General features: G+C 37.6%; 13 protein-coding genes and 1 pseudogene across 25 annotated transcripts; 8 read left to right on the top strand and 6 right to left on the bottom strand.

Annotated features, from left to right (window-relative positions):
* The first annotated feature begins 28,499 nt into the window (after nt 1-28,499).
* On the top strand, nt 28,500-38,959 carry fam171a2 (family with sequence similarity 171 member A2). Its single transcript, XM_005794684.2, has 8 exons — nt 28,500-28,744; nt 31,548-31,775; nt 32,451-32,543; nt 32,835-32,993; nt 33,391-33,570; nt 33,776-33,889; nt 34,532-34,658; nt 34,800-38,959. The coding sequence occupies exons 1-8, from the start codon at nt 28,657-28,659 to the stop codon at nt 36,283-36,285; spliced, it is 2,475 nt and encodes an 824-aa protein (XP_005794741.1). The 5' UTR covers nt 28,500-28,656; the 3' UTR covers nt 36,286-38,959.
* An 841-nt stretch (nt 38,960-39,800) lies between these two features.
* grn (granulin precursor) lies at nt 39,801-52,886 on the top strand. Its single transcript, XM_014472528.2, has 16 exons — nt 39,801-39,938; nt 40,201-40,288; nt 40,930-41,070; nt 41,245-41,385; nt 41,626-41,739; nt 42,072-42,213; nt 42,427-42,524; nt 44,886-45,015; nt 45,144-45,235; nt 45,840-45,990; nt 47,299-47,396; nt 47,535-47,768; nt 48,565-48,810; nt 48,878-49,111; nt 49,207-49,464; nt 51,559-52,886. Exons 2-16 carry the CDS (start codon nt 40,286-40,288, stop codon nt 51,703-51,705), a joined length of 2,229 nt encoding a protein of 742 aa, XP_014328014.1. The 5' UTR covers nt 39,801-39,938; nt 40,201-40,285; the 3' UTR covers nt 51,706-52,886.
* A 3,759-nt stretch (nt 52,887-56,645) lies between these two features.
* On the top strand, nt 56,646-70,554 carry LOC102235269 (mitogen-activated protein kinase kinase kinase 14). Its single transcript, XM_023340643.1, has 15 exons — nt 56,646-56,717; nt 57,944-58,185; nt 59,532-59,607; nt 61,202-61,850; nt 62,845-62,979; nt 63,069-63,198; nt 63,277-63,405; nt 64,317-64,421; nt 65,276-65,439; nt 65,534-65,684; nt 66,755-67,291; nt 67,881-67,978; nt 68,057-68,177; nt 68,270-68,370; nt 69,006-70,554. The coding sequence occupies exons 2-15, from the start codon at nt 57,948-57,950 to the stop codon at nt 69,168-69,170; spliced, it is 2,799 nt and encodes a 932-aa protein (XP_023196411.1). The 5' UTR covers nt 56,646-56,717; nt 57,944-57,947; the 3' UTR covers nt 69,171-70,554.
* Nucleotides 70,555-72,592: 2,038 nt separating this feature from the next.
* LOC102224888 (ADP-ribosylation factor 1) lies at nt 72,593-79,287 on the top strand. 2 transcript variants are annotated; one of them, XM_005794682.2, is made up of 5 exons: nt 72,593-72,689; nt 74,917-75,074; nt 75,525-75,635; nt 76,952-77,076; nt 77,442-79,287. In XM_005794682.2, exons 2-5 carry the CDS (start codon nt 74,927-74,929, stop codon nt 77,601-77,603), a joined length of 546 nt encoding a protein of 181 aa, XP_005794739.1. In that variant the 5' UTR covers nt 72,593-72,689; nt 74,917-74,926; the 3' UTR covers nt 77,604-79,287. The 2 variants fall into 2 exon arrangements, with proteins under 2 accessions (XP_005794739.1, XP_005794740.1); XM_005794683.2 differs by lacking the exon at nt 72,593-72,689 and adding an exon at nt 72,838-72,945.
* Nucleotides 79,288-81,132: 1,845 nt separating this feature from the next.
* Nucleotides 81,133-94,265, top strand: LOC102235008 (growth factor receptor-bound protein 7-like). 2 transcript variants are annotated; one of them, XM_014473523.2, is made up of 15 exons: nt 81,133-81,246; nt 83,206-83,359; nt 83,926-84,043; nt 86,424-86,580; nt 86,663-86,784; nt 88,362-88,436; nt 90,078-90,209; nt 90,322-90,432; nt 90,832-90,930; nt 91,029-91,094; nt 91,209-91,325; nt 91,853-91,910; nt 91,987-92,074; nt 93,290-93,383; nt 93,465-94,265. In XM_014473523.2, exons 2-15 carry the CDS (start codon nt 83,238-83,240, stop codon nt 93,609-93,611), a joined length of 1,506 nt encoding a protein of 501 aa, XP_014329009.1. In that variant the 5' UTR covers nt 81,133-81,246; nt 83,206-83,237; the 3' UTR covers nt 93,612-94,265. The 2 variants fall into 2 exon arrangements, with proteins under 2 accessions (XP_014329009.1, XP_023196390.1); XM_023340622.1 differs by having other exon boundaries at nt 91,029-91,121.
* Nucleotides 94,266-104,400: 10,135 nt separating this feature from the next.
* On the top strand, nt 104,401-198,537 carry LOC102234746 (SRC kinase signaling inhibitor 1). 9 transcript variants are annotated; one of them, XM_023341350.1, is made up of 21 exons: nt 119,123-119,313; nt 122,684-122,840; nt 140,101-140,408; nt 153,887-153,913; nt 170,987-171,188; nt 172,556-172,685; nt 174,058-174,229; nt 176,977-177,884; nt 179,670-179,759; nt 180,017-180,057; nt 180,284-180,307; nt 181,753-181,913; nt 182,662-182,837; nt 183,685-183,815; nt 185,704-185,851; nt 187,385-187,688; nt 187,955-188,285; nt 188,364-188,506; nt 189,291-189,440; nt 192,105-192,242; nt 197,268-198,537. In XM_023341350.1, exons 3-21 carry the CDS (start codon nt 140,124-140,126, stop codon nt 197,298-197,300), a joined length of 3,594 nt encoding a protein of 1,197 aa, XP_023197118.1. In that variant the 5' UTR covers nt 119,123-119,313; nt 122,684-122,840; nt 140,101-140,123; the 3' UTR covers nt 197,301-198,537. The 9 variants fall into 9 exon arrangements, with proteins under 9 accessions (XP_023197112.1, XP_023197115.1, XP_023197114.1 ...); XM_023341344.1 differs by lacking the exons at nt 119,123-119,313; nt 122,684-122,840 and adding an exon at nt 104,401-104,562; XM_023341347.1 differs by lacking the exons at nt 119,123-119,313; nt 122,684-122,840 and adding an exon at nt 104,401-104,562 and having other exon boundaries at nt 197,098-198,537.
* A 4,896-nt stretch (nt 198,538-203,433) lies between these two features.
* Nucleotides 203,434-231,552, bottom strand: LOC102234488 (formin-like protein 1). Of its 2 annotated transcripts, none has more exons than XM_023341533.1 (26): nt 230,782-231,552; nt 225,110-225,193; nt 224,516-224,599; nt 223,280-223,353; nt 222,894-222,977; nt 222,558-222,701; nt 220,140-220,227; nt 219,218-219,294; nt 218,638-218,731; nt 216,268-216,342; nt 215,542-215,652; nt 215,255-215,404; nt 214,789-214,890; nt 212,721-212,877; nt 212,395-212,541; nt 211,659-211,780; nt 209,074-209,276; nt 208,767-209,001; nt 208,539-208,607; nt 208,305-208,385; nt 208,066-208,195; nt 207,174-207,337; nt 206,977-207,078; nt 206,725-206,820; nt 205,320-205,434; nt 203,434-204,028 (listed from the first exon to the last, which is right to left on the bottom strand). In XM_023341533.1, the coding sequence occupies exons 1-26, from the start codon at nt 230,977-230,979 to the stop codon at nt 203,928-203,930; spliced, it is 3,087 nt and encodes a 1,028-aa protein (XP_023197301.1). In that variant the 5' UTR covers nt 230,980-231,552; the 3' UTR covers nt 203,434-203,927. The 2 variants fall into 2 exon arrangements, with proteins under 2 accessions (XP_023197301.1, XP_023197302.1); XM_023341534.1 differs by having other exon boundaries at nt 212,721-212,874.
* An 11,283-nt stretch (nt 231,553-242,835) lies between these two features.
* LOC102234235 (C-X-C chemokine receptor type 6-like) lies at nt 242,836-247,592 on the bottom strand. Its single transcript, XM_005794802.2, has 2 exons — nt 247,412-247,592; nt 242,836-244,610 (listed from the first exon to the last, which is right to left on the bottom strand). The coding sequence occupies exons 1-2, from the start codon at nt 247,590-247,592 to the stop codon at nt 243,457-243,459; spliced, it is 1,335 nt and encodes a 444-aa protein (XP_005794859.2). The 3' UTR covers nt 242,836-243,456.
* Nucleotides 247,593-254,654: 7,062 nt separating this feature from the next.
* Nucleotides 254,655-262,837, top strand: LOC102233974 (receptor activity-modifying protein 1-like). The gene is made up of 5 exons (XM_023340409.1): nt 254,655-256,258; nt 256,439-256,516; nt 257,488-257,598; nt 257,822-257,975; nt 261,403-262,837. Exons 1-5 carry the CDS (start codon nt 256,222-256,224, stop codon nt 261,635-261,637), a joined length of 615 nt encoding a protein of 204 aa, XP_023196177.1. The 5' UTR covers nt 254,655-256,221; the 3' UTR covers nt 261,638-262,837.
* A 704-nt stretch (nt 262,838-263,541) lies between these two features.
* Nucleotides 263,542-268,326, bottom strand: LOC102224622 (annotated as a pseudogene).
* Nucleotides 268,327-269,725: 1,399 nt separating this feature from the next.
* On the top strand, nt 269,726-272,862 carry LOC102233719 (endonuclease domain-containing 1 protein-like). 2 transcript variants are annotated; one of them, XR_002753398.1, is made up of 3 exons: nt 269,726-270,319; nt 271,756-272,591; nt 272,632-272,862. XR_002753398.1 is itself a non-coding variant. In XM_005794800.3 (2 exons), the coding sequence occupies exons 1-2, from the start codon at nt 270,044-270,046 to the stop codon at nt 272,362-272,364; spliced, it is 885 nt and encodes a 294-aa protein (XP_005794857.3). In that variant the 5' UTR covers nt 269,726-270,043; the 3' UTR covers nt 272,365-272,862. The 2 variants fall into 2 exon arrangements, 1 of the variants encoding a protein (XP_005794857.3); XM_005794800.3 differs by having other exon boundaries at nt 271,756-272,862.
* Nucleotides 272,863-273,542: 680 nt separating this feature from the next.
* Nucleotides 273,543-274,497, bottom strand: LOC102224374 (DELTA-actitoxin-Ate1a-like). The gene is made up of 3 exons (XM_014468428.2): nt 274,399-274,497; nt 274,181-274,306; nt 273,543-274,090 (listed from the first exon to the last, which is right to left on the bottom strand). The coding sequence occupies exons 2-3, from the start codon at nt 274,282-274,284 to the stop codon at nt 273,640-273,642; spliced, it is 555 nt and encodes a 184-aa protein (XP_014323914.1). The 5' UTR covers nt 274,285-274,306; nt 274,399-274,497; the 3' UTR covers nt 273,543-273,639.
* A 393-nt stretch (nt 274,498-274,890) lies between these two features.
* LOC102233460 (bryoporin-like) lies at nt 274,891-276,258 on the bottom strand. The gene is made up of 3 exons (XM_014468393.2): nt 276,159-276,258; nt 275,849-275,974; nt 274,891-275,452 (listed from the first exon to the last, which is right to left on the bottom strand). The coding sequence occupies exons 2-3, from the start codon at nt 275,950-275,952 to the stop codon at nt 275,023-275,025; spliced, it is 534 nt and encodes a 177-aa protein (XP_014323879.1). The 5' UTR covers nt 275,953-275,974; nt 276,159-276,258; the 3' UTR covers nt 274,891-275,022.
* A 2,520-nt stretch (nt 276,259-278,778) lies between these two features.
* On the bottom strand, nt 278,779-283,312 carry LOC102224115 (urokinase-type plasminogen activator-like). Its single transcript, XM_023340472.1, has 11 exons — nt 283,196-283,312; nt 283,056-283,119; nt 282,880-282,984; nt 282,651-282,810; nt 281,105-281,202; nt 280,850-280,891; nt 280,561-280,759; nt 280,337-280,488; nt 280,066-280,206; nt 279,508-279,656; nt 278,779-279,420 (listed from the first exon to the last, which is right to left on the bottom strand). Exons 1-11 carry the CDS (start codon nt 283,301-283,303, stop codon nt 279,226-279,228), a joined length of 1,413 nt encoding a protein of 470 aa, XP_023196240.1. The 5' UTR covers nt 283,304-283,312; the 3' UTR covers nt 278,779-279,225.
* Between the last annotated feature and the right edge of the window lie 1,503 nt (nt 283,313-284,815).

Raw genomic sequence — 284,815 nt, 5'->3', positions numbered from 1 at the left:
ATGAAGATGATAACCCTAAAAAAGATGATAACCCTAAAAAAAAGATCTAAACATCCACAAATTCCCAATAATTTACTTAAATCTTAGCCTTTAAGTTTCCATCTTAAAGGCTAAGATGGAAACCATCTTAGCCTTTAACCTTAATAGGAAACTTCAGCATACATTGGAAAACTTCTTGTTCAGAAAAGGACTAATGTGTTGTCTAAATAGATAACAAATCGTCCAGACAGATAATTTGTTGTCGTGATGTGGAGGAAATATCTTACCTGTGATGGACAGCAGTCAGAATCCAAAACAACTCAAGCTTAAAAGTCTTTAATACTTTTAAGAATTTTTATACCTTTTGAACCATTTTATGCAATTGTTCACTCAGCTATATCTCAACAAAGTCGCATACACATTCATTTGTAGCTGTGTGAACTAAGACTAATAAGGTGTTATGTTCTGGTTGGAAACACAAGAAATAGTCAGAATTTCAACTGGAAAGTCAGAACACACCATTAAGTGACACTGGACAATCTATCTCGTTTACACTGCATATTGGCTCGGTATGTTATCATTTTAATGTATTTTGTGACATGTTTGAGAAAAGCAGTAGTCCAAATTCATGACTATCGTCTAAGTGTAGCTGTAGAACATGGTCTCCTAGTAATGGTTGGTTTCCAAGTACGTCAACAATTTTTTTATATATATAACTTCTAGCAGCTCATAAGAGATTTTTATATATTACATTAACTTCTAAAACATTTCCAAAACAAAAACTAACCGGTACACTGCTAGAGTACTACTTGAATTCAGAAAAAAATGTCTTGCTGCTCCATCCAGGCTTGAAACATACAAAATTCATAAAGATAGAAAACTGATGAAGATATTTTGGTTTTTCTTAACCTTATGTCTCACCTATCTTAAAAATGATATTGTGCATAATCAGATAGTGGCCGGTTAGAGGGGTTACCATCTCCTGATTGTGGCTGGGAGGAAGTGCTGTCTAAGAATTGGGCTACCTGTTCGTCCTTTGGGATGGTTCTATGACAGCAGCTGTTGACTGGGAGCTATGACAAACAATATTGCTGTAGGTTTGTTAGGTTTTATGTAAAGGTAAAGGTAATTTTATTTATATAGCAGATTTTCAGCAACAAAGCAATACAAAGTGCTTTGCAGTTATTAAAAGGAAATACAAACAAAATAGCAAACCAAAGGAAAGAGCAAAAGAAGAAAAAGCTAATAATGTTGATAAAAAGTAAATAAGCTACTGTAGATACTCCTATTCAAGGTTGGTAGATAAGTGTAAGCAAGTATCCTCTGGCCTAATTCCTTTTCTGGGTTGGGAGAATAGGAGTCTAAAAGGTAGTTATACCAGGTAGTTATACCTTAGTCAGTCATTTAAAAATAAAAAAGATAAAAAAAGCTCTCAAAAGGATCTAAATGATTCTAAATATAATGACCAAGTTTCTCAGTAGGCAGCACTGCCCAATTCTTCAAACTGAGGTTCTTGTGATTACTACAAAGACATTGACTGCTAATTTTACCCGATACAATCCTACTTAAAATCCAAGCGGTCGCAACAACAGGTTTAGGCACTTTTTGTATGAAAGCGGTACTTATTGTCTGCCCTCAATTTTCGTATTTATTCATGCTTTAAATATAATTATGAGAGTCTTGAAAACAGCGTTTACGTTCATTTTAGGGATCAAGCGATTACTCAAGACTGAATTTAAGGATTGATTGGTTTCTCGGCAAGTTCAAGAGTGGAACCATTGGGGAGCCTTTCCCCGTGAGGGACCTGTGTCTGTTATTTTATTCCAAATTAATAATTTATATATTAAATTATCCGATGTGACAGTCACACGCCACTGATGCTAATGCGTGCACCACTGAGGTTTTGAGCCCACAAACGCTTTGTACGCACAGCTTTCTTTAGACACAGTGACGTGCATAGGGGCATTATTAAAAAGCAGCTTTAATTCAAGGTGACAGTTTCTTCCCCTGAGTGTGCCATCTCATAAAGTGTCAGGAGAAGCTACAGGGAACCCATAGCAAACTGGGTTTTATGCTTAGGATACTGTTTCCACTTATTAGTACGAGCCTGTTCATTGTAGGACAGTGTTCCTACGATATTCACACCTGTCTATGAGACCTCCTTCGGAGGTGCTGAAAAGTATCCCCCCCAACCTGACAGGTGTCCGGCTCGCTCTATCAGAGCCATTCGTTTCGGTCGTACTGTGGATTTTCTGAGCGGCCGCCTGGATTAACTCAAGATGGTTGTGTAAGACATTTTTTTAATCTCCTTTTCCTGCAGCTGGAGGAGTTCTCCTCCTCTTCCTGGTCTAATCTGAAACACAATTTATCTTCAATCACGGGGGATGAGAAAGCAGGCGCCGCTTGCCCCGCCGTATCGCGTTTATGTAATCGACATGTGATCGGCCCCTGTGAAGGTCCAGATGAACGCTCGTCTCTCCTAGAGCTTTCAGGGATGCAAAGACAAACCTGGTGACTGAAGATAACGTGGTGAGAGGGAATGAAGTGACTGATTAATGAATATGAGGATGAAAATAATACTCTTGTTGCAGATAGTAAATCTGTAGAGAGGCTTTTAATAAAATGAGGATTTGATTCTTTTCGTTTGACTTTATAGAAAATTTATACATTTCAGATTAAACTGAATATTGTCTCAGTCAGTCTGAGTTTTCAAGTTCAGCTTGGCTTTGTTATCTAGAGTCTAAGGGTTCTTAGTTATTTAAAAATATATATATATATATTTTCAAGAACCCGTTCTCCTTTTGAAAGCAACAGAGTTAACGTGCCGTTTTAGTCCCGTGTTCAGAACGTCCATTCTTTCACAGTATACTGTGCCAGAGTGAGGGATCATCAGATTGCATTTGTTGTTTAAACGAGGTAGATTGTAAAGATCCTGAAACTTTAAGATGAATTCCCATGTGAACTTGACCTTTGTCCAGCAAACAGTTCTTGACACCATCCACCAGGGGGAAAAGCTGCAAGAGGTCTTTGCTAAAGAAGCTGGCACTTCATAGTGCTCTACCCAAGTATATTAATAGAAAGTTGAGTGGAAGGAAAAAGGGTGGCTTAAAGTCCAATAGATTGCGACACTGTATGTGTGAACCTGTGTTACTGTATGCATGTTTTTGGCTGTTCATAGTTTACTTTAGTTTTAAATGAAGTGTGAAGGAAAAACACAACGAGATTTGAACCCAGGACTTTGCTGCACTGACTGGGCCAAACTGAGCATCAAGATACTCATGATAGAACATCAGTGCTGAAGTTAGCCTGCACAGCTGTGCTAATTAGCTACATTTTTCAGACTGGATTCATTTGAAGAGCATTGCTAATCCCACTACACTATAAAGCAACCCGTCTCTGCTGGATTTTACAGATTAACCAATAAAATGTTCGCTGAAACTGCACTCCAGGTCTTGGTCATCCCATCCTTAGAAACATACTTAAGATTTTTTTTTTTTTCATTTTACCAAATACCTGCACATTCAATCACACTTTTCAAATTTGTAGTCTGTATTTGTAACCTCTTGGTTACTTTTATGCACCAGACAGAGACAATTTTTTCTATACAACCACTAAACATAACTTAAAAGTATATATATATATATATATATATATATATATATATATATATATATATATATAAAATAAAAAAGTCTTTCCTCATCTTTTTAATGGCACCAAAGTTCCTTCTGCACCTTCAAAGTAGCTCACGATGTACCAGTAATCGTCCCTCACTTGTTCTCTTACTTGAATGTGTTCACACCAGCTGTGATGCATTTAGAACAACTGGCTTTCATTTTTACAAAAAAGATTCAAAGCTTTTAAAGAGCTCCCAGTGATTCAGAGCTCAGATATCCAATTGACTCCTAAAATGTACACTTGAATAAAAATCTAATGAGTGACACCAGAAATAAGGATGGAGCGGTACGATAACAATCAAGGTAATAATGAGACATTTATGTCTGCATCTGCACGACTCTGAATCGGTATTATGGGAGCTCCAGCTGGGAGGCGACTGAACCATCAATCAGCTGAAGCTTTGTTGCAGCTTTTGTCAAGATCCAAAATCACACAGCTTGGATCTTTTTTTGTTTTTTCAGGTACTTTCTGTGTGTTAGTAGAAGTCTGAGTATCCTGAAAGTAGCCACTTTGAGATTACATTTTGTAGTTTAAAGCAGGAAAAGCTAGCACAACAGTAAAATAACTCGGTTTGTATCACGCAAATTTTGCTGAGAGCATGAGATCATGCTCTCAGTAGAACTATGACCACAAAAGATAAATCAATGAACTAATCTTTAAGAAATGCAGAAAACGACCAAAATACTTTAGAGCTGATGCAGTTGAAAACCACATACCCCTCTCTCAGGCACGCTGTAGTGAGTAAAAAAAAACCAAGATGTACAGATATACTTGTTTATATGGAGGACAATAGTGAACTGGACAATAGTGAACATTTAGGCTTATTGTAGCAATATAAGCCAAATAATTTGAGTCAAAATACTATCTTTCTGAACTGTGAAAAGCAGCTAACACAGGAGTGGCAGTTATTTTCCTTGTTGCTGGTTGGCTGTGCAGTCCTACAGGTCAGTTTATTGTTTCATCTACAACTGAAACAAGCAACACAAAATGCATTTATTTTGTAAGTGAATTTATAACAGGATTTTCAGCTTAAAACCATATACAAACTATATACAGAATGCAGCTTAATTCCAGATCCACTTTTAGCAACTAAACCTTAGAGCAGAACTTAATATTCTTGACTAAATGTAGCAAATATTTAATATTTCCATGTAAATCAGATTTAAACTTTCATTCTGAATCTGAACTGCTACTATCTTTTCCATCCACTTATCTTTGGTGTGCTCTTTTATTTTATTAGAAATCTTAATTCTCACCAGGTTACACCATCATAAACAATCTGCGTATGGTTTCCATGTAACAATGATTTTAATTGGACTGATGCATGCTAATGCAATGCTTAATTACTTAGTTGTTACACTTGATTCACGATTAACACAACAGTCTGGAAATATGCAGATTTCACAAGGCAACGTTTGCTTTAAAATATAATTTTAAGTTCCTGCAAAATAAAACCTTGACAAAAAACTTGACTCTACAAACTTTGTTGTTTTGCTTTTATGTTGGATTAAATAAAGAATAACGCAAATGTTTGAAGTCACCATGAAAAGGCTGAAAGCTTTAATGCATCACAGGCCTTGTGGTTCGGTTTATCTGTCTGAAGGTTTTCTTTAGGAACCTGCGATGCTATGGCGAGCTTGTGCAAGCGAGACTTCACCTAAGGCAATGACTTTGAAAAATAAGCTATTGTTTCAACTAGAATATCAATTAAACTGACAGATGGGATCATAATTTGATCAAACTATTCAAAACTTAAGTGGTAGCAAATGTTAGACCCAAAACGTAAAGTCTGAGCAAGCTCTATCACTCCCAACTGAGCTAATAAGAGGCTTGGGAAGAGGAAGATATCACATTTGCTTCATCAGCTACCGTTCTAACCAGTCAGTAAAGCAAATAATGCAAATATACCCACCAACAAAAAGGTTACTAAATTAGGCTGTAAGGCACTGTGCTTTTTTTTTTACAAGCATTTGAAGAATAAACTAAATATCTGAACATAAGGAAGAATCCTCATCCCATATAGTGTTTCCAAAGCAATTTAGCAGTCAGTCAAATTAATGTAGTCCAATTTTAATTATATTTAACATCATCAGAAACTATAATCTGCATGGTCCTCCCCATAGCTGAGCTTCTACTCTAATCTTTCCTAATGTGGCTACTAAGTTTGCCAGGTCATCTAAAAAGACAAAACCCCATTACGATCATAGAAGCTCCCAGAAGATTCTCAGCATGTCGATCCACCCTCATCCTCTCTCATTAATACTGATTAGACCAAAAACCAAGCCTAATAACAAACGTTTTCATGATTCTGAATCAAGCAGAGAAAAGACATAATTTGCGAACGACTTTACATCTGCTGATTTCCATTATGTAAAGTGACAAAGATGTTCAAAAGCTCAATTTGTGAATATGTGAGTTGAAAGCATCAAAGCAAATGAGGTCCTGGACCTTTAGTTTGAATAATTTGGTTGGATTCTGTGAGCACCCCATTTGTCAGTAAATCCCAATTCCATTCATGCAGTCACAGCAGAAACTTCAAAAGCTCTCAGAGAGAGGGAAACTTGTCAAGTCACTCAGACGGTGACCTAGAAAAAGGCATCGGTTCCTCATTTGAGGAGTTGCTGTGCGTCTGTGGGCTTGTTCGACCGTGCTGTTTCTTGTTTTGAGTTTTTGCCACATCTGTGCGCTGTGTTTTACTGGCACATTGAGAGCGACACTTCAGGAGCTCTTCCAACAATAACAAACACAAAGCGGTGTAAAACACACTCAAACAATCTGCGGGGTTTCGCGACGAGGAATCAAAGATAGCCCTGCATACCGTTCAGAGTGAGAACAGCACGCATTATAGTCGTCGTGAGCAAGTTTCCTAATGAGACAGGAAACTTCAGACCCCCACATTCAGACACATTTTATGAAGTAAACAACTTCAAGAGCCAGTCCTTGAACTCGGCTTGTGACAAAGCCAGGATGAGTTATCGGCAGAGCCTTCGGAAGATGGTGTATCGATTTTCTGACAGGGATGGATGTAGTAGCACCCTCCAATTGTGACACACCTCTGTGAATGTTAATAAGGTCACCTAACAAAGGCGGCCTTTGTGCTCACAAGCACCAATAACCTTTGTAGGACGCACGTGGCGTCACTGAAACCATCCTGATTTTTTTTTTTTTACAGTGATAAAGTAGCCTTGTTAGCATTTCTCATCCAGGAGCCATGACATTTACAGCCTGTCAGACCTCCATCTCCACTGTGAAGGAGAGGCACTGTAATAGAGCTCTGGATTATCATCGCTTGATTAGAAATAAAACAGTTCTCCATCGGAGACTGCATTTCATTTCCGATACATTCTGGGGATTACGTCCTGACAATTACGTCAGGGAAAAATGCATTTTGTTCCGCATTTCACTGACATCATTTAACACTCCTGACGTTACAGTGGCAGTAGTAGTGGTTGTGTAAGATGATAGTAACCTGTATGAAAATTGCAGCCTCTGCACTCTTGATAGTTGTCATTGTGTTGAAACTGCCCATGTAACCATAAATGGACGGCGTGCCGGAGATGACGCAACCAACAGCGTGACAAAGAGTGAAGAACAACTACTAAAAGATCAAATACAATTTTGAAAACGCACAGATTGAACACATTTGAGTTCTTATAAAGTGATTAAAGGGCAGTTTGCATGCATGCTTGAAAGAATCTAGGCACTCCACGTACATTTTTGATGAGGGAAAAACATTATAACATGACGCAAAGCTAAAAAGGTCAATTTTACAACCTTAACAGGCACTAAAGATATATTCAGAATTTCTTTTTTCAAGGCATCCTGATTTTGCAGGCTTTGTAGTGGATCCACTTATTAGGGTTAATTGCTCTAAATGTCTTGATAACACATTTTGGTATTTCTCCATACAAGTACATATTATTAATCAGCTATATTTCATAATCAACAGTATTGTTCATAACGACACACAAGTTAGCAATATTTTTAAAATGGCTGCAAACTTTTAGAAACAAAGCGTAATAGAGGTAGAAAAGATTGATATTTACTTAAATTAAATGATTTACTTAAATTTAAAGGATTTTATATTAAAAAGCTTTTACACAGTTTCCCAAAGCTTTGTAATTATAATTCTTTTATATCACAGGATTGTTGAAATTGAATAAACAGCTGCATTAAATCTATCTTTATTCTTTAATACGGCAATATAGACATATGTAAATGAATAAATAAGCACATACTGAGATACCAAGCCCCTGGTGAATTGACGCCACAGTGTCCCTAATATATCTGGACACCCGAAGTGTGTCTCTGTGCTACATACTGTGACAAAGCCTTTAATAATTGGACATTATAATGCTGCAGGTTGGAGTCCCTTAACATTTGCCTTTTGATTATCTGCTCCATTGAATCAACCATCCATCACTTTGCCAGTAATTTTTGTGTCTGGGCAGATCAATAAATCTGTCCAAAGTCTGCACAACAACGCTGAATCAATCATCCCTTTCAAAAAATATGCTTTAATTTATCGTCTATGACCATAATTGAATTTCACATGAGTAAATTTCTCTAAACGATCACAGAATTTGACACTGTAATCAAATAATAGCAGAGACAAATAGATGGAAGACTACTCCGTAAACATCGATTTGACAGGCGCAGAGAACCTAAATGTCAGTATAGTTATGGTCCTAATTAGCCTGTTTTTATGACATAACATTTGCTTATTTGAACAAAGCACAAAGTTCAGTTGAATGTCACAGGGAATCGCTGTTTAACACTGGAAGCGATGAAACAGCAAATTTACAGCAGACCTCAGAGGAAGGGTCAATGAACCACTGCCACTTGCATCTAAGATAGACCTGTAAAGTATCACTTTAATGTCAAATGATTCAGCCACAGCACTGACTATAAGTTGACATAAGGTGCATTTATTTCAGACTACAAATGTATTTAAATACTTGAAACAGAATATATTGAACAAGGTGGAAATGTGGAAACCAAAATAAAAATCTGTGCATTTTTCACGACTTCACCCTCATGCTTGCTGTAACCCCTGACCACCAGCTTTGTACTGATGTGTCCCCATGGATCAACAAATTATGGCTCCAGACAAAAATAAATTCCCACAACAACTGAAATCTGTGATTACCAGACATCAAAAAGATGGAAAAAAAGATTTAGGAAGATTGAAGACAAAATAGAGAGCCACGGAAACAGACCAGCAGACGTAATCAGGGGTTTTAGAGTGAACCATGGTTCAACTAATCAGAGCTGAAGCCTTCTTCTTAAACAGGCAGAAAATGCTCCTTCTTCAGCAATTTAGCTCTGAAACCAACCCGAAAGTACTTCAGACAGGGCAAAGTGATTCTTAAAGAAAATCAAAGTTTCTCTGACAGACAGGGAAGTGTAAAGGACTCTTCATTACCAAGAAGCCACCCAGAAAAACTTTGATCTCTTTTCAGTATAAAAATGCTACAATGAAGGACACAGTATGAGCACGTTTATTTATGTCTGAGTTTAAGCCAAGAATCATTTTGTGAGGACTTCCGCAAAGGATACACATCAAAGACTCGGGTTATGAGTGTGATGAGATCGGGTTTCATGAATGTGGAAGATGTTGTGAAATGATGTAATTAAAAATGAAAAACAGATGCTTAAGTTTTTACCAAAAATACTGGCTGACAGACATCCGTCTACAGACGGATGCCACAATTATAAAACTGCTTCCAGAGACTAAGTGCCTTTTGTGTGGAATTGAAAAGTAATTACTCTATGTATGCTAGGTCTTAGACTTTTGTTTTTGTGTGCAAGAAATATTGCATTTTATACAATATTCTTTTTTTTTTTTTTTAGGTGTACCTGTATTCTAAAATGCTTTGAGTTGAATAAAAAAATAAAATTGTTACCATTACTTTTTATTCTTTAAGTCAACCTGATTATTTGTTGTAAAATTTAAAGAGATAAATCCATCGATCCTTTCCTCCATCCATTCCCCTGTCCAGCCAAAATATACAAAAAGCAAAAAAGTGTGGATTCGCAATACAAAGTCAAGCTTGTCCCCACTGCGGGCCGAACTCCATCAGGTCTGCCTCTTGTAATTGTAGAGAGGTTGATGTCTGGTTTGGGAACCTCAGGGTCTTAAATTGCTATTGCTGTCTTCAAACCATAACCTTCACAGTAATAGCCCCTTGAGCGAATAACTGATTGTTTCACCCTTGGCAGCAGTAACTGTCATCAAGTGTTCATGAGGAGTTCTGACCCACTCTTCTTTGAAGAATCATTTACTTCATTCACACTGGAGCTCTGTAAGGTCACATCACATCACATCAATCAGATCAACAAATTGTAAACAGAAAGAAACACTAATCTAAGAAAGTCTAAACACAAATAATTATAATAATCCAAGAAGTAAAAACACAGAAGAATGCATTTAGACCAGATTTATGAGAAATTGTCAAAACTGGAAACACAGATGAACCTAAAAGTCTAAAACCCCTTCAGATTACAACAGCAATAGTGCGTTATAAGCCAATTAGATGACAAGCACCTGAGGACAAAATATTCAAAACTGAGTAAGCCTTGAGAAAAATGACTTGAGTCAGATAAGATTAGATATTAGAGTCATAAACTGAAGGCAAATTCTCTTTCAGGAATCCCAGTATGTAGCATAATTGCAAGTCAGTCAGGTCTTCCAAGAAGCAAATCTAACTTCAACCATCATACTTTGACCACTATGCTTATTGGTGTGTTATACTGTTTCTATCATTGTGTTAGCTTTATGCCACAATATTCTCCAGTAGTCTCCAGGTAATGTGAAAAATGTTTTTTTTGACAAATGAGACAGGTCTTAATGTTCTGTTTGATTAGGAGTGATTTTTGCCTTAGAACCTTCTCGTCCCCTTTAAGGCAATGTTGTTTTTGATTCTTAAATCATGGAAACTGACTTTTACTGAGTACATTTAGGCTGTTCTGGTTCTTTTGTGACCTCCTACATGAATCATTAATGCTCTCGGAGTAATTTTGCTAGGTCAGCATCTTCTGAAAACTTTTACCACTGTTCCATGTTTTTCACCCTTAAGAACTGCATTTACACAGGGCATCATAATGAGATGCGGTGCACAAACACTGGATAATAAAATATAGCTTCTGTCAGTTGTGTATTGAACAGGTTTTCTATTGCTTTTATGCACGGGCAGTATTATGGCACCCTCCATTGTGCTTATACTAGGAAAACTAGGTTGCACGCTTTCTCCATGTCTGCACTGCATTCTGTCCCACCCAGCATCATTAGGTCAGAGAGCCTCGCCCAGGGTGCCATTCATGCAAGGAACACCCTGTAAGTCAGTGACAATAGAAAGGAGTAAATAAAGAAGAGAGGGCAAATACTTTTTCACAGCACTGCAGGTGAAGCAGTAATATCTATAATCCCAAAATATGATTTAAGTCAAGGAAATTGAGTCATTAGGATTTTTAACCCCTTAAAAAAATTCTAATGGTCACAATAAGAAATGTAATAACACTCTCTGCAAAATGGGTGTAATGTAGAGTATGGAGCGCAATCCCTTCAAGACATCTGAAGAAATTTATCACTGAAAGCTAAATATGTAAGCTTCTTGTGGTGCAGACAGAAAATTGGAGGAAGGAATAAAATGTCAATCCTTGCTCCACTTGGGAACATGGATATTTATACAGGATTCCACATCTATCCATCTGCTGAGCCTCAGCGACGGTCCAGTGCACCGGCGGATGCTGCCAGAGTTACACAGTAACAGAGCTTCACGTATATGCTGCATAGAGAGGAACACGCTCAATATGTGGGGGATTGATTGTGTCTTTGTCAGCGGTTCTGGTGGCCCCAACCGCCATGTATTTATCAAGCGATCGTGTTCCTGAGAACCTGGCAGAGCTGCTGCAGGTGTGAAGGTCACCAGGAGAGTCATATTTTAATCAAAGACCAAGCAGCTAAATATAACAGTGCCCCCAGCGGGCAGCGCACCCAGAGACTCAAGGAGATGTGAAAAGGCTCTGTAGTGTACACATTTTAATTATCACGCATACACACCGGGGCTGTTGTTCTGCATAAATGTCAGCCGGACAGGGTTTCTGTGAGGAAGCCGCTGGTGTGGAAGAATGTGTCGCAGTGAACCTCGAAGCTGAACTCAAGCCAAGAATGACAGGGGGGAATCAGTGGCCGTGGAAAAAAAGTGACAGATTTGAGATAAAAAGGGTGCATATAAATGTATACATGTGAGAGACAGGACTGGAAACTGCAACAGGACTGAGGGTGTTTTCCTTTCATGCGTTTATAGTGTTGTAATGTTAGTCCTATAAAACTGCACTTACAGTAAAAAGTGTTGAATAATTAAGAACCATAAAATCACAAAGTAACAAGTTTAAGCAGCACAAAAAACACAATGAAAAATAGACATACAAATAAATGTAGGATACAGGACAGGGAAAAAGTACTTGTCCCCATACAGATTTCCTCTGCTTTTGCTTTTTATTCAAATTTCATTTTATCTGTATTATTCAGGCTTGTGCTCAGTCTTCCTTTTGACAGTACTACTGTACATTGATTCTATGTAGGCTTTGATTCAGGCTTTGACTGCTGACTAATCAAGCATACTGATACTATCGTAATTAAAGAAGATATTGGTACTTTTTTTTACTGCTGCAAAATGAAATTGCCTTCTCTCCAAAGCTCAGCAGCAGAAAGAACCACCAATCACTAAAATTTACTGGGAGACAGCTACACTGACTGTAGACTTTATAAAACCTAGTGGACCAACAGCAGCAGATGCCTTATTTTCCCAAATCATCACTGACTGTGAAAACGTCAGTGAACGTCAGTGAAACTAAATTTCGAGCAGCTTAGATTCTGTGCCTCTCCACTCTACAATCAAACTATGACAATGATGATGACTTCCAAATAAAATGCTAAATATATTTAATCCAGAAAGAGGATTTTGAAACCTCTGGTCCAGATGTCACTTAAAAGTAGAGAGTTGTAGTCCATTCTCTGGATGTGTCAAAGCATTTTGGCTCTTGAAGCTCTAAGTCCAGCCACAGTCCACAATATGCAAATCTCCCCCAAAACTGTACTGTGGGTTTCACTTTGCCTCATTTTTCCTTCCACCCAACTTTTCATTAGTTTGCTTGGACACCACTCTTTAGTTTCTTTAGCAACAGCCTTTTATAAATTATCTGCTTGAATATTGTCAAGTAAGCAGTCTTTCCGATGATTCTGATTTTGAATTGTAGGTTTCAATAGTTAGTCTTCAAATTATTCATTAGTCTTTCAAATTAACAGAAATAAACACTTGACATTCATCATTGTGTGTTTGAAATCTATACATCTCAAAAGTTTCACTCTTTGAGTTAAAACTAATCAAATATTTTAACTTTTAAAATGTATATGAACTTGTTTAAATTTACTAGCACAACAATTAGAACAACAATTTTCTAAAATTTAGAATCCTGAATATATAAAAAATAATTTAAATTTCTTTATTATTAGTCATGTGTGAGCGATAAAGGTGTGAAGCTTATTCCAGCGGTCGTGAAGCAAGACGCTGGACACATCACCAGTCCATAACAGGGTCAAGACAGAGGCAACATAAACAATTATTCACACACACCTCTAACAGCAATATACAATTACTGTTTATAATAAATCAGGGAAAAGCTACATGGAACACAAATACCTCTGATTTTAGGAAGAACATTGTACCTTGCTAGCATTATGGGAAGACATAATTCATTATCTGTTAAGCTCTTCTAACATTGCAAAACATTTTGCTATTCTGGATGTTTGTATCCAGATTATCTGTGATTAAAGATATGTATGTCTGACCCTTCCAACTGGCGTTAAATTGACGTTCCAGCCTTTCATCACAATCACCATCAACAATCCTGTCTTTATGCATACACTGCAAATCTGTTTTAAATCCAGCTGATGCAATTTTATAAACTGCTAAACTAACCCCACAACATTGGGGCTTTAATAAAAAGCAGCAGTAAACAGAGGTGTCTTGGCACTCTGTCCTGTCTTCACAACTAATCTGGGAAACAGATGCTAAGTTCCATTGAGATCTGCCTGGATATGCTAATTTCCAAGCAGACGGGCTGTGTGGGGATTTTTCAAAAAAAAAAAACATGGCACACACTAGAGTGGTACTGACATTTTAACATCACCAGCAATGCTCATTCTGAGCTGGCAGAGCTATCAGAGTTGGTTTTGATGCTCGGTGATCTGGAAAAGCTTCATCTGATTATGTGTTCCTAAATTGTTGTGTTTTCCAGTGTTAAATACTGTAAATGCTTAACAAAATTTGATTGTTAATGGTTAACAATCAATGCACACAACTGGCAATGCACAAAACACTTAAATGATATGCTCAAATGTATTGTGCAACAGTGAAGCAAAAATAATTACCCTTTAAGTCTCTCAAAATTGGCCCTTGTTAGAAGGAACCAATTTAACAACTTTATAACATTTCTTTTAAATGACTCAAACTCCTAATACATATTTTAACAACTAACGGATGAATGCATTTACAACTGTGGGAGAGGTGTCACAATACTTAGGTGTTTGGGTTGTGGTTTGCATTAACTAATTTCTTTGTTTTTCCACATTTGTTCGTTTCTCTGGTGTTCATTATTGAGAAGGGTCCTTCCCTTTGTGATTAGGCTTGTAGTTCATTCTTATGCTTTGTTCCTTGTACATTTGTGTTCATCTCTTTTAGATTTGTCAGATTTTTTTCTCCATTTTGTTTGTAAATCCTTTGAGGCTTAGTTCAGCTCCCTCTGTGTTAATTAGTCTCCCACCCTCAGTTTCCCTGCTTCTCCCCGTCACATCTGTGCCACATTTCCTCTGATTAGTTCATCTGGGTCCTTTGTCATTTTTCACCCATGTCTCACTATAAAAGCTTACTGGTTTTTATTGTTCATTGCTGAATTCTTCAGTCATTCTGCCTGCTCGCCCCTGGTAAGTTTCCTTTTTGTTTTCATTATTAAACAACTCAGTTTTGTGTTTGTTTTTGTTGCAGTCGTCTGTCTTTGTGCTGGGTAAAAAGGTACAAAATTTGGTATACACACTTTTCCGTAAGTCCACATTTCTGTATGAAAATATTTGTTATTGGTCTAATATTCTAATCTCAAGTGTGTTTTTATTAGCTGAAAATTATAAAGAGTTATAAAGGCTTGGAAACAACAGACTATGTGTATTTGAGCTACATAATGGAAAATCACTGTGAAACCACTTGAATGAAACATTTCAAAGGGCATAGGATGTAACCATGGTGATCATCTGGATATGCTGTGAAAAATTCCCTCATCAATGACTTGTTTTTGCATTTTTGTTTGTGTTCACAAAACCAGAATAAATACAAAAAGTGTTTTTCTAAAGACTTGTGGAAAACTCTTTAAAACATGAATTAACTGTGATTACCAAAATTTTTATTGTAATTTTTGGTCTGTTTACAAAGCTACAATCAAGGCTGATTAATGCCAGATATGTACAATTGAGAAATCAAATGAAAAATGCTTGACATGATGCTGGCTAAAATGTCTATAATAGTTTATTTAAAAAAGCAAAACATCATTCCTGAAGATAAAAAAACAAAGATTCCAGGAAACCACAGTGAGACCAGTTCTCCACAAATGGAGGAAACAGTGCTGGGAAATCCCAGGAGTGGCCAGTCTACCAAAACTACTCCAAGAGCATATTGTCTCATCCAAGAAGTCCCAAGAGAACCCTGAACAACATCCACAGCAGGCATCACTTTCCTCAGTCAAAGTTTTCTTAAATTGTGCTGCTCTGTCTGTAATGGTAATATAATATTACTATACCATCACCACACTAGTTTACCAACTGCTTAAGTTGATTCTTTGAAGGTTAAACAAACCCAATAGGTTCTTCTGTGTTATTAACCTTGTAATTATCAGTCAATTACCATAGTTCATAATAAAAGTATAAATTAAAAGGTACAATTGGCTAAATAATTTTTTGAAGAATTATGGCTTCAAAGCCACAGAAATAACTGGTTATTTAGTACAGAACTGTATAGTTAAAAATTAGATGATGATTAATCCTTTTGTGTCTTTTTGCACATAAACTGATATTCAGTACAATTAATCAGAATAGCAACAACAACAAAAACATGTAGGAGGGGAAAATATGAAAAATAAAAGCTTCACAAACTGGATGAATGTGTTTCAACATTCAATTAACCTTGAACCAACCATGAAGTTGGTGGAAATCACAGCTGGTAACAACTTGGTAATATTTACCCATTCTGTTCGACAGATCTCTGGTAAAATCTCATCTTTATGTGACTGCAGATTGTCTGTCCAGTTTGGTTTTATACTCTGGGTAAGCCATTCTAATGTGATTTTACATTTTTGTTGCTTCTGACGTGCACTTGGACTTACTGTGATGCTGGAAAATGTCATTCAGCTTCCTAGGACAGGGATTCCCCCAGTGTATTATAAGCCTGGCGGCCTGCCATGCTTTCCAGACACCCCTCCCCCCCAATTGTAAACAATTTAAATTCTTTGCTGAAACCATTTAAAATCAAATTTAGCAGCATTGATAATCTCAATAAACAAATGTTACATTTATGTATCTGTGGTCTGTGTTAAAATATTAGCATTTATGGGGCCCTGAAGCCCTGGGGGACCTTATGGAGCTGCTGACTTTCATTTTAACTGAATTTTTTTGTTTGTTTGTTTTTTAAGATTCTATAGTTGTGGGTTTAAATAGCGTTTCACTGGCAAGATTTTCCCTTAACATGTAATTACCCAGTAATAGTTTTACATTTTCTGTCAACATAAAATTTTTTAATAGAAAACCACGGTGGACCAACCACCAGGCTTAGCAAATTTTCTGGGGGAATCCCTTCCTAGGAGAAAGCTGAATGTACAAGACATTGACAAAAACCTCAGATTAACTGAAGTATAGAGACCCTATATGCTTTTGCCACCATGTTCCACTGTGAATGTTTTTTTTTTTTTATTCCAAATCCATCTTTTGGAATTGTAGCCTGTGAATTTGAGTTTCATTTCATTTTAAATCCTCTTAAGAGGTTTTAAGAGACTGTAACCAGATCTAGGTGCATTCTTTGGAAAGCAGCTTTTTTAAACAATGTAGAACATTGTACTTCATTGGTTTTTAGTCCAAGCAATGAAGAACAAAAAAAAGTCAGCCTAAAGATAGAAATACCTGCAGCTCATTCAGTATTACTGTGAGGCTTTTTGAAGCTTTTCTAACCAGTTTCATTCTTATCTTTTTCTCAGTGATGGAAAAAAAAATCAATTTTTAGAAACGCAGCTGTAGTTCCATTAAGAACGCATGAGCAAATGTCAAGAAAATCCTATAGCTGAACATTAATTTCAGAGTAATCAGAGTCACTGTAGCCGATCTTGCATGTATACCTAAGAAAAATGAATGTTGAAATTGAGTCAAAATGTTGTTCAGTAAAGCATATCTTGAGGATGTACATACTAACACAGCCAGATTTGTCTTGGTTTATACTACTAGTGTGAGAAAGGTGACATTCAGAATGAGATCATGTCTTCAGCTCTCTTCTGCCTCCTGCTGGCGGATTAAAAATCCTATAGTTTAAGGTAAACATGCAAACTCTTTCACAACCAAAGGTATTTGTTGGTATTTCAAACCATATGGTTAGAGATGTGAAAATTATGAATAGGATTTTTTTTTTTTTTTTAACTGTGTGAGGTCAGAGAAATTGAAGTTTTTCCTTCCAATGACTTCATTTAGCTCATGTATAAACCTTTTAACTTTTTGCTTTAACCTTTTATGTTTTTGCTTTTGATGTAAAAAGAATAAATCTACCTTTCCAATAAACATTCCATAAAGAAACTATCTGTAATGTCTGACAGTGGCATGAACACTTAGGGAAACCAAAAACTTACTGGACCCTGGACAAGTTTTCTATTGCTAATAGTTCTAGTCAACAGGGAGAGGGTTCAAACCTTTCCCTACTGGGCTGAGTAAAAACTATTGGGCTGTGTAAAAACTGTAGGAAAATATGGCCAAAGCAGCATCAAGCACACTTCCTAGGTGAGCTTGGTGCACCTCACCTACCAGTCTCCTTGCTACTAAGGACCTGGATGCTCCAGCAAGTGCTTACCTGCCTGTCCACCATCCAATGTTACATCTCCACCTGTTGGAAAATAAACAGAAACTTGGATCATCAGCAGAACCTCACACACTCACAACCAAGCTCGACCTCTGTTGAAACAGCTTTTGTCCTGGTCATCTTTTCTGGCAAAAACAGTACAGACTTTCCATTTCGTGCTCATTCTCTGCCTCAGCTCAGTAAACACTCCCCTTTCTTTTAGCTTAACTGTTCCCTGTTAACCATTTTACAAAATACTGGACATGAATTACAAGATGTTTTATGAAGGAAATCTTTTCTGCAACAGCAGGATTTCTCCTGTTTCCTGCTGTGCATTTTATGCTTTGGTAAGAGGAGCAAAATACTCATTAGAAATTAGTTTTGGTTGCTAGAGGCTGAATGAATAAAATTCAGTATGGCTAATCCTTTAAAAAAATGAAGAAACAATAAACAGCAATTTGTTTTGCATTTATTTTTTCACAAGGAGCAGGCAATGAAGATTTTAAAAATTACCAACACCCTCGATAGAATAGTGGTGTGCTGATTTTCTTTGGACAGAGTGAACTTGATTTTGAGTACCGATACACTTTAATTCCTTTCCAATACATTAAAGATGGGATTAATGAACTACAAATCCCTCTCTGCCCTGGTTATTAAAATACATGTTTAGTAGTGTTCCAACAGCTTAAATCAGTCTTTACCTCCTGGAGACTGATTTAGAGATGCCTATAATCAGTGTGTGGGCATACTTCTGTTAATAGCAGGGCTATTTTTTTATTTAGCACTTTGCTTGCTTTGAAAACATTTAATGCACTTAGCTTCCACATGACTAGTTATTTCCAGACAAATTCTAAAGTGCAACCAATCCAGAAGCAACATTGAATTTGCTTGCCATTGATTGGCTCTATCCTGCCCAAGAACTGAGATAAGTATTGCAAGACTTCACTGACCAATAGAACAGGCAACGGTAAGACAAGTGAAACAGACAGACAAGTATGTGGACTAGGCTACAGGCATAAATCAAGGGACATAAACTTGGTCGGTGTCCAGAAGACAGAAGCCAATGTGGAGTCTGTCAAGGGCAAGACGAGGCAGGGAAATTCAGGAGAAGAGAACTTCGCCAAAATCAAGCAGGCAAGGAACGCTAGATATACTTACAAGAAGGCTTTAAAAAAATCTGGCACCATCGAAAGGAGTAAATCAAGGCAGGGAAGCAGGTGAGGGGAAGGCCTTGATTGAGCTGCAGTGAGACACTTCGCAGATGCAGCACATACGCTGAGGATTTCCTGGAAGAGAGTGAGCAGGCAGACGGACCAGAATCACATTAACGGGACCAACTTAAGGAACTTAATTCACACCTGCCAACCGCCAAAAACACCAGAAGAAGAGGTTTAGCAACAACGTGAGCTGCACAGGAGAGAGAGCCACGAGTTAACCATACCTGGCCTAGCCAATGTGTCACCAACAATGCAAACGACCCTGTCTTTAGGTATACAGAATAATAATGACCGTGATTAGTTCTTCTTGAGTTTATTGGCGGTTGGCAAAAAACGTTACATAACCATTGCCGCCACCAATAGGAGTGTGGACCACATGACATGGCCAAAAAGATAAACAAACAGAAAAAATGAGAAGTACCTCCTGTAATGAGCTCAGTAGAAGTGCAGTTCCTGCAAGTGTTTGCTTTTTGCTGCTAGCGAGTCTAAAAACGCTGGTTAAGGGAGGGGCTGCTCTGTGAGGCGGAAGCTCGGAAGTTTAAAGCTCCCAGGAGCTGCATCTCGGAGTTGGTGCCAGGTCCACCCAGGTGTACAGCTGAATGGTTGCCACGCGAGACTAAATAAGTTTTCAAGCATGCATGAAAGAATCAAGGTAACACTCAAGGAATGTTATTGATGATTATAACACGACATAAAGCTTATGAAATGTATTTTACATAATATGCCCCGCTACCACTCCTTTACCCTCGGTGAATTTTATTTTCAGCATCTAATCTACTGGCCTTAAATCCATTGGAAGTAGCAGGGGTGTATTTAGTTTTGTACCAACTGCATTCATAATCATGAGAACAAAGACTTGATGAGAAGTTTTTTTTCTACACTGTAAATGTGTATGCTGTCCGTGATCATTTGACACCATAGTATAATTTTCTTCCTGTCTATATTTGCAACACTAAATATGTTTGAAAAACTCCTGAAACACTTCTTCAACATTAAGTTAAATTCAACAAAGTTTTTTTTCCCCCTTGTCTTGTACAACCTTTTTCATTCTGTTTGTTTTTGTTTCAATTTTTGTGAAGCATGCTTAGGTCACTTTAAAGTCACTATATAAATTATTATTATTAATGCTTAATCTGTTGGTCTTCTGATGGTGTGCTCTTTGGTTTTGATAGAGCCTTCTTCAAATGAGGATGATCGAGAAGTGCACTTACTCTCTTAAAGAGCTCCATTAATCAGCTGTTCTCTTCAAAACTTCAATCATTCTGGAAATGAATGAAGGAAAAAAAAATTGCTCACAAGAAAAAATACAGCTCTCTTTCATCCCAGTTTACCCTCACCATCTGCCACTTCAGTCCACATAGTGACGATTTAATTCAGTCCTGTGCCCAACAACTGAAGGATGCCGGAAAGGTTTAGTCTTATTCTCACAAGTGGAGTTGATTAAAATTGGTCCAACCAGAAATAGTTCTACGTTGTGTGTGCAATATGGGGAGTAGCCCCATAATGCATGGGTGAACTCCCACCCTTTTGCTTCCCTCTCTGCCCTCTTTTGCTGCTTAGCAACACAAAAACAGCCAGCACATAATCTTAAAGAACTTTACAAAATGTCAGTATAGGTTCCAAATTACTGCAATGCATGGGAATTAATCATTCCCTTTCTTATTTTAACATGTATTAATCAAAGGTTATTTATTAAGCTATCAAGACAAAAATAATATGCGTGAAGATGCCACACAAAGATACCCTGAAGAAAGACAAAAAGCAGTTTTCAATGATTGCTACATTTATTGGAGTAAAAAAAAGCTATCCAAGCCAACAGGTTGCCTAAAATAAATTGTAAATAAACTGTGATAAGTCAAATTTTTGGTCAGATTTGACTACCTTCACCCTGCCAGACCTTCTTATTTAAGCAGAACCTGTGTGAAAGCAACTAGTCTAAAAGAGCTGAATAGCACCATGTAACCTAAGGAAATTCAAGAAAAGATATCTTTGATATTCATCAGTCTTAAAAAAGTTACAAAGCCTTTTGAGGCTTTGAGATTCATTGAAACCAGAGTGAGAGACATTATCCACAAATGAGAACATAGTGGTGAACCTTCTTAGAAGTGGCCGGCCTTCTAAAATTAACACTTGACTTTATTCAACTAAAGGAACAATAGCATGAATCTGGCTGAGGCCGCAAATTGGACACACCATAACTATTACAAGTCGACAATGATGACAAGAACAGAAAGAGGGAGAAATAAAACCAAAAAACTAAAGTGGTTAAAGCAAACCAGACAAACAAAACAATGAAAATAAAGTCATATGAAAACAGCAAAAAGAATCGCCATCACAATAAAACACAAAAGATCCTAATGCATCTGTTGCCCCCAGAGACACATCAGCAGCTGCTTTCTTATGCTGTGTACTCATATAAACATAAGAAAGTGTTTAAATAAGACAAAAGTGAAACTTTGGTTTATATAAAATGCAATGAGTGGCAAAAAACTAACACGCCATAGAGTATCTGCATTGTGCTGTGGGGATATTTTTCTTCAGCAGGGTCTACGAATCTGCTTAGAGCTGACTGGAAGATGGACAAAGCTAAATAAAGGAAAATCTAAAAGAAAGCCCACAAATGCTATCCGTCTACTCTGACTGAGCTTGAGCTGTTTAGCAAAAAAAATGGGTAAAATAATGTATTAGAAAAATGTCTGTAGATATTCAAAGCTGGTAGAAACTCCAGAAAACCCAAAGCTGTAGTTTGAGCAAGAAGTTGAAGGACACACAAAGAACCTTGGTAACGCAAGGCTCTGTACATCCTTGCATTATTAGGAATTACTTCTAGAACAAGTCCTTTCCTTACCATCCTGATTAAGGGAAACTACTGGTTCGCCGTTTGATTATCTCGATTTCATTTATGTTTTATATCCATAATAGTTGTCGGACGGAGGTGTCAAACGCTTACACACTAAATTGACCTTTTTCAACGTTCTATCCATTAAAGCAGATTTATCCACGGTATCTGTTTCAACAGTGTGCTTTTGTATTTTGTTTCTACCAACAGCGAGCACAAATCTTAGAATTTTCATCATGCTGTTCGAAGAAGCAGAGAGTCCTAGTAGCAGCTCTCCTAATCCTTTTCAAACTGTTTTCTTTATATACTGCACAAGTTACATTTTGGAAAATATTCCTCTATCGTAAATTTCCTTCACTGCCCTCTTTATACCCAGCCACCTCCTGTCGAAAGGAATTTGAATCAACTCTCGCTGAGAGACTTCCTCACTCTGGCAGATGTTCTCCTACTAATCTGGAGCTCTGCTGCTGAGACTTGTCTGTGGAAAATCTTCTTTCCTGTTGCCCAGGAGAGGGTGCATGAATGCCAACCTTTCACAAGCTGTTCTTCATCAGACTCATGATGGGACTCCTCAAAGGTATTCAGTCTGTAAGTGATATAAAAAGCAGACTGTGGGTCTTGGCGTGTAGAATTGACACTAAAATGTACACTAATTAAAGTTCTCTACAATAAGTCCACCAGCTCACTTTAGACAAAAACCACAGAGTTTTATAACTAGAGCTGCATACTTTATCCACTGGACTTTTTTTTTGCAGGATCTTTATTTTTATCCAAAGTTTGGGAATCTGATAAATTTGTGTTTATGTAGATCACAGGTTTCAAACTCCAGTCCTGGAGAGCCCTGCAACTTTTAGATGTGCCTCTGCTGCACCACACCTGAATAGAATAATTAGGTCATTAGCAAGGCTCTGGAGAACTGATCTACACAAGGAGGAGGTAATTAAACCATTTCATTCCAGTGTTTTGAACCTGTGACACGTCTAAAAACTGCAGGACAGTGGGCTTTGAGGACTGGAGTTTGACACCCCTGATGTAGATCTTGAATGACGCAATGACCAAGTGCATTCTTTTGCCTTTCCACCCACTTTTCAGACAAACCCCACTCAACAAAAATTTACATTTTTACAATCTAATATTTTATTCAAATGCCATTTTAAACCGCCTCTAATTCAGGTTTCAATTAAGAAACCCAAAGATTCTCGCCAACAATTACTATGAAACGTAATGTAGGACAATATGTCCTCCAACTATTCAACTCAATTATTCATCTGATTTATTGGTTTCTTTTAAATATTTCATTAGTTGTGCTATCAGCAGTTTTGTACAATAATCTTTTGTTTTTAATAAGCTGTGCTATAGTGCTGTAGCTTGTATTTCCCTTCTTAAGACAAGTCTTCTTTCATTGGTTTGGTTCTTTTCATAGCTTTCATTGGTGGAATGATGCAAAAACAGCAATCAAAGAGCGTCTCCTGATTGTTTGAGGCCAGGGGCTCCTATAACCCCGATCATCTCTTTAATTAGGCTCCAACACTGAAGGCAATGTGAAAGCCTATTTGTTTTCAAGAAATTATTATTTAGGCTTGTGTCTTTATATGGAAACTGATGAATGGCATGTATAGAAAACACTTTAATCACAGGTTCAATTTTCAAATAATCCAAAACCTTCTCCATGTTTCTATTAAAAACAAGTGAGCAGTAGGTTTAATTGATCTTTTTCTCTTTGTTCTTTGTAGAGCCAACCTTTGTTCTTTGTAAAAATCTTTCAAAATCCTTTTTCTCAAAGAAGCAATTAAATTGATTACAAAATAATGATAGATTTTGTAGAGGACTTACATCCAAAGACTAAACTATGCTGAAGTAATGATAAAAATAGAAAATCTGGATACACGATGCCTTCAAATTCCTGTCTACCTAATGAAAATTGTATTCATATTTATAAAGCCTAAAAGTATACACATGCTGCAGTATAACATTTTTAAAGTTGTCTCCAAGATGAATATTCCAAAATATACAGGCACTGAAAGGTAAAGTGGCACTGAAAAATAATTTTTAGAGATCCCTCACTCTTTATGTTTTCTTTATGGTCAGATTTTCTTGTAATCTTTCAAAGTGGTCTTGACCAATATTTCTTTTGGCTTTCTGAAAGTCTACCAACCTTTTCTTGGCTTTTTTTTTTCAACCATTTTCAGTCATGTTTTAGGCCATTTTATGTGTTTTTGTCTGTTGAACCACTTAATCCTGAATTTGTCTAGCAAAAACAGATTCCTAGAGAAAGGACAGAAGCCTAAAGAATTACTCCTTGAAGTACAGCAGACCTTCGGTACTTGGGCCTGATGACATTGGTTATAAAAACCCATGACCTCAAACAATCAGACGTTCTCCATTCTGTGCTTTTTTTGTTGTTGCTTCTTTTTAAGAAAGGAAAAAACCAAAATGGTTCATCTTGCACAGCTCCATTTATTTTTGTGCCAATTCATGACAGAGTAATGAGATGTACAGAATCCAGTTTCATCCAAACTCAGTTTAAAGATTTGTTGAGGTTTTGTCAGCCTATTTACTTGCATTTTAGCTTTTTTACAACTTCACACATCACAGCCCAAGCATTGTAAATGTGCAAATGTAAAAAGTGTTTAATAGTTTGTTTTTTAACTGTAAGGTTTAGTTGCTATGCATTCATGAGGGCAAATAGTGTTTTGTTACTGTTCTAATGCAGTTACATGCTGTATTTGAATGTTCTACATTAGTTTTAGGACATCGTGAGCTGCTTCATCAACAAACAACAGCTTTAGTAACATTTATAGACCTGGAAAACTGCAGTGTCTCCAGCTATAAAACCTCACAACCAATTTCTCAAGTCATGCTTCTCTCCTTGCTCCCCACCCGCCAAACAACACACAACATAAATTCATCAGCCCTTCATACCAAACACACTGCTCAGTTACTTTAGTCTCTCTGTTGTTGCAAAATGTTTGGCTATAGCGCTTCCATAACTGGACCCACAGGTCTCGATATAACCACAGGGTGGCTGGCTCGGCTTGGCTTTTGTCATTTTGTCAACAAATGAATGCTTTGGGTTTTTTTTATTATGGATGGAAAATTAATTTAACAGGGCCAGCATGATAAGTTGGCCAACATAAGCTATGATCTCCCCTTGCTTTTGCTTTTATTTGTTGCATTTTTGTGGTTTCACTGATTGTGGTCAGGACAAGTTAATGAGTGGAGCTTTCTCCTTCATACTTCACACCCATAGCAGAACCACAGAAGCCCACACTTGAATATAAAATTTGTTGGTGGACATGTCTTAAAAACCCTTTCTTAATCCAGAGTCACACTTCGTTCCAGGCCTGGATGGCAAACAGGACGTGGTGGAGTTATCCTGGGAGGGTCGTATAGAACGGGAGCTGAGATCATAGGTTAAAGACTTCACAGAGGAGAGTTACAAGACCACACATGGGGAAAATGCAACTATCAGGCCCTGATGCCCTCAAGTTTAAAATAAAAGTCACATTCAACAAACAAGCAAAAAACTGATTTTTTTATTAAAGAAACTGATTTTTATCAGTTGTTATTGCATTTTAAATCTGTGAACATCAGCTTTAATTGAAACACTAACTGAAGTACATAAATAAAATGTGGCTCTCAAGTCCCATACAAACACAAGTTACAGGCAACCGTCATGGCTAACCAAGCAAAACATGATGACTCAAGATTTATTTATTTTTTTCCCAAGATCTTTCTCTGTTGTTTAGAATAAAGTCCCTTCCCAGCAGAACAGAGATGACACTTCCCTTTTGGTTCACAATGCTGAAAGTATTGCAATGTTTTTGGTCTGCTATGTTCCAGCTCAATGTTAGCTTGCACATATGTCGGGTCGGTGTAGAAGTTAATCTTTCTTCTATCCAAGCAGTCAGACTTTATTACATTGTTTTATAGTGTATTAGTCAGCCGTACTTCAGACTTTCTAAAGATCTTTTTTTGGGACTCTAGCTTTTTTTTTTTTCAGTTCCTCTTGCTTGACTAAGGCAGCATGTTGTCAGTATGTGGTTGTGGTTCAGTGTGTTCCTACAATATGAGGACAACAAGAGTGGAGGACAAAAAGAGGAGTTTCTGTTCTAAAAATTGACTCTTTTTAACCATTTTGTCATGTTACAACCGTATTTTATGTAATAGGCCAACCCAAAGTAGAGCATAACCAAGAGGTGGAAGGAAAATGCAACTGATTCTTTGAAAGCCTCAGAGGTTTATTGCAGAACATTAGTGAATACACAACATAAGAACGTTTAGACAGTTAAAACAGGGATAGATTTTAAAAATAATTTTATAAGCATTGAGCGCCTCACAAAGCACTATTTTTATGAAAATGAAAAGAGTACGGCTCAACTGCAGGCCTACTTGGAGATGACTGACAACTTAAACTGAAGTACTGGGAAAGAATACAATTTTCATGCTTGAGATGGGAAGATTTATAAACAAGACAAATTTTAGTTTTGCACTCCACAAATTTGTCCTTTATAGAAAAGTGGCAAGAGGAAAATCATAGTTAAGAAAAAGCCAAAAGAAGTCCTGCCTGCCACAAGTCATGTAGGGGACACGATAAACATTGAAAACAAACATTGAGGTTTGCAGCCAAGATGTAAAATACTGTATGTGGAAGAAAATTAACACCATGTATCATCCTGAACTCACCACCTTACAGTGGCTGCATGATGTTCTGGGAATTAGATTTTTTTTTCAGCAGGGAAAGTCAACTAATTATTGTTGAAGGGAAAATGGACAGAGCTAAATACAGGACGATCCTGGAGGAAAACGTGGAGCCTACAGAAGATTTCAGACTACCTATTCTACCTGTGTGATAGTTTCAAGATAAATATTTTTGTCCTAAATGATATTTTTCCATCTTGTACATAAAAAAGTGCTCCACCAGCCCTTCAGTGATAAAAGATATGAAACTTGTTACCCTTGTTTTCATGTCAACTTCTTTTTATTACATTTCATTTTCCTTGAAATGCATCTGTGTAAACCATCAGCTAAATACAGAAGCAGGAGGAACGATTACCAAATGAAATGCTCCAGAGACCAGTTCACAGGTATTTTTCTAACTATAAATCCCCATAAATATACAACAAGAGTAAAATTTCTGCACAAGATGGATGTTTAATTAAACAGGAAAGATGATAAATGTAGCAACCAGCAGCTTATGTTGAGTGGTTAAACCAGGCATAAAGAAAAAGGGATTAGAGTGGAAATACAGCATTAAATACCTTTCAGTCTCTTTAATGTGAGTAACAGACCACAGACGGAGGTTTCAGTAACTTTAATCTGATACTGAAATCAGTCAAAAGCAAACGGTCTGCTGCTCGCAATGGCTGCATATGAGATGGGCTTTAGTTATGAATTTTACCAATAACTCTTCAACTTACATTAGTCAACAAGTCACAATAAGACTCTATTTTATTAGTTTTTACATTTTACTTCCATTTACATAATTGTCTTTAAATTTCAGTGTATTGGTTTTTAAACCAGTTGAGAGGAAGTGTGGGTTCAGTTTTTTTTTTTTTGCGAATTAACTGAACTTTTGAAAACATCACTGGTCGTCTGAACATTGGCTGCACATTACTTTTACCTGGATTTAATTTTGTCAGTCATTTTTTTTTCCACAAAAGTCAATCAAAATGTTCAACGTCATCACTAATAACGACAGAACGCTACAATAACCACCTTTTCATTTAAACAGCAACTACCTTACATCTTTTCCACTAATGACCCATGAGTTTTAAACTGCTACTTTTCTGACTTACTGTAACAATTAGCTTCAATGCAGTGCTGATACTAGTTTGTTCATAAAAGGCATCTGGACATTTGGTTTTAACTTTTAACTTCTATTTCTACTGTCCTTGCTATAGTCAGGCTATGGTTATTTTATTACATTTCTTTGATACCTAACACTGCACAACACATTGGAACTTAAAATCCCAACTGAATGAACATGAAAATTACATGTTCAAAAAAGTCTTTTTTTTTTTTATTATTTTTACAAGTGCTCATCCCCTGACAGAATTGCATCCTTAGTGGTGAGCCACACCGGCCTTATCAAAATTAACTAAATTAACTGTTCCTGCTAGCTGCTCAAATCTTTTGATCAAACATTTTCCTTTTTTTTAAACTTTTGGTTTATGTGCTTGAATTCGGCAAACTGTGGAAAGCCATCTTCTTTAAAAATGACCTCTTGTGGCTAAACACCGCCCCTAGTGGAGAGTATCGGTGATAGCCAGTTGAACAACTGTTCCCCATTATTGTGAAAATCATTTAAAAAAAGGGCTTAAAAATGTAATTAAAAATCCCTTTTTATTGGCCCTAATAGCTTTTTTTTTTTTTTTTTTTTTAGTTTTGGAGGAACGTATTTTATCTGTAAGATGCAATCCTCAAAATCACGCTACAATGCAGTTAAAAACGGTAGGAATATACCACTTTTGTAAGAAATTTAAATGCGTGAATTTTACTTCTTAACTTGAATTGCTGAAATAAATAAACTCTTTTGGCGGTATTCTAATTTATTGAGACGAGCCTGTGAATTATTTTTGAACCAGCAGTCTTGGATCTGTGCAGCTATTCCCCTGCAGATCAGCAGAGGGAAACATTTCTCTTTTTGCTGCCACCTCAGACAATAAAAACAAGGCGAAGCCCACACAGGCGGCAGCATCTCAAGCCCAAGTCAAAGGCAGGCATCCGGGAATCGACTGAAGAGGGGGAGAAATATGGAAGCACAGCCGCCGATCTGGGAAAGAGAGATGTAGCTGCAAAGATGCCGCCCCACCGCATCTCCTGTTTGCTCCTGTTCTTGTCGGTTTGGGAGGCGCTGGCCAAATCTCTGCCGGATCAGGGAGCATTTGGTAAGCTCGGCGGCGGACAGGGGGGATGCAGCACAATGAGATGGGAGTGGTTGCTTGTTTTATTGCTTTTGTCGACAAAAAAAAAACAAAAAACCTCGTCGATGTCTGCAGCGCTGCGCCCCCCTGACTTCACGTTGTCTAAATAGGAATTAGATTATCAGGGAGACGATTGCAGACATTGTTGTGTGCGGCCTGAAATGCTCTTTAATGAACATGGAGTGAAATGACAGCAAGGCCGTGCTGGAGTTGGCTGCAGTGATTGGACTGAAATGGTGTGGAAATGTGAGGGTTTTTTTTTTCCCCCTGAGAGCACAGGCCTGGGAGTGCTGCTCCTTCACAGGCAGGCCTTCATGCTGCTCATTGTTGCTGTGCACCCTGATGACAGGGAGATCAGGAGGGGCTGAGAAGCTGGAAATGTTTAGGTCATCCAACCAAACGTCTTTCTGTTTCAGAAAAGAATTAAATCTGCTTTACTGCAGGAGAAAAAACCCCAAACCTCTGTCCTTCTCTGTAAATAAAACAAAGCATGGAAAAAAAGAATCTCCTCTACTGTTGTTATGCTGATGTACATTTTGAAGGACATTATGTAATTGCTGTGTATTATGCATGCCCGGAGCTGTTTTGAGATGCATGGATGGTCACAGACTCTGTCTGGAGGAATGCAGCTACCCACACATAGGCTCTTTTATATTGTTACAGTGTTGCTTACATTTACTTCAGTTTTTAAATTAAAGCATAGTTTTTTACAACCTTAATTTATTGAATGGAGACTTAATGACTATAAAATGCTACAGTTACATCTAAAAAAGTGAAAGTCAAAGCACAGCCTTCATGTGGAATAGTTTGTCATTTAATTTAAATGTGTATGACTGTATCTGTTTAATGTTCAAACTAAAACATTTCTATTTTAACACTTTGATGCTGCAACATGTTCTAAAATGAATGTAATTTCTTCAATTGTTTTGGGAGCACAAGTTGAATCCAGATATTGTCTTTTATTTAAGTTTGTTCATACACTGACGCATATTATATTTGGGCCAAGCAGGTGACAGTAATATGAGTGAAACACAATCCCGGTATAGAAAAGAGCTCAAATAGAATATGAAATGTTTGAGCAGGTGAACGTGCAGGGGTGGAGTTGCTCATACACGCCCAATTGTCCAGGTGGATTTACTTTTCCCTGACTCATGTAGGTTGTTTACTGTGTTTTCTAAAGTATTGCAAGGGCAAAATTAACAGTATAGTTGAATTTAAGGTAATTACAAATAAAAATTGTTTAAATTCACAATTTGTCTTACCATGTTTACATTTAAAGCAATATTAACGTTAACTACAGTGCTAACTTTGTACTACAAGGGCATTTCTTATCCAATTTCAGTGTCTGCAGTGCTTTATGTTGCTCTGAATAACAGCTGAAGGGCTTTTGAGAGTGAAAATCTCCACTGTGTGACACTGTGACTCAGTGTTTATATCAATAGAGCTGCTTCAAGCCAGTTTTTCAAGTGTAGAGCCCAGACTGAGGAAATCCTCTCCAAACACATACACAAGGGGGCCTTTATAGGTCCAATTATGCTAATGTGTGACAGAATTTAGCCATGTTCAATGAACATAGACACAGTTACCAACACACATACATGCTGCTTATAATCTGAGTGACCGTCAGTGGAACTGATAGCATCACTTTTTTTTTTCTTGCGCTGAAGGGTTTTTGATGACCACAGCTTGTAGCAACACAGAAACTTATTCGAGTGAGGAAGCACAACATGACATCTTTGGGAGAGTCGGAGTGTAACCATAGAAACAGTGTGACCCATATTCAGGCGATCCAAGAGGCAGGATGAGAAAGTAAATGTTTCAGGGTTGAAAACATGATGAGGAGATTTGTAGAGGGTGTGTCTGTGATGACATTCCCTTTGGGAAAGTAATCCATCTCTACTGGAAGTGGTGGCAGCTGGATTTGCTCTTCTAAAATCTGATCAAGAAAACATGAATTTTGAACCAATTTCAAATATATATGTTTTCATGTAATGTTTTACACTTTCAAATAAGAAAAGCGCCTCCTGTTGTTACATGTATTCAAATCTTTCTTCAATATTACATTGAAAACACAGCCGGTTTATAGATCGCTAAGCTGTTTTTGAAGTTGGCTAAATTAGCCTTTAGCTAACTCAATAATTTTATGAAAAAGTCTTTTTAAACATACAGACAGTATGAATATACTTTAAGGATTTAGTTCTCAACTGATTTCTATTATATTAATCTCCGCAAATGTGTTTCAATTGCCAACATAAGATGTTGCTCATCTCTTCTTCAGTTTGTGGGGCCGGCTGTGGCTCTGTGGGTAGAGTAGTTGTCTTGTGGTCGGAAGGTTGTAGGTTTTATCATGCTGTTGATGTGCCTCTGGGCGAGGCACTGAACCCCAAATTGTGTATTGGTGTATAAATTTGTGAGTGCAAATGAGTGAATGTGACTCTAGCATAAAGTGCTTTCAGTGGTCAAAGTGATTGAAAAAGTGCTACATAAGTTCAGTCCATTTGGATTTGTAGGTGCAGTCTTATAGTAATATATTAGCAAATTATATGTGGTCTCAGAATTCAGAACATAATAAGAACATTGCACTTTATAATCCTGGTACAACTTTAGCACCTCAGTAAGTGGAGTCAGGCAGATTAATGAGACTACAGGAAAGTAATTACAGCTTATGCCCTCCAGTGGATTTGGTTTATTTATTTCATGTACTACTGTCAAGACATTTATTTAAAAAAAATAAATAAAAAATGTATATCTTTTTCTCTTCTTGCAGAGGTGCAAGTAAAAGTCCAGGTTTTTGACAACAGTGACCTCTCACCGTTAGCAGACGCTCAGGTAGAAGTCCATGGGAATCAGACGCTTTTGGCATCCAGCCATGCCGGCAGCGATGGTGTGGTGAGACTCAGCTTCCTGTACAGAGCAGGCACCTGGGTCATCATCACAGCCTCCAAACGGGATTACATCACCAACTCGGTGCCCTGGCATTCCAGTCGGATCCCATGTAGGTTCACAACTTCATCACCATGCCTCAGCTTTGGCTTAAAACATTTAGGGCTTTAATATTCATAGAAAATATAGCATTTTTGTTAGTGTAAAATGTGCTTTTACATAAATGCAGCTGGATGAAAAAAAACTAATTATCAGAGACTAATTCCAGGGTGGCAGGAAATGTGCAATCCGGGCTTATAAATAGTTTATCCCAGTCGCAGCCGCTGTGTATAAATTAGTCACATAGTGTATTTCACACTTCGTGCATAAAACCCAGAAAACACATCAGTTTGTTTGTGACAATGTCGTCATTCCCAGATCTATTCATGTGTTCCTAAAGAGTAAATACTGTAGGACTTTTATTGAATTAATTTTACTAAATCAGTTAGCATCACTGTCCACAATCACCTTGCAGTAACAACTATTGCTCTTTATTTTCCCTGATACATTTTGCATAATATGTAGTTTCATATAATCGCCTCTTAAAATATCAAGTAAGAAAACAGCAAATACTCACTGCTTTGATGCAGGAATCAAACACTCAGAATTTCATGTTTGGCGCTCTTGCTTCACCTTGTTAGTTTTGTTAGAAGGAGTTTTTTTTAAGTTAAAACCTAATTATTGTTTGTGGTTTTGTCTTCTATGTATGAAGGTGTTAATTTCCCTTTTGAATGTCTATCTGTTTCAGTGTACGCCTCGGTCAGCCTGTACCTCCTCGTTGAGAGGCCAGGAACTCTCATTCTGTACGATGACATCCTGCAGGTTTTGTCTGGATCACCAGGTGAGGAACGATTAAACATTTACTTGTCTTAATATGAATCCTATATTTCAATAATTTTTGTGAAAAAAAAGACATCTTTAAAAACACTCTTTTTATGCATATTAATTGGTCTGTTTTATAAAATACATTGAAGTTTGAGTTTGTAACATAATAACACAAACTATTCTACTGTATGGATTGTGTCTGATATTGTTCAGTATTTACCTCACTGGCGTCCTTCTTAGATATAACTGCAAAGCCCTCAAAGATGAAAATCCTTCCATTATTTTGAAGCTTTTAAACTTTCTCCAGGAGCTCGAAACCAGCCGCTGGTTCAGCTACAGAGGAAATCCATTCAGCTGCCTTCCAGCTCTAACTACACGGCATTGTCTGCGACTCTGACCACAGCCAGAAGTCAGTATGAGATTGGTGGGTTCCCATTTCTTTTGGGCCAGGAGACCAACAGCTCAGGTTAGTACCTGCGTGTTTTGTGTTTAAGGGTGTTCCTCGAGTCTTTAAACCAGAGGATCAGGTAGTTTTAGGTTTATTGTTAAATTAAGTTTTACAAGCTGAGGAACCCATGAATGTTATATCTAAATATGGACACTATTTACTTGGCACAGCCTTTACATTTTGAGAAAACTTACATCTCAACTTTACTAAAAATTTGAGAAAAGTAACTGCAGTTTGAAAGTTTGAAATTGCCTTTCAAACTGCATGTGAAAGGCAATGTAATGACATTGCCTTTCACATTCAAACTAATGTGTATGTCATAGAGTTTGAAAGAGACACCCATTATGGAAGGTTTTCTTCCATAAACTCATCCAACATAGAGTCAGTGCTGATGTTAGCGATATTTTCTCTTCAGGTGCAGAAACGGGATGGGCAGACCTGACAGCACTGGCAGTGGTCAGCATCCAGCTGTTTGATAAGGATGGCAGTACGATCCAGGTCTCTGATCCGATCCACATCTCTGTACCGCTGCCGTCTGACACCCGAAACAGGATGGCCACGAGTGTCCCTACTTGGCTTTATCAGCCAAAGACTGGTAAGGAATACACGTAAATCATAGAAGAATAGAGCTGACAGGAGGTTATGTAACTCTCCTGAAATAGAAAGTCTTATTTAGACTGGTGAAACTACATAGTCCAAATATTTGCTAAGGTTTGGATGAAACATTTGATTTTGACAAAATTAATGTAATGATGATAATATCGTGTTTTGTTTTTTTTCTTTTCTTTTTGTTTTTTTAGGATTGTGGGTTCGGAATGGGACTGGCTATGTTAAGAAGGACGGGACACAGTTTGTTTGGACCGCTGTGGTTCCTCAGATGGGATACTGGTTGGCTGCCTTTCCTTCATCTTCAGGTACACACATCAACAGAAAGTTGGATATCTTGAATCTGTCTTTTGGAAGCTGTTAGTGTTTCGTTGCACTGTCAGTGTTTCCAAGACAGAAATGTTTAACCTTTAGCCTTTATTGATTTTGCAGCATTTTCCTCAGTGTACAGGGTCTGTGTTTATATATTACTGATTTCAGTCTTAGTTTTTCTTCTGAGAAAGTTTTTCAGACTTACTCTAACAGTACCCTATCGCTTTTATTTTAGTGATTTTAGTGCTGTAGGTGCCATACACAGTACTGTAGGAAATACCTTTGGATTAATTTAGCTATTGATTATCTGACCACTCAGGGGCACACGTAGAGCTATGAAATTTAATTCCTAGATGGTCAGTTGGGGAAAAAATAATAAAACAAAACAATGATGTCTTTGATTCTCCTGAAGCAACAGAACATTGTGAGTTATTTGACCAGGATCCTGATACACATGGACTATTCAAAAGAACAAAGCATCAAGCACACACACCTCAAAGATTTGAAAGGATTAAATTTTTCACAATGTATCTTAGTTTCCTTACATGTAGACACATGACATGTGTTTTTTAGTACACTGGACAGCAATGGAATATATTCTCTTTTATAAGATTAAATGTTAATAAAATGTTTTGCAGGTTTTGGTCTTTCTCATCCAGGTTTGAGGGACATCACCACCTACCACACCCTCTTCCTGTTGTCCATTCTGGGTTCACTGGCTCTGCTGGTGCTCATCCTGCTCTGTGTGCTGCTCTACTACTGCAGGTGTGGCGAGCGTAGGCACAGGTCTTACCTATAGGTTCATATTTGCAGGAAAATTTACAAATGCAAAATAGATAGTTTAACATGCATATTGCTATACGTAACAAGTTTTTTGAGTTCTGATTTCTAACATTTAATTTCCAGACGAAAATGCCTAAAACCTCGCCGACATCAAGGCAAACCCCACTCATCCAATCTAAATGGAGCTAAGAGAGACCAGGGAACATCAACTTCACGTCTGAATCTTATCTGTGGAGGCCATGCGGAGTCAGGCCCCTCCAACGACAAATCTGATATGTCTCCATCGCGAGACTACCAGAGTTCAAGAGAAGACCTGACTAAGCATGTTCCAGCTCACATGCTGCGACATGCCAAAGGGAAAAGCACCTCAGGTTCCCAGCGGGGCGAGAGCTTCCCCATGAAGGTTACACGTGCCACTGAGACCAACAACCTGGACAACCCTTTACTACATGAAGACTACAATCGAAGCTACAGCCCCAAGGAGAGCAAGGAATCTGAATACCACAGACATCACAATGCCAATGACAATCGAGGATACTCGTCCGATCCCCCGTCTCCACCTCGCTTCCAGGGATATGTACCAAGTCAGTCTGACAAGCCTCCAGAATATTCAGCAGCAGCAGCAGATAGCCTTGCTAGACCAACTTCCCTTAACACCCAGCCAGGTCAGATTATCTTCTGCAGCTCCATCGACCAGATGAAGGAGAACATGTACAGGAGTATGGTGCCAACCCTGGTTATCCCAGCACACTACATGCGCCTACCTTCTGAGTTCTCTGGTAAGGATGGGAAGGATCAAAAGGACCAGGACAAAGATGGGACACAGATGGGAGGAGGCCAGCAGCATCACCACCACCACTCACAGAAACAAGGCCAGCAGCAACAAGGTGGATCTCAGGGTGACGACTCTGAGGAGCCGAGCTGGGCCTCTGACTCCTCCGGTGGAGCTGTGACCATTCCTGTGCTCTTCAACGACTCCACAATGGCTCAGATGAATGGGGAACTGCAGGCTCTGACGGAGAAGAAGCTCCTGGAGTTGGGCGTCAAACAGCACCCACGAGCATGGTTCATCTCCCTAGATGGACGCGCTAATGCTCACGTCCGCCACTCCTACATCGACGTCAGCAATGACCTCAGCGGCGGCGGATTTGGAGGTGGCTCCAGTAGCGCTCAGCGAGATGTGAACCTTGAGCCGCCTCTTGAATCTCAAGAGAGAAAATCATCGGGCAATCGTAAGGGAAAGGATGAACGCTGGGGGACAGGAGGACGGAAAGGCCACGGCATCAGCAGCGGCAGTGGAGGTGGGAAGAATTACTCCAAACTTGCCTACCCTGACCACAGCGAGCCCAGCAGCAGCGAGGGACGCCCGGTGTCACCAGAAGAGAATTCCCTCACTCCTCTTCTTGATGAAGGGTCATCCTCACGTGGATCCACCATCCCCAGAAGAGGTCGTAGCCGAGGGAACAGCAGTCGCAGCAGCAACAGTGAGAATCGCCGTGACTCTATGACTAGCCCTGAGGATGATCCCGACGACAAAGATGAGAACAAGAAGAGCCCCTGGCAGAAGATTGAAGACAGACCTCTCATGGTGTTCCACCCTAGGAAGTGAGCTTTTCAAACTTAGTGAACACTGGATCTTTGATGAACTTTGAGGTGGACTGAATTTTCCCTTCAGGAAGATCCCAATAAGCACAACCACTGCTTCATTGGTCCACTTTCTGGTTGTTGTTTGACATTTCTGATGATTGTCTCAGTTGACCCCTCTGATTTCTGCTGATTCTGTCCAGTTTATTGTGTATCCTGTGACTTCACTTAACCATCATCTGAGCCATCCCTAATGCCGACTGTGGATTCAGCCATTTTGTAGAGTGAAATACAAGAATAGAGTACTTAAACTTTGATGACTGATTGATACTTACCAAATATAACCACACAGATTACTTGTTTTATGGGATTTATTTATATGTAGCTAAATTAAATCCCTTACACTGATTCTAAATTCACTCAAAATCTCACTCTTTTTCAAAATAGTGATCAGAAAAGGATTGTATGAAGGAAAGAACATCTCAAAGACTGGAGAAGTCTGAAATGTGTCACATTTATCTGAAGCACCTGTGAACAAATGTTTTATTTACATCTTTTTAAGAAGAAATTATTTCTTCTTCCTCCTTTACTGTGTTAATGTACTGTGGTCTCTTGTTTAAATCGTACTGGTTTGAAATTTTAAGCATAATCTTAAAGTCACCCTTTGTGTCACTGACTTATCACAGTGATGTACTGTACAATTTGCCAAAATGTCTGCCTTTCTCCTGTTGAGATTTTTTTGGCCAGCAGAACCTTTTTGTGTAAATAGACCCACAGACATTTGAGTGACAATTTGTTATAGAAAGATTTTGCATGCATATGAATGTATGAAGTTAACAGAAGGCACCAAAAGCCCCCAGCTCTACTGTTGTTTAGGCTCCTGTACAGCCAGTCCCTAATCGCCACAATATGTCTGCAACTCAGCAAAACTGCTAATTTACTTGAAGATTCACTATTGAGATACACACAGTGGATTGCATACAAGGCCTGTACCACTTCTCTCCTGTAAGTGCCTTCTTTCACATAGAATCGAGTGATAGGCATGGTTTATAAAATGCAGTTAGTTGTAACCTAAACCACTCTGTCGAAATCGACAGGCACTGATAAGCACACTGCATTGAGGTAACATCATGTGACACTGAGGAGCATGCCTGCCAAATCTGACAGCTTTTCTTGTGGCTATTCTATCCTTGGATATCTGACACCTTGTAATTATCCTGTTTTTCACCACACTTGTAAATGTTCTGATGAATTCTATGAGATTTTATGTGTATAAAACGTGCATGTAACATGTAGTATAGGGTGTTTTTATTGAGGATATTTGGCACAAAACATCACAGTTGCAGTGAATTCTGTTGCCAAATAAATGAAGATACACTGACTTTTCTCCCTAAAGAGATAGTTATTTGCTTTTTTGGTGGTATTGTGTGGAAAATTTGAAGCTGTACTATCTTGCTGTGGACAGCAGCCAGAGCAAATTCGGCTTGAAAAATCAGAGAAATTCAGATCAAGTCAGATAGATAAAAGGGTCAAGTTAGACCCTTCTATCTGATAGATACAATCAGAGTAGAGCTAATAAATGATCACAATTAAGCCAACAGCTTAGTTTTAATTAGAGCCAAGTCAATGATATTAAGAGATCAGTGTGAAGTTAATCATAATAAATTCATCTATTTGAGATTAAGCGAATGACTATCCAGGGTTAAGAAAAAAGCTAATTTTAGCCAAAGAAACAGCTACTGGGTCAATTTTACATCCAAGTCAAAAAAATGGTTACCAAGTCAAGCTAAAATAAACACAGCTAACACTTGCTCAAACTAAAAATAGCAGCTATCCAAAATCAAGCTAGCAGTTACTCAAAGGCCAAGGCTTCCCTACTAAGTAGCACAGGGTTATTGTTAACTTGACTATAACCGATTTTCCCAACCAAGACCGATTTAAGTGCTTTCTACTACAGGTAAGCTACTGACTGCATCCGCTTTCTCCACACAACTCCACTTTAAAAACACTTAATCTCTTTAATCTTGCTGTAACAAAATTTACTTCCGGTCATAAATGTTTACAAGAACAACATACTGACCAACATGCTCCCGCTGTTACTAGCATCACTGCCTATGATTCATCAGCAACTGTGAACTTAAAAGAAGTTTTTTGTTGTTTGTTGCAGCGTTATCGACTGAATGCATAAATATTGTTGGAAAAGTCATGCTGGAGGGTTTTCGCCATCCGCCTGCTGTTCAAATGCTTGTGTCACACGCCTACAGTGAAAACTGAAAATGCGATGTAATTCTAGGAAATAACCACAAAATCAATCTAGCTGACTTATGTTGTTCACTTGGTAAATGTAAAGGTTTTTTAGTATTTGGACAAATTATTAATTTTTTATAAAGTGTGACGTTGTGGCTTTATTTGCCCAAGTTTCTTTTACACACAAGTTGGGTTTTTTAAGTTAATGCAGATAACTTGCATCACACAAACATTGCAAATGATTCACATAACTGAATCCCCTGTGGAGACCCTTTCAAGTGCAGTTCACTTTGTTGGATTTTGTGCATATGAGGGTGAGGAGGTCAGAACTGCAGGCCATCATCCTGTGCACTAAATCATATGCATCATACACCTGGTCAGTTGTTTGTAAACTGTAAAATTGATCCTTTCTGTATATTAGACAAGATACAAATAAATTTGTTCCCACATTATTTATGTGTTTGGAATGTTACTTTCAAAAACTTGTGACAACAGTGTTATGGGTTTGTTTTCAGATTATGTCTAAAAAATGGAATAGAAACACACACAAAATCAGCAAAGATGTCAGGAAGAGTATTATTGACCTCCAAAAATCTTGACTTATTCTTTGATAGAGTTCCAGAAATGTCAATGTGGCATGTGCATCTGTTGAGGCAATGACATTCATTAACCACAGAGGAAGGTTCAATCACTGTGCCATTAAATAAGGATACATGATTTATGTCTCAGCAATGTACATATTTGGGTTCAAAAGTGAATTTAAATCCTAAAATAAAAACAATCGACCTTGTGGAGATGTTGGTTGAACATCTCCACAAATCAGGTGATGTGCCAACAGGTTCTCTATGAGGAAGAACCCATTACATTTTACAGGGGTGCCCAAAGTGGGTCCTTGAGGGCCTGCATCCTGCATGTTTTAGTTCTCTCCCTGGTTAAACGCACCTGGATCCAACGATGGCTCGTTAGAAGGCCTAAGAAGAACACCGACATGCTGAAAAGGGTTTTACTATCACCAGAGAGAGAACTAAAACGTGCAGGATGCTGGCCCTCGAGGGCCGTCTTTGGGCACCCTAACAAAAACGCAGGTTGCAATGTGTTCTACAATTTACTTAGTGTGTAAAATACCTTAACTTTTGAGATATCCTGTGTTTTTATGGAGCAAAAAAATGTAAGTGTTTTAACCTTTAGCTCTAAAACTTTACAATTAAAACACGTTCCTATCGCTACTGAAAAGAGCTTAATGAAATCCCATCGTCGGAGGTACTATTCCTTTAAAACTGATCAACATGGAAGGTCACGTGTGAGCCCATCATGTGATAAATGCCTTCAAAAATTTGTAGCAGGTTGTTTTTGTCTTGTGTTTGTGGCGATGCGGTGAAAAGAGGACACTTCTTATTCTACCTATTACATCTGCCTTCATAAAACTGTGAGGTAAAGTTGCCATGTTTGTTTGTCTTCTATCGCAGAGAAACAAGGAAAGTAATTCATGGCAGCTACCGTTGATGCTAGCCACGTAGCCCGCTAAGCTAAATAGATTAATTTGCATTACAGTAGCTAAGTCACTCTTTTCAGGCTCCGTATGTCGAGAGAGTATTTGTACAGCTTTTAAAACAGGTCTAGCTCATGAAGGGGAAATTCTACCCCTCAGCTAATTTATTGTTTTTGTTTGTTTTGCTGTTTTTTTTCCCCTCAGGTTTTGAGAGGAGTATGCAGCAGCACCCAGAGCTCTGTTAATAACAGCTGAACTGTTTTTGCCTCTCTAAAGCCATCTATTCACAATGGTAAAGTAGATCCTTAACCTGCAGCATGTCCAAAAATAACTACCAGTTTCCCCAAAAATGAGAAAACTAAAATCAAAAAACGTATAGTCAATATAAAGTGTTCATACTTTTAGATTTTGCAATAAGTTGTATAGATGCATACAGAATTACATCTCTGCAGTCAAAATGTAAAACCTTTTACACCTGGAGTAAACAATGCAGATGGATATTTGTTCTAAGACCAGTCGGATGATTCACTAAACAATTACCTTTTTCCACTTGGAAATGTATGAGAAGCAAAACAGGACATTTTGTAGTCTATTATAGAGTCTAACAGCTGCATCTCTTTTGATGAGAACAGCAAATTAATCACTTTACCGGTTAACTTGTTAAATAAAGATGAAAAATATTACTTTTATGTGATTTCTTACCATCTTAAATTCTACATATTTTGTGCATAAAAGGGACATAGCTTTGTGGGAAGTCCTGAATTTCTTCAGTGTTGCAATCCATGTTATCAAGTGGAATGTTTGCAAAGCTGCTGCACGTAGTTGGTTCTTTACACTGAAACCGAGACGATGAGGGTGCTGGTCTTATAATAAGGGCACGCTTTATCACACTTTGTGTTGCTGAGCGCCATGTTTTCTTCTCATTGTGTTCAGACTCTTCAAATGGGGGTCTTGTTTCTAGCTCTTCTGGGCCTGAGCGCAGCACTGATCTGCCCCGATGGAGGCATGTGTGAAGATAAAGACACCTGCTGCAAGAACACTCAGGGAGGTTATGGCTGTTGTCCGCTGCCACATGTGAGCTACTCATTTGTCTGTTCTAGCCAAAGCATAAGCTGTATCTTTTGTCTATATTAAGAAAGTTCTGTTTGCCTTTTGTGGTTTTGTTTCCGTAACAAACTCTTTCTTTTGATGCGGAATATCCGCTGCTGTAATGTCAACCTTTCTCTTCTGTCTTGAATCCACCCCCAGGCAGAGTGTTGTTCAGATCACCTTCACTGCTGCTACCAGGGGACAGTGTGCGATCTGGTCCATCAGAAATGTATTAATAAAACAGTTTCACTTCCGTTGATAAAGCGACTTCCCAGTAAGCAGAGATCATCTCCCTCTCAGGTAAGAGAAAGTTGTAATTCTCACACTCTGTCGATCTGACCTTCTATATTCTTGTTTTTAAAAAAAAAAAAAATTGTTAAAAGATGTCACTGGAAGGCACCAGTTTTATTTTTATTAGCCCAATATTAGTGTTTAAACAACAGAACACCGAGCTTCATTATTCTGCTCAATGTTGCTCTACTGTGTAAAAAGTGGTTGGTTATCATATTTCTGAGGTTTACATGATATTGATGGTTCCAGCTCATCAGCAGAATAAAGGCGGTCATGTGTCCAGACCAAGAGTCGGAGTGTCCTGATGACACCACCTGCTGCCAGCTTTATAATTCTTCTTGGGGTTGCTGTCCGTTACCCAAGGTAGAGACATTGTTTGTCTGTAAGAGGCATGCTTCTGTTGTATTCCACTGTTGAGCGTGAAACATTACAAGGAAGATGATCTGGTTTGACCTGACTTTTGTCAGGCTCGTTATTTTGATGCTTGAATCTTCCACTAGGATCGGTAATGTAATGCAAACACAGCGTCACATACTTATTTTAGGGCATTAATCTACAAAGTTTTGAAGCAGAAATATATATGCAAATATTTTTTTGCAAATTTGTATTTTTTGGTTATTCAGGACTAGAGGAAAATGTCCTCAACTGAGCCACAGTCTTCATCATTATCAGCAAGCATTTTCTTATCTTTGCAGGCAGTTTGCTGTGAGGATAAACTCCACTGTTGCCCTGGAGGATCAAAATGCGATCTCGTCCATTTAAAGTGCGTTTCTCCATCACTTGGGTCCGTCCCGATGCTGGAAAAACGACCAGCGGAAAGATCAAAGGATAGGCCAGGTTGGGATTTTCTCTTGTAAACAAACAGTTTACAAGTCAGTCATGGCTTTAAACCAGAGCAGCAAATTCATTTAAAATTAAATAAAAAATTTTAAATTTTAATTAATAAAATTTTTTATTGCGTACATTTTTTAAATTAAAAATACCCTGGTAGTTTTAATTGGGGGTGGGGGATAAAACATGTTTGATTCTCTGATCTTTATCCATTTGTAGTTTCTGTGGCTGGTGCAGTGATTTGTCCTGATGGGAAAAGCAGCTGCTCAGATGGTTATACTTGCTGCGGACAATACGGCTGCTGCCCTTACCAAGAGGTATGCTTTAAAACTACTTGTCAGTAATGAAACTCGTGACTTAAATCATGGGGTCAGAAGCTTCTACTTATTAATCATCGGCAAAAATGTTAATTTTGGGCTTTAACCCTTTTTTTCCAGTTCACCCAGAGTCAGAAATATACAGATTCAAATATATAATAATTGGAACCTGCTAAAGTTTTTAGAATGGCTTCTTATTATTAATTAGGCAATCTAACAAAGACAGCCATCATGGTGTGGACATGTAAAAGAGAGCTGTTTATTACTGTTATTGCAAGCACATCTAGTACAGCCGCATGCGGGCTAGTTAATTTACCAGTTAATTAACACACATGGCTTGCCTTTTGAGGTTTTCAAACAAAAGCAGCTCCTCCAAACCATTCGGTAGCTTGTGCACTATGCAGCCCCTTTTAAAGACTGAGATGGAGTGTAGGGACCAAAATGACAAGAAGTAACAGTATTCTGGAAATTAAGTAGAAGTTCTGCATTCAGCAGGTGTTCATTATGTATTTCACTTCACTAAACTCCCGGTGTGTTTGTTTTAACATTTTTAAAAAATCTCTAAAACAAGGTTTGCTACTCTTTGTGGAATATTATTGAGTTTGACTGCAGTGTTTTCAAGATCAGGGTCATTGTGGAATATTATTATTTTCTTTCTTTCTTTTATATTGTATTTTTATTTATTTGCATAAGAGGAACATTGTGTATTAATGAATATTGTGAACAACACAAATGTGAATTTACACAATTAGATCTCCAGTGTTTGTCCCCCTGACAGATGGTACAGACTGAATTAGTTATTAAAGTAAAAAAAAAAAATCACAGTTTTATGTTGTAACCCAGCCTCCCATAAAAACATATGCGCACCCACACCTCCCACACACCATATACATGGCGCTACTCTGAGTCAGTTTTACTGACTGTTTACAAATTTGGGTGGATACAAACAATCTCTTTGACTGCTTTAAAAACTATTAAAAGTTGGACATTTCCTGATATTAACTAGCAGGCTGCTGCAGAACTTACCACAATGACAGACAACAGTCTGACCACAGTTGGTACGTCTAAGTGGAAATCACAGTCACGAAACGCACATAGCTCGCCTTCTGATGTTTTCAAACAGCAGCTCCTCCAAACCATTCGGTACCTTGTGCAGTATATGCGGGCGCTTTTAAAGACGGAGATTTTCAATATTTAGAAAAATATACTTATTGAGAGTTTAACAAAAACTGATACGATTGAGGTTTCCTATCAAAACCCTCCCAGGCCCCTTAAATTATAACTTTATGGTTTAAGTTGAAGGAGCTTGTTTCCACCTGGTTAAACAATAATCTATATGCTACAAAATTATCTAAAAATTACAGTTTCCTGATCTTTCTTTCCTTGTATTTTTTTATGTGACCTCCACTTGCTCCTTTCTGTTGTCCTTCTTTCCTTTATCTTCATAGCCTTACTACTTTACTTTGTCTTTAGTTCATTCCTTCCATGTAAGGATGTCTTTCTATCCTTTTTGTCTAATCTCGTCTTACCTGGTTGACTTTCTTCTGTCCTTCCCCATTTAAATGCTTAAACTACTTTCTTTTCTCTTCTTTGCATGCGTTGTCTTTTTTGTTGCCTTATTCTTTATTTTGTGGTTTTTTAAATGTCCTTGTGTCTTTGCTCCCCTATGACTTTTATTGACTATTTCCTGGTGTCGTTGTTAATGTCTCACCTGCAGTGTATATTTTCTTTTTTCTTTCCTGCATGCCTTGCACACTTTTGTTTCTTGTCTCTTCTTTCCCTAATGGTTTTCTTCAGTATTTCCTCCTCCTTTCCATCCTAGTGTCATGCATCCTTTGAATCTGTTTTTGCTTCCTTCCTCATGTGTTATTAATTTTTTCGTTGGAGCTGGTGAAAATGCATCCATTTTCTGGGTTTAAATGTTCTGTTAAAGGGACTGTTATTTGAAACAAGATTTTAAGGCCACCATTGAGAAAGAATCTAGACTAATGTACCTGAAAAGTGCATTAATGAGATGTATTGCTTTACTGTCACAGAGCTGCAGCAAAATAACCGGCATACTGAGTCTCTATAATTAAGTTCATAATCAAATTAAGCTACAACCAGTCTTGGCTTATAGCTGTGTTTGAACAGAGAAGGTATGAAGACTGAAACAGTGACTCGGATATAATATCTTCATAAAAAGTGATATTTTGTTTAACAAGTGCAAGTTGTTGTGCAATTGTTTGTAAATGATTAGAAACTTTCTGAACAATTCACAGCTGCAGGCTGAGTCATTTGGTCTCTGCACACTGTGTTCTTTAGTTGTAATTAAATCAAGTTTTTAACTTTTTTTTTTTCATATGTTTTCATTATATGAAGGCCACATGTTGCAATGATCATCTCCATTGTTGTCCAAGCAACACGACATGTGACCTAAAGCATGGAGTCTGTAAATCGGGAGGGAACGAAGTGCCGCTGATGAAGAGGATTCCTGCTGTGTCCCGTGACGGTAAGCTGCCTTTACTGTAAAAACCACTGATTCAGATTTATTTTTGCAGCGCTAATAAACTTGGAGCTTTAAAGGAAGGGAAGAAAATTCTTAAAGTGAAGATTTTGATCTGTGACCTTCTTTTTAAGTGGAGTGTCCAGATAAGAAAACGGTCTGTCCTGATCAGACAACGTGTTGCCAGATGACCAACGGATCGTTCGGCTGCTGTCCTATGCCTGACGTAAGCATCACACTCTTAACATGAAGGAACCTGATTTTGTTTTATGTTACAGTAAAACACCTTTAAATAGGTGGTACCAAGGAAACAAGAAATGACAATAACCATACTGAGCACAGTTTAATGTTACTGGCAAATGGGGTTTATATTATGTTAAATTTATTTATACATCAAATTTTAAAACAGAAAAAGTGCTTCATTATTACACTAATGGTGAAGCAAAACTAAAGGAAGTAGAATAAAACTAATTGCTAGGAATAAGCCTGGAGTTTAAGATATTGAGGATTAGCCCTTAACAGTGATCTTAAATATAGTTTGATATAATTTGTGTAATCCTGGGTAAAACTACCAGATTTCACACAAGTATGTCAAAGTTATCTGTGCTTTTTGCTCATTTAAATATAAATGGCACACCATGCACAGCAGAGGCACACGCCTGCTACATGCATGACTTATTCATCTATCACAAGTATAGATGTTTTATTGAACCCTTATTAAACAGAAGAAATGCCAGAATCAAAGAATAATTTTTGTGTTTCTGTTTTGTATTAAATTAATTTTGTAGCTGAAGAGATGAGTGTTAAGACTGCTTCCTGTCATCTCACAGGCCGTCTGTTGTTCAGACCACATCCATTGCTGCCCTTCAGGGACAAAATGCGACCTGATACACAGCACCTGTGTGCCCGTCCAGGAAAACTCTCCCCTGTCCATTAAGAAGCTCCTGACCATGATGGACCAGGGGCCAGCGCAGAGCAAAGGTCAGTAAAGAGGTCATAGTTACAGGAGACTGAAACTGAATGTCAGTTTTGCGATATTAATACGCGATATTATGTGCCCATTAATCAATGGGCACATAAGCTCACGGGATGGATAGCTCTGTCACCAAAGTAGATCTGTAGAGTTTCCAAACTTGCTTGTAGGTTACAACTTCAATAATATTTGTCTACTAAAACATGATTAATTTTCACTTATTAACTTCAATCGAAGCTGATTGTCAGGCTTTAGCTGAATAGAAATCATTTGAATCAAGTGTGCTGAAGCAGCAAAGCATAAAACATGCAGGACAGTTCGTCTTAAGATTGGGAAACATTGCTTCTGTTTTACATGTTAAGGACATCCAGAATATTTGCTAACATGCCTACATCTGGCTTTTCAAGCAAGTTCATCCTGAAAGAAAAATCAAAGAGCCTCCAAAACCTTAAAACATCATGACTGGATCAGGAATAGGGTTTACAAGTTTCGCTTTCATAGGAGGTGTGCACTCTGAATGAACACAACATAAAGGCAGGACTAATGTTTGCTACAGAGAATGAAGAGAAAGTCCAGGACTACTGCAGTAATGTTCTTTGGAGAGAGGAGTTTAAAGTTTAATCATTACTAAAACAGAAGATATAATTTGGTGTAAAATAAATACAGTATTTAGTAAGTGTCATGGTTTGGAGAAGTTTTCCAGCAGCAGGCCTGGCCAGTTCATCTGAGAATCCACCATGAGTACTACCATGTATCAGAGCGTGCTTGACGAAAACATGAGTCCATGTGTAGAAAAGTTTATTATTGAAGCAGAATTGGACCCTGCAATAAGTCCGGAGCCCTTTTCTGAGCATGCTTCGTAGGTTTAATTGTTGCTATGGGGACTTGATGATTCCTAAGATGCCTCTCTTTTCAGGGCTCTTGTGAAAAATTAGGACTACCATAAACGTCTATTTATTTAGCTATTTTGGCTCGTTAGTCATAAAGTCACCATTACAAAGCGTTGCCTGTTGGCATTTAATTAGAACCGACTTGTGATAAACATAGGAAAAAGCTACCAAACCTCATGTTTTTTCCTAAATTAAAAACAAAATGTGTGGAGCTGTAAAGCTGGCACAGTACTGAATCTATACTTTTGTGGCTCATAAACCTTAGTTATTTAGGGATCTGCATACATTTAAGTGTTTGAGGTGTAAAATAGAAAAAGAAACAGATTATTCTAAAACATCTTAAATCCATCTGTGTTTTAGGAGTTTAAACAGCTGGAATAAAGTTTATGTACTTGCTTTAATGTAAGTTTCTGTTTCGTTTTTCAGTCCTTGCTGTTCCCTGTAATGCCTCTGTGGCCTGCGCTGATGGAAACACCTGCTGTAAATCACCAACAGGAAAGTGGGCCTGTTGTCCTTTGCCTCAGGTATGGCCAGGTTGACGGCTCGTCAGGTGGTTTCTCCATTCCAGCTGCTCAGTTACTCTCTAAACCAGCTTTCCTGATGAAATTGCCACACACTTCACTCCCTTTTTCTTCTGTAATGGTTGTCTCTCCTCTTTGCAGGCTGTGTGCTGCAAGGACCACCTGCACTGCTGTCCCAGTGGAACCGTCTGTAATCTGGCAGCCTCCACTTGTGATCATCCCTCAGGCGTAGCGCTGATGCCGCTGCTCCCGAATACACCCGTCTTTCCTCTACTGACAGAAAACAGCAAGTGTGACAAATCCACGTCGTGTCCCGGAAAAGCTACCTGCTGCAAGACGGCGAGTGGGGGATGGGCCTGCTGTCCTCTGCCCAAGGTAACCTGGACTGCAGACTGGTCATCTATCCGTTGATTTACAGCACTGTTCAATTCCTTTACCACTCCAGGCTCCACAGGATTTCCCAAGTTCCTAGGAATTTCTCTGCTCGCTGTTTTATCAATCAAGCTGTTTAATCTTTTGTAAATCTTCGATTCAGCTAAAGAATCTATTCCATCCATCTGCGACCTAGGATTGCCAATATATTGATCTGTCATTTGCCTTCCTTTGCGTCACTTTATCCATTATTCTTCCATTTACATATCTATTTTGCCCTGACTGGCTGTCAATTTCTTTATCTGCCTATAAATATCTACTTGTCTGCCTTTTGTTTTTCCAGACATTTGTTTGCCATCCATCTGTTTTAGTCTATTCATCTTTCTTACAGTCTGTTTTTAAATGGTTACTTTGATCTTCACCACTGCATGAAGTTTTCCCATGAATTAGATGTCATTTATTTTTTTGCATTTGAAATAAGAAATGTGGAAAAAGTAATAAATTAGAAATGAGATGTTTTTAATTTTTATCGTTACTCAGTTTTCAGGTCACTTGTTAAATATTCAAACTGTGCGAAGAGAAATTAAAGTACCTTCAGAAAACTCAAAGAACTGTTTTGACATAAGGAAGAAAACCTTGCTGCTTGAAACTAAAATGTATAGAAATCATGACTGGATTTCTCAATTATCCTTAAACATCAGGTTAATTGAGAAACCCAAACTGAGGTCATGCTTTAAATTGGCTCAGGGTTTAAGCAAAGTGATCAAAATTTAAAAACTGCAATTTATATATCCTGCAGGCTGTTTGTTGTGACGATCACGTCCACTGCTGTCCTCACGGCTCTGTTTGCAACTTGGAGGCTGAAACTTGCGACGACTCCTCCGGTGTCTTTCCGCCGCTTCCCCTGCTAACCAAAGTTCCCGCTCTGACCAGTCGAGTTCAGCAGGAGAAAATCATGTGTGACGGTCAGACTAGCTGCCCGAAAGACACGACCTGCTGCTTCATGGAGAGGACCCACAAATGGGGCTGTTGCCCTCTGCCGGAGGTAGGAGTCTGCTTGTTTTATACAGAGCGTGTGATCAGTACGCTGAGTAAAAGCTGTTGTTTTCCAGGCGGTGTGTTGTAAAGATGGAATCCACTGCTGCCCCAGTGGACACACTTGTGACCCCCATCGGTCCTTGTGCTCCAGCGGCCCTCATCGGATTCCCTGGTCCACCAAACTGGGCGCTCTGACCGAGCCAAGCGTGTTGACCGACGTTAAATGCGACAACAAAAGCAGCTGTGCCACAGGAACGACCTGCTGCAAACTGCCGAGCGGCGAGTGGGGCTGCTGCCCGTTGCTGAAGGTTCGAGCGCCTCTGACTTTCAGCCCTGATAAAGATGAAAAACCTGTTTAGCTGTGCTGAGGTCTAACCCGTGGCATATTCCTCCTTCTTTTCAGGCGGTTTGCTGCCCTGACCATGAGCACTGCTGTCCTCAGGGCTACACATGCAACATGCAAACTAAAACATGTGAGAAGAAAGGCTACAATCTGAAGCTCACCACTGCCCTTTTGAGTAAAGTGGAACAGTCTGCGCTGAGAGAGGCAGTGGAGGAAACAAACGTACAATGTGACAGCACAGGGGTGTTTGTCTGCCCGCCAAAATCCACCTGCTGTAAGATTTCAGCTACAGAGTGGAGCTGCTGTCCCTTTGTCAAGGTATGTTCACCAGGCCCGTGCAGAGACCACTGAAAGGGCAGGTGCTCAAAAAAAAAAAAAAAGGGCACATCTAACCGCATTCTAGGAAAGACTATTAACAAAACCACACAGCTTTCAGAGCTTAATAAAAATGATAAATTACAAAATTGTGAGACATACAATATAAGCTAAGGAAAAACTCTATATGGAGCATAACACTATGCATATGTTAGATATTTTATTAGTAATTTCTTTCTGCAGGTCTTTTTTGTTATAGGAAAGTATTGCAATATTCAAACCCGCAATTTAGCAAAATATGTAAATCAGAGCTGATGGTTTAGCTCCGATTTACATATTTTGTCTTTATAGAATTACACTATTAAAAATATAATAATAACCTCAATTAAATAAAATACAATTGTGATCAATACATTTTGAATTGAAACAATTTTTAAACAAAAGTTTTGCTTAAAAAATTTTTTTTTTTTAATTAAAATCAGAGATTTATGTCTCAAAGTGAGAAAAATTATTTGTGAACAAACTTATTTGCTCATGTCATAAATCTTCTCTTGCTATTGTAAGTTTTTGTTTGTGATTCAAAGTTTTGCTTGCTTCTCACATGACGTCGTGGGCAGGGCCGAAAATTGCAACAAAAGAATTCTGATGTGTGCAAATAAAAGTTTGTTTTGCAAAGAACTTTTCAAGTTAACAAGACAACATTTTGTTATTTAATTAAAAAAATTAAAATAAAACTTTTTGTTTAAAAAAAAATAAATCATTATAATTCAAGCAGTTTTGTAAATTCTATTCCCCTTCAAGATACATTAACCTAATGCCAGAATAAATGCAATTAATATACATTATGCAGCAAAGGAAATTAGATAATCGGACATATATTCATTATAGAGAAATGATCGGTTTTGGATCGTTGATGTGGCCCCATCAGGAATAATGAAGAATGACCGCTATCATTAGCGATACAGGGAAGAAGCTTTTTAGTTATCTTGCTTTGCTACCAAACTCGTTAGCTAACAGCTAGCTAATAGGACAACAACAACAGCCTAATGTCTGTATGATAAAATACTGAATCGATAGATAAGAACAGTTTTTCCTTACTTTTCCTTCCTTCCTCCTTCACGTTGAGCTCCGCAGTAAGCTACTGCGCAGTCTCACTGACTGAGCGGGAGGCAGCTGCGTCATGCGTCACGGACAAAAGGTCAAAGGTAACAAGGTGACCCGAAGGGCTTATTATGTTGTTTTTCTTTAAATAAAAACAACAACAACAAAAAAATAATAATTTTAGTACATATCAGAGGAGGGCTTGGGAAATTAACTTTAAAAAAAAAAAAAAAAAAAAAAAAATTGGACCAAAAGGGCACTTTAGGGCAAGGAGCAAAAAGGGCAGGTGCTCAAGCACCCCCAGCCCCCCCTCTGCACGTGCCTGATGTTCACGGTGTCTCAGTGTCTTGACACAGTTTGTATGGAAAGAGAAAGATCCAGCCATTTGTCAGGCTGTTCATATGTCTGTAGGTTTGTCCACTTGTTTTTAAAATCTCTGGTGTTTCCAGGTTTAGTCTTTGAAGCGTAAGATCACTAGATATCCCCAATAAAGTGCCTAATATTTATTCATAAATCCTAATTAATCCAGAATTTCATTTCATTTATCCTGTTCTGGTTGATAATTTTATAAGTGTATGCAAATATACGGTAAAGTGGACCGTGCATGAAGCCCTATTGTACATCGTAACAAACTGTTGTAGATTTGTTGTTTAACAAAAACTAATTGTTGGATATATTTTGAACTTGATTTAAAAGAAATCTCACATGTTTTGTCAAAACAAATATTAACTAACTCTACAAGCATCCTAGCAATTCCTAAGGAAAATAGAAACTCCCTCTGAATGTCCTCACAATCTCTCCTGTGAGTCACTATGTATGTTCATTTTGAAATGTTGACTTCTAATGTTAGTCCTAGATCTTACTGGCATTTAAGACTCGCCACCAATATGAGCAAATATCGTTTTCTGCCACTCGACCATGAATGGAAAATCAGTCCTCTCTAATGTAGTTAACTGATAAATGCGGCTTTTAATGAAGTTTATTTTTGTTTTCCAGGCTGAATGCTGCGCAGACGTGAAGCACTGCTGTCCTGTTGGGTACTCATGTAACCTGAAAGCCAGAAATTGCATTCCACAGACCCAGCTGACCTGGGATTCATTGCTGGGGGTCAGACATAAAGACTCGGTCCATCGTGGACTCTAATCTGGCAGAGTTGCAGATGATTTGCAGCCCTGAATCCTTTCCATCAATCTGTTGCTTGCGTTAGTGTGGACAAAGCGAGAGTCATCTCGGTGTTCTTTTTGGTTTCTCTTAATTGCATTTTTTTTTTTGTTGTTGTGGAAATGTAGTGATTGGGAAGAGGTTTTGCTTTTATGGGCATTCTGTTTATTGAGCAAGTATCTCTCCATTTAAACTTATTATCATTTCAACACTGAATGTGGATCTAGTTCATCTTCTGCATCATTTCTGTAAATCACTCCAGATATAGAAGAAGCTTTTATCTGCAACGATAGGTGGGAATGCAGAAAATTCACAATTTGTATTAAACACAAATATTTAATACATTACACAGAAGTAAAACAATAAAGCAAACATTTAAATTTGTACATAAATTCAAAAGTCTAGAGTGAGAATTACCTATATTCCAAATAAAGAGAAGGTAGCCTCAAAAAAATGAGGTAAAATGTCTGAATTATTTTTCTGAAAAGAAATTTCTGTCTTTGGATTTGAGTTGCAGAAAGTCTTAAGCATCTGCTTAGTTTAAGAAGCTTTATCTTATGAATCTTTCTGATGAGAGAGTTCTGTTTAATAATAGATGTTCACAAAACCAAGCCTGGTTAGATCACTAACTGTAGGCCTGAAGGTTTCAGCACACAGCTGCTGTCAGCTTCTGTTCAGACTCTGTCCATCCTGTTGGCTCTGCTGACTGTCTAGTTTTAACGCTGTTATTAATATTAGGTGTGTTTTTTTGTTTGTTTTTTTTTTTTGGAATTTTAAAAGTTTGACAACCCCCACAACAGCCATTGGATTGGTTAATGGCTCCAAAAAGTTGCTTTAAATGAGTTGAAGACTGTGGCAGATATATCAGATGGTTCCATTTGTAATTTCTGATTTTGCACGAATGAATAAGCACAGATTTGACTAATTTTCCTTTACATTTCTAATTGTTCAGCTGTGAAGGGATTTTTTAGTGACAGAGATTTAAATTAATGTATTAGTTCTCTGTTTTTAAATTTGTGTTTCAGGCACCCTGTAGATGTTTGAATTTTTCAGTTTTTTTATTTAAATTTGGTAAAAGGAAAATAAAACAAGGTGTGCCTTATTTAATATTGAGTGTGTTTTTTGGTATGTTATGGAGTCTGTTAATAAAAATATCTCCTTTCTGGTTTTAAATGCAATCAGTAATTAAGAACTTGGGGTATGAATTTATAACTTAAGTAGAGCTTTAAAAAATGATTTAAGAAATAATTGACTTCTCCTATGGAGGGCATTAACTTTTAAATTTTGAGGGTTGCTTTGCTCACTTCATTTTTATAAACTTTGCTTTCATCATAATGAAAGAAAACTGAATGAAAGGAGATCTTACACATACAATTTTGACCACATATTTCCATACACAACCTTTATTTTTCCTCTCTGTTAAGCTTTTCCTGATTTTGGACACTATTTGCTAAATGTCAGAATAATGAGGAAGGAAATGCTTTTGTTTTCTCCCAGTTCAAAATAATCCAATCAAATGTTTTCAATCATGCTCTCAAACTTCTAATAGCAGTTTGGTTTAATTTTGACCCATTCCAGCTGACCGAATCGCATCTTGAGGGTTGGCATGGGAACAACATATTCTCAGTCTTCAGCTTTTTGTTGGTCACATTCAAGCTTGTATACAGAGAAATATAAAGAAAATGAGACAAAAATATTGTTGAATGGAAGAGTCATATTTTTAAAAAATCAAACATGGTGTTTAAAATCTTGTTTTTGTTTTGGATTTAATGAGAAGAGATTTAAAAAAAAATAAATTTTAGATTTTATTTACTATAAAGTTCATGATTTAATAATTTCGGGAATATTCTAAAGTAAAAAGCCACTTTATCTAATTCTGGTGGACGTGATAATTAAATTCCGTGACGTGATCGTCTAGGTCGTCACAACACAGCCAGCCCACTCTTCCGCTGTCCTCCCTTCCGCTGGATACTTACTGTCTGAAAGTTGCTATGGCAACCTCAGTAAACAGGAGGCAACTGAGCGGACACGCAGCTGTGGGGTCTGTGCCCTACTTTACTGTCAGAGCAGCAGGGAACCATTTGCCGAGGGTTGTTTGTCATCCCCCGCCCCCTGGTGGTCACAGGCTGACACGGCGGCTCATTTGCTTGGGGTTAACAATGCACAGTCTGCAGTGACGTGCGGTCAGGGGAGGCAGGTGAGGCAGTGCCTCACCAGCCATCATGGAAAGAAAGAAAATATATAATCATAAAGTAATTTAAATTGTTATATTCATCCGGTGGTTTGTACTAAAAAATATTTATTTTTCATGTGGCTTCACCAATTTCGATTTTTATTTGTTCAAAATCGCTGAATTTTCTTATTTTCCCATTCAAATGCTTGGAAGCGATGCCGGTGAGGCAGCAGCGAGCTCTGCCTCACCTTGGATTGCGCAACCCCTGGCTCTGCGCTGGCTGCTAAGCGGAGAGAGCATGTTGCTGTACGGCGTCAATAAAATGGTTTAAACAAATTTAATATGTGAACTTATTTCCAATAATTTAGCTTATGTATATAATGTACAGTGCTTTTTGTCACCAACTGTGTTTGTGTAACGTGTTTCGTGTAATGAGCGATTATAAACGGCAGAGAACAGGTTCGAGGTGAGGCAGGCAGTTCTCTTGCCTCATGGCAGGGGGCGCTCAAGATCCCAGACGTTCGTCTTGTTCTCTCCTCAACTGCCGAGTAAATGACAGCGAGCTAGGCTAAACGATTCGGGAAGCAAGTCAAGTGCAGCGATAGATTGATCTCCATTGAGACAGAGAGACTTTTAAAACTGAAGGAAGGACTGGACTTCTATCGCAAAGTGACGGATGTTTTTGTGCAGAAGGAGCGACGCATGGACTTCATTTATAAGTAAAGGTAAGACAGTAATAACATTTATTTTGTTTTGTTTTTTAAGGAAATGTGTGTTTTGTGAGCTACAGTTTGTATGTGTAAGGATGCAGAAGTGAAACATAACCTGTAAACTGCTGTCAATCTATGCATCTATTTGCAAATCTGATTCTGATGACGTCAGTGCCTCACCAGCTATGAACCTCACCGCACGTCACTGACAGTCTGTTCTGAATAAAGTCAAATCCTACTCTTGTGAGGCCACCAAGTTGACTTTCATCTTCACAGACTATCTATTCTAAAACCACATTTGATGTTATTGTTATTGTCCTGCTTGAACAAATGTTCATGTTTAAATGATCCAGCTGTTGATTTGATGCCAAGTTAAAAAAATTTGAATGCAAGGAAAAAGCCTCACAGCATGATGCTGCCACCGTTGTGCTTGACAGTTGGTTCAGAGGATTTTGGTTTGAAAATCTCCCTTTGACTATTATAAATGCATTTCTGGTTATTGTGGCCAAATAGATCCACCTTTCTCTGGTCTGATAATGTAACTTTTTTTTTTCAATGAGAGATTTGGCAAAAATTTGTTTCATTATGTATATTTACACAGCTGTTCTTGTAGTTACGAACTTATAGCTAGCCTGGGACTTGAATTTTCCTTTCTCTGAGGTTTGGATCAGATGGTTGAAACTTGGATATTTCAAAACTGGTTCTAATTTGTGTTCCTCAGAAGGTTGAGCACTTCTGATGAAATACATTTTTGATCAGAGCAAGGGCCTTCAGATAAACTTTTACCTTTCAGGAGCATTATAAAGATCCAGGTCAGATTTTATATTTTTGTTGTTACCTCGACAGACCCCTCCTTCTGAACAGATTTCATTGTTCCCACCGCAGAAACAGAGGGAGTCTTTCTTTATTTTAGCTTAGCTAAACAGACACCCCAAGAGTAAAGGAACTAAAGTGAGGAAAAACCCGCTGACGTGTGAGCAGATTGTCTGCACAGCTGCTCCTCTGGACCCGCTGCAGACCCCATTCAGATGTTGCCGGGGAGAGGGAACGTCCACCTAAAAGCCCACCCTCCATTGGAATTCTGCTAATTCCAACTGGAATTCTGTCCACTCTGTTCCCGGCAGCAGGTGTGTGTTGCTGAGCAGGATGCATGAAGTGCTTTCACTTTGGGAAAGTTATGGGATGTAACATAGGAAATCATTAATCCATTCCAAAATGAAAGTAAAATTTTATTTTGTTTTAAAAATCTAGTTTGATCATCATTATTAAAATGTAAAAGTTCTGACTTATTTTTATGTCTTGAAAGTGTCTTTGTAGGACAATAACCTTTACTAGTTTTCATGGTGGTTTTTACAATTACAGTTACAACTGCAATTTATCCAAAACTTTATTTTTTTGGATTGTGCTCCATGGACTATAGAAAAAAATTGTGGTTACATATATTTTACGTTAAAATATAAGCCAACAGTCAAATAATTTTTTTCTATAATTAAAATTTGAAATATTGAAAGACGTTCTCTGTAATTTATTTTCTTTTTGTTTCCAATTGTGACTTTTTCAAACTGAGATTTTTAGGCATGTGATTTTGAATCATAGAAATGAGGAGATTTTATAATGTTTTCTCAATCTGAGATAAAACTCAGTATGGAAAAAAAAACTGAATTAATGTTTTCCTAGAACTGAATCAATGTAAGGTTGAATATTTCAATTTTTGTAGTTAGCTAAGGGTACAACACAGCGTTTACCTTGTTGTTCAGTGTGTATAAGTTTAGATTTGTTTTCAAGTGAATGATCTGAGTTATTTCTCCTTCTTTGACAGAAACAACATATGAAGCACGCTCCAAGTGCCACTGAGGGCATATGCAGATTTAATCCAGAGCATTTGGAAACTGCTGTGTTGATATGAGTGTGGGTGTGTGGGGGGGTGTCAGTGGGTACTCATAAGTCAAACACATGGAGGGCCAATCAGAAGGACCTACGTGGGCAGAAAGCCGGTAGGTTACTCTCAGGAAGCTCTTATACACTTGACACAGGACAAACTTAGACTGAGAAGTCTTTTTGGCTCATTGGATTTGACCTGAAATCTGCAACAACCTGTCTTTTATTCTGAGGTAATGTACATTTATGTATTTAGATCAGTTAAAATCATTTCAAATGGAGTTCAAAATGTTTTTGAAGCTGCTTTGGTTCTTTGTATTTCCTAGAGAATTTATTTAATCTGTATTATCTCAGCTATGGAGTTTATTGTCGGGTCAAGCCACACACCTGTCCACAGGTGTGTGGAAATCAACACACCTATGTTGATTGACACTCTGATTTGATCAAACTGCAGCCACTCATGTGCCCTCCGCATCAGCACTCTTTAATGAGTGGGAAGTGTGTGGGGGTGTGCGTGTGTGTGTGTGTGTGTTTTGATCTGTCTGTGTTTGCTGTTGACATGGTGAGCGCTCAGGAAGAGAGACTCTGACAGCTGGACGGCCCGGTGGAAGGCATGTAGCTGCCTCTCGGAGCTATTTATACCCAATCTGACCGGTGTCTGTTCATTCACGCCCCTCATACCACAACATTAAAGTGCCAGCCAATTGCAAATCTATCTCTATTATGACTAAATGATGAGGGGGTGAGATATTGTGGGAATTCAATAACCTTAATGTAAAACCAGAAAAATGTTTGCTTCTTAAACAGGACCTTAACTCTACTGGACCCAGTAACCAGGATTTTTTTTGGACCTAGCATTTTACAAGAACGTTCAATTTTCTCAAAAATATCGCAACCTAAAACCACTGTAGTAAAATACAATTGAGGGGGGAAAAAAAGAATAAAAAGCTTAATAAATGTTAAAACAACTGACATCATGCCCAGATCTGGGGATCCAAGCAAGTTCACCCTAAAATCAGAAGGCAAGACAAAAGAAATCTCCAAAAACTCTAAGGTGTCATCACAGGACGCAGCAGGCTGTCAGTACTGTCAGTATGAAAGTGTATGTCTGTCCAATCTGAGATGGTGCAAGTTTGACTTTTCTTAAATGTGTCCAAATAGAACAAAAAACAACAACAACAAAACAATGGTCAGACTTAAGACTTCTGGAATTATGTTTTTTGGGCAGACTTATCTAATATTGGATTATTTGTACATCTAAAGCGAGGCCATTCTTACACATTAAACCTCATGTCCAGAGAAAAAAGAGATTAGACATCAACATTTAGGTATTAAAACCTGAAATCTGAATGCAGAGATATTTATATTAGTCTTGTTTGATCTTATTAAAAAAAAAAAACAATTTCTCCAATTTCCTCTAGTTTTCACTTTGTACATGCACTCTGACTGTGCATTACAGAGAGATGGCCATTCCCCGGATGTTGAACTCCAACACACCATTCACCATTGTTACCGGTGGCTCTGAGATCTCTTTTCCGGGTAAAGAAGAGAGCAGCCAAGGATGCGAGGAAGAAGCGGAGTCATTGGTTCAGGCTATCGGTCCACATCTGACCCGTGTGATGCAGCACGGCACTGCCAAACACGTGATAACAAATGGCCTGGATGGGATTCCTTGTGTGTCCATAGTGGCACAAGCTGAGAGTAAGAACATAGAATCACAAATGCTTCAGATCATCAAAAAGATTTTTAATTTCAGACAAGGCTACAGAAACAGCAGTTTTCACTTAGTCTCATTATTTAAGTGATAAAAACTATCCAAACCAACCTGACCTTATGTGAAATATTGCTCAAATGATTCAATAATGAATGAATTCTGATTTATTTTTTTGTACAATCCACACACAGTACTGATTACTACCAAACCTGCGAAATCAACCAAATGGAACCTCTATGTCAACATGAAGCCAGTTGACAAATATCAGACAGCAACACAATATCCCCCAATAGAAAGAAATTAAAGAATAGATGAGAAACAAAAGTCGCTCATATACATCAATATGGACAGAGTCGCTTTCTATGTCCTTTTGAGGCATTTTGATTGAGAAAACATGGAGTAGTGGGGAACCTTCCCTGCAATGGAAGGCCAAATGAAATTACTCTAAGATGACACATCGATTTGGTCACAAAGGGACATTTTGGGAAAATATTCTGTGGACTGGCGAGACAAAAATGGAACATTTTGAAACGTGTACATCTTGTTACGTCTGCTCCAGGATCTAGATGACTTGCAGTAATTGTTGGTACCGTGAACTCCTCCATCAATCAGTTTCAATAAGCAGGACAATGATCGTAAAAAAACTCAATGTCTGTGTGACTAAAGAAAATAAGATAAAGGAGGTTTAGGAGCGACCTAGTCAAAGTCTAGATTGAAATCCAACTGAAATGCTGTCACATTATATTAAACAGGCTCTTCACGTTCGTAAATCCTCCACTTTGGCTGAATTTTGATAAATTCCTCCACAGCAATGGAAATGACTTACAGCCTGTTATTTCAAACACTTCGTTGCAGTTGTTGCTGTCAGTGACGCCACAACCAGTTAGATTGGTTTGGATAGTTTTTTGTTTGTTTACCTGAAATAGTGTGAGAAAAATATTTACAGTTGAACACATCTGTAATGGGACAAATATTTTTTCATATTAATGTATATTACTTTCTTAGTGAGTTGATGTATCTCAATTGATTAAGTGTGTGTTTTTAGTGTGAGTTTTATGCCAGAAGATTATTACAACTATTAATTTAAATGTCTAAGAAGGAGCCAGCCTCCTGTTTGACTTTTTATGGATTAATGTCCCCAACAGATTTTTTTCCTCTATTGAATGTTTCAGTTGTCCCAACACAAAAGTTAAAACTAGAACTGCTGACTATTTGTGTGACACCCATAGCTGCCAATGTTTTGTTTCAATTAAGCTTTAAGTTAGGACAAGGTGAAATGACTCGTACGCTTATATAAATATGCAAAACGCCAAACATCTCTTTCTGTTTTTAGGAGAGGACTTTCAAGAGTTCAGCCCGTCCAACACTCAGAATCCCTGCCCGCGATCTCACCTCCTCCAGAAGCACAGGTACGCACGCCCTCTGACCTGCTCTGGGAAAAACCTCCCACCAGGTTTTTGAGGTTCGCCACTGACGACATCACAGTTAGGTCAACTGAATGATCTCATGCAAAAATGAAAAAGGTATTTCTACAAGTTTGTTTGTGGAGGATGAGTCATGTTGCAACAGGAGATCAGGCCTCAGACCCTTTCTGTTGTTCAGAACCATAATACACAAATGATTCTACACCCAAATTAGCTGATATTGACAAATAAGTCAGTTTGAAGCTGAAGTCAAAGCCACTGTCAGATATTTTTCATCTCACCATTCTTTTAAAAATATTAGAATTGTCTAATTTATTTCAAGTTGAAAGACTTCTGCCTGTCTTTGTTTACTGTCACTTAGCCTTTCCAGTTGGCTCAGAGTAACACAAGCTTACCGCTAGCACTGAAAAGCAATAATCGTTTTTGTGCTTTGCTCTGGCATTTTACATTGAATTGCCAAAGGTATATTCAGACGCTCCGGCAAATAATGAATTAATGTTCCAGTCTCCAACTCCTGGGCATGCAGACTGCTTCTCTAGATGTTTTTAAAAAGTGTTTTTGTTCTTAGGAGCTTAGTGAACTCTAGCACGGTATTGTGATGCTGTGCCGCCCGAACAGTAAGTCCATTTGTGACATAAAGTGGAATCGATTGGAAACGAAAGCAACTCAGCCATGAAGAGCTAAGTCACAAAAAAAATCACACAGTGGGGTAAGAGGCTGCTGAGGCAAATGGTATACACAGGTCACCAATTTTCTGCAGAGACGATGGCTACCAACCTTTTAACTTCATGTCTCCTACTGATTAGCTCAAGAACAGTGCAAAAAGATTTTCATGGCTGAACAGCTGCATCAGTTGTCAGGAGAAGCATTTTCAAGTGTAAAGTTTGCTACTGCGTGGATTTTTGTGTGGGACCGTTTTTCAGGAATTCCAGTTTCATTCCAGTGAAAGGAACTTTTAATGCTTCTTCATACAAACACATTTTGGATCATTTTACAGTTTCAACTTGAGTTTCAATGTTCATAAAAACTTGTGTGAGCAGGTTTGGAGTGTAAAAACATGACTGGCTGCACAGACTCCTGACCTCAACTCGTTAACTTGTAGAACAGAGACTGAGCGACACTTAGATGAGCAAATACTTTTGGCAGCATAGTACACATGTATAGAAACCTTTACCAGTTGGAAGATAAGACATTCAGATTAAAAAAAATCCCATGTAGACTTGAAAATGTCCATCAATTTGAATGAAATCAACAGAAGAGCAAATCAGCTGTTTAGTTTTAATTTCTTTTGTGCCTTTCCAAAGAGTCTGATATTTTTAGCTGTCTGATATAAATGACTTTTGAGTTGCAACAGCAAACCAAGGAGAAAAAAGACATATAAAAAAAAATCTGGAGAAAAAGATGATTGATCAAACCTGTGTGAAATCTAAAGGAAGATGTTCTAGGGTTTTTGTTTGATATTTAAATGCCACCAATCTCTTTAATGTGTCTGATTTGCAGATGAGAATATTCTTTAGTTTTGGAATAGAATCAAAAATTGAATCTTTAACAAGTGTTGAATGTTCCCTCTTGTCTTCAGATCTTGTAGTGAGGATGCTGCCCTCACTACAGAAGATGAAGTGTTTCATCAAAACCTCCACAGGAAACGACGCAGAAAGACTCGAAGCCGACCGAAGAGGGTGGAGGAAGGAGGGGAGCCTCCAGTTATCCAGGGCTTGTGGGTGCAGGAGATCGACTGGCTGAAGACGACTGGGTTCATACCACCACCTCCTCAGTTCACCGATTCCTGCCGCCTGCCGGACTCCTGCATGTCTGGACAGACAGACGACTTGTCCAGCTCTGATGACAGAGACGGCTCAGACTGTGACTATGAATCTGTTTTCAGTCACGAGAGCGAGTCAGACTCATCTTGTTATGGTGAATCTGATCAGCTTGGATTAGAATCAAACATTTCTGATCCGACCTCTGACCTGATGCACGTTTCTGGTTTTCACTCGAATTGGGATTCTGACTCCTCGGAGTTTCTGGAAAGCTTGCAGGAAATTTCAGACTCGTGTCAAGCTACTTTCACGTTTAATGACAGCGACTCAGAGTTTGATGAGTTGAAAGGCAGAGTGATGCAGATACCAAAACTCTTCATTTCAACTTTCATTAACAACTCAATAAAACAGATTCTGGATACCTGGACAACCACCAAACCTGCCAATGAAGGACTTATATTCCATCATGTAAGTCATAAATTTATTAGTTTCTTTTTCATTGTGTCGGTATTGACATAACTGTAAACTCATAGTAGGGCAAAATAGTTTCAGTTAAAAAAAAATAACCTTGTTACTCAAGAATCACCACATTGTAGCTCAATATTTTAACCTTTTAAACATTATATTTCGAGTTTTTGTTGTGGCTTGTATTTCATGACAGTTATATTTACTTCCATGCCCAACATTACATAGACACAAAATATGTACAAAAAAATTTAAACATGAGAGAAAGAAGTGAGCTCAAAAAAGCACTGAGCACAGCAGAACATTGACGAGTAAGAACATTTTTTGTATGGAATCCCAAACCCAGTCTTCAATCCATAACACAAAGGCCACCAAAAACAGAAGTAATGATTATATGTGTTTTCTAAAAGACAGGACACTTTTTCTCTAAGAAAAGTTTGTTTTAAGAACAATCTCTTTTCTGTTTAAAACAATATCCAGACACACTGTAATTTATCACATTACATAGTCATCCACATATTATATTGATGTTCCTGTTGAGTCAGAAAAGGTATTTTTATAAATTACATGTCTTCTTTGAAAAACCATAAATTGACTAGTCAGTAATTAATTGTGTCCGAGGCTTGTAAGATGCATCTGACAAGCTTAAGACCAAAGCTTTCCTCTAGTTTATCTTCTTTTGACTGAAGGGAGACACAGAATGAATTAGGAACTCACACTATTTAGGAACCTCCAGACAGAAAAAATACTTGTATTATGCTACATACTTTCTGTACACTGTTTCTGAGAGGGTTTCAATAACTATATGTTTTGAGAAATAACCTTCTAGTTATTGTTGGCCCTGGTGCTACTATTGCATTACCTTTCAAAATGACCATCCAAAATATGCACTACATGCAATGAGCGCGGTTCTCTTTTTCTCCTTGAGGAAATGTTCTAGCTTTATTTTGTGTTGGAGTTTTGGTGCTTAACATTTCTATTATGTTTCTTTGTTTAGCTTCTACACCCCAACAGTTTTCAGTACAGAGAGGGAGAGGAGTACTTTGTTCTTCACCACATCCAGAACGGCTCGTATGGTGACGTGTTTTGTGTTCGGGATAAAAGCAGTGGCTTTAAATGTGCTGCCAAAAGGGTCAGAGCAGAAATCAATCAAGAGTCAAACTCCAAGAAGTCTTTTGGATTGGCTAAAAGCTGAAACTTGTCATGTTGTGGTCCAATCAGATTCCCCTGAGTCACTTCAGCAGTGAGGAGGTGAAGACATGGAGCGCCCTGAACTCCCCTCGAGTTGTGGAGCTGTTTGGAGCAGTGAGAGATGGACTGAATGTCATACTGTTTATGGACCTAAAACCAGGTAAACTGAACTATAAGCTGTTGAAAAGTGCTTTATTCTGGTCAGAAAGAATGAACACGACTTGCCAAACTTTTCCAGCTTGCTTGACCCAGCTTCTAAAGGGGATTACCTGCCTCCCTGAAGATTTAGCCCTGCATTACCTTCATCAGACACTGGGGGCTCTTGAGCACCTGCACCACAAAAAGGTGGTTCACCTGGATGTCAAAGGTGCGTTTCTGTCTAAGTCTCGAAAACATAATCTATGAATTTACTGAATCATGGGTGATATTTTTGGGCAGGAAATTTATATATTTTTTTATTGTTTTAATCACTGTACCATTACCAACATTCAAACCTTACATCCAGAGGTAAAAGCTCTGTATTTAATTTAGTTTGAGTTAGTCTTCGTCTCACAGAAACAAATCCAAAATAACTTGTCTTTATAGATCAATATTTTTGAAAATATAAACAGAAAATTCACCAACTAAATAGAGCTGATTTATGGAGATTTCCTTCTTCTTGAGCAAAAATCCCATTACAGCCAAGAATCTATTGTTTGTAGTGTATTTTTTCTTTGTTTTTGATGCAGCTGAGGGTTATGATGTATTTTTATTAGTTTTAAAATCATGAGAAGAATTGTAAATCAAAAATCCTGATGGGGAGAATACATCTCGGCAGTTCATCATTTTTCAGTGACAGCTTTAGTAAGGATCAATGCAAAGAATCACTCAATGATCAACATAGTCCAAACTGTCATTTCTGAAAACGAGATAAAACAATAGTAGCTATCTTTGTCGTGTGACCAGTGTTCCTTCACTTTCTGCAGTGATAAAAGACTGAAAGTTATCAACAATAAAGCTGGTAGATACCTCTCCCCTAGCCCTTAGTAATCCCTCCTGAGAGGATTTCACCGTTCCACTTTCATGGTGTAGTTGAAGATGACAACGGATAAAGTGAAACCACAAGTCTGTGATTTATTCCAGGAGATTATGGCTTGAAATGTTGCTTCTGCAGAAGCAGGAAACCTCCATGTACCCATTATTCTGACCGTCACTCCTGTTCCTGAGTCAATGTTTCACAAAGAGTGCCTAATGCAAACAGGCTGCCACACTGAATCCTGTGTGTTGATTTTATTCCAGCTGACAATGTGCTGCTGTCTGCAGACTGCAGAGACACGTTCCTCTGTGACTTTGGTCTCTCAGAGATGTTAGATGACAACAGACGGAGCACTAAAGCATTTAGAGGTGAGCTGACGCTGAAACGTCTGCAGAAAGCTGAGATGCAAATTTGCATTACTGAAGTGGTCTAGAGCATTGCTTGGATAAACAATAAATTATTGAAAGAAAGAGTCGGAACAATGGTGACTTTCAATTTATTACATACTTTTCAAATGGTATCATGTTTTGCAGAAATCTGCAGAAAGTCATGCTATTTTATCGACATCTTATCTCAATTCGCAGTTACAATTGTGCAATTTTATGATTACAATTACATTGTACATTTGCACATGCCAACTGTAAAACAAGCAAGTTCTGGGGACTTTCCAAAACATCCTACTTTTCTCTCTGTTTTGTGGCCAATTTTTGGCTATTTTTTGTGGTGGTTTTAGTGTTTTTTGCCTGATTTAGCCGTGGGTTCTGCAGTAGAAACACACCCAAAGCAACTTTCTCTCAGTACGTTTTACTTTCACTACTGTTGGTGTCAATCAGGAATAAAGAAACAGAAAATCTGAACTTATCTGAATACATTTTACAATTGTCACCTAAAAATGTCTGGTCTCTGTGGGTCAGGGAGCAGTCTCTTTCCTAAGTTTACTACAAACATTTGGAGCAAACCTCAACCAAAAAGAACAAACCTTATTCCCTTATTTGTTGGATAAATATATTTAATATTTTATTATAAGTCTATAAGTCTATTATATGCTATTTTCATGTGCAATAGAAAAAAAAGTCAGCAAAATTTTATTTTGGAGCCAATGCAGTGTCACATGTATTAGCTCCAAGAAATGTATGGCAGTATAAATTCACATTAATTCTGAAATATAACTCCAGTTCTTGTTTGTTTTTGCTTTTTTGGGTTGTTTTTTTTGTATTTGTAGGAGCAGCCTTTCCTGGCACAGAGACTCATATGGCCCCAGAGGTGGCTCGAGGAGATCAAGTGTGCTCCAAGGCAGATGTGTGGAGCAGCTGTTGTATGCTACTGCATATGCTCAATGGGTACCAGCCATGGATACGCTACTATTCCCATCCACTGTGTCTCCAGGTCAGAATGTCTTCTTTACTGTTATTTTCAAAATGGACTGGGCAAACATAGATGAAAATCAACAATCGTGGTTCTCCTTGCATTTTTGTCATAGATTGTCAATGAGCCTCCACCTTTATGGGAGGTGCCATCCAACTGTAACAACTTCACAGCCAACGTGTTTAGGGCTGGACTTCGGAAGGACCCGGACAGACGAGCGTCGGCCAAGGACCTCAGGAGAAAAACTACCAAAGCCCTCAGAGCAGGTTCATACATTACATTGTAACATGACGGGTGGGATTCTATCAAATCAAATAGCATGCTCTGTGGGATAAAGTGGTTGTTACCAATGCTAAAAGGAATATTATCATTAGAAAATTAGACAGGACAGGACAAGGATAAGAGCCTTTGTTAGAACAGGCAAATTTCCATCAATAGTTTAACTTCAAAACTGCGTTTTTATGATTAAAAGCTTAGCTTGGTGGGTTTTCTTTTAATTCTACAGAATTAACCAGTGAAGTGCAGTGCTTCACTAGTGGGTAAGTGAAGCACTGCATAATGTTTATTTTTTTTAGCCCCCTTTACTTTGCTTGTCTATCAGTCATTTAGCTATAAGTTTCAAAAACAACAATTACTTAACTCCTGTATGTAATATTTCACATATCAAGCCTGAGCATTTTGGGCAACTCGTTCCATCAAGGATTTCCAAATGGTATGAGACAATTATATTATGTTGTCACTATTTTTCTAATAAATCGACTTTGAGTTGAAGTTCTAAGCTTAATTTAGAAAAATTGTTAGCATAATTCAGCATGTCTGTTTGCTGGACTACATGTAAGTTAATCTTTGAGAAGATATTAGATTGATCTGTAGCATTTGTTAGCTTTATGGTGGATATTTTTCAGTTTGACTTTGATTGACTGTTAGCTTGACTTGGAGTAGTTTATTGAGTCACTGTGAGATTAATTCTGAGAAAAATATCTTAAATCTGAGTAGTTGTTCTGTTCTGGGTGCCTGTTAGCTTACCTCAAAGTTGCTGTTAACTTAATTGATAGTAAATTTTGGTTTTATTCTGGGTAGCAGTTAGCTTGATTGTTGGCTTTAATCATTGTCTATCTGATAGTTTGGAATTAGTTAGGTTGTAGCGTTCTGATTCTTATTAGCTGTTTGCTTGCCCATTTTATTATGCTCTTTTACCTTTTTAAACTGGCTACTTAGCATTTGGTAATGTTAAACCTATACTATACTTTGGTTAGTAACAATAAATGTTCAAGTAATCAGATTAGTAACTGGTTGAAAACAACCTTAACTTCATAGTGATATTTTTTACATACAGTTGGAGGTTTGAGCTCTTCCTCCCTCAAAGCCGCCTGTGAGAAGTTGCATCATGGCCAACAGGAAGACAAACTCTTTTCCCCAAAAGAACCATCATCATCCTCCTACTCCTCATCATCATCATCCCAAGCCACTTCCTTAGACCCAGCTGTGTTTTGGGTGAGCCCTTGGAGGACTGTAGCAGTGGACGAGGACACCACTGAGTGGAAAGGTGACATCGCAGAGACAGATTTCAGAACAGGGGAGTGGAACTCCCATCCGAAGTCCCTGCGAGATGATTATGACGAGGAGTTGGAGACCGGCTCTGAGTCAGAGGTGGACATATACATGGGTGTGGAAGAGGAGTGCATTCAGAAGAAGTGGCTGAAAATTGATAAGGACTATGAGGGAGACTGGGAGGAGGATGAAGAGTGGGATTCCTCTGGCTCCACTGAGTATCTACGTACGCTCAAAGGCTTTTTCCCTTTGCTACGGAGAGGCCTGCAGACAGATGAAGCTCCATGGGGTTCAGAAGAGGAGCTGGAATATCTCAGAGATGGTGAGCATAGAATGATCTGTTAATAATTTGTCAGAAATTGCAAAATATTTGACTTCTTGAGCAGATATTTGGCCAAAGAAAGTATTCCAAACTGTCACACCATCAGACTTTCCATCTTGAAAGTTTGATGTCTATATTATAGTACTCCCGAGAACCTGACAAACTGGATTATTTAGATGTATAGTGCATTATTTGTCCTGTCCATTCATATGTTTTATGAAAGCAGCATGAAATACTGTTAATAAAAATATTATCCTTGAACAGATTATTCAAGACTGTGGTTTTCAAAATTTAATTTGACATCCCACAGCTATTCATTAAACAATGTACTAGGAGGTTGAGATCGTGTAAGACAATTACTCAGTTTAACAATGTTTTCCAGTGTTATATTTTTATATAACCATATATATCACATTTGCAAGTGCTGAATGGGATGTTTTACTACTTCAAAGTCTAAATTAGTTATAAAAATAAAAGGCTTATTTATTGTATTCAGTCATAATATCTAACTCTGTCTTCCCTATAAAAGATAAAGAATAACTCCTGGTTTTAGCTCTAACTCCTCACTGTAAAATGTTTTTTTTTTCAGATGTTCCTATAGGGACCACAGTCCAGACTCCATCTCCAGAACCTCGAGATGAACCTCCGTCTTGTTTCAGTTGCTCGGACACGTCGCAGATAGATGAGGTGCACAAAGTCATACTTATAGCGGACGACAAAGGAGTCTACTAAGGCAATTTTTAAGAATATCTTTGTATTTTTAAGGACTCAGAACATTCATCTGATGACCTCAGTTCTGGAGTGTTTTCTTCCTGCAACAGTCACTCCGGTGAACAATTGGTATGGATACCTTCAGCCGATCAAACATCTCCACGCTGCTTTGAGGGTAAATTCATTGTAAAAGTCCTTCACTTTATTTACACACTATTCAACTGATTGGTTGAATTAAAAAAAAAAAAAAACTCTCAAAAATTCCAGGTGTTGACATCTGGATCGAGAACCTTCAAGGGAAGTGTTTTAGGATCAAAGAACGGCGGAAAGTCAAAGTGGGTCATGTTGCCATAGGAATCAGTGATCAGGTATGAACCTGCTGTTCAGGTATGAACATATGCTGAGAGGTTCAACATCCTCTCAGCATATGTTCATATGAGAGTTATTCTGAATCAGCCAGAATAACTCTCTGGCTTATTCATATAGATAAGATCAGATTAGAGCTGATTATTCTTGTGCTTTTGGGTCCGTAGGGATGCACAACTTGGAGGTTTGTCATGGTGGCCTTCAGAATTTAATATCCGTCTTGCACTGTGAAAACTTGAAAGCTCAGTATGCTGCCAACAAGTCTAACTGTATGTCTTTTGCAGTCTGTCCAGTGTTTATGACCTCTTTTATTGGCTTAAACATATTTCTAGCATGGAATGAAACATCAACATAATGATGTGTGTTCAGTTTTATTCAGGGGGTTGTATAATTTTAAGAAAGCAGTTGTCAATTAAAGGAGGATTTATTCTTTAATTTGAATGAAATCGTCATTTATTTATTGCTAACACCTGAACAGTTTTAAATTCTTCCAACAAACCTGTTTTGCAATGGGGGTTAATTAGTTTTGCGTCCAACTGGAAGATGCTCTTAAGAGTACAGTTTCTGTTTCCAGGTTGTTGAGCTGTTGACACACAGCTGTCCTCGATCCTCACAAATCCTCCCATGTGTCTCTCAGATCTCAGGGAAAACCTTCACTTTGGAGACTCTGGACAGAAAGACGGTGTCCTTCGAGGAAGAGATCAGTGAATCGGGGTCATGGTTCCGCTGTGTTCCTGCTCCTGACAGATGTCAGCGCTGGAGCTGGAGAGTCCAAGACGGCAAGCTGGAGCTCAGAGAATGAGACTGATATTTAGTAGTCAGCTAAGCTAATTTTTTTTTGCAAAAAAGAGAGGGGAAAAAAAATAGCACAAGAGCTCAAAACGCTCAGAACTTGAAGTAATGTCACATTGTTGTGACCTGGGACCTCTGAACTTCTTCATTCTGATCTTCACAATGTGTGGCGGTCGCTGACATCCGATGAACTCTCATAAGCTTTATGAGGACATCCTGCTGTGGGGATAACATGATGGGAAACTTCAGGAGGTGTGTGACTAGTAAACAGAAAAATATATTTGTATTGTTGGAACAAAAAACTTTCTTTACAACATCCTGCTGCAGCAGGACTGGCTTGTTTCCACAAGGCAGTGGGGCCCACGGAGGATTCGCACTGTTCAAACACCTTTCTGCACACTCAGCAGATATTCCCCAGACCAGGCTTTGTGTTCTCAGGCCTCAATGCCCAGTTGTGATATCTGCAGTTGATGCCTTTGGCTCTTTAAATGAAACAAATGATTTTATGCCTTACATTTGACATCTTTGGTTTAGATGTGCATTTCAAACACATTGTTTCCTCTAATCCGTCTGCAAACTCTGATTTGTCTCACCTGTGACCTCTCTCATCAGCAATACTGCTGCTCACTTTGTTTGGTGTCTGTCTGTTGTGCTAAAAATCCAGGACATATGCAGTTTCAAAAAAGCTAAGCCAAAATCCAACTAAAAACCTTGATTGTAGAGATATTATGAAACACGTGAATTTAGAAATTTTATATCTATACAAGTATGTTTGCCTGTGAATTTCCCACCTACTGTTGGTGTTCTTAGTATGCATTATTATCTTTTTAAATGTGTTTCTATTATTCAACAGTAAATATTCTAACTTATAGTCTTGCAAGAATATTGCCTTACCCTCGTTTGTGCAGCCACACAACTGACGAGTTGGGAGTGAGAATGTGTTGACTATTCACATATCTGCACAAATGTAATTTTCCCAGCGAAGTCAAAGTGTCTGTAAACTGTGAACAAATAGGGGAGCGGTGACACCTTGGTTGTTTGTTTAGATTATTTTCCTGCTTTAGTTCCTTACCTTCTTTTTTTTCCATTCCCGTCAGGTTTACAACTGGAAACAAAACTAGTTCTCAGCTGCTCTGCGAGTTCTCTTTGCTGGTCAAACCCAAGTTTTAGGATTTAGATTATGAATCTTATCAGCATTTTTCTCAAGGTTTTAAGACTTGAATGACAACTACTTTTTTCTGTGTTGCTTCTGTCTCTAAAACTGAAATATTGCTTTTTTGCTGTGTTTCCTAGGCATTGCTTTGTTCAGATGCATTCTTACACTTGACCAATGCTTTAAATGTTTGCCCAGACATTGCACATATAGCACATTGTAAATGTTTACAGCTCTAATAAACAAGCAAAGCTTCCAATCTGTGACGTGTCAGGAAGTGTTTCACACATGTGATCCTGTGACTCATCGCATGGTTTCCATTATATGATCAGGATTTAAAACCTGAAAAGGGATAGTCGAGATTAGATTAGAGGAGTAGAGCTTGTGAGTTTTAGGTCTGGGTCACACGGCACGATTTAAAGAATGTCGGCCGATTTTCCAAACTTCTGTGACCACACAGGACACCAGCCGATAAAAGTCCATCAAGTTCGATCGGTTCGTGTGTCCAGCCACACGGCAGGAGCAACACACCACACACGAACCGATTGAACTCACGAACATCTCGATTCCAGAAGAAAATCCAGTAAAACCCCCCAACATACCATACGCGAATTTAGAATGATCAAACACGGATGATGATATAGAAGCAGCAGTGATAGTTTGTGGACTCATTTTAAGCGATAAAAGACGTAACAAAAAGAAAATGCGTTTGATAAAAGACGGCGGGAGCAGCCGCTCTATTTGCTGCACTATGATTTGGAGGCGAGTTATGTTTTTTCGTAGTTGACATTTTTAACCGAATAAACATAACCACATATAATAAAAAATATATAAAAATTACATTTACACATAGTAATAAACATTTCCACATATCACCTCCGATGTCCATCGGACTCAGTTGCGCCATCTCAACTGTTTGGGATTCCTCTCCGTTCTTACGTCACCGCGCTTTCTGATTGGCTACGTGTCACATTCAACAGGCTGCGTTCTCGCTCCCAGTCAGAGAAAACCCCACAGGCTGCTAAAATCGGGCCAAGACAATGTTGAATAAGCCCGATTTTAGGTCGGCCATATTCAACATACCACCAAGTAACACACCACACACTGCAGGACGTTGTAAGATTGTCGTAAAGGGAAAATCGGGGCAAAAAAAAAAAAAATGGCTTCAGCGGGAACATCAACATGCAGAAGCATTATCTGACGGTTCCTGGCCCCCCGTCCCGCTCCCCCGGGCCGCAGCAAAATTGCCAAGTCTTAACCGGTCCGTGGTAATAAAAAGGTTGGGGACCATTGTATTAGATCATCAACTTTAGGAGTGTCTATCCTAAAACTGGAATGACTCGTTAGGCCAAGTATGGTAGGTTGTTGTAACATATAATCAATCCACTGCTGGAGAGAATAATTGTTAGAGACACGCATTACATTCTAATTGTAAATAAATAAGGTATATTAAAAAAAAAACAAAAAAAAAACAATTAGGTCACTAGAGTTTGTTTTTATTTTGTTGTATTTAGTACTTAAAGACCAGGCTAGACTTGTATGGTAACTTTTTCTGATTAATTTCTTCCAGGTCAGGAAGGACATTTCTTTTCCTACACATGCATCGTAGGCTTCAGATACCCACTAGAACACACTTCTAATTTAGAATAAAAAGGCTTATTACTGACAATTTTACCCCTTTAATATTTTCTTGTGAAAGATGTCTAATATAATTCTTTTTAAGAAATCTAAAATAAAACCTATACCCAGTAAACGTTCTGACATTGTGTTCCGGGGCTTTCAGCAAGAAGTCAACCAGACTTTAGCAAGAAGCTTATTCAGAACCAGCTGGATTGAGTGCACTTTAAGCTTTAGTTTATTTTAAATGTAAAGTGAATATGTCAGCTACACATAACAGATTTAAAGCAGTTCAAAAATATTCTTTGACCCGAAAAGCACATTTGTGTTTTCTTAAAAAATGATATTTCTTATGCACTGAAATCATAATCATGATTTTATTGTTATAAAACTCATTCCTAAAACTAACCCCTATTTTATAAAATGCTGATTTTATATGAATTATATCTTGGATTTAGGAAGCATTTGGACAAAGAAAATATAAAGTATGCGTGTGTGCGTTCAAGTATTGTATGGTACATTAGCTTGCCATATAGGCATCACTTCCTCGACATTTTGTACACTGTGCGCACAAGGATGTTCCGCCGCCCTGATTGGACCGTTGTACAACCAAGGAGGGTTATCAGTTACACTATTTGCGCTGCGATTGGCCGTGGCTTCAAAGTGGGAAGTACGCCGGTGTCTCCCTGGTTGCGCAAGACGCCATTTTGGAGTGACAGTGAAAGATAACGCAAAGATCGGGTTGTCGTCTCTGTAAAGGTAATAACTGACTAAGAGACGTTTATTTTTGCACTTTAATGTTGCAGTGTGTGTGTTAAAAGTCTTAATTTCCGAACGGATCGATTTGAGCGGCGTTTGGAGTGACGTCACGGTGTTCTCTGAGCAGTGACGCGGCAGTTCGCTAACGGCAGCTAGCGCGCTACAGCAGTTCCTGTCACGGCCGAGCTGAAAGCAGCCACTGCGGGTTCCTTTTACCGAACTGGGCTTTGGTTGTAACTACATTTGTTAAAAATATGTGAGTGTTGTAAGCCTCCGTTGGGTGTTGTCGTGGGTCAAAGTGCGCTACGTTTTAAATTGTCAACGAATCCAGTTAGCGGCTAGCCAAAGCATCCGCCCTTGGTGAAGCTAACGTGGCTAAAGCGACACGCCGTTTATTTTAGATTTAACTGTTTTTATTCTGGTCCATCCTGCCACTCGTAAACGTTTGTTTAGTTTGAGGTCGAGCTATAGACGAATAACTAAAACTAAAAAATTTAACATTATGCGTGTTACTAATACCAGGTTTAGCCGTTGGAACAGGCCTTTCTTATCAAGTAGCTCGTTAGCTCTTAAGCTTATCCGGGTGAACGAAAGCTGGATCAGTGTAGGGCCTATAAAATCCGTTTTAGTTTTTCTCAGATCCCGTTTTGTTGTTTTAAGTGCGGTACAAGCATTTGTATATACCTTCAGATGATTTTAAAAAAGCGGCAAAATAATTGACAGAATAAACTGACTTTAACAATTGAGTAAGGAAATATTGTAGAATTGTTGATTAGCTGTGGATTTGAAGAAAAGATAATCAGGAGGAAAAAAAAACTTTTTTCTAAACTTTTTCAATTTCAAATCTTATGTTGACTTTTCTTTCAATAAAATTCCACTTTATTTTACAACACAGTTCGTCACTTGAGGAGCAGGTATGTTCGTAAAAACTAAATGAAATTAGTCACTAAGGACATTAATGACTAATAAGTGTGCAGAGATGTCGGATCAATAGTTTCTTGTTTTACGTGTCCCTAAAAACATAAGCTTCAAGTATATGGAAGAGTTTAAAAGTTTGTAAGGAAACTCAAGGGGTTTGTTTGGCTGAAATTGAGAGGTTCATCATTGCAATATGCCTTAGAAAAGATCAGATCTTTCCTTAAAATGAAGATGAATCAGGGACAGAAAAATGAAATGTTCACCACTTTTCTTTTATTGTAGCTTAAGTTACCTGCTCATCAGTGATGTTCAGGGTACTACAGTCTGATACAACTTTGTTTCCTAAACCTCACCCTAACATCCTTAATGTGCTACTGCATCAAAATGTGGTGTGAGAATAGGTTATGTCTGGTTCTAATACATTTTTATAGATAAACGTTTTTCAGCACACCAAGCTTCTTGGTTCTGCAGAACATTTTTGAAGACTTATTTTGCCTAATTTCATCAGTTTTTAATGAGTTTCTGGCTGTAAAAGGTTGACAGTTTTTTTTTTTTTTGGTATTACGTCTTGAGGTACCCTTTTTGCAAAACTACATAAATTATGCTGATTTCTCTTGATTTCTAGAAGCCATTTGATTATCAGCTCTAAATTTTAACGTTTTGTATTGAATTCTGTCTTTTGTTTTATTTTTCTTGGTGCTGCAGTGTTTCAGCTGACTCTTCTGACTTTGGTTTGAGGGAGTCTTCCAAATGCAGACATAACTGGGAGATTATTTTAGATGCTTGACTGTAGAACCTGTGATTATCAGTAAATTTGCAGTAACATTTTTTAAAAGTTACAATAGGTTAGGCTTCTGTCTGTACCTCCTTCCATTATCTATTCTTAAGCACAGGTATTCTACTTATCCATTGTGTACGGATTTAGTATTCCTGGCAGTGAAATGTTTTGATTAAAAAGATATTTTAAAAAATCAAAGAATTGTTCATTTCTTGTTCTTATGTTCTCTAAGAAATCTTATTATATGTGTCCAGTTCATCAAAGTGTTTTTTTCTCTTATCAACTCAAAATTTTGTGGCTGTGTATATTTGTGAAAACAGATTTTGGTGAAAGCAGAAATGTGGTTCCCCATGCTGGTCTTTTCTGACCTAGCAGAAGTACTTTAAGTCATTCCTCTTATTTTTCCATAATTTCCTCTTTGTGGAACAGAAAGCACCTTTACATTTTACTTAATTCCTGCTCTTACCTGTACACAAAAACTGAGTGCTTAAAGATGTTTCCCCCTAACGGTTTTCCTCTCCTCCTTTTCAGCTTTGCCAACATGGGGAATGTATTCGCAAGCTTATTCAAGGGCCTGTTTGGCAAAAAGGAGATGAGAATTTTAATGGTTGGCCTCGATGCTGCTGGAAAAACAACAATCCTATATAAACTGAAGCTCGGAGAGATAGTCACCACCATTCCCACTATTGGTATGGATTTGTTATCTCTTTATCTGGCTGTACAGATGACAAAATGTTTTTTTGTGATTGCTAGATTATGGATCATGATACAATTTTAAGTTAACAAAATAAAGGTCTTGCATGTTTAAACAGTTTTTGTACCAGCAGTAAGATCTGAATATAATGGAAGATCTTGTTTGAAATCACATACAAGTGTCTCGGCACTTAAGGTCACTGGTTTTAGATAAAATTGTTTAGTCCTTGACTTGTGTCAGACTGTTACTGACTCTGGTAGTATTTGTGTAATTTACTGAATGAAGATGTAACTGAACACATCCAGAAATGTTAAATTGCATGCAAGTGGAATTTCGAGGTTTATGTGGAACAAGTTTATCCTCAACTTTCAGAACCTTTTCTTTGACTTTTTTCAAAGACCCTTCAACCAGTGACTCATCAGTGCTTTTTCTTCCTCCTGCACAGGTTTTAATGTTGAAACGGTAGAATACAAGAACATCAGCTTCACGGTGTGGGATGTGGGCGGTCAGGACAAAATCAGGCCGCTGTGGCGCCACTACTTCCAGAACACTCAAGGTGAGGGGTGACTTCATCTCAACCTGCAGCAAGGACTGTGTTCACTACTGCCTATAGGTGGCCTTGTTGGTGCATAGAAGATCATTTTAAAGCAAGTGAACCAGTGACTCATGCTCCATTGTTCCATTCTGAAAGGATGTATTGTTTGACTCCTCCCTTTCCTGAAATCTGATTCATCAGAAAATGCTATGGACTGTAGAGCGTGATTGCCGTCTAGTTGTGTTCCTAGAAAAAACAACAAACTACTAATGTAGGTTTGGTGTCTTGAAGAAGATTTTTTTTATGTACCAGAAAGTTAAAGTCATGATTGAAGAGAGTTGGAGCACTTTAGTTCTCTCTGGTCAATGGACTGCTTGAAATATTTGTTTAAAAGTATTTTTGGTCTATCTTAAGGTTTAGCTAATTTGTTGGGCAGTAGTTGCAAAACTCTTATTCCATGAAACTCAGAGTGATTAAATTGTTCCAATTTATAGATTTAAAAGTGGGCAAGCACAATGTTGGCAGTTACCTGGATTACCGTCTCCTGTTCTGCCTGTATGTCCTGAGGCTGGAATGTTCTGTCTCTTTAACTGGACTCTCCGTATATCAAATGACTGTCTCAGATTGCAGACATAACATTATCCTCTATCTGTTAAAAGTGAAGCAGTGGGTTGGATAACTGTATTAATAACAAATTGTATATAATTACCACAGTTGTCAGACATTTTGCTTTTCTTGTCACTCTAGAAAGTATCTATGTTTATACAAGGTGTTGTATTGGTCAGCTCAGGCTTTCCTACACTTAAATGATTATAGTTTGAACCTTTTAGTGAAATATATTTTACTTGGTTTTTCTACTTTGAAAAGCACAATCGAGTGTTATGCAGCTGCTGCTATGTTTGTCATTTACTGATCTGAGAGCTCTCAAGATTCATCTAAATATTTTATCATCGGTTTGAGTTTTTATTTGCTTTATATGGCTCCCAAGTATTGCTTTACTTGGCAGCATAGTAGGTATGTTTGCATTTCAAGTTCCTCAGTGTTATCTTGAAATGATTTTTGGTTATTAAATCCCAGGCAGTTATAACCAAACTAAAGTTAATTATTAATGTAACAAACTCTTTGAATTGGCTGTGCAATCAGGTCATAAATGAGAAAATGCGAAAGAGATGTGTTGAGGTTCCCCACAATATATCAGAAACATTTTGTCATCATAATATCAGTGAATGTGATATTTATATTGCAAATGACTGTTTTGATATGGTGCAGCCAGAATGTGTTGGCAAAGTTTCATGAAGGTTGATATCTGCTCAGATAGACGTTGCTTGTTTCTGCAGGGCTTATTTTCGTGGTGGACAGCAACGACAGGGAGAGGGTGAACGAGGCGAGGGAGGAGCTGTCCAGAATGCTGGCTGAGGACGAACTGAGAGACGCTGTGCTGCTTGTTTTTGCAAATAAACAGGTAAGAGTCACATTTTTGGTTCCCTGATGCGCTTTCATGTTCCTTTGACAACCAGATGAGTTGATTCCACACTTTCTTGGAAAATAAGTGTATTTTCTGCTCAGCCGCACAATTTGAAGCCACCAACGTTTGGAAAAGAAGCATTATGAAGTTGTTTGATCCCAGATTCTCTTTAAATACAGGTTGCGTTATCTGAGTTAGAAAACTTTTAGACCCCAGATGGTTAGAGTAGTAATAAAACTATTTAAAAGAAGCTACATTTTAGTTATTAATTCATCAGAATAAACATAGATATTGGTTCAAATGTACAAAGCTTTCCAGCAGTAGGAGCACATATAGATCACTATCTGCATTCCTTCCTCCAGGATCTCCCCAACGCTATGAACGCTGCAGAGATCACAGACAAGCTGGGCCTACATGCTCTCCGTCAGCGCAGCTGGTACATCCAGGCCACCTGCGCCACCAGCGGAGACGGTCTCTACGAGGGCCTGGACTGGCTCTCCAACCAGCTGAAGAACCAGAAATGATCCATTCCACCAGTTTTTTTGTTTTGTTTTTCTTTTTTTTTTTCTTTGTTTGTGGTTTATTTTTATTATTTTGTTTTCTGTTTCGACACCGCTGCAGCACCGGACCCCGGCCCCTCTGCTCCATCTCTACCCCCGTTCCCCGGACCGACCCGGCTCTTTCTTTCGAGAACTTCCTTCCTGCTTTCTCCTCTTCCGTCTGTGCTCTCGGGGCTCGAGCCTGTGCTGCTTGTGTGTGTGTGTGTGTTTGCGGGTGGTGTGTGTGTACATGGGTGAATGAGTGTGTGTTCAGCGAGTGTGTGTGTGGGCATGAAGGCGTCTCTGTGTGTGTGTCGGCTGGGATTGGGAGTAACCCTGGCGTGCCTTTTACACACCTCTTGTGGAATCAGCAGTCCGGTTTTCAAAACCCTTCTCCATCCACCGACGTCAGCCTCCTCCCCGCTTGGCCTACCCCCACTCTCAGTCTTGCACGGCCCCCTTCTCCCCACCCTAACTCTGCAGAGGAAGCATGGTTTTCATACGGCAAAGAAAGAGCAAGGGTGTAGGCTCTCCTCACTTTAGTCTGATCTGTGATAAGTAGAAACGCTCACTCAGTGTAGATCGAATGCTAAATGTTAATTTTAACCTCCTTGATTTTGAAACCCACCAGTAAGAGATTCAATAAATTGCATCTTAACCTGTATCAGGTCAAAGCAAAATCAAAAGAAAAAAAAACACAGTTTGAAAACACATGGGGAAAAAAAAGCAGTTCATCCTCGGTCATTCTAGTGTCATTTGAAAATCATGCTGTTTGTTTTATTATTATTATATTGGAAATATAGCAGATTATTCCTATTGATGGCTCTCCAGTGGACACTAACTTTCTCCCCGAAGCACAAGGCAAGCCAACAATCTACAAATAAAAGTCAAATTCTGTCAGTTTACGTATGCAGCCCTCGTCTTTTCTGCTCCCTCGGTAAGCCCTCCCTTTAATTCCCCGGAGTAATTTGGATCTTTGAGTCTGATGAATCATTCTGATGGCGTTCTCACACTCGTACTTAAGCCTGAGAACAGGAGCTTCACGTTATTCCTTTAAGAGATGTTACATGTTTGTTTTTTTTCTCATTAGTTTTAGCATTTATATTGTACAATGACTGCTGAACCAAATGCATTTGAGCAGTATGACAAATCCTGAACATGGACATAGTAAGAGCATCTCTGAGGGCCTGACCTGATTTTTCTTTTTCTTTTCTTCACCAACGGTTGACAGTTTTTCTTTGAAACCTGAAAGCATCCAGCTGTTTTAGCTTTCGAAGTCAGGATGAAGGATTGGCACCAAAAATGAAGGCTCTTTAACTGTGAACGGTCTAGACAAGAAGAAAGGAAAAATGGCTGGAATGTCTGGGTGTTTACAGGCTAATACTCCTCATTTGTGTTTCTGCATACTTAAAGATTGAGGAGTACAACACCAGTCCTCCTCCTCTTCCTTCTTTGTTGGCAGCGAGCTGGAAGGACTCGGTGGCAGACCTGTTGAGGGGAATCGGTGTGCAGTTACCTGGTGCTGAGACTCAGCAGGCGTCCTCAGTGTTGAACCATGGGGGTTAAAGCTGGCACTTCTGTCAAGAATGATTGTAAATCTGTAAGTTCCCCTGTAAACTGTTTCTGTGGGGATTTCCTGAACACATTAATAAACATGATTTGATCCAAACTCAAAGAAAACTCTGGTTTTTATTATTGAGAAACAAAAACCAACAGTGGTAAATATATTTGCTATCCACCCCACCATAGCCCCCTGTCTAGTTTTGGTTTATATATGCTTGAAGGTTAGCTTCATTCTCAATTTTACAACACATTTTCTGACAAATACCTGATTTTTGTTGGCTAAGCCTCTTAAATATCATCTATTAATCAGACTTAAAATTTCATCTCAGTCTATGAGCTAATCCAGTTTCTACATATTTTTGACAGTTTTACTTTGAAACTTTTACTTTTTTTTCTACAGATTTTTGAGCAATGCATAAATCTTTCAACAAGAATTTAAACAATTGTAAAGGCAGACGCCACATCAGCCTGAAAAGTTTGTCCATGCATTTGTGAATTACTGACTTGTTTCTTGCTCTTGGATTTAAAATGATTCACTTTTTCCAAAGTAAAACACTGATTTTACTGCTTGCTGAAATAATCACAAATAACACCTGTGTTTTTGACCATTTAAATTTTGATTTCAATAGTAGTTCCAAATTAACTTTGTTTTTCAGATTAAAATCTCAGCAATATTATTTATAGCTAATTTTCAACAAACCAGATAAAACCAAATAAGAGAACAATGTATGACTGAAAAGTCCTTTGTTCTCCTATAGCAGTCTGTGAATATGTAACCGAAACAGGACCACTGGTTAAAATGTACGAAAATTGCTTTAACTACTGAAGAAACAAGCCACTCAATTGTTTCTGTTTTGCTCCAACATCTAGGGGGAGAGAAAGGATCATCTTCATAGAAATATAAGTTTTCTGAACTTGATCAAAATTCTGATATTCTTTCCTGCTAACAGGAATCATGATCTTCAATAATTCTGAAGAATTTTAATGAGTTACAGCAACATTTAATTTCCCTTTGGGATTAATGAAGTATTTTTGAATTGAATATTGAATCTGATGTGACAGTGAGCATAGCGTTTATTTTTAGAAATTATAATAAACCCCACAACATGACAGTAATAAAATATGAGGATGAGTCATGTAAACATCTATAAAAAATAAATAAAACTCAAGCCGTCCTCACATAGAAATTAATTTCGTTCTCATTATACATGACAATTTTGTTTATTGCCATGTCTGTACTGATGACAGCTCTTTACAGGCCTCATAATTTCACTGTGATTAAATAATGAGTCATTACCTTTCAAAATATTTTCAGACAAGAACAGCAACATTCCTTAATCTATCTGCACAGTGAGGCAGTTGCAACAACTGCCCCATCATTTGTGCTGGGGCAAGAGTCTGGGTTCAGTACCAATCTGGGGTCTTTCTATGAGAAGTCTGCATGTTCTCTCCGCATACGTGTGCCTTCTCTCTGGGTTCTCCCAAATTTCCCATGTTCCAAATATAATACTCTAAAATGTCCTTTGGTATATGTGTATGCATGACTAGTATGATGTATCTCTGAGTTGCCCTACAATGGCCTGGCAACCTGTCCATGGTGTATGCATCCAACCTCTCCCCATGACATATATATATGTTAATGGAGGGCAGTGGTTCAAATAGTTGAGAGTGAAAGAATGGCCCATATTTTCACCAGGTTATACTGTATGAAAAAACAATAAGTAGGTTTACTAACACTGTGGTGAGTAGAAAAAACAAACAAAAACAAAACAAAACTAGGAAATTAAGTGGTTTCATCGAACCAAGTGACCTCATTGACAGAAGAAGGCGCGGCCTACGGGCCGCCATACACGGATTGCTGTCCTCACCACCTGTCGAGCAGGCCCCGCCCACTCTGACGTCTTGGCGCACGCCGCTGTCACGGCATCAACTTTTTGCCCACGTACGAAAATGAAACGTTGAATTGTTAACTCTGAGAAACAGACTCACATGGAAGAAACTCACCAAGAGACGCCGCCTTCTAAATGAGCAGGTAGGGGCTCATGTGGAACACCGCGGGTTACAGGTAAGGTCCAGCTTGAGCCTCTTTGTTCTGAGTTTCGAACAGAGAGTTGGCGCAATAATGTCACTTTAATGGGACAGAAGAGGCATTTTAGCACAGTGTGAGTTTAAACTACACCAGGAAGATAGATGTTAACGTAATTTAGGGTTTCTCTTCAGTCACAGGGTTTAGGTTGAACCTGTAATTGTATTTCTTAATACTGGATAGTAGTTGTTTCTGGAGGGTTTCCCATGCAACATGACTGGATCATGAAGCCTGTTCTCAAGTGTTTATATACATATAAAGGCTGCAAACTGAATGATTTAGTTTAATTTAAGGAATTGGTAATACATGTGTCAATCTTGAATCTTTTTAAAGAAAGCACGGTATAACCCTGTATACATTTTTGACATTTTTTGTATCTATAATAAAATATGTGGTTTTTCAGCTTGCTTTCTTATTTATTTTGCTGTTAGTATGATTTGAATCAAAGGATAACAACTACAAAATGTTGCACTGTGTGCAAATAAATGCTGGTTATAATCAAAGCTTCTCAGTTGTTATAGTTGTCGCTGTTTGGCTTCTTATGGCATAACAACTAATTATATTTAAAGAACTCAAATTAACAAACAAAAAAGCAGGTCATATTTAATGGCAATTAATCACACAATGTCTTACTATGTGGAAATCTTTAGAGCACATATAAAAGCAACCTAATTCCATTCAATGAATTCCAAAAGACAGCCATTAGGATTATTCAGAAAATAGGGATTTGCGAGCACACAAACACATTGCTTTTTAATTCAAATATATTGAAACTTTATGATTGGGTTGAATTCAAAACTACACAATTTATGTTTAAAGCAAGCCATAAGAAATTCCAAGAATCCATCAAATCTTGCTCCACAAGGTAACGTAAGTAAAATGATAGATTATTCAATGTAAAAATCATTCTTGCATGTAAACAAGATTTCTTATTTTCTTTGAATTATGGTAATTGAACAGTTTTTATTTTCTCACAATGGATTCATTAATTCTGATTTTATTGATTTAGTATGTTCTCTACTCATAATGTTGAAATGTTCTCAATACATGTGTGTTTTCCTGTTCCATATTTTGATGCAAACAAACCTTTCGAGCTTGGGACATTTTTAACAGCTACGCTCTAAACTGAGACGGAAGAGTTAAATCAACAACTCGGATTCAATTTTTAAGCCTGTTAAGTAAAAAAGACTTTAAAAATTCTGAGACGTTGTATATGAGTCTTCCAGTTAATCAAAAATGTTCTGAAGTGAGCTGAAGCGTGTCAGTAACAGAAGGAAAAAAACAATATTTCTTTGACTCATTTAAGCTAAAACTTTAGAACAAGACATGATTATATTGTACAATTCCCCTCTTAGAGCGGTTTAATTATATTTTCTGTAGCAGTAAAGGCCAAGAGATAAAATTTTACACCAAAAACAGTGTGTCTATGTTTACATGTTTACTTTGTGCACGTCTTCCGGGGTTGTCTTGTTTGTGGAAAATCAGGTTCAGATTTTTCTATGGCTCGCTGCCATGTGAGTCTATTTTGAGAGACGAAAATACTAACCTGAGCCGTGCTGTTGTTCCTGTTGAGCCTGAGATTTACTGTCGTTTATTGTCCTGGTTTCGCTATCAGCTACAACAGCATGATCAATGCCAACCAGTCTTGTAAATGTCTCAGATGGATTAGCATAAAATAATTTGTGTTTTTTTTTTGTTTTTGTTTTGGGGTTTTTTTGTTTTGTCTTTCAGAGTTACATCATGGGAGAAATCCTATAGCAAAAATACATGGACTGATTTTTGATAATGTGTAGATAAAAGTGTTGTCAGAGTATTCTTGTTTATTTGTTCACATTTAAAAGCAAGACGAACAAGCTCTTAAAGGTAAAAGGAGCATTTCACGCTTCCTCCATTGCATGTGGATTTTTCATTGGCTCTATCACTCTGATTTCCCTTCAGATTCCTCGAGAAAATCTTTTGAGGGCTCCAGGATGAAGGATTCATCAGATGAGGAGGACGTGTCGCTGGGCTGCTCCACTTTAACCTTGAGTCCTCTGGTACCTGAGTCACCGCCTCTCCGCCGCTCCCAGCCCATCTTAATTAGCACAAACAGGTATGACCGGCAGCCACAGAGACTCAGTCTTGCTCATTCAAAAGCAGCACATACAACAGAGTAGCTATGAGTCACTGGGCTTCTGGAGGAAATCCTGGTGCTCACTTAACTGTAGGTCAGCTGACAGTCACACAAGAGATTATGACATGTGGAGGTGTTTGTTAGTTTTAAAGATTACAAGTTGAAGCTGAGCTGTTGAATAAAAAACAACAACAAAAAACCCCCCCTTTTTTTTGGAGAAGAGAATATGCACATTACTGAAAATCAGGGATATGGAAATCAGACATTGCTTTTGAATTCAACAGAATTAACAAAACATAAACAAATGAAATGGGACTGGACAAAAACAATACTACCTGTAACTAAATGTTATTTGTTTCATTTTTGAAATCACACTAGTTCTGTAGCTGTCAATGTGAGTTCAGCATCTTAATATTACTTTTGTCAGTTTCAAATTTTTTTCAGTGACCTTTGTTTGTTTTTCAGTCATTAACAACTTTTTTCCACATGTGTAATTTACCAACAGATGTTTCCTTTTATTAATGTTGTCATTCTAATTCTTTTAGGAAGAAAGGAGGTGAAGTTTTGTCTTCCTCTGAGTCCCCCATTCCAAACCCCTTTCCAGAGCTGTGCAATCTTTCATTGCCCAACGGTTCACTTCCATCAGAATCAAGTGACAAATTTGTGAGTATTTTTAGGTCACAAAACATATGAAATTGCACTCTGATGACCCCTAATTTTGCCTCTCCCCAACAACCAATGTAAATACATAAAATTCTGGAGGGGGATAAAACGTAGTCCCAACCCACAAAATGTCTGGGTCCTCTTTCTACTCTCAGCCAGTAGGGGGCACCAACTCTCCAATGACATCATATGCATAAAAGCAACAAAAACGTCTCAAATGGCTTAAAACACCAACACTCTCTTAGACATAAAACAACATAAATCCTTATATCTACTCATGTAAAAACAAATGCTTCTTGCATTAATTAGAAATAGTGTCACAATGAAACATTTCCTAATCCGCTTTCTAAATCCTATCAATCCCATTATTACAGCTCAGGCCAGTGAGTGCCTCGAGTAAATGTGTCCTCTTCACATGCAACGATTTTCTGTTCTAAACAGAAAATCTAAAATGACACAATCTGTTTGTTGTTTTAAATAAACAGAGTGATGCACAGATTGTGTCATTTTAGGATCTTGTTATTCAATTCAATAAAAAATTACCTTACTGATCCCAGTAAGGTATTTTTACTGGGATCAGTAATCCCAGTAATTTGAGTTAGAACAACAAATAAATGTTATTATAACTCATATTAATTCAAATTATTTCATTTAATTCAACCTTCTTTATAGTATTGGGCCTTGTTGGAATAATTTAGTAAAAGAAGAATACAAAGACTGGAAAGGGTGCTGTTACTGAGGCCATTATAGCTAAGACATGCTTATACTACATATGAATCAACACTGGATTAGTTTGAGTATAGCTGTCATGTTAACTTAGTTGGTCAGTTATCTCAACAGGTTTTCTGCTTTTTTTTTACAGTCCTATGTAATATGCAAATTTGCAAACATATCACTGTGTGTATAAAGAATCTATGCACTTATTTGATGATTTTCCTGAGATGTTTTACTCCCCAAATGTGGCTTTTATTCTTGTAAAGTAAGTTGAAACATATCATTTAGCAGTTTCTAATTATCTCCAGCCTTCCTTTTGTTGAACTGCTCAGACAGAAAGGCCGTTTGAATATAACTCAATAGGCAGAGGTGACCAAAAAAGATAGAGGAAGCCATCTTGAATCACATCAACCCTTTGAACCTCCTCTGTCAATATGAGATTTTGTTCAGAAGTCTGACAACAGAGCTTTCAGGACCTTTAATACCACAGCACACACAGATATTTCTCCCACTGCACTTCTTGTCATTGCCCTGCAGCAGTTTCCAGGGCTGGGGTTGAAGTTTGATCCTTAGAATAGGATCTAACTGTCCTAAGGATTGGACAGACATCGTTTGAGGTTTTTAACATTTATCAGTGTTTATGTGTGTTGTTATTGCATTCACAACCACATTGTGTGCAGTACTTCTTAAAACTGTGGCCTGATGTCCTTTTGTTAGAGCCAGAATTTGTTTTGAGGAAGTGATATGAGTCAGAGTGCAGTAAAATATTTCCATAGAAAGCCTTGTTGTTCTCCCATAATCCTCTCGAGTTGATGTGCAGTAATTATTTCTGCCTGACTGACTCCAGCGCTCACTCAGCCAGCCTGTTCTCATTTATTGACATGTTTCTGGTCAGGCAGGTTGTCTTCATTTTGCTTGGAAACCTGTTGCTGGATGCAGTCAGTGTCTCGCCTGCTCAAAGAATAATCCAGCCGGTTTAATAACCTGTGCACAGTTGATCTATTGTCTATGTGAACAGCTGCTTCTCAGTCCAAACAGATGCAGAGAAGGTTTTAGCATTTTAACCTCAGGAAGAAGGAGATGTTTTCTGCCATAAAGTTTAAGGCCAGGTCACTCTGAAATTAGAAACCAATTAAAACTTCTCTTTGAGCTTTAAAGGTTATTGGACACAAAGATTTTGACCGTTGTGTGAACTTAGCGTCACAATTTGGGTTTTAATCTGAGGTTTTGGGAATTGTTTGACGTGGTATTAATCAGTGTGTAATCAAGAAGAAAAGCTAAGGAGTTATAGACAAAATAATCACTTGGAAACTGGACCACTGGAGTTTTAGGCTTTCAGGTGCTTATATATTTGAGCATTTTCACAGCTGTTATTAACCATGTAGTGTCTGTCTTCTCGTTTTTTTTAAATCTCTGCTACAGTTATTTATTTCTTTAGCACTTAAAGACTATAACTACTCTTAGGGAAAATTGAGTTATATTTTTTAGCTAATTTTCTCTCCATTTGAGGGGAAAAACGTATTTCTATCCTGACTAGAAAGCAGAAATCCTTAAATGAATGAATGCATAACTATTTACATAACTATACCAAACAATCTCTGGTTTGTTTAAAGTGGACCGCAGTGTCTCCTTTTAATTGGAGGGATTGTTGTGGATTTCCCCTCAGGTGATTAAAGTCTATGGAGACGAGAGCGCCTATAAGACTATATTGATTGGTCGCCAAGCAACAGCCAGAGAAGTGTGCCAGCTGTTGGTCCAGTCAGCTCACTGCAGCAATGAGGACAACTGGGCGCTTCTCGAGATCTATCCTACTCTGGGCCTAGGTAAACCTAAGATGGTTCACTACACAATTGACACTGAATAACAAGACTGGTTTGGTTTACATCTTCATCCTGATGTCTTCAGAGAGATGTCTGGAGGACCACGAGATTGTACTGGAGGTTCAGGCCACCTGGTCTGACAAGGTTGAGGCGAGATTCATGTTCTCCAAAAACTATGACAAGTATGAGTTCTTCCATATACAGTGGGTATGTAAAGCCTTCATTCATGAGTTGCAGGTTAAGTTCTGTGTTAATAGACTGAGTGAAGGCCTCAGACAGTTCCTCATGTTGGTCGTAGACTGGCATCTGTGCACTTGCACCATTTAAACTGTTGACTTTTATTGAATGGGCTTCCCATAGGTCTTTATGGTGAGCCCACACTGCCTTTGTCAAATCAAAATCAAATCAAATTTTATTTTTATAGCACATTTCAGTAGCAATGCATTTCTAAGTACTTTACATCATAACAAATACAAAAACATGCGACATAGAAACAACAACCAAAACATTACATTAAGTCAAGTGCCATCATTAAATTTGTAATTGATTATGTTTTAAATGCAACTCTAAACAGGTGGGTTTTTAGTCGAGATTTAATGGGAGTCGGTATTTCAGCTGTTTTACAGTTTTCTGGAAGTTTGTTCCAGATTTGTGGTGCATAGAAGCTGAATGCTGCTTCTCCTTGTTTGGTTCTGGTTCTGGGGATGCAGAGCAGACCAGAACCGGGAGACCTGAGGGTCTCTGTGCCTTCAGATGGTACAAATGTGGTGTGGTTTGAAACATGTGCAAAGTTCTTGAAGTACTCATTATTTTATTACTATACCAAAATGTCATGCAGAAAATTTTAGAAAAATACAAAATTTTTACATATTTTCACAGTGGTTGTTAAAAGGCACGGAGTCTTTAAGGTGACATGGGTAAAAAAAAAAGATTTATTGTGCACAGCAGATACTTTCTTGAGAAATTAGACATATACGAGTTATTTTGACATTCTCGGATATATTTTGTACCTTTGGGAAAATAATTCAGGAATTTCTGCACACATTGTCCCTCCAGTTTTTTGGAATTCAGCAGAGCTGGAAATTGACATATGTATAATTGTGAGTTTATTGCAAATTGTCCATAAGACATGGTCAAAAACATTGGATTTAATTGACCAATTCTCACCTGTGGGTGGCAGTATTTCTTACTTCTAATACACTGCTACCTCAGCCTTAGTTGATGTCAAGTTATAGTTCAAGATTGATAAGGGCAGTAACCAAAATCAAAGTATTTAAGTTCTTTAAAGAAAAAAAAATTTGATTGTCCATTCTGTCTGCTTTTTGATTTTTCCCATATTGTTTTTCCTCTATACATAGATTTTGGAAGGTGCTCAATGAGGCAAAAAATTTCAACATTTTTGCAAATAATTCTAAAGTAGCATCAGAAAATTAGTAATTTTAATTGCATAAACAATTACAAAACAATTGTGAAGTCCCGGAGGAACTGTCGGCAGTCGCCTGAGGTTGTGAGAATTGCTTGGTTGACTACCAAGAGCATTTTGCACAAACAAGATTCTATCTGATACGCAGCTGCTCTGTTTGTTTTCACCCCTTGCACTGAATAAATACATCTATTAAGGATTTATCTGAACTACTTGCAATAATTCTTAAATAATAAATATCGATGTTTTTCAGCAAGCAAGGTTGAAAATCCCCAGTCCTAATAATCATGTTTTTGTTTTTTTTTAACACAGTGAATCTGTAAGATAAATTTACTTGAAGTTCTTGTGATTCATCTTGCAGCGCTTCTTTGCAAATGGAATGATATCAGACAGCGAGGATGCCATGAAGAAGATGACATCGACAGTGTTCATTCGGGTAAACCAAGAACAATTTTGTGTGCTAGACTTTTTAAAAAAATATATTGTGTAATATAAAAAGTGTAAGATATGAGACAGCAAAATGTTTTCTAGCAGAATAGTTTAACAAAAAATCTATCATTTATTCTGTAAAAGTGGTTGAATGTTTCAAGAAAATCCGCTGAAACACTTTTAGAAAACATACTAAGTTAGCAAAAGGTTTTGAAGAAATATCATAAAAGCCTACTGAATAGCAAAAATTGCAGTCTAACCAGCTGAAAGTATGTTAAAGGATTGTGTTTTTACAGACCACTGTCACAAATGTCAACAGATGGAAATATAAAATATTTTAAAACTAGAAAAGTTAAGAATTTTGAAAGTATGAAATCTATATGAATTACAGTTTACCTTTAAATTGATTTACAAAGCAAAAATAAAGTTTAGAGATACTCTTCTGAAAACAATACTGTTTTGTTTCAATTCCCACTGAAATGGGAAGACATTTATGTGGATGATGTGTTAATCAGGTTGTTTTCTTGACAAAAATAAACAGATGGAGAGTTGGTAATTTTATATGAGCTTCATATATGCACCACAAAGAAACTTCTTCCATGCAAAATGTGAAAACACATTTTGCAAATGTGAAAACACATTTTGCATTAGGACTATAATACACTTTGAGGCTGAAAATACTTTATTTTACTAATAAATATCTGCAACAGCATTGGATTTCTCAGTGCCCAAGGCAAATGAAGAAGGGCATGTTTGCTTGGAGTCCCTATGTAACGTAACTTGGCTTCCATCCAGCACACACGTAGCATTTGTTTGAAGTGACTAACACCAAACAAGTTTGGGATTTAGTGACATGAAAAACAATGGCTTTGGAATAACATTTTAAAAGTTGCATTACTCTTGTGCAGTGAAACTCATTAGAAGGATTGTGGTGACATTTCCTATGCAAATCGCAGAAACAGTGTTGGTCAAAATTAAAACAACTGTGGTTGTTGAATCTGTTCCATTTGAATGATAACATAATTTTAATTTGTGGGGTAATAACAGCCAGATTGGGACAAAGAAAGATCCCTTTAAGGCCCTTTAGAGGGTGCCATATTATTAGGCTTTCAAGCTGATTTTTTGCGACAACCTATGTCTCTTAATACCCTTAACCCTGATGGACCATTGAAATCTATGTGAAATCAAATTTTAACTGGAGACTTTGATATCACTTTGCTCTCCTATCTTTTAAAGCTTTGATGCCCAATCTTAGTGCTACCAACACAACATGGCTGCACTCTTTACTGCCTTGTGCTTACTCTTTCACCTGCATTGTTTTCTTCCAAAATAAAAAAAAAACTAGGTAAATGCTAATAAATTTAAATGTGCACCTAAATGCTAATGTATATTTAGTGTGTTAAAGCTACAGTTGGAAACTGTAACTAACAAGAGCAAGGGAAGTCACTGTCAGGAGCATAATCAGTAAATCGATGTTAAATTGCTGATAGTAACGTGGTGAAATAAAACAAAGACCTGAGAAAGATATCTCTCATGTTTGTTAACGTGTCCAAATAAATGTGCAGAATCACAAGCAGAACATTTTTGGTATAATGTCTAATGGCACCACTTTATTTGAGACAGAACTTGAATTCTGTTACCTCAACAGGAGCTGACCTCGAATGTGAAATCTCCTCAGATCAAGGGATTTTTCTACTTAAAGGGATACTTTAAGACGTCTTGGAAGAAGATGTTCTTCACCCTCCGACGGTCTGGTCTTTACATATCCACCAAGCAAACAGTTAGGGAAACTTCTTATGTTTTCTCCAGAACTTGATTTGTTGCTAAGATTGTAAATTGTTGCAGAGTGTTTAACTTTAACTTTTGTTCTACTATCTGTGTTTGGGATTTAGGGTGATCAGCATCTAAAAGAATTTGCTAATCTAAATGTTTCAAACGTGTACAAAGTGGTTGACGGCTGCAAACGATATGGAGCTCCTACTGAATTCAACTTCTGCATCAAGGTAGAAAATGCTCACAGACTTATATTGTACTTTGTTTATTTTTGTAATTTAAACAAAGAATTAAATTGTGATCTTTTAGAGTAATGACTTGACCATTATAAATAAGTGCCGTTTGTTGTGCAATCCCTCCTCTGGTTAAAATCTTTGTATTTAACCTTTGAACTTTGTAACTGTAGAGAAACGACTGCATCATCACCATATATCTAGCAAATTACATAATGTGTGAATAGTGAATTAAGGTGGAAACTGAAAAGTAGTTGGCCTAATGTAGACTGTTCATTCCTTGCAAGGGTGCAGCTTAATCAATAAAAACATAAAAGTAACATGCTATTCATACCCATGATGAATATATGTAAACCTCAGATGCCTGATGTATGTTTTGTTTCTGTGTTTGCTCAGCCCACCAAGAGTCAAGGCCAAGTAAAGGATTTAAAGATCATGTGTGCTGAAACTGAAGAGATGCGAAAAATGTGGATTTGTGCTTTCAGATTGTTCAAGGTACATTTTAAAATGAAACTTGCTTTTTAAATATTATTTTAGCAAATTACAGACAGGAATACAAAATAATTACATTATCTGTGTTTTTGTGTTTTCAGTGTGGGAGGCAAATTAAGCTAAACTATAATGCGGTATCAGAGTCCAAGTTGGCTCCACGAACCCCAGTAAGCCCAAAGCTCACGGAGAGCAAAGTCAGTTTGTCTCGCAAGATGCGGCATTGTGATTGACCCTGTCATTTCCGCATGGGTGTACTGGAACTGTACCTGTGCTGTTTGCAGTCAGAGTCAGAGAATAGCTTGGTGGCGATGGACTTCACAGGTAAAGCTGGAGGACGTATCATTGAAAACCCAACGGAGGCTCAGAATGCAGAGCAGGAGGAAGCACAGGCCTGGAGGGTGAGGGAGAACAAATGGTCTTATACGTTTTCTTTTAACTCTGCCTTTGTGAAGCTGAAAGACAACAGAGTTGATACACTGATAAATAAACCAACAGCATTTTAAATCTTACGGTTGCAGCATTGTCATGTCTGAAGACATTTCTAAGTGCCACACTGTTTCCAGCGCAGTCAGTCTCTACTTCTTACATCTTATGTAAAACACATCGTCAGACGATCAGATTGACAAAAACCTTTGCTTTCATAGAGGTTCTGATAGACATTTTTGTGCAACATGCATCTTCTTTTTGTTTTTGTTAATCTGTGGATAGATTTCATGGATTTTGATGCTGATAAAGAGCAGTTGCTTCTTATTTTGTCCTAATCCATAAAGCTCAAGAATTTTTCAGTCTCTTTATTTGAAATGTTGTTTACAGATAGTTTTGTGTTTTGTAAAGAAGCCACAATGCATCAACTTACATTACCTATGTAGAGAGGAGAAATGATGTGGCATTTACTGACCTTTGTCTGATGCTTGTTTTCTGACAGAAGAGAGAAACCTTAAGGTTCTGCCAGCCCAACACAAACTCTGAGCCTCAGGATTTCTGTAAGTCCACATGAGATCCACACGTAACTTCATAAGTAACTGAATAATATACCAATATCTTTTTCTTTGCTCACAGCCTTTCATGAGACCCACCCATGGTTTTATGGTGGTTTGACCAGAAATGAAGCAGAGAAGCTGATAGAGAAGCAGGGGCTGGTAGATGGGTGAGGACCACCAGAGTGAATTACTTTTTTTTTCTGGTTTTCAATTAGAAATGAGGCTTAAAATCTTGTTTTTACAACTGAAATGTTTTTTTTTTTTATCATTAAAGATTCTGCTGCCTATAAGTTTTTCTTTGGACATTTAGTTGTTTGTTGAATTCAAGTCTGGCTGCTGAATAAATTTAAAAAAAAAATTATAGTTTTCAAAACCTTTTACAAATAAAATTTGAAAGTGTGGTGTGCATCTGTATTCAGTCCATCCTTTAACTAATAACCTTAAGTGAAACCAAAGTCAAATATCTGTAAAATTACATTTATTTAAAATTTTGTATAAATACAACTGTTCTGCAAAGCCTGATACATTTATTAGTGGACCTAAGTTCACAATTCAGTTTAATTCTCTTATACTTAATCAGAATTATTATAGGATATCATAGCTGTGGGTACGAAGGATCTCCTTTGTTGGGCTTTTATGTAATGGTCAAATAATGAAGTTGTGAAAATAATGTTTAGGTTTATCTGTAATTTTAGATTTGATGAAGCATCTGTCTTTGCACAACCAGCTCTAGAAGATCCACATCAGTCTGCAGGACAGGGCCAGCATTGTTTACCTGGCTCAGCTGCTTCTTACCCAAACAGATCACAGCAAATAGCAGACTTATAGAAGATCTCCAACAACCTTCTGCAGCTAATAATTTATTAATAGTCAAATGCAGTCTGCCCTTCTTCTTTAGTCAGAACTTTATGAAGACCACCAAAGATGTCAGGAATAAAATTTTGAAGAACCAAGAATGGGTATAAAATAATGTCCTAAGTTTTAGACCTCTGACATAACACTGGTGTGTTGCAGCTGCAAACCTACAAACCTGTGAGTTTATGTGGCCAGCCACATAAACTGACAGGCTGGGTCAAGGAGAGCATTAATCAGAGAAGCAGCTAAAAGGTCCTAATGCAAATTCACATTAAAAATTGTGCCTAGTACACATTTTTGACAATGCAGTTGTGCACCATGCATTACGTTGTGTTGGGCTATTCCAGAAAGTCCCAAGGATATTCATAACTTGCGTATCTCTGTGAAAAACCTTCTCCAAAATTGAATTTTGTAAACACCATGTAACTGATGTTTATATAATGTATGCTATAAGTCAAAAACCTGAGCATTTTATATTTTGACATTTTATCTCATTGGAGGTATTTTTAACATGTATTGATCTTCAGGATGTTCCTGATGCGTAGAAGCCAACAGCATGAGAACTGCTTTGTGCTGTCGTTGTGTCATGAGCTGAAGGTCAAACACTTTATCGTGATCCCGGTGAGTTCCCCGTGCTCTTTCTGATGTCTTCTTTTAATCTCCCAAAAATGCCACTGACTTAATTTAGCCACGTCTCTGCAGGTTTTGGAGGATGGAAAAAAGTACCTCACTTTAGACGACGGCAAGACTCGGTTCATTGACCTCCTGCAGCTGGTGGAGTTTTACCAAATCAACAAGGGCGCCCTGCCTGTGTGCCTCACACGCCCCTGCATCTGTGTGCCGCTGTGAACTCCCTCTGCTTTCTGGACCGCTTCATTTCACAACGATATCCATCAAGGAAACAGATCATCCCAGTGAGATGAAGCTGTCGGAGCTGTGGGCATGAGTATGAACCAGAGATGAAGCATTTCATCCGCTCCTCCCCACTTTGTTTTTTTTTTTAATTATTTTTCCCACAACATGGGTCTGCACAGAGACTGGCTGGTTTTTATTTTAATTAATGAGCAGCCGTCCCTATAGAGACATCTTAATTAGCCATGTTGGACAGGCTTTCAGCGCTATGAGGGGAGTGTTTGGAGAAGATGGAGTGTGAACTTTACTTTCATTCAGTGCCACACTGTTGCTGTGATAAAGAGCTGAGCAGCTTTACATGACTAGGAGCTTCAGACACCCCTGAATACATCTCCATCAGAGAACTGTGGATGACAGAGGGCGCTCTGAGTATGAGTGGGCTTCCTTGGTTGTGCAAATCAAAAAGGAAGAAACTAATGTTGCAGTCATGTAGCATATAAGCTCCAGAGATGGGTTTTTTTAATTGCACGTTAGGGCTTTAACAGGATCAAAATAAATTCAATAAAAAAATTGAGACCTGCACTGATTTATGCTGTTATGGGATCTGCAATGTTTTAAATTTTCACACATAATAAATCCAGAAAAGCTTAATGTTAAGGTTGAGGATTTCTCAACGCTAACTCCACAGAAAGACCATTAAATTACCTCAGGTAAAGACACTCAGGAAAGACTTTTAAAAAAAAATATAAATACATGTCTGTAGCTCTTAATATATATTAATTTTCTGCAAAGATATTCTAAAAAACCATCTTTATACAGTATTGGCATTTCTACAGAAATGTGTTCAAGTGTGTGTTATAAATAAGTAACATTAAGTAATATTAAGATAATATTCGTGATAAACTGTAACTTTTCAGAAGAACCATGTATGTGCCAGTAAAATAAAAAAATGCTTTCATGTGATTGATTAAATTTTTCAGTATGTTTTAGTTTTGCTGTAGCTACCCAAGTCAGATTTTTATTCTCCCTTTTTTTTGTTGTTTGCTAATATAAAAGCCCACTTCTTTATGTTACAAACCGTTACCTTCCTAAAATAATGGCCCAAGGCTTTAAAAAAAAAAAAAAAGGGATTTTGGCAAAAAAAAAAAAAAAAATCACTTTTGAATTCAGAAACTATGCCAATTTAAGAAGCTTTTATTGGCATTTTCTATGCAGTTTGCTTCTGTGTCTTCATTGAACAAAACACATCGGTGGTGTGGGACGCCTGTCAGAAAAATATTCCTTATGTAATTAAAATTTTAGGGGTCCCTTTACACTTGATTAAGACCACGCTGTAATATCCACTGGCAATTTGAGCTATAAATCAATCGTTGTGGTATAAATGAGAATGTAATGAAAGCTTTTATTGCTCCAAACTGGCCTGCCTTTAAAAAGGAAACCAGACTGTGAAGCTGTTGCTGGAGCGCCATGAAAGGCTGCCCTCTGGGTTCTTGTGCTCAGATCAAACATCCTCTGTTGGATGCTGATTTTTTTCTTCTTCTCTGACCTGCTATATCTGTCCATGCGCGCGTGGTTAAATATCAGCGTGCTTTGAGCGACCCTTCCCTCTGGCCCTCTGTGAATTCGTCGCTATGGCAACAAATTTTCCTCCACTGGCCTCGATGGGCAGGTAAATTAGAGGGTAAATGAGACAGAGGGGAGACAGGTCAGAAAGGCTTCAAAGGGAGCTTTGTCAGTGTGCTGCTAGACAATTAGTGTTGCATAATGACTGATTTAATTTGTGCAAAAGAGCTCTTTGAATATGACTTTCATCCGCTGAAACGGATATAAATTCAACAAAAGGAGATAAAAGCATAATTTTATAATCCTTGAGTGTCTTCTCGGAAGGTGAAGTCCAGTTTTGATTATATTTCAAGAGTCAAATACTGACAGAATTAATGTAAGAAATCCTCATAATAGACTTTAAAGAATGGGGGTTTGGAGTGTTTCTAAATGACATAACATCAGGTCAAGGTTAAAACGTTTAGTCAAACACATTATTAAAAATATACAGATGTGGAAATATGGGGAGGTTGATACAAAAATCAATTTTGACTTTAGCATTTGAATTATATACATTCAAGGTCTGTCTATTTTGTTCAGATGCCCTCACATATCCAAGTTGCAGAGGTAACTAGTCCAGGACATAAATTAACTGAAATGTCCTTTATTCCACCTCTACCAATGTGATAAATAGTTGAACTTACCCAAAAGTTTCCTTTCAGAGCCAGATGGTCAAGAAGCATCCTTATCAGATGTGCAGTCCACCTCAGCTCACTCATTTTGATGTTGAAACACTCCTCATCTTATCTGAAAAGCTACAGTCACCTGGATGGGAAAGTTAATTTCAGATGTTTGTTTTTGGAATCTTGCTCCTTATTCATCATGACAACATATTTGACACTAAATCAAGAGCTTTACCTTTTGGCTGATCTACTTCTGCTCCAAAAGAAAGTCTACTCCAATGGTGTCTGATGTTCAGATTTTTCTCTGGTTCAACTCATTTGAATTGAATAAATAAGTCATTAAGAGTTCCAGATACTCAGGAGCTAATTCGACACCTTGAACATTGCAGGGCATCAGCTAGAGTAGAGTTGGGGAGTAGTTGTCGATACAGAATTTCTTTTGTTTTTACTAAGAACCTTCTAGTCCCTAAGGATGTCCTTTGCATTCCCACAGGATTTCTTACAAAATAATTTGATGACACAGTTGTTTTTCTCTAGTCTCTTAATGACATGGTGTGGTAATGTGGCCTTGGTTTTCCTTTTTGGTTTAAATTTATGTTTCTTTTATTGCTGTTTTGGATAGCTTGTTATATTTTGAACTTATTTACTTTTCTTAGATTTAGTTCAGTTATATTTTTGGGGGTGTTGTGTTGCATGTTTTTGATTGGTTGTTTTGAGGTCACGTGCCATGTACACCGGGAGACGCCCCACTGCAGCGGCACAGGTGTTCTGCATCTAATTAAGCAGCGTGCAGACCAGGAAGGATGAAAAGCCGTCGACGGTGAGACAGCTAGAGGAGAAGCAGACGGAGCCGGGCTGGTTGTTGGTGTTGGAGGACGGCGCAGGCGAACCGGAGGACTAGAGACGGGCGGACTGGTCACCAAGCAGTACCACCCGTCTGATCGCTGTTGAGGGCAGCGAGTCGCCTGACTGGTCGCCGTCAAGGAGCGGGCGGCCGGGCTGTAGGAGCAGGAGTGGCTGGATCGCGGCTGAGGTTCGCCAGGGACCGGGAACAGTAGAGGACCGCGCCCCCCTTTGGGCCAGCTAAGAGTCTGTTACGGACTTGTTTATTGACTTTGCCTTCAAGGACTGCCTGTGCCCCCTTTTTAATTATTCACCTTTTAAATAAATTATTGTAAATTTTATTGGTCTGTTTTGAAACTCTGTTCACAATCCTTGCAGTTATTTATTTGGTACACCACTGGGGTGCCACAATGGGACTGCTTTTAGTTATACAAGATAGAAGATGACATTATTCATAGAAACTCAATGGTGTAACAATATATACAGTACAGACCACAAGTTTGGACACACCTTCTAATTCAATGGGTTTTCTTTATTTTCATGACTATTTTTCAGGCAAGAAATCCCACTTATTAACCTGACAGGGCAACACCTATGAAGTGAAAACCATTTCAGGTGACTACCTCTTGAAGCTCATCAAGAAAATGCAGTGTGTGTGCAAAGCAGTAATCACAGCAAAAGGTTGCTACTTTGAAGAAACTAGAATATAAGGGGTATTTTCAGTTGTTTTACACTTTTTTGTTTAGTGCATATTTCCACATGTGTTATGCATAGTTTTGATGCCTTCAGTGTGAATCTACAATGTCAATAGTCATGAAAATAAATGAAACTTATTGAATTAAAAGGTGTGTCCAAACTTTTGGTCTGTACTGTGTGTGTGTGTGTATATATATATACTGTATATATATATTGCACAAATTTCCACCTTTATGACTGTTTAAGAAGCTGAAACAGCATTTTGTTTTTCTTAATCCTTTATTTGTGTTTAAAATACTTATGTGAAGGAGTTTGAGTTTAGCATTGAACAGCTCTTAGCCGAAAACAGGAGATCGGCTCCAACCAGAGGTGAATTCTCGGATTGGAACCTTATCAGTAATTATACAAGTAGTCCAATCTGTCTATGGCAGTTCAATGTAGAGCCTGTATCTTCACAGTAAAAGCAGCAGTTGAGTTATTCAATGACTGGATGAGGATGCTTCCTTCCTTGGTGCCAACCTTTGGAGCTTCTCTAGAGGTCTTCCGCTTATCAATCAAACCACCTGTACTACACCACAAAATGCGCTGAAGAAGCACACACGCACACATACTGTATATATGGTTTGTATATATATACATTTCTTATATTTCAAGATGTATTAGGTGTTCATCTTGAAATATAAGAAAGGGGGATTTTTTTTCATTTCTACCATGCAGGTATTTTGTGTTTGTAATATACAGAATCTGAAAAACAACAAAAAACCCAAATTGGGTTAATTTTCCAAATCTTTTTTGGGGGTAAACAAATGACTGCTCATTTTGTTTAGTCATCTCTGGTTTCTGTAAATGTACTGAAAAAAGTGTGGATCCCTTAGATTATTATCAAACATTCTCTTAGTTTAACTGTTTCTCTTGGGTATGCAGGTGAAAGATGTTGTGGTTCTCGACTCATAACTTTACATTCTTCCTAAGAGACAATATTCTGTAGGATATTAGAATTATGTGGAGGAACCAAGATTTTACCATTGCATTTTAGCTTACGTTTCCTCAGCTGATGATTCATACAGGTGTTTCACAATAATTGGAAACTAGATAAACCTGGGTCCAGTAGCTCCCTGAGAACAACCAGGTGTAATGATTTGGAACAATGTCCCACAAACTGACTAATGCAAGATATTTTGGGGAAAAAAAGTAATTTTTCCTGTTAACCTTTTAATCTGATTATGAAGAAAGGTGTGAAACTACCATTTTTCATGCTATGCTTAAAATATCTGAGCAGTCATACCTCAACACTTCCCGTCTCCTGCTTTTGAATACATGTTCTTCCTTTGAGGTCAGTTGTCTCTTTATTCCTCCTTCAGGCTCTGTGGTTTTCTTAGAGCGTGAAAAGACATTCAGTTAAGGTGAAGTGGCGCTTCAGAAGTGTCCCTTTTATAAAAAAAAATATATAGACACATTAACTTTAAACCAGCCATGCAAAGGAAGAGTGCTGGTTATTTGCTGGGAAACAGCTGAGAGCTCCTCTGACCTCAGCAATGGATTGAAAGTCATAAACTGCACATATGCGCAGGATCCATGCTGCTCGCTGTCAACAACAAGCTCTAAGTTGAACATGCTTCTTTGGGGCTCAGCTGCTTTTCTTTGTAGCTGCTGCTGGGCTCATTTTTACCTGGTCAGCAAAAACTACACCTTTATATAAAGATGTTCAAACATTTATTTAACAGTTCAGCAATTTAAGTTAAATGTATGGTGTTGCATTTCTGAATAGCAAAATGGTACCATAACACATGCTAAAACATTTTGTCATTGATGGAGATAAGAAGTGGAAATCTTTATATGTTTCTTTTTGTATATGTTCTGCATTTGTTGGAATCACTCTTTTTTTGTGTCTTTGCAGTTTGGGCCATTTCTTATGTGATGGAGTTGCCTGCTGCTGGAGGTGCCTTCAGACTACTTGTCGGTTTGTGCTCACAGCGGTAACGCAGCTGTAATGTGTCTATAAGTTGCTTGTTTTTAGGCAGTTAAAAATACACAGATCAGTCAGTCACCTAATTACAGACACTCCTGCCTTCAAATCATTATGTACATATGTTAGACCACCACCTGTTTGCGATTGAGTATTTGTGGATTTTTTTGTGGAACGTAGCTCCAAATTGTTGGTGGGAAATGTGCCCATTCTTATTTTATTTATTTTTTCTAACTTGTATCTAAAATATTTGAAAGAAAATGCATCTTGGGAAGCTGAATTATCTCAGTTCTACCTGACTCGCTGGTTGGTTGTCATCTGCAAAAGCAGCCAATGTAGCAGTGTTATTCATTTTCTTTGGTGCTGATTGGCTGTACCCCAAAGACTGGAAATAAGGAAGTGCTAAGATGATTTTCACTCTATGTATGCATGTTAAGGTATATTCTTTGTTTGAACTAAAATGACAGACAGTTCTTTTAGAGCAATCTTAGTGTAATTACTAAATGGAAGAATTAAGAAATATTCATTAGTCACATTTCTGTCTGGAGCTCAATGGATCCTGAGGATGATGATGGGAGGGATCAGTGATGACTAGGCTCAATGACAGTAGGACTTTTTAGCTGAGCCCACCGTCTCCATCGTTAGCACTATGTGACGGGTGTCCAACTCTATCTAGTAAGAGATGGTGTTCTTCATGCTTGAGATGTCTCTCCTCTAACATTCGTATTCAAATGTCTGAATTACCTCCCCAACATGTCATTATGATCTGCAGAGGACCGGTAATGAACAATGATTTGAGTTTGGTGTGTGGGGAAGATCCAAAACATCCAGGAAATCAGCCCTTATACTATGACTTTGTTGATGAGTTGAAATCCTGCTGTAAAAATTACTTGAAAATCAAAATTATTTATTAAATGTTTGCGAGACTGTGAAGTGATCAGGTGAAACTACAATCCTATGTGCCATCAACTCAGTTCTCCTTGTCTGGAGGAAGAAATGCTGAATGTGACCCAAAGAACACTTTAAGGTCATGTATTGCCCAACTTAGTCTCCTGACATTGGCCCTACTAAAGGTCTGTGGAAGGATCTGAATTGTTCTGCTGCTTGAGATTTTCTGACAACAAAAGTTTTTGCTGCATTTACATGCTTGCTGTAACAGACATTTGCATTTTCATATCTGTTACAGTTTGTATTAAGCACCCTGAATATTAAATATTGGTCTGTCTTTTAATTATAGATGAAATTACTGATTTTGAATGAGGATTTTTTGACTTGCTAATCCAGTTATCCATGCAGAATATTCCAATTAAATTCCCTTCATATGAGCTGTTGCTACTAGAGCATATTATTTTCCCAAGGTTGAGTTATCTGTTGTTTTAACAGGAGGATTTGAGCTCTCACATTAGAAATAATTATTTAAAAGAGGATTATTCCAGTGCTCACTTGTCTTTTGCCCTGGCTGACTCAGTAAGTGCAGATCCCTGTCAGACAAACGTTCGACCAGGTGCACAGATTCATTTCCATGATAGTTTGTGGCAGTTCTTTGTTGTCAAACATTTACGGCTGTTATTGTTGTTTGGAAAATTAATAGGAACATAAAAGCCTGCAGACTCAGTTAAAGGCAAAGTCAACTGTACAGATTGTAATGGTTACTATGATAAAGTTTCTGATGGTTATTATCACAGTTTTGAAAAACAAGGCTCATTGAAATTGCATTTTATTACCATATAAAAAGATTTTGTTACATCTTTCTGTTTTTTTGTTTGGCCCTCAAATGGAGCATCCCAGATGCCTCACCACAAGCAGTAGGCAGTTAAAGTTATATGGGTGTATTTAACCATCAAAGACCACAAAGCCCTATGTTATTTTGGACCTCACAAAGCCACAAGAAAGACGTTTTCATTATTAATATAGTTAATTTTTGTCTTCATGAGGAACAAAATGATACAAATAGTCATTAGTCAGCGCTAGCTGTCTTGCAGCTACAGGGACCTTCACCATGATCTGATTTATCTGTTTAACTTGGCTCCAATTTGCCAGAATTTTCGCTTTGTACCTGTATATTTTGTAGTTCTGAACAGCAACATTTCTGCAGAGTGACACTTCCTGCAGACGTATTAATATAAATATTTAAACTTACATCTATATTAAGTTTAAGGGAACCAAACACACATTTTCCTCCCTTCTAATAAAGACATAACAGTCTAAACACTGGGTGCAATGTATCTTCAGGGTGGAAATGCTATTTAATAAAAGTTGAATGCATTGTATGTAATGTGCCTGCTGTACTGTAATTAGCCTGGAACATATTGTTTTGGACTGGCATAAGTTCAAAGTTTTTATAAGTTCAAAGTTTGTTTTATTTATGGAAATAATTTCACTAAGACACAGAGTCACTTTCTTAAACCAAAATACATAAAACAGACTTTGTAGAAGAGCTTCTGTATGAGTTGAGACTTTGTAGTTGTAGTTAATAATGTTATGAATGATACTGTAGTTATAAGAAATAAAAAACAGTAACAATAATGGTGACTTTTAAGGTGAAGGAAAACTAATTAATGCTACTGGCTGCATTCTGGAGTGCAGTAAGTTTAGTACTTTGTTCAAAACTGTGACAATGTTGAATTTGTACACAGTAATCATTATACTAAATTTTCATATTGCTACATTAAAAGTCATAATAAATGCCGCTGCCATTTATAGCAGCAGGCATTTGAATAAAAACAAAAGTTTCACACTGGTGATGTGACTCTTGCTTCCAGAAAGTTTCCCCTCATCAGCAATTAAACCGGTTTTATATAAGTAGCTACAAGATACAATTGTAGATAATTTATTCAACGTTTATATATCTGTTATATAATTGCCTGATAAGTTTGGAATTTTGCCTCATCAGGAAACAGAGTTGCTTAGTTTTAAAATTTGATATGAGAATTAAGGAGTATGAGTCTTGAGAAAATGTTCTTTTTTTTTTTTATCTACATTTCATTAAATAATCTGTGAAAAAATCAAGGAGAGGAAAGTGTGGTACAATGAAAAGGAGAGAAGAAAAGCCTTTACTTTTTTCCTGCAAAGTCTATATGTTCAGTTTATTTACCATATCAATATCTGTGACTACGTTGCAGCAAATAGGTGATTTATTTAGAATATCTTTCATTCAGAGCATTTTTTTCTTATCAAACTAAATGGATATGGACGTTATTTTGGTTGGCACCTCGTTGTTGCTGCACAGAAGCCTTCAGTTGTCTTCATTAGCCCAGCTGCTGTCCACTGCCAATGTCCTCTCAGGTGACATGCAGCAGTTTACAAGGACATAGTCCTTTTGAAGTTCTCTGCATCTGTCTCTTCATCTGCTGCAGACTGTTGCTGGTGTTTTGCATGTGAGCTGTGTGAGGTTAGAGTAAGTGCATCATACTGATTCATTTTTCACCTCCTCTGGCCAGATGGAGCAAGAGAGCAGCTGCTCCTCCTGACAGCAGTCAACACTGTGTCCATGAATGTGTAATTATCTCATCATCTAGCCGTCTTTTCTGTTTCCGCTCTGTATTTATTCCTTCTGCGCATTTCTTCTGTTTTTCTGCTTTGTCTCATTCATTGAGATTTTTTTCCTGTCTTTCTTCACACTTAACTGTAAATATTCTGAAGTTTTATTGTAGGATACAAACAAAAATTGTTGTTAGAAAGGTAAACAGGCAGACTTTCTAAACACAGGTTATTTTTCCCCATTTGAAACCTCCAATTAAGTTTTTCTTACTTCTCTCTTTCTAGGGTGCAATTATGTCTAGCTGAGTTGGGAGTTGAAGTGCTAATTATCTCACCACCTATAGCAGGATGAAGAGAATAGTGCCTCAGACTGAACTTTTAACGTGATTTTAGGGCATAAAGAATAAGGCTAGCTGAATGTTTTACTAATATATTCTTCTATTACCTTTAGTGTAATGTGGAGACAGTTGGCAGATTAAAGGCTAACTTTACAGATGATATTTTTTCTCAACAGAAATATCCACCCTCTCAAGTCCCAGTCAGTGCCATCTTTAATTTATTGCTTTATTTTATTTACCAGTAAGTCAGTTCAGGTCACCAAGCATTGTTCTGTCCACTTCACTTGCTTGTCAAAGTGCAGCATTGTGCTCATGTCTTGTTTGTTTTTTCTGTTTTGTTGCCCAACAATTTTCTTTCTTTGCTTTCTTTAGAGCGCATAATAACTGGAAGTAATTGAATATTCATGGGTTTTTATTTGAAAATGTTTCTTTCATCATGATTTTTATGTAGTCTGGAAAATTTTGGAATTTGATTTACCTCCACCCATCTTTCTAGCAGATACAAATCTTTTTTCTATCTGTCCATTTGACCTCTTTAAGTTCTCTGGATTTTATTTTGTAGGAACCATGCATTGTGTTTTTTTTTTAAAAACAAGAATCTTGTAGATGGGTCAGAATTCTTTTCTAAAATAAATTGTGACCGAATGATTCCTTACATCTCCCCCTGTAGATCTCATTACCAGGTGTCATGGTGTGGACGACATACAGCTCCTCTGACCCTGAACAGTCACAGTGACAAGCCCTCTGTGTGTCATTAATTCATGGCCTTCAACTCTGGATTAAATTACAGTTGGCGCTAGGACAGAAATTACTTTCAACAGTTTCTTTTTGAAGCAGGCAGACTCACACCCTATTGGAAATTAGCTTAGTCTGCAATGTTTCATCACACGTGCACAGTCAGCACCATTAAAGGTACCATGGAATTAGTAATTTATTACCATCATTAGATTCTCATTTGTATGTGAGAAACATCTGCATCTTTTTTTTCTGTGTGTGGACTCCCCTTTATAATTAAATAAATTGCATAAAAGGCAACAAGTCCAAATAATGATGCCCCGAATATATGCTGCAGTGTGTTTTCCTAACAAAACCTTTGAGAACAAGAAGTTAAATCCAATCTGTGTAATGACAAGATCAAAGGCAGCCGGGAGGAGACGCAGGCCCTTTAAGAGAATCGGAACGGGGAGGGCTGTGCATTCATAAAAGATGAGTTTATTCAGTGGCCATGGTAAGACATGGTTAAAAGCGCCTCTGCACTCCAGCGTGCTCTCATCCCCATCACAGACGGAGCATCCCCGTCCTGCCGAGCGCTTCACACATGCTGACAAAGCTGCGCCAGAAGCTGGGATATGGATGCTCTCAGAGGAAAGGGATAAGCCTGGACCAAGAGAAGAAACAGAGTAAGAAGGAACAACAGTAGAGGAGTGCATGGACAGGATATTAGGCATTATAAGGAAAAAAGAAGATAAACTGGCGGTGCGGTAAAGGACAGTAAACTGTTTTATCAAGGTGGAGAATGGGCAATTCCTCCTTCCCAGGCATGTCCCTTCTCTCTCCGTCCATTCTGTAGTTGCAGGTATTTCTAACTTGAGTGCCTTTCTTTGACGTGCTGGGAAACTACCTCTGTTATCCACTGTTCCTCCTATTTAGCATGCCATTGTCTATGCTTGCCAGACACCTTTGCATGTATTCTGAGGGTTAATTCAATGTGACTTTGCTGAGTGAAAGTATATCTTTGTAGTAGAATCATCTGCAGCAGGTCACTCTGCAGTGCATGAATTTAAAAATTAGGGCAGAATCTTATAGCAAGTTCTTTTTCTTCCCCTTTGCTTTGGATGAGGATGAAGCTGAGTTACTCCACTCTAATCAGTTTTAAAGTACTGCAGTCTACCTGAAATGCTGGCGAAGTGTCTATAAAATGCGTTTCAGAGCGGATATCATCAGGACTGAGTATCTGAGGACGGGGGTGTGAGTGGTGGTGTGGGTTGTGTCTGGAGAGCCTGTTTACTGCCTGTGTGGATGGGAGACTGTTGATGTTCTGGCTCTCTGAGTCGACATCTGGGCTAGTGTGAAAGGGAGCTATTGATGGATTTTCTAAAGGCTGCTGTTGGTTAGACAGGAAGAGATGGAAAATGCTGCAGCTAGAGATGGCTGAGCATTACTGCTGTGGTTTAGAAATACAGAGGCACACTTCTGTCCTCTGAAAAAAATGCAAACATGGAAAGAAATATATTTTCCTCAAAATGGTTTTATTAGTAGATTTAGTGTATTCTTGTATTTTACATGCAGAATTCAAATGCATGCATGCATGAACTGCTGTTAGGTCTTTTCTCAGATTTTACTGCACAGTTACAGCAATAAATTAATTCTTCATTTTAAGGTTTTCAGATTTTGTTTATGCACAGCTCTCTTAAGGCCCCTCAACAGAATGGAAGAAGTGTATATCACCTCGGTCCTTTTCTTTTTGAACTGTTCTGATGTGAATATGCTGGTGTGTTTGTGATGATTTTCCCCTTCGATGACCCAGTTTCAAGCTTCAGCTGCTGGTTTAATAGCCGCACATTTCACTTTAGATTACTTTTACTGGATAAAATGTGTGCAAATATTCATCAATATTTTGTACTGAAAGTGACTAAAATTCAAAATTACTTGCAGCCTTTTTCCAGTGATGTATTGCATCACTGTGACTGCATGTTGGTGTTCACGTAAATACTGTGATTTTTATATTTTATTGCTGAATAGCCCCAAAAATTCTTTAATCATATTCATTAACAAGCTCATGGAACCAACAATGGAAAAAATGTTGAAAGTCAGATGCAACAAAAGGTTTAGTTGATTTTTGGAGTTTGCAAACATCAGTTAAAAATGATTGTCACTATAAATCATTATTCTTGTGTGGCTTGTACTGTAAATTATTTTTTTGCAATATTAATATAAACCTTTTCCAGAGGTGCCAATAAATGTGGCGCTCACTTGTACATTGGGTATAATTGAAAACCATCTTCAGATGGAAGGAGAAGAAGCCTTCCCTGTAGGGTGAGGTATTATCAGCTGAGTGGTTTAATCTTCCAGAAAAAGATTCTTATCTTTGTGATTTAAATTTAATTATAATGCATGAGCAGTCGAGCTGGTGCTGCCGCTGATTTTAGGGCTGGCTGAGGCTAAAATGGAGGCCAAACACTATCTTTAATCAGCGCTGATTTACATGATACCCTCCACCCCTTCCCTGCTCGCTGCACAAATCTGTCAGAAGATGAAAAGTCTTATCTCTCAGACGTATTGGTGGATATGGTGTTTAAAAATGCATTTGTTGTAAAATTCTGCATTGTCGATATCAGAGCTGTCACATTTTGCATTCTCTCGCTCAGAAATTGCTGAAAGGATTAAATATGAAGCATGTGGTTTAAACAGCCACTTCTCTTGAACATTTCAAACTTATCTCTTTTTGCCTCACGAGTGCATGAGTCATGTCAGCTTCTTGACACGGCGGCACCCTCCTTACCTTCCCTGGAGGGTGTGTGAGGGGCGGACGAGCAGGAGGTGGTGGTTAACAAAGCTTTCACAAATCTCCAGTGACTGAGGAGCAGAAGCAAAGGAAGAGAGACTTGTTAGACGATCTGTCAAGAGAGCCGAGGAGGAATGGTTTTCCCATGTCAGCCTGATCAAACATCTGGAAGGATATAGACAGAAAGATGAATGGCAGACCGAGGAAGCTGCAGAGTAAATGATGCCGAGTTTATGGGACTGATTGATGCAGTCGCCACTGGCTGGGGAGAACCGATTCTGGAATATCTTCTTTTTTTATTATTTATTTAATGTCTGAGTTCTCGATGCTGCATCTTTTTTTTTAACTTAGGCATGCTTATTCTAAGCCTTTGGTGTCAAGCAGAGATGTTTTGTTTCTGGATTCAGAAGATATCATTAGTCTACTAAATTGTGGAAGCAGAAATTTAGAGAAAAGCGGCTTCCTTACGCAAAAAATGCAGCGTCTTCCAGTCTCATAAATCTTTCTTTCTTTCTTAATGCTTTGCATCTTGTATGAGAAAATATGTGCAGTGATGAGAAGAAAAAACCTCTTTCTGTAACGATTCAGCTTAAGTTGTAGCTGATCCTGTTTTATTTTTTTAATGGACGCTAGTGAATGTTGCTGACCAGTGTTCTGCTAACATGTGCCTTTTGGCAGGATTCTAACCCTCATTGAAAACTCCTGCGTTAACAATGGTTATTTGCATAAAAGGATTTTTTTCATATGCTTGAATAAAAACATGCACTGTAATTATGCTTGACTAATCATGCTGGACTGATGCAACCCAGGTCATATATATTCAAATCTTTATTTTTTGGCATTATTTTTGTCTGAAATGTGATTTATTGTCATTAATGTGGTTTATTGTGCTGAATGAGTAGACAATAGAAATCATAAATGAAGAACAGCAAATTAATAATAATAATACATCTGCATAATTTAGCACACATTAGGTGCTTATTGGGCTTCCCTTTTTTTGAGCTCTGTGGTTTATTTATTTTTTTCCAAAAGCTATTTATGGAGAGAGTCATTCAGCCTTGAACTCCTTTACAATAGGGTCAGCAGGATTTTTGAAAGGATTTTCTTGTAATTTAATGGCTTCATTAGTTTTAAAAAACTGCTTTGGTGAATGTAAAGTGGTATTAAAGTGTTTGCACACTTCCTATTTTCATGAAAAAAAAATAATTTGAGAAGGGGAGAAACACTTCACAACCCTGTATGAAAAATAAAAATCGGTAACACTAGTTAACTAGTTAACTCAGCTTTAAACTGAGGCATTCAAACATCTTACGGTGTTTTATTGAAGGGAATTGAACCAAGAAGAACAATGACAGAGTCCTATGGTGTGTGTGCTGTATTGAGGGTTTGTGGTTAACAGAGATGTGAGTTGAAAGGTGAAAGCATTGATTTGTCATTCCGTTAGCCATCACCTGTTGTCATCAAAAGTCTCGCACAATCCTAAGGTTATTGTAGAATACCAAGATAATATTTGTGGTAACTGACCAATGTTTTCCTAATACTCCTGGGTATATAAAAATTAGCATTTGTTTCTGGCATATTGTCTTTTAAGTTTTTTTTCTTCTTTTAAATCAGAAGTCACAACAACTTACTTCCAAATTGCTTTGTATGAGGACTGCATTTTGTTTTGTGTCTGTTTGCTGCACACATCAGTAGAGTTTAGTAGTAGCACTGGTTGACTGTCTGCTTTTTTGTAACAATGTATTTCAAAGTGTTCTAACGTGTAACAGCACTTCAATCCAGGTGAATAAAATATATTTAGGTGTCTGTAAGGGTTAAGTATGAAGTGCTGCTGCTCAACTGCCATGTGTGAACAGCTGAACAGACTGTAGGAGCTCTTTAAAAAGACTCCTGAATGCACTACAGGGTTAGCCAGGTTATGTTTATTTTCCCTTGTTTACCATTAAGATGCAGGTTTGACATACGTATGTCAATGTACAAAAGCTCCAATCCATTTGCTTAATCACGTTTGAGTAGATAATGTTAATAACCAGAGAGAGCCATACACAATGCATATATTTCTTTATCGCTGGTCTCTTCTGCGCAGTGCTGGGTGTTCATGCTGCTGAGGAATTGTGCAGAATAGCACTACATTTGTGCTGAGTGAAAATAAGCATATCTAACTTGCAAAAGAAAATTATCCATAATTTTTTTTTTTGAGCATGTCACCTCTTTTGAGCATGTCACCTCTTTAAATAATTTAAAATGTCATTAGTACTCGGGGCATGAAATTCTATCATCTGTACAACACTGAAGTGTAATATGTTTATAGAAGATCTGATCCAAAATTATCTAGTGGTGTTGAAAATTTGAAAGGATTACAGACCAATAGTTGTGTAGAAATGAATGGGAATTATGATCTAATTATTTGAAGAAAAAAAAAAGTCACAACCCAAGACTAGTAGATATGGGATGGATGAGGGAGAGAATGAAAACATTTTGGTCCAACATAAAAATCATGGAAAAAAAAAAAAAAGATTACTGTGTCCACTATGTTATTTCACTTAAGCTTTTTAAAATTAAAATCTTGGTCCCAATCATTCTGTAATGAGGTTTTGCTGCAGCCTGGAAATCCTGTTAACTTTGTGTTAGGAAAAATCTGTTTCTTTTCTTTGTCTGAGTCACACTTAAAAGGTTTCTTTGAAGCAGATCTGAAGTTCCCTGTTGTGAATATTGTTTTGAAGATTCCCAGCACGTTGTCTCCCCGAGCCAATCAACATTTCAGGTTGCAGCTTTCAGATTTCCACATTTCAGTTGGATGTTGGTAAATCTGGGAGCAGGAGGTTTCTTTTTGTACAGCCGCTCGGCAATTCGCCGTCATTTTCATCATTCTTTTGTAGTCCTGTGAAAGAAGTTTCTGGGACATTTAAAAACACGTTTTTCCCCACCACAGAAGGCAAAACCTTTCGTAGGCTTTGTTGCAGCCATCACTCTGTGAAGGGAGGTGTTGGGAATTGTCTCGGGAATGTGCATTTTGAAGTGTGCGAGGTTACTTCAAGGTCTTTCTGCTTTTGCCACATATTGAGGTTCTTTCACTGTTCTGAGATGTTCAAATTCAAATTTTATTTAAAGAGTGGATGATGACTGTTTTTCTTTTGGTTTCTATTATTTTTTTTTAATATTTTGAGATATTTTTTACTCCAATAGAGGGCAACCTTCAGACGGCATTAATGTCACCAAACCTCAGGAAGCAGAAAAGAATCTGTCCTGACATACTTCTGCAGGTAAAGACTTTGTGTAAATAAATACATTGAGTGTGTATTTTACATTTGTGGAAGCCACAAACTCTCTTTCTGAAAGCCAAATCCTTTTTGCTAAATCACCATCACTGTAATTCAAGGATTAGGGCTGCTGTTTTAAACCAGTTACCCTCAAATAGACTGGAAGTGTGACAGAGTCTTTCTACTGCTACAGTGCCTTGCAAAAGTGATTATACTTGTTGACCTTTTCTGTTTACCTTGAATTTCAAACACGTATTTATGGGATGAAACACTATTATGAAGCAGTTTTGGGTTTTGTTATTGGTGGCTCGCTCTTGTATGTGAAAGAAGTATCTTGTAGCTTCAGGTCTACCCTAAGAAATCGGATCATGTGATGTCAAAAAAATAGCTTTTGTTCCTCTGGAAACTTTAATGGTAACAGAGTCTAGGTAACAGAGACTCAGGTGATCTGAGCAGGTATGGTGATATTGAAATAACTCAAATAAATCCTCCTGTGCCATTCTTTACACCTAGATTGTCTTCTTAATTGCAAATTTTCTCTTTATGCTTTGTCGTCTGGTCTGTTGGCCTGAAACACATTGTGATTTTAGTTAATCATGTGTAACTTGTAGCCTTTATAAACTACATTTGTTTGTGCCCAAGATTAGGAAGACCTGGGATATGCAAATATGGTAATGAATGTTGAGATGACGGTGTAACTTAATCATAAGTTCATTATGGTCTTATTGCTTTTGGGTTTGTTGAAAACATGGGCTCCAATTAGTAGTCTATTCAGCTAAATCATTCTATTTATCTTCATCCCAACAACATAGTTTGAAAAACGTTGTATGTGGAAATATCTTCTGTTTCGGCAAAAATTGAATCTAGTTTTAGTTTACATTTTAGTTTTATAATCCCATCCTAAAACAGTTTCTGCTAAAATAAACATCACAAAGTCTATAACCAACACAGATGGCCTGAATGCAAACAAGTACAACAAATCATATGGCACAGACAGAATTGGAAAAGTGGTGATCTGGCTTTCAGTGCAGATGTCATTATGGAGGAAAGCCACTTTTTAATAAAACGATCATCATCTAAAAGATGGTCTTTTCAAACTGTGGACACAAAACCAGAGCTTGATTTTTAAAACCTGGCAGCAAATTGTGACTGACATAAAGTTATAGATGATGCACCAATCAGGAGTTCAGTTTTAATCAGAAACTTTGATATGTATCAGTTAAAAATGCCTTGATCTTGACCTCAATCCAATGTCGGGGATTGGATCAGGAAATCCCTCATCTCCACATTTATTTGCATCTTGAGTTCCACGAATCTTTTTTGACAAGATTTTCTACTAATCTTTTGAAAATCAGGCTTCTGTGATTAAAATCTTCAGGACCAACCCAAAAATTCTCAGAGGTTTTAAGGTCAGGACAGATATGTGATTCTTCCTGAAGCAATCTTTGACAGTTTGAGCCAAATGGATCCTGGCGTCGACATTTAATGTCTGATCATTGCTCAAAAGCCTCACATAAATTAAAGAAAAAGCCACTTGCTACCTTGGTTCAGATTAAATAGGTTGCTGCAATCTAAGACATGTTAATCACAGCTGAACATTTTTATTTATTTAATGCTCTTCCCCAAATGCTTTCAAAGAATTTAAACTGAAATGCAGATTTTATTTCGTAGAGTATAGTTAAGATGTATTATTACAGTAATTTGCAGTCTTGAAACGATGAAAATCTCTTCAGAAATTTGATATTAAATTACGGGCAATAATCTTCAACCCATTCTGTCATCTTCAAAGATGAAATAAACAAAACCACACTATATGAAGCAACACTTGAGAATATTTCCTGCTGCATTGCATCACCTGTTTTTCCAGCACTGTGCTGTTGAGTACTTGAGATGACCAACAGCATTGGATCTGTAAAGTTCTGTCTTACTTGATTGCTTCAGTTACTTAGTTTGGGATCTCCTGTTTCATTTTTTTTTCTTAACCAGATCTTCTTTCCACTAAGGGACAGGTATATACTGTAGGTGGATGAGTGCAACACACATGCTGTAATAGCTTAGATCTTTGCCTGATCAAGTGGCATAAGCGTTCACAGTGATCCTTCAAAAGAAAGCAAACTGCTCCACTACGCTATCGATTAAATTGACAGTAAACAGCATGCAACAAGTTGCTCTTCTAGTGATTAGATAGAAGGAACAAATGACCAGGCTCAGATGAAGGGTCTGTTCTTTGAAGTAGCAGAGTGTCTGAAAAGAGGAGGCGATGGGGAAATTATGGAAATAAGTAATGAATGTATTACAGGGGAAGGGCTAGGTTTCATTTAGGCCTATTGCAGTGCTGCTGTTGGAGAAAATACAACAATTTGGGCAAATGTGAATGAATATATATTGACTTTGATAGCGAGTATCTTTGAATAAGTCACTTTTTTTCCAGTATGAATTATATAAAGATATTTTTTGACAACCCTATTTAAGACTCTGGGGAAATGGACAAGGTGTGGACACATTTATTCAGGACAAGTAAACTTCTGAATTTGATATTAATACATTTCTAACAAATTGTCTCGTGGTATTTAGCAAATACAAAATAACTTTGATAAATCTGAGTCACTTAAAACAACTTTGGATTTAGAAAAAACTAATAATTATTTGGCGTATGTAAACTTCTGGTTTCAACTGTAAGTACTAAGAAGTTTCACTAACATCTCTCTTCAATTTAGATATTGCTTGTGGATTAAGATGTACTTAGCTGAAGTTCTTCAGAAAGCTCTTTTTCAAAAGGTTCAAAAGTAAAACAATAACGAAAAAAGTTGATCAATCATGCTTTCTGCTTCTTTGTTCATATTTTTATGTTCTGTCTTGTTCCCCAAAGCCTATAGCTAAGTTCACTAATGTGAATGTAGTTAAAAAAGTTCACTTTTCTATCGGCATGGAGTAAATCACTAAAGATAATCCATGATTAATAAGATCCCTCAAAGGAACACGATGCAAGGTTTCACAGTTCCAGATTGAGTTCAGTTATTCATTTCCTTTGTCATAGTGTCATGAAGTGAAATGCATTACGGTTTTTAAAATTAAACCTACAGTTTGGCTGTAGCAAATTGTACTTTAAGAAACATCAAGTATGTTAAAATAAGAAAAATGTAGAATGTGATGTTGCAGGTTACTGGTGCTATTTTAGATGTCTGCTGACAACTTTAATTCTTTTGGTTTTCGAACCTTTTTCATGCTGTTAAATTTTACTCCTTCAGGTAAAGAACAAAGTTTCTCAGTTACCTTAAAATCCTTTTCATTATCAGGTTATTTTTTCAGTTTGTAATGTCAAGTGTGAGTGTTTTTAAACATAGTTTCTTTTTGGTGAACGATGAAAAGTTGTAAACATTAATTCTTGCTGTAAATGTTTTATTTATGAGATGACTTATTTTATGCCAAAGTGAAGTAAGATGAGTGTTACAGCCTTGGCTGCATATCATGAATAATGATTTTCACTTTGACTTTTTCAGCACTTGGTTTGACCAGTTTTTAAAAATGTTTTTAATGTAAATCTTTTTTTCTTTTTTTTCCCCCCTTATATGCATAAGCAGAAAGTCCTTCAACTCTGCTAAGGAGCATATTCGTAATAACTTATAAAGGGATTAGATCAAGTCTTGATGGTTAGCATGCTCCTTTTTTAAAGTGAATGTAGTCTCCAACTCCTTTAGTTACTTATGCAAACAGAAAATACAAAAGGTGATCCTGCTCTGCTTTATTTTCAGAAAGCAGATTCAAGGGTAATTTCCGTCTATGCAGACTGTTGCATTGCATAAAGAAACCAAACTACCTGCAGGATCTCTATATCTCAAATTTCTGAGTCTAAGATCAATTACCTCAGTTTAACCATTTAATATTCTGCATTACAGAACAAATTTCAGCCCTATAAAAATAATCTGAAACTACATGATTGTGATGTTGCTGAAATTGAGATGAGTACATCCAATGTAACTAACAAATTTTCCTACATTTATTTGTTTTAATTTACATTATCATGATTCCCCTACATTCCCCATCAATAGAAATAATAAGTTTACTGACAGGAACACAATAGACAATTTCTTATTTTTGGGTTGTGTTAAATTAACTTTGTCTTAACGTGATCAAGAACAATTTCACTTTACAAAACTTTTGTTACTTCAAAACTAGCTACATGTATCTATTGGAAAAAAAGCTAGGCTTGTTCCCAGCTTGACAAATATTCTTACTTAAAAGATAAAAATAACTGCTCTGTTAGTTTATACTGGTTGAGTGTAAATGTTCGAAGTCAGCAGTTTTTTTTGCCCCTGATCGATTTGTCTTTGGGGTTACAGCAGTTTAAGAAGTAGAAGAAAGTAGTTGTGCATTTTATTGTTCTGTTGTTGTTGACTCTCTTTGGTTCAGAAGTTTAATTCACTGTCTGGGTTTTTTTTTTATGAAGTTAGATACCATATCTTTTGGTAATTCTAGCAAAGTTGCATTAAAAAGGTGAGGTTCTGTTGTACTGTGTGGTAAATAACATGATCCTAAACAGTATTGCTTGCGGTTCATATTTAATTGTTGAAATTATCTTGAAGTGGTGAAGTAAAGTGGCCATTTTCTACAGTTACAGCTGCACATTCGGGAATTTCATGCTGGTTTTATCTTGGCTACATGCCTCAAGGTTTGATTTTGTTTGTTTTTTTAACTAATAAGTTAATCTTTATCTTTTTACTCTGAACTTTTTTTGTCCATCTGCATTGCACAAATAGGAAGTTGCTCAGCTGACTTCCTGTAACATATTAAGTGATTAGTTTTACTGATCAGCAGATTCCTTAAGTAAACTGGATGTTGCCTTCAAATATAAAAAATGCTGAAGGAGATTGTGCTCTGTTTTGTGCTTAGAGCAGTTTATGTGATATTTTTAGCTGTGCTGTCAGCTTTAGCAAAGAGAGGCAGATTGTCCTACCACAGTCCGAATGCAGTATGAATTCAGTTTGTTTAATTTACAATGTCAACATATCTTATATTTAATTCACTCTACACAAAAAACAGGCTCATTTCATATCTGATTATCTGCAATGTAACTAAAAAAAATACCAAACCAAAATAATCCAGTTGCATAGACCAATATCCCTGAAGTCTGATTCCTTCTTAAAAGTAATTGAGTATATTCTATAAGGAAATCCCTCAGCTCTACATTTATAAGTAGAACTATAAGTAGACATAACTAATATACAACCCTGTAAAGAAGCCAGGTTTTTATGTTAAAAACATAAGACCCTAGATAAATCACATAAGAACTTTTTCCCGCTTTAATGTGTCCTACAACCTGTCAAGTCAACCTTTTCAATTGGATTCAGGGCTAGGTTTTTAGTTTTTTTTTCTTTACATTTGGTGGTAAGCAATCTTGCAATTAATACCCCTGTTTGCTGTTGTATGGATAGAAATATTAAGACTTGTGTTCATCTACCTATAAGAATTCAGTAGGAACTGGTTGTAGATCTATTTTTATTTTTATTTTTTAAAGATTTTCTTATTTCTCTTTTTAATATTTTAAGCACTGCTGAACTAAGTGCCATCGGACAGGAGAGAGGCACAGGAGGGGCGCAGTGGCATGGATAATCCTAGGAAATGTTATTCAGCCTTAAACACACTGGAGAATCAAGATGTGAACATTCTTCCATTTTGATTATGGAATGGCAAGATACAAGATGAGACCCTGAATGTAATTTATTATAGTAATAAATTATGTTGCCATCTTTTATTGATTTTTATTTTTGCATCTCTAGTTTGTCAGTCTGGTTGCAGCTTGTTTTAGCCTTTTACACAAAAGTCCTGTAAAAGAGAAATGCAGGCTAGCGTGTTGGTGTGTGTAATGGCTAAATGCATCCATGGTCCATTACCTCACTGCTGTACTGTACATACTGGATCTTAGAGGCAACAGAACTCTACCGATCCACCTGACAAGCATTTTTAGAGTCCCTCACCAAGGCTTTAAAATGACTGTGTAGTGCAGTAAAATAGCTTATAGCTGCAGGCTCTTAGAGACACCAAGGGTTCCTTACATCAGAATAAGGTTATAGCATGAAAGGAAAGGATCGAAGGAAAACTCTGATTAATTGGGCTTTTGATCATTTCTTTTTCAGGAGGTCAATTGATCCTTAAATACAGGAATGAAATAGACTGCAACATCATATCATTGCTAAAGTAATGAATTTGAAACACTGAATTCCACACCCTTGATCCTAGCAGACTTGCACTATAAAGGACAGAAGCACATAAAATGACAGTTGGAGTAAATAGAACTCAGTTGCATTTGGTGTGCACTGATCCATAGGAACTATGATGCACCATATTTTGGACAAATCCAACTTAATTCCACATGTGGGAGAATTTTGGAAACTTCTGGTGAGCAACAAAGGATGCATTTCTAATTTCAGTTGATATGCTTCATTGTAGACAGGTCTCTGTTCTTGTATGTGCATTTCTATTAATAAATTCCCATCATAGGGAAACACTTAACTCAAATATATTGATACCTGCAGCGGTTCATTTCTATAGTGGCCTCTTGTTATCAGGCAGCTGATGAATTAGTTGTATAACCCGTTCGATGCTTAGAAATGAATCCTATTGGATCAGAATGTTGTCATGATGCTGAAAGACAGGGAAGAAGAAATGTCTGCAAACACGGAGCGTTAGGAAAACATGCCTATAATCTGCTGCCATGAAATCTGCAAACAGTCTCGCAGTTGGATTTGTCAGACTGCAAACCACACACATACTGTGCCTTCATATGGTGTTGGATGTCTTTTCTTTGTGCAGCTCCCACTTTTCTCTGCAGCCTTTAAACAAGGATTTTATAAGGGTGACATGTCTTGCCTATCCTCCATATTTCTGCCACTCGGGCCCCCACCCTACCCGCCCTCAGCCTATCAGAGGCTTTCTGCAACAATATGGGCTTTTTTCTTCCTCTTCCTTCCATCTCTGTCTACACAATCTGATTTTAGCTGCGTTGAAAGTAGCATTTTCTTCCTATCACAACATCACTTGTTCTTATTTCCTTCTACCCTCCCCACCCCTGGTTTTTTTTTCTGCTCTGTCCACTAAGCAGAAAATGGGTCCAGGCGCCGTTTCAGGCTGTTTATATATATATATTTTCTGCTATCTATCTTTATAATTGACCAGCGAGGGGAAATGTGACTGTGATCAGTGTGATGCTAATACATTCTGCCAATTTGACACACTCATAATCCAGCAAGCTTGAGTTTCCAGCCTACAGCCATCACAGGGAGGAGAGTGTGTGTTGTCGTTGGTGCATCGTAGCATCATGGATACACAGAGGAGTGGGAGGGTGGGGGAAACACTCGAGCTAAAATGGGACTCTGGAGTGTTTGAGTGGGAGCAGAGAAAGAGGAAATTGGTCTTAACATGCACAGACACATGACATAAAGTGAGAGACGTATGGATGGAGAGAGACCGTAATCACCCTAAGTTGTTCTGTGCGCTGCTGTTTGCTCTGGTTGTGAGAGTCAAATACACCTGGAGGACGAAAGAGGATCGACTGATTTCTGGCATGAAAGCGTATTTGCTGATGACAAAAATTACTAGAATATAGAAAGTATGACACTGGATCTGTATTTTATTTATTTATTTTTTTATGTAGACATTCAAACAAGTATTTGCATCCTGACAGATTACTTCTTGTTGGGTTTTTTTTTGTTACACCTATAGTTCTTACAACAACCTAAATTTGTGAAAAATGGCATCATTATATACAAAATGCAGTTAAATTATTATTCCTATTTATTAATGAAAATGAACTTTAAAAACAACGGGAGTTTTAGGAAAAAATAATGCTAGTAGTAACATCTGGCTGTCCATCAGCCGGCTGATGCTCATAAATGGTGTTTGGTTCGTATGATGCAATAAGTGTTGCCCTTGCAGTTTTGTGAAATACATCTTTTTTGATACAGTTAAAATAAACTTTTTTTGAGAAATCTGAGTTTTTTTTAAAAATTGTTTTTTTCTGTCACGTGAATTTATTGTTGCACTTTCAATTTGTGCAATTTTAAGCTTAATGGAAGACGAGTTGAATGGCTGAATTGGCATGTTAAAGGATGGGCAGTAAAAGTTGACATAATGGATGAAGTTAAGGTTCTTATCAGGTTGCATTTTTAAGGCTAATTTGGTACCAATGGGAGATGATCTAAAAAAAAAAAAACTTGCTAGAATATGTACATTCATATTTCGCTTTTGTTCTTGGAACTCCTTGGAATCCCTCAGAAGTAGTGTTATACTTCAGGGAGAGATATCTGGGTTTTGCTACAGGACTTGTTGCCATGCAACCTGATCTTTGATGAGCAAAAATTGATGAGTGGATGGACAGGAATGCACATCAAGTGACTATGTGGCAAGTCATAAATGGTGTGTAGGATTTATTTCTCATCCATAAAACAAAACAAAAAAACCCAAACAGTTAATTTCCAGTAGTGCTTAAAGAATTACTGCTTTTCTTCCACACACCCCACTATGCTGAGATTTCCTTTTGCTTTCTAATTTGCTTCCTAAATAAGATAAATTGTGGAGTCTATGTGACAATGTAAAAAAAATTCAGAAATAAGATTATTACGTAAGGTTGGCAACTATAAGCAGTTCTTCTGTCTCTTAGCACATGCAGCACACAGCCTCCTCAGATACGCTGCCAGACGTTTCCAGATGGGATGAAGGATTGTCTGAGTCACTCTGAACATTTGCATAGCGCTTTGGAAAGCGTTGCCAGAAACGAGAGCACAAAACTTCAAATGTCGACGAAGTCGCTGTACAAACAGGCATGACTAAAACATTGTGTCAGCACTGAAAATACAGAAAGGTATTCTCACATCTTTAGTTAATATGAGGAAACTTGCAAAAATGGTACAGGTGGTGTGATTGCTCAGGAGTCACTGCGACACAAGCGCACACAATGGTTTCATTAGCACCACAGTGGAAGAGGAGGGAAAACTGTGGTAGCTCTCGTTAAAGGGAGAACCGCTCTCTGCAGCTCTGGTGTCTATCTTCTGCAAGGTGGAGGTTTGGGGAGGCTAATTCTGCTTGGGGCACATGTGCAGAGTGGAGATACAGCACGAGAGGGAAGTGGAGGGAGAGATAGAGCTGGTTCATTTTCAGCTCGTCCCCGTAGACTGTGGAACGGATTATACTCGCAGAGAGAGAGGGAGGGAGATGCATAGGCACTGTCTTAGCACACACTGAATACCCTGCCTCCAATCCTCTACACTGCACCGTGCACTCACTCCGCTCTCTTTCCTCCATCACACACTACTGTGCAGACACAAACACACCACTGCCATGTAGAATCTCGGCCAGAAGGGGACACCAACCTGCCCAGGACCAGGAGCCAGGTATGCCTCATCCATCTATTCATCGTTTCATACTTGCTTCTGTTCATCTCTGCTTAAAAAAAAACACAAGGCACTTGGTGATTTTCTTTTTTTTTTTTTTGGGTCGTCGCTTTAGTGATCCAGCACTTCGCCCTCTGCAGAATATTCTTGCTGTCTGCATGCACCAAGATTATCCTGCTTCTTTGCACAGCCCCCAGAGAAACTCCCCAAAAAAGATAGGAGGGGAAGAGAAGAGCCAGAAAGTAGGAATTAAAGGAGGGGTTCGGGGTGAGAGGACAGGGAATGGAGCGTAAAAGCCATGCAGCAGCGGTCGTCATGTTGGGAAAAGAAAGTATGCAGCTGGCAGTCAGCTAAGTTAGGCCGACCTTCAAGTGCAAAGGTGTGCTCCCGCTCTGATTTAACAGTATGTAGGGCACTGCTACCAGAGACCTTTCTGATCAAAACCCCACTCTTAAGAGGGACATTTATCTCCCCCAAACTCTTTACATATTCCCTCCTGAGAGCATTATTAATAATCATACATTCTCAATGTTCCCAGGGGACCTGCTGCAGTTACTTGAAATGCAAATGGGCGAGCGAACTGATTATTCACTCTTGTGAAATTAATTTGTATTTGTTACAGAATCAGCTCGCAGGGGGGAAATCAGTGCTGCTCTGCTCTCTGCTGGTGACATGGGCTTTTAGTGGAATCTCACTGCTGATCTGAGAGGGTTTTTTTTTTTCTTTTAAATTTGTCAAGTTTGTGCACAAAATCCAATGAGAGCAACATTTGAGACTCCCAGTTAGATTTGAGCTTTCAGAAGTGGATATCCCACTCTGTATTATTTTTTTTTATTCTGGTGACTCAGAATAAGCAGCTTCACATTTCACTTTGATGCTGGTTTGATATTTGCACTCCAAAGACTGCAGGGGCCTTTCTCTTTCTGGAACATGTTGGAATAAAGTTGTCGCTGCCTGGAGAGAAAAAGCAAAGCGAGTGAGGTTTTAATCTGAGTCATTGCTGATGCTTTGCTTCTGATTTCTTTGATCTGTCGCTTACGAAAAGTCGGGGCCCTCTGATAGAGCGGCAAAATCCGGAGCTAATCCCACTGTTCTGTTGAAGCCTTGAACGCCTTTCTGTGCTGTGGTTTATTTAGACTGAAAATGACTGCAAGTCTGCTGCTGCGTACAGTTTTGAAAATATATCTAATTTATAGAAATAAAAAAAAAAAAATTCTCATCCTTTTCCCATTCAGCATTACGTGAGGTGAACTAATTTGTGCTGTTGAGGATTGTTACAAATTCACATATGCACAGACGCGTTTATGGTATAGAGACATACATTTTAAAATAACTTTTTAAGAAACTGCTTAAATTTAAGAGCCTGTAATGTGTTAAGTTATACTGGAGTGTCTAATAATGGCCATATTGCTTTAAAAATCATAATTAAGATTTATGGCAGCTATTAGAAATAAAATCTTTTGTCACATGTGGAATAATTCAGTTGTGACAGTATTATATCAAATAAATGATTCGTAGAAAGGTTAAACAACTTTTCATGGTTGAAAAGTTGAGATGAGTCTTAATGATCATTTTGCTTAGCAGTGGTTTTCGTCTTGAAACGGACATGTATTGCGTCTGTTTTTGCCCGGTCTTTTTCTGTTGTCCTTTAGCCCTAACTGAGGCAAATGAGGTTTGAAAAGACCAAATGAGAAGAACATGCAAAAGTAGTGGTGGATATTTAGGAGATGTTGAAATAAAATCTAAATATATATTTTCTTTCTGCACTTCTTTCATGCTTATCTTGCTTATTGTTGCAGTCTGGTAAAGATGTTGCCTGAGCTGGATGGTTCAGAACAGCAGATACACTGAAATAAAACCTGGGTGGTATTGTTAGTTTGTATCACAATAGAGGAAAGAGGAGTTCAGACTGTATGCCACAGAGATTACAGAAATGTCCCTGCGACCCAGGTACAGATTCAGATCGAATGCTCAGATGAAAAGTCTGTTTCCTGTTCTGACCAATTGCTAGAATTACAACTTACAGTGAATTAGTTCTTGGCTGAAAAAGCTAAACTCTTGTTTCCTGATGTTCAAAGAACATTCTGCCTGAATACAGAACAGGCACCAGCTGTTGGAGGAAAAGCTTTCCTTTAAAAATGCAGCCCCACATTTTTAGCTGTTGCTGGGAGCAACAGACGCAGCAGGAAGGGATTGACTGATGCACGGTTGGAAATGAGAAGAAAATGTATAGAATCCCTCCAGCTTTCAGCTTACAGATAAAACTTACTGCATTAATACGGTTACTTTAAAAATGGTATATAATCTCCCTACCATGAGTTTAATATTTTACTGATGCTGTATAACTTCTCAACTGACATGAGTGTACATAGCTTCTTTTCAACTAAATGATCCTAGTGCAAACTTACTTAAAAATACTGATGTCTGGTTTAATGTCAGCATAAGCTCTTGGTACTTTTACCATGGTATGGCAAAAATATTGTTTGGGGACAGATCACCCAAAAGTGATACAGCTTTAGTAATTGAACATTGATAACTTTGAATTATTTTCCCTCAGTAAGAACCTCCACACCAGAATGTGGTCCTGTTAGCATAACTTGCCGGTACTTGTGTATTTTAGTGATCAGAAGCGTTTTTTTGTTTTCTTTTAAACCTTCTGATCTGTAGTCGAGGTTTGAAAACTTTCCCCTTCTGAGGTCTCATGTATAATGGGTAAATGGGGTGTGTACGCACAAAAAATGTGCATCGCCATATTTTATGCACAACTCAGCATAACATGAACGTGGCTTGTGCGGCAGCCACGCAAACTTTCTCTGTGGACAGTAACGAACTACAGAGTCAAAACTCACCTAAATACACTGAAACTTGACTCCATTCAGTGTCATTTAGAAGCATCGAACACAATGTTTTTTTGTGATTTTAACATTTTATTGTTTAATCGTAAACGATGAAACTGAACATTTATGATTAGACAATAACATAGTACGCCTACAAAATAAAGAAAACAAAAATAAAAGGTTGTGAAAACCTCATTTGAATGTAAATAGTACATTTTCTAAGTTTTTGTCTCATAAAGACGTCGCTGTTCTGTGCGCTGAAGTGCAAGTTTTCAAACCATCCAAGCAGCTCAACAAACCTGCTACACTGAGGGAACCAGGGGCCCTCAAGAACCAAATGATGCCAGACAACACATGGCATCACACCTTCAGGGTTTATGGGTCCACCTTAGTGATTTTATTTATCCAATTGGTTTAAACTATAGTGGGACATATGTGAAGAAAAAGAGGCAAACTCCTGGAGTACAGCCAAGTCACCAGGGCACGGCCTCCTGTTAAACGTGTTGTGATTTTCTGTTTGCCTTCGTCCCCAGAGAGATGCTGACCTACACACGCTCCAGTATCATTTCTGGCTTGGAGCCCACAGAGCTGTCAGCCCCACATACCCAGGGCCAAGAGGAGACAAGGGACATGAACAGTATGGAGAAGATCAGGCATAACGAGCAGAGACGGAAGTAGACTGCAGTCTCTGTGAGTCTGCTTCTATTAGTGAGGCTGGAAGGAGATGTAGAGGCACTGAACTGAATCTTTCTCTGACTCTTACATTGTAAAGTTAAGAGACTTCAGAGTTTTTACTTTGAATGGAAGACCATACTTTATGTCTGGGATAATTCAGAGGCTTCTGGATACATGGTGACAGTATATCAGCTGGTCCATGGTGCTCTGGTTTTAAATACACTCCACACTTTAGTTTATGTTGGCAAATGAGACTTCCTGTCACAGAAAAGTGTCAAAATGAGCCTCTGGCTATCAGAGGACATGGGTTATTTCTGAATTTCTGGTTTTATATACAGTTCCTCTTCATGTTAGTTTTTACTATCAGGAAATTTAAGCTTGAAAATATAAAAAGAACATGCACAGGGAAGAGAGATGCACCAGAAGCTTAAATTACAACATCAAGTTGTTTAGTCTATGCCAGTTGGTGGATTTCCTCTGAACAGATCTGGTGAATGCATGGATGAATGGATTTACCAGGGGATTTTTCTCCTCACCATTTCCTTGAGAATATTGCTCTTTTTAAGTTTGTAACCATGTTTTGTTGAGGAGCTAATATGATATGTATGACTTGTTTTACACATAGCATTTGAAAACCAGTTGGTTTTTTTTATTTCCCAAAATGAATCGTTTCTTCTCTCTGGTCCTCTTAATATGATTTTATCATGGATGTTTAGACTCTGAGATGCCGATGTTTTAGTCATACTTGTATTTGCAAGACTTTCTTTAGTTTTAACCCTCTATGGTATGCATAATGATGCAAGTTGGAAAAAAATGTTTGGGATGTTTTTTTGATATAAAAATAAACTAAGTAAACATAATAAAGACAAATCTTTTAAAAATATTATTTTTTCATTTATTTTTTTGTTGACGTTGCCATTTGGCAACACTGTACCATAGTGGAAATTAATGAAAACAAGAGAGTTTGGCTTATTATTGTAAAAACCTTTATTCAAATCTAAATAGTCTCCAGTAGCAATAATAGTTAACAATAAAACTCATTTGAAAGCTAAAATCAATTTAATTTATTGGCATATTTCATTGATATAATGGTTTTGATTTGAGTGTCTTGATCCTGCCTTCTTTGCCTTACTGCTTGCGGAAGCTGATGAAGCAGTTCCTCTCAGCTTCCAGTGGAAGAGATGGACCTAGAAAACAAATAAATATCCTTAGTATGTTATGAACATGCCAGTTTAATGCAACACACAACTGTCTCATTGCAAAGTTGCAAGCTGCTCATTTTCTTCAACACTAAATCCTGATACACCATCACTACCATAGAAAGGAAGTGCTAGTTTGGTTTTCTTCCTAAGAAACTATAAAACATTGTTGCATTAATGATGTAAATGGAAGAAAGAGTATCAAATATAGTCATATGCAATATGGAAAGGACTCACAAAATGCATGATTATAGCAGACTCTAGCCATGAGGCAACCTTAATGGTACAGTGTTGTCATATGGCAACATCAACATTTTAACAGTTTATCATTATTAAATTATCAAATACAGCACAATGAATGACAGAATAATGAACTTACCTCATTTATTGTTGAGTATGTATTTTTTCCCAGTCAAAAAATATCATAAAAATACTTTTTTTCATGGTTTCTGAGGAGTCAAATGGTGAGGCCCCTCCCTGTGAAGAAGTTTGTAGAAAAGGATGTCAAACTTCCCTCCAGAAAATTGTGTGACAAATTTAAACACTGCTATTGGTTTTCTTAGGGTCTCATCTCTTTCAGTGCACTACATTGTAAAATTGGAGGTACTGTATGTGTGTGGAAGGGCTTCAGGTGATTTGTTGCCAAATGGCAACATTATACCATAGAGGGTTTTAACTCAAAAACGTTTGCATTGCTTGTAAGAGGATTTTTAAAAATAAATTCGAGTTATTATGAGTGGTGTGAAAGTAATGTAAGATGATAATGGAGAATGTTTAGTCATACATCATTTAGATTCCAGTATTTTGAATTGGTTTCACGCATACCTTTACATTAGTTCTTGTTCTGTTGATGGTGTGTGTTTTTCCTGGAGATTTCAAAGCCGAACCATTGAACTGGCTTCCTCCCAGAGCCCGGTATGAGACACTGATTAGTGGCCTCTAACAGATCTCAAGCCCTGACTCATCCTGTCCCTCCGTTCACTTGGTGATATCAATTATTCACCTTCACAATGTGTCCTGGACTCAGACAAGTCATTTTCTAATTACCAGTTCTTCCTCTCAGAGTAGAAATTGGTATCTGGCATCAAACCAAGTTATTTCTTATTGGCTGAAAAATGGGGCGGACTCCTGGGTGGACTGTGTATTGGTAGTGTAACCTGGAAGGGACCTTTTGATCCATCTGTTCTTCAGTAGCCAAATTCAGACCTCCATCTGCAAATAAACATGGCTATTTGAATTGCAGCTCTTCTTTTATCTGATATCCTAATCAGGTAGACTCTCATCTTAAAGTCCCTATGGTTGGACCACATCCTGAGTGTTGGAAAATTGATGCATATTGTCCCAGAGCACTTGGAGCTAGGATGACCTGATATGAATGCAAATTTTATCTTAAAATGGCAGCAGACAGTCTTAAATTCAGGCAGTGTAGCGCTGAATGAGTGTGAGTAGATCAGGAATGGAGGTAAAGATGACAAAACCTCAGCGGTCCTGTCTCCTAATTGTCTCCTGTTCCTGTCACCAGATTGTCCTGAATTATAATTCCATTTGAAGACAGGTCATCAAATTTAGGATCAGCTATGAATAATATTAGGAATTCAGCAGAGAGGTTTCCTTTAGGGTCAAAAAAGCACTGAAATGACTTGGAGTTCAGAAAAAAAGTACAGTCACACATGTGAGGCCAATGTTAATACTGTTTGAACTGTCAATGTTTACTGACTGACTGCCACTCCAAGGCATTATGTGGGATTATTAGTTCTATGTTTGCAACTTGTCAAATCCCTACAAAATCACCTGCTTCTCCTATGTGGCTTTGTTGGGTGAAAAAAAAAGAAAAGTACTACTAAAATGTTTGCCCTCTGCAAGCATGTTGCCCTCTCACAATGTATTCAAGAACAGAAGAATGACTTTTATACTTAAACAACTTCTGAGGACATGTGCTATGAAGATTAAGCTTGGGCACATGGTCTTCCAAATAACAGTGGTCTCAAACATAAGCAAGTTACATTATTGACAAAATGATTAAAATACAATGAAGTAGAGATGCAAGTAAAATGGTGTACAAGCGCGACTTGGTTACACGAGGTTTGGTCTAACTATAGAGAGGCTTGTTTAAGGATAACCAAGACGTTGGATTTAGTCATACAGTTCAAAGGCAGTTTTACCAAATGCTAAGAACTCCTCAAATAAAGTGTTACAGATGTAAATAAAATTTTGAACTTGAATGAAGTTAAAATAACTTAAATTCTCATTATCCTGGCTACAAGAAAATAAAAGTTGTCATCAAATTAACTGGCCTAAAACAGGAGAAGTGTAGCTTAATTTAATGCCAATCTGTGAGGCTTATTTTTTTAACACCTACTGTATATATTTGGTTTCAGTTGTGACTATGTTCTAGAAAGATTATTTCATAATTCAACCAGCTGAAATAAAGCTGTTTCAGGACTAATAGATATTTTAACTTCAATTTTGTGGCTCTCTAAGAATATCAACACTGTGGGTGAGACTTTTGAGAGAGTGACCTCCTTTTTTTATCGGCTTCACACTGTTACTCTGTGATCCTGAATTTACCATCTCCCTGCTGGCAACAGTTTCATTTGGCAGCAATTTTGTATTCAGTAAAAATGCACATCCGTCTAAATATAGTCGGCACCCATTTACATTCTGATCCTGCGGAGCATTTATTTTTATTTTCAGCTGCCCTGGAGAGCTGCGTGAGTTGTGGCATACTGCCTTCTCCTGTGATTAATTGCATCTAATGATTGAGGAATTCTTGATGGTGAGATGGAATGGAAGAGTAGGATGAGAGACAGAAGTCAACTTGGTTTTAGCCTGCAGCATGTTTCCAGCAGTTCAATTTCGAAATTAGAATGCTACGTGAAAATGAATAAATATACTGGTGATTCATTTTTCAATCATGAGAAGTATATAAAAAAATAATCTTGTTAGGAAAAAATGCAGAATATTAAATAATTTTCATGGAATGTGATTTCACTGAAGGCCTCATCATTTTGAAATTACATAGTTAGAAATGCATTTTGTGACACTATGAAGATAAAACAGGACTCTTCATCGATTATTCTATTAATGTAGAGCTTACTAAACTCCGGCAGCACTATTATTGGTCAATGAACAGAGTCATGGACTGCTACTACATTACTTGAAGTCAGTGGTTCATTTGGTGCAGATGGTAGCATTGTTGACTCGCCCCTTGCCCTGGATTCAAATCCCAGCCTTTCTGCACGGAGTTTGCGAGCTTTCCCTGAGCACGGGTGGGTTCTCTCCAGGTACTCGCATATTCCGAAACCATGTTCCAAAATATTGAAAACTGAAAACTATTTATATTGAAAACTATCTATAGAATTTGTCTTTTTTTTCCCATTTTTGTGCATTTTTATTGTATTTTATATGAAGACTCCTTGACTGTATCCTCAAGATTAAAGAGACTGGAGATAGTAGCTTCTGCACTAGCTATGTGTATAAAAATATATTTAGGTATATCTGTTGATAAAACTATTAAAATAGATAGTTATGAGTGTTTCTAGGGGGAGTCTCAAGTATTCACAAATTTTACCTGTTTGCAGACTGTTGTGGCCTTAACCTCTGTGAGTACCTGGGATCCACATTAGCCAATATTGCAAAAATAATCACTTGTACTCTTTGAATTTGTGTCCCCTATCAACTATTTATAAATTTCACTCTCCTTCCTAAATACATAAATAAGATATCTCTTCCCCTACATGGTGGAACTACAACTACATGGTATCTCTTACCATGTAGTTGGTTTGAGTTTTAGCTTTTGTGCAAATATTTAAGCAGTTCCAAAAGTACACATCACTAAGTTATGTAAGTAAGCATAAACTGTTTCAAATTGGTAGCCTTGTTTATTACTCAGTCCCTGTGAAGTAGCTCTTGGTTGCAAAGAGATTGAGGACCCTTGATGTAAGTTGAATTTTTCTGCAGTGAATCTTCTACACTGCTTGCAAAAACAAACAAAAAAAAAACAACCATTTTTTTTCTGTAATGCTCTATGAGATTTCCTATTGACATACAGTATTTAAATGTATAGCACTGTCCAAATTGAGCCAATAGCTGTATGGTAAATTATACAGTTTTCCATAAACAAATCAAGTATTTGTACTCAAACCATCACTTGATTTTTACCACAAGTCTTAAAAGCTTTTAAGAATGAAACATTATCAAAGATTCATTTGTTAGAAGGAAGTCTTTGCGTGGTTAGAAATCTTTTCTTGTCCAACCATTTTTCATTACTTTTAATTAGCCAGATAATATCCCGATAAACTATTAAAAGTTTCGCTTTTCAAAGCGAAACTAGGTCAAAATGAATAGCATAAAAACAATTGACAGTTAAATGTAAAATCATGACATGGATGCATTTTTTTCCCCCTTTTAATTAAACGGTTTTAATGTCTAACACTGAAACAGTGTATGTTTTAGCTAGGTATGAATTTCTGTAGCAACTTCTTCTTTCCTGCCTCAGTTCTTATTAATGGATTTGTGGAGAATAAACATGAAATTTCATGCAGAAAACTACGTGTACCTCATCGTTATCAGGATGCAATCTGCTGCTCTGGGATAAACTTGCAACAAATCACAGCTTCCAAATCAAACCGTCGAGAGGGGGAAATAATTTGAAATAAATTTTGAGTGAAGCAGGGCCGAGTATAAATGATTAGATCTGAGCCCAATGAAACCATAAAACTAACAAATTGCATGTGTCAGACCATAGCTGGCAGTGGCCAAGGTTGTACTACCAACACACTGAAACGCTTTCGGCCTGGTAATGAAAAATTGTTTGGATGTGGCCTTGAGTAGCCTTCTGGAATGTGTCCAGGAGCTATGAAATATAATATTAGTGGCACAATGACAATCACTCTGTGTTTAGGCTTCTCTGAGCTGCGATAATCACAGAATAATGATGCACACCGGATCACATGCATCCAAATTCTGTTGCTTAAATTATTCAGAAGACTTCCAGCATAATCTAAATAGTGAATGCTTTGTAAAAGTTGACACCCTCTGAATTCTTTTCACATTTGGTACAATACAAAAGCAAACTTCAGTGTATTTTATTGAGATTCTATATGACCAATGCAAACATTATTGTGACATGTGAAAGAAATTATGCATGGTGTTCAAAAGCTTTTAAAGATATTCTGAAAAGTCTAATTTTATCAGCTGTATTTAGCCTCCTTGAGTGACGACTCTGTAGAATCTTATTTTGCAGCAGTTACAAAAATTTAAAATTACATTTTACCTATTCTTCTTTGCAAAATGGCCAACATCAGTCAAAGTGGAATAGAAGCGTCTGTGTAAATTTGATATTTTTTTGCTACAGAATTTAAATTTGACTAGGCCAACATACCACACATGCATTGATCCAAACGTTTCCATTGTAACTCTGGTTATATGTTTAGGATTCTTGTCCCGCTGAAGATGAACGTTCTTACTGACTTTTGCCAACTTTCCTTTCCATCCCCACTACATGGTGTTGCTGCCACCATGTCTCACCAGGGATGTGGGGATTTTCTGTTCATTTTCAGCCACAAAGTTTTTCATGTTAAATCACCAGAGAAAAGGCATACCAAATCTTTCAGAATGTTTTTCTTTTCATTAAATTTGAATCAATTTTCGCTTTGCAATAATGCACTTCTTAGTGTTTATGTATTTAGTCCTAACTAATTACATTAAGGTGTTGATTGCAATGTGACACAATGTGAACGATTTTAAGGGGGTGTGAATACATTTTCAAGACACTGCATACATAAACTGAATTGGCTTTGGTCATGGCTGGAAATTGTAGCATTATTTGTGTAAAACTACTTTTATAGATGTGAGTGAAGCTAAAAATCTGACATCCTCTCAGTGGGGATCTGCACCAGCATTAAAGATTAAACATTTTATTTATAATACAAAATTAAAGAGCTATTCATCAACTTGACTAGTTGCTGGGTTAAGAACTGTGGAGCCACAATAACAGAGGCGTTGCCAGGGGGGAGTTGGGAGGAATCGGCATCCCATTAACTAACAACAGAAGCAGAAGCACTAATGACACAGTGGAGAGCAGAAACAATGGAGCAGGGGGGTGAAGCTGTTCCTACATGTTTATGAACAATGTCTTAATTTTACAAGTGGAAGCTGCTCATGATTTTGTGTGTATAGTATTTGTGTCTAGTTCAATTTAGAAAATAGGCTTTGGGGTATAAGTAATTGGCTTTTACTATATGTGTATGTGTTGTTTAAACACTTGTCCCTATGCAAATAATTTAGACCTGAATGTTCTCAAAATGTTATTCAAGAAGAACCTTTACTAAAATGTAAGCTGTCACAATCATTTGAGTGAAACCAAATTTTGTGGACTCCCAACATGTTATTCTGAACGTGCATTCATGTGGAACTAATTAGAGGTAAAACTGTCTCATGGTTCAGTTATTACACAGAAATTGTGTGGAAAAGATTATTTAAAAACTAGGACAGATTGAAGTATTGTGTACTTTTAAGCAAATATTAATGGCTGGAGTTTATATAAAGGAACAGTATTATGATTTTCATTTTGTTTCCCAATTTATAAATGGAGTTTTTGTTTTGGTGACTGATTCCATTCTTGTCAAGGTTTCAGCAAGGAAACAAAAGTTGCTTTGGCAAATGTTGTCGCGTCAGTGTCTGAAAATAAGAAATCTTTCGATCAGATGTATATAGTGACAAGATGCTTGTTATAGTCACCTTTATCATGGATTTTGCATGAAATTATTGCCTTGCTTAATTTCAGTACACTAAAATAGGTAAACATTTTGATCTGTGCTTTATATTATCATTGCCTGATATCTAGTTGGATCTGAGAGAAATCTGTATGAGGAAAAAGACTGATCAAAGCATTTTGTCTCGGGTTATCAGTTGGTTGGCTTGCTCTTACTGCCGCCATAAATTCATAAGATTGCTTTTTTTGTTGTTGTTTTCTTTTTTAACGACATGAAATGTTTGAATGCATATAAGTGCTGGAAAACAAGCAATGCACAAAGCAGTCAAATGATTTACAAAGGCTTTCTGTGAATGTTAAGAGTCATGGCAGTGTTTAATAACTGTTGGAAATGAAGGTTCCAGTTTTGCGGGAAATATGGGCTGTAAATGCAGCTGCAGGCGGCAGGTTGAGCTACATAAACTCCGCCGTGGGTGATCTCAAGATAAACAGCAGGAAGAAGATTTATGAGCCGTCGTTATTCCATAACTCATTCAACCTTGTATTAATGCTGAACCTTAGTATTTAAATTATTTTGGTTTTAAAGATGGTGCTCACAACACTTTGATGTTCTCGTTCCATTTCTGTTAGAGGGTTTCTTCCTTCTCGTGAAGAGTTTATTGCCGTCAAAGCATGTGGAACTCAAAGAAACTAAACACTAGTTTAGCGCAGAAAACAGTTGGATAGAAAGTCATAAGACTTCAATAGGAGGCATGTATGTTTAAAATAAAATATGTGTCTTCTGCTACTAACGGTTACCTGCAAATTAGATACTGCTGCCAGTTTCACTCTGTTCTAGGTCATCAGCAACTTGAAGTGGAGTTAAGTTACAGCACAGAAAACATCAGGATGTGTAAAACTGTCCAGCAAGATGTACAAAAGGCCTTTCTGGAGAAATGCGCTACACAATCATTTGGCTAACCCTGACAAGTTGCTTAGTATGATTGCATCTACACATAGCTAGGTGAATGCTTTTGGACAGTGACCTTTAGGAGGAAGAGCGGTAAAGAAGCTGTCTGTGTGAGAAAAACATCAAGGATGAACTAAATTCTACACAAAGTAGAAGCCTTAGTCTATAATTGCTGCAAAGTTACTGCAATAGGATCATAGAGAAAACATGGTTATTGACAAAGGCGCCTGCAGTTGAAATTGACTCTTTGAGTTAATATCTTGTTTTTTAGTGTACAACGGAAACATGTCTACCAAAGTCCAACAACGCTGAAAACAAAATGTTTTGCCTAAACTGTGCACTGAATTAGAAGGCAGCCAGTTTTGCTACATATAAAATCTTAATGAAAATTAGTCTAATTAGTTTTACTAAGAATACATTCCTTGGTCAACAGGTTTAATATTTTCCACAAAGGGAAAATGTCAGTTGTGTGAGCAATCATCCCTGAACCAGAGTTGTTTTAAGAAGGTAAATTACAGCAGGTATTGCGGCAGAACAGAGCGTCTGTCTGCCTCACACACTCTCAATTCCACCCACTGAAACACACACACACACACACACCCACACACACACACACACACACACACACACACACACACACACACACACACACGCACACACACACACACACACACACACACCCTCTGAAGAAGTTTGCTCAAGGCGTCACATAAATTATAGTGACAGGGCCCGGTCTGGATGTTCCTGCAGTCTCTGCAAGTTCCCTTCGTTTTTATAGCCTTACCATGGATACACATTGGCATGCTGCTGTGCTGCCATCAGAAAACTTACATCTGTGACCGACTGAGACACTATTTGAAATACCAAAAACATTGTTGTCAGGGTGAATGCACAGACAGGAAGGTTTCCCTGTTTGAATGAAAATCATTAATTACTGCAGCAATTTTAAGCTCAAGGCAGGTGAAAGATATGCCATTGGGAACTTTCCCAGTGACGGCTAAATGTTTGATAAATATGCTTTGGTTTGTATATTCTCGTGGAAAAAGGTCAAACATGCAGTGATGTGGAGTTTTGTTGTGCAGCACAGAGCAGTAAAATGTGCTAAGTGCAAGCTAATCAACTTTAAGGTCCTGCTTCAGTGGATCTCTGCTGCTCAGCGGGCAAAAGGAGAACACTTAGGGGAGAGATCAATAATGTGTGGAGACTGTGTTGGTCAAAGCCCTGCAGGTCATGTAATTCAGTTTGTTTGTAGTGCACAGTATGCACATTATGTGTCTGTTTACCTCTAAATTTCACTTGGACAGAAAGTTGTCTGGATATTTTCCTAATGTGGGTGAAAATCCATTAGACAATCCCTAATTGGATTCAGTCCATTTAGTTTTAGTCACTGGAGTTTAATGTAACTTAACTTAATTTTTTACCTGCTTATTTGTGTGTGTGCATGTGTAGATGTGTAAAATTATGACTGTTGTTGCGCAACACCCCCCCCGCCCCTCTTCTGTTTCTACTCTCTCATTCTCGTACTTCCTCTTCTGAGAGGGGAGATGTGCTACCAGCTCTCCTTCTAACGGGTTAATTGAGTTTCCTAAATCTGCTGGGATTTACCCTGTCCAGAACTGAAGTAAACTCTGTTTAAGCTGGTTTCGAGAAACGATTCGCCTGGTTATCTGACGGCCTACATCCAGGTGTCCCACCCTTCTTCCCCCTGTGAATTAGCCAGACTGAGCAGCCTACAGCCAACTAGTTTCACAGAGCACACCTGTTAACGGTCGCTCGTTCTCTATTTTACAACTTGCATTTGTTATTGAACCAGGTAGGTTTTAGTAACTCGGGCGAGTCCCAAGGATGTTGTTTTACATTTGGGCTACCAGCAACCTATAAAACATTTTCCACCTCTTCCTCTCCAGAATCAAACATCACAGCTATTTTACAACCATCAAAGAACTTTAAGGTGACTCATTAACTGAATGTCCACAACATCTTTTAGACTTTCTTTATGCTAAATATTTTATTAGTAAGGCAGTTTTGCAAGGGTCAGTACAGCTTAATTCAGTAGCAGAAATAATCAAATAAGTAAAATCAGTCATCTAGTCTATCTTTCCCTACTGCTGACACTGAGAACTAAAAAAGGGAACCTTTGAGAGAGACGGACGGAGTTTGGCGTTTCGAACCCCAGACCTGGCTTGATGATGATGAAGATGTTGCAGCAGGAGGAAGATGTTGATCGGCGAAGGCAGGGATCTCTGTAGGTCTGATGAGCTTCTTCTCCGCATGGATGGTGAGGTCACACAGGACTTGCAGGAAGGAAGGTATCAGTTCTTCTTCTTTGCCTTTGTTGTTCGTCTTTGTCTTCATCTTTGTCTTTGGGGTCTGAACCCAGCCGATGAGAGAAGTGCGATTTGAAGCCACAGGTTGTGGGGCTGACGGGTTGGTCTCCATGAGCGGGACAGTCTTCGGCTCTGTGGCCCCGGCTCTTCTTCAGCTGCAGAGTTCTTTGTCCATCTCGATTTTGGCTCGAAGCTGCCCGGAGGATCCAACGAACGGTTCCTCTTTTGCACCCACCTTTTATAGGGTTTATCCACCTTTTGGTGCGTTTTCATTGGCTGACTGCTCAGACAGATGATCTCATATCCATCACTGTCTTACAGACATTATGTCCTAATGTCTGTGCTAATGTCTCGGGGTTGCTCAACCTCCTGTGTCTGTTGCCTTTCACCTTTTCTCTAAATAAGGCGTTGATCATCTCTGCTCTCCTGTTAGTTCCCCTTTTTCCCTTCCTTTCACCTTTCACCTACTCTCTACCTCCAACATATCAGTGATGTTTAATTGCAGTTACACCTTTTTACACCATTTCAAGTTTAATGTCAAAATCACATTTATATCACATTTATTTTCTTTAGCTTCTCTGATTTAGCATTCATTTATAATTTTATAACCATAACTTATATTACATTTATTTTCTTCAGCTTCTCTGATTTATCATTCATTTATGATTTTATAACCATAACTTATTAATTATACTTATTATAATCCTAATGTGAGTTATTACAGATGTTTTTCTGAAAAGAAACCAAGAATAATCCATGATTCTAATTATTTGATGCCAAAGTTACAGTTACTTGTTTTTCTTGTAAGTGTTCCCACAAATGTACGTGTAAATATTATTACAAGTAAACCATTATTAATATAAGTATTTTACTTTGAATCTTATCAAATTACTCAAAATGTTTAGATTTCATTCTTTAAACTTTCATGCTTTAAAATAAGGAATAGTCTCAGCTATTTTTATAAATCTGCAGGCTGGAAACTTACTTCCTCTTTTTCCAGTAAACCTGCTTTTCCTGTTTAATGATTCTCTCTGACTGACTATGATTTCTTATGATTAGATAGAAAAAAGTAGAATTAAAGCAAAGTTTGCATGAGACAAAAACAACACACACAACCAGATTTATTTTATTGACACTTAAGTCTACTGTTGGGCCTTGATGTCACTTGAGTGATTCATTTTAAAGATAACTTTATTTATTATTACTGTTAAACTAACTTTATTGACACTTAAGTCTACTGTTGGGCCTTGATGTCACTTGAGTGATTCATTTTAAAGATAACTTTATTTATTATTACTGCTAAACTAAAATCTCCAGCATGGGGAAGTGGGATGAGCTCGGATTTTCTTGACATGACCTAAACCCATATAAAACATTTGTTGAAGAAATTTAATTCCAATTTGATTTTGATGCAGATCTTCTCATTTTCTTTAAAACCAGAATGTGACTTGGTTAGAGATTAATTATCAAATATAATTATTAATATTAACTTGTAAATTTAGTTCAGACCTTCAAAAAAATTAATTCATGTTCATAGTCCATCACTTAAATATTATGAACCAAGTTCACAGCTCCAACTAGTTCCTGTTTATTTATCAAATTTGGTCAAACTTTTCAAGTTTTTATGGCATTGCTCATGTCTACCATATATGTCTTTAACTAATTTTTCATATTTTTCCTCTTTCTTTTAATGTTTGAATTCCCAAAATCACTCTCCTTACTCAGATGTTTTAATACTTTCACAGAAAGAAAGCAACATGAGTCTTGAATTTTTTCTAGACAGTCGGGCACTTGGATTATGTTTGTAATTGTGATTGTTCATAGAACAATAAAAGTTAGTCTTCATCTTATATCTTTATGATGTTTTGGTAAATCATAAAGGCTGAGAAAATTCTCAAATCCATAATTGTAAGATTTAGACAAAATTATTCAGCTATGCGCTCCTGTTTGAAGAAATGGTTGGAAATTGGGTTTTTTGAGAAGACAGCACCATGGTAAAGTTTTATTGAGACTTGTTGGGTATTTTTACCTGTTCATATAAAGAACCACACAGAGAGTAGTATCACTTCAGCCTTTGCAAAGGGGGAGAGTCTCAGTGGTGCCTCAGGACAACTCCAACTTGTCCCCCTGCAGCAGCCTGGTTTTATTGAAAGCGGGGTGGGGGCTGGTCATAAAACAGAAACTTAAAGATAAGGAGTAGAGGGGTCTCTCTGAACTAGCTGAAACCGGTTTCTCCAAGAACAGCATGGTCCACCTCACCTTGTTTTCAGCTTGGAGTAGAGAGACAAACTTATTCATGAGATAACTATTTGCAAAACTCTGACAAGACTGGTGAGACAAACTTCATCAATAACTGGTCCACACACAGTTATTCAACATTTCCTGAATGCTTGCTGAGATGACCCAGCTATTCAATAATACCTTTGAGATTTACTAAAACAGTCAAAAAAATAAAATAAAATAAAAAATAAAAAACAAGCTTGCGTGAGACAAAATATTGATGGAGCAATTTGCTGTTCTTCATGCAGTAAGATGATCAATACCCCAGCAGAAAACTCTAATGATTCAATATGTAAAGGATTTCTATAGAAATATTATCCTGCTTCTGCTGGCCCTTCCATATTGCTCCTTGGAGAAGCGTTTTAACATGACATGAATCCAACCAGCCAACATGAATAAAACTACTTTCAGTGTAATGTGAGAAAAGACTGAGACGTCCCAGAGTTTAAATATCTAAAGATTTTTATATGCTGAAACTAGTCAGTTCACAGGGTCATTATTTCAGAAGTATTGTCTATTAGTTTGTTGGGCCATGTATTATGAGTCTTAAATCATATGGCTGGAAAAAAGGCATGGGCCAAAATGCCATCATGAATTTAACATAGTCTAGAAGTGCTATGTTTTTTATAGGATTTTACACACATTTCAAATTAAAACCAGATTTGACTTACTACAGATAACTGGTTAGTTTTTATTTATGGCATTTATTGGGATTTGTATACTGAAGTAGAACTATTAACACTGAATTTAACATCGGACTGGCAATATCACAAGATTATACCTTGCTGTTCTGACACATGAATAAAAAGCTATTAGCTCATTAATTAGTGGAGCCATTTACCAGACTAGCCAGCCTGCAGTCAGCTGCTTTATTGACCTGCTTCTCATGGAGGTAGTTTTTAATTATTTGCCTTTCAAAGAGTGATTGTGCTTCCCAGTTTCCATGCCATGACTGTCCATGTTTTTTGCTGTGAATAATTCACCAATGGTTGAAAGAACCTAATGGTTTGTTAGAGAAAACCATGGCATCCCTCCTCTGGCAGTGGGCAGTTGTAGTTGCTCTGGTTGTTTCTCTATAAAACTGTTTACCCTGGAACTGGAAACTGGACTATGCATGCTGCACAAAATATTAACTTGCATTCTCCATCACACCTTTGAGTGAAATATCAACATCATAAGGAATTTCTTCAACATGGTGTTTGTTAGGCTACTGTTTTTCAAGATGATTATAACATAAATCAAGCAGTTGGATGTGCTTTCTGTTCCCTTGATTTCCATGCATAGAGCATCTAGATTTTGGTGATTGGTTTGACACATTGCAGTATCTCCTACAATTTTTTTTTTTTACCAGAGCTTATAAAAGCTCACTAATTAAACAGCTAATATGAGCTTGTTAAGCTTGCAGTGTTTATGTAGGCCAGAATGACAAAAAGGGACCATTCCTGTACTTTAAAATTCAGACTAAATTCACCACATTTATAATATATTTGTGCTGTAACCGTGAACCGCTGTTTAAATCTGTGAAAGAGTAAAATCTCCTTGAAACTTTTAGCAGATTTGTTGTCCTTTTTAAACAAACTTCACTTCAGATTCCACACCTTGATTTTTTTCTTTTCTTTTTTTCAACCCCTTGCCTCATAATTACTCTAATAAGCTGACCTGAGAGTGATGGTCTGTTTTGTGCTGTGACACATTTGATAAAACGTTAGCCAATGAACTCCTGATTTGTCTAAGCATTTATGTTTTTAGCAATTGAAAATGACTTAGGTGACAAAAGCAAAAGCAGCTGAGAGAAATTTAATTAGGCATGTTTTTATTTTTGAGATTTGTTGCTGAAGTGTCGGGACATTGGGATCAAAAGAATAATCCCAATTGAAAGTCTTTCTGTTATGCTAGAAATATAATTTGATTATTTCTCACTTTAGCTAAACAAAGACTTGAAATCTCAAGGGATGAAATATTTTTACTTGTATAGTAATCATTGACTATGATTGAGAAAATAATGGTGTCACCAAATAATAAAATCTATTGCATTTAAACCATCTTTCAAACATTATTAATACACAAATTGGCTTCTATGACCTTTTAGGTGTGTGTATGTGTTGTAAAATGTTTCTTTTGCAAAATGTTTTCTGCACAGTACATCGTCAAGTATCGATTTTGCATAATGTTCTGCAGCAGAATGTTGTCCCGTGAAAATCCTACTGTATGTTGACTCCTGTCCTATTCAATCATCTTATTTTTGGTTTAATTTAACTCATGAAAACTGCAAATGTACTGTAACTGATCACCATCCTCAAGCGAGAGGTGCTTTATGTGTAACTGGTCACAAGAGGGCACTAAACTTCATTACCCCTGGAGACAGACATTCCCATTTCTGTCACTTCTCATTGAATGTCACACACAAGACTGTTCACATATAATAGGAGATTTTACTGCATGACTGTTTCGTCTTGCCTTGGGGTTCCCAGGACAGTTACAGTTGTAAAAACAGACAGATGTTCTCCTCATTTTCACGCGCTGCTAAAATGCCAGCAGTGTAGTTCCTCACTTCCACATGTCTGTTTTCTATCTAGATAAACCCACAACAGATCTATGCTCAAAGTTTTTATTTTATTTGATTTTAAAAAAATCCAAAAAATCAAATGAGTCCCTTGCAAAAAGGGACTCTTTTGTTTCTGTTAAAATATTTTTTTCATAAAAGCATTTATGAAAAAACATTTTCACACATTTTCATTTTTAAACATTTTCACATTTAACCTATTTTTTTCCTTCTGAGTTCTATTTATATTGACATATCATTTAAAAATTGCTTTCAATAATTATGTGAATGTTTGAAAGTATTTTGAAATAAACCTGCCCTAGTCAGCTTGATTGGACTCCATCTTGGCACTAATGAAACTAAACCATACAAAATGTTCTCTTTTTTTAGCTAGCTTGAACTTCAACCTGAAGATCATTGTCCTGCGAAAGCAATTGGCTGTTGATTGCTTTCAGGCGACTGTTTTTAGGAGATGTTCAAGAAGTTGGAAGCAGTCCTCTTATTTCATCCACTTTCTTCAATGCATTAACGCCACTTGCAGCAAAACAACCTTTGAGCATGATGCTGCCACCGGCTTCCTTCTTGATCTCCACCCTCTTAGACCATGATGATGTTAAATTAGCCCAAAGTGGGCGGTGAGCAACTGCCAGCTGATGAACATCTTGAGTTTGTTAGAACAGAGGGAGATGTTTAAGTCACATAATTAGAACTTGAATCAAATTTAGTTTTGAAACAGAACAATACTCCCAAGTGTATGTCAGAAAAGGTTTTGCAAAGCCATTAAGGTTTTGAATGTCTCTGACCTGGATCCTATTTGGAAATGTGTTGAATATGCCTCACAGCAGACTCCATTCTAAGAAATGGACTAATTTAAATAAACTTGGCATGAAGATTGATCAATTAGTCAGAATTATGCCAGAAGCTTGCTGATGGCTACGAAAAAATGTCAAGTTGAAATGTAACTTGTTAAAATGATTGAGCAGACATTAGCAGGGGTTCTTTCCTATCATTAATCATTGTCATTAATGACATTCATGCCTACGATCAGTTTATGTAAATTTATGATCAGCACTACATATCTATCAGCTTACATCTGACTTCTTTACTGAAACATTTTTTTTTCTTAGTTCAATAAAGTTGAAAGACTGAAGCTTGATCTGTGAATTTAAGTTTAATTTTATTTAAAGTAATTGCAGTTTACCAGCCTCAAGTTCGCTTCACAAACGTTCCTTTCTATGTTTTTGAATTTCTCCCCGTCTGCAGGTCGAGAGAAGAGAAAGGATTCCATGATCTCTGCAGGTGATGCCGAGTTCCCACGAGATTACCACACCCTGGCTGCCAGGGGCGGCCGTGGGGCACGGCGGTTCCAGGACAACAGCAATGGCGGGTTCACGTCTTCCTCGCTGGACCGCCGGCACAACTCTGTGGCTGCAAAGAGCTTGGAGGCCCTGAACAGCATGCACAAGGCGGACATCGAACGGCAGCGAGATGCCCTGATGGACCTCCAGAAGAACAAGTACACAAACAGTCCGGGCAGCTTGTCACAAGGCTCCGCTGCTGCTGGCCGACAGGTATCTTCACAAACCCACAAAATAATTAAGAAATCAATGTTTCTGCAACTTAGCCAGGAATATTTTCTTGGTAAATCCTGTTTGTGTAGTGGTGTGTTTTTATAGCCTCTTTATATTTTCAATTGATGCAGCTTCTTTTGGATTTCAGGAATCCAAATCACCACATCTTGAATCCAGCTTTAAGAAAAAGCAAGGAAAAAATGCAATGCATACAGAGGATTATAAAGCTGAAATAAGGACAGTTTCTGCTGCAGATTGTAAGCTCTTTGTGAGTGTAAACAAGTTCATCTCATCAGTTACTCAGGAAGTTGCATTACAACAAGAGTTTTTGTCTTTCTGTTTTTTGAGTCCCTGACTTGGAACCCACTTATAAAAGCAAACTGTATCACAGGGTCATTTTGTGCCTTCTTTATCTTGAGATAAGTGGATTTATAGTTGTACAATTGGGTCTAACTAGGTGTAATGACACAAAACCTCACAGTGGTTTAAATAATCTGTGTTTTGGGGGATTTATGTTGCCATTTGAGAAGTAGAAATCTTTTAAAATGAAGCATTTTTACGCCCCCTCCATCCTCCTGCCAAAAAAAACAACAAAAAAACAAAAACTGAACCCGTTAGTTAGATGTCAAGCTCAGCATGGTGTTGGTTCATTAACTTTGAATCATGTAGAATATAATACCAGACCAAGAGCTGTGTAACCATATTTCTAGAATGTTTTAAAAAGTGGCAACAAATTAGATTTTGCAATTCAGAATGCATAGGAACCCTGCATAAAATGAACCCAAAATACCGACGACGTCGTTGGAAAAGTGGTGGGAAGTTGTTTTGGAGCACTTTAAAAAGTTCAAACAGTTTATTTTGTGATTGGATTTTCCTTAAGGACTTCTAGCTATGTTCTGGTGAGATGCCTGCTGTTTAGGAGGGGGACTCCCTCCAAAGTTAGGGAGCTAACTTTGGACTATCAACTGAACAATAAAAATGAAACCACCAACTTTGCAGGGAGGGTAAAAGGACACACGCACAATAAACAAGGAGCAGAAGCAGAGCAGGCTGGGTATTGAAGGAGCCTGTTAACAATGTTTGCTTTGCCTCAATACCAACATACCTTTAAATAAGTTCCCCCTATTCCTCGCTCAGTTTCTACAGTTTAATTGAAGCCTTATCAATTTACTCTTTTTAGTTTGTTACTCTGGTGATGCAATATGAATGAAAACAAAACAATTGCTTGTTCCATCTTTAAGGCAAAGACTCTTAGGTTTTGGATATATTATTGTTCACTGCCGGTCACATGATCACAGTACGTTTTCAGTATCTGCTTAAACTCAAAAGAAAAAAAGTTAAGGTTCCTGTGTGTGTACTCTGATGCAGCTTCATGTTCCACTTTCTTAAGCGGAACATCATAGTGTCACCTTAAGGGGGAATTGAGCTCTTTCTGAGTGCCTTCTGTTTCTACATGTGGACAATTTCTTTTGCTCCCCGTGAGAAGATGGCAGCACATCGGTGGGTCCTGGATACTTACATGAGCATATTAAGTGGTGAGATGCCTGTGGGCCTTGAGACAGAGATCATAGCACCTTTATGACCTGCTGGAAGGGTCACTAATGGCCTTTCTTTTTGTTTATTATCAGAGAGAGTGAGCAATAAAAAAGGGGAAACAGATCCCAGAGATGTGGAGAGAAAACATCTTGAGGTGAAATTAAATTCTCTGCCCCTTCACATCTTTATTTTCTTGGCATCTTTTACTCTTGAGTCATCCATCATCAGCTGCTCTGACTTTATCTCTCAAACAGAACTGCCTGACTCAGCTATTTTATGTTTGCCTTAAAGGACTCTTTAGCAGTTGTTTCAGGAAAATGGGCCCATTTCTTTCTATAGACACAAACTTAACCCCCCGAACATTGTTCCTGTATTTTTTTTATTGGCACAGTGTACAATCTATAGACGATAAACTGTTTCTGACAGTTGTTGCCTCCTTGTTAAATATGTGGTGGGTACGGCTTTGGGCTATAACCTGGATGACTGACACAGCAAGCTTTTTCATTTAGTTCAAAAGCAAAGTTGCAGTGCTTTTGTTTCTGTAACACTTCACAAGATTATTGGAGATGGATCATTTTTCTGTTCCTCTTTGCACAATCTAGACCAATGGTAATCTAGATTGTGCAATTCATCATTGGAAAACTTGATGAATTTTCCAATGTAAATTCATCAAGTTGAAAAAATTACAAGGTCATTCTTCATTCTTAATTTATCTCATTAAATGAAAGAACATATAACCTTTTAGACCGCTTAGGTTTCTTTTTTTGGTCCACTACAGAACTGATTGTGGAAGGTTTGATGGGAAGTTTTGGACATTTAAAGGTAAAATTTTCCTTGAATTGTCTCACATTTTGAAATTACAATTTTCCAGTGACTGTCCCAGTAACCAGTTGCAAGTTTACTTCTTTAATGGTAGAGCAGAAAAGGGTTTTTTTCCAACTCATTACTCCTAGTCAGTTGATTTATAAATAGTCTTGCCGTTGTTATGGAAACTTGTTGACCCTAAGATGATGGTTGGTCAGTTAGTCATTATAGATGTTTAAAAATGGCTGATAAAGCCTTACATATTAGCTTGTTGTCAAAAATAAATGTTCTTTAGGATTAGAAAGCGGACACTTTATTCTCTAACAATCTAGAAATTGTTGAGGGGCCTATACCCTCAACTTACAGTTGCAAAATGTTAAAATGAAAAAAAAACGCTCTTTTCAACAAACAATCTTTTTTTTTCTAATTTTGACAATTTCTTTGAATCCCCCAAACTGATTAATTTTTCACGTCCACTTTGTTACTTTTAAACAGTTGGATACACTTTAATTTCCTAAACTTTTTCCTCTTAAAAAAACAAAATGTCTCAAGACCATTTTGAGGGAGTTGCATCTTTTCTGATGGATGTTTTTTATTCTGCTTTTGCATTAAAGAAACGGCTATGAAATACGTTTAGTTCTGCACCCTCGGTCATTCCTCCATCTCATCTTTTTCTCCCCACCCACTCTGAGCATTCCCCCGTGCAGCCTCTGCGCATCCGACATACACCATTTGTCTGATTTAAAATAAAGAGGTGAAAACAGGTGGAGTCTGCGGTTGTCATGGCAACCCCCTGCTTCCCATATAAGGAAACTGTGTGATATCATATGGCTGGCAACGAACATGCTGTACCGAGAGTGAGGAAGCCACCGCGAAGGACAGAGGAATCGGAGGCAGAGGAGGAGGAGGAGGGAAGGGCTTCTTCATCGTTTCTTTTAGGGACGGAGGGGAGATAGAGAGTGACGGACGGACGGGAGGAGGAGGGGTCGGGAGACATGCTCAGTGCCTCTTAGGCGCTACTACCGGAATCAGCGAGGGGGGACTGGCAGATCCTCTGGGCGCGGGAATACACTGAGCCGCAGTGGAGAAGAAGAAGGAAAAAAAAAAAGGAAATGGAGAGAGGGGAGGAAGAAGAGGGAGGCATGTGGAGCGTGAAGATGCAGAGTCACTAAGTGCAAACGGTAACTCTCTAACCTCCTCCTTCCATCCTTCAGGCGAGGCTTTCAACCAGGCTCTCTGTGACGGATGTGTTGCTGCATGATAGACGTGAATGTTTACCTGCCTCCTCTTTTATTTGGAGCTGAAGCTTGACCAGTGTGCACACACTCCATCGCCTCCTGGTGCTCAGCGTAATCTGCCTGTTTTCAGGGGAGGGTCCCGTTTCCTTCCATGCAGGCAGGTGAGGGTCAGGTGTGTCAGAGCTGCCGCAGTGATTTGTATGAAGTTGATTGCAAAAATGCTTGCGTGCACGTGTGTAAGCAAAAAAAAAAAAGGAAGCACGGCATGTGCGAGAGCACATGTGTGTTAGAGGCAAGGTGAAGTGTTGGTGAGGGAGGCTGGTGGGCACAAAGATGGCTACTTGACATGCAGGTCAGCCATGCACGTCTATCTGCCCAGCCCTTTCTCTCTACCTTTACTCCTGGATATCTCTATGATCGCTCTTAGGTTTCCACTCAAGAATCAGAAATTTTACAGGCGGTGATTGCTGAGTCAGTGTGTGAGGTTGGGGGTGTGAGGAATGTGCTTAATCTAGGTGAGACCAGTAGTTTTATATTCCAAAAAAATATCAGCTTGTTGGTGTGTTATATTGTCGGGCTGCCACTTTTTTTTTTGTCTTTTCAAATTCAGGTGAATAAACGAAGCGAGTGAGCGATTACGCAGTGCCCAGCCCTGTGTGACTGCTCAGATTTATATTAAGGATTATGACACAATGGGTGCTTGACTTCACAATGATCAGCTGTTTGTTTCTGTCGCAGTAATAGTGAGAACCTGGGAGAAGTCTGATAATATTAATGGCCGTTTTCTCAGTTGTCTGCTTGTAATTATGGAGCAACAGTGTGGAACTGCTTCAGAGCTGAAGGGATGAAGCCGCAGGATACTGAGATTTCTAGTTTTTATATTTCAAGAAATTATTCATGACAGGGTTAGACCTCCTTTCAAAATATGGCAATATAATTAAATTCAACCAAGAATGATTTCCTTGAATAAAATCGCTGCCTAGGAACATTTTGGGTACATTATTCATTCTCTCATCCCTGCAAAAAAACATTTTATTCTCATTCTAATGGTGAAATCAACCCTTTTAACATCTAAGATGCAATGATGCAGTGTGTAGCAGTCAGTGTTGGAATGAAGCAACTAATTAGAGACTTAACATAAAAACTACCTTCCAGTAACATGTACATTTTCTATCATCATAGACCTTGGGAGTTCCTGTTAAAGATTTTAGATGTACCGACCAGGTTTCTTCTAGCGGGTGCCAGTCTTGTTTTGCACAGTTGAAGGTTCATTGTTATTCTTTTAATTGTGTGAAAGAGGTGGCATTCTGCATGGTGTTAATCATCTTAATATTGGGGCGTAAAATGCGCAGAAAGCCTGCAGATTCTCCATTTTAGGCCCGAGAATCCTTTTATCAACATCAAAACGTTGTACGATATTCATTTGTTTATTTTGGGGAAAACCTCAATTTATGTTTTTTCAGCTGAGGATTTCAGACAGCTGTGTTGTGCTTCAACAGCGTTATCTGAGGAGATTCATTGTCTAAAGTTAAGCTCTGTGAAATGGTTTTACGTTCCACTGCCAGCTCCATTCCCATGAGAATAAGTTTGATTGGTATACAGGCATATTAATAGTTGATAAAAATCTATTTTATCCATTATGAAACTAGCTGCATAAAGGTATTAAATTGTGTAAATGTGGTGTTAAAGTGAAGAATTCAGATTCAGGTTGGTTTGGATAGCCTTATGCAAATGAATAAATTATATCATAATTTGGAAGCTATTTTATTTCAAAACAGAAGAAAACTGTCAGTGGCATATAAGTTTTCATAGCACAGAGTAAAAGACTCCATTCTTCTACTCAAAAATGCATCAAAGCGGTTTAATATTATGTCTGATCAGGCCTGAAACTTTGAAAATGTACTTGTTTTCTTTTTATGGCACATCAAGGAGCCTATTTTGATTCATCACAACTTAATAAGCAGCTCTTAAATGTCTAATTAAAAACTCATGAAAGCAAATTTTGCTGAGTCATCAGCTCAGTGCACAACCAACATCAGACGGTAATGAAAACTTAGTCTTTCAGGATTCCTTCAAAGTTTGGTAAAGTTTTTTATTCCTTAGAATTTTTCATTATGTACATGTGAATTATTCATTTTTACATGAATATGAAATGTCTGAATTTATGAAAAATAGTCTTTTTACACAGTCAATGTATAGATGACCTGCCTTTTGTGGGTTTTTTCCCCATTCCATTGATTATTCTACTTACTGACAGAAAACACAAGTAAATGCTCATCTACTCTAGAATATGTATAAAATAACCAGTTTGCTGATTTTGACCACTAACTACTCTTAAGGCAGTGGCAACCGTGAATTGGGTAAATTTCTGCAAACAATATACATACATCGTATATAATAAAATCTAATAGAAATTTGACAAGTTCACAAGCATTTCACAAGTGTTGTAGATTTTGAAACAAAGCTGATGTTCTAAGTTTTTCCACATGGCACAGAAATGGCCCTTTACTCCAAAATCAGATGTCCACTTCATATTGTTTCATCACTTGAGAAGCAAACTGATAATAAACAGCGACTAGTTAAATGCTTTGTTCATAAATGTCCAGAATGTTTCAAACACTGATGTAAAAATCTAAAAATCAGTCTGGACTTGGAAATGAAAAACGTGTAAGACCCCTTACACATCTTAAGAGTTTGCATACCAGTTTTCCCTTGGGATGTCAATAAAACGGAACTGTTTAATGTCGTAAAGTAGACTTTAAAACTGTAGACGAAAGCTCACCAAGGTCACTCATTCTTCAAATTAGAAATGCTTTCATTTTAAGTCAAACTATAAATATCAGATTAAAATCTTTTATTTAAAGCAGAGTAAGATCAGGTGGCATCAGCTCGGGTATGGCCTCTGCGTCCTGGTTTATGGGGCTGGAGAAGGGCCCAGAAGCCCCATAAAGCATATGAATCTGGGTCACTGTAGCCCACAGGCCTGTTGAGGTTACATCCTCTGTTCTAGTTCCTTCACCAACTCAATCAGCAAAATGTGTGAAATTTTAATCTTAGATTTCAGGTGAGAAAACAAAACCTGCTGGGGATTCTGGCTGCTCCCAGAACAGCTGTTCAAACATACAGTTGGGGACTTCAGGCTGAATTTGAAAAGGAATATGTTTTTTTAAAATTTGAACAGAATTTATTGAAGAAATGTTTTCAGCTTTATCAAATGTTTGGTGTGTTCACGTTTTTACTTGATTTATTTATTCATTTTTGTTTGTACTATAGCGTCAGGTGTTCCTCCTGAAGTCATGAATACTTAATGCTGTGTACAGGAATGTGGAGGAATCCTCTATCTCCTTTACCAAGCTCAATGTCTGTGCTTAAAGCTGCAGCTAAAATCCTCTGAAATGGTGTGTTGTGACAGATATTTGTAGATTTTCTGACTTGTTTGTTTGAGATTCTGCAAACAAAGATCATACAGGATGAGTGAAGCTTGCAAATGTAACACAATCAACAGTATGTTTGCTTGGAATTGAAGTGAGAGAAAACTAGAACTTGTGTATTCCTTGAAAATGATTTAAATATTGTGCTGCAGGATGTTGTAAAATGTGTTTCTATAATTATCTCCTTGGTGTTTTGAAGAGTTGCTTGTTCCTTTGAGTTTTTTGTTTCATTGGATGCGCATGAGAACGTTGGGAATCTCTGTTCAGATATTTTTTTTCCCACATTCTTTAAACTTTCTATTCAAATCAGACTCTGATAATGACTGACAGAGATGACACTCCCTAAGATGCTGAAGATACCAGAGTAGTTGAAATACCAGAAAATGGTGATTTTTCTTTTTTTTTCTTTTGAAAGGGAATAAAATGTAGATTTTTCCTCCATACCCATCCATGACTGTGCTCCTCCTCATTGCACCAACAGAATTTAAGGAGAATACCACTGTGGAAGGGCTGACGATAATGATAATAGGATAATGATTCTTTAGCACGGACAGCGGTTGACAGTATTGCACAATGGACAGTCTGTGCCTCAAAAAAGCCCAAAGGACTTATAATTGGTTTCAGGAAGATGCAGAATGTCCATGCCCCACTGCACATCAATGCGAAGAGGATGAACAGTGTGTCTAGCTTCAGATTTGTGGGCACACATATCTCAGGGGATCTGACATGGACAACAAACAAAACAGTGTTGGCTGTGAAGGAACATCAGCAGCCGTATATCCTCAGAATGCCCAGAACAGTAAATCTGCCACATTCTCCCTTGAAGACATTTTACTGCTGCTTTGTTTAAAGCATCCTCACATAGCAGCTTGATATTGAATACAACTCTGCAGGAGATGAAACATTTCTAAAGATGCTTGAACATCAACTACCAGCTTCTGTCTGGACATTCTCTAGCTTTGTGCTACTTTCTTTTAAAGTCTTGGTCTTGTCTCTGTCTCAAATGCATTTTCATTCAGTCCCATCTCTGTCTTGGATATGATGGACAAAGAATTTGTTTCTCAAAATCTGTCAAGATCACAGTTGCAAAATGTTTTCCTGTGGTTAAAAAAAACACAAAAAAAACTTTAAAATGTTGGTGCTGCCACCTGTGCCCCTGCATGCTATGGACAGGGTGATGAGAGGATAGAGAAAATCAGTCACTTCAGTTCAATTGAACAGAACAGATATTCTGTATGCACAACCAGAAAGAAAGCTGAGTGAGATGAAACCTCCACCTGTCTGGTTTTCCTCTTTAACTTGTTACTGGCTTGTCAGACTTATTGGACAAATGTTGTATGTAGCTGAGGACTGGCTTACACACACATCTGGGTTCTCCTGGATGCTGTGGCAGTGCATTTAGCTGAAACATTTAGGTGTTGCAACCAGTTCGCTTTACTGTAGGCAGATTTTCTGTAAATGTTTGAATTTACAACCTTAATGGCCTTGTTGGCCATGTGAAATTAAAAAGTGGACCACATGGCAATGGAGTAACCATTGCATTTCCAATGCGTCACTGTTTACTTTACATCATGAAGATGCACCTATGCACGTGATTTTGCTTATGGCATCAATATGCAGGATGGGAAGAATGCAAGCCAGAAGAGGCAATGTGATTGAGAGGACAATATTCTGCTGGGAAAACATGGGTCCTATTATTTTGACATGACCTACCTCTAAATTGTTTGAGATAATGTACACAATTTCAATATAAACTTTTCTTCTTAATGGACGTGGGCTATTTCAACAGGATAATGCATCCTGCTACAAAGGAGAATGGCTTAAGGACCACAACAAAATGTTTTAGGTGTTGAGTTGAGGTTGAAATGCCCCGGCTCTGAATCCATTTTATCAGTTAGATGTTTTGGACAAATGAGTCAGATCAATGGAGGTTCCACCTCTCATCTTCCTGCACACAAAGGACTTGACAGGGGGTCATAATTTGTCTCCTGATTGCTCTACACTGTCACAGGTGCAGAATTTCATATTCAGTACTTCATATTTCTTGCCATGTAATCTTGAATTAATGAAAGTAAATTGAAGATAATTGACTGTATTGTAGGCAGCCGGGCCCTGCAGATGACTTCTCTCTTTGCACAGTAGATCATTATTGACAGATAGATGTATTCCCTGCAGGCTTACCACATAGCAAGCTTGCAGACAAGTCGACCGCAGACATCCACAGAGAGCCTTCCCCTGATTACATCTGAAACTTGGCTCTAGCACAGTCTCAGACGTGCAACACCTACGTAATCCTTAGAAGTAGACCGTTAATCAATTCCAGATTTATTGTTGAAAGAGCCTCAGTTGAGTCACAGTTCAGTACGATAACTAGATAAATGCTCAGAAAAGCATTTATATGGAAAGGGAGCAAAGGAGAACAATAAAAATACTTCAAATTAAAGACGGCAAACACATTCCCAGAACGGAGAGTTTGTATGAGGCATTGTTTGACTGACTTTATGTAATCTGCTTTGAATGCAGGATTTACAATGTATCTTGTTTCACTGGAAGAACTAACAATCACCATAGACAAGCAACAATGGATGTAATGATAAACTACCAATGAGGTTTTGAAAAGAAACTGTCACTGCAGTAGATTACTACATTGTTTGCTTAATTCCGCTAGATTGGGTTGCTTTTACTAAATAAAGATTTAAACACCTTAGAGTATCGATTTGGAACTCAAGTCATCAGAGGCAACTTTTAGGTGTGTTCCTGGTCTAAATTTTTAAATCAATTGCTTCCACAGCATCTGGTTATGTTTTACAATGGTCCTGGTATTTACTGTATTTGATCCAAATGTGTTGAAGCAGAGATCCACATCAAAGTTACAAGATGCCTGTCCTGAGGGACAGGGCTTTGAGGCTTCAGAGAACAGTCTCTGGTATTCTTGTTTGCAAGAGCAGACTACAACTCTGGTCTCAATCCTTGATGTGACACTGAAGAGGTGTCTCACTTGTGACTCTTTCTGCATTCCAAAAAATCAGGCTTTGTTCCTCTTAAAATAGATGCTTAAGGCGCCATCTCTTATGGGAGTTGTCCGTGGTTCTGAAAAAGCCCTATGGTTGTGTTGTTTAGGCCAATCTGCAGGATTGCTATAGGAATCACCTGTTCACACCTGTTCAGACTGTGTCCACATTCTTCCATTATGAACTGTTTCATCCTAGGATTTCTGGCCACAGTCACAGCGAGAAAGATGTCTAGTTTCTCTCTGCTTTTTGCAGAGGATGTTTTGTTGGTGTCTTTACACACAAGAGTAATTGGCAGCAGGGTTATGAATTATTGCCTCCAAATTTGAACCATGGTTCTCAAATGGCAAAGGTGGAGTGATTGCTGCAGGTCGGATTTAAGACTGCTTCTGAGTTCATGTTCCACGGATGAGTTCAAGTACCTTAATGCGTTGTGCGCTAGTGAGAAGGGCAGTGAGAGATGGCTGGACTGTGCTAGCAGGGACTTTCTAAAGAGGAAACAAAGTTAAAAGCTGCTGCTCCAACTGAAGCTGTATCGTATTTTGCTTTCAATAATATTATACCTCTTATTTTGCAGTGAGCCTGCTGGCATTGTCATTCATTCTCCTCACTTTTGCGAAAACATAAAAAAAGGAACATGAAGCAAGATGGTTTCTAATATCTTGTGGGTTTAAAGATTGACATTTTCAAATTTGTCATAAGCCATTCACAAAAACGAAAAAAGTGTAAGGTCTTGTAGCTCATTTGGATATGTCCAGTGCAGTCGAATTATGAGATAAAAGTTTTGGCTTCTTCCCATTTGAAATGAAAACTCCAGCTTCCTATTTAGGCTTGTGCACATTGCTTTGATCTGGCTCCTGGGTCCACAGCAGCCTCCTTCGCGTCAATGGATCATAAGGCTGGTCTGTGGAGCTGTCTGGGCCTGCATCATTAAAACTGGCATTAAGTCACTGCAAATGTTGATTAACTGCTAGAATCCATTACACGCAATTAAATTTCCATTACAATGGCAGCGATGGAAGACGCAAGTTAATCTGGCCATCATCACAATAATTCTAACATAATTTTCCCACCCAGAAGATTGTTGGAAAACACTCTTATTTGTTGGTTTGCTGACATAAGCAGATCTAATGTGTGGCCATTCAAATAGAGAAAAGTTAGTAAAATGTGAACATGTTTTAGTTTAAATGTTTTATTTTAACAACAGATCAACAAAGATACAGTATATTCTGATCATAAGAATCCATCTCAGAAATTCTTGCGTAATTGTGATCAGTGGCTTTGTCTTGAGCATCTCTGATATTGTGCCCATTGAGGCAGTTTGTGAGTTTCGCTGTCCGTGTGTCACCTTTCCAGTTCAGAACAGAATGAATTCAGCCTTTATATCAACCCATCTCTAATATCAAATTCACTATTTATTGGATGGGGCCATAAGTAGAATTATTTCAGTCATTGTTGCTTAGCCTTTTTCACAGCCTAGTAAGTGCTGTTTACCATACTGTAGAAACTTATTAGCAGATTAATTTCCCCATGCATTTGTTATAGAGGTTTATTCTGAATTAGGGTATTCAGCACATGAATCATTCTTTGTAATCATATTTCTCAACAAATTTGATTTACAAAAGCCAAAATCTATACAATTAATCTCTTAAAGCACCACCTGTCGAGAAACGTTAACAGAAGAGTGGATCTACTTCAAAGCTAAAGGTTTAAGGCAATGATGTGGGAAAGTCCAAATATGCTTTGTGTCGATATCAACACTCTTTATCAACCTGTCTCCATTCAAAACCTAAACTGCAACAAGATTGTCTTTAAAACACGGGCATGACTGACTTTATTGCCCATTAAAAAGCTTCCGTTAGCCATCGCCTTAGCAGATTTGCTGCTCTTCTGTCACACCAGCCCTCTGCCTATCCTCCTTTACTGTATTATGATTCTTTCTCTGTAGATCCAGAGCATCTTAGCTTAGGCCGACTTTCTCCTAACAACAATTTAAGATGTTTTGCTGGTATCTTTTGTAATCCAGATAATTTTTGTTACTTCTAGTGAAGATCTTCTGTTTCCTGTTTTTTGAGTTCTGCCATCTCTAAACGATACATCACAGCTGGTCTTCATCTTGTAAACCTGTTTTACTCTTGCAGCTTACCTTCTGTAATCTCCTCTGTTGCTTTGGATGATTAACCCCAGGTACTTCAACTCATTCACCTTCAGTACCTCTACTCTTTGCAGATTCATTCTTCCATATCTCTGATTACTGACACAGATCAGTCTTGTGTGTAAATATTGTAGAAAATGCCTGTCTAAATTTAGTAATATTCAATAAATTAGAACGAAAACATAGTTTATTTCAGTACCTTGATTGACCAAGTGTAACAGATTATATAGGTTAAGTTTACACAGACTGAGGTTGGTAATTCTGATGATTTTCTGTTGAAAACTAAAGAAAACACATTTAAGATTGGAATATTACATCAGAACAATAAACATTTTTAATACAAGAATGCGGGCTTAATTGAAAGTTTGTTTAATACCTGGTTAAACAAACAAGCCTCATTGGAACACATTCTAAATGTGTGAAAGTGTCCATCAAAATTAAAGACCAGGTGCAGGTCAGAGCCCATCACTAATCCCACCTATCTCACTACAAACCTCTCATAACTACAGATTAAGAAAATGCCACCATACCATCCCCGTTTAGCCTTGCGTTCCCATTTTTTAGTCATACAACCACACAAGCTACTCAGCTTTTGACATTTCTATTGCAGAAAGCAATTTTGTGCTTGATTTTTGGTGCTGTAGTTCATTGTTTTTACCAATCTTCAAATGTCCCTTTAGCTAGATAATGTACACGTTTTCTCAAACTTCTTTTTTTCTTTTTCACTAAAACCTAATTGACATGTGCATGGAAGGAGTACATGCAGCAGAAAACCCTAGTTTTGCAAAATATCCGTGTTTCTGTGTATATATCTATCAGAGCCGACTAGCTTTGTGCTGTTTTTAAACTAATGGGGTGAGTGGTAGCTTTTCTTTAAGAGTTTCCATCAACAGTCTCAAAGATGCACCCCTTTCAGAAGAGGGAGAACAATTGTCCTCAAGGGTCTCATCTAGTCAATACATTACCTGCATAGAAATTAGCAGTAAAGACTAGGTTTACACTTCTTTGAGAATCCTCTTGTAAACGTATAAAAACTTAACATAAATATTCTTTCATGAAAAGGGGTGTTGACATGCTGAGGCATCTATCTTTTTGTCTTTTGTCCAGTGTTGTTATCACTTGCATATTTTCACATAGAAACCTTGTAATAAAGTCAGATTTTGGATCTAACCAGCTCTTGTTTTGGTCATTCTTTTAGTGTGGTATTTACAGCAAGTCTCACACTCTCAATCCTGTTTTTCTCCTTTTTCCCCCCTCTGTGTCCCTTCTATCTCCTTTCCTCTTTGTTTTTCTCCCCCCTTAGCAACAACCAAACTACTGGAGCTTCAAGGTCAGTGCTGGTATTGTGTTTGTGTTGCAGCGTAAATCTGTGCCTCTGTTCGAATTTGTCTCTTAATAGGATAACGCCATTGTGTTTTGCATGCCCGGTTGCCTTTTCTCCATTCCATTTAGAACTGGTCACATTGTTGGCGCACATGTTTCTGCTAACCGTTTTAACTCTTGCCTCCCATACTGCTAAAAGTTGACATCAGCTTTTCACATCTTTGGCAGACTTGAGCCATACAATCTTTCTTTTTTATAGATTGTACTTGCATCTAACTCAGTACTTTCTGCTTTTTGTAATAAATTAGTAGTGAGGACAAATATTGAACACAACATAAGTGTAATAAACTATATTGAGGGACTTTGTTGCAACGGCTTACAGAGTCAGTATACATGCACCAGCTCTGAGTTGTTAACGGTACAATTAGGAGTTAACAATCAGTCCACAATGAAGCCAGCTTAATGTCACTGTGGCGTGAGACAGAGCTGACAAAAGAAGCCCCAGCTTCAACAATTAACACTTTCAAGTTGAGAGAGAGAAAAAAAAAAAACAGGGATTGAGCTGTTTGGTCAGAGTGAAAAGTGTGTTGGAAGGGTCAAGATGTAATAAATGTCAACATGGTGATACTATCATAAGCTGTGGTGCTGTTTTGCTATACTGGTGCGTAAAAATGGGGAGAATGACCTAAAAATGTATTTTTCCCTTGTGAAGACGGCTTAATAATTAAACTGCTACACAGGTCCACCAGAAAAATTGTAACCAAATATGGTTTTAACACTTAAAATTTTGCATTTTTGGTTTTAACCAATTCGCATGATTCAGTTTTCAGATTTATTCGTATCCCAAATTGGGCAATTGATGTTGCAGCAAGTATAAAAACAAAAAAACACAAAGTATCAAAGATTAATAAATAAGGAACAACAAAAAATACCAAAAAGGACATGAAATACAAATCAACACATAAAGGGAAGAATACGGCAGTGTTTCCAGCTTTGATGCTGGAAATTCATTATATAACACAAGTAATTTCAAATGTCATTCTGTCAGAGCTTGTTGCGTTCAGTGCATCCAGAAAAATAAAGTCTGAACACTAGGTTAAGTTCACAGGTAGATTTTCAAGTTATTTAATGTTTTTCAAGATATATAAAGTTACACTGTCAAAAGGAAAATCTTAATCTTTAGTTATTTAAAACAATATTTTGTGGGTCTGACCTCTGTTTTGGAACAGATGTTAAGAAGTGCTCTTCCTACCATAGCCAGTTAAGCTGGTGCTTGTATTTCCACTTTGCGCTGAGTTTTGGAGAGATCCCAGAAAAATATCTAAGGCAGCGCTGCTCTCATCTCTGCTAAAAATAACGTGGCTGGTTCATTATTTACGGACAGACAAGATGAGACAGGCAGAAAGTCTGAAAACGAAACTCCACTGAGAATTTAATCAATTTAAAAATAAAACGCACCCACATAGGCTTGGCTGCATCTGATTTGAATGCATTAATACTAAGTACTATGCAAAGGTCTTCAGTCTTAAGTCAATTTATTTATAGTTCTTCAGGCTTTTGGGATTTTTGTTTAAAGTTTATCATTGAACATTGAAAGATTTTTCACACAATTCTGGCAATTTAGCCATTTGTGGAAAAGGGAAAATACAAAGTTCTGAATCTTAAACATGATGCATTTGAGTGTGTATTAATCAAACTCTTTAAAGATCGAGCTGCATAATATTAAATGGAAATAGTAAAGGATACTGATTTTTCTTTTTTTTCTCCAGAAAAATTAGCTTTGATTAACAGTTGATTAATTGGGTTAAAAACTGATTTGCAGAGGCAGCCCTGCATCCTAAATTTCATCTGACATTTCACCCAACTGAATTATAAATGAATGCCTTCAGATGCTGTCTGCATCTGCTGTGCATCTATCACATTTTATGCATATTTCTTGCACATTAAAGGTATAAAGTTGCATTAAATGTGTCTCATTTGCGGGTTTGAAGGTGTTTATCCCTCGGGGAAATTACACTTGGGGTTTGATTAGCTAAGGATGAGTTCTGTGCCGCCCCAAGAGCACAAATGGAGACAGCTGTGAACGTCAGTCAGCGGGAAGAAGTTATTCATGCCCTCATCCTTTCATTGCTAATTTTAATGCAATCTTGACTCAATTACACAGTTTAGTCATTGACAGAAAATGTGGGAGACGGGATGAGTTGAGTTGAAGCCAACTTCACGCCCACTCTGCTACAAACACATGCTCTGCATCCAGGATCTTTGAATCACTTCCATGCTTCTCAGAGTGTGGCCTCATTGAGTTCTACCACTGAGATGGGCAGCCAATTATAGCAATGACTGGCAAGATTCGCATGGAAATACTGTAAAAATATGTGATGAGTTTATCTAAAACATTAAGATTTTTGTGCTACACTGGAAGTGGTTCTAGCTTCACACACTAAAGATTTTATTGACAGATCAAATCAATCAAAATCAGATGAAGGTTTGTGGTGGTATGAGCTTTGCATCCAACAATATAGCCATTAAAATATTTCTGTTTGAAATGTTTTTAAACTAGCTGTCAAAAACAGCAAGTTTTTGTGGTTCCCAGGTTAGACTTAATACTTAAAAAAGATTTGAATTATATAGTTTTCCTGAAATCCTTGTTTCCTTTCAGAGCAGCAAGTTGGCCAATGTCTGCAAAGACATACACAAATCTGTAATTCATAAATGGCTCCACCTTCGTGTGATGTTGTACAGCACCTGCTATCATACGGGCTTACCGCAGCTCTCTTTAACCGTAAAATGACTAGATACCTAAATGCTTCTCGCAGAGCTTCTGCTGACATGGCGGATATAAACTGTGTTGAAGGATTTTCTGTGATGGAACAAAAAGGAAAAACTGCTGCTTTGGGATTAAATGGGATGTAAAATGTTTGCTGGAACTAGCATTAAAATGTCAAAGGATAAGGCAGAGAGAATAAATCCAAAGCCAACAGTGAATGTATCAAACCACCATCCTCTGTCTGTGTTGTAACCTCTTATTTCTCCCCTTCAGCTTGAACCTCGCTGCAGCTCTAAAATATCAACGTTTTTTTAAAGTTTATACAACTTATATATACAAATGTCTACCCAACAGGGCAAATATATTGCTGGCATGCTGAACTTGCATATGACACAATATTGAATACAAGCAGTACTTGTTATTGCAGTATTGATTTTCCAATAATGATTTTGGATCAACATTCTGTACAGTTGCTCTACCAGATGTGGTTGACGTGATGGGATTACATTTTGAGGGATTAACACTTGACAAACCACCACAAGAAGTAAATTATGATTGTTGTATTGTTATCTTCTACTTTTATATCAAAATATTGTCGGTTCGGCAAAGTAGTCTGAGACTGGTTGTCCTTCGGTTCTTAAATATCTTAACCAGCAACAGAAGGATGGTGTAGGATGGAAGACCAGAACTCCTCAGGTCATGCAACCAGACGGACTGTTCCATTCAGATTAGGGGTCAGATTTTGCCTCAAGCTGAAAAGTTAAAGTATCTTGGAGTGTTGTTCATGATTACTGATAGGAGGAAGCAGGCAATGAATATATGGACTGACACTTCATCTGCACCACTGCGTTGATCAGCTCAGGGAAGAAACAACTGAACCAACAAATGAAACTCTTGACTTTTACTGTCCATCTTTGCTCCTGCTGTTGTCTACGATCAGAAGATATGGATCATCACAGTGTGACCTCAAGTGACTGAATGGAGATTCCTTTTTGGGTGGCTGGGTCACCCTAAGATAGTGAAGCGCTTCAGGGAGGCTGCTTCAAAAGGAGCAGTTGAGGTTGTTAAAAATTTTGATTAGGATCCCTCTTGGGTGCCTTGAATTGGATTTGTACATATTATTCATAAAATATAGTGTGACATATCACACTATATACATATGAGGCCATACATATGAGTTTCTGTAGGATTTATTGTTTCCAAAAACAAATCTCCACAAATAAAGTGGTTATCAACTCATACGTTGCTCTTGATGTTTTCATCCAGAATGGTTTGCTAAAGGCTAGATTAATAGATAGTTGTTTTTTTCTTTTTTGATAAAATTCATTCATTGTTCAGCTCCTCAGATTTCAATTAGGTTCCAGTTAACTGTTGTTAAACTTACAGAAAAATGTAAGTTTATAAAACTATTTGACATTGTCATGATTACAACATATGTTAATATATATATATATATATATATATATATATATATATATATATATATATATATATATATATATATATTAAGTGTTGATTGTTCTTTACAGAAGTTATCAAAGTGGCACAATCTGATTAAAATCTATTCAGACATTTTCTAAACATAGGGGCTGTATTTGGAAATGGCAAATTTGTGAATACAATTTGAATGTTTTCTGCAGATACACAAGTTTTCGGTTAAGTTTTGCAAAAATTAGATGTTTTCTGCAAGTCACTTCTAAATTTAGCAGACAGTATCCAGAATCATTTGATATATATTCTGATCTATGGAATAAGTAGAAGAATAAGCACAGAATTTTATTTTTTTATTATTACGCTCTGAGAATTATAAGCAGAGAAGCCACCGAGGAGGGTTTGAATATAAAATGAGCAAATCAGAGTTTGGAAATCCTTAATCCCGTCCCCCCGCAAAGAAAGGTTTGCTTCTCAAACCAACGAATTACCTCTTTTTACACTGATTCAGTTTTTCCATGTTGAAATGTATTATGCATGTATTTAGTGTGATGCCCATAGTTATGGAAATGTATTTAGATTGCAGCCAGGGCAAAAGCTTGATTCTGGAGGAAAGACCAGCACTGTTTATAACATGCTGCTAGACCAAGTGTGAACAAAGCAACCAGTTGTACTGCTGGCCTTACAAAAAGAGAAAAGAATAATTTATCCTCTTTTCAAGTGAAGTATCTGATATTGTTACTAAAGATTTGTTATTCAGAAACCAAGTCTTCTGTTCCAGAATTTCCTTGATTAGTTTTAACTAAAGTGAGAACATTTCCAGTAGGAATGATTTTTTTACTCAAATATCTAGCACATTACAATGAAAACTGTCGGAACCATATAGAAAACTTAGTCTGATAAAGTTTACAAATTTTCAAAATGTAACAACTGCCACCAAAGTGGACGGAGCCAATAGATACCGAGGTGGATGGCCAACCGTGGAGGGGGTTGAGCAGGGCTGTGGTCAGGACGAATGGATCCCTCTAGCAATTTATTTTCCCCAAAAAAAGCAGCCAGCAACAGCTCTAAGGATGTTTTTGTGTTATTGGAGACTTTGGTGATGACACATAAAGCACCCGTTCTGACTGAGCAAGCAGCAAGTTCTGCTGTGAGTCTTTGCTGCTTCCAAAGCTCTGCAATCAGTCTCACACACTCGTCTTGTAGCAAAACCGCCAACAGTCGGAGTAGAGAGAAGCCATGTTCCACTTCGTGTTCACAATGAAAATGAATCACGCGTGAAAAGCTGAAAAATGCTGTCGATCAATGCTTAGCCACACTAAAAATACCAGCTACTGACTCCCCATGAGGCGTGTCTGAGTTTTATACCCAAATGCAGGGCTGTGACAGACATGAACCAAGCTGTACAGTTGTAACCAATGTGGAACACTTGACTGCAGTAACCACGGTTCACTTAAAGAGGGCAGCACTAAGATGGTTTTAGGCCAAATACAGTGTTAAGCAAAATTGCACAAAAACGCAAAATATGACACCCGTAACCTGCCCTTCCCTAGAGCGCCCTAATTAGGGGCAAGAACATTTGTTTTGAGAGACTGTAGGGCTCAGCTCCAATTTATAGAGATAATCTGCATAAAAAGTTGGTTAGGGCTTCAGTTGGTCTTTAAATATTCCATGGAACCTTTTTTTTTTTTAATGCCACTGTAAACCTAATTCCTCCTTGATGCAGTGAGATGTTCTTACCTCAGTTCTTAAGTCTTTAAAGTCTTGAGATACTTGTGCAAAACAATGTGATGGTGGTGTAATAACTAAAATCTGAGGTAACGAGGGCTTTGATCTAATGAGAAAAAAGTGCAAAATGGTCGCTTTTCACTGACCTTATTGGTGCTATTTGCTTTGCCAGACACTGAGAGAAGCAGAGTAGATTTGGGGCACAAAGGATGGGCAAAAATGGAGCTAGTGTTGCTTGAATATGCACAAAATTAATGCACGACTTTAGTCAGAGGTATTTTCTTACACCTCTGTTATGTACAGTGGCAGATTTCTGTTTACCTTCAGCTGGTCACAATAGCTTATGCTGTCATTCTTCCAGTGCCCCCCCCCAACCCCTCTGTTGCTGGTCTGCAGCTCATTTAGGTTTGGTTATCACTCTCCTTCCTCCCTGAGAGCCGGGGAGTCTCTCCTTCTTACTGATGCAATAGAAACCCCTGCAGCAGAGCACTGCTGAGCTCATGTGGGTGAGGGTGTGCGTCTGTTTAATAAATAGTCCCCGGTTATTTTCCTTTTGATGTTACTCTGCTTCTCTGGCTCACTAAATTCACACAAACAGTGATGGTGCTTTTTGTGCATAAACACATATGTTATCAAACGGCTGTGCCATAATGACTGTGCGCTCACGTTAATGCATACATGGACTTGCAGTGGCCATGGAAACTGAAGGTGGATGGATTATGCAAATATTGCAAGAGCGTTTTAAGACTCGCACTCACGTGTTCTCCTGCATCCTGAGGCGAGCGGTGGGGATTGTCAGCTTGTCCACAGGGGTGAACAGATTCAAACAGGCGCCTGTAACTGCTGCTGACAGCGTCAAAGACACAATAGAGCAAAGTGCTGCATAATTCTCTCTCTTTCTTCTCTCCCAGCCGCACTTGGGCAAACATTAGTGCTCCATTTTTAACATCTCTATTCTTTCCGTATGGAGTGGCTGAAGTAATCACAGACTATTGTCTTCTGTCTTTGCCTGCGTATTCAATTCAGAGGAATTTACAAAACTGTGGGCTCAGATAAGGGAAGGCATCACCAGTATTCTGCTTATTCACCAGTCTTCTTCATGTTAGAGTAAACCCTGAAGGAGGTGTTTGATTTTAATCCTGCTTGTTGCAGTAAAAAGTGACACAGCAGAGTAATCATTCAGGATTAAAATACTTTGCTTCTCAAAAGTGTTGACAAGAAGGACTTTTTCTTTTGGAGAGCCTCATTGCAGTACCATTTCACGTGATCCAGAGCTTTTAGGCCTTATTGTCACTGTAAATTTGTGCCGCAGCTGAATAAAGATATTTTATATTTACCAAGCTGCGATAGTTTGAATCCTAATTTAAATGACAAGTAAAGAATTTTTATCTCATTATTGCGCCTTAATCTCTGTTTGGGAATCACCTTTCACGATTACCATCAGGAGTTTGAGGATGCATCCTGTTTTTGAGATAAGATTATACAAAGTCTTGGGTTTGCAAGAATAATGGTGGCAGTTGTTAGGATGGCAGAGAAGGTTGGTTGTAGACCTCAAGGTGGCCGTTTCAAAGCCCACTCCCTCCCTCTCTGGGGATAATCAGGAGTTGCATCATGAAGAGCAACCATACATCTGCCATGTCTGTGTGCACGCAGCTGTGAAATGTAGAAAGCTGCTAGCTGTGGTGGGAAATGCCAAGAGGACAATATTAGGTTCACAAGAGCAAGAGGAGATTTTAGCAACTATTTTTTATTCTATTTTTACTTATTTTTTTTAATTAAGAATAAAAATTTAGAGTAGAGTCCACATATTCTTGCGGATGTCTTTTAGTTAAGACTTAATATTGTAAGCCATCTTACTTGCAAAACATTTGAAGGGGCACTTCTAAGATCTGCACTCAACCTTTGCCCTCCACTTAAAGTTTACTAAATGGTGCAAGACGGGCCAAAAATCTAAATAAAAACAGTGGTATTTCCACATTATAAAGTATTTTGAGTTTCATGTCCTGATAATAATCCTGGTAAAACTCTTATAAGGTGAAATTAAAACTGAAACTATTCACCCCAATTTCTATATTTTATCTTTACATCTGATACTGATATTAGTAAGAGCTCACCCCATGTAGGCTCAAACTTTTAGTTTCAGGCACCGCATGAAAAGAAACCACTTGGGAAAATCCTGAATTGAATAAGCTTTTGTGTCCTTGCTTTTATTCTTACCAGTAGTTATTTTACAGTTTCATTTAGAAGCACAAATTTCAGTGTAAAGTGGCAAAACACCACAGGGATTGTGGTGATTTTGTGAAAGGCTTTTGGATGTGTTTATAATTTTTTTAATGTCAACTGTCAGTAAGTATTTCACATGTTTTTTTTTGTTGTTTTTTTGCTATCATCATGGAACAATTCCAGCTAGAAGCAATGAGACAGTTTGATATTTTTAGAGACGGTTTTGTTTTAGCTGTTCCCTCCTCCATCTAATGTTCCAGCTCACCAACTGTCGTGGAAAAAAACTATTTCCAAGCACTGTTCAGGTGTTTTTCCACATCACCAACTAATGGTTCATTCTGTTCATTTTTGTACTTTTATGCATTATTATGAAGACCATGATCAATAAGCATTAGAAAGATTCATCCTTTAATAGCCAAAGCTGGTAATTGGCTCTTAAGAGAGACTTGGGTGGATGATAATGTGACTGAAAATCTGCACATCCTTTATAAGAAGTCAGTTTTTATTACTATCTTTTGCTAAATTGGTCTCTGCTTCCATGCCAACATATACACATGCACAAGACTGCTTTGTCTCATGCTCTCCACATACATAACCCCCCCTCCCACACTCTTAAAGGAGTCACGTACCCTCATGTTGTTGTGTTAGTCGCTCTATCAGACCTTTTAGTTAACTGAATCAGGTAGACCCAAAACTGTGGACTAGATGGCCAATCTGACATAATTCAATACTCTTACTGTGACTCCCTCTCTTTGAATGAGAGTGCTGCCATCCTAAAACAGACCACTTCCATCAGAGCAGAAACCGTTAATCACAGGATAAGCTCTGTATTAATTAGCATAGACCCTTCCTGTAATCCTCTGTTTCATTCCACTGGGCAGGATCATGATGTGCTGTGACACCAACCACTCAAGACATTACTGCTGATGACTCCAGACACAGCTAGTGCTTTTCAAAAGCACCCCGGCAGTCGCTCTGTGTTTGTATTGTCTAAAAATAAGCCCATAGTCTGTTTTAGACTGAAGACGGGTCAAACTGTGAGGAACCGAGTTTAGCAGGAAGTGAGAGATGGGAACAGCAATAAGAATCAAGTCAGTTATTAAAAATAAATGGCCCTTGCAGACTCCTGGGTTTACAATGATTCACTTTATTAGGATGATTAGTGTCACCAAGCCAGAAGTCAGTCAGTGAGAATTTTAACCATGAAACAAGACATCTCAATTGATTCACTGAGACATTTTATTGATCCCGCATTGAGGGAATTCATGGAGCAAAAAAGGGACATAAAAAACAATAAAATATAATTTAAGATATAAGACTGAAAGCTATGCACAATGTAAAAAAATAGAAAACTGTGATATTACACCTTATAAATTGTGAATAGCTGAAAAACTGTGGTATTTCACAACACCAATACAATGATAGTTGCGTAGATGAGAAGTTATGGAGGCAATAATGTTAAGAAGTAGTAAAAATCAACTAGTTATTGATTTGTACTGCTTCTGCATAACACCTACAACACCAAGTTGTAGGTGTTATGCAGTATGAATGATCTGCAGTATCTTTCCTTCCTATGATGTGAGGTGTAGCAGTCTGCTTCTGAAGAAGTTCCTTAAGACAAAAGAAAACACATTAATTTGATAAAGTTTTCAAGTCATAAGAGGACCTAAAGTTTCATTACTATTACTAAATGCAAAATTTGAATTTGTTCAGTACAGGTAGATTAGAAAACAGGGCTCATTTTGATGACACTCAAGCAGAACCAATCAGGGGATCTGTAGATGAAAACATGACCAGATTCTCCATTTTTGTTTAGCGTCTCTCATCTATATTGTTTTTCTCAATCTCTGAATTTTAAGGACTGTTTCTGAATTCACTTGCAATAGGAACCTTTTATCATTGCAACCGCCCCACTGATAAACATTTTACTAATAAACTGAAAAAAGAGGATTTGCTAAGAGAATCTATATAAAACATACACTCTTTATATGCTGTTTGATATTACAATCACTTCAGATGACTTTGCAGACTGATTTGTAGATTCTTGAATTTAAAATGCTGCTTGATTCTGTTTGTCTTTCCCTGGACATGTTGAGGGACAGGAAATTTCCCCACAAACTCCAAACTTATTGGTTACTAAAAAAAACCCTAAATCCTTTATGTCCTTGGTTCTCTATGCTGTGAGCAAGAAAAAGTGAGGAAATCCATTAGTGAATATTTTGAAGCAGCTCTACATTGATGCTAAGTTGAGGGAGAGAAAATGTTAGGCTGCAACAACAGGGAATCTGATCCCATCTGTTCATCTCCATTATAACATCATGGTAAGTTGATGTTCTTCTCTGACAGGAACACAGAGACAGAACGGTGTGTTTGTATCAGTGATGTCCGGTTGGATGGGCATGTTTTAGATCTCCAGTGTGTTGACACAGGAATGTCTGCTCATTGGTGGCTTTGCCGCTGCTATTTGCCTTCTTATGGACGCAAATTCAACTAAGTGAGATCGTGAAGAGTGTGTCTGTTATAGTGTCTTTTCTGTTTTGGTTTGGTGAATTTAAAAAAAAAGAACAATCAATCAACCAGAGATCAGTCATTGGCTCTCATCAGTGATTGGCAGGTTATTTTGTTCATTTTTTTATTATCAACCCTCCCTATTTTAACTTTTTGAGTTGCTGGAAACCTGATAGATGTTAGGATGTTGCACATTGATTCAGAAGTAAGAATAATCTCACAAATGTATCACCTTATGGGGAATATACTGTGTATGAAATTATATTCTCATGCATTTTAAGCGATTGAAATATTCTGAAAGGCAGGTCAGACCTCAGAAAACTGAAAATTAGTGGCGGTCAGGAAGAACCCGATTGGTGCCTCTCATGTTTTAATGGAATCTCAATCTATTAAGAAAAACTAAAAATGACTGAACTCATTATTTGCAAAACAAGTTGTCTCTTCTTGAACAGTTTACAGTACTTGTGGTGTCCTTTTAAAGGATGTGACTGGAACAGGTTCCATGTAAAAAAAAAGGCTTCTCAACCCTAATGGCAGCGTTTTTGTCCCAGTGAGATGTATCATCTCTAACTCATTCATATGACTGCTGCCGCGGCCCTTGAGCTGTTCAGCTGTTGATATGATACTTGGTGGAAAATCTCTATTCCCCAGCCTAACGAGGAGAACCACACAAGTGTTTTCTTCCTCTAAAAGGCTTAGAGTGCAAAGACTGCAGGCCTCCCCAACTGGCACTGTGCTAAGGCACGTGGCCAGAATCCACTCATTGGCGCTTGACTGCCATCTGCCATCATTGCCAGGTCTGTTGAGCAGCAATCAAATGTTTGAACTTGTAAGAAAGATTCTTTTCAAATAAAACATTCAAAGAATATCCTTTCAGAAAGAGTTGGACAAAGGTTTTGAAAGGATAGGTCCATGTCTACTCAAGACTAAGTGTGACTTGCATTTGTATTCAGTATCCTTTACTCCAAGTCAAATTAAATGCTAAATAAAAGGCATTAGTTGTTGTTTAGTAGTTTGATTTTTTTAATATAAATAGATTTGTTTGGGGAACAAATATATTAGAGAATGAGCAAATATGCCCTTTGAAATGCTGGAAGGGCTGCGCAGATCCAAAGTTCTGTTGTACAAGTCATGCACTTCACAAGTCTAAGAGAGTGGCTAAAAGAAAGCCATGTGAAACCCTGTTTGCACTTTGACACACCACGTATCTGGGACACAGCAAACATTTGGAAGAAGATACCCTAATTGTATTTTTTCCTGGCCTGCATGATTATGCATGGAGTGAAATTAACACTTGGAGCTCACCGTCCTAACAGTGACACACGGTGGCAGTAAAATCAAGCTGCGAGGATGTTTCTCTTTAGTGCAGACAGGGAAGCTGGTCACAGTTGTTTTGGAAAAGGGTTGGAACTAAACATAGGGCAGTCCTGGAAGGAAGCCTGCTCCAAGCTGCTACTTGAGACTGAACCAGAGATTCACCCTCAAACAGTGGAACTCAACATTCAGGCAGAACTGGAATGGAGTGGTTTAAATCATAGCATATGGTCGAGTCAAAGACCAGACCTGATTCCAAATTAGCTGCAACTCTCGATAATTGCTGTCTATACTAACTGACTTAGCTTCAGCTAATTTACAGAGAAGAAATGGGCAAAGAATTGTAGCTTTAATGTGCAAAGCTGGTAGAGACATACTCAAAAAAATCACTGTCGTTGGATCTGATGAGAAAGGTGGTTCTGCACAAGGTACTGAGTTACAGACGACTGGATTTAAATGGTCTTGTCATGTTTTCAATTGGAAAGTACTTTCCTTTGTCTTCAAAATTATGCCATATGTCAATTTGTCTGATAAAATCCCAATAGAATACTCTGAAATTTGTGGCAGTTAAATGACAAAATGGGAACAAGTTCAAGGACTGTTCATGTGTAGTTTCCCATAGTAATACATGGAAAGGAATTTGAACAAGAACATTTTCCTCTCACTTAAAAACAAGTGCCCTTGAGCAAGTCGATTAATCTGAAGTTGCTCTGCAGAAAGTGGAGGATCTTTGATCTAAATCAGGAAGCTTGTGTGTGGACATGGCATGTTTTCTGCTTGGCTCCTTCACCTGCCTTTCCTCCCTCAGGATGTTGTAAAGATGCTTAGCCTGTCCACTCGCATCACACAGCAAACGTCTCATTACAAACGTCTCTTCATATGACGTGACACAGAGATGCACAGCAGAACATGCTGGTTGATGTTAGAGCCTCAGATGCTCTTTGATTAGTGTCACAGGAAAGGAATGCCACGGTACGTCGAGGTAATCTCCGTGAAATCTCAATCAGAGGGCGTGGCCGGTGGGAGGCGGTTGGCATGTTACAGCTGTGCACAGCTGTCTCCATCAATCAAGTCTCTGCTTTAGCTGCTGAGAATCCTTTATCTGAATAGTTGCCTGACAGTCTTCAGAGAGAGGTGAAAATACAGTTATAAAAGGCTAAAGATGATGCTGGAGGGAAAGGTAAGGATCAGCAGAACACAATTCAATACAGTACTGTGTTAATTCACAATTTATTTTGGATTAATTTAGGGTTTAAATTGAACAGCGTCCTAGTGTGATAGAAGATCATGTTTAAATTGGTTTCTTTGCTCAGTTGTCTTTTAGGTATTGATGCATAACTGGTCCAACAACTGAATGTTGCAGAGCTCAGAGTTAGTGGCCTAACGAAATAGGTTACTCCTAAAATGATCAGTTACTTCACTGAAATGGGAAGAAGAACCCAAAGTTCAGAGAAAATGGGTTTAAAGGTCTTTAGAAAGCCTCAAACTGTGGATCAGGATTAATGTATTTGATCTGGCTCCATGGATTTAACATTTACAGAAAGTAGGAATGTCTTCAAATTCTGTGTAGAATTTACAGGAATTTCTTGCGTGTCTGAAACTTTTCATTGCTTTTAACTGCAGAACGTCGTACTATTGCTATTTATGAAGTTCCATCCATCCATCCATTTTCTAACGCTCTTGTCTCTAGTGAGGTTGGGAGGGTTGCTGGTGCCTATCTCCAGCTAACGTTCCGGGCGAGAGGCGGGGTTCACCCTGGACAGGTTGCCAGTCTGTCACAGTATTTCTGAAATTATTTTAGAAAATTATTTACAGTGTAGTTTATGCATTTGATTTTACAGTAGCAGAGTTAACTGATCTCATCATCCTATTGAGTTTCTCCCCTCCTGCCTGCTTCCTATTCAATAGCTCTTTGTTACAGTTTTCCTGTAACAAATGGGAACGTTGCTGCATGTAAATGTTGGTTAGATCATGGTTTCATTTTTTCCTCTTAAATAGTTTATTTTTCTGACTAAAAACTTTATTTTTTTTACCCCTCCAGGGGTCTTTTGTGGGCTCTAGTGTCCCTTATATGACAGTAGGCTGACAGGAAATGGGGGAGGAGAGGAGGGAAGTCATGCGGCAAATATCGTCGGATCTGGGAGTCGAACCCGTGACGGCCGCGTCGAGGACTGAAGGCCTCCAAATATGGGTCTCGCTAACCCCTACGCCACCATGGCATACACCCTGACTAAAAACTTTTGTGGAAGAATTTATGCTCTGACCATCAACACCAAAATCAAGTTTTATACATTTGTTTTTATTTTATTTTTCTTTAGGATCATTATTTTAAAAGGACCAGTAAAATCATCTTTCAATGAAATGAAGGACTTTGTGAATTTCTTATTAGAATGGCTTTAGCTGATTGCATCGTCTTCTGGAAAGATAATGCATTTGGATAATCCACAAAATATTTAGTGTTTTTGGTTCAGTTAGAACCAAAAAGCTATTTTATAGTGAAAGAACATTTTTCAAAAATACTTAAAAGTTCTTTTAATTTGAATTCTAAAAGCTCCTTTTGAATCTGTAGCAAATTCAGCAAGTTAAATTCAACAGACAGGGTATTTACACTTGAAAAATACAAAGTACGACTTATTGTGATTGAAGACTGAACCGATTGTAAAAGGTCAGTAATAATAATTAGTTTTTTATTGACTAGTTATTATAAGCAGCAATGTAGAACATTTGTCATGCTGCTTCTAAAAACCTGGGCTGCCCTAAAAATTGGGGTGTTTGTATTGAGTCCAGAAAAAAAAATGCTCCAAAGGTTAAGAAGTTGAACCTCAATGAGGTCAAACTGTTGAACAATCTCCAGAACAGGACGCTCTGCAGTGAGCTCTATATAATCCTGTTTGGCACAGCCGCTGCAGGACTCTTGGTAATCACAACAGCAATGGCACTGAGCCAACAATGTCACCCTGACAGGCTGATACAAGAAAAGAAAAGTTTATTACCCCACTGATTTTCAGATAACCTTTACAGTTGGCGATGTTGCTCATTTTTCAACCTCAGTTTGGTTTTTCAGCACTGAAGTAATGAGCTGGAGAAGGAAAAATTGTGAGAGTAGAAGAAAACCACATTTTCAGTCTTACCTTTGGGTTAATTTATTATCAAATGCGTTGTCAATGTCTGATTTTCTTTTTCTCGGTTTTCGCATGATTGGATGGTATATATTACTGTATATTCAACTGAATGTGAAACTATTATGGAAAAGCAAACACTGAACAAAGTTTGTTGGCACCACTGGCTCAATTAAGTTCAAAAATACTTTATCCATTCCAAAGGTATATTAGGTGTTGTAGTAACTCATCATCCATGTGTCTTCAAAGAGTCATTGCAGATGGTGATGATGTGGGCAGGAAGGAAGTCTGGTAGAGCTAAGACTTCCAATAAATCTGAAGAAGCATCTGACTGAATTTTGTTGCTGTATGACGGTCTCATTACTTTCATCTAAGTTGTCAATTTGGCTGGATTACAAAAAAAAAATAAATAAATAAAAAATCCCAAACAAAACAAGTACCATCTACTGATTATTACTCTTTTAACTGCAGCCAAAATCACATGTTGTGATTGAAGACTATTTTGAAGATTCACTGAGTTTTACTGTTGGTGTACACTAACAGATTACTCTCCTTAAACCTCAACTTAAAGAGAGTTTGAGCAAATCTAGCAGAAAGTATACATATAATTGAATATAAACTGAAGAATGCAATGCCTAATTTTCAGTACTTCATTTCGCAGTTTATTCTCCCTCTTTCTTAATTTCTCTGGTGTCTTTACGGCTGGGTGAGCTCTGTCTCAAACCTTTATCTGCTCCTCCTCTTCTTTACAGATCACTAAATAGAAACTTTATGATTTCCAATTGTTGTGTTCCATTTCCTTCAGTAGCTTATGTCTTGTATGACTGAAAGCAGAAGGTGTGCATACGCCTGTCGAACCTGTTCTGAAACCTTATCTCTCCAAACATGCGAGAGGTGGCTCATATAATTCAGTCATGCTGTCCGTTTCTGTGAACAGATGTGTTTTTCTGATCTCTGTTTAAGTGGAACTAGTGAATCCCTAAGAGGCGTTTAGCAGCACTGTGCTGGCATGATTCTCGGTGTCTCTTCCATGTTTGCTCGCTGATGCGTGTCTGAACGTCATGGCTCTCCCTGCTGTAATTTCATGAAGTTCAACAACACCCACAAACCATATGTGAAAACGAATTTCAGACCTCAGATAGACAGCCTGTGAATCCAGGCTCTCTGGGAGCTCATTACTGGACTCTTTGGGCTGGAAAATGTCCGTCAGTAAAGATTCATTAAAAGCCAGCAGAAGCGTCTGGTTGTGCTATAATGAGAGGTCCTTCAATATTAGGTCCCCTCAAGGGTTCAGATTAGACAGGTGAAATATCACTGGAAATCTGGGTTACCAGTTAAGGTCATTAACTTTACATTGCTGATGTTTGCTGACTCGGTTACTGACTATTCTGTGGCAAATTTCCTTGGTCTGTTCGACTCCAGGCGCAGAAATTCATTTAGGTCCATTTAGTTTCTTGCTGATGAAACATTTTATTATAACATAACTGCTGCTGTCTCTTCTGGTCTCCTTTATCTGCTCCTACTTTCTTCTTTTAATTTAAAAACATTGTTCCAACAGTTTCTGTGGGTTTTTTCCCTCCTCGTTAGGGTGGATCATGCTGAATGGACTGTTTGATTGCAGCGCTGAATCGACCCGCTTCAGTTAACCTGACAGGCAGTGCAGCTCTAATTTTATCTCCAGGATTTGTGTCTGATTTTTGTCTTCGACATTAAATGTTTTGTGTGACTTTTTTTCTTTGAATGAATGTTTCGATATCATTGTTTGCTTGTGTTCTTCAGCACCATCTGTGATGTTTTGGTCAATTTATTGTCTTCCTCAGATCTCGACATGTTAAATGTTCAATCTCATGACGGGATAATTGGAAAATTATTGGAGAAAACCTTTTCCCTCTGAAAGTAAAATGACATCTTATCGTAGGTTTGAAATCATGAGGCAGCATCAGCCCTTTTTCTGTGCACTCAGATTTTTTCCTTCTCTCCTGTTTTTCAGAGCCGTACGCCCCGCGTGACCCGACTCAGCCCAACTCAGCCAGCTCTTGCAGACCAGGCCAACAGGGTTTCTTTTGCCTCAGCTGAAAATCTGGAGACCATGTCTGAACCTGACATCCCCATCGGCTTTAACCGGATGAACCGGCTTCGCCAGAGTCTTCCACTGGCCCGCTCGTCTAGTCAGGCCAAACTGCGGGCACCAGGTCAGGCCACTGTGCTTCTTTAAATCAGCATCAGAAAGTTCCATATTTTTAGTCCTCATGTTACTAAGCACATAAGGGCTCAGTCTCAATGAGCTTGTTAAATATTAAAGTTTGTAACAGGAAGTATGGATTGTCTGGTCACGTTAAAGGAGAAGGCATATTCTCAAGAAGATGAGAACGGAGCTTGGTGTAGCTGCAGTGAAATGAGCCACAGATACTACTGGAATAAAGAAGAGATGTTTGGTCATAATGCAAAGCGCAATGTTAAGAGACAACTAATTGCAGAACACAACACAAACCACTTAAACTCTGTTGTGTTGTAGCAAATGGACTTGGGCACCTTCCAGTAATTCAGTCGTTCATTAAATTCTTTTGTATTCCAAATTATTCTACAGTCAAATGTGAGGCCATCTGTTTAACAGCTGATGCTTGGAAAGAACTGGGAAATGGGCTGAGAAGAGAAAACTAAACTGTTTGAATCAGGTGTATTTGAACCTCCCCTGCTGTAGATCATTTGAAGACCCCTCTGAAATTTTTGACTTAACTCTCTGTGGAATTTTTTCAGCAAATTTAGGAGTCCCTGTGAGCAGACAGTCATTCAAAGGTCTCACTAAATATTTAACCAAATTTAAAAATGATTTTTCCAGTCAAGTCAACTGTAAGTGGTGATGAGTTTGGTAATTATCACTAATTGGGCATGAACTTTATAAATGTTCTTACTTTGAAGACTGGATCCTGCAAATCCTTCTTTAAGTTGATCTTTGCTCACTTTATTCAGGCTGACAAGTTCCTCTTGAAATCAGCTAAAGTTAGTAAGATATGACGTGCTTTAATGCCAATGATTCTGCAGCCTTGACCGATCAACAGCTTATCATGCAAATTCCCCCTGGGCTAAATGTGAATTATGGATTTTATTGACAGCTTAGTCCTGTTTTTGAATACATACCAGTCTGTCTTCAAATGATCCCGTCAGAACGTGTGTCATGTCTGATTAATGGCTTCGTCAGAAAGAAAATTCATCTCTTGAACAACTTCCCTCCAGCATCTGAGGAGGAGGACGGTGTAGCATTTTGTTAGACTGAAACAGTGCAGTTATTGTGAATTTTGTTAGCATGTATGTCAAGACCATTTTCTAAGCAGTTTCTGACTGTGACAGCTATGATGCTTTAACTGAATAATTCATTTCCACTGCTACAAACCAAATGTCAGTTTGTGGCAGAGCTTCTGAGGCCTAAGCTGCTCTAAATCACACCAAAACAAACTCAGCATATTTTATGTTGTGATTGCTAAAATCGAAAAGATAAATTAATAACTCAAGGTAATAATTCTCTTTCTCCCTCATTGCTTCTCCTCCTCCATCTTTGCAGGAATTCTCTTCCTCCAGCTCGGGGAGGAAATTCGCAGGGTGCACCTGACCCATGAGTTGACCAGCCTGGACACCCTGAGGGCCCTCATTGTTCACATGTTCCCCCAGAGGCTCACCATGGCCATGCTCAGGTAGGCGATGATGACTCACAGATATGAACACATTATTACCACATTGAGATGTTTATCGATCTGTTTAAGATGACGCTTGAACCTCTGCAGCACTACATTTACACTTCATTTAGTGGCAGTTTTATAAATCAATCTCAGATCAGGAGGCTTACAAACACTAAAACAACTACGAGTAAAATGAAAGTTTATCGAGCTAAGTCTTTAGTGTTTTATATGGTTCTCTTGGGGGGTTTTTTTGTGCTCATTTTCAGTTCTCCAGAAAAGCAAACCTTGTGTTGCTTTTGAATAGGAGAATCAGATCTGTTCAGTAGTGATTTAAAGTTAGGTCAAATCTGAGTTTAAGTTGTACCGAATTTATGAAAATTATTTTTAAAAAATCATGTTTGAAAAATGGATAAAGGCTTTGGTCTCTTACATCTTTACTTCATTCTAAAAAGAACTTGATACAAATTGTAATAAGAAGGAATTATAACAGATGCTCACCTGACCTCTCTGGCTTTGTGAGCAAAAGGCATTCCCACAGCATTATGCATACACCAACGTGTTTTGCCTTGATGTAAAACTTGTTGTGTTTACGTTGATTTGCTAATTTTCCAGAAACCATTTTTTCATGTTGACCAAACAGTGCAAAGGGGGCTGAAAAAGACGTTTGTCCTACTTTTTAGATTTCAATTTGTAAGAAAAAATACTATCAAAAATATTTGACAGTTTGCCACACTTCACAATTATGGGCTACTCTGTGTATGTTTTTATCATAAAATTCTAATAAATCAGGGATAATGGTCCACTTGTGATATTAAAGGAGTCATTATACTTTGCAAACTGCATTGCATGAGTGTTGCAGCCTAGGGTCAAGAAGGGGAACTGAAGTGTGTGGGGTTGATAACATGCTTAGTGATTGTTAAAGTAGAGGTCAGATTCACAGCAAAATCTGTATTCATCTCTTTCTGAAAGCCATTTTTAGCTGAAGACCAACATCCCATCTGTCTCTTTCTTATCTACTGCCATGTTTGGAGTGACTGCTTAAAATCACAGTTGGTGTAAACTGACAAAATGATGAACAAAGGCTTGATGCTATCCTTCTCCAAACAATGTGGTCAAAACAACATTTCCATCAAGATGTTAATTATAGATCGTCTGTGTAATCTGCTGACATTTAACCATTACAGACTTAGTATTACATTTCTGATGCTAGGAGGCAGTTCTCAGTTAATTGTTTCATTACAGGCGCCTCAAGCAGGTAAAGATCTTTCATTTATCTGTGAGTGAATCTCCATCACTGTGCATTAGCAGCTAACTGGGGCTCAAATTGTCTTTCCCGGCACTGTTTATCATTGATTTTCATTTTTTTTTCATGATTATTGATCTGCAGGTCCCCCAGCACAGCTCTACTAATCAAGGATGAGACTCGTAACGTCTTTTATGAGCTGGAGGACCCGCGGGATGTTCAGGACCGCTGCGTCATTAAAATTTACTGCAAAGAGCCCATCTATGGCACTTACCCCGGACACCACAACCCCCACATCGCTAACGGAGACTTGAGAGTAAGTGTTCAGTCAACCGAATTATTAAAATATTGACGACTTTACGGTAACGTTGTAATCAACATAAATATTTCTCAGCTAACAGAATAATGTGGTGGCACAGAACCATCCAACTGGAGTAACAATTAGCACCAAAAGTCAGAATTCCCCCTACTCGAAGCCCCCATGTTCCCTGCTGCGTCACTGTTTGCAAACACTGCTTGGTGTTACGTAACGTCTCAGAGCTGAATTGGTTTGCCGCCATTGTGAGTCATGTGACCTTTTTCCTGGACCAGTTCCAGGCTGTCACATCTTCAGCGCTGACTCGGCTGGACGCCAACACAGTAAAGCAGAAAACACTGTTTCACAATGACACAGGAGCAGACCAGCTTATCTTACCTCATGGATCAAAATATTTGTATTCCTGCACCTGAAGTGTGCTTAATTTAAATGCAGTATATCTATTCTGGAAAAGGGGCCTGGAGAGAAGGGGAAAATGGGCAGTAAATGATCAAGGACTGCGAATGCATTTGGGACTGTAGCCTCACCATACACTGCACCTGCACTACCACTGAGCCATGTGGAGCCTTCAGTAATATATGCTTCCAATTTTATTTTTTTTTCAGAATTACTCAAAATGCTGGTTGTATGAAGTGCAACCGAGGTGACTCAGTCCCTTCTCCATCTTTCCTATTTACTGTTAAACAGGGGCCAGTAGAGCTGAGAAAATCTTAAGTATACACACAGCAAATAATAGCCTGGTTATCATAATAACTGGTCTTTAAAAGCCTGGTTTATATTTATTTCTTACAAATAACACAGTGGGTGTTTGGTACACTGATGGCCAATTTTTCAATGTTTTACACTTTTCCATATGCAGAATTAAGAGACGTGTGTAATTTTCTTCATAGGTACATCTGAACTGTCAGACGGTCTAAAACAAATCTGGAAAAAAATCACATTGCATGATTTTATTTTCTTAGATAATTAGAAATGCATTGCACGAAATAAATATTTTATCACCTACCAACCAGCAAGAACTCTAGCTCTTACAAACTTGCTCATCTTTAAGACACCCTGCTATCCTCATTAAATCATTATGTGTGTTAAAGAAACTTGTCCACACACTTGGTCTGATTGCAATGCTTCCTCTGTAGGGTAAGCCTAAAGAGGACATCAGGGACAAAACTGTAGACTTGAGAAAGACAGACTTTGGTGAGAATGTGATGATTGTTGGTGCAATTGTTAGAAAATCTAATCTTCCATCAATGGACCAGTTTGTGCATCCAGCCAGCCAACCACCTATCCATCTATTTTTCATTCAGTTATCCTTCTATTTTTCTGTCCAGCTGTTGGTTTACTTACATATCTGATTTTTAGTTCTCTGCAAACCTATACTTTAATTGCTGTCTTATAAATGACCCACAAAAACTCGTTCATCTTTTATGTGTTTAAATAAAACTGGGACAACTTCAGCCATTACTAGTTATTAAAAGTGTTTAATATTTTCTATTCTTACAGGAAGAAACCAGTTCTAAACAGATGAATAACATTGTGGAGAGGCAGACATATGTTGTGCTCACTCAGTGTAAAGTGTATCTGCATGTTAAACAGCTGAAATGAATTAAGAGCTGAAGGCAAAGAGTGTTTGCTGAGTCCTATGCAGCCGAACAGCTCCGAGGCTTTTTGTTTACATGCCTGTGTGTCTGATTGCGTTTCTCCCTGCCGCTGAGGTGCAGCTGCCCGCTAATGTTCTGGAGGTCAGCTGTTCCCATGGGATCCACCGCCGCCTTCAGCTCTGCTCTGAAATCTTCAGAGCGTTTTACACCCTTATCGAACAGGCAGCTTTACCTCGAGTTTTATGTGTGTAAAGTACATTGGCTGCTGCTTCTGTTGTCAAGGTGAGGATTGAGATGTGTGTGTGTGTGGGGGGGTTATTGAACTCCTGACAGTACAGCCCAGATTATTCCCTGATTGCAGAGCACAAAAGCATGACCAAGACTGCTGAGGCCAATCCAAGCCCTGTGCCTGGAGGGCAGGAGATGGTTGGGAATAAGATTGATTGGTAGATTTTTCTCAGAGAGAGAACGGGCAGCTTTAAAACGGCACCACGGGATAAACTTTAGGGACTGCAGACTACATAGGGGTAATAACATGTCGGTATGTCCTCAGCCTAGTTAAAGAGAGTAGCTGTTGCTAAGATACAAGATAGAATATGATGTCAGCTGTGAGACTATCCTCAGGGTGTTGTTGCAGGAGTCCTCTGGGTTATGTGGAAATATTGGCGTTTCAATTTGCATAGTCTCCTGGAGATGGCTTTGTGCGTCATGAGCAATTACAGTGTTGTCTTCTTTTGTGTTTTCTTGCCTCATCCATTACTTTTGTCTGCTAAGCCTGTGCTGAATTCAGAGCTGCTCATCTTTTATTGCCTTCCTCTCTGAAATGTAAGACTGATGCCAAAAGATGTCCTTTGTATTCTCAGTCAATAAACTATCAGCTCGAAGAAGCAGTTTGGTCTTTCCTGATGATCAGAAAGTAGCATCAGGAAAGTTATGGTGAACTCAGACTTGCTGCAAACTGTGATGGGGTATTATGAGCAATTTCCATTTATTTTATTAAACAAAAATTGGAAAATAATAGAGTACTGATTCTGAAACATTTTTCCTCTCACCTACTGTTGTAGATCATAACACACTGAGTTGTATTTCTGTCCAGTTTATGAGGAGACTTCCTAATTATCAGTATCTTTGCTTGAATTTTTTTCTCAGAGGGAGATGGTGCATGCGCCCCAGGACTCTCCATCAAACCGTCGCCTCGGTAACCCCGCCATGTCCTCCCAGCATTCGTCATCCTCTGCTTCACCTCCTCAAGGCTCACCGTCCCGTGCCCGCCTGCTCTACAGCTCCGGGAGGCCTTCGTCCTACGCGGGGCCGCCCCACCACACCCACTCTTTACCTCACCCACACTCCCAGTCCCATCACTCCTCTCCCCTCCAGCAGCCCCAGCTCCACCAGCCCCACCACCCCCAGCCGGCCTTCTGTACCTCCTCCAGCGCCATCCTGGAGCGCAGGGATGTGAAGCCTGATGATGAGGTGGGCGGTTCCAGGAGCATGGTGCTGCTGCGAGGAGATGGAGGTGGGATCTACGCAGACCCGTACGCTTTGGGCCCAGACACGAGTCGGCTGAGCTTTGCGGCAGGTCCTCACTCTCCTCTACCTGCCCGAGCCGACCCCTACGCTTCCTTATACCGCCGCGGGGGAGGACCAGGTCCAGGATCAGTTCGGTCGCTAACCTCCTACTCTGCTGCGGCGTTACAGGGAGAGCTAATGGAAAGCGGAGTTCTCTACAGGCCCGGGGGGCCACTGTACAACGACGCCTACACTGCTTCCATGCTGGCAATGGGTCTGAGGGTTCCACCACCCTCTTCTCCTCAGAAGATACCTGATATGAGGGATTCCTACGGGGGGACTATGTCCACTCGCGGTTCTCCAGGGAGGCAGAGTTTAAGAAGGGACTCGGTTACCTCCTCTGTGTTTGGCGACAGCCCCAAAGTCCGGGGCCAGGGTCCAGGGTTGGGTCTGACAGCAGAGCAGCTCTGCCTTATTGGTGGAGGTGATGGAGGAGGCAGCACTGGAGGCTATGGGTCACCGCTGATGGGGAATGAAACTGAGACCAGGTAGGATGGCTCATATGGAGCCGTTCAGATTCATGTCATATGCAGAGGAAAAGGTAGACTGCACTCATTGCTTTCTCTAACAATGCATGACATGTGTTACTTCAGTCACTGATCCTTAAATTGGGGACTAATAAATTGGTGCTCGTCTCATATGTTCACTGTTGAACTGTATCAACTGTTTGCATTTAGTTTCTGTGTGTTTGGCGGCAACATTGCAGTCATGTCTAGTCACTGTGTGGTTGGAAGGATTAATATTCATCTTAGGTCATCTCTCTTCGACCATCTCGTTTCACAGCTCTTCTTAAGGGGCAATCGCTGCCTAACAGCTGCTCTAATCTGCTTGATGGTACTTTTATTGAAAGGATTCAACACCTGCCGCATTTGATTCCAGCGTTTGATGTTTCAAAGGTTTCTCTCTTAAATTTTGAATCCAGTTTGGCATCAGTACTTGGAGTAAACACACTGAGTAAGTTAGATCTTGTCTCTACTGTAAGTATGTGAAAACAAAACCTTGATTGAAAGCACACTTCAATGAAAACATTGCTAGTGTGCAGTTGGAAAATGCCAACTGCACCTTCATGACTATTTGTACATGGGATTAATAACTGATTTCTCTCATTTTTTAAAATTAATGTACTTCTTGTCAGTTGCTTGCTTATTTACTTGGCACGTGGCACATTTTTTATTTGCTGCCTCCTGTTGTCAATCGTATAAATCTGTGTTTTGGTTTTGTAGGTTTAAAGATGTCCAAGGATAGATCAGATGCTGAACTTCTTGGAAACATGAGCATGAACATCACTGTAAAATTCATTGCACTGGTATTTAAAATTTGATTTGACAAGTCTAATGCAAAAATGGCCTTTTTACAATATTTTCCTGATATGGATCTGGTCTGCTTAACTTATTAATACAACATTTATTAGGTGCACTTTGCTAGTGCCAAGTTGGACCTCCTGTTGCTCTCAGAACTGCCTTAAATTTTCATCACTTAGAAATGAATAAAGCATTGCTCTTCACACCACTGTTCAGAGTGAAACCGTTTCCAGTAGACCAGCAAATATTGATATTCTTGTAACTGTTCATCTTGCACCAAGGCACTTTAAATTGCCTTGTTGCTGAAAATGTGCTATATAAATAAAATTAACTTACCTTACCCCACTCAAAAACTCAGTTTGTACCTCAGAAAGTTGCCTCATGTTTTAATCTCTATAATAAAAAAAGTTTTTGGCTGCTCATTGTCAGTCAGATTTTTGCACAGCTGTTTTTAAGTGATAGTTTTGCTGGACAAATTATTTAGATAGGATTAATCTGCCATGTTTTTTTTTTTAAATACGGTGACTACGTAAGGTGTGCAGAGTCAACTCTAAAAAAGTCAAGAACAGTAGATAAAGCAATGCAGCAATTCATTGATAGGTAACAGACCAACAAGTATTTATCTTTTAGCAGATGTATAAACATATGAGTATTCTCACAGTTAAGGCTTGGGCTCAACTATTCTTTAAAATGAAAATAACATTTTTTACAGAACTAAAAAAAAAAAAGAAAAAAATCGGGGTAATTCCTTAGCTGCTTGTGTGCAGTCAAGACAGATTATTATTCCGATGCTAAACATAGATTACTGTCCTCTAATGCATTTCCTTGTTTCTACAGTGACTCTGTGATGAATTTAATGCATCGGAATCACCTTGGTGGATAATTTTGTTGCAGCACTTAAGTGCTCTTTATAAAATATGCATGAAATGTCTGTTAGTTACAGTATCTTTTGGATTTGTGGTCTGAATCCAGGGAGCGAATGGAGGCAATGGAGAAGCAGATAGCGAGCCTGACGGGGCTGCTGCAGAGAGTACTGACCAGAGCGCCTGAAGCTGACAGTCCGTAAGTTAAACATGCTTTTGCAAAAAAAGTAAGCATGTGTGTTTACATTAACCTCCTATAGATATTTGTTTTGTCAGGAATCTATCTGTACTTAACATGTGATAGAACATGTAACGGATCCTTATCGGCTTTGTTTTGCCAGGAGAATTTTTTTTTTTATCAAGAAAACATAAAACAAAATTAAATTTTTCCATCATTCAAAAAAGAAGGATGTTTACATAATTTGTTGATGATACGTGGACATTTCTGTCTTGCAGGGAGAAGCTCGAGACGGCTAGTGACTGTTCAGGAAATGACCGTAAGTAATTCCTGCTTCCACCTAGTCAAACCTCCACTGCTCATCGCTGCTACCTCCTGCTGGCCACATAAATTAGCTTTTCTTTCTTTCAAAACAGCTGCTGTTTCATTTTTATCTGCTTATATCGTATGTGATTGTTTTTAATGGCTGTCTTCTTTATTTTTGTCTTTTCGTATTGCTGGCTTTTGCTCTTGCTGCTTTGTAACTGCTGCTCATTTTGTTTTAGCTGGACAAACTAAAAAAAAGAAAGGTAGCTACAGTTTGTGTTCCTGTAGTGTCTGAAACATGTTCCCCTGTCTGCCCGAGTCCCTCATTTTTATCCTTTTCTTGGAGATCCATTCGCTTCCAAATGGTCTACATACTTTCCATGTGTTGTCTTAAAAAGACCTGCCTCTCTGACAACTGTTGTCCTTCAATTTTCCTTGTTTTGTGTGTGTTTAAGGTAGAGTTCATAGAGTTGCATTAAATTGACTCACAAAGTTCTGTGAGCTTCTACTTTTTTTTGCTTTGAGTGTTTGGTAAATACTACAATATCCACTGATTTTTATGGTTAATTTGTTGCAGTGTAGTTACAGTTGCATCTCAATAAATGATTCCATCTGTCCATCTACCTGTCTTTCCTTCCGTTCCTCGCCAATCAGTCTATTAATACACCCATCCATCTCGTAATTTTAATCCAACCATCCTCTAATTTTTATTTATTCCATCCATCTTGTAACTTTTATCTACTGCTCCCGTTCATCAGTCTATCTGTAAAGCTTCATGTCTCTCCCATTGGATTCATTTGTCAGTTCGTTCATCCATCCATCCATTTTGTAATTAGAACTTTTCTGTCCATCTACACTTCAATCCATCCATTAGCCTACTCGGAACCATCCATCTATTGTAGACTGATGGTCAATAAGAAAAATGATCTTAGCTCAGGCTGTAATCTGTGGACTCTTTGTTTCTACTTAATCAAAAATATTTCAGTTCTGCATCTTTATCTAGAGCACTGAAGCCTCAGACAGAAATTTGATGTTTCTCAAATTGTGGCTCAAGTGGCTTCAGTTCTTCTTTGTGTAGCTTTTATCATAGAAAGTTTGGTCAGTCAGACAATGTCACCTCGCCTCCAGAGACTTTGTGATTGAGTGTTTAAAATATTAATTTTATTTCAGACCTTGCTTCATTTTTTTTTTTTTTTTTGGTTTAAGTTAATTAAAGTCAGCTTAAATGCAACTCTGTTCTGAGTTCCTTTCCGTGTTCCTGTTCTGCATGATTCATGTAACCCAACACACCAATTACTGTGGGAGCTTAGCTGTCATTGTCATTTCAGAGGATTATCAGATTTGGAAGCTCTCATGCATTTCGGTTGTCTCTGGACGTTCTTATAATGAGACACTTGAAAATGTTTTTCATTATTGACCTATTTGTCCCTGAAGCCTCCCCATGTTTATTGTTCTGCGTCCTCTCCTGATCTTCAGCACTGATGGATGTTGTCCTGTTTAAATATTTCTAGCAGCAATGTTCTGCTTAGAGTAGATTAACCTATCATGATTTTAAGATTTAAACAACTCAAAGATTAATTTAATCTTTAAATTTTTTATTTTAAAAAAAATCTTTGGGACTATTTCTATCAGCTCTGAATTTTCCCTCAAATGAGCCAAAGCATAAAGGAGCGCTCACTAAACTTGCATTTTTCTTTACGTTGATCAGCTCTGACACCATCTGCTCCCCTGGCTCTGATGCCCCCTCCATGTTTGGCGGCCAACCAGCCCGTAGCCGTGTCCCGTATGCAGATGCAGCTCCACCTCCAAGGCCTGCAGCAGAACACCAATGCCCTGCGCAAGCAGCTGTCACAGCTGCGCAACATGCAGGTGTGGATGTGGACTGAAAACAGCTGTTCAGTGTTGGGACTCCTTTTTGTTGCCTGTTCTTAAAAGTACTGTAATACCAACACAGTTACAAAACTTATGGAATAACATCATTGAGTCAATAGTAAGTAAATAAATAAATAAATGTGGAAACATTCAAGGAAAAAAACAACATTTGTTTACATCAGCAAAACAAAAATACAAAAACATTTTTAATTAAATTGAGAATGTATGGAAAAAGTCATAATTACAAAAGACTGTTAAATTTATTGTTAGGTGGAAATATTACTTTTAAAATTCCTTGTAAAATTGAGCAGCTTAAAATCAAAAGCTACCTTTCTAACACTATATATTTTTGGACCTCATACATCTTGCATATCTTCAGGTCTTGCAAAGATCAGTCACTTCTTCCCTCAGGCTTTCACTGGTTAACACAATAAACACTTTACAGCCTGAGTACTCCACAGTGAAACATAACAGTCATGTTTGCACTTCCATAGGATGCCTTTTTAAAAAAATAAAATAAATAAAGAAAAAGTATGACACTGGCACTGACGAATCAGAATTTAAAGAACCTAATGTAATGAGCAGAGCTCGTCTCAGGAGTCATTAATGCTATAAATATTTATACTTTTAAGAACTGACGTTTTTTTTCCCCCTAATCCACACATGTAGTTTTTATTTACACATGTAAATTTTTATTATTATTTAAAATACTCAGTCTCTAAAGATAAAAAAAAATGTTTTTCAGCTGGAGAACCAGGACTCCGTTCTGTCTCTACTGCGTCAGACTGAGTCTGAGCTGAGCCTCATGATGCTGGACGCCATGCGACCCCAAGAGGACCCGCTCCAAAGACAGCGGCTCTTAGTGGAAGAGGAGCGGCTGAAGTATTTGAACCAGGAGGAGCTTCTCATCCAGCAACTGCAGTGAGTTCAGAGCACAGTTAACAGATGACAGTTTGCAGTTTGATCAGAATAAAAATGCAAATAAAGTAATGTAAATGAAGCGTTATGTTTTATTAAGCCCATATTTCTGATTTGAAATAGTTTTTTATTGGTCTGATTTAATATTCTAATTTTAAATGTCACGTTTTCATTAGCTGTAAAGGGGAAATTATAATGATTAACAAGGTTATGTATATACAGTATAATACAAGTTTTCTAGCATACATGGGAGTGTAAATCTATCATGTTTCACTTGGTGACAAAAGTTCCTGAAATAACACCCCAAAACACTTGTACTGTAGTTGTAATGGCTGCAAATGGGGATTATACAAAATATTTACTCAGGAGAGTTTCATTTTTTTTTTCTTTAGGTCTGGTGGGTTTAAATGGAGACACATATTGAAGTTTTATTTTCAGAATTCCTTAAATGAAATATCAATGAAACATTAAAGAAGAAAATATTCTATTTTTAGATGCTGAAGAAGCATGTTGTAAACATTCAGATCTGAACATTTATGACTTTTATTTTGTTGTATTGTGAAGAGTTTGGTTTAATTAGTTGCAGGCATGTTTATTTTCTCCTTTTTTTTGTGCATGTCTCAATGATTATGAAGGCCCTGGAGAGTCAACAGTGGCTGTCGTTTCTAATTCGTTGCTTTTCTGTGTTAACCCAGATGTATACAGTAATTGCTGAACACATAGCAACTGGTCTGTAAAAGCAGATTTTTTTTTTGTCTGTTTAGAAAATCATGTTGAATGTTGTGGCGGAATCGTCTCAAACACTGCGCCACTTTTATTCCTGAGGGTATTTGTTTTTGCTTTTTCACAGCGACCTGGAGAAATCTGTTGAGGAGCTGCAGAGGAACTCGTCTGTCAACCACGGCCTGGTGACGGAGCAAGAGGTGGAGCAGAAGAGCAAAGAGCTGAGGATGTTGGGAGAGACTCTCGCTGAACTCAAAAGTAGGGACTGCTTTGCAAATTGGTTGTTTTCTAAACCCAGTGGATGTTCAGGATCCAGCTGAGGTTGATGAGAGAGTCACTATCCTGAGTTTAAAAAAGTGCTTCAGTCTATTGCAGCCTCTAACAGTTTATTTTTTAAAGAACCTGTATTAACCTCCATTTATCTTCCTATCAACTCTAGTCCTGCTGAAGAAAAGTATTCCCTTATCATGCCTGTTTTGTGGTGTTCAGTGTTAATTTCTACCATATACAGTGTTTCGAATGTAGGCAAAATCATTCAGTTTTATCTAATTTGACCAAGGCACCTTCTTCCACAGTTTTGCCCTGTCTCCTGCTTGATTTATGGAAAACAGGACTTCTTATAGCTTTCAACACCCTTTTTTTTACCACCAATCCTCTCATAAATGGCAGAATATTGTAACTCTGCCAACAGATTCTCTCATATGAGCTGTGGATTTCTGCCACTCCGCCAGAACCTGATGGTTATGTACCATTTTGTGCATTACAATGCCTATCACACAACATCTTAATTAAATAAGTTGAAGTTGGTGTTTTAATGTAAAAAAAATAATAATAATTAAAAAAAAAAAGTACTTTCAAAAGGTACTTTAAACTGGTGAGACTAGTCCTATGTAATAACATAGTCTTGTAAATATTCAAAGTGAAATATGAAATGGTATGTTAGTTTTAGCTAGAGGTTGTGGTTCAGGTGTGAGCAATTCAACATTAATATTTATGGCTCTTCCTACAGTTTAATTGCTGTTCATGAAGTTTCAGTTTTGGCCTCTTGCCTTGCTGCCCTGACCTGTGTACTACTCTCTGTTCACTGAATATTAATGAGTTATTCTGAAGCTCTGTGGGGTTCGTTATAGCAGAGTGTTATATCTGAACACTTGTTGTTACCATGTCCAACAGGTCCTACAAATGTGAGAAAAAAATTACCCTGAAAAAAGAGCGAGATCCAAATGTTTAAAAGAGTTGTCTGTTTGGGATGACTGACTGCCTGAAATTAGCTTTGCCAAAGTTTGTGGATAAAGTGAAAGTGAAGGTGAGCTCTGTTCATTATTATAAGATAATAGATATCCATAAAGCTCTGGTAGTACATGAACAGCTTTGAAGGTATCTCACTTCAGCTATCCATTTGTCGAGATTTGCTGGACTTTAATAAATACTCCAGAGTTATTTCTTGCCCTTATCAGATCCTTGGTTATCGCAAGTCCATTCCCATTTCTTTGAGTCTTCCATATTTACAAATAAGCAAGCTAGAATTAGATCAGAAATCACTATCAGTAGTTTGTTGTTCTCAGACAGAACTTGTCGCTGGGTGAGAGGATTATCTGAATTGCCTTCCCTGCCCTCTTAACTTTTTGACTTGATCTTGAACTAGCTGAAGACTGCGGATGTATATCGTTGGGTTTCAAAGTAAATAATTTCCACAAAGACACCCAGAGGATTAATCTGTTTTTGGGATTCATCTGTTTTTGAAAATTTGGAGATACAAAGGTGAGGTAGTCCTGACTGTATTGTGTATTTTAGTGAATACGATGCACACATTGACAAAGTGATGTGTGATTGGGTTGTTACAAATGTGGGGAAAAAATACTTTCTCATTGATTACATATTGATGGTCATGTCGATGTTACTCATCTCTGAGATTCTGGCTATTGAGGTCGATGCCCTGGTGCAGTTTTAAGAGCTTAAAGTACCTATCCTAATCTCATTACTGATTTATAAAGCAAAACAAAACAAAAAACAGTATTTATCAGTGAGTGCTCGTGCTATTTAAATTTCTAATTAAAGCGAGCTAAGAATAAAAGCCTGTGGTACCCTTTTCTAATAACACGACACGCAGTTTTCTCCACTTATCTCCTCCTCCTCTCTTCCTCAGACCAGTTCCCCAGCCTGCAGAGTAAGATGCGAGTGGTGCTGAGGGTGGAGGTGGAGGCTGTTAAGTTCCTAAAAGAGGAGCCTCAACGCCTGGAAGCTCTACTGAAACGCTGCAACACCATGACTGATGCTCTCTGCACACTTCGCAGGTATTCACATCAAACGCTCCACTTTTTTTTATCAGATAGTTTCTTACTTTGATGTTAAACCAGTTTGGCTCGTGCAACACATTTCCGAACATGGAGCTTTTGTGCGTTTAATTTGAAAGCAACCAAAAAAAGAAAAGTGAAACCATGTCAAAATTATGCCCATACACAAAAGTAGAGAATGGAAACCTTACTGTTTCCATTTAAAAGGAAAGTAGTCTGCCATTTGCAGATGAAAAAATTGATTATATAGTCATCACCAAAGCTGAGCACCACTTTAAAGTTTTCATACACTTTGTGGGTGTAATATGACGAAAGCCAAAGCGTAGATGTTTGTTCATATTGTGCATTTCTGTGTCTGCTGAATGCCTGTCCAAAAGTGAAATTCTGTTTGTCTAACATGGTGATGGAGGCAAAACAATATTGGCAGCTTGCACTCTGAGGGAATAAACAATTTCATAAGCCAAAGATTATTGAATAAATAAGATTTTATGCAGTTTTAATAAACAACTCAGGATGAACATTTTGAAATAGACATTAACTCATATATTGTTGTTAATCATTTTAAATGTGGTGTATGAATGTGTTAAAAAGTAACTTAGCGCCTGTGCATTTTATAGTAATGTCTGAATATGGCGAGTTCAGCAGAGTCCGGCTGGAGCAGCATGCTCTCCTTCCCACCATCAGTACTGCTGATAAAACTAATGTTGAGATGTTCTGGCCAGTAATTAAATCAGATGATTATTTCATCAGAGCAAGCTGTGATGAAGACTCCACAGATTCAACCTTCACATCAGCCTCTTTGTGGGTTGAAGTGTTTCATGTCAGTAGATGATAAAATACAAGAGCAAGCTTTGAAATATAAATAACCTTTTTTAATTAACTCATCTATTACTTAGCAAACTCAATCTGTGCTGCAGAGAATGTAAATTAAATCAATTCCTCTCTAAACATTTATTTTTAAACATTAAAGATGCTTTATTCCACAACTATTCTTTAGAGAGGACAGGGAATCTGGTGGGGGTTGATGGGAAGATGGATGGATCTAAATACACCAAAATCTTGAAAAAAGTTGCTGCAAAAGAATTGAAACTGATGAAAAGTTCATTTTTTCAGCTGGAAAATTACCCTAACCATACAGCCAGGTCTACAAAAATATGTTGGATCAAAGCATATTAATGTGGTATAATGACCCAGTCAGTGTCCAGACCTAATGGACATTAAGAATCTGAGGTGAGGCTTGAAAATTAAAAATTATATTCAATACTCACCATCCAATCAGATGGAGCTTCAACTCAAATATTGCCAAAACATGGGGATCTGATGTGAAAGGTGGTTCTAGAGAGTATTCTCTCAATGAGGCTAAGTGCAAATGAATGCCACAGTTTTTTTATTTTTGAAAACAGTTCTCTAAAATTTTAAGTTGTTCTTGGAAATGTGTCATTTTAAAGTAATTTTGTTAGCATTCTTTTCCTTGTGCATAGTAGTATATTGTGTTTAATGTTCAATGACATTATGTTTTCTCTGTTTGCACAGACAAGTCTCAGAAGGTGTGTGGAAGACCCCTGAAGACCTTTCCAGTCAATCCCAGAAAAGATCAGACGACCTGAGTCGCAGCTCTGACCTGGACATCCTGAACAGTCCTCCTCTCAGCCTCAGTGACCTGAGCACCAGTTCCGGTCTGGCCAACTGGATGCCCCTGTCCTCCTCTGCCAGTGAAGCTGACACCTCCGGTCCTGAGCAGGACGTCCAGTCATCCATGACCTTCAGAAACCGAGTCCTGGATGAGCTGCCCAGTCGGCGCCCTGCAGACAAAGCCGTGTCTGCTGAAGTCAGACTGGTAAACCTCATCATGTTCATTTCTCTTCATCACTCTGCTGTAAACAGAAATATATTTGCCGCTCACTCTTCTGCCAGATGGCAGATATTCATTTACATTTGACATTATATCTGAAAGCTCTTAAATCTGTTACTCAGACCCTCGTCACACACGAGCAGATGGTTTATTATTCCGTTTGTTGGGGCAGCATTAGAAAACCAACTCCATATATCCTGCAAGTAATTTCATGTTCTTGTTTTATTTATCTGTGTCTGTATATCTGTTAGGCGGCTGAGCGGGACTGGGAGGAGAAACGTGCCAGTTTGACCCAGTTCAGCGCCCAGGACATCAATCGCCTGCTGGAAGAAACCCAGGCTGAGCTGATGAAAGCTATTCCAGACTTGGACTTTGCTGCCAAGCACATAAACAAACCGGCAGTGCCCCCCAAACCTCAGATTACCCTCCCAATAAGCTCCACCACAGCTACTTCTTCAGCTGCTGGGAGCACTGGGACCACAGCCACTACTATGTCCAGTGGGGAGCAGCAGCCTGGCAAAGTGCAGCTCGCTGCTCAGAAGCTCAACAGCATGGAGGGTGGCGGCTCACATCGAGGGTCTGGTGAGTTGTGCAGATTTTACCATCAACTGTGCAGATAAAAGGATCATTTATTAAATTAATCTTATGGGATTTTTGCAGTGGACCTCAGTGTAGCCAGATACAAAACAGAAAAACCCTCCAAGTCTCCTCCACCGCCTCCCCCTCGCCGAAGCTTCCCGTCGGCTCACGGCCTCACCACGAACCGCACCGGAGAGGTGATCGTCACCAACAAGAACCAGAAGGTGAGACTCAATGGTTTGATATAACTTAAAGTCGTCAGCTGTGAAAACAAATGTACTCAGTCTCTGTTCATAATAAACAACAAATATCATCTAAAGGGTAATATCATCTTTGCATTGAGTCAGCTGACTGCATCGTTCACTTCTACATATGTTCTGACAGCATTTCTTTTACAAGCGTGTAGTGAAAGAAATACTGCCAGTTGATTGAGTGGCCAGTTGAGTTCTTAACTTTGGAGCAATTCCTCATACTGAGGATGCATGTAGTGACAGTAGAGAGGAAAGTATCATTTGCAGTTTCCATTGAAAGGTGTTGATGGTCTGCAATGATGCTTGAGGAGGAATAACATGTGAACTCAACATGGCTGGCACAGCATACGGTTTCCCACTTTGTCAGAAGCACAACACTTCTTTCTTCTCCTGCCACATGTTGCCATACCTGGGACACTTACAGACTGCAGACTAGGAAAACCCCACAAGAGATGCAGTTCTGCAAATGTTCTCACCCAAGCATCCACTCATCACAATTTGTTCAGCTGCTGTCTGATATATGCTGCCCATCATTGAAAAACAATATCAGTCATAACTGAACTGTCAGTAATAATGTTATGCCAGACTGGTGTGACTGCATACAAACCAGTGGTTTCTGAGTAATGCTCAACATCACAAATGTAAAGAGACATGACTGAATCAGACATAGGATGTCTCCTACTGCAGGGAGACATCTTCCCTGCAGGAATAGATACACACCACAGAAGGTTTTACTGCCTCTGTTTTGTGTGTGTAGATTGAAGAAGATGGTGACATGCCAAAAACTTTGGTAAAGCTAAGAAGGACCCCCTCAGACACACCCCGGCCAGCCTCCACTCCACCTGTGATCGCCGCCTCAGCCATTCAGGATGAAGATGACGAAGAGAAGATTCTCGCTGAGCTAGAGGTAGGGCAGCTATTGAAATTGCTGAGTTTTGTTTTTCTTGTCTCATCATATTCTAAAATGTTCTCACCACATTATTTCATAAATAAAAAGATATTTCAGAGAACACCTGTAAAAGGTTCAGCCAGTAGTAAACAGAGCAGCAGCCCACCAAAGGCCACCCCTCCATGTGTCTTTGGGTCGTTGGGCAGAAAGGTAAAACCTCAAGCTACCGCCTTCTGCTGCCACACTCCTAGATCTGGTTCTTCTAACTTTACCCTCTTTATTAACTACTATTTATTTCCTACTTTGCTCAATCTTCCATGCAGACTAAATACAAGTCTTGAGAGAAGAAATTAAAAGAAAATGAAAAACCCGTTAGCTTGAACGTAATCAGAAATGTGATTTTTGCTGCCCTTTGCCTTAAGATCTGTGTAGGTTTCTGGCTTCTATTCACAGAAACATTAATTTATCCAGTCGTCAGACTGTGAAGCAGAAAAACACTGAGGGGGGAAATTGGTTATTAGTTTGTCTTTTAGACGTCAGAGTAAATCTAGTTTAAACACATGCCTTGGTTCATTTCCCCAGAATTTACTGAGCTGAATCAAATTTATTTTTGCTGCTAAATGGAGTAACAATTGTACAGAAGGTTAATTGAAGAAGTGATACAAGCAGTGGTGGGGAGACCTATTAACTTTTGTTGGACAAAAACAAAAGTGAATGATGACATTCTGATCCTCATTTATAAATGTTGTTGGTTTCTGCTTTTTATTGCCATACAAGCGGCATCCAATGCAATTGCTGATAGTTTCCTGGTTAATAGTCTGCACAAAACTCCCAGTGCTTTGGGAGTTTTGTGCAGACAACTTCTGCAACTTATCAGTAGCCATTAGCTACTGATAAGTTGAAGACTCCTAAAAATTGGGCTTCTGATTTGTTTAAAATAAATGTTACCTTAAGATTTATCAGATTCAATTCTCGATTAAAACTTTGCAACAAAAAAGAAAAGATATCTTTAATTTACGTTAAGTTTAATGCAATGGAATTACTGCACATCTATCAGTATCTAACTAAATTTACCTCAGGAATTGAAAATATCTGTACAGGTTGGTATCTAGTCTTGCTCATCTGTTGGACATGTTTCCAGTCACTCATCTTTGAGACTTTTATTGTGAAAGTCTGAAACTGTTTCACAGAAATTTATATTAAAGGAGAAGGACAGAGGACATATTTTCGAAAAAGCTCCAAACTTGCTATGTTTTGTTTTTTGTTTTTTTTATCCAAGTGGTACAGTGAATGATTACTTGAAAAAGCTATATTATCCAATACATTTCAGTTCCTGCCCAACTCAAGTGTTACAAACTCCTCTTCTTTTATATGTGAGGAAGCTTTTTTTGGAGACATACTAAATTACAAGAACAAAAGAATCCTGTGTGAATATTTTTTACACAAAAATCAAAACCAGATTTTTAGCCTTATCCCAATGTGTCTGAGTTAGCATGCAGTAGTTGTACATGAACATGCCCAAATGAACATGTTTGCACAAAAAAACAAGGAAGGAAACCTCCAAAAACAGCCTTCAGTTTCTCTGACGTGTTCAGCTGAGTAAAGAGGTTTTGTTTTTCTGCAATTATCTCCCGACTCCACCAGGCAGGTAACTGTCAAAATAAAAGATGTTGAGGATTTTAGGCTCACAGTAGCAGTTTTTTTTTTTTTTTACACGCAGGTAGGTCTTTAAGATTCACACCCTGTTTTCAGAGCTGCTTCTAACTGATGATTAATGTCAACTGAAATGACAGCCGCTAAAATTATCTTAATGTATTTTTATTCCCAAGGCACAAGCAGGTAAAAATGTCATTTATTCCCCTCGGTTGTTAAATGAAAATGAAAACAGATTTAAAGCAAGGGAGGAAGGTTGAAGAGCAGGATTTCTACACAGCTCAACTCTTGTAGGAGAGGTGGAAATTGAGGTACATTTTTTAGCTTTAAATAAATATGGGAAAATATTTGCTCATTTCTTTGTCTAAGTGATTTATCCATCTATTAGTTTATCAATCTGTCCATTACTGAAACTGTCTGCGTATTTAGCCATCTGTCCATCCACTCATCCATTGGCTTGCTCATCCATCCATCCATCTGTCAATCTCTTTGTCTATTTGCTCACCTGTTTGTCCATCCATTCATATATCTATGCAACTTACTGAGATGGTGTGACAGTGTTTTGCTGCTCAAAAACGCTCCAATGTGGGTGAATTAAAACAACTTTGCAAAGTAAAGTGGGACAAAATTCCTCCAGAATTATATATAAGATATATAAGACTCTTTGTCAAGTATTTAGTTTTATTACACCAAACTGAATTTATGGATGTCAATTGTTTGACTATTTTGGATGTTTGGACTTTATTGTTACAGAAATCTGATGAAAATTTTTATTGTCAATTGAGCCGTTGAAAAAACATTCACTTAGAAAGTCACTACTTATCTGTTGTGTGAAATTTTTACTGAGGGGAAAAACATTTTTGCAACACTGCTTCCAAATCATTCTGAAAATAGTTTCCACATTAGTGCAATTTTATCAAGAGGCTTAAATTATCACAAGAGGCTGTCACTCTATCTATCTTGTTAAAATCAGGTTTTCTAGAATAGCTCAGTAAAACAATAAAACAACTTGTTCTTTTGGTCCCACAGAATAGCAGTAACTCGCCAGGACCAACGAAAGGTCCCACCGTCGCAGCCCGACTCAAGCACCTTCAACAGGGCAGCCTGGAGAGACCAAAAACCCGCAAGCAGAAAGAGGATTTCCCCAAACTCCAGGGCCAGCAGCAGGTATTCCACTTCTAACCCCTCTGACGCTCCGCCTGCCTCTCCTCTCTGCTGTCACTTCAGAGGAAGCTCCGCCTCTTTGTCCCAGAAGACTGTATGAGGGAGAACAAACTGATTTTCACCTCCTCTTCTTGTGTGTTTTAATGTTTGGGTGGCTGGATTTGGACGAGCTTGTTGAAGCATCAAGTTTTTGTCCAGTGTGTTAGATTTTTTTCCACTAACCTAAATTCAGTCAGAAGAATTCTGATCGTTCATCATGTTAAAACTGCTGCCCTTAAATAGCCAGAAGGACACAGCTTATTATGCAGAATGATTGGAGTGAGGTTGTGTGAGTTTAATTCATGCAGGAAATGAATTCAGAAGCAGCAGAAAGAGCAAAGCAGACATGGAAAACAAAATGCACATGGAGGCACAAAAAATATAACAGTTTAAAAAGAATTCTGCATATGTAATATTAAATATTGCTTAAAAAATACAAAAGATGAGCATAAATTGATGTCCTTTCATATTGTTTTTTGAGGCTGACTTGACTGTTTATTTTACTGGCTGGAAATACCTCATTCAATCATTTCCCCCTAAAGCCCTTTCCTGAAAAACATCTTCAATTTAGCTTTTGTCCAAGCAAAAAGGATGCAGTTGTGAACTGATTATCAACAACAGTTAAATTGGTCACTATTTTGTGACTCTACAGAATTTACAAAGCATTTGTTGCTTGTTCAAATTAAAATTCTGTTGGGTTTTTTTTCTACAAGATTCAAACCTGCTGCTCACAGACTGTAACACAAACCAAGTATACAGGAGTCAAAAAATAATTCTGTAATAATAAAGCCCTACAGGAGTACATAAATATAACTTACAGTCCCATAATTAGTCAGATCATTTTATCTCCATGTAGATTTCACTAAATTAGAGAAAGTTAATTTATTTGAGTAAAAGCAAGCAGGGATAGCTCAACATAAACAGGTTCTAAGTCCTGCTGGGAAATTAATAGAGGAACAAATGAAGAGGTCTAAATTTTCTGGTGAACAGCTGCACTGACACTGGACTTGATAAAGCTCAGTGGACCAGCTGAGCAGATGAAATGGCACCCACTCATCCAGGGAAACGCCACACTGGACTCCAAATTGGATTCAAATAAAGTGAAAATTTCATTCAAAAAGAGTAGCAGTCTAGTCCTTCTTGGACTTTGCTTCACAATCGATTTATGCTGCAATCTTCCTGTTGCTTGTGCACTTATTTTCTACTACACTTCTTCCTTCTAATAAACCTTCTGCTAATTATGCAAAGTAAATTTCCACAAAGTAAATCTGTGCAACGAATGTTGCAGACAAAATTCTAATCTGTCGAGATGCACGCCAAAAACATCAAAGTACAAAACCTGGAGCTAAGACACTGTGTTGAGGAAATAGAATCCGTTCCCTTCCTCATGTTTGGATTCGTGAACTCCAGTAAAACCTCCAGAAGAAATTGAGTCCAGCCTGAGCAGAGTTAGTGATAAACGCACAGCTTGTTTGAAAACGGAGGCTGGAGTATTATTGTCTCCATGAATGGATGAATCATATCTGCTCCTTCAGACACAGCCAACCGCTTTCGACCTAGCTATGTTTCTGAGAGTACCAAGCACATCCAGCTGGCCACTCAAAGCTTTTTCAGTTTTCCTCTGTAGGCTTTCAGGCTTTATACATTCAGAGGATCTCTGCACAGAAAATGTATTCCTGAAACATAAAAGCTCAGATGTTTGTAAAGTAAAGAAAGTAAAGCCTCTGTACTGTTATATTACGGCCTCATATTAAGAAGGCCATGGCCAGTGGTTTGAAATCTGTCTGTCCTAACAACAAATCAAATATAATACTCCAACCACAGCTGTGGTGCTAATGCAACACTTAAATCATTCCTGTACTGTAGTTTGTATAATCAGAATATTATAATAATATTACAGAAGCAGTTTGGTACTGATAATAAAAGATTCAATTTCAGTTTGTATTGTTAGTCATATTCAATCAAGTTCCGGTCAAATACAGAGAAACTGCAGAAAAAAGCTTTACTCTTTAATTGGAATCTAGAATGAATCAAATTTGTTTTAAAAACAAAAGTATAAAATTTTGATGCTGTACAAAATATTTTTCTGCCTTGAGATAAAAAAGCCTCAATAGCAACAATCTTTCAAAATGTGCAGATACACAAAACAAACTACATGTCGTCGCTTGAGATACAACTGGAAACATATGATTTATGTAGAAGAAGCTAAAATATTTTATGTTAGATGAAGTGGAGTTTAACCCTGTCATACATAACATGATGTATATTAAATGCATTTGTTTACAGATTTTAAAATCTAATGCAAGTAATTTCTACAATAAAATTAATCACATTTACCGTTAGCAGAAAGTAAAAAAAAAATATATATATAAATGTTCCCAAAATAAGTTTTAAATATGCGCATCAGTTTTATCTCTTGTCGGTTTTGGAGACAAAAAGTCCTTTTGTGCCCTGTTAGAACTGGCTTAAGTAAATTTTCGTGTCCTGTTTTAGTATTTTATTTTTATTATTCCTTTATTTAACCAGGTAAACCCCATTGAGATCTAGATCTCATTTTCAAGAGGGACCTGAAACAAACTTCACTCCCCGTCGGGGAATCGAACCCTGGTCTCCCGCGTGACAGGCGGGGATACTCACCACTATACTAATGAGGAGTTTGTCTGATGGAGAGAAAAAAAATGCTCTTCTATGTCAAACAGTCGGTACATTTTAAAGTTTCACATTTCCTCAAGCTTCTAACATTAAGAGTGGACCAGACGGACCGTCCACATGGAGATATGACAATTCTACACTGCTGCTGACTTTAACTCAACTTTAATTTGATGCTCGACTTAGGTTTATGCTCTAAATGAGGAAAAGTTGCTCAGTGCCTTCCAAAAGTATCCTTACCCCTCACATTTTGTCTCCTGTCAGTCAAATCCACAAACTACAGCATAATTTATTGAGATTTTAAGTGAAGTGGTAAATAGGTGCCAACTAAAAAGTAAAGGACAAATACATTGATGTGGTGGGAATTTGTATCCACTCCCATTTAATCAGAAACCCATAAATGAAATGAAATGCAACCAGTTTGCTTGAGTGTGTAGTTTAATGTAGGTACAAATCCAAATGTTGTGTGAAGATTTTAAAGGTTATTGAAAAAGATTACTGGACCAGCAGCATCATGAAGATCACAGAGCACAGTAGACTGGTCAGAGTTGAATTGGAAAACAAGATCCCAAACTTTGAGCATTCCACAGGGCTCTCTTCAATCCATCATCTGAAAATAGAAAAAAGTATTGCACAACTTCAAACCTACCAATATTCAACATTTCACCTAAACTGAGGAGGGCATTAGTCAAGTTTGACCTTTGAGGGAAAAAGGGCAAAAAGAAAGTCATTATCGGCAAAAGTAATCTGATTTGCCGTTTGCTTCAAACTCAGAAAATACGTAGAAGAAGGTGCTTTGGTCACTTTCTATTAAACCTGCAATCCTGAATAAGCAACCAGAGCTACAACTGAATTGCTTAGATCTAATAATATACACATGTCAGAGAAGCGGAGTTAAATCTCAGCCCTAAATCTCATTGAAAATTTCAAAATGTATGTTCAGACACTATTCAGTCTGAAATATTTTGTAAAGAAGAAAAAACTATATGTCCAAAGCTGCTATAGACAGACTCAGAGTGCTTATTTACATTCCTATTCTCACTAATGTGCAGCTTTATTGTTGGTCCTTTACATAAATTCCCAATGACGTTACAACAAACATTAAAGTTTGTTGTAACGTCACAAAATGTGAAGAATTCCAGGGAATTTGTTTGTAAGCCTCGGTAAATCAGCCAGGTCCACCCAACGTCTTTATGCCAGGTTGTTTTCCTGCATCATTTCTGTTGCTCCAAGCGTCTCCAATATTAGTCTCCCTGAACGTAACTTGTTTTCCTCTCGGTTCGCTGAACATTTGGATGGACAAACTGTCTGCAGACTCCCGGATGTCTGATGGGAGAGAACCTGTCTGTCCAGCTCATTTTTCCGAGCCGTTCATCAGCAGTGGCAGCAGAGTGGAGTAGGGGACGGCCGGCCTTTTGTTGTTTTTATTCCACTTGGTTGATGAATTTGGCTCGGAGAGAAGCTGTGGAGTCTCCTGCTGCTGCTTCTGCTTCCGGGCGGTTTGAAGAGTCAAAAACTCAAACGTTTTTGACTCTTATTCAGAGCTGTGGGCTCCTCGCATTCCTCCTCCTACACTCCCATTCTCATGTCTCTTGCCCTTATTTCTCCTTCTATTCATCTCTTCTTTCTTAAATTCCTCAGTCTCTTATTTTATTCTTCCTCTCTCTCTTTTTCCTTCCTCTACATTTACTCTTCATGTCCTTTATTCTTTTTTACTTTCTCTTCTTTCCTAACATCATCCTTTCAATCTCTTGTCCTTTCCTACGCAGCCTTAATTTCCTTGCAATCCTGCCTTTTGTTCCTGTCCTCCTTCCTCTTCCTCCTCTTATGCTGCGTCACTCGGAGGAGGAAGGGAAACAGAATAAGGACAGATTTTTCTGTCCTGCAGCTCTGACAGCAGCTCTGCTTCAGCTCAGCGACAGCCACGCACACGAGGACCGTCATGCCGATGCACCAAAACCTGACGTTCCCATCGGCCAATCAGATTGAATCGCAGAGCAGGGTAGTGCAGGGATGAAGGGTTTAAGAGATTTAACAAAAACTTGATGTGTCTGTTAGTAAATTTTGATTTTTATGTTTTCTCCCCTTTCACTGCTTCATGTCTCCATTAAATTTTTCCCTTTTTTGCTCTGAAACTTCCCCTCCTCCCTCTGCTTGCTTTTTGGGGCAGTCCTGAGCTTCTGCTGCTCACTGATCCGGCCGATCATCATCATTTCTGCCGACGTTTCCCTTCACTGCTTTTTTCTGACATCTTTTTTTAGTCCGTCAGCCAACCTTTTTTTTTTTTACCTCTCCTCTTCGTCACTTGCTTTGCCTTTTGTCATCCTGTCTGCTTCTCAGGTCTCTCAGGTCTCATCTGGACTAATTACGTGAGGACTGAGTACTCGGATCATTCCACTTTTGGACCTCTAAATCCTAATTCACACCTCAAAGGTGACTGTTGGTTAAAATGTCACAGTTTGGAGGCAAACAGGAGCTCCTGTTGTCTGCTGAGAAATTAATGTGACTATGCCAATTCATGTGTAAAATTTGGAAAGTGACTGCATCAGTTCTGGACCTGCAACATGAAGCAGTTTAACACATCTAATGTGTAAATCCATCTACCACCATAACTAACAACCTAACACCAGATCTATGTCCCAGTTTTATGCTTAATTGAGGACTGGCAGATTCTGTATATGTAATAAAATTAGTATTTTAGTTTTATCCAGTGAATTCTGCAACAAACACACAAGTAAAAGCTGCATGAGTGTTTCACTTTATCTTACAGGTGGATTTCAGTAAATAAGAATGTCATTTTAAAGTACACGCATTTCAGTCATTCACTTCAAGAAATCAATAGAAATAAACTTGAAACATAAAACTTATAAATTTCTGTTGTTTGAGATTAATGTTTTGAATTAAATGACTAAAAAATAACTTTGTCTTGATCTTCTAATTTACTGAAATTTACCTGCATTTTGCCAAATCTTGCATTATTAAGATATGAAAGTATTAACTGGACTTGTCAAACATAAAAGTATTTAAATTGATCTATTGCTTCATCTCTGGCAATTCATTAAGCTGCTTTAAAATGGTCCAGCGCAGCAATGTTGAATAATAACCACAATGGGTTAAACTTGCTTGAATTTCATTTTCTGGCAGCTACACATAAGCGGATGTTTTAATATGAAAGGAAGCCAATAATAAATGAATAGACAGGTGACATTAATGAGTAAATACTATCTCTCAGAAGATCTATGTCCAAGTTTAGTTCAGAGTAAAACTGGATAACCATTTAGAAACCGAGCTGAATTCAGAGCTAGTTCATATTGGGCCTGATCACTTTCTTTGCTACCTGAATTCAGTCGTCTTATTTAGGTTTGGTCCTCTTGAGCATATTTTGGTCAGGTAAAGTGCATTTTATTATGGCCAAATTAAAACTTCTCAGATATTTTTGTAGACATACACTACTTCTACTTTACTCCTTAGGCCTGTTAGGCCACTTCAATTATACCCATAATTTATTCAATTCAGTTTAATGCCGTTGAAAAGTATTTGCATCTTTGACTGTTTCTTCGCTTTTTGTCACACACAAATGTTTCAGATAATGAAACTAAATTTAATATGACAGACGGCCTGATTTTTTAAAATTTAATAAACTGATTGATAAGGAGAAAATGTTCAAGCCAACCTGGCCCAAGGTGATAGGATATTTGCCACCTAAACCTGATAGATGACTCAGTCACACTTGGTGGCAACAATAATAACCACCAGTGAGAATTGTGGTGCACTTTTCTTTGCATGATTGATTTAATCACACTACATTGGTGGGTTTGCGAGTTGTGACAGCATATTTAAATTTTTTTTACCCCTCCAGGGGGTCTTTTTGTGGGCTCTAGAGTCCCTTTTTACAAAGTAGGCTGACAGGAAAGGGGGTAGGAGAGGAGGGAAGACATGCGGTAAACGTCGCCAGGTCCGGGAGTCGAACCCACGACAGCCACGTCGAGGACTTGAGGCCTCCAAATGTGGGTCGCGCTAACCCCTACGCCACCTCGGCACGCCCAGCATATTTAAATTTTTGAGAAAGCATTTTTATTTATATTTAAATTTAGCCTTAAATCTAAGAGTTTGCTTACATTTCTTTCCGTTTGTTTGAGCCATTGAGAAGTGGACTTGCTGGAGTGATTTTGATCATTGTCTTGCATAACTCAAGAGCTTAGAGTCAAAAGTTTGTGGATGGACATTTTTTTGTAGATCAGAATTAATGTTTTGATTGATTACTGAAGCTTGTCCAGTTCTGATACCATTATCACACTGCCACCACCATGTGGGACTGTCTGTATAATAATCACACTTTCCATTTAATCCCTCTTATGTCTCGTCAGTCCACAGAATCTTTACTCAGAAGTGTTGAGGATCATAAACATGAATTTTTGGAAATGTGAGAGAGGCCATTTGTGGTATTTATTGGTTAGGATGGATTTTATCCTTTGAAATCTCCCATGGATGCCTTTTTTCTTTTCTTATTGTTCAGTCATGAACACTGACCTTACCTGAGGCAAGTAAGGGCTTCAGATGTTGTTCTGGGTTATTTTGTGATGTCCTTGATGAGTCGATGCACGCCGACCACTCTTGGGAAAGATCTCCCCATTTCTATTCTTTCTCCACTTGTGGATAATGGCTCTCTGCAGTCCAAAAGAGCTTTAGAAGTGGAAATATGCAGCCTTGTCCAAACTGATAGATGTCAGATTTTGTTACTCATCTTTTCAAGGCTGTTTTCTTTTTAAGATCTTTAAGCCTACTTGATGTCAGATGGGTTCTAAACATTTCTGTCCTGGTCTGGTAGTAATCAGGCCTGGGTGTGGCTGGTGAAATTGAATGAAAAATGTGAGCAATCCCAATTAATTTACAGTTCAGCAAAATAAGGAATTATAATTTCATACAGGTTGGTGTTGACAGTGTGTTTTTCTCTTTAACAAGTGATATAATTAAGCTTCTTTGTAATTAGACTATATCTGTCTGATTTAAAAAAAAATTCTAGAATTAAAGTGTTAAAAACAAAGTAAACAAAAATAAATATTAAGTCAAAAAGCACTTCAAAGCACAGGCCCTTCAGAAGATGAAGGAGTCCTCTCCATTTACAGAAATAAATTTTAGCATGTTTGCTATAAAACTCTCCAGTTGCAAAATTTGAAGGGGCCTGCACGTTTATTCAGTCATACTTCTGCAGCTCCACAGACACCTTAGTTTGAACACTTAAGACATGTGCCTTCACTTTGTAATTTTATTTACAGTTAGCATTTCCCTGAAATAAGAGCAGGTTAAATATCCTGCCTACATGATGTTCAAAGCAGACCAGATCATGCCCAGTAGAGCAAACAGTTAACATTTCTAAATGAAACTGTTTGTCTAAAAGTCCTGAGTTTATAGCAGCTGTTCACTCCCCTATGTCATCAGACAGCACCACTCAAAAGTTATTTAATTAAAAAGCCTTAGGTTTAAAATTCATGGACATTCATGCTTATACATAATATTAAGGGTGAAACTGGGACACAGGCATGTTAACATGTTAGTCTTCAATTTAAGTTTTCTTGTAATTTGGACTGAAACAGAAACAAGACATATTGAGCTAAAAGGCTTTTGGATTAAAATGAGACCAAACCAGTGTTTCTGAAAGGATTGGTGTTTATACACGAGGGAGACTACATTAAGAGTTTATAGTTGACTTGTTTATGAAATGTAGGAACAGATTAGCTAATCCAGATTTAGAAAAGTTTAAATCTGACCGGAAACACTTCAGATGTATGTATATTAGTATAAAACCATTTAGTTTTTGTTTTAGAGAGAACATGTAAAAAAGAACAAAAAAATGTCATCTATGTTTTATATAATCAAGCTTTTTTTGTATTTTTATACTTGAAGAGGATTCATAAGCATGGAACACATTTATTCTGTAAATTCTTTATTTTTCTGCGTTAAAGATTTTATTTTTTCTGCGAACCATGAAACAAACCATAATCACACGTTGCCGTAGAGACCTGAAAACACTCCTAATACAAACTGTAAAATAGTGCCACCACATTTATTAAAAAAAAGCACATGAAACAATCCCGTCACTGATGAGACATCCCGTTTGTAGCCGTTTTATTCTATTCTAACCAACAGTGTCGGATTATACAGATTCAACTGTTTATCGATGGTTTCTTGATGAGCGTGTGATTGTTCAACCATTTGTGGATGTTCAGATCATGTATATAAACCCAAATAATATATTACAAATTGATTTTATGTGATTTTTTTATATATATAGAGGGGGGGAAATACTCCAAAATGGCATGCATACTGTAAACATTCCTGGAAAATCTGCACGCCGGCTGAACTGACGTCTCATTTTAATTCTGTGTATACCTGTGAGTGTACCATAGAGTAAAGAAAACTGTACAGCAACATATAGATTTTTGTATTCTGTTAAAAGCCCTACTGTCAGAATAAATAAGAAAAAAGAAATCAACTATCACACTTGTGAAGAAAGATATCTAAAAGATATTTATCAACTAAATGCTGTTCCTTCAGTTTGAAAGTGATGCTTGCTGTGTGGGGTAAGTGTTGTTTGTGAACTGTGAAGAAGAATGATAAACTACTACAAAGTCAGTATACTGTAAGTACAAACCAACTAATCTGTGCAGAACAAAGCACAAATCTGTCAATGGAAAAGAAAAAGAACAAAAAACAAAAAAACGTTGCTGCTTCATGTGAGAAAATCCAACAAACAGGTTGCTGCTTTTTGTACGTTCCTGTTGTGTTTTTGTGACAATAAAGGTGACCCTCTGATACACAAGCAACTGTTCAAGACTCAATTTGTTGCCTCAAGTTAATGAAACATCACATAAAGTCTGAATGGACATCCACATGGACAAGAATGAGATTCTGCAACCTTGAGTAAAAGTACCTCAGTACTCGAGACATCACGATCATCTCACCTCAGCTTATAATGAGTTTAGGAGAAATAAAGGCCATTTCTGACCTTTACAGAGAGTGAATTTTTATTGAATCCACCAAACTCAAAGGAGACAAAAAGGATTGAGTTAAAAAAAAAGTGGATTTATTTTAGGAGAAAGTTGAACCTATTCCTCCAAAGTTTACATCTGATTTACTGCTGTGAACAGAAACATGGAGCAGTTATCGCTGAAGCTCGGCCACTGATGGAGGTTATTATCTTCTCTGTTCATTTGAAGGATCAATTTGAAGGATCTTCATGTGGAGATAAGAAGGTTGAAAACAGACATGAATTAAAAAATCATTTTCCTACAAAATCTCACCTGATGCCATTCACTTTCTGATTCAGATTTTTCTTCTTCCGCTCTATTGTGCAAAGCTCGGTTTCAGCATAAATGCAGCTCGAGTGTTTATTATAGTCTGCTGCCGATGGGCCTTCTGATGGAGATGTAGGACTTGTTCTGCCTTTAATAAAATATGAGTGTTTGATCATTTAACAGCGGCCGAAGCAGCTTTAATCATGTTGACTCTGGCGTTTCCCCCCCCTGATAAATAAATGTCACAATCTAACGCCTGGAAACTAATCAAATATGTGCTCAGTTAGATCTGATCTGCAGCTCGACGAGCTCAGACGACGTTTGTGAGGGTTAGATGAAAGTTTAATGACTCCAGAAGACCAAAGAGTAGCAAGATGAAGATCAGGATCCTGAGGGGACATTTAAACATTAATGGCCTGCAATCATCAAACGTTTGATAAATCTGGAAATGCGTCCTGTTTGGGTATAAGGAGACAAATTTGAAGCATCCTCCTGGTCAACATGCTTCCTTTGGCTATGTCTTTCACCCCAGATTTTCTGTCTGCAATGGAGTTGAGCAGTGCATCATTTCATTGTTAGTGAGGCAGTTTGCTCTAACTCTGCAGTTTTTCAGCCCTTTACTGTCTGGTGGTGGAAGATCATTGTTCTGACCAGAAATAAAATCAATTGCTCATGTGTTCTTTCATTTAACTATGATTGCAGTTGAAGTTTTATCCACACTTTAAAAAAAAAAAAAATCAAAGTGTATTGAAGCCTGAGCTTTTGCAACATTTAAAACAATCATTTAAATTTAATCAAAGTGCATATTTCCACAATCTGTGAAATAATTTAAACTTGAAAAGAAGAAGCGGGAGCTAGGTAATTTTCTGTTAGGCTGTAAATGTCTGCAGTGCAAAGTGTTGAGACCTCAGTGTTACTGTGTTGGATAAACTGGAGTAATTGGGCACCAGAGAGCAGCTCTCAGGAGGAAATCATACGAAGGTCTATTCTCTCTCTGCAGTAAAATATGTTTTCTGCAGCAGATTCCCTAGAATAGGGAGCAGATATCAAGGACGGCTGAAACTCCAATGCACAGCTTTTCAGGAATTATAGGCAACATCTTAAATGTGAACGTCAAGTATTTTAGATAATTGTGACAATGTCTTCCTCTTTTGGTCTAAGTTGAAAATATTTTTTCAAAGTAAAATGAGAAAAGACACATAAATGGCAGGAGTATAAAATACTTTATTTGTTCAAACACTAAAGCGAAGCATAAATTCCATATTAAAATAATTTAATAAAATCCTTAGTATAATATATGAAAACTACCACAGACAGAGACGCAAAGAACAGCAGCGACAATTATAATGAAAACATATTTCTGAGTGGACTCTTTGTTAAGTTCTTCCTTTATGATTCAGTTTCTGTTCTGGTTCTGATATATCTGAGTCCTAGAAGACATTTCTGTGTTGGATCTCAGCTGTGCTGCTTGCTCTGTAAATTGTCCTGATGAGCTCGGATGACATCCGGTATCAACATCAAGCTTCTGCATTTGATTATATAAGGTAGACAAACATTTCTGCTGCCACTTTCACTGTGAGGATCAGGAGAACTCTCCAGAGCTGCAGCTGTGATTTTTTTTTTCTTTTTTGTTTCCACCATGACATGAGAACAGGACGGAAAGTTTCCTTCATTGTTAAACACCTTCTACTCATAGCTCCAGAGTTCAGAGGGAGATGTCTGAAGATACTTGAAGCTGTTGGCTTGGTCTCCCCCTGGAGCTGTGACGGGAACCATCAGTCCGTCTGTATGGCTGATTCCTTAAATCTGAGGTGAAACAGAATCCAAAACTTAAACAAGATGCTTTACAGCGGACAAAATAAAGATTAAAATTTGGTTTTCAGTTCTTTGTCAGAGACGTAAACATTTAAATAGTTAAATAAAAACTGTTTTCTTGTAACTGACTATTTTCATAATCAACCAATTGCTAAATTAAAGAAATACGCAGAGCAATGAATATTGCCTTTTACTAAATCACTTCTGATTCAATTCATTCATGTTCATTCGGCTCTCTTTAATTTGACATAATCAATGAAAACTGGTGTGATGAACATAATTAGAGGGTAAATCTTTATGTGGTCCTACATGTTGTGAAAAAACTCTGCTTTGAACAGTCCTCCTATATTGAGTTGCAGCTCGGATAATACTGTGTCCACATGGTTTAAACTTACTGTTCCTGCCAAAACTTTGATTATTTTGTCCACTGATGACTTATTTGGTTAAATTGTTGGATACAATAACCAGATTTTTCTACCGTTTATCATGGAGAATTATTTCTTGATTTTAAAAGTACAAATTTAGAGAACATCTCTGCCTCTTGTTATATAAAAACTGAGTCTCATTTAATGGGCTGTTTTTTGCAGGCCTTAAACTCTGCTACATATATCTTTAAGTTTAAAGGAACGGGGACTTGTATCCTGCAGACACTTTCAGATGATTCAGAGGAACCGAAGTCTCTGGAGGAAACCCTGTAAACAAACTAGTCCTCCGTGAGCCAAATGCTTCAGTGGAGTTTCTGAAACTCCTGCTGAGATGTAAGTCCTCATCAGTTTGATTTAAATTGTGACAATTATCCGTATCTTTGAGGCTTCCGAATGTTTGCGTTACATCACAGTTTTTACCCAGGACATATTCTTCTGTCTATAACACAGTAGTGCTCAGAGTTTGAAGATGTCACCTCATCGCTGAAGAATGAGTCGCACAAAAGACGAGAGGAGCGTTTGGCTGAGCGAGCCGTGAAGGGCACAGATTTAAGAGCTGAAGAGATGGATGGGTGGAAAATGGAGGGTTACAGGAAAGAGAGTGAAAACTTGCTGAAAGGAGGAAGAGAGCGTTAGAAAAAAGCAAAGTAGCAGATTTAATAACAGTTTATTTTTTTCTTTATGCAGAAATAGTGTTAAATGTATGAAATCACCATTAAATCTAGGGACTGATTTAATGGTCCCTAGATTTAGGGACCATCCTGACACCCCTGAAACCAGGGGTGTCAGGAAACCACCCCTGGTTTCCTGACAAGCAGGAAACACTTATTTCACTCTGCAGTCTCTCCGCTTCTTACCTGTGATGATGTCCTCAATGGCGCCATCTTTCCCCTCCCTCACCGGAGGAGACCCCTGCTTCCTCTTCAGCTCTGCAATCAGATCCATCTGAGGTTGTCTACACATAATAGGAGTCTGGAAGGAGAAATCAAGCTCAGTATTGGTCTCACATGCACAGGTTATTAAATCATGTCTCTGGATCAATTATGATATCAAAACACCCAGGGACCCTTGTCTTTCAGTTTATTAGGTTGCGGTTGGTTTTCTTGTTGCAATATAAGCTACTAATCAGATTGGCTTCTGCTAGAAAGCTGTCAGGGGACACAACTCCCATCTAATTCAAGGTATAAAAAGGGACAGATAATACCACAGTAAATCATGACCAGATCTTTATCCAGCTGCTGATGTCAGAAAGTTGGTGTTTCACTTCAAACCAGCTTTTGTATTTTTTCCAACATAATACTGGTTGTATTCTCTAAGCTTAGTCCTAAATGAAACAAATGATGAATTACATCTGAGTCAATAAGTTCCCAAAATTACAAACTTGTTTTTTGTTCCTTAGGATTATAAAAAGTGGGGGGAAAAACCCTCAATGCTCAATTTGTCTTAAAAGGCTGATTGAAAAATTTCAATCAGTAGTTATTTACACAGAGTTGAGCTTATTCATCTGTATTATCTGTAAATCATGTTGTGGGAAAGGTCACTGTTTTATTAACATTTCTGGTAAGTTAAATTCACTCAAGATTTTTTTAGAACAGTTTCTACAATTGTGATTTTGTTTCTGAAAACAGAGTTCATCGTTTTGTTTGACACCTAAGCAGGACCCCCTTTCAAAACCATGCACAGTTACAATTAGATCAATCTGTGTGGAAAAAGTATAGATGTCCAATAAACAGTGCAATTGCCCGTCTTAAATTTTGTATGCTTATTATTACATAATTATCTGATTCGGTAGTTAAAATTGATGTGCATATAATGTATTTGAATATTTTTTCAAACAAGTGGTTAGATCCTAAAGCTTCAAATAACTGGACAAAAAAATTCTAAAACTTAAATATTTAAATAAAAAGTCAAGAAACTTGAAGAATCTGCAACAACAACAAAAAAATATTGCTTTTGAATAAATGCCACTGGTGTCGAATACAAACGATTATTTTTTTAAAAGTCAAGCAATTAAGAAGCCTTCTCGAGATATCACAGCATATGAAATGCTGCGGCACGACACGTGAAAAGAGTGCACTGCATAAAAACTTTGTTGTTTGTCTTTGACTTTAATTTCTTGTATCTCATTTCTGTCTTTTGTTGTTGTACAGGGAGTGGAAGTAGTCGAGTCTTTGAAAGTTTCTTCTAATAATTTTGAAACAACAGGACACTTCATTGGCTGCATCTGTGAAAATTATTAGAAAACAGAAGCTGAGCTGTTACCATGTTCCTCGGAGGTTCTGGTTTGGGAGGAGCTGAGTGATCGTCACAGGTTGGACGTTGCTGTTTCTCTGTGCCCTTGCTGTCCTGCTCAGCTTGCTGTCAGAGAACAATAAAAACATTATTCTGACTGAAACCTGTAGATAAATCTCAGTTTAGATGTAAACTGGTTATAAACTCCACAGTACTATCAGATTCATTACTGTTGAACATTAAAACTTGTTTAGAGAGCTTTTTAGCTATGAAATCTCTGACCTTGTACACTTTTATGAACCGGATAAAAACAGAGAAGAACTCAGAGGGCGGAGTCATCGTGGGATCTTCTCCAAAGTACTCCACGACCGACTCATATGTTTCCTGAATGCCAATGACCCCAAAACAAGAGTGAGGAGTAGACACAACAACAACAAAAGCAACATAAATGTAAATGAGTTGAGTTAGCTGATGCTGACCTGGGCAGTCTTTTCTTCGGCAGTCAGAGAGTCAAGAAGCGGAGAGTTGGTGTCCAGAAACGTTTTCAGGACAGGGTTCTCTTCTTCTGCTGAGAACTCGCTCCTGGTCAGCTCCATGCCTCTTTCCAGAGCTCTCAGATTCCTCAGGATGCTGTCAAAGGATACTGCAGTACAGAAAAACAAAGGTTTATAATGAAAGAAGCTGTCGTTAATAAGGAAATGAAGAGATCTCTTTTTGCATCCTCTTTCCAGCACCATTATTTCAGCCACATTACTGCATAACATTATAAATATTAATTTTATTTAATTCAAATTATATCTTTAAAGAACTTTTCTTCATTTGAAAAAGTACATTTCTATGATTTTGTGAACTTGAAGTGAACATTTTTGCCTATTTTGTCACCTTTCTGTAGTACAAAGTACAGATAAACCAATAGGATTTATTTGATAATGAAGTGAAATCTTAGTCTCACAGTGTTCACAGTAATGTAGAGAAAAATAGTCTTTCAGAAAAGTGTGAGCTGCTGAATTGGACCCCCAATGTCGTCTTCCGTGGCGTTTCCTATTAACTTCTCTCTCAAATCGGCCTAATTTGTAACAAAACTGGAACCACAGAGGGGGTCGTTTTTATCCAGTCGTTTCATTAAACAAATTTGCTAGAAAAAAAAACGGTGATGCACAGTGAAAATTTTTGCAGAAGCCTGGCAGTAAACCATTAATCTGATTGCACAGATGTATTGAGCTGTGCAAGAAAAATACTCCATCAATGAAAACTTTGGTCACTTGTGGCGTTTCCCTCTGATTAGCTTTTTTGTTAGACAGGACATGCTCAAATTTTATAAACACATGTGGTGCTGTTTGTAGGTCAGACTTGGGTGATGTTGGAGGTTACCGAGCGCTGCCTTGTCCAGGAAGTGCAGTTCAGTGTAGAAATTCTGCAGATCCGGGTATTTTTCCCGGATGATCCTGACAATGAAGTCCAACAGCGTATGTCTGCGGTCTGTTGATTTAGTGTCCCGTAGCTTAAAGGAGTCAGCAGAGCAGTTAAAGAAAAAATAGAGACTGTGACATCTAAAATTCATAGCTACTTGAGGGTGCAGACTCAAACTTTAATCCAGTTTCGTTTCTCACCAAGTCTAAACTCTGCAGATGGAAGCCGTATGCTGGCCCTCGCCTGCTGCTGTTCATGTAGTTTCCAAACGCCAAAATGATCTATGAATCAGAAACAAGTGGAGCACTGTGTGATACACCTATTACGTTTTTTCTGTTTAGATAAAGTTGGAAGAAATATTTAACCATTGCAATGCGTTCATCTGCAGATGTGTTAGTCAGGAGTTCACAAAACATGTAAATGAAAATATTTACCTCCAAGATTTTCTTCAGCTTTATGGACGATTTGACAGACATTGAGGCTGCAATAATGGCGTCCAGCTGCTGCAAGACGACAATGAAAATTTGATAAAGGTTTCAGGTAAACAAGCAGCCTTACAAAATGATTTCCCTAAAACCAAACAGTAACTTCAACACATACACCCATTTGACATTTCTGTTTTGTCAGTTGGCAGAGACCCATTTCAGGCCATATAAACTCACAGGCTGGATGTTCTGGATGCTTTCTGTGAAGTTGCCCATGAAGGTCAGTGTGCTGATCCTCTGTGAAAGCCTTGGGATCTTGCCAAAGCGCGCCATGAAGCGATCCTCTTCACTGAGCTCGTTCAGCGACCGACCTTCGCTCTCATAGGTTTGGATGAGCTTCATTTCGTACTCTGTGGGGATGAAACGCTCCAGCAGCTCCAGAAAGTCCAGACTCAAAGCTTGCTGGTCGTACCTGTGTGAATAACAGTTCTCTGAATTTACTGGTCGATGCATTCAACTGACAGTTTTAAAGTTCAGCACGTACGTCTCAATGGCGCTGCAGATGTCTGAAGTAGCCACACATTTCTTGCGCAGTGTGATGGCCAGGTTTTTGGCCCTGTTGGGCTCCATTAGAGACACTCTACTGGGAGTCTTCCCGGCCATTTTCTTCTTCAGGTTGCCCAGATCTACCGGAGGGGCCTGAGCTTTGGTCTTAAACTGTTCCTCGAAAGCCTCCATGTCCATCTCCTGAAACAGAAACAGCAGCAGAAACATTGGAGTTTAAAGAAAAGGCTGAAGGTTTTCTCTTTTTAAATGAATTTACAGTTAATATCCTGTAATTAGAGTTAGAGTAGAAACTTTTAAGACCTAAATCCAGAGATTTTCATCCATTTTTCCTTTTAAAAGGTTCTAACTTAAATACCCAATATTTCTTTTAGAGAAATTTCTACTTAAAATCTCAGTATGTTCACTTAAAGTACAGTTTTAGTGCAAAAGCAGAAACTGCACAAGTGTGTTGCTAATATCCACCAATTTAATCAAGTTAGAGGTTTGATGGTGTGAGAATATCAGGTATAAAACCCTGAATAAAAATAATTTTTGGTTTTAGGTAAACTATAAAATAATGTGTTACATGAACGAAATGCTTTTTTTTAAAACAGAAGCAGTAGCTGCAAAATATTACAGTATATTGCATATTACTGTTATTAACACTTGTAGCCCTGTGGTAAACTGAGGTTACTGTAATGACGTATGTTGAGGTTAATAGAAATCTTACATAGTTCAAGACAAGACCCAAATATATTAAAAGTGAACGTTTAATTACTAAAGCATAACATTGGTGATAACTATGGATTTCATATTCTTGTCTCTGGAAGAAATACAGTAGTATTTTCCTTTACTTTAATATTTCAATAATTTAAAGGGTAAAGGTGGCTATTAAGTAATTTGCTTACTTAGTAATTAAAACTGTATTATTTGTAAATCAACTAAGAGCATTATTTTATGTAAATATTGCCATTGAAAGAAGTGTTAGTATGATGTAAGATGCACTGTGTATTTTATTTGGCTTTGCCATTTGATTGGTCACTGAGACAGTCCGTCCGGTGCGTGACTCGTGATTGGTTGAGAGAAGAGGGGACGGGAGGAAGAAGGACAGGAGAACCATGATGGTAGAGAACGGGGTGAGACGAGCGGACAAGAAGTGAAGAAAACACACTCAAGGGAGAGAAAAACTGGACAAAAGTACGGAAGAGGACGAAATTCAGGAGACGTTAGAAGAGCTTGGTCGCCGCGAGAGAGACGGAACCAGAGGAGATAGACGCAAGTAGTCCTGACGAGTTTTGAGCTAAGCTAGGTGAGCTAGCCGCTTCACCACCACTTGTTCAGCTGCGTTCACCGGAAGTCGAGGAGAGGACGAGTGAATTGCAACGTTCTCAATGTTTTGCAAGTGAATTGCAACGTTCTCAATGTTTTGCAAGTGAATTGCAACGCTCTCAATGTTTTGCAAGTGAATTGCAACGTTCTCAATGTTTTGCAAGTGAATTGCAACGTTCTCAATGTTTTGCAAGTGAATTTCGACTCATTGTTTTTCTAACAGGCCTGCAACGTTTTCACACTTTCCTGTAGGTCGTGAGTAACAAACTGACTGGGTTATATTTTGTTTAGAACTGTATATTGATATAATTGGACATTTCTTGTTCTGTCCTGGTGCTGTGGAAAAACAAAAAGGGTGGCCGTTAATATTTTATTTATCCTGCCTTATGTAAAGAGGTTTATGTTTGTTTAGATCCTATTGAAGGGTCTTTCAACTACAAAGCTACGGTGGTGACTAAATAATAAGTTTTCTGTCATTTTAGTTTAATAAAGTTAGGCTGAATCATTTTGCCTAAAATTTCGACATTCCTCTGGGTCGTATTTGTCGTAAGGTAGGTCATTGGTGCCGCACACCGATTGGGGTACTGGACTGATGTCGAACCCAAGCACCCTCCATTTTAGTTTTCTCGAATAGAATGGAAAAGGGTGCTACACACTGTTTATGGAATATACTTGTGCTTATTTTTAAGCAAAAAATTAATATGCATTTAGAAGTACTTTTTAAGTACATTTTTAAACTTTCTGCCCTTTACAGTGCAAATATCTGCATTCTGCATGAATAGTAAATGTTCAGCTGGCTGCTTATCAGACATGCTGCTCTTATTATTCTAAGATTTATTTGTGGTGCAGCTCTAGTTTGAAGCTCATGACTGTTTTTCACAACTAAAATATTTCCAGCCAAATTTGTAGTTTTTTATGAGTTTATGATGATGGAAGACTTTTATAGCTTAGAAACCTCCTGCTAGATATAGACCCAAGCCTAGCCAAAGTTTCAGAAGTGTTCACCAATTAAAAAAAAAAAAAAAAAATCAATCTCAAAGGAGTCCTGATTTTTGTGTCTGAAGTACAGCAATAATGTCCGTGGGTCAATTTGACCCGCAACATAACAGGAGGGTTAAATGAAGAAGAATAAAAGCATTATGTTCAGATTATATTCAAATTCAGATCTGTTTTTAGACAAAAAAAAAAAAAAAAAGATTTATCTTCCTTTCACTGAGAAAAACCTCAATTAAATAAATCACAAACAGATCAAACCTGCAAGACATGTTGGTCGTCCAGCTCGCTGAAGATTGTTCCCTCCACCTGGTCTAATTTCAGAGCATCCCAGTTGAACAGCGGCATGCGGTATTTGGTTTGAATGGGCTTCTTCTGTTTGTCTGTGAGAGAAATAAAGAAAATGTTTAGATGATCAGTTTTTAAACCAGTTGTTCTCCTTAGAGAGGGTTTTAATAACAGGGAAAAAAACTTATCAAACTTGAGCAATGTGTCCACTGGGACTCCATGACTTCTCAGTGGTGCACAACCTCTGTGCTGCATACTTTCTACTTTCTCAGGACATTTTAAAGTAACTAAGACTTCAAAAGCATCCAGGGTAACAAATCTTGCCATTTTGTAGACCTTTGAAATATACTGAGACATTCAGGTTTTCTACAGACTTTTCAAAATTCTGTGTTTTTCCATAGTCTCATGTTCAGAATTCTCAGTCTTTTTTTAAAGTAAACCTAAAACCTTCAATCTTTATTTTTATTACTTTTGCAAAGGTCAGACTTTATGTGAAATGTGAAATCTGGAAAATCCAGATTGTAAAATGAAGTTTGGGTCATTTAGATGGGCACGTAAAAACAAAATCTGGACACAGATTTTCCAAACTTGTGTTTTCTATTTCCGCACTTTTCCAGTCCTGGAACATAGATCAAACACAATTTTCCAGACGGCACAGAACCCCAGTCCACAAGACCAAAACAGTTTAAAGTTGTGATGGTGAACTCACCTGAGCCCCCTCCTGTCTGCTGCGCCACAGCGCCTGCAGGAGGCGGTGGTGGGGGAGGAGGAGGCGGAGGAGGTTGAAACTTCGGTGGTGCTGTGGTTGGAGATTGTGGGGAGGTGGAAGTACTGTCTATTTGATCACTGACAGTGTCTGCAAGGATCAGTCACATGATGTATAAACCTCCAAAGTCTGCACACGTTGCACATTAATGAGCCTTTAAATAAAATCTTGACGTGCTGCATAAACCGTAACAACTTCAGGAAGGAGACTTCTCAGAATATTAAAGAACAAATGCAGCTGATTAGTTAAAACTACGCTTCTGTGCTGACCTCTTCGTGACTCCCGCTGGACCACCTGAAGGACCAGCTCACCAGAGGGGGTGTGGTCCATTCGAAGGAGGCCCTGCTCCACCAGAGCCTGAACCCTCAGCTCCAGCTCCTTCAGCTCTCCAGAGGATTCATGTCCGTCTCCTGCTTGATCTGGCTGCTGATCCAAAATGGGTAGCATTAAATGAGGTGCAGAGTAAAACTTTCTGAGTCTGCACACATAAACATGCCAAATAAATGCACTGATTCATATTAATTCATCTGCAGGTGTCCTATAGCTGCCTACTTGAATTCCTTTGTTGAATGTCAGCTGCTGATTGGCTCCCCTGCAACTTCGGGCTGTAGTCATAAAACAGAAGATCTTACTAAACTGCAGGCAAATCTTTCTGTTAAATTTAAAAAAATATATTTATTTTCTGGTGAGGGATAACTTGGGACACCCTCACATCTCTTGCCACTTAAAATTACTAAAATCACACACACACACACACACACACACACAAACTGTAGACAAGAACATGAAGGGGAAGAAAAACAGCTCTGTGGGCATTAATAGATGGAGTAGGTAACAATGTGGGGGTTTTAGTAGACAATATTTTTTGAAATTACTTTATATTTGAATGTCTAAGAAAAGCATTTTATTGGGAACAGTCATGTTCATGGCCAGCAACAGGACATCTCTGCAGCAGTTAATTAAAACTTCCCAGCACATCAAAAATCCTGCTGAGGTGAGAAGACCTCTGGCAGATGTTAAAGTTATTTTTGGCTTTTTAACAACAAGACGTGGACAAAAGATATAACAATACTTATTATCATAATTTTAATTATTGTAGCAGTAAATATCACAAAATACAGTGAAACTTTCCAGTCCATGTCGTCCATCCCTACTGCTAACTTCTGAAAACACGCTAAAAGAGACACAAATTAAGCAATTTCTGTCTCATCTAATAAAGCCAAAGCAGTCTCCACTTTTAATCTCTAATCCAGTTTAGATTCAGAAATACACATAAAAACAAGCCACATACGTGAAGGCGTAAACAATCACTTTTGTAATCCTCAGAACATACATTAGTTACAAAGGTAGTACGTAGCGAACTGACCCGCAGTCACAATAGTAGGAACAATCAGTGACGCATTGTTCTGTGCTCTAGCCTGCACCTGGCAAACAGCTGTGTTATCCTATTGATTGTTTACAGTTACTTTCGGCTAAATATTGAGGAGTGAGGACTATAATTATTCACACCCCACTTCTGTTAGAGTTATAACCAACAAGGAGTTGGGAGCAAAATGAAAGTGCCACCTAATGCAATTAAATGAGCAGAATAGTCTGCTATATAGTCACTATATAGCAGACTATTCTGTAGTATAGTGATGGTGATTAATGAGAGAATAGTCTGCCAAGACTATTCTCTTATGTTATTCTGTTATGTATTTCTGTTATAAGTACATAACAGAAAATGTATTTATTTTGTTCAACAGCTTGAAAAAGTTTATTTCATCCTCCATAATAACCAAAATAAATATAAATGACTCACATTACACCGGTCTTAGTAGCTCAGACTATGTGAGTATTTTGGCAGCACAGCAGGCGGGTTATGTTCCCCTTGTTGTAGCTAATGTGTGTGACTGCAACCCCTCATTTTTCCTGTTTTAACAGTTTTAACATTTCCTCACCACTCCTGATCTAATGGCTGTTGATATTACCATTCTGAATTACTGCTTCTATAATGTTCTTCTTTTCCATCTTTATTGTGGGAATTTATTGTGGGAATTGTGGGAGGTGGCAGCAAATCTCCCAGCAATCCTAGGTGTGTGTTTGCCTATTTGTGTTTCCATTCGTTAGAATCTCAACTCTTTAAAAAGAGCTGCGATGAAGCCTTTAAAACTCTGATCTGTTATTTTCTGTTCAGGCAGCTTTTAAAACAATTCAAGTTGTTTCATTCTGGTTTCTCCTGCTTTGAACACTGTTACTGTGTAAAATGTTCCAAATGCAAAAGGATGATGGCATCTTTCAGATGTTTTCTGTTACAGCACACTAGGTGTTTCTGAGCATGCATCAGCTGTACGGTACCTTTAAGGGGTCCACCTCTTTGCAGGTCTGAATGAGCTTCTTCTCCAGCTCGGAGACTTTCTGCATCGCCCCCATCTCAGTTTCCTGAAGCTTGGAGCTCAGCTGAAACATGAAAAGGTAAAGTTTTAGTGTTTGAGATAAAGTTAGATATTTCTGCTTCCAAAGCAAAATCTATACCAATTAACTGTAGCTGAATGTAAACGGATTGGAATGTTTAATTACCTGAGAAATTCTCCTAATGATTTTTTTTTTGTTATAGCTTTACACAGATTTTAATGTTAGTTCTGCTATAAAGTCATTTTACTGCAGCTAAAATACTTTAAAGAAAACCTTTTCCAAAACTGACATTGTCCCTGAAAAGTTACAGAATCTAAATAGCTGTATTAATAGTATAAAAAGAGATGGAATACACCTGAATGTTCCCTATAGTGTGTGTGAAGTGTCCCTTAAAGAGGAGTTGATTCACCTCTGTGTGGAGCTCCTGCAGCTGCTCTATGTGATCTAGCAGAGTGGTCTTGGTCTCTGCATCCTCCAGCAAAGCTGCCACATCAAACACGTTATCCAAATAGGCTTGGATCTGGACCAGCAGCCTGTCGCTCTCTGTAAACTTCAACTGCTGCAATGGAAAGATATAAGCATTACCTTCAAGTTTAATTTGAGCTAATGAGACATAGATCTGAGGTGTTCGGTGTGTCTGCTCCAATATTTAAAAGTTGTTTTTATCATGTTCAGAGGGTGGAAGACCAAACTTGCCTCCAAGTAGTAATCCAGGCCATGTTGGCTAAATTCGTACTGTAGGTAGACCCTGAAGTTCAGGTTCTCCACTGAGTGGACCACAATGTTGATGAACTGCATACAGGCCACCTAGTGGAGAGATTAAGTAAAGATTGTTTCAACATTTTCTTTCAGATACTTCTCCAGAATCAGATTTGGAATATTTTCACGTTTTTAGGTTATTTTGCTAAGCAAGTCTCAGTGTTGTGGATAACTGAATGTGTTGGAGAACTTTGATCCTAACCTTGATGTTTTTACACATTTCAATTTACAGCGAAGTGCATCTCTCCTGTCACTAACCACTGTTTTAATCAAAAGTAAATAAAAGTTTTAAAAGAAGTGCAGATCTAACCTAATTAGTAATGAAAAAAGGCTGTAAAACCACGGATATTTTGGACTAATTTTGGCTTCTTTATGCATAAAGTAGTTCTGATCTGTTTAGAAGAGCTTGGTGATTGATGTACAGTATGTGACACACATGGTGGTAGAGTTTGGGCAGCTGCACTTGCTTGTTTAATTTATCAATATAACTTATCAATTTCAATGCTTCAGATTTGATGTTTATTTCCCCCCAAAAAAGTTTAAAATCTTTGAAGCTTGAATTTCTTCCAAGTACTTATTTGTTGCATATGCGTATGACCTGCCATATTTCTCAAAATATGGCAGGTCATACTTTGAAAAATCTCTGTTTGATTCGAGGTTTACCATAAAGTCAATGTTGCTTTCTTCTTTCCGAAAATACTCCATTAGCTTCTCGAAGCGCCGTTTCTCTGCACACACCTGAGAGAGAGAGAAAAAAGGGAAATATTAACAAACATGTTCTTATTTTATATGCTGCTCATGGTACAGTTTTTAGCAGCAGTGAACACATGGGGGCAGTATGCCTAATTCTAAGTGGACTTTTTCCTCTGAATGCAGATAATGCTTTGATAATGCTGTCATGTGTTTCTTGGCAAACACACAATCTACTTGAGAACACTGCTAAGAAAGGAAGATTACCGATTTCCCACTTGTGTAGAATCAACAACCATTTCCAGCTCCAGAAAAGATCAAACAAAAGAACAGTCAAGAGTAAAAAAAACATGCTTGAGTATGTGGTTACATTTAAATGTTTTCTTTTTTGTCAACACTTCATCAGTCCCCCCTTCTGCTATACAACTGACTAAACTTCCACCAGCTCCTTTTTGCAAACTCATGTCCACTAAATAATGCAGGAGCCCAAACAAAGCTGCACCTCTGCTGCCGAGCGACACATAAACCGCCTCCTGGCCCGCCGCCCACTTGCGTCTACGGTAGAAGCACAGGATCTCTCATCATCTCTCTTATGACTCACACCCATGTCGGTGCTGCTGTGCCACTAAAATTAAGAAAAACTATTGTCTTCCTCATCTCTTCCCGACGGCAAACAGCATTGTCGATTACTGCTAACTAACATGGTTTGCAGAAAGGAAAGCAGCATTTGCAATGAGTTCAGAACATTTAAGTGTGATTGCTTCCTTGTTTTGTGCACCTTAAGTCTTAAGTTTATTTCGAGAGTTAGGATCTCAGACTGAAAGCAGTCAACTGCATTCCTTTCTCATGGCTCAGAGGATGAAACATGCTGCAAAGCAGGTTTGTAACATCCTGTAGTAAAAATAAATGCTGCTAGTTCAGGTTTACCCTCCTGTCTCTTTGTCTGAATGGTTGCAGCGGCTCTCAGTGACTGCTGTAGCTACTGAAAAGAAAAGCAAAGGTCAGAGGTTCTGTGAGTGTTTGGCCTTTTAACACTCCTTCAGACAGTTTTGTTGGATGGGGCAACACTTGGATGGAGGTGCTGGTGTGAGCTCTGATGATAAATAGATCAGAATTTTTTTAAATGCTGTATGACTTAGAGCAGATTAGTAGAAGTGAAAAAAGCATGAATTTTCTGTTTGAGCTGCTCTGAAAAGTGAAAACAATTGCTTCCTTTTTTTTCTGACTTCAGAAAATAGTCCAGAAAAGTTAGAGATGGTATTTCTGGACTTTGTTTAATACAAAGGAGTTATGGCCTTTTTGTTCACCATTTGATAATGGCGCTTCATAATAAGTTGTCTTGTTATGGTCAACACAATCAAGACCACTGTTTTTGATATTTTGTCAACTACTGACACTCCATAATCAGGGTAAGATTTGAAAGATCGGCACTAGATTTTCAACGTGTCTAAAGGAAAACTTGGTGGAAGGAAAAAACTCAAAAGGAAAAAAAATCATAAGCAACAGAGATAAGTAGAGTTTGAGAAGATTGAGGAAAGTTTATTCAAGGCTATGGGGAAGATTTACGTGTGAACTGCAGCTAAAATTAGAGCATCAAGAGCAAAGATGGAAGGCAGCAGAGCCAACGATGCAGAAAAGATTTGAAAACTGGGCTTTCTCAGCACCTCAGCAGAACAACAGACTCTGCTCCTTCCTACGTTGCAGTGATGCAGTTTTTCATGCAAAACATCGACTGAGCATTTTCAGTTCAGTTACAGTACATTACGTGAGCCTGCTTTTCAGTAGGTTTATATTAATGTATTAAAACTTATTTTATATTGGTTATATTCAGATTATTTGAGAAAACAGAATGTTTATTAGTTCTATGCCATAATCAAAGTTAACAAAATAACTGAAATATGTCAAACTTTTTGTACTAAATCTAGTTAATAGAACAGTTTCACTTTTGCAACTGAATTCTTATCATTTTCTCTTTTTTGTATTTTTTATATCAAACTTAATATGGATAGACCTTCTTCAACAATACTGAAACAATAAGCTCCTTTTCTAAAAATTCAGAACTTAATAGATTTTCATTCCCTATTTTGCTTCTGTCGTGCTGATGCAGACTTTAAATATATCTTACTTCTTATGATTGAAGCAGAATTTATTTCTTATTTATTTCTAAATTACTTATTTTTTCTTTAGCTGAACAAAGTGGGAAGGACAAAGGAACTTTAGATTGGGAGTAAAAACTAAAATCTAAACCTCGGACAATTTCCATCAAATCAAGCATTTCCACAGGACAGGAACCTGCTCTGTACAGAGTCTGAATGTTGATTACATGGGTGCCTGTTATCTGACCTCTTTGAAGTTGTCAAAGGCGGACAGGATGATGTCATGGCCTCCTCTCACCAAACATACAGCTGCCAACAGCTCCAGCACCAGGGCTTTGGTCCTGAGAAGAGTAAAAATTTATTTACCAAAATAAATACAGCACTTTTTAGACAAAAGTTTCAATTTAGCATTAAGGCTAATTTCAGTTTAAGATGAGAATTTGCAATTTTATAAGCATTTTCAATTATATTTGCTGAAAAGCCATAATACAAAATGTAAGATGCAGATACTACCTAAAGCACTCCACACTGAATCACTGGAATCGCTGATAGTTTTATACAGAAATTTGAATTCTTGCCTTGCCGTGGATTTTATTCAGGTTCAGAAGCAATTCTGAGGTAATGATGGAACTGGAAATATGGAACGTGATTAAGTCTAATATTAAGCTCATAAGAGAAAATATTGAGCTGCTATTTTAAAGAGAATTTAACAGCTGATATTTACTAAAAACGCCATAAATAAAAATGTATTGATTGTTAAAGAGTGACTGTAAATGTTAGGTTTTGTGTAATTAACAGCTATTATGAAGGCATAATCCTGGTTTCACCTGGGGTTCCTGTCGTTGAGGCTGAGCGTGATCTCGTTGACACAGCTTGGGTGCTCCATCACCTGGTTGAACCCTGACTGAAAACATAAAAAAATTATTGTAATATTGCACATTTTAGAAATCGAGGTCAGCAAAACTTACTGAAATCTCATCTCTTTTTTGTATGTTGTATAAATAGTGACCAGGGTTTCAAATAGACTGCCAATAAAATTCAGAAAGAGTTGATACATTAATTTTAACAAGGCATCAGAACAATACCAATTGTTTTTAAACTTTAAATATCTTATCCTACACATCTATCCAACTCAGCATCTCAAACAGTCTGAAAGAACATGAAATTCTCCTGAAATGTCCCACTGCAGGCCAGAAGAACTATAATAAGCCCAGAGTTTATTTAGCTACATAAAGCTGGATACTTCTACATATTCTCTGTACTATTTCAGTTGCAAATGATTCATATTTCTGCTCGTATTTAAAACATTTTTCTGACATCTATCAAATTTTCATGTTTGTTTAAAAAAAGACAAAATCGTGAGTCTTAGCAAAGTTTTCTCTCACTTTACCAAAAGCGCCCAATACATTACCTAAACTAAGCCAATAATCTGTTAAACTGCAAAAGATAAAAAAAGGAGATCCGACAGTAACGACACTTTTTAAAAGGTCATGTTTGCATTGAATGTTTTTTTTTTTGTTTGTTTTCGATACAAATGCAATCTAAACATAGTAGTTATAACTTTTAAAAAACACAAAGGCTTTAAAGTCACCACCTTCATTTCAATTCAAAGTTAGAACTATTATTTCAATATACATATTCATTAAAGCATCCCAAAGTATTTTTCTTGCAATAACGCATTAACAGTGATAATTATTCACACAAGGAAAAAAAAGTTATTTCCTTGTGCGAGTGGAAGTATTTATATACCTGGTAGTTCATGATGGCACGTAGACACATGATGCAGAGATGAATGTCGTCCTTCTGAGTCACGATACGTGACGGCCTCTGAGCTCTCCTGTTGGAAAACAATTAATCCATCAGGCAGAAGTGGAACATGCTGCACCAACATACATTCACACGCACACACACGTATAGATTTTAAAAATAATATAATGTTTTAAATACATTTTTATACATGAAATAATGTCAGGAATTTGTGAAAAACACTCTTTTGCTTGCATCAAACAACAGAAGACAAACCTAAGTCATTATTATTTAATAGCTTCTAGCAGATTTCATGCAACTGTCCTTATAAAAACCACTGATTTACAACTAAACGCTGAAACAGTCAATTTATTATATTTCCAATATAAGTTTGAACTTTTTATAATCTTTTATAGAACACTGGGAAGTTAACGTGAGTCCACACTTTCCTTATGAGTCTTTCCGGTTGAGACATTTTGTACATTTCAACATCTTTTGTTCAAAGGGATTCCAGACAACACCTTCATACTCGCCATGAAAAGAATGAAGTGACCTCAGATCAGTAAAAGATAAGACAGTTCAGGAAATGCGTGACTCTAGAGTTGAGTTTATCCATGTACCCGAGGTCAAGTCAGCTTGGAAACTGCAGCAGTCTCAGTAACTTCACAGAAACTGGTTCTCAATTTATCATTAAAGTTTATATTATTGCATCTCAGCAAAAATCTTAAAATGATCAACAGAAAATTCAACTGAGATCATCTATTTTTAGTCCACACTTAACTTTTGGTGCATTTTTTCAGTTAAATAAAACATTTATAAAATTTAGGTGACATATGTTTCATTTTAAAAGTCAGGACAATCTTGTAATCCCTTCATTTTATGTTAGATTCAAAATTACTTCTCCCATCAAAGAATCAACAGCTCAGTTATTTCTAGTGTTGGAGTACTTTAAAAATGCTAGATCAGATTTGGTCAAGCCAAGAATAACCAAAGAAAACTAGAAATTGGGATCAGCTAGGAAAACTCTGACTTGAATGCAGCTGCCAGCCATGGAAACCTTCCTCTATGAACCTCATTAACCACACACAGTTCTTGATGTAATCTGGAGGACACAACGTTTTGAAGGTCTGCAGCTACTGACTTGCAGAATGTTGGTGACCTCTGTGCACTATGCACCGCTCTATTCATTTACAAAAAATTACTACCTCATGGCTAGGTTGCCTCTGCTTTATTGCGCAGCTATCATCTGTTTCCTGTGGAAAGTAGTTAGTAAAGTTATTGACTGAACGTCTTGCACAAGTGGCATTTTATCACAAAACCATGCTGGTATTTGCTGATCTCTTGAGATAATACAAGAGCACAAGAGCTGGATTTCATACAACTGTGGCCATGGAAGCAATTGAAACACCTGAATTCAATCATTTGTAGAAATGAGCTTGTGAATGTATGAGCAGCCAAGTAAATCTGTGATAAGCTGTTCCTTTCCTGGGACGAAGCTGCTCCTCGCGCTGCTGTTGCTATTGACTTTATGTTCTCTTATTCTAGAATGCTGTCCTGGTCTGGTATTTCTTTGACTTTCATTCCCCAGCGGGATCAGCAAATGACAACTCCTAATAACTCTGGTTTTGGAACAATCACTTGTTGCAGTCAGGTGTGTTTCTTTAGATCATACAGTACAGACCAAAAGTTTGGACACACCTTTCTAATTCAATGGGTTTTCTTTATTTTCATGACTGTTTATAAGGCAAGAAATACCGCTTATTAACCTGACAGGACACACCTATGAAGTGAAAACCATTTCAGGTGACGACCTCTTGAAGCTTATCAAGAAAATGCAGAGTGTGTGCAAAGCAGTAATCATAGCAAAAGGTTGCTACTTTGAAGAAACTAGAATATAAGGGCTATTTTCAGTTGTTTTACACTTTTTTCTTTAGTGCATATTTCCACATGTGTTAGTCATAGTTTTGATGCCTTCAGTGGGAATCTACAATGTCAATAGTCATGAAAATAAAGGAAACTCATTGAATTAAAAGGTGTGTCCAAACTTTTGGTCTGTACTGTATATCTTTGAGAATTGTAAATAAATGATTACCTAAATTTTAATGTAACCCAGTCATTTATTCAATTAGACTGCAAGCCAATCTAAATCGCAATATAATCATTATATTGTCTTGTAATAAATTAGACTCAGCTTTATCTTGCAAAATTTTTTGAAGTTACATTTGTTGACAATTAGAGCTAAAATAAACTTAATTTAAGTGGTTTGCATATTACATGTTTACATGATCATCAAATTCTCCTGAACTTGATGATCTTTTTCTTTCTAATTTCTCTATAATTCTATGAGATTGTATTCATCACATGTCATTTCTTTGATATCCTGAATAAACCTTATCAACAATACTCAGAAATGCATCATACTTGATTGTAAACCCTTTAGTAAGCTTCGTGCCGTGGTTGGTTGGGGATTCATTTGGATTTCTGCCCAGGTCTTCCACTGACTTGTCTGCCGCCTTCCCTTTATCTGAGGGCAGTGCCCCGTTTTCAGACGTCTCTGTGTCTGACCTGTAAATCACAGCCATAAAGAAAAGCCATGTTTGCACTCATTTAGATGAATATTTACAATGTTCTTGGTTTAAGCCATTCCAACAAAAGAGACTGTAAAAGCAAGATTAACATATTTCATATAATTTGTGTGACGTCTGTTTCTGGGTTTTAAAAAAAACATTATTTAGGATATTTCTAAACCATACTTACGTAACAGCACTTTGAGCGGCAGAGAGATACTTCACCAACACGTTCAAACCCTGATTCTCCTCATTTAGGAATTCCTGAGCCCAACTGTAGGAACAAAACACAGACAAATTTTATAATGTTAATTAATCCATACATGAATTATTTCTTTTCTTCCTCTACACACAGCATCAGTAAATTGTTTTTTTTTTAAATTAAAGGAAAATGGCTTCTCAAATTTCTCACCACTGGTGTTTAAACACTGGTGAGAAAATGTTTAAACTTTAAAACAATCGGATGTAAAGCAGAATATTTGTGGCTTTTCTACCCCCTCCCAATTCTGTAAAGCTATCCCAATGTCTTTTCTCTACCTAGCGATGTAAACTATGTAACACTTCAGTGAGACTTACCCTATGTGATTGGTCCTCAGGGAAATCTCCAGCTCTCTGAGGACCTGAGTCAGTTCTTGAACACGTCTCTTAAACTGACAAAACACATTTAAAGTACATAAGAGGCCATTGCCATATTTATTCAGAAAATATCACATTTGAATAAAAGTACTGAGCTAAATATCCCTCACAGGTTAACTGTTTGTTATACCTCTGAGAAAAACAAAATGTTTTAGAAGTTAAATGTTAGCTTTTTATTTTATACATCCATCCATCCATTTTCTTACACCTTTGTCTCTAGTGGGGTCAGGGGGCTGGGGGTGCTGGTGCCTATCTCCAGCTAACGTTCCGGGCGAGAGGCGGGGTTCACCCTGGACATGTTGCTAGTCTGTCACAGGGCAACACAGAGACAGACAGGACAAACAATCATTCACACACACACTCACACCTAGGGAGAATTTTAGAAAGACCAATTAACCCGACAGTCATGTTTTTGGACTGTGGGAAGAAGCCGGAGTACCCGGGGAGAACCCACTCATTCACAGGGAGAACATGCAAACTCCATGCAGAAAGACCCCGGGCCGAGAATCAAACCCAGGCAACAATGCTACCAACTATGCCACTGTGCAGCCCACTGTGTTATTTTATACAGTTTTTATTTTTTAATAAAATCATTTTCGGGTACTTTCATTGTACTACGTGTCAGTTTTATTAGTTATTATTTAAATTAGTAAATGCTGCCCTCTAAAAGAAAAGAAAATGTATAAATTGAAGACCTAAGTATTTAGTGGTCTGTAGACAAGTGAGTATATAAATAAGATAATTTTGTTTTTCAAAACTTAAATTGAACAAGGCAGCAAGCAGATTCTGACATAAAGGAAACAAAAACGAGCATAATTTAAAAAATGTCATCTACGTCTAATGTAGTTTTGACATGCCAAGTTACTCAACATCTTTTCCAGTGTATAGGTAAAACTAGAATATATATATATATATATATATATATATATATATATATATATATATATATATATATATATATATATATATATATATATATATATATATATAAACTAAGAAAACTAAATGTGGATTTAGCAGGTACTCTGCATCAAGATTATTCTCAAAGGGGAATACTTTAAACCAAGAATGAAGATTTGTTTTAAGTCTGGCTTTAGTTGTACAGCTTCCTTAAATCAATCTCAATCATGCATTAGGAACCAGTCTTCACACTGGGATGTTGAAAGTAGGTCGTACCTTCCAACCGACTCCTCCATGATCCAAACAACTTTTCAGCTTCTCCAAATAAGCAGATGGGGGATTCTTGACTTGAAACCGCTCCTGAAGATGCAGAGAAACACAGAGAGGCCTGTAATTATACTTAACTGAGGTCAGGGTGCAGTGATATTGAGTGCGAACAGAAACCAGCAATTTGATTGCACATCTCTGGTGCAAATGCAAGAAATAATTAGACTGTGGTGAAGCGGTTATCTTCATAGTTCAGCGACATCTGCAACACTCATGGTTGCTAATTACATGAAGCACAGTCATATTCAATAAATTTGAATATGTCCCAATGTGGGTCATTTGTCAGGTTAAAAATAACAACCTATGATATGATGTGATATTCTAATTTTAAGTGTCATTCAATAACTGTAGGCAGAGAATCATCATAACAGAAATAGTTTCAAATGTCCATCTGTTTGTAATTAATCTATATGAAGATTAAATGGACTTTTCAATAATATTCTAAATGTATTGAATGGATCTTCTCTCTGAAATGTGTTAAAGCCACAAAGATCCACCCAAACAGAAGCAGAGTGAGCTGCTTCATGATTAAGCTAAACATACCTGATCACAAATCAGGTCCCACTTCTTCTCATTGTCGTACTGGGAGAGGATCTGCACTTTGTCTGGAGGAAGATTCATCGTGTCCTGAAAGCAAAAAACACAAGTGCAATGGTTAAACTGTCCAATTTGTCTCCAGGAACACAACTGATGACAGGACTTAGATTAAAAGTAGCTGTAAAAGTTACAGTCATGCTGAAAGTAATATTTTTTCACATCAAATTACAAAATTGGTATGCTTTGTATTTTTAGGTGGTTATCTGTTGTGTTTTGCTTAATTTTTTAAGTTAGGATAATTTCTTTGAATGTAAGGAAAAACAATGTTGAGGCTTCAAAGATAATAAAATTAATCAGGTTTAAGGAAATCTTATTTTAAAATTAGACTAAACAATTATATGTAAGCTTAAAATAAACTGAATATCCACACCGCACAGATTTGGGCATTTGAAAATAAGTTAAATAATTTCTACTATTTTTATAATTCTATTTTTTATTATTTATTCCATGCATCACCGTTTTAATACATTTTTGATATATTAATTGGATACTTCAACATTTATGGAGTAAATTCAGTTTAAAAAGTTTGGATTTGTTTTGGAATTACATGAATTTGCCTAATGTTGGTTGTAGCTTCACTGTTTTTTTAAAAAAGTATTTTTATACAAAATGAAAATAATGTATTAACCAGCCCTTCAACAAAACGTGACAAACTCTAGACTTTCAAAAAGAAAGTTATCAGACAGAACTGCACCTGACATTCTGGAGGAAGAACAGCAATTGAATATAATGTTTTTTCACACAATAAGTTTACAAATGCAAAAGTATTATCTGATTAGTTGCATTATAATCTTGCATGAAAATACTTGCTCTTGAAGTTTTTTTAATAATTCAAAGCGCCTCTTTTGTCTAGTTCTGCAGTCAGATGTCTTTGTTGTTCTGTGATGACCTCATTTGTTATCAGCTGTGTGTTGCCACAACACGACGATGACGACAGTGTTGGCCATCTTACACACAGTATCAAGCATCAGATTACAAACTTTTGGCCCAGTTTGTAAAGGATCTAGGAGATAAGTTTAATTGAAAATGCACAGATTCATCTAGGAGCATTACTGAAGGCCTGAAGGATTAACTTTTAACATCTAGCAGCTGAGAGGCGAACTCACAGTTTAACCAAATCATTTAAATCTGGTTAAACACGAGCAGAGCCGTCAGAAACACGTGGCAAGCAAAGGAAAACACGTGTTTCTGTGAAAAACAAGGACAGGAGATCAATGATGAAAGGGATCAGATAAATGAAGCCTCATGAATGAAGCTGAAGGATCAATAAATGCTGGTTACAAGCAGATGTTCCTGAGAAGCTATTTAAAATAGAAAATCTGGAGTAGACCACACTGCTGCTTCAGTAGTTAATGCTTAAAGCTATATAATAGATGATGACGTAGTCCTTTGTAGTAGCATACATACCCCTTGAACTTTTTCACAATTATCACAAAGTATTGCAAAATTGTAATTGCAAAATACTATAAAAAATTAGAGCTGGCAGCGCACTGCCTTGCAGTAAGAAGGTCCTGGGTTTGAATTTCAGCCTGGGGTCTTTCTGCATGGAGCTCGCATGTTCTCCTTGTGCATGTGAGGATTCTCTGGGTACTCTGACTCCCTCCCACAGCCTAAAAGATGAATTGTAGATACACTTGTCTCTTTACATTGTCTTACATGGTGTGAGTGTGTCTGTGCAAGGTTGTTTGATATTTCTTACTCTGTGGCAAATTGACTCCACCCTGAATGGAGATAAGTTAATTTTTTGGAGAAGTGCTGTAGCTTTTGTGCGGAGGAGGATTCATGCAGCAGCAGTATACTGGGCAAACCCTCAATGTTTACAGAGCGGCAGACACCAATGTATAAATTACAATAAAAAATAAACTTTGTTGAACAAGTAGGAATATTTTCCCCACTTAAATACAAGTCAGATTCCAGACATGCTTACAGTTCATTATGTCTGCTTTACAAAGTGTTTTCAATCCACTTTTTACTGCTTTGTTCCCCAACATATAGACTACTCACAATTTAACTGAAGATATGACTTTTATAGAAACAAACTACTGTTGCAAAAACCATGTTTGAGTATGATAAAATGTGATAAAACTAAAAGAAAAGCTTCACGCATCTTAAATCACTACAGAAAGAAAATCAAGTTGTCTTTTGCAGGTCACTATGAACCTACAAAAAGGTTCATAGTGACCTGCTATGGTCAATATGGCCATAGCATAGTGGTCATAGATTAATGCTACACTTTAACTTGTAACATTATTGTGCAATGCTACACATTAAAGTAGCATGAAAAGATGCTGAAAGCACATTTTGAAATACTTATGGCTGCGTGGCTGGTGAATTAGAACAAAACGCAATTTGATTGTTGTAGTTTTGCAAACTTTCACATAATTTTTCTTTTACGAAGAACATAGAGGAAAGACCTTTGAATCAGGAACTAAATGTCACCTGCCTTCCTCCTTTTATCTTCATGTTACACTTTACCCACCACTGTATTCCCTGTTAATGTTTTGCATAAAACCTATAAACATATTCACCGAGAAGAAAAGGTGCTCAACTCTGAAGCCTCTAAATTAACTCTGTCTCCATCTTTGTTGTGTGCAGTTTATTTTCTACTTGCAGCAGAACCCAGACCAAACCTCACAACTAGAAAAACAAATAAATACTGCACACAAAGAAATTGACTGCTTCATTTGGTAAGCAAAATATGCAAATGTATATATGTGGATATTGCCCGTGACATGGAAGCAGGATTGAAATAACAAAATTTAAGACCAAGGACAGAAATCTAAACATATTTAGGAGTTTTAAGACCTAAATTTGAGATGGTCAAATGTAAGACTTTTAGGAATTTTAAATCTCCTACAAAAACTGTTTTTCACCAAGAAGAGTCAGAAATTGAACACATTTTCAATGTGGAAATATTCTCATTTTTGTAAGGTAAAGAGGGAAAAAGGAGAGAAGGGCTAATGTCCAGGGTGTACCCAGCCTCTGGCCTCATGACTGACTGCTGGAGTTAAGCACCAGCCCCTTGCAATCTTCCAGCGGGTATGGACAATGGATGACAAATGGACAGACGAAAAGATTTCAAATAACTCCTAGATGTATAAAAGAGAAGTTTCCTACTCTTCTTATTTCCACCCTCCCATACTCATTAGACCTAGAAAACACTGAAATCAAACTCTACACTTGCCCAGTTTTCCAGACTGTCAAAACCCAGTCAGGCAAAAGTTTTTATCTTTTAGCCTCAATAGATACCCAATACTGGATACCAAAAAATTAAACCAGGTTTTACCTTCAGTTTTTTTTTGACCAGTTACTGCATGTGAAACTTGAAGGAAGGTGTCGTCAAACCCATAAACGTGAATTGATTTTCAGTCCATCTGATCTTTTGCTGCTTTTCCATTTCTACCCATCATAATTCTTTCTGTAGGAATAAAACTATTTTTTGTTTGGACTCTAAGAAAATGGGTCACTTGAAAAGTTTCTTATGCATTTTGAACATAAACACACTTGGAGATCTCCAAACTTTGAGTGACAAGGAAAACAAATAGAACATCTGCAGAGGATATATTACTTATAGTCCTGTTATACAGAAAGCTGGTTTAGATAACATTCACTGATTCATCTTTTTTGAAGAAAGAAGTTAATATTAAGGTGCTGGTTGGCAGATCAGCTGACAGCCTGTAAGCTTAAAGAATATACGTGTCACGTCAACATCAGCACCAGCTTCTGAGATAAGAATGACAAGGGGAAGAGGAATGTGGATAATAACCGAGCGAGTTGTCTGGCTGCATTCTGAACCTAGCTTCTTTGGAACTCAGATCTGCGTGTTCCTTTTGTATTGTTTTTTATTTTACCATCACTATAGTAAGTATACGTAGGCATGAGTCCAGCCTGTTTATTGCTCCAAGACTTGGTAATGACGAACAGCAGTTCCGTAATAGAGAACACTGTCAATCAATGTTTGCCATCTAAGAATAAGACATTATAACCTTTGACAAAACTGTGTCAGAATAATGTGAGCATTGCATTTCCGGATCAACAAGCAAAAGCCAAACAATTCTGGAAAAGTGGGTCAACAAATGGACTTTATTGGCTGTGAAAAGCTTTTCCAGCTATGGCTGTGGGGAATAAAATGTAATTTCCCAAAGACCTTGAAAGAGTGTCAGTGATTCCCACTCTTCCCTGTAAAGAAAAGGTCTGCAACTCCAGTCCTTGTCAGCTGGTGCTCTACAACTGAGATGGACCAGCGATCTGTCCAGGGCGTATCTCGCCTCTTGCCCAATAACTGCTGGAGATAGGCACCAGCTTCCCTTGCGACCCCACAAGGATAAACATGTTCAGATAATGGATGGATGGAAAACCTGACTGCATACTGAGGAGGTAATTCAGACATTCAGTGTGTTGGATAAGGGACGCATCTAAAAGTTGTGGGTCACCGGTCCTTGAGGCCAGAATGTCTTCTATAGTGTACCAACACCGACGCCGACCTCGCAGGTTGATCAAACAAATGCTGCGAGGTGCATGGAGATCCGGGCAAATTAACAAGAACAATCTTTCAACCCCTTTATCTTTGTTATAGCTGAAGTTATAAAACAGCAACTGTTCAACTTCCAAACTACAAACCCAGACTATCTGCGGCACGTAACAATCTACAATTGTTTGGTCATGATGCATACAGATTGATTATGCCAAAATACTCCAATCTTATGTGCTATTAAGGACATTTGTTGAAAAGTCAGCCTGAGCAAAATATCTAAACATGACTACAATAAAACCTTGAGTCAAAATAAAATATATTGACCTAAAATGTTAAGTGGTGCAGAACTGTTGAGTGTATTTTATTTTGACAAGGTCAAGACTCGTGAGCTTCTGTTTAGTGATAATAAGCAACAGCTGGTAGTTTCCATTAGCAGAAACCCATGGAGTGTTTGGCAGCACTTATTGACTGACCAATACTCAATGAATTTTGGTCTAATCTAAGGAGGGGAATTGCAGATTAACTTTTTCAGTTCAAACAACTACAAGTAAGCAGAGATTATTCACACGTATCACTACTTTGCTAAGGTATCAAAAAGTTCTAAACTGTCGTTAGATTAAAGTAAATTAATTGGGATGTTTAGGAAAAGCCCAGGAACCACCCATGCTCAAAGTTGACTGGAAATTGCTGGAAGCCCAGAGTTACTGTCCACAGGAAAGGGAGTTCTAGATCAACATGGATTAATGGGCTAATCAGACACTTTCCAATTGTCGTGCATGTTGGTGGTAAAATCCTGATGAGGGGATTGGTAACTGATTTAGAGGTGATTTCAACAACTTATTCTGGATTTAATCCTTATAAATTAAATATTTAGAGCTGTTTGAAAGCTGTGGAAGTAAAATAACCAAAGTTTTATTACCACAGAGTGCACTTATATTTATCAACCAACAACACAGACCAGCAGTGAGGTTAAAGTTGCAATCAGTCCAGAACAAATGTGCTCTTATGTATCTTTCCTTGGTTGCATTGTGTAACTGGCACAATGATAAGATTGTTCTGATATCCACATTGCAAACATAGTCCACATATTTTGTTTCCTTCCACTGTTGACATGCTACACAAAGTAATGCTCCTCAGGACTCACCAGTGCAGCATTGAAGCGTTCCTCCAGCTCGTTCTCACTCGGCATCGGAAGCTTCAGTCCTGCCGTTTGCTTCTGGGGCCCAGCACACTCTGGGCTGGTTATTCTGGTCTCCTTAAGATCCCTTCCCTGGGAAATATCAGCACTTCCAGCTGCATTTCCCATGATTGTGATCATTACATTCAAATACAACTCATACATAAAACCCTAACAACAAAAGTTGCACAACTCACAACTAAGGCTCAGTTTGTTTCCAAGTTCTGTATGACTGAGCTCCCATCCTCTCCACAAACAGGTAGTACTAACTCTTCCTGAAGCTGCTTTCATTGCCCTTTATTCTTTAAACAGAGGGATGAAATTCAGCCTAGCTTCTGAATGAGAGCGATACCTCGCAGAGATCCCAAAGCATTATGAAACCCTAGAAAGAGGGAATGGGATATCATGACAGTGACAGAGTGACAGCTGAGCAAGTGAAAGAAAAACTGTGAATTAGAAGGTAGAGTCCAAACTTCCTGTAGCTTCTAAGATGAGCCTGAAGTTAGGAAAATTTCAGTCCAAGAAATTTGAAAAGTAAACTTGGAGAAATGCTTTTAAAGCTGCTGCAGTGGTTGCAGGTAAACATCATCAGCTCTCCAAACAGGTAATGTGCACGTCTCATCCATCTGTTCCCGAATGCTAGAAATCTTTTGATTTTTCAGAGCCACATCCACAGAAAAAAAGTGAAAAACAGAGAGCTTGGGAAAGATCCAGCAGGCAGTTGCTCATTCTATCCCATGCAGGGACAGATGGACAGAAACTGAAGGTAGCAGTGACTTTAACTAAGAGCACAGAGCACCCTGGGTCCTAATGCCTTCACGTTAAGGCCACACCTGATGTTTAAAACATGCCAAGTAAAACAGGAGGAGCAGGAACAAGGAAATTGATATTTATTATGGCTTACATTTTAAATAGACATTTTAAATCATTTTCTGCTCATTGTGCCTCTCTGTGTTATTAAAGGGGATATGAGAAGAAAAAAGCCACAATGTAGATTAGGGTTCCTCAAATGCAGCCCTCGGAAAACGGTGTCCTGCAACTTTTAGGTGTTTCACTGGTCCAACTCACCTGAATAAAATGGCTGATTCACCTCCACAATATGCATTCAAGTTTTCTAGAGTCATGTTAATGAGCTAATTGTTTAACTCAAATGTGTTGAAGCAGAGGCGCATCTAAAAGTTGCAGGACACCGGCCTTCAAAGGCCTGGATTTGAGGACCCCAGATGTAGACCGATAATTATTTAATATTATGATTTATAGAGCCAGTTATCAAACCATATAGTAAACAATTACCAGCTAAAGTTTAGAATTGAAACTAAATCCTGATATTTATTCACTAAACAGCATAACATTACCGACTGTTAAGTCATTAGTCGAACTTAAAATTACACCATATGATGCATTAAAACCAAACAGTAATTTTATAATTTTTCAAAATATTTGAACAAGTGACTTGGATAACAATTTCACAGTTTAACAGCTACGGTTGAAATGTAATGGCATTTTGAAATTATCCAAACGCTGCATATATTTAAACTACGACTTTGAATTCATATTTATTTTCCCCTCCATTTACATACTTTCCAGATACAAGACAGTAAAATTACAAAGGTCTTTGTAATGAGCTATTGAGTACTGAGAAGTGGATATAGCCTACATGAAATGGGGGTACCAACTTCTAAAATAGGCTGAAAAAATAAAAACAACTAGAAATTATAAAGCAAAATGTAAGTTCTCTACTGGGCTCAAAAATCAGCACTGTGACTAATTGTAAGCAAATTCAATTAACCATTTATAAAGTTCATTAACCACAATCATGACCGTGTTGGATTAAAAAAAGTCTCCTTCACCTGCAGCTCGATAGCTGAGGTCACTTACATAAGCTAAAAATAACAATGAAAGTGCACTGTAAAGTTCATTAATTCAAATGTGAACATATTCACTTTCATCACAGATCAAACAGGTTTTCTGACTGTTTCTAAATATATACTGCTATAATACTGTAGTAGATTATAAAAGTAGTTTGCCCCAGTTACAAGACAAAAGATTTCATCAAAGCTTATGAGGGATTTACAGCTTCTTTAACACACAGAGGCTACAGAGCAACAGGAACCTGGAAAGAAATTGCTCATAAAAATGTTTTTGTTTATCTTTGGATGATGCAAAACTGCTCATTTCTGTGAAGCCCCACAGAAAATGTATTGAAGTAGAAAGATCCTATGAGCATAATTCTTTAGTTGTAAACTAAACTTCAGAAGGGTTGTAAGCCCAACCCTTCTGCTTTGGGTCTGAAAAGCTCTACCCTTCAAATTATCAATGTCTTAACACCAGTCAAAGTGTTAATTTTTGTTTTCTTTCTCTACAATCAAGGCAGAGTCTTAAAAATCCAATTAAATCTTAAAAGATGAACTAGAAAAATAATATTTTTATCTGCTGACTTTACTATTTTCAGTGTACAGGGAAATAAGAAATTGCCATCCCTAACAATGTCAGTTGGACCCATGTTAGTTGAAAAACAATTTGATAAAAACATACTATTCTGAGTGACTTCAAATACAGACTACTGTTCTACTATACTTGACTGCTATAGCAAACGCATAAAAACAATCCTAGTCCAAACAGAGCAAGTGGCTCTTTTCTGTTGTGCTGCTGGGGTGGCTGGTTAACAATCAGTGGTTGACAACTCACACAACCACATTTCTTTGTGATCAAAGCCTCCTTAAATGCTTAAATGTTTTGTCATAAAAAGAGCAGAGAACGGCCTGCATTCCATCTGTTCACAGACGCCATGCGGTAAAGAGGATCGCACATTTTCAGATCGTCTCCAAGTGTTTTTTGATCGCACGAGTCAAGAAACAGCGATGACGTATTTCAGTTGCAGAAAGCCAGAGACTTACAGGAAGGTGGAGGATGTGTTTAGTAATTTATAAGTGCCACACCTGGTCAGCAGCATGTTGACTTGCAGCCGACAATGATACTTCAACAAAGCATTTTATAAAGTCTGTATTTTTAATCCATGCACTAAAGAACAAATACACTGTAATTAAATAAGCAAGGTGAGTTAGATTAAGTTCTTGAGCAAAGTCCCTGTTTACATTCAGCTGTGGCAGACATCAGGAAAAACAGTTTAGACTCCTTAATATTCTGAGTAAGGTTTAGGGAGCAGAAAGAGCAACCTTGCCATTCACACACCTGAACACTTTATTTATTTCACCAATAAAGTGTGGACTGTTTCTTTGTGCCAGATGAGCTGTGCTAAGTGTTTCAGAGGCGGCTGACCTACTTTAATTTCCGAACACAACTATGGATAGAACCTAGTGGCATCATTTAGCAACTTGTTACGACTAATATATGTGGGATTTCATGTCGGAACGCACACATTGAACCTTCAGGTGTATGGGCTCCAGTTGTAAAAGACAACAACAGGAGACAACACTTTACTAAGGTTAGCAAAAAATGTTGCCTTTGTTGATAAGTCTGAATTTCAGCTTCAATATTCAGAGTTTAGAGGGCCAAAGTGACCCAAGTCACATGAATGCATGCATGGATCAATCTGCCCTTGTGTCACCAGATCAGGCTGATCATCTCAAAATGGGCTGCGAAACAGTTTCAGTTCTGAGGTAGTACTGAAGGCAAAAGTCATTCAGTGATTTAGTCATTGAAGAATCATAGTCATATACAAAGAAGGCAGTAAGATATTAGCGACTATCCATAAGCGTATTGTAATCCTCACTGGAGCCTTTTTAAAATCAAGCATTCAGTGAGCTACATTAAATTCTTTTAAAACAAGTTTGCATAAAGTACAGAATTCTTTTCATTTTTACCTTTCTGATGCAAATTTTTGGAACTTCACTCAATCCTGTGAAAGCGTCAAAGCATTAGCAATGGAACTGAGAATGAAAGGCCTTCTGAGCTAAGAATACACTGGAGCAGCTCAGAATTAAAATCCACATGTACAACTAAAAATCATAACCCGTAGTACAACATACTGACAACATTCTGAAACATGTATATTTAAAGTATTACAAATAAGTCTGCTTTAAAGACAGATCCCAGCATTAAATCTGAAAGATTAGCATAAGGCTTCTGTATTTTAACAAACAGCTAACCTGCATTGTAAAAAAGCCAAGTCCCAAGTTCAGAAAATTATTGACAAAAAGTAGCTTACATTTATATTGCAAAGTCAAAGAAACATTTGACATGAAGCTGTCAAAAGATAAAAATCTTTTGATTATTTACCATTAGTGAAGTGAGGTAATTTTTCAGTGTTCCAAGACTTTGCAGGATTATGTAGTGAGAAAGTAGAAAGTACCAAGACCCACATTGACATCTAGTGGTCATGCTTTAATATTACTAAAGAAATGTGGCTTTGTCATACATGGAAAAAACAGGTAATGTAAATGTTACCTGCTCTCTTACAAACAAGAGTTGAAGCTGACGTCATGAGCCGCACTCACAGTTTACTGGAACATTTCTTTCTCTCAACACAGTCACAATGACAAGAAGGAGAAACTGCTCATTTTAATATCAATCAAATCCAAAGATTCACAGTACGGCCACATAAAAATGCATTTGTCAGGATCTTAACAACTAAAAGAAGAATGTATGTGCATGTAAATAAGGTTTTAAAACAAGGAACCTGCCTGACTGCTAACAAGTATAATCAGTAGATGACTCAGAATCTGTTTCAGTTCTGAGGTATCCACAGTGTCCACAGTGTTAAGACCAAAATAATTCTATGATTAAAACTGAATATCATGTAATAAACACGTTTGCTTCTGACAGAAAATGAGATCACCAAATCACGAAGAATAAAACAATGTACTAGGACTGTCAACTTTGAAAAATCTATATATTTTTCTACCTTGTAATTTCTTTACTTTTCTCAATATGTGGAACAATTGTATTGACCTTGTAGCATTTAAACAGGACTTTTATCATTAATGTTTTTACTGCTTTTCTGTTTTCTAAAAGAAAATACTTATACAGTACAGCTATCCTTCCCCCTCAAATGCCGAGTTACAGAATCTTTTCAATGTATTTTGTTTTCAGAAGGTATTTAAAAGCTGATTTTAGCAACTATGTATTGCGTTTGGTGATAAAGTAGTTGCATTCTGTAAAATCATCAGTAAAGAATGAGGCATAGTAATGTGCTGAATGTATGTCCACAGATACAATCAGAAAATCTTAGCAGTGATCACACAGGAACCAAGATAAAGAGGAGCTTCACGAGACACGGACGTGTCTGAAGAAAGATACCGCAGTGCTAAAACCACCTGTGCCTCATCTCAAAGTGTGTCTGCAAAGAGAGAATAAAATATTGTCTCCTCAAAAACTTTACCAGTAAACAAATAGGTATGCCATCAAGTGTAACTGGTGGCTCTGCAGTGCTAACTTAAACCTGAATGTGTCAAAAGCTGGCCAGGCTTCATAGACTACCAGGGAGATTTAACAACCTGTGATGACAGGAGAAGCAGTGTGTGGGTCTGTTGGTGTTACTTGTGGATTCAGTCACATTTTCTCACCTTCTTTTAGTAGTATGAGGTGGTTCTATTATGGGCAAGCAAATGTTTTGCACAACATTTTGGTTTGAGGTTTTAAAAAGTTAAGGTGGACACATTTCAGGAACTTTATCTAGGTCATGCCACTTTACCTCTTCATGCCAAACACAATGCATGTGAGTGACAGGAAGTATGAGACGCATTTTATGTACTTTTGAAAATTAACACATTTATGAACACAACACTTGATTGTCTTGAATGAAAGTTTGATGCTTTATATACTTTTAACACTAATGAGTGAGAGAATAAAATTATATTTTTGGCTTAATCTTAAAAATTAAAAAATACATCCAAATGTTAAACATCAAAGACATGAGAAAAAAGCAGCTGTTCTTTATTATATGGTTTATTCCCATGATTCTGGTAAATTTCTATACATTCAGCCCAGTGAAAAATATATAAACTGAGGTTTCAAGAAAATGGCAATTTCAGCTTTTCTTTTACAAATCCCTTTGAATATAGATTAATTCTGCTACAAAGATTAACCCTCCTATTATGTTCGTTTCTGAGGTACAGCAATAATGTTCCTGGGTCAATTTGACTCGGGGAGTGTTTAATCATGCAATAGTGTCAGAAACCAAAAAAATCCTCCAAAACATTTTTGCATCTGATTATTAACTCCAATACTAACCATTTCAATCAATATTTGTTCAATGATGTTTTTTTTATTTCTCAGAAATTAAGGATCAATGACGACAACTTACTCATTCACTCATTTGTACATAAAAAATGGAATTTACATTTTTTTTATGTCCACTGAAAAATACATAGACACAAAGAAACAATAATTTCCTTGAAATTGATCTTTGGTCATTTTTTTTATATTACACTTTTTTTATTTTTTTCAATAGGTGATCTTTATAATTGAACTTGAGACACACATACTGTTCAGGGTCAAATTGACCCGCTGATTAAACTCAAGATAAATGAGTCATGTAGAGAGTATTTATGTTTTTCTCCACATCTGCTGAGTGTCCACTCAGTGTGGGTGGAGTTTGTCCACGGGAACAGAAAAGATTCCCGTCAAAAGTTGTGTGAACACCTGCTTTCTCGCAGTTTCCTAGTGAAGTAAAGAGAATAGTGAGAAAGTGGGCTTGTGTGTGTGTCGGGGTGTGCATGTAGGGGTGTGGTGGCTTGTGTGTGTGTGAAATATAATTCATAGCTGCAAGGAAACATATAGAATTGGACATTTTTTCATCTGTTTTTGCACTTCAACCTGCTTCCGGGTCAAATTGACCCAAACAGTATCTATGTAAAAAGTAGACCTAGGGGTTGGTGCAAATGTGTAAAATGAATAAATTTTAAATGTATATGTAGAGTGCAACTATTGAGACAAATAGAAAAAGTTTCATGCAAAAAAAAATACTTCCAACTATTTAAAAAAAAAATTTAAACTTTAAAACAAGTCAATTTGACCCGCAACATAATAGGAGGGTTAAAACACTTTAAAGACAAACACTTGAAATTGACCTTACAAAATCATTGTTTTAGATATTCTCTTCAAAACTGACTTTCAAGGAAAGCAGACAGGAATGTGAAATTTGAAAAGAAGCAACTATATTTTTTGTCCACATTGGACAGAAGGATAATTTTAGGAAGTTTGATCACTATTTTGTAAATTCCAACAAACTGTATATTTGTGTTTTCAGGTTAAACTGGCTACTTCTGTATTATCTGTCAGGGCAAATCATTAATGCATCCAATTATTTATAATAAGACAAAGTTATGCTTTGAAAAGTAAATAAATGTGTAGCAATTTTTTTAAAAAGTACAGTGCTAATGAGTACATGATATCCAGGTCAAAACAGTCAAAATCCATAAGTCGTACCTTACTGAATAGTTTCCTTAGAAATGGAAAAAAGTACAGAACACCAGATGGCCTCAAATGGTGAAAGAACAGATATGAGTTTAAAAAAATCAAAGATTCAGAAACTATTCAAATTTCAGACTGCTGCACAAAGGGTTAGTCAAAACAGCTTAAAGAAAACAAATCAAAATGTTTTACCTCAGAGTTTCTACTGTGTTGATATTTACATTTCTTTAGCTGCAATATCAACAAAAAAAACTTGGAAAATACTGCATGCTTCATTTTATATAGAAATATAGATAATTCTGCAAACTTCAACCATGTAATGTAAGGTCTCAAAAAGCATTGTGAAAGCATGAGCAGAAATTCAGTTCCTTGAAATTAAGCACATAAAAACCTGCTGGTGCTTTTCATGATTTCAAAATTGCTTGTGGTCAATGTTGCAACATTTTAACATGACATTTCTTCTTGTCAACTCATGGCTGCTAGAACGGCTCGTGGCTCGTGAACTACCACGACCAAACTTAGCTGTTGTCTCTGTTTTTGTGTCGTGTGACTCATTGTAGTCTGAAACCACATAGCTTTGAGGTAAAAATATTTCAAAAGCGACAAGTTTTTAAACTCCTGAAACGTAGCTGCTGCTTCAGTTGCTCTCATAAACAGTTCAGATTTTCCACAATTTAATATGTAGAATTAATGAGGAGAGTATTACCATATCATCATATCATTTATCTGTATCATTTTAATTATAGTTAATATTTCAGGTGACGTGTTTTAATGCAAATCCTAAATTGAACTTTGCAGCGAAAATCATCTCGTTTTAGATGTGGCAAACTTTTTAAGAAGTGCAGAAACTAGTCTTATTGTATTTCAATGTGGGAAAAGGACACGGTGAATGTGGTGGAGAACTACAGATGTTTAAGTTTTCACCAGCAATAGCACTACTACACTATTACAATGTCTTTGCAGGCTAATTTCAGGTTCGGTTTTCAGTATCACAAATCTGTTTCACTTCTTATCTGTGTCTATTATTGTGGTAACTTACATTGGAAAGATGATAAAGATCAACAGTGCCTCTTGGACAAACAACACCCTGAGGAGGAGGGGGCTCCAACACTATTCTGAAATATTTTTTTAATTTAGGAATTGCCCATCAATCAATCAAATTTTATTTGTGTAGCACATTTCAGCAGCAAGGCATTTCAAAGTGCTTTACATCATATCAAACACAGAAACACAATGCAAGATAGAATCAACAATCAAAACACGACATTAAGTCAGGTTCCATCAATAAATTTGTAATTGATTACGTTTCAAATACAATCCTAAACAGGTGGGTCGAGTTTGCATCCATAAAGATTTACCTGTTACACTCCTACTGTGTTATATTTCTTCCGGCACAGGGCTCCGTACACCTCTTTCCATGCAGCTACAGAATGTACCTTTGTTATTTAAAAATATACAGCATCAACAAAATTTATTATCATAAGCATGATTATGATATGATTTGAATGCTAAAATGTTATTGCTGTACCTTTAACTGACACTAAAAAGAGAAAAAGCTACATCTTAAAACAAAAAGAGGTTTAGAGGTTCTCTTTTCAACACAATACTATATATTGGTTATGGTGTAATAATCAATATATTATTGGTTATTATACCATATATTTTGTATTCTACAAAAGAAATGTAACTTAAGAATTTCTAATAATTTCTTTTACTTTTTTAAAGTTAGTCAGAGTGTCTATTTTTAATTACTAAGCCTTGAGGTATAAAGATGTATAAGGCCCTTTTTCAGTTTGTCCCCTCTTCAAAATGGGAAATATATAATTTAAATAAGGTATTGTGCTGCTCTTTGTCATCATATGGCTATAAGAGATGTACCACTAGACCATATCCAGAGACAGTATTGGGCAAAATGTGCTAAAAGTACTATATTACAGTTTGGACTTAGTCTGATACACAATGTTTATCGCAATATTTAGAATATGCGCTTCAGTTCTATAACAATGTTAAAAGCTTTAAAGCAGCTGCAAACGGTGAGCTATGATCTAAACCCTTCCTCCAAAACAGGACAAAAACTAATTTTGCAGCTTTTTTTCTCCCACATAATCAAACAAGTGACTTTTAAGCCCTTTGCAAAACAAATTTGAGGTTTGACAGCTCATTTTGAAATATATATATATATATATATATATATATATATATATATATATATATATATATATATATATATATATATATATATATATACTTACACCATATCTTGCAAATGTATCAGCAAAAACTTGCCAAGACAAACTTCCCCTACCAATAACCAGACCATAGATAATCAACAGTGAGAAGACAGCCAAATGTGCACAAAAACAAAAAAACTGTTATGACACAGTACTGCACCTAAATGAGCCAACTAGATCAGACCAATGTTCAACCACCATAAATTTAAAGAGAAGCCATTTAAATCTATGCCCAGTTTTGTTTATAAATCTAAAATAAATGCATTAGAAGCTATTTTTAAAAATTAATATTTATAGCATTTTGATTCATGTAACAGCAAATATTGATCCACTTTGACCTGCTTTTTTTTCTTTTCATAAAACATTACTGTTCATACACATGCACATATGTAATATTCCTTTTATTCTGTATTTTATTTCCTCTAAAAGTTTGCCTATTCATCCTTAATGTCTGTGAGCTGTGACTAGATAAGAACCAGTCAAGTTCCGTGTTTGTGTGCACAAGCTTGACCAATACACCTGATTTTAACAATATTGCTAATAAACTTATTGGTTGTATGAAAATTACTCTCAACCAATGCTAAGTCGACTAGTGGTAGGAACAGCACTGTGCTTATCTGTATAAGGCTCTTAATATTTCTAATAACATGCTCTAACTAATATAAGAGGTCTGATTTTTCCACACACGTCCCCAGACAAAAGCTATCAGATAGTAGATTTAAATAAAATACTTAATATAAATTGGCCTCCTAAACTTCACCCTGTTATACTTCATCTTGGATTAAATCAGAATGCATGGAGCTAAATTTTAATTTATATATATATATATGTGTGTGTGTGTGTGTAAATAAATGCTTTAAAATGCACTGAGATAACATTTGCTATGTTACTGAATTTGTTCACACTACTTTAATAAAACAGAGTTGCAGATGCTTTCCATTTAAGCATTTAGCATGGCCAGTAACATTCAACATCAAAACAATCTTTGCACGACATGCAGATGAAACAATAACATCTTCAGTCAGATGTTTTCAGCTCAATCGCAGTCAGAAACTGTAGAAGAGGTCAATCTTAACTAATTCCACAACTACTCTCTATGCCACAAAAGGTGACTCATCTAGAAGCATACAGAACCTGTCTCTTTTATTTGCATTAACATTTAACACCGTCCCACTTATTTCCTGTTTAAAAGGTAAAAGACAAATTGTATAATTTTTTCTGCTATGAAAAGCCATTTGCCATTAAATTTTTCATCAGAAATTGATCAGAATTGATTTAAATTTAGATATCTAAATAAAACTTTTTGACTTTTCCATTTTGTATTTTTTGATGACTTTTAGTGTCAACTGATACCATATAAATGAAATGAATTAAACGTTTATCTTACAAGGGTTTGTAAAAAAAAGAAAAAAGCTTAAATCCTCTTAAATTGTTTTTTTAACCATAAAAGTTTACTGTACACCAATTGGCTCCATAATCACTGGATCTCAACCCAATACATTTGTGCCTTTTTTAGTTTTGGTTGATTTGTTCTTCAGCTTTTTCAAAAAGGATGAAAAAAAGTACCCTCGTCCGTGGAACATTTAGGATTATTTATTTGAGTCATAAAAATACTATATAACAAACTGATTTGCAATAGCTGAAGTACGCGAGTGCAAAATTATTTACTGATGCAAAATGGAAGTAGCAGGTGACAAAAAGGCAACACGCTTTAATGAAATGGAGATACAAATTATGAACTACGGGTGGCTGTGGCTTAGTGCGTAGTTGGCAATTTGCTTCCAATTTGCTTACTGAATTGTGCATCATCATTGTGTACATACTGGTGAGGGTGAATAAGTGATTGTGGGTATAGTATAAAACAATTTGGGTGGTTGGAATGACTAGAACAGAGCTGTATAAATTCAGTCTATTCATCGCTGTCCTGAACCATCATAATCAAGTTGTAGATTCTAGGAGGGTCTCTATGAATCTGGCTTGTCAGAAGAAACACTTAGAATGGACAACAAAACTAGTTTCGTCCTACATATTAGTAATCCATTTACTATTGAAATCTGTTCAAAAATATGAGAAAATAGTAATTTAATGGTAATTTTAAAAAAATAGGAACCGTTTATGTAAAAGTAGCTTCATGTATAAAATCAGATAGTTAACAAAAAGATGACTGTAATCATTCCAGAATAAAAAATGTAATGAAATTATGAGAAAGTTGATTAGATTGCATATTAAGACAACTGCTGTAAGTTTAGATAGAGTCTGACTTTGAACCACAATATACTACTTTGACTGCACCAAGTCAAAATGGCCAAGATTACAATGAATTTGATGAAAAGTCTGAATTTTTATTTTCAGGTGAATATTTATTAACCTCCAGAGAGAATGATAAAAAAAAAAAAACAGGCAACAAAGAAGAGGCAATATATCACTGGTTTATTTGAATTTCAACAACAAGTCATTTAATGGTTCTTCATAGAAAACAGAACAAGCTTTGTACAGCAAAAATAAATGATGTATTATGCAATAAGTTACAAAAATCGAAAGCAAAACAAAAAAATATGAAAATATTTACATGTTTAACAAATCCCAAGGCTGCGGTGAATTTCTTTACAATAAAGTGAGACGTTATTATCTAATAGTTGGGTATTAATATGTAAGCTGTATAAAAGTTGTGTATAAAAATTAAATGCTGCTCCTCCATTTTTTAGCTTTGACCAACAACAATTAACATCTGTTCATGCTGAGTGGAAAAATCTGTACAATTTATTACTTCAGTAATATTCAGCATTTTAAAGAACAGTAGTTTTTATCAGAAGCTCCTTGACACATGAGACTGGAGTTTGGAAAATCTAAAAGCGACTGATAGGATCTGCTTTGTTGTGAAGAGTCATCTTTCTCAATCAGCTGCAGATGCTGCTGGAAACCAGTACAGAAATTGAGGAGAGGATCTAATGACGTTTAAACTGATTTCTAATGTCCGTTCATTATACTAAATGACATATTTAAAGCAAAGACACTTATGTTCTACGTATTTTCAAGATTATTCACTTGTTGGAAACTGAAACTTGAGAGGGTTTAATCCATCACTACTGGAGTAATTGTGATCAGGTGATGTTGGGGAGACAACTGAGAGCACAGTGAGACCACGAGAAGAGGCAGAGTTGGATGTGGAGTGGATACTGTGCAGCTTCAGCTGCAGTCCACATGGACAGCGAGAGTCATGCATGAGCTGCAGCACGTCTTTGCGAAAACGTACGCCAACCAGTGCATACAGGATGGGGTTGAGGCAACAGCGTGCGTATGCAAGAGTGCAGGTGATGTACTCCCCCATCAGAGCGCAGAACTGCCCCGCTATTTTCCGAGACAAAACCACCGTGTATGGAAGCTGGAAGATCAGGAAAACCAGCACCAGGGCAACCATGAGCTTTAGCGTGCGCTGCCGGTGCCACTGCTTCCCACGGCGATGTACGTGGCCTTCCCACAGAACCACACCTATGGAAGTGTAGCATATCACCATGGTGATAAGAGACACACAAAAGACAGCAATGATGGCTCCATTGGTGACCATCTTGACATGCCCACTCTTTTGCATGACACAGTGTGCCTCTTCACCAAACTCAGAAACCCGAGAGTAGAGGATTTCAGGCAAGCTCAAGAGAATGGCAATGATCCAGACAACTACAGCAGCAACTTTCCCTGCCATTAGTATCTGGCTGCGCAGTCGTAGCATCTGTTGGGCTCGTGCCACAACCATGTAGCGGTCAACGCTGATGCAGCCCAGCAGCAGCAGTCCACTGTATGTATTGATGGCATAGCATGCACGCATCACTTTGCAGAGGGCATCTGGGAAAATCCAACCCCAGTGAGTGTAGGATGCCTGCAAAGGGAGAGTGAGGAGCAGGAGGAGATCAGCCAACGCTAGGTGGAAGAGAAACACATCAGTCATGGAACGAAGCCGGAGGCGTCGGTAGAGAGCAAAGGTGGCGATCACCAGACAGTTTCCCAAAACTCCCACGAAGAAAATCAAGCAAAAAGCACATGTCTGGAACATTGAGATGAAATACTTCTCGTTTTCAGTGGCCTCGCAAAAGTCAGCTTCATAGTCAGATGTGATATTGCTGACGTTTAAGTTATCCAAACAGTCATAAAGATCACTGTAGCTGAGATTTTCACAATGGGAGTAGTCCATTGTCCCTGTGGGGAAACAGAAAGAAAACATGTAAATTCTTCATGCAGTGAAGTTTGGTGACTAAAACACAATCACATCCTTAACTGAAAACTCAAAGTTAAAGAAACATATCGTCTAAACAGAGTACATTCAATTGTTTATACTATAATAGTTCTTTCAGCTATTTAATTAGTAGAACTCGAATTTTAAAAAATATGATTAAGTGGAACTATTTCAAAATTTTGTCTGTAAGTGGTAAAGCTAAGCTGAACCCCAGAACCTCCTACACATTAAACTAATAGCTTTTTGATCAGCCAATGGTGAATATTGTGAGTCATTTCAGATTTGTGCAAAATGCCAAGCCACAGCTAGTGTGCGTGAGGACGTACTATTGTTCTATCGCATGACAAGTTCCAATTTACATGAAGCCTGGATTCATTTTGAGAAGAGTTCTGCCCACTATGTCAAGAGATCAGGAAATACAAGCTGGTACAAGCAGACTAAAAGTCAAGGAGCTGCAGCTCTGCTCTTCAGTTTGAGTAAGCAGCAGAGACACTTTAGTCATACCGAAGCGCGTTGCGTGACACTGGCATCAGGTCGTTGGCAGAGGGGAAATCGTGGGTAGCTAGACGGTCGACAGATCAGTCAGTGTCGCGTGCTAAGAGCCTTTATAGGCAGTTTTCACAATCACTTTTTTTTCATTTTATGTTTCGCTATGCCACTCTGCTAGCAATGAGGCAGATAACAGTGTTAAATTGTCCTCTTTACTTTTAAGAATAAATTTCATTACTAAGAGATCAAGTCTTTGTTATGGAGGTTTTCTGAAAAGGTAAGTGGAACATTTCTTTCTGGATCGATTTGTAATGGTAATGGGAGTGTGTTATCCGCTAGAAATTATTTCTAAGGTTTCTTATAATCATCAGAAATAAGTTAAATGTTACGTTGAAATTAATTCAATTTCAATGTAACTTGCAGAATAACAAGTTCTGCTTCTAAAAGTCGGAAATGAGTGGAAAACAGCAGTTGTGTTGTAAATTAAAAAGAGGAAAAAAAATAATATTTGTGTCCAGGTTAAAGACTAATAAAAATGGTCAAAAGGAGACAATGAATCTGAATTATATGTCTTCCAAAACCATCAAATGCAAACTTTTTGTCACATCCGCGATTCAAAGTGGTAACTTTATGTAATTAACTTGATGTAATTAAAAAAAATTCTGAAATGAATTTGGCAAATCTCGCAAGTCATTCTCAAATACGCAGTCCGAATACTCAAATAAAATAGCAACATAGCATATCAGGGGTTTTCCATCCAATCTACACTCCAACTTTTAATGCGCCGACAACGTACATGCAAGTATGTTGTCATACGACAACGTACAAGAATGACAAACTGAAATTTGTCATTCTTGAAAAACTTAAATTTACCGAAAGAACCTATTTCATATTTTTGTTCATTTATTTAAGTGATAACACTTTATGTTGCATGCCACCAAATCTCCTAACTCTCCCGCTCTGAGTCATCAGCTTCTTCGCTTTGCTTTTGATGTTTTCCAGATTTTAGCGTATTTCTCAGTTGGTACTAAATCTACTCCAAAGACAAGTCAAGTGGCATTTTTTTTTTTACATGTGCACAGAAATACTAACTAAATTTTTAAATTGAAATATTTAAATCTACATTTAAAAAGTTGCTGCGTTTACGGTATAAGATAGCTAGATGAATCAGGTCTGTGTTTAATAGACCACATACAGTATTTGTCGGAAGAAATATTGTTCATCTCTTCCAGCTTTCCAAAATAATCATGAAATCAAATTTAACTTCTTAACTTTTATCTTAATTAAATTGAACAAACCTAGAATTTTGCACAATTTTATTTTACTTAAAAGCAATTAAATAGTTTTCTTTAATTTTTGAAAATACAAAGCTAAAGAAAAAAAGTGACATTAATAATATTATGTGTTTTACACATGAAAACTCTGGCTTTAGAAATGTACAGTCTGGATTTGGAATCGTTTTAAATTTTTTACTAATGATTGTTGGTGGGTTCTTTATTTAGCGGCCTGATGTTACGCACTTCACTATAAAATATTCAACAAAGCATAGCAATATCAGGAAAACCAGCATCTTTTAAATAAGGCTGAAAGTGAGATTGTCCCCCACTGACTAAGGGATGTCGCCAAGTTTGAGTGGGCTGCAGTTATTATTTCAGTCATTTTTTCACGGCTGTGTGTAACAAGTGTGTCATGTTTCTGTTCAGGAATGCCACCACAACTTCTTTGATTTCTGGCTTTTTTGCTTTTTAAGAAAAATATCAATATCTCAGATTTCCTTCTGAATTGCATGCACATACCATTTTTAATGAGAAGAGAAATGGGAACATAAAAAACAAAACAAAACAAAAAACAAATCACGAGTCAGTCATGTGTGAGCTAAGATTGTGCTGAACCACAATCAGACATCCTGAAAGATTAAGTTTGGTGGATTTATAGAGGTAGTAAAACTAGTAAATGTTTCATTTAAATTAAGTGCTCGGGCTCAACATATTATGCAGGTTGATAAATAGTAAATAAATAAATAAAGTATAACAGTAAATTTAATTAATCTTTGGGACTCTGGAAGGTTATTGGGGGGGAACTATTTTACAATATTACATCAAAGACCATTTAGATTACAAATGCAAATACATTTAACTGCTTTCCAATATCTTGGTAGAAAGATATTACTTTGCTAAATCCAACATTTTCCTTTGGTCTCTATAAGTATCTCCGTGTATAAAAGCAGTCATTTTCAATTTACATTAAAACTTCCACTTTCCAAAACTGAACGTACCTGTGTTGTTTGAGCTGTTGAGCATGTCCCAGGTTGTTTTCCTGTTCCTGCACCAAGAGCTCTGAGGAGCTTGCACTCTTATAAACAATCCTGTGGGCTTAACCTCAGCTACCACGAGCCAATAAAACCAGCTCTCTGTTTTGTTGACCTTCGTATACCCCTGTATCAACGATGCCAACATGCAAAAGTCCTGCCTTCTTTTTTGATGACAGTTTACATCTATGTCACATGCCTCAGACTGACTGTGTGTTGCAATTTCTCAGTTTTATACCAAAAGAAAAACTGTTTCACAAGCATCTTGGTGTGCAAAATAATGTTGAAAGTTATTATATTTTGAAATGTCAAGTCAAACATTCTTGTAAAGGTATCTTTAGCAGGCAATACTAGAATAAAAGTGAAAACTGTCAGTTATAGACCTACAAAACCACAATTGGATGTAACTGACTGGTATAAAACCAGTCTGTAACCTCGACTTTGCTTCAGTTGTGGTCATACGGTTGTTTTTCAGTTATCCCTTTTTTATTAACTTATCAATTCTGTTTTTTAAAACTGCAAAAAATGTGTGCTTTAATAAAATAAAAAAACATATTTTAGTCATTTGTTTGCAGAAGCAAATTGTCTATTTTGTATTTGGGATTTGTGTATTTGCCAGATATAACCCATTTAATTATTTTAAAGTAGGACATTTTGCAAGTGTTTTCTGTCCATAATCTTATGTTGTGAACTTACAGATTGCTTCTCAATGCAACAACTAATGCAGTTTCTGAGTGGGAAAACAGCATAAAGTAAATGCAGTCCACTCTGTGGGGTGTGCCCACTGACACTGAGCTTGAGAAAACTCAGCATAAAGATGATTTACTAAAGTTCATGCAATAAGTTCAGCTGGCGGACAAAAGGTGCCACCACCCGGGTGTGACTGCCAACTTGGACATGACCTGGTTCATAACCTCTCCCTCACTTCGGTTATGATCGTCAGGGAGTCGACCCTTTTCACCTTTAAAGGCTTCTCATGCCTTTGTGTGACCTTTGTACACAAACTGCTTGGACCTCAAGTTCACACTCCTATTCATAGCATTAAGTTGAACAACTGCCTTCCATAACTAGATGAGAAGTCTTCACGACAGCCTCTTAGGGTGAAATTATATGCCAATGTTTTACACAGTTTACCAAAAAAGGAAAAATGAACTGAAGAACCGGAAAAGGATGAAGTGGTTTCTCACAAAATTGTGAGTAAATTTTTGGTCTCCTTGCTGTCCTTAAGAGATGAATAATCTACACTGGAAAAACAGTGACACAATCATCTGACTGGACAAATCGTCACTGTCAACACACAGAGCCCACGCAAGCACACAAATCTGGACTGCATGAGCACATCTTTAGTCAGGCACTCAAAAGTCACATGGCGGACACAAGACCGTCAAGAACTGGAAGTTAAACTGAAGTCTCAGTATGTGATACTTTGCACATTAAGATGTATTTATAAGGGATTAGTGTTAGACTAACACAAACTAACACATATTCCAAAATGTGAGTATGAAAAGTTAAGTTTTTACAGATAAAATCCCTCTTGCATTTTGCTTCAACTCATATTATCGTTGCAAAATGAATCCCAGCTGGAAAGCGTATTAGAAGCATCATGCTTACCTACTTCCACTCAGCCTGCTGGGCTCTACAGCATGCAAGTTTCCAAACCACTTGATGTTTCTTTTTGCTGAAAGAGAAAGAAACATCAAGTGGCAGAGATAATTAGCACTTAATTATCTGGTCTAATAAATGCAATGGCAGCCTAAAGTATTGAGATGGTCTAGAGCTAGGGACACATTTTTAAAGCACTGCAAGAACGGAGAAAGAAGTCATATTTTGCTTGTTCGTGTCGGATGAAAAGCTTTTATGACTCAGACATTGTCACTGCTGTAACTGTGTAGAGAATTGTTGAAATGAGTGTCTATGTTGTGAAATCAAAACCAGAACATTTTAAACATGTCATCATATGTTAAACAAGCTCGACAGTAAATGACAAATGTGATAAAAAAAATAAAAATCACTTGCTTAAAATTTCTCCAAAATCAATAATTCAGAGACCAAAAGTCCCCTCTTAGCATTGTTGGGTTGTCGTCAGACTTTTGCATCAGATCAAAAAGCATGAAATAAGTCTACAGTACATTTACAGCCAGTGTTTTGGTGCAAATCAGGCATCTAGGTGCTGCAGAGAAAATCACAAGCAAACACCAGACCACACTGGCTTGTTTCCAGACCATGAGAAAAATGCACGATGCGCTGGTTTGCTGCACTTTTGTTCATGGGAACTTTGGCACGTTGACAGCTGTACTCAGATGTTGACGATCCTTCATCCACATTGCGGTTGACATCTGATTTTATACTTGTTTGTGTGTGTGGTTAATGCAAACTGGTGTGAAACTGGTGACCTACACTTCAACCGGTGCACATCATTTGGGCTCAACTGTCATCAACACCCAATAAACCCATATCAAGAACTGTAAATGACATAGGGATATAATACTTTAAGATTTCAACAATGTGAACTGATCTTCCATATTGCTGAAAAATACCTGTTACTGTGTTTTGCTGAATTTCAGCCCTGGGTTCATCTAGCCATCATGAGAACACCGGTATCCTGATGGATGCATTGACTAACGTATAAGCAGTTTCAGGATGGGAGCTGAAAAGAAAAAATCATTTATCCGCAATGTATTTTCCTACTAACATAAGGTTTTAAAATTCCAAAGAAAGCATGTTTTACTTTTGAAATTGAAAACTAAGCATGATCTGTAGGCGATATTATTTGTTAGGAAATGTTTTGCTTGTGTTACAATACGCACCATTTTTCATGGCAAAAATCTTTAGTAATTTGTAAGGCTTTTAATGGTTTGAATTTGAGTTACAATGATCGCAGTTGGACTAAAATATTGAAAAAGAAGGATTACTTCTGTGGCAGAGCAAATGTGGACTGATTTTAAAACACTATTGTTGGCAACATTCTCATTAAATTTGCATTTTATTGAGATGATTAATAAGTGATGTCCCAGTCAATATTTTAAACTAGTTGAATGCCGAAAAATGAAATGTTTATCGGTGGGCTTACTACCTCGATCAAGAAATACGCTACATATATTATTTTGTTTTTTCTTTCACATAATCAATGTTTATTTTATTTGCACGTTGAACTTCTTGAACTAAAAAATGGTGCAATAAACAAGGTTGGATGCTTTACGGTCAAGAGGAAGTATAATCCGAGTCAGCAGGTCACACCTCAAAGAAATCCGGAAATCTGTATCTGCCAGTTAAAAATCTCCTTGGTGCATCTGCAGCAACTGCTGATGAATGCCAGATAACATCTCATAACAACCCATAGTCCTTACCTCAAGTTACCTCACATTAAAATATTACCAAGAAATTAAGCATGTTAAAAGAAATTGTTGGTATTATTATTATTATTAAATTGTGTTTGTCATAGTGCTCAACTGTTATACTTACCTGGTTCTGGGTCTTGATTTTTGTTTTGTGTTTCATAATTTCAAATGAGAACTCAAGTCATAAGCAAATAGGGTTTAAATTGTTCAAGCTGCAAAATCTCTTCTTATTTTTTGTGCTTGAGTCAGTAACTTCCTCTATTGTCTTGTTTGTTTGCAGACATCACTCTCAGGTGGCGTTAAACATCCGGATCGGAACGCAAGTGGAACGCAAAAACAAAAGTCCCCGTAAAGTAAAACTATTCACTTTTCAGTATTACAAGCATGCTGTTGTTGATGCAGCATTTTAGCTATAAGAAGAAATTGTATTTTACACTGCAATTTAGTAAATAACAACTGGATCTTCTTTTATCGTCCCTGTAAAAGCATGACTGAAACTGACTAATACTGAAAGTCTGTTATATTTTCATAAAGGGCAGTTCTCCAAATGTTTTGATTAAGCTTCACATAAAAAAAAATAAAAATTAGGTAATTTTAAATTTTTTGTTTTTATCAAACTAAAACATAAACATAGTTTTGCTTTTTTAATACTCGACTTTAACTGTCCTACAGGTATTGAACTAATGATATGAATAACATCACCACATTTCAACCGTGGTGCCGATGCATAAGATTATATCAAATGTCAAGCTCTGCTTATGTATAATAGGCAGGAAATGCCAGCAAATAAAGAATGCAATGACGCATTATAAACAATAACTTGTTTATGAAGGACAGATTTAGCTTATGAGCTACTGCTGTGTGTACAAGCGCATCAAACAATAGCAAACAAAAGCTTGTTTTTAAATCTGAGGACTGCAAGAGACATCTTTACCACCGCATAACATGTCCCTGAAATTATATTACACGACTGTTCGGCTTACCAAATAATGTGTCAGCTGATTTAAATGTAATTTTTTTTACACAAAATATAAACTTAATAAAGGCTACATTATGATCCAAAAAGGCTACAGATCTTATGAATTATTTAAATTGCCGTTTACAGTTGAATTCCATATTTAAATAATTAAGAAAAAAATTGTTCCTGCTTTTATAGACAAGGATGCTTTAACTTGGCACTAATTGGTCTTTTTAATGAAGTGACTTTCTTCTCTTTTCAAGGATGTCATCTGTAGTGAAAAAACAAATGTTCTTGGGAGCTTTAGTGTCATTCTGCACCCTTTAGTTGAAAGTAACTGTAAACAAACTCTACCTACAGGCATTAGTCAGTGCAGTTGTGAAACAGGAAAAGCAAGAGTAGTGAAACTGTGAGGGGAGAAGGCCTCTGGTCAGGAACAAAGGAAACAAAAAGAAGAGTTTCGTACAAATGGTCGAATTTCTGCTTCGCAGCTGCTCATTTTCACCACTAGAGGGTTGATTTATGAACATTTAGTTTCACCTCAGTCTGAGAGTCCACAGCAGATACTTATTTTGAGCAAGGAATCTGCCATTCAAAAGCATTCTTCCACTGTAAGAATCCAAAATATAACTTAATTTATTTTGCCTAGCTAAAGAAAAGAGACCTGTCTAAAATTTAAAGAAAATGTCAATGTCATTTTCTCTTTCAAATAAAACATAAATAAATAAATGTTACTTGTTACATTTAATGCGTTCAGTTTTTATATTCCAGATCTACACAGACCTATTGCCCAGTAACAAAAGCCCTGCGTTCACCACGCAACATGTGTTTATTTATTTATTTTTTTGACAGTCGTTTCAAACTCTTAACAACTTAGTCACGACAGGTTTATGTGTCAGTGTGTCTATACATTTGCAGAGGAGTGGTGGTTTATTTGATGTGTTGGCAGACTGCAGACAGTTGTTTCTCCACTTCGAATTGGGTGTTATGAGTCAATCTGACTATCTTATAGAATGTGGTAGTTTTTTTTTTTGTTTTCAAGGTGGTGATTTTACATAGAATTCTGACTACTGTACAGCTGAAAAATAAACCACCTTCTGAATTCATCTCAGTGTCTGATAAGATTATGAAACTTGCACGCAAAAAGCAAGCTTCGCCATTTGGGGTAGGGGAAATTAATCAAAGTTAAAGCTGTGAACAACTTGAAGCTCAGCAACTTCCAATTTCTTCCACATTCTTTAAAATGTTTAGTAGGGAAAACGAATAACTGTGTGCAACAGGAGATACTGTCTAGGAATCCCTGTTAACCTCAAAGACAGACAGACGAAATATTCAACTTCAATATTAGAGATGCTAAATAGGTTTAATCTTAATTCAGTTCTGTTCTGCTTAGCTATACAACACAATGAATGTAATTGCTTACTTTCATTAAATAGTTAATGAATGTCATCAATTACTTACTGTCATTCAGTGTCATTATTTCATGTAATGACACAAATCTAATTTATACAGATAAAAATAGTTAATGCAATTAGATTCAAATTCGGTTACACACACACACACAAAAAAAAAATCATCATCATAATCATCATAAATTTGTACTATATCGTCCACTGTCTGCCAATAGAACCCAAAAAGTAAAGTGGAAACTATTCACCACCACCACAAGAGACTGGAGTTACAAGAGACACCCTGAACACGTTTGTCTTGGCTGATGCCCATTTCTAGTTTTCCCTGGAGATCTAGCTCAAAAGACGGTTCATAAAAATAAAAGAAATATTTGCTGCAGCTTCTTTGCTAATGGTAGTTGTTCGGAAACAGAAAACAAGAAGACAATACGTTTGTCAACTTCTATAGCAAAGCACGTCTAACTATAGACTTCTTTTTCCTAAACAAATAAAAAGTACAAAGTGAGTCGTGTTGGTTGTTGCATTTTTGACCTGAAAATGGTGGGAATTAAGAGTTTTGCTGCATTGAATAAAAAAATGAGACAAAAGCTTTCTCTGCAAGTTATTTGACCTGCCACTCCCTGATCAGCGCTGACCTAGTTAAAACTGGCCGATTCTAATCTGTGGCAGATATGTTTGTTGACTCCTCTGGAATTTCCGGTAACACTTCAGCACTTATGATTTTCAGATATAGCATGCACTCTTACAGCTCAAATAAATCACAAGAAAAAAAAGCATATTTTGACTTGAGAACTGTACTCTCACGTCAGCAGATCTTCAAGTTACGGCCTAATATAACTATTTGAATATTAATAACATATAATACATATAAGACTTATAGAACTTACAGGACAAAGACACTACCTGCCTACAAGTACATACATAATCACAAGAATGTTGCTAAGAACTGTAAATTTTGTTTGTGATTTAATACCATACTTCATTCAAGTCTTTTGCAGCCATTTAAGTGAAAGAAAAAATCCCCTGACGTTTCTTTATGTTTAATTGCTATTGATCAAATGGTGACTCAGATTTTTAGAGTTACAGGTAAAGCTTAGAAATGGGACTAAGTGCCCATAATGCATACTTAACCCAAACTAAAGGACGATCAGCTAAAAGTAGTCAGAGCATGACTACTAACAATGTTGCGTTTCAAAAACCAAAACAAAGCATTTAATATTCTGAGGGAACAATAATTCTAGCTAATTTTAATTTCAGCAATTTACAATTTTCTTAGTTAATGACCATTAAAAGTACAAAGTCCTGCAAGTTCACTGACAGAGGTTTTATCATCAATCTGATAGAAATTAATTGCAAAAAGACCACGAGATGAGGGCATGCTGTTGTTGTTGTGTTTGAGGACCCAAAAAAGGGGTAGTTTTAGAATTAGATTCAGGCGTTAAATAATTAAAATGAATGTAATGGTTATATGTTTTCCATTATGATGCAGCCTTTACATTTTTTGCAAGGAGAATTTTCTTTTTGTCATTTCAGTTTTTAGGACATTTACATTCTCCATCAAAATGTAGAAACAAATGACTCTAAAATACATTTTAAACGATATTTTTCGAGCAAAAAGGCAATGGCTGCAAATAAAAACAGCATTATTCTTTGCATTATACAAGTTTACATTTTTACACATTCAAAAGCAAGCCGTTTGATGCACAAAATAAAGAAACATGCCACCTTAGTGTGAACAAATTCTCATCCTTTGTGCATCATTACCATTTTTGCAAGAACAAACGCAGCTAATAGTAAACAACAGATTGTAACTAGGATACTACTGTCAACACTCTTTGTGTCCGTAAACATCTGTCAGCAAGCTGTGAACCATTGAGTGGCAAAGAGCAGCTTCCTGTCTCACAGGCAGACATGAAAACAGAGGCCTTTACAATAAGCCTCGACGTGCTGTGCATTAAAAACCGCAAAACACAGGAAGTTGTCGTACTTCTGGCACAGAGAAGTGGCAGTTTGAGGAAAACGTATGATTTACAAAATAATAACTTTCAATTAGATTGTCATTTTTTGCAAATCCACAAAATGAGCCTGCATTGATAAAACTCCCTCATGCATGTTCCGCTGCAGATGTCCACACAAAAATGTTTTGTACTAGAGCTTTGTGCTAAACCAGCTGCAGGTTTGAGTCTTGTCTTCTTCACGCAGCAGTAAAATAAAGAAGGAAACTCCTTAGGAGAACCTTCAGTAAGAATTTTAAAAGCAACAGGAAATTGCAGTCTTAACTATAATTTACGGAAACATCAAGATAACAGCAATATCACTTGTGTATATCAGAATTCTTTGATGTACTGGTGTATAAACAAAGCAGCGCTCTGTCTTGTTTGCTAAACACAACTGTAAAGGTTGTGTTATAAATTATCCAGTCATATGCTCTTGAAAATTGCATTTATTGATTTAAATTTGCTGGCAAAGCAAAGAGAAAGTCATTTTTTCCCCCCCTAAATATTAATCCTTTCTGTCATAAGTAGAGCTTTGAATTTTAGGAGGTGGAGACCAGACTTCAATGGACATTTCTCAGACTGCAGGAAGATTTCAACAACTGATAAAAATTGAATACTTTAGTATTATTTTTTCACATGTGTAGATATTTAGGTTGAGGTTAAGCGTGCATTCATTTGGTTTATGAGTTGGAAGCACAAGAAGAAACTACAAGTTTAATAAATTAGTTAGTGTTGTCATAGCTTTATGGTTACCTAATTATTTTAGTTGCCATATTTGCAGCTGTAATTCAGAGAAACCATTCAGGTTTTTCGGTAACTCGTCATGTTGTTTTGGTTCTGTTTGCTACCAGTGTCAACATCTTTTATTTATCCTTTAATTTTGTCTATTTATTGGTATTTTTCCAAAAACAAGGCTATGGCATGCTTGTGTACAGCAGCAGCGAGCAGAGCCAAGATAAAGGGGGGTGGGCTGTTTTGCAAACATACCAAAGGACTGAGGCATTTAGCCTCAGAGTCTCCTTAGGTCACAGATCGACCTCAGAGAGTCCTGCTGCTCTGATCATCTCTGGCCACCATGATCTCCTACCTTCTCTTACCTGCCGTCATTCTCCGTAAGCGTATGATTTAACAATACCGGTTAGGATTACACAACCTGATTTTTTTGCTTGTTTGTTTAGCTTCTTATAACAACAGTTAGTTGTTTTTTTTTTTCTCCCTTTTGGGGTAAGCACTGATTAAAGGTAAAAATATTAATATGGATTATGTTTAGTACTTAACTTGTGTGTTTGCAGGTGTTGCCGTGTCACAACAAGTTACCATTACCGATGAGCTGAATAACCAAACGTTCAGTGTTTTCACACATGGAAACAGTAAGGTTCCTTCTACTCTTTGGTTTGAATTGCTCAAAGCTACTTCTATATGCTATTAATTATATTGATTAACTGAGAATCTGAGATTCTAAGTTTCTATTTTTTCTCGTCTTGGAAGCAATAGATATATTGGGTCATTAGCTTTATATAATGAAAGCAGCTAATGACTCTAATAATTGTGAATCAATTCACTTTTTCTTTTATAAAATAAAGTAAGTTGGTTTAATGTGCTGGTGGAACATTAAGACGTTCTCTTTCTAATGAACTATGGAAAATGTATCTCAGGGCAATTCAATTTTGACTCAGATTTCAACAGCACAGATTGGAATATCTAAAAATGGATATTGGAGTTCAGCCTGAGTTATCTGATTTTTCATTATTGTTGATAATTAACTTTTTAATAGATTTTAAAAATTGGCAGCCAATTTTTCATGTAAATAGTCCAACTTGGATAACACTTGTTCCTTAGAATTCATTTAAAATATTGTTTTTTTTTATCAGATTTTTATTGGACATATCAGCTAACCACTGCTGCTGAGCTTAAAAATTATTTTACAGCAAAAGAAATAAAAATTAAAAAAAGGCATTAGGAAATTCAATTTGTTCAGACACTGCTATTGAAACTGTCAGTTTTCTTCATTACTCAGAGCTTATGAGCGTTTTGCTCTATCAGGTAAGTTGACCAAATGTGCTGATTATTATAAAAATTAAACTTCTCCATCTCCAGTTTGTGGGTTTAATTCACAAAAAGGTCACAGAAAAAAGAAAATTTCTCTGAACGTCTACCTTCAGAACAGTTAGATAAAGAAAACTACCCTTGCAATAGCCAGGAAAAAAATGTGATCAGCCTACAGGAGATACATTTTAAAGATAAGCCAAAGAAAACCCAGAAAAAGAACCCGTCCAACAAAGCTAATTATTTTAGCAAGACAAATTATTACTGCTCAGTAAAGCGAAATTATTTCTTTCAGGTACGACAAACCCAAACAATAAGTCAACGGGTTTGTACAAAGACGAGCTGAAAGACATTGAGGATGAACTGGAAAAGAACAACCCATCTTTAATTATCACAGAGGATAATGGTGAGTGGAGGACCGTTACGGACAATCTCTGTTTAATAAATTAAAATATAAGCAATCAAAGGTCACCAAGCTCAACCTTTCAAAGAAATGGAGGATATCCTCCAATTCATCCAGCTAAATGTTCATCCTTTGGTGTAGTTTGAGTCTGATTAGCACTTTAAATTAACCTGTGGCTATTTGATTGGCAAGAGTATGTTTGTAATACTTTTTTGTTTTCCTGCAGAACATTTCCAGGACCAAAATAATGAAAAACCATACAAACAATGCCGCCGGGGTGACCTGATACAGTTCAGTCACCAGTACTGTGGTGAACTTTTTCATGCAGAAATGCATGATATCCACAAAGATGACTGGTGTGTCCTGAAACACATTATCAGGTATGTCAAAAGAGTTTTGAGTCCTTTCATAGATATTTATTTCCACCTACTCAATGACAGCTATTTTGGTCCATGCCATGGTGACAAAAACAATAGCTTGTTGTTTTTTTTTTAACAAAATATTTTTAACATTTTGTTGTTAAAATTGGCTTTAATTCTCAGTTTATTTCATGTAATTTTTCTAGGTGAATACACAATTGGCAATTACATTACAAGCAAAAATAAAACAGGGATTATCCATGCACACTTTAATAGACATTAGTTTGTAAACACCTCTGTAACGTCAAAAGGCTACTCACAAATGCACAATTTCCTGTTTTTGTTCAAGACTGTAAACTTTAGAAGAATAAAACTTGATTAAAGCAAATATGGACGTTTCAAATAACTGTTGGGGTAAAGAAACAACAACAACAACAAAAAACATGGGTAGCCTATTGCAAAATTTGTTTTAGTGGCAATATTTTCCCACCAAATACAAATATTTAAAAATTTCGTCTTGCCTGAAATCGTCTTTTTTTTATGTAGAATAACTGAAACAATCCAATCCATGTTATCTTGTTTAGACTTGGAGCGCTGCCATTTTCTTTCACATCCATAATCCATAATTTAGCAAAGCCGCAAAATGACCTCACAATCTTCATAGGTTATCTTAAGAAAACATTTTCTGTTTTAATAAATATATGTCAGGTAAATTCATAAACTCTTCTAGAGTTAAGTGTATTGAGTGTAACAACGCGACAGCTACTAATGGACGGTTTAATTAGTTATTTTTTTCAAACTACCTTCACTGCTTTATATCAATGAAAGTAAACCTGCAGTACCATTACTGACCACCTATTAACTGCAGTTCCAGGACCAAACCACACGGGGACGCTGTTTTCAGTGTCGGTTCCAAAATGAAACGAATTGTACTTAAAACATGTAGCCTGCATTAGCTAAATTTTATCAGAATTATATTGAACTGTGAACACATTACAGACAATAAAATAATTTACAAGTAGCATTTTAGTAGAACAGATGTAAAATTGCGTTCAAGAATAATTGTAGCTACTATTGGAATCATTTATACATTGAAAAATAATTTTTAAAAATAAATTTAAAAAATAAATAAATAATAAAAAATTTAAAGCCAGCCCAGTTTGGTAAAACTGTGGATGGGAATGTAAGTTGTTTGATCTGCAGTTAGAGAGCATGACTGGATTTAGAAAGATGTGGGCCCCTGGGGCCAAAGCTAGTCTTGGTGCCCTACCCACACAATTTTCCTTTACGCCTGCAAATTAAAGATGGCTCAGCGTGCATTAGCTTTAAACTGTTTAAGCCTTGATTGCATAAAAATGGTTTTGTTGTTTGTATGTTTGAATTTACTCCTTCCTCATATAAAGGAAGGAATTTCACAACAGAGATTCTTGAAATGTCTTTGTCCATGCAAAAGGAAGAAGACATGCCATAGTGACTATGCCAAATCTGTATATATCTGTGTATCTGCAGATGCTGAATCTGGCACAGTCAATGTGACTATGTCAAATCTGTGCATATACAGTATATGGTTTTGGATCATATTTCACAACCACAACAAACACACAAACCTCCTACATCCTACGAGTTGTTCCACTGAGATCATGTGCCTCGTGTGCTTTCAGGTCTGCACCTAATTCTGCTGATCGACATATTTCTCAGCTCAGACGTGCAGCATAGGAGGATAGTATTTCTTCACCTGGTGTGCACCAGCAGGCTTGCTGCAGCAGCTACTGTTTGTTGTGCTTTGTATCACAGCTAGTCTGGAATCTCTAGTTACTCCTAGCAGGTGACAGTTTTATTGATCCAAGGAGGATCAGGATTGTAATATTGTTAAATTGACTTCGATCCCCCCGCATTTTGTGTCTGGACCTTTCAATTGATTTCATAAAAAAAACACGTGTAAATGACAGAATTTAAAGATGATCCCAAAATGTCTACTACAAAATAACAAAGATATGGAGCATACATTTGAAGTTGATGTTCATCTAACTTCAGCATCTTTATACTGTAAGCACACCACAATCTTATTCACCCCAATCTCAGCATTCAACCATGCAGTTTCTGCTCCAATTCAAGCCGTCTACTATCCTTTGTAACTCGTTAGCAGCATTCTTGGCCCCTTCAAAAACAACAACAAAAAAGAAAGAAAAACACTTCCCTGTTCAAAGCTGCAATAAACTGAAGCAAGAGAAGTAACTGCAAACAGGCATGCTCATTATATGCAAAAAACATTGACTGTGGTTTTGGTAGATATTTCCAGTATTGATACCTTTTTAAATTCACAAATATATTCAAATTTATTGAAACTGTAAAACGTAGAGTAGCTACATGTTGAAAGTCAAACACTCAAACCCAAGACATTGTGCACTGCAAAATCCTTCTCAATTAATTCACGGTTGGTTTGTGGAAAGAGCTAACAGCTGTGCAATTCAACCATAATTTAAATTTGTTGGAATTTTTACCCAGACATTGTGGAAGGACTGGACACTCATAAAGTGGACTGATAGTATTTGTGCGGGTGTTCATGGAGCTTAGGTTTGTTGGTTTAGTTCTACTGGGAAATATCCATCTTTAGAACTGAGTCTAAGGAAGTTCCTCCTCTTCCTGCTTAAGAAATAGTTTCCTCCTTCAGTCACCCAACCCCCAGTTTCAATCTTCTGCTATGTTTATGCACCATCAGGAAGTAGTTTAACCACAGCAGTTTTAGTTATATTTGCTGTGCCACAATATTACAGAGCTTCACGGTTTAGTTGTGGAGTTTCAGTTGTTGAGATACAAAGTAAGTGTCTCAACAGAAAGCTAAATCAGTCCAAATAGTCAGAAAAGCATCTGTGAGAGTTCATATTAAAAAGCACTTTTGATTTAGTGCTGTCCCAAAACAGACATAGTATTCCCCCATTGTCCATGCCTGCATAGACCATTCATACACTCAGGCCTAAGGGTAATTTAGAGGAGCCAATTCACTTAACAGTCCCATTTTTAATCTGTGGAAGGAAGGTGCTGTACCCAAAAAGTAAATAACTTACTCCATGCAACAAATTAATGAATACATGCATATATAAATACATTTTAATTGTGTTGGCCTTTCCAGTTTATAAAAATAAACTGGAAAAAAAAAATCGCATGTTTTCTACAGCAAAAACATTTTTGTTTTTGGGGTGCTCTGTCATTTCTATTTGTGCCATGTGCCATCTTTAAATTTTGGTTTGTCCTTTTGAATATTTTGGTATATAACCATCATATGTTATTCTGTTCTACTTTTTTGTATCTAAACATGCAGCTACTGCTGGAAAGCAATAAACCTATCTTTTTTCCCTATCACACCACAGACACAGATACTTTCTATTCTCTTCCCTTATTGTTAATAAAATACCCGTCTAACACAATAATTTCTTTTTATCCGCTGCAGAATCTACAACAATTTGACGCTATGTGTGGAGCTTGTGACTGAGTTAACTGGCTGCTATTTTCCAAATCCTGATGTCCAAGACTTCTTCCTTTACATCCACTCCACCTACTTCCAGAACTGCACGAAGAAAGAAGAGCTGCTTAAAGATGCCCCTACCAGCCTGGTGGTGGCACTCACCATCATCGAAGTGAGCTTTATCCCTGTCCTGGTTTGTCTGGTACTTTGGAAAAGTTAGGAACTGACTGGCCCATTTTTTTTTTTTTTTAAATACTTAGCTTTGAACATTTTGGCCACCAATGCTTTAAGCAGAAGATTCTTTGATTCATACATGGATTCATTTCTGCAAAAAAGTGAGCTGTGTAAAATGTCTTACAGGAGCAGATGGATGAAAAGGGAAAATAAATACTTTATTAGTTCTCCTGAATTTATCTAAAACAGGATTTTTTTCTGCTTTTTTAAAAAAAATATTAAGCAACATCTCAGAATCTATTTTGCTTTTCAGGCACAACAATTAACACGGCACATAACTGTTATTTTTAAAACAGTCTTATTGAAGTATCAAGACCACACACTAAGCAATAAAATCAACATTAAAAAACTAATTCTCATAAACAAACAAATACTTTCTGAAAATAATGATGAAAAATTTTACATTTTTGATTTATAAAAAAAAGTAAACCTTTGTCAAACTTTACTAAAAGAAGACTGATATTTTTTATATGTACCACTAGAGGGAGCTCACTTACTCATTTGAGTCCATGCGACACAGTTTTAAAAGCTACACATACAAGTCCATTTAAGTATTATTGACATGTCTGAATTTATGTTGACAAAAACAATTCAAACTCTTCAAACTCCTCTTGAAAATGTGAAAGATTTCTGTATCAACTTTATTACTTTATAAAGCTAATAGAAGAGTGCCTCAAAAGCTGCAATTGTAGCGAAGGATGTTTCTACAAAGTTTTGACTTGGAAGTCCAAATATAAATGCATGCCACACTCTTTTTTTTAGATATTGTCACAATTAACTGGAAAGTCTTGTAATTTAGATTGTTTTGTTCCCTGAAATAAGTTCAGTCTATTGCAACTATGATAACTCCATCTGGACAACTTAGTGTTTTACACATGTATTAAAAGCTCTGATTAAAGTCTAAGCATTTTTTGCTGCATAGGCTAATCCTTTTAGTTAAAATGAAAAACTTAGAAGCAAAAAGAGACAAACAGTTTCTACCCTTTGTGGTAAACAAATTAGCATGGCAGAATAGTATTGATCAATTTCCTCTCTGAAACACTACAGTCGCACACTGACGACCTCAGCCTTGCTAAACAACATTGTAAGTAAATCTTGCATCAAATCTTTGAAAATCAAATGTAAAAAGGCAAATTCTATGTAAAATACTGCTGTTTTCTTTTTGAAAATAAAACATACAAAATAATTTTTGTTTTTTGTTGATGTGCAATGTGAAAATTGTGTCAAATTCCTGCTGGTGACAAAAGATAAAACTGATCAAACGAGCACATTCTAAATCTAATACATAAAAACCTTTCATTATATGAAAGCAGGTCAGGTTCAACCAACTCTGAGCTGCACTGCCCATCAAAGCTTTGGATTTCTGGTGTCTAAAGGGTGCTAAAAGTTTACCGAGTCATCAGGGATACATAGCTGACCAACATAAGAGCCGTTTTTCAATTGTTTTTTTGTTTATGTAGACAATATGAAACAGCATCAGTTGTTGCTTGAACAGCACCTACCCCCTCTTTCAGTACTCTCAAAACAACCTAATTTGATCTATCTACAGTCTATCTTGAAAATGTGTTTTGGTGGGTTTTCAAAAATATATAGTAATATGTTGAGGAGGTAATTCAGTCAGGTAAACGAGGTGTAATGGAGCAGGAACACATCTATAGAACTCAGTTTTGATGACACCTGATGTGAAATGGGACACTGCCACCTTCTGGGTAAAATTCATAAAACTTACTTCAAAATTAAAGGCACAGAAACAGGTGCCCTTATTAATACTATAAATATTACAGTTTATTTTAACATTAACATGATTTAACTTTATGATATCTAAAGTTACACTAACACTAAAAACATTAGGAATGAAATAGATATATAAATAAAGACAAATACAGCAAATCTGATTTGTTTCTGTTTTATGTCAATGCTTACATGTCAGGTACATATTGTTGATAGTGAGTATGCTGTAAAACAGTTACACAATTACACTATAAAGAATTGCACAGTTTCTATTTAATGAATGTATTAAGTATTGCCAGCTTGCTCACAATTTGATTATTAAAGTAAATCACTTAAAACTTCAAGGCAGCTGTGACTGAACAATAACACTGTCATTGATTGTAAAGCAAATGTTTCTAACACAGAATTAAGTAGCATTTGTTAGTGGATTGTTATGGAACTGCATCAGCAGGATAGGACATGACATTGTAATACAGGGTAAACTTTAGCTTTACAGTGAACTTCACTCAGTGTTACTGGTGTGTTTTGGGGGCACTTCTGAAGCCGTTTGGAACAAATCCTTTGGACACAGGATTTTAATAAGCTAAGCATACTTTTGAACAGTTGCATAAATGAAAACATTAATAATCCAGCCAACATCAGACTAATAGAGACTAATTGACCCTGCAATGACACGGTGTCAGATTTAGGTGTTTACAATTCAGGAGATAGCTGGTCATTCAAGTTCGTTCAAGTTCAGTGTCCAAAAAAGAAAAGAACACAACAGATTAAATGCTGCCAGTGTTTCTAAAACACTGGTCCGGAAGTGTTGTAGTTCAAATAGGTGCAACTTGTGCGACGATGTTCTCTTCTAAGAGAAAAGGCTTTCTCTTTCATCCAGCTCAAACAAGCTGTAGTTCTTCAATGTTTTTTTATTGTCCTCTCATGAAATCCAGCAGTTAATATGCTAAACAAAGCCTGCAAGAGGTTTTGAGTGCTTTCCAAATTTCCTGAACATTTCACAGTCTGAATGTTAGACAAATCTGACAGTACCGGTAGGTTTTCTGATGAACATTTGATTACATTTTTTATAACACCATAGTCTGTACAAGCGATATCAAACAGCAGTTACATCGCCACAACAACAGAGCAATGGGGAACGGGTGCTAAGAGTAGACAAAATTGGAGAGGGCTGACAGGAAGTGAAAAAAAGTAAAATTAATAAATAAATGGGGGGCACCCTTGTTCCCATACTTGCCAGTTTTTATTTGTGTGGGGCATAGGAGATATCCCACTCATTGCTGCCAGATCAAACCCCACTGGAGATTTGTGTGAGTTCTGCCAACTTTTAAATAATTATTCTGCCTAGTAGTCTGGAAATGACCCTACAACCCTTTATTATTGGACATAAACAATTGCTTCTCCAAGGTCATTGTTGTTTGATGCTTTTCTACCTTGCTTATGTTAGCACTCACCCGGATGCTAGAGCAGCAAAATGCCACGTTTATAGGCTGTCAATAAGATGATAACTGACTACAGAAAGCATTTCATTTCTATGATTTTCTACTGCTTCTCCCCCTACAATAAAAACAATAAATAATGACACTCTTGAATCTAGTGTGAGATTTTGCATATTTGAGAATTGATTCAATCATTTTAGAATTTGCCTAACACTAGATCATTTTTTTATATGGAAAACCTGGAAATGCAAAAGTGTATTCTTACGTTAGTTACATCACTGATCCAAGTCAAGTTAAATAAACAGCCTTCTGTTTCAGAGTGCTGACTTACTCTTGCTTAGATTTTCTCTTCCTGCTCAGCTGAAAGCAGAGGAATCGTATGAAACCTACCACAGCAGCTGTCAGCATCAGCAAAATTGCCAACAAGACGACAAAAACATCCACAGAATAATAAGAATACCAAGGCATCTTATAAGACTCTGTTCGTAAATGTGCGGCTCCTTTGTGTCTCATGACAAACTCTATCCAGTACACTGCAGTATCCAAAGGATGCATTGGCTTATCCCGATGGAGAGCAGACAGGCGCTTCATGTTCTTTCTGTAGGAGGAATTGTTAATGACATCTTGCACTGCTTCCAGGAAGTTTTGTCGCGTGAGCTGTGTTGCATCCACCCCCCTCGCTGCTCCTCGCGCTTCCAGTCTCAGGATGTTTTCAAACTGGTCAAACAGAAGGGGGATGCCGATGATGGGCACTCCGTGGTAGATGGACTCGTAGACACCATTAGTGCCACCGTGGGCCACAAAAGCTTTAGTCTTTGGATGACCCAACAGGTCGTTCTGTGGCATCCACTTAACCAAAAGGGTATTGTTGCCCAAGTTGCTGGGTCGCTCACCAACATGTCTCCATATGACTTTCTGAGGAAGCTGGGCAAAAGCAGCAGCTATTTCTGAGTTGATGTCTGTTGGCAGACCTTTAACCAGTGTACCCAGAGACATCAGGAGGACACCATGCTCTCCTGAACTCTGAACAAACTCTTCCAGCTCTTTGGATAAAGGCTTGGACGGCTTGCACTGAAATCCACCAATGTAGGCAATGTTTGGCATGGTAGGCCTGGGGAATTCAAAGACAAAGTCTACCCTCATGAGCCAGATGTCTGCACCTTGAAGAAGGTGATAGAAATTCACGTCTGGACCAAAGTACTTGTATACCAGTCTATCATAGTGAGGGCACACAACAAACTTGTCAATGCATGTGTTTAGGAAATAGAACAATGTATTTTTGACTCTTTCGATAAATGTCATCTTGTCGGTCACAGGGTGTGCAGAAACTGGAACATATGAAGTTGGAGAAGGAGCCACAACAAAATGGCCTTCTCCACTGGTGATCCACTTCACGTTATAAACTATTGGCAGCTTTAGTTCATGAGCCACCAGAACTCCGACAGGTAAACCTGGATCAATCAGGACCACATCAAACTGAGTATCCCGAATACTCTGCATAAGAGTCTTGTTTTCAAACATTTCCACTCCCAATAAGCTGGCCTGTTTGTGAATGTCCGACAGTGCATTTAGCACCTCCCAGTAAAACTTAACAAAACCGGTCAATGATCCTTCCTTCTTTATTTCCAGCATTTTTATGAGAAAGTTCACAAAGAAGTCCTCCTTTTCAATGACTATGGCTTGTGGCAGTGTGACAGTAATGGTGCGATAATGTGGCGCAGATTCTTTGACATACCAACTAGTGGCTGTTCGAATAACAGTGACATCATGGCCCTTAGCATGAAGGTTTTGGATCAGCAGGTTCATGTTGACCCAGTGGCTGCCGTCCACTGGGAACACCATAATCTTCCCTGCCTGGACACTGGTACCAGTGAGGAGGAGCACACTCAGCACCAGAAAGAAAGACACTCCTTGAAGACTCCCCATTGAAAAGCCCTGAAGAAGATAGTCACATATAAGAATTTAGAGAAAGCATACCACAGTGAATGTACAGTTTTAAACATTAATCATTTAGCAAAGAAGACAGAAGAAGACATTCCTTCTGTTTATGCTACTTGAAAGTGTTAAGGTAAAAAGAGAAAGACATTTAAGGGTGTTTGACTGACCAGCCTCAAACTGTTACAGCAAAGATGTCTTTGTGTTTAGCAATTATTCTACAATCACCAATTTATTTACATTTGTATAAAATGTGATAGATCAACACAAAGTATTGCATAACTGAAGTTGAACAAAAATAATTAATAATTTTACATTTTTTCCCAAAACGAAGAAAATCTGGCAAGTGTGTATCAAGTCCTGTTTACTCTAATACCTCTAAATACAATTGCATACAATTACGTCTGTGTGTAATTTAATATCAGTAATAATTCAGCCGTTCAATGAATGCTTCAGATGTGTAGAGAACATTGGTGAACAAACAGCATCATGTTGCCCTTTTCCACTAGTGCCTAGTCAGTGCAGCTCGACTCAGCTCTCCATGGGTTAAAAGGGTTTTCCATTAGTAATGTCTACATGTTACCGGCCTTTTTTTTAGAACCTACTTCAATCGGATTCCATTCATGCAGAGTCGGACTAAAAAGGTGGCATCAGAAGACTGTCGATCACTGATTGGCCAGGTGTGCAAAGATGATAGAAACATTCCCCCAAAGACCATCAGACAAAAAACCTATTAATTTAGGGGGATGAATACAAATGGAAACCAACTTTTTAGACCGTAATCCCACTGAAAAACATTAAAGCTTTTAGTTTTTGGTATAATAAAACTACGGAAAGTTTCAAGTGGTATGAATACTTTTTAATTGCACTGTACAAATCAGTCAAAACTAACAGTGTATAATATATTAAATGAACAATTACACTGTAGAACTGAGAAAGATCAATGGACATCTGGAAATTATTAGCATGTTTTTTTTTCCGTGTGCATGAGAAACATTTTAGTGATATAGGAATGCAAGATTTTCCTTAACCTTGACTCCTACGTATAAAGCTCAGCTGCAGTTTTTCAAACCCTTGAGATATACTTGTACCAAGAAAGTTGCCGTTCTAATTCTGTTTCAGTGTGAGTTTCAAAATCAGGATGTTTACACAAAACAGACATAGCTTTGAGGTTATATATGGCACATAATCTAGGGAAACACACAGTAGTTGCTCAATAAATCAAAGTCCAGTAGAACACATGTTCTCACTAATGGTTGGTGTTAGTTTAGTCTCTAATCTCAAAATGTGTCCTCAAGAAACTTGATCTGAAACTATTACATTTAAAACAATTATTCCCCGAGACCATAATTTTTCTGTTTGCAGGTCTGATCTTTAAGAAGTTAGAAAGAGGAAACTCTACCCTGAATCGTATCTATTGTATGAGTTATGTTAACATGTTGCAAAGAAAGTGTTGTGACCTACCTCGCAGCTCTAACACACCAGAGGAAATGTACGTTTGGTTCTCTCAGGACAAAAAGGTCTCAGTGCCTGTGTTGTGCAGAATTTAAGTCCTGATTATTGTGTTACATAAGAAGTGTGGGAGGGGTACGTGAGGACTGGACTCCAAGTTCATCTGTGTGAGTTTGAATTCGAGGAAAAGGAAACATTCTGCCAAGAGCACCCACCCTCCAAGTATCAAAGGTTCATAAAAAAAAATGCAGATTCCTTAAAAATGCTATGGTTTTCCTTATTGAAAAATTCCCTTTTTCAAAAGAGGGAATTATTCTTCAGTTGGTAACAAAATGTTCCCAGAATATTTCTGGAAGTTGCTAACGTTATGGAACTCTAATTATTAACAGATGCTAACATAGTTCCATACCATATGAGAAAGAAATGTCCCTTTTTTCCCTTTTATTTATTTAGAAAATGCAGGAAATAATAGCCACCACATTAATTTTGTCACAGTAAACCCAATAATTATATATTTTATCCAACTGTTTACAGAATATTTCAAAACCTGAAATTATATGATACGTCTTACTTTTTAATACTAGGAAAGTCCTAATGAATGTGGAGAAAAAAACAGTGTTAGGTTAATTTCAGGACACCAGAGGGCACTGTGAACCAATTAATGATGAGTGTTTTCGCCTGAACAGATGGAAAAATGCTTCGTGGTGTGTTAGATGAACAAATTTGACTCTTGGGAGTTGTAAAGTAATTAGAATGGTGAGTAAAGGTAGAGAACTCCCAACACTCAGCACCTGTACGGTATAACTGTCTTAAAGGAATAGATCGGTCACTAGGTACACCAGGAGGGCAAAAGAGTTAGATGGGGTGGATTTCCATTACGACAGGTGGTCGTAGCATTCAAGGGGTAGCTTTCAAGGTATGCCTAAATCCTAAATCCACATCTCCCGATCAAATTACACTTGCATCCAATCACTCTGGGTGCCAAACTGTTTTAACAACATATTTGACTTGTCCGTGTACAATGTCAGGTGCTCACTGTGCTCCTTCCACAAAGCATTTCAGTACAGGCACATAGTCCTACTATATAGCACAATCAGCTAACTATGCATGGAGGATCAAAACTGAAATGCTATATATATTTGACTTCGTAATCTGTCTTAAAATTGAGCCTCTGTCTCTTTAAAAACTCCTGCTCCTCCTGAAACTCTGCCTTCAGGAAGTCATCATAACATTGCTCCTCTATAGACCTTTTAACTGCGTTTTTACCAGCGTTGTGCTGAGAAGTAGCTCATATAATGAGATCAGCAGGTGTGCAATTGCGTCAGGTACTCGCTAATTGCTGCTGACTAGTCTGAACGGGCTGAGTGGAGGAGCTGCGTGGGGTCGGGAGGAGGCATGCTCTGTGAGGCGGAAACTACAACTCCGAGGAGGAGCTGCACCTCAAAGTAGTCCTCGGTCCGGATTGAAGGATTTCTTAAGCATTGAAGGAAGAATCAAAGCAACGTCGCAGGTATATTTTTGATGAGAGAATAACATTATAACGTGATTTAAAGCACAAAAAAGTTGATTTTACAAAATACTACCCCTTTATGGCACTTTCTTGGAGTCTCCATATTTCTTTTTTTTTTTTTTTTTGGATTTGTGCAAACGTCCTAACTAATAAAATTGTATTATTGTGGAAAGTGACATTTACACAAATAATTTTCACATCTGTTCAAATAAAAAGGCATTTGGAGAAAGTCATATTGAAACTTGTTTCTGCTTTCATTCAGAGGTCATGTGTTTGTAAAACAGGAACATGCTCTTAGTTGATTCCTGACTCTGTGTGAAAGCAGATGAAAATGACAGGTTTGTGCACAAATCTGGTTCTTCTGGCCTTCATCTCTGCCTCTGTAGCTGATGTTGGAGACTTCACCCCGTGCTTGCAATTTTTCTACAAATCCTGGCCCCCCAAGGGCCTGGCTGGGACTCCGATCTGCCAACGTTACAACAACATGTACCAGTTTGCCACGTTATACAGTCGACCTCGCCGTTCAGCATGGTTTTCAGCTTATTTGTACTCTGTACCAACTGGGAAAAGGCCCAAAGCTTCCTGGAAATATGAGCCACAGGTAAGTAAGTTCGAATTCACATTTTCAGTTCTCTGATTTTGATAGGATGAGAAGTTGTATACTGTACAAGAAGTGGTGTCCCTAAGTATCAAAGATTTTATTGACAGGAGAAACAGGTGCCTCCTGGTTTACTAGTTTAAAACTCGTATCTGAAAAGCCTAAAAAAATCTCTCTTTAGTTTCTAAAGGTCCAATTTTAGTTCACTTAGCTAATAATTTTCAGTGTTTTTCAGAATCTAAAGAAATATAGGACAGACATCTGGAAAAGGAGAAGTGATATCCGTGTTTTCACGGTCAGCAAGTTTATGCAAATAACCCTGTACTGTTTTTTTTGTCTGTTAAACTGCTGTACTGAATGTTTAGTTCTTTTATCTACAATGGCCCTAAACTCTGTCATAGAATGCTACTAGTATTTCCTTTGAAGATTCTAAGTTTTTAATAAATTAATGCTTCCTTTCTCAGTTTATTAGCTTCCTTTTAGTTTTTTTCTTAAAATTTCAGGTATAACACTTTCACTTTGTGAAATAACACATTATTTTGAGGTTTGGTAATCTCAGAGATTATTGCCAAGCATAAAAGTTATTGTTCCAAATAATAAAAATATTTTCAAACAAAAAACAGACAAGTGAGTTACTGATACTTTATATAAAAACCCTAATCAGCAAAAAAAAAAAAAAAACCCTGGTGTGGTGCCATTTCCTTTTTTTAACAAAAACATTAAGATTCTGGAATCGCTGAATCATTTGGATAATAAAATAACAAAAAGACAAGTTCAAATAAGTACCTCTTTGACTATGTACATCTAGACGAAAAATCTGATTTTAAAAAAGGGAAAGTGGACTTTTTGTGGGTCAGTGAATGGTAAAAAAACAGTCAACTTTTTCTCTTTTTTTTAAACTGTTGTTCTATATCAACCATTCTGAGAAGCTGGATTTAAACCAGAGAATAAGTCAATCAAGACACAGTGAGTAGTGCAGAAATGCAGACATAATTGCAAAACTGAACATAAAAATTTGGAATTTTGTCTCATTGGGTGATTTGTGGATTTGTACTGATCAACTTGGTGTTTCCAACAATCTTATGGTTACCTCTGAAAGGATCTGTGCATATTTTTTTTGTCTCACAATCAAAATGGGCCTGACAAAGAATGTGAGGGTTGAAGTTAACCCATCAACATCCCACCCATAATCCATCTCTAGAGGTAGTAGCAAATGTGTATCTACCATGGGGCTGCAGAAAGTGTGACATAGTCATATGATACAAAGCAAAGACAGAAGCCAGAGTAGAAGCATCTCCATCAGTTCCTAGAAATGGATCATCAGCGAGTAAAGCAGATAAAGAAAATCCAGCGTCACTTACATTTCAATTATACATTCAAATATGTCTTATTCATGTAATTTTTCTGAAACATTTTTTCCCCTTTCGGTTCATGAACAGTTAGCCTACCCTTCAGCAGATGGCAACATGGTCCCCTTCTTGCCTGGACCAGTTGACATGAACATCGTGGAGAGCCAAGCAGTGAGCCTGGACTACATCAACTCCACCTTCTCTTGTGGCCACCTAAACCCTAGTCTTCATCACCAGACCTACCAGTGCCGGTCTGCCACATTCACCCTCACCAATGTGGTTCCTCAGAAGAGATGGTCAAATGATGGACCTTGGGAAGTCCTAGAGCTTACTGTCAACAAGACCATGGCAACCTACTGCCTTGGAGAAGCCTACATAGTGACAGGCATCATGCCCTACCAGAAAGAAGAGCACTGGATGAAGAATCGGGTGGCAGTGCCAGAATACCTCTGGTCTGCATACTGCTGCCCAAATTACAACCAGAGTATTCCTGACAGACTGAAAGATGCCTTTCCAACCTTCGCTGCTATTGGACGCAATGACCCCAACAGCACAGAGGAGATTGTTCCAATAGACAAGACGGCTAAGAAAGAGTACAGGGGATATGATGTGAAGCAGATGTCTCTAGACTCGCTTGAGATGTACCTGAAGGACAGATTCAATACAGTCATCAGTGTTTTTAATGAACAATGTGGTTAATCAGATTACATGCTAGTAAAAATGATTGTTCTGATCTGAATTTTATTTAACTGAAGACCTAAAACGGATATGCCTCAGTTTTAGGTCTTAATGTTAGTTTATTAACATTAACTAATGTTAATATGAGACATTTTCTGTCTTGTAACTTAAACTCACTGTTAACTGAGTGTCAGAATCTCCATCAACTGCCTGTGATACTGTGGTTCCTCCTATAATGACACCACAAAGTCCTTCAGACAAGGAGCTGGGATGATCCAACCATCCCAGCTCCTTGTCAGATGCTTAATTTGCTGCATTTTGTTTTCTTACAGAAAATTGCTACCTTATAAACGACATCTGCAAACTTACCACTAGATGGAGTCGCTGAGCTGTATGTGTGATGGCATTCTCACTCAGATTTTTTTTATGTATAATTTTGTAGTTTACTGTTCCTTACTGATAAAATGAATAGTTGAATGAATAAACTTTCTGTTTAAAGAAAAAATGTCCACTTCACTATCTGTGAGCCTTTTTTCTACATTATGAGTTTGTTTGTTTTTTTGGGGTTTTTTTTGTTTTTGGAAGAGAGGCACAGATGCTGCACTCAAAATAAACATGCAGCACTCAAAGTTCAGTATGGTAGTACTGAGGTGTTATTTACAAGAAATTATAAAGCAGAGGTATCCTGACTTTTTTATTGTTCTTGAAATACAAAGGGGTAATTTAGTCACAGACAGGTAGCAAACCTTTGAAGAAGTAATGGATGATTTTTTTTGTTTTTAAGCATTCGGTGTTAAAATGACAAATTCTGACCTTGAAGAGTCATCCATTTTTTAAACTGTATACACCAAACCAAAACAAAAGTAGTTTTAGCCCCCAAATTTGCACGTTTTTTAAAATTATGATCATGCAACCATTTGTTGGCATGTCTGGATGCAGCTACAACAGCAATTCAGATTGATGGCACATTATTATTTGCCTTCAAGTAGACTGTTCAGACTGTCTTATTAAAACGGCTTTATTTAAAAAAAAAAAAAACACCACAACTGGAGGAAATGTACTTTCACATTGAAAGTATTTGTTTATTTGATTGTTTATATATTTTTAAATATGCAGGAGAGAACTATGTTGACAGAAATAAACCTGTTAAACTTTTGTTTGTTTCTTTCTCCCTTTGGCAGAAATAAATACAACTGATGCTTTGAGTAGGTATGCTTTTATTGCATGAACAGGAATAATATTAGCACAGGTTTACACAGAGCTGACCATGTCTAACATGAACTTGTTTTAATATAATCAGTTAGTGCACTGTGCCATTTGGGTGAAAAGCTTGTCCCAGATTTCCACCTTCAGTATGGCCCTGCCCATGGGGGACATGGTGGCCCTGATGTCCACGTTGCTGCCCTCAAAGATGATCCCACTGCCATTGGACTCCTGCCGGACAAAGCCTGTCTGCTCCTTGTTGTAGTACATCTCTTTGTAGAGGTTCACATTGCATTCTTTGCCCACATTGTAAATTCCCACAGCCACCCAGTTTTTGTAAATGTTGTAGTCGTATGGCACAGAGAACATTATTGCTATAATCTCTTTGGCACTGTTGGCTGATCGGCCAAACAGCTCATAGGTCAGCACGCCTACAGCACCTGTCGCTTTTCCGCAGTCTTTGGAGAAGTTGCAGACTTCTGTCTTCTGTGGGCGAACAGTGGGCTGGGGAGGGCTGTGGACGCTGCCATTGTCTAAGAAAACCCTTTGCAGAAACAAAAGTCATAAAAAAAAATCATTTTTTTTTTTTTTTACTTTAGGGGTAGGAAGCTAACTGTACCTATTTTGCACTTACTTGGGGTTAACAAGGCAGTAATTGTTGCTAAGGTTGGTGATCTCAATGGTGACATTCCTTCTGCTTTTGAGGGTGGCAGCCACAGCCTCTGCTGATTCACTCATTGTTTTGTTTTCAAGTGTTTAACTACAGATCAAACAGACATGCAGTTACTAATAATCAATTCACTGACCAGAAAAACTACTTCTCAGTAAGTTCAAGAAGCAAAAAGGGCTTACCTGTCTGTGCCAGTGGTGTGTTGCTCGCTTGTGCGATGTCGTATTTGAATCCCAGACTCTAGTGTTCAGGTAAATCTTACTGGGGAATGTGAGACAACCCACCATGTCTCCACCCACAGCAGATTCCCAACTGTGTGCCGCCCTGTCTCAGACTTCATTAATCAGGTATTTCTAACGATGCACACAGAAAATAGGTGTAGCTGAATGTGGTTTTTCTTGTTTTAACTGTATTTTCTTGGCAAGGTATGACACGGTTGAGTTTGCCTCACAGTGACTCCCTCTCAGGCTAGAAAACCACACCCGTTTCTTTTGTCTTACTTCGATTTTTTGTTTTTTTTTGTTTCCATGGTGATCATCTTATAATCCACTGCAGTCATCCTGTCCAACGACTGTGTTGCACACAGCTTCTGATTTTAACTTATTAGTTTGCATTTGTATAGCAATTTTTTGTCAAAGAAAAAAGGACTGCCAACAAAGCAAAGTAGACAAGAAGTGAATTAGATTATTTTTTTTACTTTAATTTTTTTTAAAGCACTCATAATGACAGGAATCAACAATCAGGAATGTCAACTATAATGCTTTCAAGTGATGTGAGCTGTTCATTTTGACAGCATTGCAAACAGTTCATCTGCCCATCTTGTCATACAGCTCAACTTTGATGATCGCCTTTCCATTATCAGACATGGAGGCCCTCACGTCCAGATTCTTGCCCTGGAAGACCACTCCGGAGCCATTGGCCTCTTGGCGCAAAAAGTTGGTGAAATCCTTGCCTTTGTACATTGTGTCGAACAGCTTGTTATCGCAGGCGCGCGTGTTCTCGAAGATGCCCACGCCAAGCCAGTTCTTGTAGATGTTGTAGTCGAATGGCACAGAGAACATGATGGCCATCAGCTCGCTGCAGCGTTGGTCACGCATGTTAAGCAGCTCGTAGGTCAGGACGCCCACGGCTCCGGACGCTGTGTTGTCGTCCTTGGTGAAGGAGCACACCTCTGTCTTGGTGGTGCGCACAGTGGGCTGCGGGGGACTGAATGGGAAGCCACTCTCCATGTGAACCCTGAAAGGAATAGAAAAGGAGTCATGAGTCATTTCATCAAAAGTAATAGAAAATCTATTGAAATCCAGCAAAAAATGTAACTGAAAAATGAAAGGTAAATCCTAAATTCTCATAATATAACCCACCCTCCCAAGACAATCACAAATTCACTTACTAATCAAAAATAGATTTAAAAAAATAAACATGCACAAATATATGAAAAACTGAGAAAACACCCCAGATTTGTAAATCAACACACAGTTGAAACAAAACAGGTATGCAAAATAACTTGCAAAAGGAAAAAAAGGCTGAAAAACCCAAGAAATGAGACCTCCAATGAGCCATGAACAAATGTTTGATTGTATTTAAGATGCAGATCATGGAGGAAACTACTGGCCGTCTTTCAGAGGTTCTTACTTTGGATTGACGAGACAGTAAATAGTACTGACGTTGGTGATCTCCAAGGTGCAGTTACGGTTAGTGGTGAGGGTCACGGAGTGGGACTCTGCAGTCTCAGGCATGGTGGCGGCTGCTCAGGAACGACTACAAGGAAACAATTCAGATGAGAAGCTGAAGCAGAGAGCAGCCAGGACACCATATATTACGGAAATTTATTCACAAAGAGCCACAAAAATCTCCACCAGGTATTACCACAAGAGCATATTTAGTGTTTGATAAATACGATACCAAAAAAAAAGAATAAATACTTCAAAATAAAAGTACTTACTTCAGGTAATATGGCACTCGTGGGATGGCAGAGAGTCCTCTGAAAAGAGAGTCAAGCTTGGTTTAGAGACGAGCTTGAAGTCACACCCACTTAGACACACCTCATCTGCAGCAAGGTGTGTTTCTGTAGTCCTGCACTGCAGCACCAGGGATGTCACTCCCAGTGTTACTTCTGGGGAGTCTTGAAAATAACAGGTATATCCAAAATAACTAGAAAAGCAAAACAGCAGAAGTTAAGGACAAGAATGCACTTTAATCATTGGGACATTGCAGGACATCTTGCAACAAAACATTACAGATAAAGCAATAAAGGTTAGGTCCATAAAGTGGACAAAATGCTGTTTTATTATGTTTAATGCAGATGGAGTAAAATTTTAAAAAATGGGAGAGTATTTGTTGTAAAAAAATAACTGTGAAAGGAAAACATTAGAAACAACAATTCTACCATGTTAAGGAAATAAAGGTAAAAATGTTTGTCCCAAAGGATGGGAGCAACTGAACAAAATAGTCTGAGCCCCACCCAAAATATCCAGTGAGAAAGTTAGACTAGTCATTCAGACGAGTCTGTCTGGATAACCGTCAAACAACGGTGATGAATATTAGTTTTCAGTGTGTTCTTTCCCGCTTGAATTAACTTTGTTTAATCACAAATGAATCATAATGCATACACAAATTATGAATCATGAAAACTTCAACAGTTTTTTAAAACATTGAATGTATGAACTGATTCTGTTGGGTGGGTGCAGCAGCCTGTCCCTGCTTGCAAAATCTAGAGATCAGCAAGGACTCATGAGTTCATCTGTCCAGCAAACTTGTTCTGAAACTTTTTCTGAGCTCATGGAAACTTTTAGGCTGCTCTGCAATCACCACAACTATAGAGAGTCTTGAAAATAACAAGTATATCCAAAATAACTAGAAAAGCAAAGCAGCAGAAGAAACAAGTATTACAACTGATGCAAAATAAACATGGAAAAATACAAAACCAGACAAACCATAAATCTCCATAAAAATGTTAAAAAATACACAAACAGGAATAACACATGCACAAAGAGACAAAAATACAGGATACTTTTAAAAGAGAAAAGACACAGAGGGATGCAAAAAAACTAACAGAAAACACGCAGACAAAAGCAAGATAAAAAGAAGCTAAATTTGTGAATGTCACAATATGGAGTACAGCCATGACTTAAAACAAACCTTTAAGAGAAGAAATGCATCAGATAAATATTTTATTTAGGCAGAAATGAAGACAGGAGATTTAAAATGGTCAAAAAGACAAAAAAAAAAGAGAAACAAAACAAAAAAAACATAGAGACAAATCAACTACAAGCAGGAATTCACAGACACACAGTAGAACTGTAAAAACAAACAAACGATAAAACCTCAATGTGATGGAAATAAAACCCAAATATATGACAGTGTGTGAATACATTAAAATTCTTTATGTGAAATGTATCCACCTATTCTGCACACACAGGTGACAACAGCTAAATCTGGTGACAGACATAAAGTGTAGCAACCAAACCTGTGGATAATTTTCATATAACAGGCATAAAATACAATAGAAAATTATAATTCTGATGAAGCTTAAATATTTGCCAGGAAATTGTTAATATGACACAAAACTACTGCAATATTAGTGTTTTTTTTTTCCAACAACTGGATTAAAGTTGTTTCTTATTGTGGGCTTCTGCTCAAACTGTAATTACGTCATGGCATTTCGTGTGTATTTTTTTACAACTTTAGCACCATCTTGTGGCGCTATTTTTCTACTTGAATTCAAAAAAGGTAAAAGATTATATCCTGGTTCTGGTTCTGTTCAAAGGGAGTCGTGACCCTCGACTGTTACCATCCTCTTGCACTGGAGAGCATTTAGCTGAAGAATCACACAACACGGTTTACCCCAGATAATAACTTGCTGTGTCCGGTGGTAGAGTTGCTAGGGCCGTCATCCAGCTGCCTATAATAATTATACGTTTCTAAAGATGACAGAAAATTTAAGAATATGCTATTGGAAGATATTATTAACAATACCTAAAAATCAACTTTCAAGTCTTAACAAAAGGAAAAATAAATAAATACAAATTTTTTGTACTTCAGTTGTTTCATCCTTATTTAAGTGTCACTTTATTTGCTGAAGTTGTTGGTGTGTAGATTGGTAAAGATGGCCAATAAAAAAATACACCTGTTGTTACAAACTAACCATTCTATTTTGCCATTGTGCTTCCAACCAAGAGACTCTTTAATACTGTTACCGGTGTAGAGAAAATTATTTAATAAATAAACAAATTATGCTTAGCCTGATGGGGGGGCAAGTAAAGCCTGGTGGCCCACTCAACATTCAGCTGTCACTCTATGTCCTGACGACTGTTTTAATGTGAAGCCACTATCACTCGTCAGTCTTTGATAACATGCTATGCTTCGTTTTGACCACAGGGTGGCAAAGTTGTGTAACGAATCATTACAATAACAAACACGGATTCCTTGATGAAGGCACTAAAGAAGATGTTTTGCTTTCATTCTGTTTTTAAGAAGACAGAAGCAGTAACTCATTTAATTTCAATTCAACCTTATTAAAGCTACAGTGCCCTGATTCATTTACAGACATAGACAACATCAAATTATCAGTGTAAAAACTGTATTTGCTTAAAGGAAGATCATATCATGAAGCAAAATTACAGGCACAATTAAGAAAAAATAAATACAAAACTTTTATTCCTTAGCAGAGGTATAAAAGTTAACACCAACACGTTTTATCACATATACTGTATCAGAAGAGAATTTGCTCTTGCTTTGTTTCTATTTTACCTGAAATATATAAAAGACAGAGAAACGCAACACTCAACACTGAGTGAACTGAGTCATACATGTGCTGATTAGATGGAATAATAAAAACTGATTAATATAAACAGAAACGTAAAAGTATTTTCTATATCTTTCAGTCAAGCTTACGAAGTAGTTCAGCTTAAGTTGTTTTACAGCTCAGAAATCCCTAGCAGTTGTCATTTTGCTTTATCAATAACAACTTCTTTGTTATTCTCCAAACAATTTGTGGCCTGAGCTTTAAATCATTTCTGAGGGAACATGGTTCCAGTAGTGATGGTAGACAGATTTGTCTTTTCTTCTATCCATTTGTTGTAATTGGTAACTCTGGTGTAAACACCAGGTTTATTTTCCTTTGCACATCCGTCTCCCCAGCTAATAATTCCAAAGAGGAAGAGCGTGTTGTTGACTTTGCAGACCAGTGGTCCTCCTGAGTCGCCCTGTCAGACAGAGGCAGACAGTTTTAATGGGAACAAACATCATGTGTGGGAGAAATTCTCAAGTCAGCTATGGACACGCTCAAATACCTCACAGGCATCCTGGCTCCAGTCGGGACGTGCAGCACAAAACATGTTGTTGTTGACCATATTTCCATAATAATCCTTCTGTCGACACACATCATCAGCAAGGAGGCTCACCTGAGCCTCCCTGAGGTACTGAGAATTATACCATAACCCTGCAAAGTAAAGGAACAGATAAGACATTGCACAATAAAAACGGTATAATTTTACGACAGTACATCAATCTTGTATCTTTGTTTTAACATGCAGCCATCCAAAAAATAGCATTTCCATGACTATCAACACAATCCGAAGAAATATTAAGTTCATTCAAGGATGCAATTGCTTTAAAAAAAATTTTTTTTAAATGTTCCTGAGGTCATACTATTGAGATGCTGATACTGATGAGAATGACAAAATGCCTGTTGTTATAGAGGTGATTAGACTCAAGATGACCAACCAATCAAGTGCTGATTGACTTTTCAAGAAGAAAAAGCGAAGATTGTTTTTCCATGGCTGTTCTGACAGCCTCGCAACAGTTAGTCTTTACACGTAGAAGAACAAGGTATATCAAACTCTCTTCACCAGATTTCTCCTTCCCATATCCAGCAATCTCGCAGGTGATCCCTGGTGGGAGGCTTTGCAGAGGCGGTGGGAGGCAGACAGTCTTTACCCAGTTAGTCTCTTCAGCACACTTTCCATGTATGGCCACCAACTTCATCAAAGCTGAGAGAAATCAGCAAAAAAAGACAGTTTGTTTTATTTAAGATGGCAAGCTTTCTTTAAGTAAGTTAGAATTTATGTTGTTGGCTGTTTTTCTTTAGGAGGTTTTTGTAGCAAATAGATCCATTCATACCAATGTCATTGTTATAGCTTTGATCAGTGTTGTTGAATTGTTCATGGATGAAGATTTGCTCCACTCTGAAGGTTTGCTCCACTGTTGGGTCACTCTCGTTGATCGCATTTTTTCCCAGCGTGACAGAGAAGCGTTGATGCCTCATCTGAGAGCTAACACACGAACATACAACAGAAAAATCTGTAATTTCTTGGCACCGGCTCTGTTTATAGTAACTTTCCTACCCTTCAGGGAAGCAGTGGGCAGCTGTGATGACCCAGCAGGCAGATATCAGACTTCCCCCACAGCGGAAAACATTCTGATTCCATTTGCTACGCCAGAAGATAGCAGCGATCCATGGGTGAGATTCCACAGTAGAAACTGTTCCACCCACAATCTTTGTCTGCCTTTGTATAGTCCGCTGGCCACATGTCAGCTCTGCAGCTGGAAAGGAAGCCAAATTCAAAACTGTTGTTGGAAAACACATACATGACCAGAAAAAAAAAAAAAAAACCATTTGCATTAGGAGCTTACATGCTTGTGGCATGGTGGGTGAAATTGAAGGTGCAGGTGTGACTGTAAGATTGAAAAGATTTGATTTGATTTTATTATTTTTTCAAACTTTTGGACCATGCACCTTATATACCTGAAACATCCTAATTTATTAAGATATTTTCCAAATCTTTCTTAGAAAAAAAGATCTGAACTTGTCTAAGAGAGTCAAGACCTACATCAAATCTGATGCATGTGAATAAAAAAATATTCTTATTTCAGGAAGAACATACTTACAGGATTCAACGTCACAATGCGGGATATCACAATACTCCTGGACTAGCTGGTGGTTTTTTTGAACATTACACCATGGGCGTAGTCTGTACTGAATATTTCTGAAAGAAAAACACTGTCAAGAACCAACAAACAATAAATATCTTTGGCATAAAATTGACAATTTGACTGAAAAGGCCATGTGAAAAAGTATGCATCCTCAGTAAGTATTTGGATGCTAAGATCTTCTCAGGAAGTTTCTAAGTTCTTATTGAATATGTCAAGTAAAGTGCAGTTTGGCCTCCCTCTCATGGAAGTTCAGAAAGTAATTAGCACTTCAATATAATCACAGTAACATGCAACAGATTTGTCAGCCTAAAGCAGTTATTGGGTGAGTAAAGTATTTCATAAAATAAACCAGTAATTGCCATAAAATTGGCAATAGATAGAAAGTTAGTCTTTCGAAAGTCTCATGAGTTGATAGTTGATCATTTGAGTTACTAAAGTAATGACAATAATATATTTACAAATTAAAATTAAACCAGGCTGAAACTGAGTAATACCACTACATGTTGATTAAAAAATTGGTTAAAGAGCAATATACAACTTAGTTGACATAAATGCAAAATTTGGAACTTACATACAAAAGTGTGTTGTTATTCTGATGCAAAATCTACAAAACATCTATGGGAAATAGAATTAAAATTATTAAAAATTAACTAAGAGCAGGTATTGCTTTACAACCATTCTGATTTTGACCTACTCTACATTCACTAACATTGTTCTTAGGGCTCTTGGATTAAGGCATCTGGCTGGTTTAGATCATTTTTGTCTGACAAATTCCAGTTTATTCATGTTAACACTAATCCCAGTGAGGTATGTGGAGCACGGCAAATTCTCCAAATTATACATGCCTCTACTTGATAAAACTGTGTTCCATTATTGCGGTGATGTTACGCAGATGTATTAATCAGGTATATACAAATACATTTATCCATAAAGCCTAATCCAAACATCCACTCTCACCTGATACTTGCTCTAGAGAAGGGATTGCTGCAAATTCATATTGTTTCACTGCAATTGACCTAATTTCCAAAGATAGATAACCTTTTTACCACCCGGCATTACAAACACAACTGATTTGCTTTGTGTTATTATATAGGACCAAACTGGATTTAACTGAATTTAAATCTGTATCATTGGATTGCATTAATTTTATTAAATCAAACAGTATATTTCTGGATATGACCTGACTCTGTTTGTTTTGTGAGGCGTCTTCTTGACATGGCATTTATTATTAATTAGTGCTAAATATGTGAACTGAACTAAAACATTAAATGTTGCAAGTAAAGCCAGGTATGTAACAACAAGCATTCAGTTAAACTGCTGTGTTTGACCTATATTCTACTGAAAGTGATTCAGTGAATCATGACAATCCTTCCTTTTTGTTAGATGTATGACTAAATGCATTACAAAGACCAGTAGCACACTATTTCCTTGTAAGATATTAATTGTTTTGTTATTTGTATGAGAATAGAGACAGATGTTTAACATTCAAGCCATAGACCACCTGCAGTAGTTGTGTCTTCCAGAGTGAAGGTCTGAGAACAGGTAACGATTCCTGGTGTGTAAATCCCAGATCTTGCATGTTTTTCCACTGACTGATTTTGAAACAGTCCCTTTGTAGTTTAACCCGATCCCTTCATAGCAGCTGTCACCTTTCGCTATAACTACAGACACAAGTGGTTAAAATGTGAACTGGCACCACTGAAGTTTAGCTTGAAAAATCAGCTTCTCACCTGTTTCACAGTGTCTCCCAGAAAAACCATCAGGGCACTTACAAAACAAGTGTTCACCGGTGACCAATGAAGGGACAGACATCCCACCGTTGAGACAGATCCCATCTACAAGATGAAATGACACACTTAATGCTCAGGAAGCAAAATCAAGAAATCTTAATAAAGGATCTATTTACTGGAACTGTCAGAAGAAGGCAGGAAAGCAACAATGTTTCTTCTTCTTCCATGCCTCGACTGGCCCTGAAAATATTATTAATCAGTCAATACCGAAAAGACAAGTAAAATTTGACTTCAGATAAGTTAAAAATGTCCTTACCACTTCAGCTAAAGAAAGGGCTATCAGCAAGCTTAAGAAAACACCTGGACTCCTTGTGTTTATCATGGTTCTTGAGTGCAGTGGGTGAAATCCAAACAGACTCTGCATGTGTGTTCTTGCAGAAGGTTTTGTGTGGGACTTTGGTTTTCTCTGTTTTATGCCTGAAAGAGACTGAACTCTGATTGGCTGACAGCTGTTAAACAGCTGGCTGGCCCACTAGGTTTTCTGGTGAAGAAATCACAGTTTACAAGGTTTTTGAATTAGTCACCAGAGTTCACCCACATAGTTTCTTCTCCAAATATATATTAATTACTATAATATGACTGAAACAATCCAGCATCTGTTTAAATGACTAATGAACAAATTATGGATTATATGAAAATAGGTTGGCAATTAGAAAACCACAAAGTATTTTATTCAATAAGGTATCATTAGGTTTTTACGCAATGTACAAGCAATATGTTAGGTAACTGTGACTACTCTGTACATGTCTAATGACTACATTAGAAATAAATAGTTTTGGTCTTCTGCAATGGGTGTGTACTATCCGTCCACTGACACAGATTACAATCAGAAAGGGATTGATGAAGATATCTTAGTGCTGCTTTGTTAAGCAGTATTAGTGTAGTTGACGTGAAAGAAGTGAATGTGTGAGGCCATTAAATATATATTTAATATCAGTCACACTCATAACTCAATATAGTTACAAAATATTGCATAATTATTCACCCCCTTTCCTCTTCCACATTTTGTCTGGTTACAACTTACAATCACAAACCTTAATGCAACGCACTGAATTTAAAAAAAACAATATATAGAACAACACCTAACACAATCTGACTGTGATTTGGGAGAAAAACCTGAGTTTTCAACATATACAAAAAAAACAAAACACTGAAAGGTGTGTCCAGCATTTATCTCAGTTCCCTTTTACTCTTGAGGCTTATAAATAAACTGTAACCACTGTAACTCCTTCAACATCCAAACATTATTTGAAGGCCTCAGAGGGTTTTTAGAGAACATTAGTGAACAAACAGCATCATGCAGACTAACGAATGCAGCAGACAGATCAGGGGTGAAGTTATGGAGAAGTTTAAAACATAGCTGGGTAATAAACCAACCCAAAAAGTACTGTTCAGTCCATCATCTGAAAATGTAAAGAGTGCTACACAACTAGAAACCTACCAAGACATGGTAGGCCAGATAAAAACAGTACTTTAATCAGTAGTGGTTTCTGATATGGGCGACATTTTGTGGGGGGTGGCATGAGACACCAATGTCTTCTTTGGTCCTCCAATCAACCACCTGCCCATCCTCTATCAACAATTTCTGCCTGGGAGTGGATTGCAGGGGAGTGAGGAATGGAGCGCCGCTTGGGATGTTTGCCCAGAGCGCCAAGCTTTATGCTCTAATCAAGAAAGGATGTGGGGATGCTGGTGAAGCTACATAGATCCACAGTTTAGCTGATTTAATCTAACAGTTTAACAGTCATGCTCTTAGTCCTTCTGGGCATCCATTTAGTCGCATAAACTGATTGGACCGCATTCCTTAATTAATTGCTAAAACTCACCTTCTGCAGTAAAAGTCATAGGATGTCACATTGATCTGTGATAGGCTCTG

The sequence above is a fragment of the Xiphophorus maculatus genome, chromosome 10, assembly GCF_002775205.1.
Source record: "Xiphophorus maculatus strain JP 163 A chromosome 10, X_maculatus-5.0-male, whole genome shotgun sequence".
Lineage (NCBI taxonomy): Eukaryota > Metazoa > Chordata > Actinopteri > Cyprinodontiformes > Poeciliidae > Xiphophorus > Xiphophorus maculatus.
This window is presented reverse-complemented; position numbering and strand designations above follow the sequence as displayed.

Excerpts from the sequence above, each read along its gene's own strand:
- fam171a2 (XM_005794684.2), top strand. The coding sequence starts at position 28,657 with ATGCCGCCCCACCGCATCTCCTGTTTGCTCCTGTTCTTGTCGGTTTGG. Across the intron at positions 33,571-33,775 it reads GCTTTATCAGCCAAAGACTG|GATTGTGGGTTCGGAATGGG; the intron begins GTAAGGAATACA and ends TTGTTTTTTTAG. Across the intron at positions 33,890-34,531 it reads TGCCTTTCCTTCATCTTCAG|GTTTTGGTCTTTCTCATCCA; the intron begins GTACACACATCA and ends AATGTTTTGCAG.
- grn (XM_014472528.2), top strand. Across the intron at positions 42,214-42,426 it reads AAGATCAAAGGATAGGCCAG|TTTCTGTGGCTGGTGCAGTG; the intron begins GTTGGGATTTTC and ends ATCCATTTGTAG. Across the intron at positions 45,236-45,839 it reads GCTGCTGTCCTATGCCTGAC|GCCGTCTGTTGTTCAGACCA; the intron begins GTAAGCATCACA and ends GTCATCTCACAG.
- LOC102235269 (XM_023340643.1), top strand. The coding sequence starts at position 57,948 with ATGGCCATTCCCCGGATGTTGAACTCCAACACACCATTCACCATTGTT. Across the intron at positions 61,851-62,844 it reads AAGGACTTATATTCCATCAT|CTTCTACACCCCAACAGTTT; the intron begins GTAAGTCATAAA and ends TTCTTTGTTTAG. Across the intron at positions 68,371-69,005 it reads CCATAGGAATCAGTGATCAG|ATCTCAGGGAAAACCTTCAC; the intron begins GTATGAACCTGC and ends TGTGTCTCTCAG.
- LOC102224888 (XM_005794682.2), top strand. The coding sequence starts at position 74,927 with ATGGGGAATGTATTCGCAAGCTTATTCAAGGGCCTGTTTGGCAAAAAG. Across the intron at positions 75,075-75,524 it reads CACCACCATTCCCACTATTG|GTTTTAATGTTGAAACGGTA; the intron begins GTATGGATTTGT and ends CCTCCTGCACAG. Across the intron at positions 75,636-76,951 it reads CTACTTCCAGAACACTCAAG|GGCTTATTTTCGTGGTGGAC; the intron begins GTGAGGGGTGAC and ends TTGTTTCTGCAG.
- LOC102235008 (XM_023340622.1), top strand. The coding sequence starts at position 83,238 with ATGAAGGATTCATCAGATGAGGAGGACGTGTCGCTGGGCTGCTCCACT. Across the intron at positions 84,044-86,423 it reads CAGAATCAAGTGACAAATTT|GTGATTAAAGTCTATGGAGA; the intron begins GTGAGTATTTTT and ends ATTTCCCCTCAG. Across the intron at positions 88,437-90,077 it reads CATCGACAGTGTTCATTCGG|GAGCTGACCTCGAATGTGAA; the intron begins GTAAACCAAGAA and ends TTACCTCAACAG.
- LOC102234746 (XM_023341344.1), top strand. The coding sequence starts at position 104,481 with ATGCTGACAAAGCTGCGCCAGAAGCTGGGATATGGATGCTCTCAGAGG. Across the intron at positions 172,686-174,057 it reads CTCACCATGGCCATGCTCAG|GTCCCCCAGCACAGCTCTAC; the intron begins GTAGGCGATGAT and ends ATTGATCTGCAG. Across the intron at positions 192,243-197,267 it reads AACTCCAGGGCCAGCAGCAG|GTCTCTCAGGTCTCATCTGG; the intron begins GTATTCCACTTC and ends TCTGCTTCTCAG.
- LOC102234488 (XM_023341533.1), bottom strand. The coding sequence starts at position 230,979 with ATGTATGAGTTGTATTTGAATGTAATGATCACAATCATGGGAAATGCA. Across the intron at positions 216,343-218,637 it reads CCTTTGACAACTTCAAAGAG|GTGTGTGCAGAGAAACGGCG; the intron begins GTCAGATAACAG and ends TCTCTCTCTCAG. Across the intron at positions 206,821-206,976 it reads GGTTCATAAAAGTGTACAAG|CAAGCTGAGCAGGACAGCAA; the intron begins GTCAGAGATTTC and ends GTTCTCTGACAG.
- LOC102234235 (XM_005794802.2), bottom strand. The coding sequence starts at position 247,592 with ATGTTGGCATCGTTGATACAGGGGTATACGAAGGTCAACAAAACAGAG. Across the intron at positions 244,611-247,411 it reads CAACAGCTCAAACAACACAG|GGACAATGGACTACTCCCAT; the intron begins GTACGTTCAGTT and ends GTTTCCCCACAG.
- LOC102233974 (XM_023340409.1), top strand. The coding sequence starts at position 256,222 with ATGATCTCCTACCTTCTCTTACCTGCCGTCATTCTCC. Across the intron at positions 257,599-257,821 it reads AATTATCACAGAGGATAATG|AACATTTCCAGGACCAAAAT; the intron begins GTGAGTGGAGGA and ends GTTTTCCTGCAG. Across the intron at positions 257,976-261,402 it reads GTCCTGAAACACATTATCAG|AATCTACAACAATTTGACGC; the intron begins GTATGTCAAAAG and ends TATCCGCTGCAG.
- LOC102233719 (XM_005794800.3), top strand. The coding sequence starts at position 270,044 with ATGAAAATGACAGGTTTGTGCACAAATCTGGTTCTTCTGGCCTTCATC. Across the intron at positions 270,320-271,755 it reads CCTGGAAATATGAGCCACAG|TTAGCCTACCCTTCAGCAGA; the intron begins GTAAGTAAGTTC and ends GTTCATGAACAG.
- LOC102224374 (XM_014468428.2), bottom strand. The coding sequence starts at position 274,284 with ATGAGTGAATCAGCAGAGGCTGTGGCTGCCACCCTCAAAAGCAGAAGG. Across the intron at positions 274,091-274,180 it reads TACTGCCTTGTTAACCCCAA|GGTTTTCTTAGACAATGGCA; the intron begins GTAAGTGCAAAA and ends GTTTCTGCAAAG.
- LOC102233460 (XM_014468393.2), bottom strand. The coding sequence starts at position 275,952 with ATGCCTGAGACTGCAGAGTCCCACTCCGTGACCCTCACCACTAACCGT. Across the intron at positions 275,453-275,848 it reads TACTGTCTCGTCAATCCAAA|GGTTCACATGGAGAGTGGCT; the intron begins GTAAGAACCTCT and ends TATTCCTTTCAG.
- LOC102224115 (XM_023340472.1), bottom strand. The coding sequence starts at position 283,303 with ATGCAGAGTCTGTTTGGATTTCACCCACTGCACTCAAGAACCATGATA. Across the intron at positions 280,489-280,560 it reads GCCCACTGCTTCCCTGAAGG|CTCTCAGATGAGGCATCAAC; the intron begins GTAGGAAAGTTA and ends TTCGTGTGTTAG. Across the intron at positions 280,207-280,336 it reads AAGCTATAACAATGACATTG|CTTTGATGAAGTTGGTGGCC; the intron begins GTATGAATGGAT and ends GATTTCTCTCAG.